General features: G+C 41.5%; 4 protein-coding genes and 3 long non-coding RNA genes across 9 annotated transcripts in view; 2 read left to right on the top strand and 5 right to left on the bottom strand.

The window, feature by feature from the left end:
- Window positions 1-21,526: 21,526 nt before the first annotated feature.
- Window positions 21,527-24,770, bottom strand: LOC117512503. The gene is made up of 2 exons (XR_004561309.1): window positions 24,731-24,770; window positions 21,527-23,213 (listed from the first exon to the last, which is right to left on the bottom strand). It is a non-coding gene; the product is annotated as an uncharacterized LOC117512503 (long non-coding RNA).
- A 585-nt stretch (window positions 24,771-25,355) lies between these two features.
- On the bottom strand, window positions 25,356-40,405 carry rab5if (RAB5 interacting factor). Its single transcript, XM_034172597.1, has 4 exons — window positions 40,122-40,405; window positions 28,164-28,267; window positions 27,914-28,043; window positions 25,356-25,401 (listed from the first exon to the last, which is right to left on the bottom strand). The coding sequence occupies exons 1-4, from the start codon at window positions 40,227-40,229 to the stop codon at window positions 25,360-25,362; spliced, it is 384 nt and encodes a 127-aa protein (XP_034028488.1). The 5' UTR covers window positions 40,230-40,405; the 3' UTR covers window positions 25,356-25,359.
- Window positions 40,406-50,803: 10,398 nt separating this feature from the next.
- On the bottom strand, window positions 50,804-65,013 carry LOC117512501. The gene is made up of 3 exons (XR_004561308.1): window positions 65,000-65,013; window positions 54,779-54,781; window positions 50,804-50,923 (listed from the first exon to the last, which is right to left on the bottom strand). It is a non-coding gene; the product is annotated as an uncharacterized LOC117512501 (long non-coding RNA).
- On the top strand, window positions 51,049-96,156 carry zhx3 (zinc fingers and homeoboxes 3). Of its 2 annotated transcripts, XM_034172595.1 has the most exons (7): window positions 51,049-51,193; window positions 71,448-72,352; window positions 72,749-72,841; window positions 72,942-74,561; window positions 74,668-75,420; window positions 90,078-90,332; window positions 95,267-96,156. In XM_034172595.1, the coding sequence occupies exons 2-7, from the start codon at window positions 71,618-71,620 to the stop codon at window positions 95,345-95,347; spliced, it is 3,537 nt and encodes a 1,178-aa protein (XP_034028486.1). In that variant the 5' UTR covers window positions 51,049-51,193; window positions 71,448-71,617; the 3' UTR covers window positions 95,348-96,156. The 2 variants fall into 2 exon arrangements, with proteins under 2 accessions (XP_034028486.1, XP_034028487.1); XM_034172596.1 differs by lacking the exon at window positions 51,049-51,193 and having other exon boundaries at window positions 71,239-72,352; window positions 90,078-90,337; window positions 95,269-96,156.
- Window positions 96,157-97,019: 863 nt separating this feature from the next.
- plcg1 (phospholipase C, gamma 1) lies at window positions 97,020-206,171 on the bottom strand. 2 transcript variants are annotated; one of them, XM_034172594.1, is made up of 33 exons: window positions 205,960-206,171; window positions 201,621-201,910; window positions 131,323-131,475; window positions 130,064-130,157; window positions 129,917-129,964; window positions 125,801-125,885; window positions 125,588-125,671; window positions 125,215-125,237; window positions 125,048-125,117; window positions 124,859-124,960; window positions 121,737-121,855; window positions 121,176-121,261; window positions 119,009-119,129; window positions 118,611-118,779; window positions 118,377-118,499; window positions 117,980-118,081; window positions 115,677-115,864; window positions 113,185-113,385; window positions 112,873-112,992; window positions 111,837-112,017; window positions 111,667-111,744; window positions 111,460-111,563; window positions 111,234-111,327; window positions 111,025-111,094; window positions 109,736-109,899; window positions 109,440-109,536; window positions 105,172-105,396; window positions 104,931-105,079; window positions 104,680-104,794; window positions 101,261-101,422; window positions 101,081-101,169; window positions 99,265-99,533; window positions 97,020-99,189 (listed from the first exon to the last, which is right to left on the bottom strand). In XM_034172594.1, exons 2-33 carry the CDS (start codon window positions 201,835-201,837, stop codon window positions 99,147-99,149), a joined length of 3,945 nt encoding a protein of 1,314 aa, XP_034028485.1. In that variant the 5' UTR covers window positions 201,838-201,910; window positions 205,960-206,171; the 3' UTR covers window positions 97,020-99,146. The 2 variants fall into 2 exon arrangements, with proteins under 2 accessions (XP_034028485.1, XP_034028484.1); XM_034172593.1 differs by having other exon boundaries at window positions 205,964-206,171.
- Window positions 206,172-219,410: 13,239 nt separating this feature from the next.
- LOC117512498 lies at window positions 219,411-240,262 on the top strand. The gene is made up of 3 exons (XR_004561307.1): window positions 219,411-219,423; window positions 221,749-221,763; window positions 240,137-240,262. It is a non-coding gene; the product is annotated as an uncharacterized LOC117512498 (long non-coding RNA).
- Window positions 222,102-268,793, bottom strand: part of top1 (DNA topoisomerase I) — a 74,648-nt gene continuing 27,956 nt past the window's right edge. Inside the window, 11 exon segments of the mRNA XM_034172591.1 lie at window positions 222,102-222,458; window positions 244,148-244,297; window positions 244,484-244,578; window positions 244,741-244,868; window positions 247,708-247,822; window positions 247,930-247,998; window positions 248,117-248,302; window positions 256,468-256,611; window positions 256,751-256,895; window positions 263,878-264,065; window positions 264,590-264,712. Of these exon segments, the coding sequence (XP_034028482.1) occupies window positions 222,356-222,458; window positions 244,148-244,297; window positions 244,484-244,578; window positions 244,741-244,868; window positions 247,708-247,822; window positions 247,930-247,998; window positions 248,117-248,302; window positions 256,468-256,611; window positions 256,751-256,895; window positions 263,878-264,065; window positions 264,590-264,712 (1,446 nt within the window). The 3' untranslated portion in view covers window positions 222,102-222,355.

Here is a 268,793-nt window from a genome sequence, read left to right as displayed (position 1 = left end):
ACCTTCACTAATGCTGTTTCTGTACTATGATGAATTCTAAAACCTGACTGAAACTCTTCAAATAGACCATTCCTCTGCAGATGATCAGTTAGCTGTTTTACAACTACCCTTTCAAGAATTTTTGAGAGAAAAGGAAGGTTGGAGATTGGCCTATAATTAGCTAAGATAGCTGGGTCAAGTGATAGCTTTTTAAGTAATGGTTTAATTACTGCCACCTTAAAAGCCTGTGGTACATAGCCAACTAACAAAGATAGATTGATCATATTTAAGATCGAAGCATTAAATAATGGTAGGGCTTCCTTGAGCAGCCTGGTAGGAATGGGGTCTAATAAACATGTTGATGGTTTGGATGAAGTAACTAATGAAAATAACTCAGACAGAACAATCGGAGAGAAAGAGTCTAACCAAATACCGGCATCACTGAAAGCAGCCAAAGATAACGATACGTCTTTGGGATGGTTATGAGTAATTTTTTCTCTAATAGTTAAAATTTTGTTAGCAAAGAAAGTCATGAAGTCATTACTAGTTAAAGTTAATGGAATACTCAGCTCAATAGAGCTCTGACTCTTTGTCAGCCTGGCTACAGTGCTGAAAAGAAACCTGGGGTTGTTCTTATTTTCTTCAATTAGTGATGAGTAGAAAGATGTCCTAGCTTTACGGAGGGCTTTTTTATAGAGCAACAGACTCTTTTTCCAGGCTAAGTGAAGATCTTCTAAATTAGTGAGACGCCATTTCCTCTCCAACTTACGGGTTATCTGCTTTAAGCTACGAGTTTGTGAGTTATACCACGGAGTCAGGCACTTCTGATTTAAAGCTCTCTTTTTTAGAGGAGCTACAGCATCTAAAGTTGTCTTCAATGAGGATGTAAAACTATTGACGAGATACTCTATCTCACTTACAGAGTTTAGGTAGCTACTCTGCACTGTGTTGGTATATGGCATTAGAGAACATAAAGAAGGAATCATATCCTTAAACCTAGTTACAGCGCTTTCTGAAAGACTTCTAGTGTAATGAAACTTATTCCCCACTGCTGGGTAGTCCATCAGAGTAAATGTAAATGTTATTAAGAAATGATCAGACAGAAGGGCGTTTTCAGGGAATACTGTTAAGTCTTCTATTTCCATACCATAAGTCAGAACAAGATCTAAGATATGATTAAAGTGGTGGGTGGAATCATTTACTTTTTGAGCAAAGCCAATAGAGTCTAATAATAGATTAAATGCAGTGTTGAGGCTGTCATTCTCAGCATCTGTGTGGATGTTAAAATCGCCCACTATAATTATCTTATCTGAGCTAAGCACTAAGTCAGACAAAAGGTCTGAAAATTCACAGAGAAACTCACAGTAACGACCAGGTGGACGATAGATAATAACAAATAAAACTGGTTTTTGGGACTTCCAATTTGGATGGACAAGACTAAGAGTCAAGCTTTCAAATGAATTAAAGCTCTGTCTGGGTTTATGATATGATATGAAGAAGAATGAGTGACAGCTGTCAGGAAGTAATGAGTAACAGCTGTCACTCCCGGCTGTGTCCGTGGCGGCAGCGCCCTCTCGTGCCTGAAGCCCGCACTTCAGGCAGGGAGCCCTCTGGTGGTGGGCCAGCAGTACCTCCTCTTCTGGCGGCCCACACAACAGAACCCACATATAAGACATACTGAAATATTCTGTTGCTGTAGTTTGAAAAGGCTTTGAAGAATCTCATTGATCAGGTCTGGCCTGCAACAGATTTGCCTTTTGAAATGATGCTGCCATTGAATCCAAACAGATGACGTGGTGACTGAACATCACCTCCTCTACCCACTACAGTGCAAACAAAACTGTTAGCAGTTCCACAGAAAAGACAGCTAAGTGATCTGACAGTCTATTTACGTATGATTGACTTATGAAATTGTGAAATATAAACTGCTGCTCCTGTCTTTCCTGTAACTGGATCTTTAGATCCATTTGTAAATATTTTAGTCATATCCATATATTTAATATTAAGGTACCGCTGAATTAGACCATCCATCCCACCGTACTTATTACTTTCCTTTGACAGTTTCTCCATGTCAAAGTTTACTTGCAGCATAGGACAAAGCCAGGGGGCATCTCCATGCAGGGATGCTGGCCAAGTGGTTTGTGCACTTGGTTTCAGTCCCCATTTCTCCATGTAATGTGGAGTTGTGTCAGGACTCAGGAAGGGCATCCGGTGTAAAACTTGTGCCAAATTATCAACATGCAGATCCAATACAGATCTGCTGTGATGACCCCGAAAAAAAAAAAAGGTAGCAGCCAAAGGGTACTAGACACCTCCATCATCTTCTTTTTCTAGTTCGTCCTTAAGTTAATTGCCAGAGTGAAACTGACACTGCTTGTAGATAGTATACATGTCGCCTTCTACTGTACAGGAGTGTGCAGAAGGCGCTCAGAGTGTGTGCGTATCTTGTTCACGCATTGCTTAAACCTCTTCTGGATCCAGGGTGCAAAATAAGTTCTGGATCAAATTAAAAATAAAATCCCACATTTTGTAGGATATTATTCATCTGCTCACCAATTTCATCACCATCCTTTGAGTTAAATGTCGACATTTGCTGGATCTCATTTCCAGAAAATAGTAGGGATCGCCTCCAAAACTGAATAAATTATTTCCCCAAAACATCATCTGTATGCTCACCAAAATTCATTAAAATCACTTCATTACTTTATAGTGCTGTAATATTATCCCTTTTTATATAATGGCTGAGTGGATCCTTGTCATTTGATTGGTGCTTTGTGTTGCAGTGCATTTAGAGTTCAAATTTGGTTCCATACGTTTGGTACCACTGCACTCTGCACACGTGTGTACACACACACACACATACGCGCACGCATGTCCTCGTGCATGCGCCCCCACACATGCTCGTGCACACATATGCATGCGCGCCCCACATATGAGCCTGGGCGCATGAATGAATCGTCCGTGAAGATAATTTTATTAACTACACAGATGTATAATAAAACAAATGGTGACTGGTTTATAACACAATTATGACAGAGTTGTAGAGGAGAGCGATGAATTGCAGTGGCTGCCAGTTTTTTTTTTATTGTTCACATGGGCGCGCGTGAACGGGACGGGAGGTCCTCAAACTGGGTCCTGGAGAGGTGGAAGTACCGCTGAAAGCGGCTGTCATCCAGACGCAGCTCCTGCAGCAAATAATGAAACTCCCCGAATTGGGAACGTCTCATGAGGATGTTGTGAACCCAGGGACGGCACCGCTGGCGACATTTGTCAGCTTTCCACAACAATTAGAGCATAGCAACTGGCTCCATGTGATCAAGGTCCGCCATGTCGACTTGACTGCGAGCGGAATGGAAGCTCCTCCTATTTGATGACGCATTGGGGTGAATTTTCGCAGCGAAAGCAGAGCAACACACTGCGTGATGGTAGCGCGTCCATCGCCAGGCGAGGCACACGAATTTGTGGCGTCACGTGGCGTCCGGTGTGAACTTGGCATTAGCAGGAAGAAAGAATGAAAAGCTGGACTAATTTCCAGTTGCACGTGTGTGTGCGCGGGGGACAATGAGCTAACTGACGCTGCTAATTCTTGTAACATAAACACACACACACAAAATCCACTCCTCTGTAAGCCGTCTGGATGCATGAAGAGCTGTTCAGATTAAAAGCTGATGTGATTTTTGGCTGGACTGAGGAACTACACAAAGTCTTTTTTTTTTTTTTATGGAAGTCCGAAGTCAGTGCACAGCATCACTGGACTACACATCACAATTTGGACTTTAGCAGCAGTGGAACACCAAAATGTAAGTCCCTTTTCTGTTGTTTATAAAATAATAAAATATCAAATGACAAGGATCTATTTTAGCTGTTATATGAAACAAATAATGAATGCTTTTACATTCTTTACATTCTTCGCCTCGTTGAATGGTATGTTCCAGCTTTCACCTCATGAAATATTCGTACAACTGAACTCATTCATTATTTGTATACCATTCCATGTTCTCCCAACAGCTTTCAGTTCATGACCTCATAATATTTCCCATCATTTTCTTGTCATGCTGAATACAAACTGACTTTTTCCTCTGGCCTGAATTGTGACCAAACCTTAACCTGGAATCAACTAATTCTTCTGTTGAAGTCCTCAAAGTGCCTGCATCCTGGAACAAAAGTTTGAACTGATACTCCAATACATGATGAAGAATCAGTACCACTGTTTGTTCTTTAAAATCAATTTATTATTTCAGTTTTTTTAACAAACATGCAAGTAAAATAATAAATATAGAAATAAATGTACAATAAAAAATAGAGGCACTTTTAGGGGTCACTTCAGACATCATGTGACATCCATTGTCCCGTGAATACGGAATCTGTAGATGCACGTGTACTCTGCATGACCCCAGTTGCTGAGCACATGTAACGCCACAAACCGATGGACCTCGCTGGGTTTCTGCAACAGAGAAAAGAACAGAAGAGCAGAGAACAAAGTACATACTGTTAGAATGTGTGCAGTTCTACAGTACAGCAGCAAACATCAGGGGATTAAAATTAAATTCTACAGACAACAAACTGCAATCAGATCTTTAGATGTGCTTCTTTAAACTCACAGGCAGCTCAAACATCTGTGTTGGATCTCCGTCCTTGTCATATGTGAACTTTCCCAGCAGAGTCCCATCGTCAGTGTCATCGTTCATCCCCTGAGAAAGACGGAGTGAGAACATGTTCAAAAACGAGTGTGCTAACCAGAAACACAAGCTAAAAGAAAGTGGAGAAGCTAATCATAATGCTAACTAGCGGAACAAGAGGTAAAAAAAAAACAAAACAACGCTACAGATTAGTGATGTGATGTCACAGTTTGTGATTTTGAATGAAAGATTCTTAGGAAATTTATACTTAAACACTATAATCAAATATTTCCTTCTTGTTTTCAACATTTGAAATTTCTAAACAACTTCCTGATGAAAAGTTGCTGAAAATAAATTCTCAACTTCAGTGTTATCCCCGAAGATTAGACCACTGTTAGCTTGAGCTTTATTATCTTAATCCTTTCACAATAAAGTGCCTTACTGTGTTCTGAGGACACTTGCAGTTTAAAATATTTGTTTTTCATATTCCTGAAAAGAAAATCACAACTATGTTGTGAACATTCAGGAGTGGATGAAGTGTTAGCATAGCGAAAAAGCAGGTTGTGTGCTTACGCAACTACACTGTGACGGCTGTACAAGATGCTATTTTTATAGAATACTGATTGTTGCAAACAAACCTAACATGAACTATTGGCTTTGGAGAAGGGCTTAGAACAAAATTAATAATTAGCATTGATCAGCTGTTGAATCATAACTAATGTAATAATAAATAAATAACTGTCAAACAGGCCCTAATGTTATATCTGTAAGTTGTTAAAAAAAAAACATTAAGTTGTAAATTACACCACTGCAAGTTTTAAAATTTTGTCAGCAGCTCAAACTTTCTGCCATATAATGGCAACACTTAAGTCCATCTGTAAATTAAATGGCGTTCCAACAGTTCACTTAACATCGAGTTTGTCATTGATGCATTAATAGGACATGCATGAGTAGGAATACCAAAATTCCGTAAGTCAATAAATCATACGTGGATTTCCATGCTTCTGTATTGTAGGTTGTGATCACTCACGTAGATCTCAAAATCCTTTGGTGCTGAGTCAATGCGACCAGAGGGGGAGCTGTATTTTGGCAGGTGATATAGAGTGACGTGACTCATCCAGACTGGGTGAGACAGACTGACGACCAGAGTTCCTCGATAACCCTGAAACGGCCAACACCTCCCTGGGAAAAGGTCCGGGAAGCCCTGAAATAAGAGAAAGAAGGAATTAGGTCCAGCAGTAAACAGTCAATAATCTTTATCAAGAATATGTTTGTTAAAGATTTAGCGGTATTGAATGCTGAAAAAAAAAACCTGAATAACAATGCGTGGACTCTGGGAGCAGAACCACAGCGAAAAGCCAAACAAGGTCCGACACTTGAAATGGGAGCGGTAGGTCTCAGAAGATAGAGAACGGACCACCGTGGCAGACTGCAGGCTTACTTGTAGTTCCTAGGGTTTGTAAAAGTAGAATGGGAGGCAGAGCCTTCAGCTTTCAGGCTCCTCTCCTGTGGAACCAGCTCCCAATTCAGATCAGGGAGACAGACACCCTCTCTACTTTTAAGATTAGGCTTAAAACTTTCCTTTTAGCTAAAGCTTATAGTTAGGGCTGGATCAGGTGACCCTGAACCATCCCTTAGTTATGCTGCTATAGACTTAGACTGCTGGGGGGTTCCCATGATGCACTGAGTGTTTCTTTCTCTTTTTGCTCTGTATGCACCACTCTGCATTTAATCATTAGTGATTGATCTCTGCTCCCCTCCACAGCATGTCTTTTTCCTGATTCTCTCCCTCAGCCCCAACCAGTCCCAGCAGAAGACTGCCCCTCCCTGAGCCTGGTTCTGCTGGAGGTTTCTTCCTGTTAAAAGGGAGTTTTTCCTTCCCACTGTCACCAAGTGCTTGCTCACAGGGGGTCGTTTTGACCGTTGGGGTTTTTCCGTAATTATTGTATGGCCTTGCCTTACAATATAAAGCACCTTTGGGCAACTGTTTGTTGTGATTTGGCGCTATATAAATAAAATTGATTTGATTTGATTTGATTTATATGTTTACGTTTTTGTTGACTTTTGAGGTCTCACAGCATTAAAGCTTCAAATTTCAAATTTCAAATTTATTCATTTATATAGCGCCAATTCACGACGAACTCGTCTCAAGGCGCTTCACACAACATAAAACAATAACAAAAACAAAAAAAACAATTAAAAATTTAAAACACAATTAAAAGATGACCATAAAAGAATACAAGAATAAAAACACATCATAACACTAATGATAAAACAGGGAAAACAAATGAGTCTTTAAACATGACTTCAAAGTCTCCACAGTATCAGACTGCCGAATGTGTGCCGGGAGATTGTTCCACAGAGCTGGAGCACGGTAGGAGAAAGCTCTGTGACCGGCAGACTTTTTATTCACCCTGGGAACACACAGAACACACAGCTTGAAACATTAAAGCTTGAAATAGCTTTTTTGTTTGTAATGTTAAATGATTTGTTATATGTACACTTGTCGTTGTGCCAGTACTTTTGGAAAATTGGAACATTTGGAGCATGTAGGTTTTTGGTGTAATTCAGTACCTGTGAAGTATCACTGGAATAAACACACAAATGTACATTTAGCCGCTGTCCTATAAATTAAGGATAATACAAATGCTAAACATGCCATTAGCATGCTAGGTAGGTAAAGTGCATTTAGCCTTTTTTGGGGGAGTGGGAGGTGTTTAATCAACTATGACTTTGGAATATGGACATGTTTCTATGCATATTTTAATATTTCATTATGCAGCGGAGATGCACCCAAATAGTGAAGATTAAAGTCATGTGATGAAGAAAGTGAAAAGGAGGGATGTCCCAGCCTTGAGACTCCCAGACAAAGTCAGCCATTCTGTCCGCCATTGGTCATCCACACCGCTGTTGGTCAGCCGCCATTTGTTCCGATTAACATCAATCAATCAATCAATCAATCAATTTTTTTATATAGCGCCAAATCACAACAAACAGTTGCCCCAAGGCGCTTTATATTGTAAGGCCCCTGTGAGCAAGCACTTGGCTACAGTGGGAAGGAAAAATGTTATGTGTCGGACGCAGCTCGGAGAACCGACCAGCGTTTGAAGGACCCAGTATGAAATAAGCAGAGCACGGTTCAAAGGCTAACTGAATTTAATACATAACAGTGATTATAATAATAATAAAAGGTGCGGTCTGGCGTGGTGCGCTCCCAGCAGCGCTAATGGTCCGGAGCCAGAAGCTGTTTCGGACCCAAGGACCCCGCCGACACCCCCCAGGTGGCCGCAACAACCGAGTCTGTGAAAGAAGGAACCATTATGTGAGTCCACACTCTACACACAGAACACTTAAAGGTGTACAAACAGCAAACACTTCCTGGCTTGATTACTGATCAGCTTCCAACCTGCAGGCATGGAACATCCCGTTCACAAATCACCACCGCAGTGGAAGCTGATACATGACTAACATACAGCTCAATACAATAAGGTGTGAGGGACACCACATTTACTGACTGTATAACTGTTAGTCACAAAATCCAACGTACCTCAGGAAGTGTGCTGACGAGCGTGAAACCTCACCCTCTCCTCTTTCACAGACCGTGCATCAAACCTGGACATTCTCAGCGTCCGCTGCTGATGAGATGGCTCCCGAGACGACGATCTCACCCGTCTGGTCACAAGGTCGAGTCTCTGGCAAATGCACACTGTGCACTTCAGTCTTAAATGCCAACATACTCCAATCCCTCCAGATGCACCTCAGCTGTGAGTCCTGACGAGTCGCAGGTGATCAGGGTGAAGTCCTAACAGCCTCAGCAACACAGCCACTCAGTCCCAAATGCATGCCACCTGGGAGGAAACACAAAAGGCAAACAAACCGGCAGCCAGGCCCCCCCAGCCATACAACAGTAAAACTCCCTTTTAACAGGAAGAAACCTCCAGCAGAACCAGGCTCAGGGAGGGGCAGTCTTCTGCTGGGACTGGTTGGGGCTGAGGGAGAGAACCAGGAAAAAAACATGCTGTGGAGGGGAGCAGAGATCGATCACTAATGATTAAATGCAGAGTGGTGCATACAGAGCAAAAAGAGAAAGAAACAGTGCATCATGGGAACCCCCCAGCAGTCTACGTCTATAGCAGCATAACTAAGGGATGGTTCAGGGTCACCTGATCCAGCCCTAACTATAAGCTTTAGCAAAAAGGAAAGTTTTAAGCCTAATCTTAAAAGTAGAGAGGGTGTCTGTCTCCCTGATCTGAATTGGGAGCTGGTTCCACAGGAGAGGAGCCTGAAAGCTGAAGGCTCTGCCTCCCATTCTACTCTTACAAACCCTAGGAACTACAAGTAAGCCTGCAGCCTGAGAGCGAAGCGCTCTATTGGGGTGATATGGTACTACGAGGTCCCTAAGATAAGATGGGACCTGATTACTCAAAACCTTATAAGTAAGAAGAAGAATTTTAAATTCTATTCTAGAATTAACAGGAAGCCAATGAAGAGAGGCCAATATGGGTGAGATATGCTCTCTCCTTCTAGTCCCCGTCAGTACTCTAGCTGCAGCATTTTGAATTAACTGAAGGCTTTTTAGGGAACTTTTAGGACAACCTGATAATAATGAATTACAATAGTCCAGCCTAGAGGAAATAAATGCATGAATTAGTTTTTCAGCATCACTCTGAGACAAGACCTTTCTGATTTTAGAGATATTGCGTAAATGCAAAAAAGCAGTCCTACATATTTGTTTAATATGCGCTTTGAATGACATATCCTGATCAAAAATGACTCCAAGATTTCTCACAGTATTACTAGAGGTCAGGGTAATGCCATCCAGAGTAAGGATCTGGTTAGACACCATGTTTCTAAGATTTGTGGGGCCAAGTACAATAACTTCAGTTTTATCTGAGTTTAAAAGCAGGAAATTAGAGGTCATCCATGTCTTTATGTCTGTAAGACAATCCTGCAGTTTAGCTAATTGGTGTGTGTCCTCTGGCTTCATGGATAGATAAAGCTGGGTATCATCTGCGTAACAATGAAAAGTTAAGCAATACCGTCTAATAATACTGCCTAAGGGAAGCATGTATAAAGTGAATAAAATTGGTCCTAGCACAGAACCTTGTGGAACTCCATAATTAACTTTAGTCTGTGAAGAAGATTCCCCATTTACATGAACAGATTGTAATCTATTAGACAAATATGATTCAAACCACCGCAGCGCAGTGCCTTTAATACCTATGGCATGCTCTAATCTCTGTAATAAAATTTTATGGTCAACAGTATCAAAAGCAGCACTGAGGTCTAACAGAACAAGCACAGAGATGAGTCCACTGTCCGAGGCCATAAGAAGATCATTTGTAACCTTCACTAATGCTGTTTCTGTACTATGATGAATTCTAAAACCTGACTGAAACTCTTCAAATAGACCATTCCTCTGCAGATGATCAGTTAGCTGTTTTACAACTACCCTTTCAAGAATTTTTGAGAGAAAAGGAAGGTTGGAGATTGGCCTATAATTAGCTAAGATAGCTGGGTCAAGTGATGGCTTTTTAAGTAATGGTTTAATTACTGCCACCTTAAAAGCCTGTGGTACATAGCCAACTAACAAAGATAGATTGATCATATTTAAGATCGAAGCATTAATTAATGGTAGAGCTTCCTTGAGCAGCCTGGTAGGAATGCGGTCTAATAAACATGTTGATGGTTTGGATGAAGTAACTAATGAAAATAACTCAGACAGAACAATCGGAGAGAAAGAGTCTAACCAAATACCGGCATCACTGAAAGCAGCCAAAGATAACGATACGTCTTTGGGATGGTTATGAGTAATTTTTTCTCTAATAGTTAAAATTTTGTTAGCAAAGAAAGTCATGAAGTCATTACTAGTTAAAGTTAATGGAATACTCAGCTCAATAGAGCTCTGACTCTTTGTCAGCCTGGCTACAGTGCTGTAAAGAAACCTGGGGTTGTTCTTATTTTCTTCAATTAGTGATGAGTAGAAAGATGTCCTAGCTTTACGGAGGGCTTTTTTATAGAGCAACAGACTCTTTTTCCAGGCTAAGTGAAGATCTTCTAAATTAGTGAGACGCCATTTCCTCTCTAACTTACGGGTTATCTGCTTTAAGCTACGAGTTTGTGAGTTATACCACGGAGTCAGACACTTCTGATTTAAAGCTCTCTTTTTCAGAGGAGCTACAGCATCCAAAGTTGTCTTCAATGAGGATGTAAAACTATTGACGAGATACTCTATCTCCCTTACAGAGTTTAGGTAGCTACTCTGCACTGTGTTGGTATATGGCATTAGAGAACATAAAGAAGGAATCATATCCTTAAACCTAGTTACAGCGCTTTCTGAAAGACTTCTAGTGTAATGAAACTTATTCCCCACTGCTGGGTAGTCCATCAGAGTAAATGTAAATGTTATTAAGAAATGATCAGACAGAAGGGAGTTTTCAGGGAATACTGTTAAGTCTTCTATTTCCATACCATGAGTCAGAACAAGATCTAAGATATGATTAAAGTGGTGGGTGGACTCATTTACTTTTTGAGCAAAGCCAATAGAGTCTAATAATAGATTAAATGCAGTGTTGAGGCTGTCATTCTCAGCATCTGTGTGGATGTTAAAATCGCCCACTATAATTATAAAACAAACATAAAACAAACAATAAACAAACAAATGTACATGCAGATACACATATATATAACTATACTGCATCCTAGCTGCCTGTACAACTTTAATCCACATCACATTTTAATGACAAAGACTTGTGCAAAAAATGAATCTAATTGAAAAAAATAAAAAGGAAATAAAAGACAAAATTGAGCTGGCAAGATCCATCCATCCATCCATTTTCTTCCGCTTTATCCGGAGTCGGGTCGCGGGGGCAGCAGCTCAAGCAAAGCCGCCCAGACCTCCCGATCCACACACACCTCCTCCAGCTCCTCCGGGGGAACCCCAAGGCGTTCCCAAGCCAGCCGAGAGATGTAGTCCCTCCAGCGTGTCCTGGGTCTTCCCCGGGGCCTCCTCCCAGTGGAACGTGCCCGGAACACCTCTCCAGCGAGGCGTCCAGGGAGCATCCGGAAAAGATGCCCGAGCCACCTCAACTGACTCCTTTCGACGTGGAGGAGCAGCGGCTCGACTCCGAGCTTCTCTCGAGTGACCGAGCTCCTCACCCTATCTCTAAGGGAGCGCCCAGCCACCCTGCGGAGGAAACTCATCTCAGCCGCTTGTACTCGCGATCTCGTTCTTTCGGTCATGAGCCAAATCTCATGACCATAGGTGAGGATCGGAACGTAGATCGATCGGTAAATCGAGAGCTTTGCCCCCCTACTCAGCTCTCTCTTCACCACGACGGTCCGATACAGCAACCGCATCACTGCAGATGCTGCACCGATCCGTCTATTGATCTCACGCTCCATCCGTCCCTCACTCGTGAACAAGACCCCGAGATACTTAAACTCCTCCACTTGAGGCAAGGACATTCACACTCGGCTGCAAACCACCCCAGTGCACGCTGAAGGTCCTGATTTGACGAAGCCAACAGAACCACATCATCCGCAAACAGCAGAGACGAGATTCTGTGGTTCCCAAACCAGACCCCCTCTACACCCTGGCTGCGCCTAGAAATTCTGTCCATAAAAATAATGAACAGAACCGGTGACAAAGGGCAGCCCTGGCGGAGGCCAACGTGCACTGGAAACAGGTTTGACTTACTACCGGCAATGCGAACCAAGGTCCTGCTGCGGTCGTACAGGGACCGGATAGCCCTTAGCAAAGGACCCCGGACCCCGTACTCCCAGAGCACTCCCCACAGGGTGCGCCGAGGGACACGGTCAAATGCCTTCTCCAGATCCACAAAACACATGTGGATTGGTTGGGCAAACTCCCATGAACCCTCGAGCACCCGATGGAGCGTGTAGAGCTGGTCCAGTGTGCCGCGACCAGGACGAAAACCACACTGCTCCTCCTGAATCCGAGGTTCAACCATCGGTCGAATTCTCCTCTCCAGTACTCTGGAATAGACCTTACCGGGGAGGCTGAAGAGTGTGATCCCCCTATAGTTGGAACACACCCTCCAGTCCCCCTTCTTAAACAGAGGGACCACCACCCCGGTCTGCCAATCCAGAGGCACTGTCCCCGATCGCCGCGCGATGTTGCAGAGGCGTGTCAGCCAAGACAGCCCCACAACATCCAGAGACTTAAGGTACTCAGGACGGATTTCATCCACCCCAGGAGCCTTGCCACCGAGGAGCTTTCTAACCACCTCGGTGACTTCGGCCTGGGTAATGGATGAGTCCGCCTCTGAGTCCCCAGTCTCTGCTTCCTCTTCGGAAGACGTGACGATGGGATTGAGGAGATCCTCGAAGTACTCCTTCCACCGCCCAACAACATCCCCAGTCAGGGTCAACAGCTCCCCACCCGCACTGTAAACAGTGCGGGTGGAGAGCTGCTTCCGCCTCCCGAGGCGTCGGACGGTTTGCCAGAATCTCTTTGAGGCCGACCAATAGTCCTCCTCCATAGCCTCCCCGAACTCCTCCCAGACCCGAGTTTTTGCCTCTGTGACCGCACGGGCTGCGGCACGCTTGGCCTGCCGGTACCTGTCAGCTGCCTCTGGGGTCCCACCTACCAACAAAGATAAGTAGGACTCCTTCTTCAGCTTGATGGCATCCCTTACTTCCGGTGTCCACCACCAGGTTCGGGGATTGCTGCCGCGACAGGCACCAGAGACCTTGCGACCACAGCTACGAGCAGCCGCATTGACAATGGAGGTGGAGAACATGGTCCACTCAGACTCCATGTCTCCAACCTCCCCCGGGATCTGGGAGAAGCTCTCCCGGAGGTGAGAGTTGAAGACCTCACTGACAGAGGGTTCCGCCAGTCGTTCCCAGCAGACCCTCACAATACGTTTGGGCCTGCCAGGTCTGACAGGCTTCCTCCCCTCCCAGCGGATTCAACTCACCACCCGGTGGTGATCGGTCGACAGCTCTGCCCCTCTCTTCACTCGAGTGTCCGAGACACGTGGCCGAAGGTCATATGATACGACTACAAAGTCGATCATCGACCTCCGGCTCAGGGTGTCCTGGTGCCACGTGCACTTATGGACACCCTTGTGCTCGAACATGGTGTTCGTGATGGACAAACTGTGACTAGCACAGAAGTCCAACAACTGAATACCACTCGGGTTCAGATCGGGGCGGCCGTGCTTCCCGATCACCCCCCTCCAGGTCTCACTGTCGCCGCCCACGTGGGCGTTGAAATACCCCAGGAGAACAATGGAGTCCCCAGTCGGAGTGCTATCTAGTACCCCTCCCAGGGACTCCAGGAAGGTCGGGTACTCTGCACTGCTGCTCGGCCCGTAGGCCGAGACAACACTTGGCGACTGAGCTGGGGAGCAATAAGCAATGCAACCCCAGCTCTCCGCCTCTCCCCGTGGGCGATGCCAGAAAAATGAAGCATCCAGCCCCTCTCCAGGAGTTGGGTACCAGAGCCCAAGCTGTGCATGGAGGTGAGCCCGACTATCTCTAGTCGGTATCTCTCAACCTCCTGCACGAGCTCAGGCTCCTTCCCCCCTAGCGAGGTGACATTCCACGTCCCAACAGCCAGGGGCTGTGAGCATGGACCGGGCTGCCGGGCCACCCGCCCTCGACCGCCACCCAATCCTCTCTGCACCCGACCCCCATGGCCCCCTCTGCAGGTGGTGAACCCACAGGAGGGCGGGCCCACGTCACTCTTTCGGGCTGGGCCCCATGGGCTAAGGCCCAACCACCAGGCACTCGCGCGCGAGCCCCAACCCCAGGCCTGGCTCCAGGGTGGGACCCCGGCTCCGCCATACCAGGCAACGTCACGGTCCTTGATCTTGTACTGGTCATGGAGGGAGCTGGCAAGATATTTAATTTATTATTATTATTCTTATTATATATCAAGCAATGTCTCTGCAAAAATTTATGCTTTTACCATATATTTTACATCTTCCCCACTATGTACACAACTTCTACCTCCACTTACCTTGATATGGTTTTTGAGCCACATCTCCAATACCTGTTTCAGGTCTGAGCTCAGATGGACCGGGTTGGGCACAGAACTGGGTTCTGCAGAAGGACTCTGTTTGTAAAAAAAAAAAAAAAAGTATAAAGTCACAGTGTCTTCTTTTTATATATACACTCAACAAAAATATAAACGCAACACTTTTGGTTTTGCTCCCATTTTGTATGAGATGAACTCAAAGATCTAAAACTTTTTCCACATACACAATATCACCATTTCCCTCAAATATTGTTCACAAACCAGTCTAAATCTGTGATAGTGAGCACTTCTCCTTTGCTGAGATAATCCATCCCACCTCACAGGTGTGCCATACCAAGATGCTGATTAGACACCATGATTAGTGCACAGGTGTGCCTTAGACTGCCCACAATAAACAATGATAAACATTGATAAACAATTTCTCATATACTCACTCCACTGAAAGCCATCAAAAGCCGCCTGGATTTTACAAATGGTTATCAACACGGAGGTGTTTTTCCTGTGCCGTCCGCACGTCTTTCATTAAAAAAATCTCCTTTAACAGTGGAATATCCGGATAAAATGCTGAAACCGACTTCTTCTGAAACTTCTCTGTTCTCTCACGACGTCCTGGATCAATAGAGCCTGAAATGTGGAGGTTTTAAGCTTGAAACAGGCTGATGACGCCGCCTGAGAGCGCTGCGCGACGTCTCGCACCGTGAAAAGTCCTTAAAGCGACAGAATCACCTCAAAATCTCTCATCAGCTGTTAAAATTTTCACTGAAAACCAGCTTAATTTTTCGAACCATGTCCACTTCGATGTGTCTCACAGGTTTAGAAAAAATTTTGATCAAACAAAGCGCCAGTCTCTCAGCAACTTCTCAGACAAAGGAATTTCAACAAGGGGCTGGACGACTCCTCCCACAAGGAGTGCTCACAGGCGAATGACGTCACCGACAGGCATGGAAAAACTCACGCATGCACACGAGGGTGCAAGCATGTCTGACGTAAAAACATATGAATGAAATCCATATAGTTTTTGAAAAAATAAAAAGGACCTATACTTTACGGACAGCCCTCATATATATATATATATATATATATATATATATATATATATATATATATATATATATATATATATATATATATATAAACACCATACACTAATAAGTAATGAGATACAACTAATTGCAGGAAAAGTCTACCTCCACAGATGACGCCTGGGTGGTGCTGGGGTCATGAGGATAAATGGCAAGGAAACCAATCAAGCGAGAGGTGAGGAAGGACAAGAAGGGCAGGAGGATAAAAATAGCTAGGAAAAAAAACAGAATAGTGCTTTAAAAACCACAAAATAAAATAAAGCAAACATCTGTAATACATCTTACTTGTAGTTCCTAGGGTTTGTAAGAGTAGAATGGGAGGCAGAGCCTTCAGCTTTCAGGCTCCTCTCCTGTGGAACCAGCTCCCAATTCGGATCAGGGAGACAGACACCCTCTCTACTTTTAAGATTAGGTTTAAAACTTTCCTTTTTGAAAAACCTTATAGTTAGGGCTGGATCGGGTGACCCTGAACCATCCCTTAGTTATGCTGCTATAGACTTAGACTGCTGGGGGGTTTCCCATGATGCACCCAGTGTTTCTTTTTATTCACCTCTTTTTGCTCTGTATGCACCACTCTGCTTTTAATCATTGGTGATTGATCTCTGCTCCCCTCCACAGCATGTCTTTTTCCTGGTTCTCTCCCTCAGCCCCAACCAGTCCCAGCAGAAGACTGCCCCTCCCTGAGCCTGGTTCTGCTGGAGGTTTCTTCCTGTTAAAAGGGAGTTTTTCCTTCCCACTGTCGCCAAGTGCTTGCTCACAGGGGGTCGTTTGACCGTTGGGGTTTTTCTGTAATTATTGTATGGCTTTTGCCTTACAATATAAAGCGCCTTGGGGCAACTGTTTGTTGTGATTTGGCGCTATATAAATAAAATTGATTTGATTTGATCTGCTGAGGGAACAGATGATGTCACACAATGAGATATTGTGTATGTGGAAAAAGTTTTAGATCTTTGAGTTCATCTCATACAAAATGGGAGCAAAACCAAAAGTGTTGCATTTATATTTTTGTTGAGTATATATATATATATATATATATATATATATATATATATATATATATATATATATATAATAACCATTAGCAGCACCACCTTGGATCTGCTGTGGGGACCCTGAAAGGTGGGGGGGGAGCAGCTGAAGGGACTTAGTTTGCTGATCAGATGTGGTTTAATTTGTAATTGTCGTTGCAGTTGCAAAGAAGATGATTTAAATACACAAACCCAAATTTATGAAATACCAAAAATATTCATTACTTTTATCATATATTTCCACTGTATTGCAAATCCCTGAAATATGATTAAAGCTGCTCGAAGAAGTGCTGAAATGTGCAGAATTTTCAGACTCTGAATGTCAACCTTTAACTCATCAAGAAAACTGATTTTACTTTATTGAGCCCTTAATCTTTTCTGTCATGTAGTCACCTGTTTTTGCACATTCAGATTCCATTCACTACGTTGTATTTATTTAACAGTGAATATAGTATTGCTTGACTCTTTTACTTTTTACAGAAGTGTTTTTTCTTTTCTTTTTCTTGTTGTTTTTGCACCAACACCACCAGATCAAATTCCTTGTATGTGCGAACTTACTTGGCAATAAATTCACTTCTGATTCTGATAATAAAGTTTCCAATAAAACGTATACATAAACATATAGATGTTTTTGCTAAGAAACATTCCAGGCACATCACCAACAATGTGAAATAACATGAATTTATTTCCAAGTCAGCATGTTCTACAGCTTTCATTCATTCACTGTTTAAACCTGCTTATTCCAACTAAGGGTTTGTTATGCAGCTTCTCTCTCACACACACACACACACACGAAGGGGCTGTGAGAATAACGTCGTTACTTCAGCTGCAGTTGCGACCTTCTGACACACGATGGAGCCATTTAGGCGAAATTTTTCAACAACGTCACATTGAGGCCAAGAGCAGTTCGGTTATACTTGTTTCCTCACAGCAAGAGGTTTGTGGGTTCGATTCCCACCTGTGGCCTCTCTGTGTAGTTTGCATGTTCTCCCTGTGTTTGTGTGGGTTCCCTTCAGGTGCTCCGGCTTCCCCCCACATCCAAAGACATGCAGGTGAATTGGAATCTATAAAAATTGTCCGTAGGTGTAAATGTGTTTGTTCGTCTATATGTGGCCCTGTGACAGACTGGCGTCCTGTCCAGGGTGTACCCTGTCTCACGCTCTGTGACTGCTAGGATAGGCTCCAGCCCCCCATGACCCTTAACTGGAGTAAGCAGGTATAGCAAATGACTGGATGGACATTGAGGCCTTTTACAGTCCATATTTTTTGACATTGTATAGACAGTGAATCAGAAAATACACTGAATGAATCGAGTCGTGTCAATCCATCTGTGATGAGGAAGATTGCCAGACAGGATTGTGGGTGCAGAGACAACCGCAAACCCATGAGGCCCAGATTTGACACTCACCGTTTCTGACAGACACTGTGGAAGCTTCTGCCAGGTAAGATCTAGCCCTGTTTCCTTCCTCTTCCTCCACTTCCCTGTGCTGTTTGTCTGCTTTTTTTTTTTTTTTTTTGAAGACTTCCACTCCTGTCTGGAACACTGTTCGCCAGCTGGCTTAGTCTCTCACTTCTCCTTCCCAGGTCTTCCAATCACTGGAGCAGTTCTTGAGGTTGTGCCTCAGGAGGTTCGTGTCGCATTTCTTCTGCCCTGCTCTGAATCGTTTTCCTTCATTTAGCTGTGAGTAGAAGATCTGCTTGGGAAGCTGGCTGTCATCCATCCCAACAATGTGTCCCACCAACTGAAGCTGGTTCTTGATGATGACACACTCAATGATCTGGAGCTTGGCTTCATCCAGAATACGTCCACTGTCGCTTTTTGCCAAAAGCCAAGAGTTTTGGGTTTCCAGCGTAGGGTTAAAAATCTCCAGCCAGGGTCAAGCTTGAGATTCCTTTGTGTGGGTTTATTTAAAGTGGGAATGTCATTGCATGACAGAAGTCCTTGACAGAACCTTAGCCTGGTCCGATGGCTGGGAAATAATCCTAGGAAGTGAGAGGATATCATAGTGCCAAAAACGTGTGCTGGTACTGATTTTTACCAGTAAGGGTGCTGTGCAGAGCTGCAGTAATTACTGAAGGGTAATGTTACATCAGACACAGCATGAAATTGTGGGACAGAGTTGTGAAAGGTACGCTGAGAGGAGAGGTGAAGATCCAGGAGGAGCAATATGGGTTCCTACATGGAAAGAGCAGTCGAGATGTGAAGTTTGCTTTGAGGGTGTTGATGGAGAAGTATGTCGTGGTATCAAATGAGGACAATAGCAGAGGAAGAGATGTATATGTGAGGGTGATGCAGGATGTGTATGAGGACAGTTTGACAGGGCTGAGGTGTGCAGTAGGAACTGTTTGCAGTGTTGGACAGGTTGACAGATAAGAGCCAGTAGGAGTCTCTGTGGACTGTATATGCAGAAGACATTGCGATCTGTAGTTTGAGTAGGCAACAGATTGATGGGAGCCTAGACATCAGGAGATGCAAGATAGAGTACATTTACAAATGGGGTGGGGGATCACATTGCAGCTGAAAAGTGAACATAGGAGACAATTGTTTGTATGATAGTGAGGAAAAAGTGTGTAGATAAGGTGGAGTGATTTGAATATCTGCAATATTTGAATATCAGGGTACATGACTGTACCTAAACCAGCTGTTTTACATGGTTTGAAGGTGGCGTTTACACAAACACAAGAAGCACAGTTGAAGATGCTATTTTTCTGGGAAGTGATGATGATGAACAGGAATAAGCATACGTATTAGAGGGACCCTGCAGATTAGATGAAGACTGAAGCAAAACAGGCCATTGCAGAGGTGTGGTATACGGTAGTGTTCAGAATAATAGTATGTGAGACTAAAAAGATTAATCCAGGTTTTGAGTATATTTCTTATTGTTACATGGGAAACAAGGTACCAGTAGATTCAGTAGATTCTCACAAATCCAACAAGACCAAACATTCATGATATGCACACTCTTAAGGCTATGAAATTGGGTTATTAGTAAAAAAAAAAAAAGTAGAAAAGGGGGTGTTCACAATAATAGTAGTGTGACATTCAGTCAGTGAGTTCATCAATTCTGTGGAACAAACAGGTGTGAATCAGGTGTCCCCTATTTAAGGATGAAGCCAGCACCTGTTGAACATGCTTTTCTCTTTGAAAGCCTGAGGAAAATGGGACATTCAAGACGTTGTTCAGAAGAACAGCGTAGTTTGATTAAAGTTTATTGGAGAGGGAAAAACTTTATAGACTGTTCATCTACAATGATCTCGAATGCTTTAAAATGAACAAAAAAACCAGAGACGCGTGGAAGAAAATGGAAAACAACCATCAAAATGGATAGAAGAATAACCAGAATGGCAAAGGCTCACCCACTGATCAGCTCCAGGATGATCAAAGACAGTCTGGAGTTACCTGTAAGTGCTGTGACAGTTAGAAGACGCCTGTGTGAAGCTAATTTATTTGCAAGAATCCCCCGCAAAGTCCCTCTGTTAAATAAAAAACGTGCAGAAGAGGTTACAATTTACCAAAGAACACATCAAGTGGCCTAAAGAGAAATGGAGGAATATTTTGTGGACTGATGAGAGTAAAATTGTTCTTTTTGGGTCCAAGGGCCGCAGACAGTTTGTGAGACAACCCCAAAACTCTGAATTCAAGCCACAGTTCACAGTGAAGACAGTGAAGCAAGGTGCCCATATCATGGTGCAAGCATCATGATATGGGCATGTTTCTCCTACTATGGTGCTGGGCCTATATATCGCATACCAGGTATCATTGATCAGTTTGGATATGTCAAAATACTTGAAGAGGTCATGTTGCCTTGTGCTGAAAAGGACGTGCCCTTGAAATGGGTGTTTCAACAAGACAATGACCCCAAGCACACTCGTGAATGAGCAAAATCTTGGTTCCAAACCAACAAAATTAATGCCTCGCAGATGGATTAATCAAAACCTGGATTAATCGTTTTAGTCACATAGCACTATTATTATTCTGAACACTACTGTATATAGTGAGAATGATGCTGAGGATGGAGCTGTTTGGAAGACAAAGTGGAGGTTCAGAGAAAGGATACACAGATGCAGGGAACAGGATGAAAAGGAGACAATATTTGTTGTGGTGACGCCCAAGGGGAGCAGCCCCAAAATAATAAATAAAAAAAAATGCTTGTTTTCTTACAGGAATCACTACCTTCTTATAACTTTCTATTGTTCTTCCTTTCTTCCACACTTTACTACACGTTGAAGTCCTTCTGAAGCCAAATATTTAAACATTCCATAACATTTGACAGTCACCTTGTACAGCTTTTCCAGAAGCACCACCAACCTCCTGGTTTTGAAATTCCGTATTTTTCTGTTGTGGCTGTTATGGATTAGATCAGTGTTTACGTATTTGTCACTCCTACCCAAGACATGATTTAAACAAAATGGAACCTAAATAGTTTGTCATTCTGTCATCCTACAACTTGACTAAGCAATTGATGAATGCACCAAGTAGTACATCTCACTGAAATGCTGTAAAGATATTAACCTGAAACAGTAAAAGCCTAAACAGGCAGTCTATAATGCAATGAATAAAACAAAAATCAAAACCTTCATGACACCAGCAGTCACCAAAGTACCAAAAAGTATATTTTTGAGGTACTTGCATTTATGCTATTTTTTCATGTTTACGCAAGAAAAATCAAGAAAAAAAAATTCTCTATCCAGTTACCTGTGGTGGTCACGTTAATTCATAATGAAGCAGCTTCATAATTCATTATGAAGCTCCATAAAAAGACACTTTGTTGACATTTCACCAGTAAACATTCAGAATGAAACACTAAGTTGCTTTCAAAAACTGAAGGCTGCATAAAGCCCGTGTTTAATGATTTCCAAAAGATTTGATCAGAAAGTACAATCCTTTCCAACACCAGCTGCATATTCATCAGTATCATTACAACAGCATTTGAAGAACTGCTTTTAAAAATTTCACTATAAAATACTGTTAAGTCTGTTACATCAAACAAGATATAACAATAAATCAGTGTAATACAAGATGCATTTCATAATGGGAACTTTGTACACAATCCAAAGACATTTAAATTAATTTCAAAAATAGGCTAAACTGATTTAGAAGCTACATGGGAAAAATAATTTCTCATCTAGTCTCTGTGCAGTCGTATCATTCATGATAGCCAGACTTTGCAAATCAGGGCAGTGCACCAACAGACTTCAGCTGAAAATTTATGTACTGTGCCGTTAAAAACAAAATACTTTATTAGCTTTTACATCATCTCCTGACTGATGTGACCATGCACAACTGTGGCAGATACTGGACTGGACTGGACAGACAGGCTGATATGAAGCTCACCTCAATTAGTGCACGATACCACCGCACAGTCAGCTGTTGGTAGCTGCCATTTCCATGTTGCAAAAAAAAAAGGCTTTTAAATAGGAAGAAACAACTGACTGATTTCCCTGAAAAATGAAGTGAAATTGCAGAGTACCCCAGTACTTTGATTTTTTTTTTTTTTTTTATCTTTTTTCCCCCCAACTTTTCAAAGCATTTGCTATTTATCAGTCAGCTTTGCCCTAAAAATGACTTAGCCACTTTCTCTTATTGTACATACCAACTGATATCCAAATTGGATGAAAGAGAAAACAAATTAAATAAAACAATACAGATCGCTACCTCTTCTGTCAAAACTGTTCGTCATTGCGATGTGTTCATTACAAAAAGGAGGCCGGACTTTGTCATACATGTCTGTAGGTTTTGAATGGAATTGTCTCTCTAGACACGACAATGGAGTTGAAATGTAAGAATCAACATGTGCATGTTCCTTGAATTAAGCTTAAATTCAAGGGATTTTACAAAAGCATTGCATTAACCATTCAGAAATTATTGTCATAGTCCCTCCATTTTCAGGGACCGTAAGTGGAGCGCCACTGGCTGCATGGGCAGATTAACAATTTACTTTAAACACCAATCACTTTTCTAGCCAGTTTTGTTTATACAAGTCAGGGGATGGAAACATGAACATTACCAAGCACCTCAGTATGTATGGGACTTAATTTACTTAAAACATTAAACAAACAGTATCCTGCTCTGGTAAATCTGTCTGGAGTAGACAGTTCTGAAAAACAGAGCATACAAAGGAGCAAGAGGAAAAAGCCACCAAGACACTCAGACAATGCTAAAGGAGTTGTAGGCTGCTGTGGCTATGACTGGAGAAACGGTGCATAGTGCATCTTTACCTGTTGCATGACCAGTTATACAGCTTCATGGCAAAGTGGAAATCTTTCTTAAAAGGAGCATGTGAAAATTCAGCTACATTTGCCATAAGGCATATCTTGAGCCAAGATTTTATCAGTTATCTTGTATGAAGATCATTCTCTATTCCACTTGTCCATGGAGTTGAGTGATTGTACAACAGAAAAGTTGCAATATGCAGTTTCACCAGTGACATGCACAGAAGGGTGTAACTCCAGAGCTGAGTGTTGGTACAGTCAGTTTTCGACAACTGCCTAATACCTAAATACAGTTGTATGCAAAAGTTTTGGCCACCCCTGATAATTTTCATGATTTTTCCTTTATAAATCATTGGTTGTTTGGACCATTAATTTCAGTTAAATATATCATATAGCAGACGAACAGTGATATTTGAGAAGTGAAAGGAAGTTTCTAGTATTTACAAAAAGTGTGCAATAATTATTTAAACAAAATTAGGCAGGTGCATAAATTTGGGCACCCCCCCCCCCCCAAAAAAAAACAAACAAAAAAAAACTATTTAGTAGATCCTCCTTTTGCAGAAATAACAACCTCTAAATGCTTCCTATAGCTTCCAATATTTTGGACCAATATTCTTTACAAAACATCTCAGGTTTGTTGGTTTCCAAGCATGGACAGCCTGCTTAAAAATCACAGCACAAGATTTTCAATAATATTCAGGTCTGGGGACTGAGATGGCCATTCCAGAACGTTGTAGTATATTTTGAACAGTGTTTAGGGTCATTGTCTTGTTGAAAGATCCAGCCCTGGTGCAACTTCAACTTTGTCACTGATTCATGAACATTGTTCTCAAGAATCAGCTACTGACTGGAAGCCATGTGACCCTCAACTTTAACAAGATTCCCAGTACCGGCACTGGCCACACAGCATGATGGTTTTTCTTGGACTGCTGTGTTCTTTTTCAGCCATGCACACCGCCCCTTGCTATCTCTAAATAATTCAATTTTAGTTTCATCAGTCCACAGCACCTTATTCCAAAATGAAGCTGGCTTGTCCAAATGTGCTTTAGCATACCTCAAGCATATGCAGAAAAGGCTTCCTCTGCATTACAGCATCTCTTTGTGCAAAGTGCGCCATATAGTTGAACGATGCACAGAGACACTATCTGCAGCAAGATCATGTTGTAGGTCTTTGGAGCAGGTCTGTGGGTTGACTATGACTGTTCTCACCATCCTTCGCTCCAGCTTATCTGAGATTTTTCTTGGGCTGCCACTTCAGGCCTTAACTAGTACTGTGCCTGCGGTCTTCCATTTCCTCACTATGTTCCTCACAGTGGAAACTGACAGCTGAAATCTATGAGATAGCTTTTTGTATCCTTCCCCTAAACCATGATGTTGAACAATCTTTGTTTTCAGGTCATTTGAAAGTTGTTTAGAGGCTCCCATGTTGCCACTCATTAGAAGAGATGCAAAGAGGGGAAACATTTGCAAATGGCCACCTTAAATACCCTTTCTCATGATTGGATTCACCTTTGTAAGGAGGTCAAGGGTCAATGAGCTTACCAAAACAATTGTGTTCCAATAATTAGTGCTAAATTTATTCAAATCAAAATGACAAGGGTGCCCAAATTTATGCACCTGCCTAATTTTGTTTAAATCATTATTGCACACTTTCTGTAAATACTAGAAACCTCATTTCACTTCTCAAATATCAGTGTGTTCATCTGCTATATGATATATTTAACTGAAATTTCTGATCCAGACAACCAATGATTTATAAAAATCAAGAAAATTATCAGGGATGCCCAAACTTTTGCATACAAATGTATTTTCTACAGACCACAGCAGTTTGAAATGAAGCTGAAGACTGTCAGCAACTTGCACAATGTTCATGTATCCATTCCCAAACATTTAATTAAATTAGCAAATTGCCACCACTTCAAAATGTTGAAAGTGATGTTTTTGTAAACAATTTGAATTAAAGCTAGAAGGCAACACAAGCACATATTTTTTTCAACTCCTGTGGTCGTGCATAGAGATAAAATTGCAAAGACTGTCAATTACTTATAGACCTTACTGTAAGCATCTTCTTTGCTTCCTATCAAGTCAGGACTTCTCCAAAATTACAACAGAAACTGACTGCAGCACAGCTATTTGCCTACTTTAGTGTTTAAAAATGATGGAGAAGATGTGAAAGGAACCCAAACGTGACAAATGTAATGAAAGGTGTCTCAAAGAGGAGCCCTCAAATACAAGAGGTGGATGTGGCAATGTTCATCACGGTGGTCTTCCAGGACATTGCTGTTCAAACTGAAAGGTCGCCTATAATGCACTGCACACTGAAAAGTCATATTGTATGCCAGAGTGTTGACACTCCATGAGCCACAGAGTCTGTGTCTTAAGTAGTCGCCAACAGAAAATGTTCTTATTTTGTGTCCCCTGGTTTCCCCTCAGTCAAAATGTAGAGCTGTGTAGAAGATTACCCACACCACCTGGAAAACACAGAAAGGGATCAATTAGATATCATGTAATCAAATGCTGCTTCAAAAGCAAGATATAAATACTTATGGCATACAACAAAATTCAAGATTGTGGGCAGCGTGACGGTCAAGTGGTCAGTACACTTGTTTCCAATACAGACGTTTCGCAGTTCAAGACCACATGTGTCCATTCTCCATGTAATGTGGAGTTGCATCAGAAAAGGTATCTGGCATAAGACGTCTGCCAAATCAACACGCAGATCCATATCAGATCTGCTGTTGTGACAAAGAGCAAAAAGGGAGAAGCCGAACACACTTACATTAAAAGAAAAAGTTCAAGAATGTGTAACAAGCGCCATGAATTCATTATGTGCTGACAACTGACATTTTGTAAAAAAATAAATAAAATAAATTAAAATGGCCTCAGAATTACATTATTAAATACATTTTAATATTAAAATGTAAGAATTAAGATATAAAAATAGCGCTAAAGAAATGTGCTGCAGAGATGCAGCCCATTTATTGTAAAAGAGTTGATTTGACACAAGAAATCAATTCATCCTCATTAATATACAAACTTGGAGATACAGACAAAACCTAAGTCATTGACTGCCTAGAGAGCACCTATGGCAGGGGTGCCCAAGTTCGGTCCTTGAGTTCTACCTTCCTGACACTCTTAGTTGTCTCCCTGTTCCAACACACCTGAATCCAATGAAAGGCTCATTAAAAGCCTGCTAACGAGTCTTTCATTGGATCTGCTTCATATTTTCTTCTCCACTGGGAACCGAAAAAAAAAAAAAACTTTTTGCGACTGCTTCGGTGATAGCAGCGGAAAACAAACAGTACACCGTTTACCTGTGTGAAGTTATACTGTGTGTATATGCAATTGTGCTCAAAAGTTTACATACCCTGGCAGAAGTTTTGCTTTTTTGGCCATTTTTAAGAGAATATGAATGACAACACAAAAACTTTTTTTCCCCCACTCATGGTCAGTGGTTGGGTGAAGCCATTTATTGTCAAACAACTGTTTCCTCTTTTTAAATCTAAATGACGAGAACTACCCAAATTAACCTGATCAAAAGTTTACATACCCCCCTGTTCTTAATACTGTGTATTGCCCCTTTAACATCACTGACAGCTTGCAGTCTATTGTGGTAGTTCTGGACGAGGCTCTCTGATGGTAAAACTGCCACTGAATGTGTTTCGGACTTTATTTACATCAATTACAAAGAAATACAAATAATATGGCACTCTATGGTACATCTGCATGGAGTAGACAGTTCTCAAAAACTGAGTGACTGTGCAAGAAGTAGAAGAGTGAGGAAAGCCACCAAGACACCCAGACGTTATAGGCGTACGTGGCTGTGACTGGAGAAATTATGCACAGTGCAAGCTTTGCATTTTGTATCACCAGTTATCCATCGTCATGATGAAGTAGTATAGAGGATTTTCTTAAAAAGAAGACCTGAAAGTTTAGCTACAAATTGCCAGAAGGTACGTCTGAGATGCAAGCCTGGATTTGATCTGTTTTGGTGAAAGAAAATCCTTCGCTGCTCTACTCCACTATGAAGCTAAGAGTAGTTTCTGTGTTGTCATTCATATTCTCTTAAAAATGGCCAAAAAAGCAAACATTCTGCCATGGTATGTAAACTTTTGAGCACAACTGTATTGCGCAACGGAGCATAGGTTAAGTGGTCAAATCCCACAATATCGCACAGGGTTCAAACGAGACTACAGTGCCCTATTATATTGTTTTAAAGGTCTAAGGGATCCTCATGATGAAAACAGAAATAAATCTAATTTCAGAATATTATTTTTAAATAAATTCATATGGAAATAAAGTAGACATTCTAACAGACAATACATGTGTGTGAACAGAATGTCCATAGTAGGGCAAATTTGAGGATGAAAATATTAACCTACTGTATATCCAGCATAGAGCAGGGATAGTGGCCAAGTGTTTAGTGCACTTGGTTTCAGTGCGTAAGGCTCCTGGTTCACATCCCACCCCTGCCACATTTCTCCATGTAATGTGGAGTTGCGTCAGGAAGGGCATCCGGCATAAAACCTGTGCCAATTCAACATGCAGATCCACCTTGAATCTGCTGTGGTGACCCCTAGTGCAAACAAGGGAGCAGCCAAAGGGGCTTACTAACTGTATATCCAGCATACTGTCTCAATAGTGGCAGCACAGAAAAACATTTCTCTCAAGGGTGGCACAGTGTCGCAAGCATTTAGAGCACACTTTCCTCTCAAAAATAATGTCCCCAATTCAAGGCAAGTGTGCCCCATTCTCCGTGTACTGCTGGAGCTGTATCAGGAAGTGCGTACAGTGTAAAACTTGTACCAAATCAACATACAAGTCCATACTGGATCTATTTTGGGGATCCCAAACAAAAACAGGAGCAAACGAAATAAAGAAGGTGCCTAAAACCTTTTTTTTTTTTTTAATTCTGGTCCATGCTGAATTAATCTGATTTTTTTTAAAAGAGGTTCCAAAACAAATAAATGTGTGTATGCCCACCAGAAACAAAGCAAAAGATGTCATAAAGCCTTCTTTAGTGAGCTCCCATGTGCCACCATACTCTTCCTCGTCGATCTGCTGAAAACTGCTGAAGTACACATACAGGACGCCAGCATTGATGATGCAGAATCTAACAGCAAATACACAGAGATGTTGGTATTTCAGTATTTTCTTCATACAATCAAAAAGACAAAGCCCTGCCAGATCAGTGAAAGCTGCAGAGTTGGTGAAAACTGCACAGAATACTTACATGGCTATTCCCAGAAACCCTTTCAATGGTGCAACACCCCATATCACTCCAAGAATTACTGCAATAATCTGCCGAAGCCAGTAAACCACATCTAAAAACTCATCCTGCAAAGAAAACAAAAACAAACCTTATAAGACATTCTAGAGTACAAACAGTGACATTTAGAGCAGCACACTTCAAAGCAATAAACTACTACAGTGAACCAACTCCTGCACTGTTAAATGCATTTTAGTGTGGCGTTATGAAATTTCAGCTCCCTTATAAATGTAGGGGAAACCCTGTAGGACCAGATCTCTAGTACCAATCTTAATTTCATGAGGCTAAAGAAGAAACTGGCCTCTTACTTAATCGTATTTGTAACAGCTGGTAAATTATGCTACCTGAAGACTGAGCACAGAGCCAGTCTACTCACCTCTATTATAAATACACTATGGATGAGATACTTCCTCTTCTGACCCCAATTTATGGAGACAGGTTATCAGTTAATACATATTATTGACCTGATACCAGCAAATGTGTAGGAGATACTTCGTGACAGATGCTCCAATTGCACCAAGATGCACCTGGAATAAAGTGAGACGCCACTGTATGCATGTGCAGACTAACAGGAAGTACAGAGGAACAAGAAGTGGAAAGTGGTATTCTTGAGTGGTCAACCCAAGTAGGTCAGGTCATCGGTGCAATGCTCAATTTTACTTTCAGTCATTGTAACTGTTGCCATAACCCTAAAGGTAACCATTTCATCATCTGCTGTAAGAGAAAATAAATTTGACATTAAAAGACTCTCCCAGGACTACATTTGGTCTCACTCCAAATAGAAATAAATATATACTATCAGCGTTGTATCAGCTCTATCACAGTATAAATGACTAAAAACCCATATGGCGGTGTGTTCTATAAGGACAGCAGCAGACAGCAGAGTCACCTTTGCCACCACAACAAGCCGCCGTCTATTATACCCAACATTTCAAAAAAATTGCTGTGATTTTGTCCTCTATGTGTGTGTGTGTGTGTGTGTGTGTGTGTCTTTGAGAGAAAGAGACTGCAAAGGAATTTCATGGCCACTGTTGCCCCTCTCTGGCTGTAATGTCCCAAGAAATGAAAAAAAAAGAAAGAAAGAAAGCCTACTTTCAAGATATTATCTTATTTTGTCTGCATACTTTTACAAACAACATTGCATAATTCAAACCAAAGATGGCACTGTAACACGTGCTTTGACGCTTTGAATCAAAGCTTTTCACAACTAAGCTATAAACCAAGTTACCAACTGACAACATTAGATATGACAGTAACATTAGGTAATCCACTGTTAGCAGTCACCTGTGATTTAAACAGTACTGCTAAGCAGTAGTTTTTCTAGCATGATTGTAGCACAAAGCACTATTTGAAATTCTCAAAGCTTTCTTCAAAGCAGTTCTTGCAGGCTGAATTCAAAACAAGACAGTGTGCACAAATACTAAGCTACAATATCAAGTTATTGATTGATGATAACACTTAGACATCTGTGCTTTAAACTCTGCTACTAGACGGTGGTTGCTGTTACATATGGCGAGACAACTTCAAAGGCAGTTTTAAAGCATTTTCATGGTTTGTCAATATTAGGCATACCCCTATATAGCCTAATAAAGTAGTAATAACACCAACACCACCACACTGAAGGGCTGCCTGAACACCTTATAATGGCGGTACGCATGTATTCCTAAATAAACTGATAATTAGTTTCATTCTCAGACAAGATTAAAGTGAGTGAGAACAATGTTGAACTTCAACCCAATTACATACTTATTATTGTTGGTTATAAGTGCTCCTAAAATAACATGCACACAAAGAAAATAAAAAAAATGCATCAGAAGCCACCAAAAGCACCTTTTCCCCTAAATTTGCCTCAGGTTGACACCTATTATGTAATTTGTGGAATACACTGTCAGAGTATTTTTTTTCCCCCACAGGATGTCTGTAATGCTTATGACCAATTCACATAGGATATAAATGACAAAGCACTCATTAAATAGACCTGACACATGGTCAAAGGAGAAAATAACATTACAAACCCATCCTTTTCAGCCTAGTATCTGTGGCCAATTTTCTAATGCCTGGTTTCTGTATAGTTTATCTGACTGCTGCTCACAAGTCGCCTTCTTGTGCAGGAACTCTGATTTGGCAAATGCCTACTCCAGATAGATTTCTATATAGTTCCAAATGGTTTGCATCTTGCCAGCTGATGGAAATTAAGTCCAAGATGTAGTTGTTGACTTGCAAACATTCATGCGGCCACTGTCTGACTCATCTAAGGAAGTCAAGTCAAGTCTGAGAGCATGTGCTGGTGCCAAACTTCACCAAACACCATGGAAACGCCTTGGATCCTGCATGGCAGCCACCCAGGCACAAAAGGACCGTTTCACAGTCAGGGTATTCAAGCATGTTTCATGACATCCAAAAATAAAGTTGACCTTTTTTTTTTTTTTTTTTTTTTTTTTTTAAATGGTAAAGTTTCTCAAACATATCCAACTGCTGGATGTACTCCTTAATATCTTAGTGTGTCAGATCTACACAGTGGACACATGTATGATTTCAGTGACCATCCCAGATTTATAAATACCATTATGCCCAACATACTGTTGCTCTCATTAACTGACATGCTGACACAACTAAAATAAAAGTACAGACTCAGTTCTTCATGAAAGTAAAAACAACATGAATACCTTTCTTTGAAGTGAAATTAGAGTATCTTAAATTCAGTGGTTTTGCTCAGCTTTTCCAGAGAGGACAGGTTTTGACAGACTGGTTATGGATGAATTTAATAGAGCTAGGTAAATATCTTTCTGTGGCCGTACTCATAAGGATCAGTATCTTCAAAATCATAAGATCCTGATACTATCAGGAAGTGGTTATGGCTACAACAGCCATAACCACAAATATTGGGGCGACACTTATGGCAGCTACCGTAATTGATGTTCTGTGACTCTGTCCTAATTGCTAACTCCTGGTTAGTATAGTAATAAGTATCCCCAACTGTCATGCGGGAGACTGGGGCTTGATTCTCCGACGGGGAGAACAAGACTTTGTTTTTTCACTCCCCAACATTTCTTGTTTCAGTTACTCTTTCCATTAATGTATCTCTGGAAGATTTGAGTTATTTAGGCTATTAGAGTGTCATGTGACAGCCGTAATAATAACCTACCAACAGATACTTATCAAAAAGTATGATTGGCAAAGGACAAAAAAAGCAGGAAAATATACAGTGCACCTACCATGATGTGGCAACCCACCCACCCCAACACACAGACAGTGATATTACTTAAACACATTTAATGAAATACAGTGCAAGCAGTGCACATTGAATTGACTCTGTCAACTAATTGATAGTATTGGGACAGGTTCATCCAGGAGTCTGCAAGATGTCATTTATGACATTCTTTTGGCAATTAGGGAATGTGACAAGGAAACACCTCCGTTTCGGCGTGTCAGAGGACAAGTTAGGACATGCCCAGCTCTCCACAATTTCTCTGATACTTACTGGACTGGTAAGCATTGAAAGCCAAGATAGGCATGTCCCAACTTGACCCATGACACGCCGAAACGGAGGTGTTCTTTGTCTCGCTCAAACAGCGAATTGGTCGTTACGCACGAAGCCTCCGCGCGGCTTTCCATGACAAAATCTCTTGTTAAAAGTGAAATCTGCCAGAAAATGGCTGATGTCCAGCTCTTGTGATAAGCAGAGAAAGTGCACACGATGGTCTCATATCCACAGAGCCATCAGCTTAGAAATGATCTGGCGTTTTCTGCCTCGTCGTCGCAGCTCGGAGCGCGGCACGCCAAGCGTCCTTAAAGCCGTCCTTAAAGCTGTAATAACAGTCCTTATTCTCTGTGAAGCCCGTAAAATTTTCACCGAAAGCCAGAAAAATTTTTCAAATGGTTTCCAGGTGCCAGTCTCTAACAGCTTCTGAAAAAATTCTGATGGAAAAAAAAGTCTGAATCATTCCGCCATTTCCAGACAATGAAAATCTGACGAGCTGGCGGGACCACTCCTTCCACAAGGCGTGCTCACAGGCGAATAACATCACTGACAGGTGTGGAAAAACTCACGCATGCGCACGAGGGTTCAAGCTTGTCTGACGTAAAAACATATGAATGAAATCCATATAGTTTATGAAAAAAAAATAAAGAGGACCGTTACTTTATTGACAGACCTCGTAATCTTGCTTACTCGCTGCGTGTACCGTTTGTCAGGCAACGGCTTCCGTACTACAGCGTCGCCGTGAGGGGGGGTGGGGGTGGGGTGGTCCGGCGTGCTTCAAACACTCGTGCGCTGCAGAGTTCAGTGGCTGTAGCTTAGCCAGCACTGTCTTTGCTGAAGTCAAATGTTTGGGCGCATTTTGGATTTTATTATTTGCTGCATAAGATGGTAAGTGCTACGGGGGTTTGTTGTTCATTGGGTGGTTATGTGTGTGAGGGTGGGGGGTGGGTGTTGGTGTGTGTGTGTGTGTGTGGGGGGGGGGGGGGGGGCGTTTTTTTCTTCTTTTTTCTTTCTTCCCCCTTTCTTCTACTTCCGACTGTGTCTGGGCAAATGGCCAAGTGGGTGCCCGAGTTTGGACAACAAATTTATGACGCTTGATTTTGCATGGCCAACTCCTCTGCCTCACCTGTGAGATTTATTAGTTGGAATATTAAGGGTCTGGGGGGCTCCATTAAGAGATCCCGAGTCTTCTCCCATTTGAAACGTCTCAAACCTGATAATGTTTTTTTGCAGGAGACCCACATGAGGACTAGGGATCAGGTTAGACTGAAGTGCCCCTGGATCTCTGATGTGTTCCACTCGAGTTTTAACTCTAAAGCCAGAGAGAGGGGTTGCTATTTTGGTTAGTAAATCACTTCAATTTACAGTATCTAAGGTATCTTCTGATAGTGATGGCAGGTTCCTGATTGTTTCTGGTACCTTGTTTCATGTTCCTGTCCTACTGGTTAATGTATATGCGCCGAATTTTGATAACCCTCACTTTATGAATAAGCTGTTTGAAATCCTCCCATCCCTGAATACTCATTTTTTAATTCTTGCAGGGGACATGAATTGTGTAATTGATCCTGGACTTGACTGTTCTAGATCAGGCTCTACTCAGTCTCTCATGTCCAAAGCCCTTTGCAATTTCTTGTCTAACAATAGTTATGTTGACCCCTGGAGGTTTTACAACCCAAATGCTAGGCAATATTCTTTTTACTCTCGAGTACATCAGTCATTTCCCTGCATTGATTATTTTTTTATTGATACTAAATTGATTTCCAAGGTGACAAGTGCTTCATATCATCCTATTGTTGTTTCAGATCATGCACCGGTGTCTTTGGACATTCGGCTTTTGCATGGACCTCGCTATCCGACCCAGTGGAGGTTTAATTCAGCACTTTTATCAGATGTAAAATTTCAGACTTTTATTACAGCTTCGATAGATGATTTCATTGCCCTCAATCAGCCTGATACTGACCCAATTTCCAGCTCATTGCTTTGGGAGTCCTTGAAAGCTTATCTACGCAGTCAGATCATCTCTTATTCTGCTCATTTAAAAAAGGCTAGAATGTCTAAAATTGAGAAGCTCACCACTGACCTGGCTGACATAGATCGCCAGCTTGTGGTGGCCCCGTCTGACAATCTTGCGAAAAACAGAGTATCCTTGCAGACTGAGTTTGATCTCCTTACAACTGGTGATGCTGAACGCCTTCTATTACATTCTCGATCCAGATACTATGAGTATGGTGACAAAGCAGGCAGACTGCTCGCACATCAGCTGCGTCGGCAAGCTTCTTCACGCCTGATCCCTCGTGTCAAAGATGACTTTGGTGTTTTGCAGGACCAACCATTAGCCATTAATTCAGTTTTCTCATCATTTTATTCCTACAGATCAGAACTATCACCAGACATGTCTCAGATGCATAACTTCTTGAATAATCTTGAATTTCCGGTCTCCCGGGGGACTGTGTTGGATGAATTGGATCTTCCACTAACTAGTAAAGAACTTAGTCTAGCCCTATAAAATATGCAAAACAACAAGGCGCCGGGCCCGGACGGATTTACAGTGGAATTCTATAGGGCCTTTCACACCAAACTCATTCCATTGCTGCACTCAGTCTACGTTGAATCTTTGGCGAATGGGTCTCTTCCCCCTACTCTGAGGCAAGCCTCCATCAGTGTGCTCCTAAAGAAGGACAAGGATCCAGACCTCTGTACTTCGTACAGGCCCCTCTCACTAATGAACGTGGATACTAAGATGCTAGCAAAAGCTCTTGCTCTTCGTTTAGAGAAGGTACTTCCATCTATTATTTCTGAGGAGCAGACCGGATTTATTAAGGGACGCCAGCTTTTTTATAACATCCGCATGCTTTTTAATATCATTTATACTGACAGAAACACTACTACACCTGAAGCTGTAATATCGGTTGACGCAGAGAAGGCATTTGATAGGGTTGAATGGGATTATTTGTTTGCAGTTCTCTGCAAATTTGGATTTGGTAATGGGTTTATATCATGGATACGCCTTCTTTACACTTCACCATGTGCCAGCATCTCCACCAATGGTGTTCACTCCGACTATTTTCCTTTGAATAGGGGCTGTAGACAAGGTTGCCCTTTGTCCCCGCTTCTGTTTGCACTCGCAATCGAGCCTCTGTCCATCTACTTAAGGACCTCTAGTGCTTTTAATGGTATTACTCGCCTGCGTACGGAATTTAAACTGTCACTATATGCTGACGACCTGCTATTGTATGTGTTGGACCCGGTTTGCGCCGTCCCGGCTATTCTCTAGTTCTTTCAGTGGTTTGGGTCTTTTTCCGGGTACAAGGTTAATGTCGCCAAGAGTGAATGCTTCCCGGTCAATGATCTAGCGTTACAGCTTTCACAGTCTGATATTCCTTTTAAGCTGAGCTCTGCTGGGTTCAAATATTTGGGGGCGGTGGTAACTAGAAACTGGAAATCTCTTCAATCTGATAATTTCTCCCCCCTGTTGTCTGAACTTAAAGCAGATTTTCAGAGATGGGGCTCCCTTCCTCTCACTCTGATTGGGAGGATTAATATTATTAAGATGACCGTCTTGCCTAAGTTTTTGTTTCTGTTTCAGTGTCTGCCATTATTCTTACCCAAGGTATTTTTTAAAACTGTTAATCAGGCTATTTCGGATTTTTTATGGAAAGGTAAAGTCCCCAGGATTCGTCGGACCGTACTTGAGAGATGTAAATTTGATGGGGGCCTCTCCTTACCTAATTTCCAATTTTACTATTGGGCAGCTAATATTTGCAAAATTGTATTTTGGTTGAACTCAATGATGGTCCCCTGGTGTCGTTTAGAAGCACAATCGTGTCCTTGGTCCTCGCTGCCCGCACTTCTGACCAGCCCGCTACCCATCAACCCCTCTGGCTTTACTAACCCGGTGGTTTGCTCTACCCTCAAAATATGGTCCCAGTTCAGAAAGCAGTTTAAATTAGAATTACCCTCATCTTTAGCTCCATTATTGAAAAATCACCTGTTCAAGCCTGCGTTTACTGATGCTACTTTTACCCAGTGGTACGATAAGGGCATTAAGTGTTTTAAGGATCTTTACAAAGATGGTGTTTTTTGTACTTTCACATTCCTTACTGTGGAATATTCCATTCCATCCTCACACTTATTTAGATATTTCCAAGTAAGGAACTGTGCTAAATCTGTTTCCCTCATTCCCTCTTTTTCCTCCCACGCAGATTTGTGACGACTTTCTCGATTTGAAGCACTCCCAGAAATCCCTCATTTCCAAGATTTATAATACTATTTTATCTTATGAGGCACCCACTACCGTGAGTACTAAGGAGGCCTGGGAGCATGAGCTGGGATTGACCTTTGATGTAGCTTGGTGGGATTCAGTACTGGACAGAATTCATAAGGCTTTCATATGTGCCCGGCTGACCCTTATTCAGTACAAAATTCTCTTTAGATGCCATTACTCCAAGGCCAGGTTGTCGAGGATATTCCCAGACGTGGCGGACACATGTGACAGGTGTGGTGGCTCGCCGTGTCACCTGACACACGTTTTTCTCTTGCCCGTCTCTGACACGTTTCTGGCAAACCTATTTTGATACACTTTCAAGGGTCTTCTCTAAATCCGTCGGGGTTTCTCCACATCTGGCAATTTTTGGTCTTCCTGATAACTATCGTCAATACTCAGCTGACCAATTGGAGGTTTTGGCTTTTACATCATTAATAGCCAGACGCCATCTGTTGCTACATTGGAAAGCCACTCAGTCCCCTTCTCCCACACTGTGGATTAATGACGTTATGTCTTTCCTGAAAGTGGAGAAAATACGCTATTCCAGACGTGGTTGCCCGAACAAATTCATTATGAAATGGCAATGCTTTTTGGATTTCTTTTCTGACCCATCTTGAGATTTGCCAATCTCCTCTCCTTCTCTTCTCCTCTCTTCTCATTCTCCCTCAACCCCCCCCCCCCCTTTTTTTCTGTAGTTTTCCTGTAGTTATTTTAGGTTTTGTATGTGGGTGGGTTTTGTTATATATGTAAAAAAAAAAAAAAACATAAAAAACATGTTGAGAACACAATTTTTGTAACTGGAAGTTGTATTCTGTAATTTCTGTGACGTTTTCTAATAAATATATTAAAACAAAAGTTGCTCTAAATATTGTAAAATGTGATGCAAATTATTGGTTGTGTTAATAGGGTTTTAAAAAGGAATAGTTTGCACTATGTGGCATGCTTAGTTATCATGTTACAGGGTAACATATGTCACATGCCATAGAATCAAATGGACGTCGACATTGCTCTACCTTTACCTTGCAGACCAAGCAGTCAACACAATCAAAACCATTTCATTTATTAATCCTATTAGTTCAACCAATAATTTGCACCACTTTTTACCAAAATTGGAGCAACTTTAACTTCTAACCCCTGTACAAACTGAAATTGACCTTTGTCACCATTCTTGTTCTTTTTACCCCATAACTCCATAACATTCAGTCATAGATAGTCCAAACTATACCTTTTTGGCATTGTTGTGATCAGATAAATAATGTGGTATAGCTTTCAATATGATTGGAGCATTTTTAAATTTTGACCCCTGTGTAATTCTTCAATTGACCCCTACCTGGCCGCCTACTGAAAATTCAAGTGGCTACTCAGTTTTTTCAAAAGAGTAATGTCTAAGGAGTATTTGTGCCAACTATGGTGCTTCTTTCCAGAAATGAACAATTGTTACAGTTATCTGCTCCACTACTAGGAAAGCATCTGGATGGACTATGTTTGGAATGTCCACAGTCAGAGACAATACAGCATGTTATTATGTATGAGCGATAATAAGTAATATACAGTGCACCTACCATGATGTGGCAACCCTCCCACCCCAACACACACAGACAGTGATATTACTTAAGTATTCCAGAGAAAGGCAAGAGCTTCTCTCATAATTTAGAAGAATAGGCCTGAAAGAAGATTCTGTAGAAGTATTTTTGGACATAGGGTCAAGTGGGAGGGGGAAGTGTTGGCTTTTTAAATACTTGAAAGACACTGAACTCTGACAGGATTTAGTACTGCTATAATGGACTGATACATAAAGTGGCAGCAATGCAACAATAAGGATGCCGGCTGCCGTTAAATGGCATAGAAGAAGAGAGGTGTGCTTGATTTAGTACACAGACAGATTTTGAGAAAGTGCATTTCCACAATGCCACCCCCCCCCCACCCAAAAAAATAAAATAAAAGTTAAATAGCTACAGAGAATGTTACTTTCCATAACCGGCAATCAATGTACAGCTACGGAAAGCAATGCTTTCCGCTAACCCTAACTATACACACACACCATATATTATTATTATTTATTATTATTTCACAGCTACAGAACCAGTTCCTAGTATTAAACTCCCAGAAAAGGCATTTTTGACAGACAAAACCCCTTATCTCAAGATGTTTATTTAGAAACACCAATTACCTTTGTTTTAAAACTATTTCAGTATTTTTGGTTTGAGTAGGTCCAGAGGTTGTAAACAATACTACTTCCACTCTGTAACAGCTGAACATGTTAATGGAACATCAGAGAAAGTAAAACTGAAACAAGAAAATTATACCTAATAGAAAATTAGGTGTAGAAAATTATTACCTATTAAGCCTTCAGGTACATTCATCTGATGATCTGTATATTAAAAAAATCCTTATGTTTGACCAGTTATTTGGACTCTGAAAATGGGGAAATGTGTGTATTTTTTTAATGGAAGATTTTTGTTAAAGCCCTTGAATTGAAGCTAAATATTGTAAAAAAATAAATGAAAATATATGCTATTTTACTCATAATGAGCTTTGCATGCTAACAATGCTAAAAGTTACCAAACTGAATAAAAGGTTTTGTGTTCATTATTTTCAAAAAGTAACAAATGTTTAGAAGTATGTACACCATGCAAGTTTAAATGAACTAGATATTGTACTAAATGAATGAAGTTGAATAGAGTGTATACTTGTGCCATAATGTGTTTAAGGGTTTCATCATGATGTCAAATGAATGAAAATGTGTATGCCGATGCTTTGATAGGTGTTCAACTGATTTATGATGGTTTTGAAATGATACAATATTATACGGTTTGATTAATGATTGAAATATGTGCTTATGATGAATTGTACTGAACATGTTGAACTGCTGACAGATTTGTTGACTCTCAAATCAGTAAAGTGTTTTGGTTTAAGGTTTTCATAAATAACGTATGCTTAAGTAGGGTGTAACATGGTTTAAAACATGTCAGACATTGACCATTTTTTAATAAAGTCATGACTAATGCCTGACATGTTTCATGATATGTTCAAAGGTCATGAGGTCAAGATGTGTACTGCAAATAATAGTTGTTGCCTCTGTTTACAATCAAATGGTTTATACATTTATGTTTGAACTATGCTGATCAATAATGAACAGTTGAATGACTATTGTTCAAAATTAATTCCTGCTTCTGCATAATGTGAGTGATTTCATACTTTGACTGTGAAAGAACTTTCCTTCCACAGGGAGAACAATGACTGGGTTATTTGTTATTGGGGAGGCAACCTCGAAAGTGTCTGGAGAGACACAATAACGCCACTGAACTGAACACATGGACCTGTTCTCATACGGAGCTGAAAACAAGAAAACAGTGATTCTTTAACACTATTCAACATTAATTAGTTACTTTGCCACGAAAGGCAGAAAGTGGGGTGTATGTGCTGGTAAACCTCTGCACCCAGGGCAATTATCAAATCAGTTCCCATTACAACATTGGACGATTAAGGATTAACAATGCCTGCTTTATTCCATGGAGTTACATGCTTAGACTAGGAGCCCCGCCCAGACAGATTGACCTGCAGGACTGGGAGCCCGGCCTGGACAGATTTCTGAACTGCAAGCTTAAAAAACTGTTTTTGAAAAGAAGAGTGTTCTTTTTGCTGCACATGCTGTGGGTATGGGTTTTGTGGTGTTATTAAAGATGTGTATGCATTCTGAACCCATTTTTGCGCAATGAATGATTTTTGATGACTGATCTGCTCTGCTGTTTTAATAAACCTGGTAGGATTAACTTGAATTCAAATTACTGTTGTCTGTGTATTCTATTTGCACTGCCCACGGACTCACGGGGGGAAACCTGAGATTTTCTATGTTTTGAGTAAAGATTATTTTTGTAGTTTTTTTCCCCAACAATATCTAAACGTGCACATCTTGATGGTTCCATGGTGGTGTATAAAAAGCAACACCGTGATATTCCTTCGATCAGCAGCCAGTAAAAGACCAGCACAGATTAACATGTCTTCTTATATTTGTAGCAGCTAAGTCGTTAGCATAGCATAACTAGCTCCAAATAGCTGTCTTCGTGGACACCCAACAACAAACTGTGTGCAGTCTGAGAACTTTATGGTACAAATAAGCTCCAGTGCCACATTAGATAAGGCAAAAAAAAAAAAAAAAAGAGGCCAGCTGACTGACCTTGTCCTCCCAAACAGCGTTACTGCTGAGCGCTTTGCTCCATGTGGACTGTTTCACTCCCCCGTTCGCCAGATGACTTTCTTCTTTCCTCTTTAAACTGCTCGTCATTCTGTGCTCTTCCTGTCGGCCACACACACACAAAAGCGACGACCTTAGAACAGCCGACAATAACACAGCCGGTCGTTCCCGTGGGAACAGCGTTATAATGAAATCTCAGCAACCGTTTGAAGGAATTTACGCTCCGCTGATTTGACAAGTTTCAAGCCTAACCTTAAAAAAAAAAAACCCGACTGCGCATGTGCAACGTTTGACCTCCCCACAAACCGAAGCCTAGCCAATGAGAGAGTGCGACGTTTCTGAGCCGGTTTTATTTTTACCAGGCACAAAAAACAGCGACACCTAGTGGTGGAGATCTGATCTGTATGATGAATTTCCTCCGTTATAATTTTCGTCGTTTATTGTGTGCGTCCTTTTTCTTTTTTTAAAGAACTGACAAATATGTTTTTTCTTTCCTAAAATAACACGTCCACAGTTTTATTCAAAATTTACCTGTGTGAAATCGATTGATTTATAATGTCTCTATTTGATATACCATCTATTTACATAACATGCAAATAAGGTTTGAGGGCAAAAACAATTTACAAGGGTGATTCTTTAACTACGGGCACTATTGGCCTTGTAAATGTAATTTCCACCACACCATTGCCTTACAATATAAAGCGCCTTGGGGCAACTGTTTGTTGTGATTTGGCGCTATATACATGTGCTCTGATGTCACTGTTTATCTCCATAGAAACTAACCAAACAATCTTTCATACAAACTGTTTAGGGACATTACAGTGTTGTGGTGGAAATTACGGCAATAGTGTGGGACAATTACATTTTGTTTAAAAAAAAATCACAACAGTTGTATGACATTGAATACCCCAGATGTTTTGATTATTTTACTGATATTTTATTCAGAGATATTTTAAAACATTAGAAAAAACGTTTCTTTACCATTCATTTTTATCATTGAAGATCAAAAGTCTGGGTGTGGGACAAGCACAAAACGGCAATATTTGCATATAATGATGCTGAAAAAAGGTGAAAAAGTCATAGACTACTAGAACAAATTTCTTAACACACTTTCATTGTAAAGATAACTATAAAAGTGTGAAATTTCCCCTTTTTTCTGTTTTTCATACAATATGATCAAAGGACATAATAAGTGCCCATAGTCTAAGAATCACCCACAAACAGCTTCTGCCCTTCATTAAACCTTTATGCTGTTAAAGTAATGAATTTGTTAATCTCAGTTATTACTGACAGGCAGCACGGTGGATTAGTGGTTAGCACTGTTGCCTCAGAGCAAAAAGGTTGTGTGATTGATTCCCACCTGTGACCTTTCTGGGTGAAGTTTGCATGTTCTCCCCGTTTGTGTGCTCCAGCTTCCTTCCACATCCTGAGATTTGAATGACTGTATACATGCAGGTTAGGTGAATTGGAAACTTTAAAGTGAGGGTGTGAATGTGGTTTTATTTATTTATTTTTTGTCTGTACATGGCCCTGCGACAGATGTCCTATACAATGAAGACTGTCGCTTGATCAATTCCCGGACAGGATGGTGGAGATGGAAATGACTGAACAGGTCATTCCTCATAATTTGATTTGTTAAAGTTACAGTATGTAGGATTTAGGAGTCTTGATTGCCAGACATGGAATATAGCATTCATAGCTATCTGTTCATGAGTGTATAATTATCTCAAACAAAGAATTGATGTGTTTTCATAAGCTTAGAATGAGGACCATTCCCATGTACAGATGCACTGCATACAGAAACAAAATTATTTCACAAAAACTAAAAACTACCAGGGTCAAAATTATTAGCCCCCCCCCATGCTAATACTCAATTGTGTGTCCTTCTTGTTGGATAACAGCCTGCAGTTGTTTGATGTAATTTTCATGAAGTCTCAGACATGTCTCCTGAGGAATCCCAGGACATTTATCTTTGGCCAATCACTCAAGTTACTCCAGATTTCATGGTCTTCAGGCATGGACCTTGGTCTTCAGTTCAGCCCACGGATTTTTAATTGGATTCAAGTCAGGGCTTTGTGCAGGCAAGTCAGTAATGTTCACTTTGGTCTTTCAGAGGTAGTTCTTCACCAGGTTTTTGGTCATTGCTGTGTTGGAAGACAAAATGATGACCCAGACCTAGTTTTGCTGCTGACTGCTTGAGGTTTTCTTTCAACACCTTCACACATCCTACTTTCGTCAACATTCCTTTCACCTTGAGAAGATTCCCAGTTCCAGATACACTGAAGCATCTCCACAGCATAATACTCTTATCTCTGTGTTTCACTGTGGGGACGGTGTTCTTTGGGTTATACACCTTTCTTCAAACATAACATTTCTATGGCTAAAGAGCTCTGGTTTTGTCTCATCTGACCAAAGATATGCTTCTAGGATGCATAATCTTTCTCCAGGTTCTTCTTCTTTGTCTTTCGGCTCTTCCCGTTAGGGGTCGCCACAGCAGATCAATCGTTTCCATCTCACCCTGTCCTCTGTATCTTCCTCTCTGTCACACCAAGCACCTGCATGTCCTCCCTCAGCATATCCATAAACCTCCTCTTTGGTCTCCCGCTTCTCCTCCTGCCTGGTGGCTCCATCCTCAGCATCCTTTTCCCTACGTACCCTGGTTCCCTCCTCTGCACATGTCCAAACCATCTCAATCTCACCTCTCTGACTTTGTCTCCAAACCATCCCACCTGAGCTGTCCCTCTGATATGTTCATGCCTAATCTTGTCCATTCTCGTCACTCCCAAAGAGAATCTAAACACCTTCAGCTCTGCCACCTGTCTTTGTTAGTGCCACCATCTCTAAACCGTACAACATATCTGGTCTCACTACTGTAAACTTTCCCCTTCACTCTTGCTGATATTCTTCGGTCACAAATCACTCCTGCCACCTTTCTCCACCCACTCCACCCTGTCTGCACTTTCTTCTTCACCTCTTTACCACACTCTCCATTACTTTGAGCAGTTGACCCCAAATATTTAAATTCATCTTTTTTCACCACTTCTACTCCTTGTAACTGCACTATTCCACTGGGCTCCCTCCCAGTCACACACATGTACTCAGTCTTGCTTCTACTGACTTTCATTCCCCTGCTCTCCAGAGCATATCTCCACCTCCTCAGACTAGACCCAACTTGCTCTCTACTCTCACTACAGATCACGTCATCTGCAAACATCATAGTCCATGGGGACTCCTGTCCGATCGCATCCGTCAACCTGTCCATCACCACTGCAAAGAAGAAAGGACTCAGAGCAACCGTCGCCTTGAATGAGTCTGTCATTCCTACTGCACATCTCACCGCTGTCACACTATTCTTGTCCTTGTCCTGCACTACCCTAACATACTTCTCTGCCACTCCAGACTTAGTATATTTCAGTCTGGCTTGAAGGTGTGTCTTCTGCAGAAAAGGAGTTTTTCTTGGTCTGCAACCCCGCAGTCCACTCCTGTCCAGGGCTCTAATGATTGTCCAAGTCTAAGTCACTCACTTGTCTAAATCACTCACTAGTGTCTTGGCAATTGTTCTGGATCCTTAGATACATACATCTCTCACAAGTTTTCTTTCAGAGTCTTTGAAATCACTCTCTTGCTACCTCTGTAGTGCTCTTTGAATTTTTTGATACTTCTCACTCCAGTTCTTGACACAAATGCTGTGTTAACTTTGTATATTCTTCTCCTGCTTTGTGAGCATCAACGATTCTTTTCTCAAGTCTAAACTTATGTGCAGACGCGAGTTGAGGAGCGGACCAGCGTCTGACTGAACCCAGCGCTAAAATAACCAGAAAGCGGTTCCACAAACAAAACAAATTTATTTCCCTTTTGTGCAATAATTGTGTACAACATAAATGTGCGGTTGTCTGGCGAGGTGAAGGACGACGCGCTCTCCAGCGCCCAAATGGATCGAAGCCCGACGCTTCTGGACCCAGACTCACCGCTGAACACCCCCCCAGGTGGACACAACAAACTGACTCTATGAAGGATGGAAAAGGTGAGGTAAGTCAACAGCTACAACAAATATCCTTCAAAGGCACACACTATCAGCAACACATTCAGGTCTGAATTTAAGCTTTATGTAAATGAGCAGCTTCTCACAACAGGTGGAGGATCATCAGTCCATACGCCACGGCAGTGAGAAGCGAGCTGCACAATTCTCAATGTTCAAATATACTGCGTAACAAAATACCAAATTACTGTTAACACTTATTCAGACAATCATCACCTCTGATGTGTGCTGACAGCATGTGTCCCTCACCCGTCCTCCTTCACAGGCACGATGTGTCAAACCCAGGCGCGGTCCTCAGCGTCTCACAAACAAACATCACAAGGTCGAGTTCCCGGCAATTCTGCTTGAACCACTCATGGCTTAAATGCAGAACGCCATCTCATTATCTGCTTCAGCTGAAAGTCTTTAAGTTTACACGTGAGCATCATCCACAGGTGCAGCTAATAATGCTGATGAGGGTGAAGGACTCTTCTGCCAGCACCTTCTCCACAGACAAAAAACCAGTTTGCATACCACCTGGAGAGCAAAGAAAAGAAAACACCAAAATGTCCAGCCAAACCCCCCAACACACAACAAAACTGTTATCTTTTGATGCTTTGTCAAGTGACAGCTCAAACCCTTACTGAAGTTTTTATACTGTATGTACATCGAAGATAACCCTGAGTTTTAACTTGATTTTACCAGCTTTGAACATTACAAAGTTAAAGCACATCATTGCACAACAGTGGTTTGTGCTACAGTACAAAAAAGGTCTGTTCTTAAGGCGGCTAATCATTTTGACCCTGGCAGTTTTTGTGGAAATAATTTTATTTCTGTGTGCAAAGTAATGTAAGCATCTAAACAGGAAGACAGTGGACGGGAAGGAGAGGAACAGTAGTAGCAAGTAAACCAGTAGCAATCAGTATGTATGGTATTTATATTTGTGTATTTATGTTTATATTTGGAAATTGGGTTTTTTGTTTACTTTGTTTTACTTTCACTTTTGATACTCTGTGTGCTTCTTACCCTGTGTGCTGCTATACAATGCTGCTGAAACCTCAATTTCTCTGAGGGAGTCGGTGTGCTTCTTACCCTGTGTGCTGCTATACAATGCTGCTGAAACCTCAATTTCTCTGAGGGAGTCTTCCCAAAGGATTAACAAAATTCAATCTAATCTAGGATATTTAGAAATGCTGTGTTGAAAATTCCTGCTCTGTTATAAAAAAAAGTACTTGGCAAAATTTAGAAGAAAATGTTAAATTTCATTGGGGCAGGGGCTAATAATTTTGTCATCTGTATATATGATGGCCTCATTCTCCCCTATACACTGTTTAATGTGTGCTAGTGCAGGCTAAACAAAAAAATTGAAAACCCGCATTTTTATGAAACAGAAAATCCCACATCCCATCCTACTGTGTATTACAATAGAAGGTAAGAGCATGAATACTGGTAATCAAAGAAGCAAAAACATTAAGGGAAACAAACTCATGACCAGCCTTAGCATCATGCAATCTGCAACCTGACCACTAGATGACACTAAACCCTAGATAATGCTACACACAGTTTTAATGAAATGGTATTTTTATTGTATATATCTGTTTCAAAGCTTTCTAAATTTGCTATCTCATTAAAAAAAAAAAAACAAAAAAAAAAACATTATCTTGGACTTGCAGCAGTCAGAATGGATTTTTTTTAATAGGTCCATGGGCCAAGCAGATTTTTGGTACCACTTAAGGGAACTAAAGAACACTTGAAATCCAGCCTCGGTGGACCATGGCCTACACTAAAATGTATGGTGGACATCCCAGGGTGGCAGGTAGAGCTCGGTAGGGGTAAATGAAGAATGACACAGGGGTCAACATTTTTTAAAAAATGCTTTAGTCATATTGAAAGGTATAAATGAGGCAGGAATGGGTTTACTCGTATATTAAAAAAATAAATTAAGTTGACCACACAAAACATGAAATATCCTGAGTTCATACTGTCTGCAATGAAACAGAAGTAAATGTAAGAATCACCTTTTTTTTTGGCATTTTCTATACTGTCCCAACTTTTTCTGATTTGCAGTTTTCCAAAAATAAATAAATAAATAAGTAAGAAACAGGGAAATTGATCATAATTTTATTTGATATTTGATCATATTCAAATGTAATGGATGGAATGAAAGTTGATTTCAAAAACTTGTGAAATGTGACTCAGGTGTTTAACATTTGTGGGCCACATATCTGTTATACAAGTCATGTGACATAAATACAGTGTGGAGCCAAATAATTTCTTTTTTGACTCGCATCTGGTCTTTCCTTGCAGATTAAGATTTTTATTTTATTTTTTTATTGTTTAAGATATGTAACAAGTGCATTAGGATATTGGAATTAGTTCATTTTGGTTTGGGTCAGATCAGGTTCAACTTTCCATTGATCTCGCTGTGGTCCAGTAGATTTTTTATATATATATATATATATATATATATATATATATATATATATATATATATATATATATATATATATATATATATATATATATATATATATATACACACACACACACACACACACACACACACACACAGTAGTGTTCAGAGTAATAGTAGTGCTATGTGACTAAAAAGATTAATCCAGGTTTTGAGTATATTTCTTATTGTTACATGGGAAACAAGGTACCAGTAGATTCAGTAGATTCTCACAAATCCAACAAGACCAAGCATTCACGATATGCACACTGTTACGGCTATGAAATTGGGCTATTAGTAAAAAAAAGTAGAAAAGGGGTGTTCACAATAATAGTAGTGTGGCACTGTCAGTGAGTTCGTCAGTTTCGTGGAACAAACAGGTGTGAATCAGGTGTCCCCTATTTAAGGATGAAGCCAGCACCTGTTGAACATGCTTTTCTCTTTGAAAGCCTGAGGAAAATGGGACATTCAAGACATTGTTCAGAAGAACAGCGTAGTTTGATTAAAAAGTTGATTGGAGAGGGGAAAACTTATACGCAGGTGCAAAAAATTATAGGCTGTTCATCTACAATGATCTCCAATGCTTTAAAATGGGAAAAAAAAAAACAGAGACGCGTGGAAGAAAATGGAAAACAACTATCAAAATGGATAGAAGAATAACCAGATGGCAAAGGCTCACCCATTGATCAGCTCCAGGATGATCAAAGACAGTCTGGAGTTACCTGTAAGTGCTGTGACAGTTAGAAGACGACTGTGTGAAGCTAAATTATTTGCAAGAATCCCCCGCAAAGTCCCTCTGTTAAATAAAAGACATGTACAGAAGAGGCTAGAATTTGCCAAAGAACACATCAACTGGCCTAAAGAGAAATGGAGGAATATTTTGTGGACTGATGAGAGTAAAATTGTTCTTTCTGGGTCCAAGGGCCGCAGACAGTTTGTGAGACGACCCCCAAACTCTGAATTCAAGCCACAGTTCACAGTGAAGACAGTGAAGCATGGTGGTGCAAGCATCATGATATGGGCATGTTTCTCCTACTATGGTGTTGGGCCTATATATCGCATACTAGGTATCATGGATCAGTTTGGATATGTCAAAATACTTGAAGAGGTCATGTTGCCTTATGCTGAAGAGTACATGCCCTTGAAATGGGTGTTTCAACAAGACAATGACCCCAAGAAAACTAGTAAACGAGCAAAACCAACAAAATTAATGCCTCGCAGATGTGAAATCATGAAAAACTGTGGTTATACAACTAAATACTAGTTTAGTGATTCACAGGATTGCTAAAAAAGCAGTTTGAACATAATAGTTTTGAGTTTGTAGCGTCAACAGCAGATGCTACTATTATTGTGAACACCCCCTTTTCTACTTTTTTTTTTTTTTTACTAATAGCCCAGTTTCATAGCCTTAAGAGTGTGCAAATCATGAATGCTTGGTCTTGTTGGATTTGTGAGAATCTACTGAATCTACTGGTACCTTGTTTCCCATGTAACAATAAGAAATATACTCAAAACCTGGATTAATCTTTTTAGTCACATAGCACTACTATTATTCTGAACACTACTGTAATATATATATATATATATATATACACTCAACAAAAATATAAACGCAACACTTTTGGTTTTGCTCCCATTTTGTATGAGATGAACTCAAAGATCTAAAACTTTTTCCACATACACAATATCACCATTTCCCTCAAATATTGTTCACAAACCAGTCTAAATCTGTGATAGTGAGCACTTCTCCTTTGCTGAGATAATCCATCCCACCTCACAGGTGTGCCATACCAAGATGCTGATTAGACACCATGATTAGTGCACAGGTGTGCCTTAGACTACCCACAATAAAAGGCCACTCTGAAAGGTGCAGTTTTATCACACAGCAGATTTGAGGGAGCGTGCAATTGGCATGCTGACAGCAGGAATGTCAACCAGAGCTGTTGCTCGTGTATTGAAAGTTCATTTCTCTACCATAAGCCATCTCCAAAGGCGTTTCAGAGAATTTGGCAGTACATCCAACCAGCCTCACAACCGCAGACCACGTGTAACCACACCAGCCCAGGACCTCCACATCCAGCATGTTCACCTCCAAGATCGTCTGAGACCAGCCACTCGGACAGCTGCTGGAACAATCGGTTTGCATAACCAAAGAATTTCTGCACAAACTGTCAGAAATCGTCTCGGGGAAGCTCATCTGCATGCTCGTCGTCCTCATCAGGGTCTCGACCTGACTCCAGTTCGTCGTCGTAACCGACTTGAGTGGGCAAATGCTCACATTCGCTGGCGTTTGGCACGTTGGAGAGGTGTTCTCTTCACGGATGATGCGAAGGAGATGTGTTGCACTGCATGAGGCAAATGGTGGTCACACCAGATACTGACTGGTACCCCCCCCCCCAATAAACAAAACTGCACCTTTCAGAGTGGCCTTTTATTGTGGGTAGTCTAAGGCACACCTGTGCACTAATCATGGTGTCTAATCAGCATCTTGGTATGGCACACCTGTGAGGTGGGATGGATTATCTCAGCAAAGGAGAAGTGCTCACTATCACAGATTTCGACTGGTTTGTGAACAATATTTGAGGGAAATGGTGATACTGTGTATGTGGAAAAAGTTTTAGATCTTTGAGTTCATCTCATACAAAATGGGAGCAAAAGCAAAAGTGTTGCGTTTATATTTTTGTTGAGTATATATCCGGTCATGTGACCTGTCTATGTTCTTGGACAAGATACATCATCTGCATTGTCTCAGTCTACCCAGTTGTATTCTTAGCTGTAGAAGTAATTTCGGACTGGCATCCCATCCAGGAATCGCAGTAGACTCTCATCCACTTCACGCTACTGTAGCCAGGAATAAGCACGGGCTTCACTGAGCCTTAGCATCTATATAGCACTTGCCTCTTCTTATATTGCTTGTCCTGACAAACATTTATTCTAACAAAACATGTTGTACATCTCACAACTTTCACTTTTTCTGTTGGCCAGCTGCATTTCATGAATGATTCTTTTCAAACATGTGGCCTTTTGCCATTACATGACAAAGTAAAAAAAAATAAAATCATGCGGAATTAGTTTTTGTTCAGTCTGACGTCAATACTTTGCAATGCAATACAGCAGTTCCACAGGTAATCAACGCAATATACAGCAGTTCAGCCACATGGGACTCATCATGGTCAGCAGCTAAATGCACGTGACCTTTTATATATTGCATCTCGACGTGTGAACACAACATTCAGAAAACATGTTTTCTCACTTTCATCATGTGATCAAACATTCCAAACAATGTTTGCTCACTTTCAATCATGTGATCACAGCAGTGCGAAGAACAGGTCTGCCCATGTTGCACTCGTTTATCAAAAAAAAAAAAAGGAAGTGGCTTCCTGTATGCAGCCATGTTGATAATACCAAATTCTACAAATACATAGCCCTGTCAATGATTCCACAGAGTTTGGGTTTATCCCATAGCCTTTCTTATTCTTAGGATGTGAGATGCTGTGGTGTTAGAAGTAGCCAGGGCATCAGATATCTGAGCCAAAGGGCCTGGTTTAGAATCCTGGTTTACTTCTATATCAAGTAAAAAAAATGCATGTGGCAATCATCATAACATACATAATTATAAATACTTTTCAACCAGCGAAGGTGTTGAAGATCATCACTTCAAAATGTGAATAAAGCCCTATGTATGGATAAAAAGTAAAGGTACATGGCCTCATAATCCCGTGACCTAGACTGACCAATCAGAAGTGCGATGTATTAACAGAATTGCATATTATCAGCATGGCTATGTACCTGGAAACACTCCAATTTAGCAGAGCTGAAGTAAAAATAGATGCATGTATTGGATATTTTTACTGACTTCTTGAATTTTGAAGCGAGAACGTGATTACACGCGAGATATGACACCGTAAAGGAGCCAATAGCCTATTTAGACTGCTACAAAGGTGTATAATATGACCCCTTTAAAGCTTTGTTAATCAAGTAATCTATTTGAGAAAATCTTCACTTTGAGCCCCTCTGACAAGCCATTACATCTGAAGGTCCTCTAACAACAATAAGAAATCTTTCCAACACACTAGACGGATTACAGTTTTAACTCAGAGGTCAAAAGAGGACAATTTATTGTTCCAAAACTGGAGATTCTGTCTCTTTAAGAGAGGTCACCTGGGGACCCGGGGTGGGGGTGAACAGGTGCGAGTTGTAAACACGAACACAGCAGGGTTTTAATCACTTAAAAACTAGACCGGCACCACCAGCAGCGTCCTGTTTGGGTCAAAGTCAAGACGGGGATGTCTGATTCTGGCGCGAGCGCTCACCCTAACCCCACCGCCAGTGACGTAGACGTCACGTGACTGCCTCTTTACTCGGTACGTCCGTCGCGTTTTCCTCCCCTCGGCCGTTCGCTTTGACGCCGACAGCCGTCCAGGATAAAGCAGAGTAGAGAGGCGGCTTGGTGTTGCTGTCGGTGCCGCAGCCGCGGTGGTGGAGCTACCGGCGTCACGTTAACCAGCAGCCGACGGACGGACGGCTCTCTCTTTCTCTCGCTAGCGGCATAAAGTTTCTACTCTTGAGCTCTGACAAAGCCAGGTGAGTGTCGTGTGAAGATGATTCACAGCTGTGGGTTACCGTTTTGCTTTTATTTACCTCTAAAAGTTGGGTGCGCTGCGGGGTTAGAAGCCCACCTTTAAGCTTTAACAGGCTTCGGCTAAGCAGCCAGCTGCATGTCGCCTGCTTAAAATGGCGACAGACGGGGGGGGGGGAGGGGAGGGGGGGGTAGTTTATAAGGTTTTCCAACACGCAATTATTTATACATAAAATGTGAACGAACTCCTTTTAAAAGTTCTCTCAGCCTGAACTTGAGCGGAAGCAGAACCCCCTCATCGTTATCGGAAATGTTTTGAACTTTGCGCTCAGACATGAGCTACTTTTTTTGTTTGTTTTGGAGGAGTTTTGTGATAATTTACTAAGATTTATTAAAGTTTGTTTCCATATGTTATGCTATTAAGGATTTGGCGCTGTTTCTGCGATTAGATTCCCCAAATCAGATTGTTATTATTGTTGTTGAACTTTGTATTGTGTTCACATTATTTTGGCTGAAGTGACCTCAGTCTGTTTTTAGTACAGCTGATTATTGTCGTTTCAGTTCAGATTGATTAGACAACAACCATATATGCAATTGTTGGAGGACGTTACTGTTAAACCATACACAAACCTCAAATTTCTGTTAGTATAGCACCTACTGTTATTTAAATTGCCCAGTGTCATGGTTCATACACAACCCTAACCCTAAAACACTTAACCTTAAGTTTTGAGTGAAATTTTTCAGTTGCCACCTGTATAGCTTTGATGCCATAATGGCCACCATAATCATTGTGGTTTGTTATTGGATGTTCTATGAATAGCCTTTAAAAAAAGACAGTGGCTATGGGTACGGACCGTATCTACAGAAACCGTTCTAAAGATACTGAGGGTGTCTTACCAACCAATCAGAATGCACAAATATGTCCGTACCCATACCATATGCGGCTAAAGGTCCGGCAAGGCTTCAAAACTCATCCGTACATTGTCCATATCTTCAGCGAACCTTGGTCCGTACCTTTAGCAGTCCCGCAGAAGATACGGATGTACGTATCCTTAGCCACTTCGTTAAGAAAAAGGAAGGAAAAAAAACACTATGTATCTCTATCAATAGCCACTTTGGGGGGGGTGGGATCTGTTCCCATTTTAGTGGCACCATCAGAGATCAGATTTAGATCAGCTCTATGGGTACGTTCACATTACTGTGTGACTTGATCTGTCTTTTGACAGTTAATTCATGTTTGTGTGTGCCCTGTGTCACATCTGTCATAGTCATATCTTCAAAGATTAGTACACAAATAATGAATGTTTATGGGTTCAGTGGTATGAATATTTCATGAGGTGAAAGACAGAACATACTATTCAACGAAGCATTCATTATTTGTTTTATATAACGGCGAAAATAGATCCTTGTCATTTGATATTTTATTCATTTGTAAACAACAGAAAAGGGACTTACATTTTGGTGTTCATCACTGGTGCTTTGACGTCAACAGTCCGACACAAAATTTAAATAGGAGTTCAAAATGGTTCTCGGTCAACTTGCAAAAAACAATCCTGACTACATAGTCTGCGGCACCATTGTTGTGCCAAATTCAGAACAGACTGCCGTCTGTGTTCCTCACTCCAACGAAAAATTGCATCAGAAATTTGTCCAGTTTTTCATCTTAACTTCATCCTAACAGTTCTTCATCCATCCAGACTTCTTACAGCATAGTTGATTTGTTTTTTGTGTTTGTGTTAGAAGAATTAGCACTGTCAATTAGCTCCTTTTTAAGTCGTCGTCTGCCAGCAAAACAAACTCCGCCATGTTAAGCTAAATGGCGCCCTCGGTGGTGTGAGCATGTGCGGTAGACAGGGTGTGCAATAGGACATTTCATACAGTACCAAAATTGCACGCTAAAAAGAACTATTGCGCGGGAAACACAATGGTAAATGGTACGAATAATCCATGTCATGTGACATACAACAAATAAAGTTTGAGTTGAGTTCTGTATTTCCAGAGCTAGTAAAAAAACATCTCTGACCATGTGTGGTAACAGACATTAGTTTTGTCAGTTGTTGGTGTTATTTGGTAGTACGCTTTGCCATTTTTCTAATTTTATTTATATTTGTTTGACATGAGCATCACCATTAGTTGTATTTTATCTCTGTAGCCCAAAGATCATTAAAGATATGAGGAAAAGCTTGTGATTTCATCGTAATCAATCATATTCGATCTAAGGGTATGTTCACATTACCAGTTCATCTGACTTTGAAATTTTGGACAGTTTACATGTTATGATCGTTATTAGATATGAAGGTTCTCACAGTAGTCGTATACTCAAATTAGACTTCAGATCAAATTTAGAGCTGTGTGAACTGAATTTTTTTGTGTGTATGTATATGTATATATGTGTATATATATATATATATATACACACACACACACACACACACACACACAGTGGCTTGCAAAAGTATTCAGCCCCTTGGTATTTCACGCATTTTAATTTGTTTATGGCATTCAAATACAAAAAGTAAATCAGGCTTCTCAATATAAAAATTTCTAAAATTATCTTACTTAGACTCAAAGTGAAAGTAAATTTCTACAACTTGATATAAATTAATTAAAAATATAAAATCCAAGATGATGGGTTGCATAAGTAATCAGCCCCTTTGGTATAATGCCTGTAAATAATCAGTTTAATTGCCAGTTTTCTTCAGACAAGTCAGGGGATGGATACATGAACATTTCCAAGTCACTGAATATATCTTGAACTTTATTTACATCAATTATGAAGAAATACAAACAGTATGGCACTCTATGGTAAATCTGCATGGAGTAGACAGTTCTCAAAAACTGAGTGACTGTGCAAGAAGGAGAAGAGTGAGGAAAACCACCAAGACACCCATACAACCCAGAAGAAGTTACAGGCTTCTGTGGCTGTGATTGGAGAAATTCTGCTTGTTTTGCATTTTGTATCCCCAGTTATACAGCTTCATGATGAAGAGGTACATAGGAGGGTTTTCTTTCACCAAAGCATTAAATCGAGGCTTGCATCTCAGATGTACCTTCTGGCAAATTGTAGCTGAACTTTCAGGTCTTCTTTTTAGTAAAACCATCCTCTATACATTTCATCATGAAGCTGTATAATTTGGGATACAGAATGCAAAACATGCACAATGCACAATTTGAAATGCCATAAACAAATTAAAATGCGTGAAATACCAAGGGGCTGAATACTCTGTCTATCTGTCTATCTATCTATCTATGTTTTTCTTTAACTATATGGATTTCAATGACGTGCAATCCCACCAATCATGCTTGAACCCTCATGCGCATGTGTGAGTTTTGTCACGCGTCGGTGACTTCATTTCCCTGTGGGCAGGCCTTGAGTGAGATGTGGTCCCGCCCTCTCGGCTGAATTCCTTTGTTTCACACGCTGCTCGAGACGGCACGCGTTGCTTTATCAAAATTTTTTCTGGACCTGTGAGGAATATCCAAGTGGATACTATTCGAGAAATTAAGCTGGTTTTTGGTGAAAAGTTTAACAGCTGATGAGAGATTATGGGGTGTTTCTGTCGGTGTAAGGACTTCCCACAGAGCGGGACGTCCTGCAGTGCTTCCAGGCGCCGTCGTCGGCCTGTTTCGACCTGAAAACATCCTAATTTAAGGCTTAATTCACCCAGGACGTCGTGAGAGAACAGAGAAGATTCAGAAGAGGCCGGCATGAGGACTTTATGCGGACATTCCACTGTTTAAGGACATTTTTAATGAAAGACGTGCGCGCAAATTCGCCGAGTCGCTTCCGTGACGACTCGGCAATTCTGCGTGCGCTGCGACAGGAAAAACACCTCCGTGTTGAAAACCATTTGTAAAATTCAGGCTGCTTTTGATGGCTTTCAACAAGTGAGTAACTGAGAAATTGTTTAACAGCTTGGGCATGTTCCAACTTGCCCGTTAAGGTTTCCAACACGGAGGTGTTTTTCCTGTCGTGACCCCCCGCGGTCGGGTCCGGCCCGACATGAGACTCTGCCCGCACGTTCTTTCATTACAAAATGTCCGTTAACAATGGAATGTCTGAATAAACTCCTCATGCCGACGACTTCTGAAAGTTCTCTGTTCTCTGACGACTTCCTGGGTCAACAGAGCCTGAAATGTGGAAGTTTTCAACTTGAAACGGCGAGACGCTGCCGCCTCGAAGCGCAGATCGCTGTCAGGCGCCGTGGGCCGTCCTTAAAGCGACACTACCAGACCAAAATCTCTCATCAGCCATTAAAATTTTTACCGAAAACCAGCTGAATTTATCGAATGGTGTCCACTCAGTTGTGCCTTAGAGTTTTGAAAAAATTTTGATCAAACAAAGCAGCAGTCTCTGAGCCATTCCTAAACAATGAAAAAAACGACGAGAGGGTGGGCGACTCCTCACTCAAAGACTGCCCACAGGCGAATGACGTAACCGACAGGCGTGAAAAAACTCTTGCATGCCCACGAGGGTTCAAGCATGTCTGATGTAATCACACGTGATTCAAATCCATATGGTTTTTGAAAAAATAATAAGGTCGGATACTTTTCTAATAGACCTCGTCTATATAAAGTGTATTATACAGAGACTTAGTTTATGTTTGTGACATGCATCTTAATTTACCACTGTTACATTGTTGCTGTCACATTGCCAATGATGTGTAATTGGGATGGGGGTAATCACCGTTTCAAAATTATGTTGAAAACATGAAACCAGGTTTCTAAGTAGTTCTAACCATTCTGCTTACAAAATACCTTTTATTTGTTTGTAGTATTACAAATGAACATGTACCTAGCACATGTTTATGATTCTTATGCAAAATGGCATTTTGGACTTGCAACAGCAAGTCAGCCAGTTGAAGTGAAGCAACTGCATTATTCAATCCAGAAAGTTTGAATGAATAAATTGAATTGGTTGTCTTTTTCTACTGAAATATGAACATAAAAGCCAAAGCGTGCAATCCACATTTGCATTTAACTGTACTGTTCCCGTATGTGATCAGACAATTCCAATAATTTCCAAGTGAGGAGTTGTACAGTCTGATGGCCTGAGGGACAAAGGAGTTTTCCGTCTGTTGGTCCTGCACTTGGGAAGGAGCAGTCTATGGCTGAAGAGTCTCCTCTGGTTGCTGATGACAGTGTGCAGAGTGTGACTGGCATTGTCCATAATGTCCAGCAGTTTGTCCAGTGTTCTCTGCCACCGTCACCAGAAAGTCCAGCTTCATGCCAACCATGGAGCCAGCCCGCCTAATCAGTTTGTGCAGCCTGGATGTGTCCTTCTTGGATGTGCTGCCCCCCCAGCACATCACGGTGTAAAAGAGGACGCTGGCTACTATATACTCGTAGAACAACATTCACAGGAGTTTCCTGCAGATGATAAATGACCACAATCTCCTCAGAAAGTACAGTCTGCTCTGTCCCTTCCTGTTCATGCGGTTGATGTGGATTGTCCAGTTTGCTGTCCAGCCACAGCCCAAGGTACTTGTAGGAATCTCCAGCCTCCACCTCAGCTCTTTCGAACAGAACTGGTCATGGACTTGGTCGGGACTTCCCAAAGTCAGTGACCAGCTCCTTGTCTTTGAGGTGTTGAGCTGTAGATGGTTTGTGTGGCACCAGACAGCAAAGTCCTTCACTAGGCTCCTGTACTTCTCCTCTCTGTCATCCCTGATGCATCCAACAATGGCTGTGTAATCTGCAAACTTCTGGATGTGACACAGCTCAGAGCTGTAGCAGACGTCAGAGGTGTACAAGGTGAAGAGAAGAGGGGTCAGCACCATGCCTTGGGGTGCTCCAGTGCTGCTGATCACTTACTGACAAAATATTGAAGGGCCACGTAAAAAAACACATGCAGTATGCTGAACAGCAAATTCATCAAACACAAATGAGATCTAATCCAATTCAGAGACATTTCATGGAAAAACAAAGTTTACATTTGCATGGTTTCAGTGATCCCGTGCCTGACGTATCTCTCTGCTGCTCAGTCGAGTAAAGCTGTATGTGATGGGGCATTTACACGAGCATGCCTTTTCTTCACGTCGCATCACGACCTGTGTCGTGCTGGAGAGTAAACTCGTCTTTAACTGGTGCAGACAGGATTCCAGATTCCTGGTGCTTGCTATTGCGCACAGAGAATTTTGAAATGTTCAAAAAATCTTTCACAGGCAGATGTCGTGCTATGTGGCGCGATCTAATCTCCAGCAAGACGTGCAGCTCGTCAAGTGGAGTAAACAAGCAGTGAACACAGCGAGTGGTGACGTCAGCGGATTGCATCAGAGCGCAGCTCGTCTGAAGGATTATAACAAGAAGTTAAATCTGTTCTAAACATAAAAATAAATACTTTAACAGCTGCAGACAAGAAGGAAAGAACACGCAACTGTTTTTATCAAGCCATGATGATGTAAACAAGACAAATAATTAGGGATGTGAATCATACAATAACTCATGATTCAATTCGATTCCGATTCTTGGGGTACAAGGTTAATCAAGTGATTGTAGATGTAAATTTACTTATCTGCTTTGCTCGTTCAGAGTTAGCTGGCAGTTTAGCGACGCACTGGTCAGTAGTCGGCAGAGACCACTGCTCCACTTCTTTTAGCTCCAGGTGATGGTGTAGCATGTGGGCTTGTGGATTACTTGTGTTTCCGAAGTACTTTCATTTTGCAGATTTTGCACACTGCATAAGTCAAGACGGTCAAAGACGGTGCTGGCTGAATTAGCTCTTCATCCGCCATGCTAAGCTACAGCTCATGAATGTTTGAAGCACGCCGGGGTCCTCCTCCCTTCACGGGGATTCTGTAGTACGGAGGCCATTGCCTGACAAACAGTACACGCAGCGAGTAAGAAAATGTTTAAAAAAATGCTTTTTAAAAATTGATTCTTTGACATTTTGGATCGATTCAAAATCATAATAAATAAGAATCGCGATTTGTTGTTTTTTTTTTTTGTTTTTCTGTCACCCCTACAAATAATTACCTTTTTAGACAGCTCAAAATGCTTTCTGCAGCTTGTTAGGCACGTGCACGAATGGCTCCGGCTGCAGCCTCCTCTGTGATTCATGAAGTGATTAGAGCCATTTTCAGTGGCTAATTTGCAGAAAAAAATGATTAATTCGCCACAAAATAATAATATATGCAGCATCCAGTGCAGAGCGCGCGACAGCGGGTAGAACAAAGAACGGCATCCAGCTGTGAACACAGCGGGTGGGATCGTCACGACACAGTTCGTGCTATTGCGTGAAGCAAAGGCATGCTCGTGTAAATTGGCCTTCAGTTTTGAACATGGGAGCAAATTCTATATCCATCCTGTATTGTATTTTTAACCTTTTAAACATTATAACCTATGCATAACATCAAATGACATGAAATATAATATGAAATTTGCATCATATTTAAATTGGCTCAAGTTGTGGCTATTACAATGGAGGGGAAAAAAACGTTACAAACCTTGAATTATTTATTTTATTTTATTCCACATTGCACAGGCACATTGAGGTCTGAGAAGGGATCTTCATATGGAGAAAATGGCCCATTAGCTCAGGTAATGAGGGGCCATTAGCCCATACCACCCTTTTGAAATGTGAATTAGTGGTTTAAGATATTTTATTTATTTTCCCACATTTCAATTCCACTGTTAAATATTCTTGAGAATTAAAAGTTCATTGCTCTTGGAAAGTGTGCCCTTGCATTTTTATACTATATTATCATTATATCAGTGGTATAAAATGGTCTTTTATGGACCTTCCATAAAAGGAAGGTCTATCATGTTATGATATCTTTTATTGTGATATTTTCGGAGACAGTACATCATCCAGAAAAAATTTATTGTGGTGACAGACTTACTGATACATAAAGGTATGGATGCTTATGCACACCATTATTTTGTCTTTTTTGTTTACCCAAGGCCATCAAATATGGCCATCGGGTATTGCGAAGGCTTTGCTTGCATGCGGCCATCTATATGTCTGTGCTCAGCATAACTACAGTACTATTGCTTCCAGAGTCTTCAAATTCACAGGGAACATTCTTGGGACCCAGACCTTGGACAAGTTCAAACATGGCTAACCTTGACCTATTTTAAGAGGTTAAAAAGTCACATCGTGTTTCAATCAGTTTCATTTTTTTTTTTTTTTCTCCTTTCTTTCTTTGGGTGGCGGGGGTGACAGCCAATCAAAGTAGAGCTGCACCATGATGTCAGTGGCTGGTCTCTCCAAAACTGCTTCATTTATATGTTTATATACATGTTTCTCATATATTATGTAAAATCTCGCGAGAAATAAACACTTCTAAAACTGAAAATGCTTTTATTTATTTTTTTTTTTTTTGGAACCTAATAACATTTCTGAATTTACTTAAAAGACATTTTGTGGACGTTAGTGTGGTGACGTTACAGGCTGGTCGAGCTAGCTGCAAAACTCCATTTCGTTTGTGTGTAAATGTAACCTCTTTGTCATGTATTATTTAAAAGCTAACGAGAAATGAACACTTCTAAAACTGAAAACACTGTTTCTGTAACCTGATAACACCTCTGGAGTCATTTACAAAACACTTCACAGACGTCAGCATGCATGCTAACTTCCACTCGTACACACAGATGCACACACTCCTGCAGACACAGTTAAAATGTAAATATTGTTTGATTGACTGAGAGGTAGAGAGGCTTTATTGAACATATACAAGTTGTACATAAGACAAGAGGATCTTAATAATTAAACATTCTGCAAATTATAAAGAAGACAATTTTAGCTTTGCCTTATATTTTTATTTCATTAATATCATGTGAGAAGTTTTCACTGTGAATTTAAAGGGTGTCATTTTAGAAATTTTAAAATAAAGAAACCTGAATTTATTCAAATTATGTCGATATGAAATTCAAACCTGTAAAAGCTAAAGGGTACACAGACGCTTTGGCAGCACTGCATCTGTTTTCATTGTGAAAAAAAAAGTGTTTGCTCCCCTCTGAGAACAGTCAATGTGCAGATCCACAAAATATTCACAAGAAAAAGATCTGGCATAAGTACATGTAGCCTAATCTTGAACATATACGCCTGGTTTCGCAGACAAGGCTTAAGCCTAGTCCCAGACTAAAATGCTGTTTGGGCTCACTTAACTTTAAGTCACTTGCACAGACTTCTCTTAAAATACAGTAGTCATAGACTTAGTCTGTTCTGGATTAAACAAAGCCAATTGCAAGAGGGTGGATTAGAGCTACTCCAGGACTAAATTGAAGTTTATATTAATCCTGCAAAGAGGCAGGTTTAACTTTGGCTTAGTACTGTTTGTGAAAAGGGAGCACAGATGGTTTGGGAGCATGGAGTATTTGGAATATCTAAATGAAGACCAATATTTGCTACAGAGGCCAGCCAGACAAATACTTGTGGGTAGGAGTGGTCCATTGAATAACTTTGATGAAATAAGTTCCCTCCAAGTTCTGATCACTTTGAGATTCTTGGCATCTGGAACCTTTCATCGTGAAACTGATGATTTGTGTGGTGTCAGTGAAGTAACAGTGTGTAGAATATTATACAAATAATGAATGTTTGAGTTCAGTGGTACGAATATTTCATGAGGAGAAAGCTGGAACATACCATTCAACGAGGCAAAGCAGATTGAATGGTATGTTCCAGCTTTCACCAAATTAAATATTTTTTCCATTGACAGAATGTAAAAAACATTCATTATTTGGTTTATATAATGGCTAAAATACATCCTTGTCATTTGATATTTTATTAATTTACAAACAACAGAAAAGGGACTTACATTTTGGTGTTCCACTGCTGCTAAAGTCCAAATTGTGATGTATAGTCCAGTGATGCTGTGCACTGACTTCGGACTTCCATTTAAAAAAAAAAAAACTTTGTGTAGTTCCTTAGTCCAGCCAAAAATCATGTTAGCATTATATCTGAACAGCTCTTCATGCATCCAGACAGTTTACAGTGGAGTGGATTTTGTGTGTGTTACAAGAATTAGCAGCGTAAGTTAGCTTGTTGTCCCCTGCACACACACATGCAACCTGGTCGGCACTTGTGCGCGCGTGTACTACCCAAAAAAGACCGTGTACATCCTCAGTGCAGCAAAAAAAAAAAAAAAAATCACACCAGAAACTAGTTCAACTTTTCATTCTTTCTTCCTGCTAACAGCCTCCAGACAGTGCAGTGGATTTGGTTTGTGTGTATATGTGTGCAGAGTGCAGTGGTACCAAACATATGGAACCAAACTGCACTCTAAATGCAATGCAACACAAATGGGATGAATTAATCCGTGTCATATGACATACAAAGCACCAAATGATCCACTCAGCCGTTATATAATTCACAATGTCTGCAGTGCTATTGTATTTGTGAACTGAGAAATCTGTACATTAAGTTCACTGATGCTGCTGAGCAAGCCAACTATAAAGTGCAACTCTACAAGTATGGAAACTTCCCAGGAGTAATTGGCTGTATAGATGGATGTCATGTTGAAATCAAGTGTCCATCAACTTCTGACGCTGAGGAGTACAGGAATCATAAGAACAGGTTTTCCATCAATGTTCAGTCTATATGCACTGCCAATTTAGAGTTTTCAAACATTGTCGCCTGTTGGAAAGGAGCAGCACATGATTCAAGGATTTTTCACAACTCTTCATTGTGTGCTCAGTCCAAGAGAGGACAACATAATGGACTACTACTTTGTGACAGTGGATATGCTCAGAGTTCCTATTTATTCACACCTTGTCCACATCCCACAATAACTGATCAGCAAAGATATAACAGCACTAGAGGGATGGTTAAGTGTATGTTTGGAGCGTGGAAAAAATCCATTCCAGTGTTTACGCAATACACTTCGTTTTGAGCCGAGAGGTGCTGCAAGGTGATCATTGCTATAGCTGTGCTGCACAACTACCTGAAGCAGCATAATTATCCTGATCCTCCAATGGAAGACTAGAATGATCCAGATGTGCTCATGCCAGTGGCAGAAATAACCAACGAGGACTTGCACTCAGAGCTGTTTTCACATTGCAGCACTTCAGTTAGAAAAATAATACATTTAACCATGGAATGCATTCATTATGGCTTGTTTTTGCCTTAATAGTGTTTGTTGTGTACAACATATATAAATACTGTGCTGAAAAATTTAAATGAGAAACTCAACCAAGGCTGTTCTAAAATGTAGGTTGTGTTGACTACAATACTCTGGTCAAGTGAGAAAAATTTTATTTTCACATATTTCATTTCATTACATAGCTGTCTCATGCGTGCAAGGGTGGTGGCCAAGTGGTTAGTGCACTTGGTTTCGGTGCGGCAGGTTCTCGGTTCAAATCCCACCCCTGCCATAATTCTCCATGTAATGTGGAGTTGCGTCAGAAGGGGCATCTGGCGCAAAACCTGTGCCAATTCAGCATGCAGATCCACCTTGGATTTGCTGTGGCGACAGAGTGCAAACAAGGGAGCAGCCGAAGGGTCTTACTTTTTACATAGCTGTCTCATGCGTCTTTCTTTGAACAACTCTCTCTTCTAATTTAATATTCAGTTTGACCTGTAGAATTCTCATTTTCATGTCATGCTCTTCTTTCAGATATTTTGTTTTCTGTTCATGAAAGGCTAACTTTTCATGCATGGACATCCTTTTAGGTCTCTGCTGGAAGGTAGTGGTGGCAGCATATTTTCTCTGGGATGCCATACCACATGTGGAGGGTGCACAGTTACTGTGCACTGGCTCTTCCACCAGGGTTGGAATAATTCCCTCTGGGAAAAGAACACTTAGATATAAAAACTCACATGGTCCTTAGAATGAAATAAAAATAAAGATAGCCACAGACAGTGGAATAATCTGTATGTACAGAAGGAGGTATTTAATTTACTTTCAATGGTATATTTACCATTTGTGCTCAGTTATTCATGTCCGCTGTCCAAATAGTCATCATCTGGTATACCACTCAGAGGTTGCTGGTCCTCTATTATTCCAGTCAGCAAGTCAGCCAATTGATCGGTCTTGTCTTTACTTGGTGGGGGTCCACCACCAATAGTAAATCTCCCTCTTCTGGCCTCTGCATTCCTTTTTTTCCAAATCTAATTTGATGTTCTTCCACAGAGTCTATGAAGGCAGATATAATTTAATATAAACAATGTCACAAAACTGTATGACATCTGTGATATACAGATCATAATTGACATCTCACCTGCAGTTGCTGTACCGCTCTAGTGGTTACATTTTCATTTGCATTGAATTCACTTCAAATGGCAGCCCAAGCACTCCTCTTCTTATGTTCAGTGGCAGCAGTATGGCCTTTACTTTCTATAACAGCATGATTTCCCACAATTTGTTTAAGTAGAGTTTTTTTTTTTTTTTTCCATACTCAGTATAGTTCTTTGAGCTTCAGCCATTGCTTGGTGTCAAAATTCCTTTCAGCAAAGCTGTCCTCAATTCCATTCCAGGTTTTTATAAGCACCATTAGGCAAACAGGCTGTGCTCTCACTTAGGCTAATGAGGCTTGACCCAGGTCTTTTCAGTTGAGCTTACTCCCGGACTCCACAGTCTAGGACTAACTAAGACAAATGTAAACCATGCTTATGCAAGCCACTTAAATGACCTAGCTTTACTAGTCTGACGTAGGTCTACTCCTGGCTTGATATTAGCCTTGTCTGTGAAACCGGGCGATAGTGTATGTATTTTTTACAAGTGAACGTAACATCATCAACACAAATTTTTGGTGAGATTATATTCGGAATACATGGCCAATTTTTAGCAAAAATCATAAAATGTGCACTCAGAATGCATAGGTGTCAGCCTGACTCCATTGAGGGCCAAGAGGGTGCAAGTTTCTTTGTAACTACCAACTCCACCAGGTGATTTCACTGATTGACAGCAGATGGGATAGGTTCATCAGTGAAATCACCTGGTGGAGTTGGTGGTTAGAAAGAAACCTGCACCCTGTTGGCCCTTTCTGGAGTCAGGTTGACACCTATGGGATTGTATCATTTGTAACAATTCTGTCGGGGGTATAAATGGAGCAAAAAATATTTTGGAAGTAGAAAAGTTGGAAGAAGTTAGAAGCCAATGTCATGTAATTATCTACCATGTGAATTGCTTCTTCCCCCCCCCCCCCCCCCCCAAAAAAAAAAAAAAATTTTGTTTTTGCCCATCTTCTTCGGTTGAAGTTGCATTTGATGCAATGGTCAGATGGGAAAAGTTGTCGATTCAAATGAAATGTTAAACCTCAGAGGTTGTAAAGCATTAGGGGCTTATCAGAAGAACATGCTTTGCAAAAATTATTAAAATTCTGATGTGCTGCATTTCAAAAAACAGTTGCAGATACTGACCCAAAATTGAGACAAACGTGTATGTGACTTAAGGTTATCTCAGTAAACTTGTTGGTTGATTTGTGGTCATAATTTCTTAAAAATGTGAAATTAGGCTGCCGTGTCTTCATGCATTTCTAACCTGTTGACCCATGTTGCCTAACAGTCTGTGATGAGTGCACAAGGTGTACTCTTGTTTGTTTCTCATGTCTGTTGTCATGAGCACGTGACTCAAGGGATTAGTGCAGAGACTTCCCAGACAGCTAATTTGTGTCTGATGTCCCACTGAGTTCCTTCTCATAGACATGCACTTTAATCCAGCTATCCATTCATCACCCAGAATGCACCTTTTACCCCCAGTATAAGCCAGTTTCTGCACACTTCTTGATGAATAATGGCTTTCTCTCTGGCTGTGTGGGAGTCCTTGAATATAAAGACGGACCAAACCTGGATGTTGCCAGCAGCTACGTGAAAATGTGGCGGATTCCTCTGTTAGCATTGTGACACTTAGCGGACTAGCTGTGCGTCTCACCAACACCACCGACCTATCGTGGACTTTCACCACAGTTTCACCAGTGTACACTCAGTAGTTGGAATCTTCCTTTGGTCTTGCATTGCTGTTCATTGTCTATTTTTATTACAGTATTTAATCTACTTTAATAATTTTGCACAATATTGGCAAAGTTGCGGTCTTCTCCATCAGTGCCCCAGGAATCAGTTTTTTATCAGCAGGTTCAGTCTCCTCTTTCGCTTTCCCTGAAGCTCTCGTCGGACACAAAAAGGACGTCAACCGAAAGTTGTTGCATTATTTGGGGGAGCCATGTGACAGATGTAAGACTAGCAGTTTTGGGGTCGCAGCAGCAGCAGCTTCTGCTCCGTCTAGCTGGTTAACAGCTTGTGATGTCAGCCATTTTAGGTTGGACATCGGAGAGCACAGCTCCCCGCCATTTTTGTCTCCCTCCCCTCTCGGTAGCCCAGTTTCAGTGCATGCATTGGCCGTGGTCAGAGCAGTGCAGGCTTTTGCAACCCACGCAGCCATCCAATCCCTGACCTGGGAGCAGCCCAAATGGGACTTGGGAGCAGACGGTGACTGCACGAACACGGTCATTGAGGTTTTCCGGCCGATGCACGTATTACATGAGGACTGGCAGTGCAAACGATGTCAGATGCACAAAAAGTATATACATTTTTTCTGTCCTTCAACTTTAAACACATTAAAATATCAGTCATGCCCCTGAATGCTTCATTCACATTTGAGGACTGCATGAGGAAAAAGCCTGTTTTAAACATAAAATGCTATAAAGGAAATAAATGGGCATCAATAGGGCACCAGCAGTAGAGCTCTATATTAATTCATCACTATGTATTTTCTGAATCCTAAAATTGCATTATGTTATTTATTAAGGCATTCATGCATTTTAGAATTGCAGCATATATCTGGTGATTTTATTTGTAATGTAGGAAATATTTGCCATGTGCTACATCTGTGCTAAGCAAACGGGCCTATATTCTAACACGTCGCAGATTTGACATGAACCGGAATATTAGTAACAAAAAATATGTTGAGCTAGTTGTATTTCTTCGACTGTCTTGCACTAGTAATGTGTTGACTTTTTTTTTTTTTTTTTTTTAAGTGGCCTGGTGGTATTATGTCTTTGCTGTTTTGACCCTATGTTGGGTTTTTGCAACATTGACAGTTGCCCTATTAACTCCCATTGATTAAATAAACTTGTTTTTTTTTCACAAAATGATTTCTGATAATCAGAGCAGTTGTCAAAGATGAGTAGCGTACTCAGTCTTGATTACTGAAAATCTGTTAATTTTTATTTTGTTGTTTAAGTCAAGTTCTCCTTTTAAATCAGGGTTTAGCAGCAAATAGTCTCCATTGTGGTATGTTGCAGATTGTTTTTGTGCAGAGTCAGCAATGGAGTAAATGTGGATACTTAGTTCTGTTTGTGTGTTTGTCTTAAGGCTTGCGCCTTACTTTTCGTTGTACTGTACTTATAATATAAGAACCACCATAAGCAGGGAACAGGGCGGTCATCAAGGCAGATTTCTGCACTGAGTTTTCAGGAACAGACTGGTTCAGCACCAGCAGATTGCATGCCATGGCGACGGCAACCACACGTAGCTGAAAGTCATCGACAGTGAGGGAGCGAGAACTGAAATCGGAGCAGGGCAGGAGGCACTCTTTAAATACGGCTCACAGGAGTGTGTGTGTGGAAAAAGCAAGCACCTCTAGAGCCTAGGACCAAACAGCACAGGAGTTAAGAGGTATGGGGAACTGTGTGCAGGTTTACCCACACACATGCTTTTAGAGACATGAGCCAATGGGAGAAAGACGGAGGGGGTAGGAGGTGGTTGCCATAGGAATAGTAACACACCAGTAGCGCTGCCGACCTGTCTCCCTGGGCCAAACTTCCTCAGAGAAGAAGGAATGACGGGAGGGAGGAGGAGAAATGGGGGTGTAGAGTGTTTGGCTTGGGGGGGGGGAGCAGGAAAGCAGAGTGAATAAAATGAAATGGAGCAAGCAAAGGTTTTTACACTTATTTTGTTATATTAAGGAGAAAATTTGACAGGCTGACACCATCATTACACCGGTGTTCTCAGAAGAGAAGTGTGGATGGTCTGTTCTAAGACATCGGGTGTCTTGCGTGTACGCTATTAACGGCCTATACTCTGAGGATGTAGCCTCAGCCTAGACAAGAGTCCTGCCAGGAGCTAAAAGAAGGTCACGCTGCACTCAGCCCATCCATGCGCTCTCAGTAATATTTATGAACTAAGACAAAATCATACACTTCGTGTATAAGTTGCAGATTACAGTACACATATGAGGGTGTGGGGTGGTTGGGGGGGGGGGGGGGGGTTGTCATCCTCACTACCTTGGCAAACAAGCCTCATGCACAGAGGAATGCAGGCATCCACCCCCGCACACCACACACACACAAACACGAGCACACACGCTCTCGCCTTCTCTTTTACTGTCAGTTCACCGGAAGCCCACACATGCAAATGCTGACGCGCTCTGAAAGACAGAAACCAAACGTCTCCACTTGGTCAGTCAATGTCCATGCAGTCTCACAAACACGAATTAAAATTGCCAGCCGATGCATTCATACCAGTGAGTCAACAAAGTCGTGTGAGGCTGGTGTTGCTGAGGCATGAATCGCCCACTTTGACGTCCTACAAAAAGCTCTTTGTGTTGTGGTGTTTTGTAGTTTGTGTGCTCACCTGTATTAGGTCTTGGATGTGACACTGTTTTGTCTTCCCTTACTGAGGTGTATCTGCAGATACATCCACACTGTGTTTATATGAAATTAGTACCACACTGCTTTTCTGTTTTTCACTCTTACAGTGCCAACTGATGAGTGCATATTAAGACATTGTTTGCATTACTTGTCCATTTAGTGGCAGAATTGTGGGTGAGATGTCTAAACGTGTCTGCAGACGCTGGATCTTAACTTCCAGGTTCAGGACACTGGCTGAATTGTGCTGGAACATTCTAGGCTTTGCAGCACAGCGAGGACGGAGGGAGGGAGGGAACGACTGGGTGATTGTAGTTTGGGGAACGTTGGAGAGCGGGGGCTGGCAGGGTGGGATGATCTTGGCCGGTTGGAGGGGGATACTGGAGAGCAAAATTCCTCACTGAAACACCTCAGTGCTTCCTCCACAACAGTTAACACCCATCTTTGCCTTGCCTCCTCACCCAACCTGACTTCCCATCCCCCAGCATCGTCTCCCATTTACTCCATCTCCTGTCACCTCCCACCCACACCCAGCACAAGTACGTGATGGATGGCTGAGACTGCCCATCCATAGCCTTTGTGTTGGTCATGTGACCAGCCTGCCTTGGCAGAGCCGTGCCCCCTGATGCAGAGCTGAATGGCAGGGGTGTAGGAGGGGCGTTCAGCAGCCCAAGCCAAGGGCAGTACTCTTAAGGGGGGTGCATGGGAGAACAAGGAGCATCATGTTCCCTCCCGTCAGAAACTTCATTCCTCTGTGAACCCCTCTCACGCCACTTCAAAGAAGAGGTAGAATGCTCATATCTGCCTACCTTTAAAAATAAATAAAATAAAAAATGCAGTTATCATTTTGAAAAGTAAATCCTAATCTGTGTTTTGTGATGTGCAGATGTGTGTGTGTGTGTGTGTGATGTGATGATCGGCAGTGCATCCTTGCCTTGTGCTCGCTCTCTCTCACTCTCACTCACTCACTCACTCGTGGTGGATTCAAATGACTGAAAGACTTCAATACTGCAGTGGGCGTCACCAAAGCTTTAACTTACCAGGGCGAAATGTTTGGTGAAATGTACAATAGATAAAGTTCACTTGGTTATGTCTAATTCCAGAGAAGCAGCTTATTATGTGACATAGGATAACATAATGTCTGATATGGTGCCAGTAGTGTATTCATATTGTAACACTGATCAGAGACATGTTTGACAGTGGCATGAGTTTTGTTTGTGCATACACGGGCCAAGATTATTTGAAATTAAGATTTCTGCCTCCGAAGTTGCATTTGCTTTGGATGTGTTTGTAAAGAACCTGTTGTATAGAGAGGAACAGGATCTGAAGCCTTGAGTGTTGACTTGTTCCATTTATGCAGAACATTGATCTGAGGTGTACCTTTGAGCTCTATGCATGAGGTACAGTGTTTGTTCATTTTAACTGCCCAAGAACAGTCAAACGACATGATATAACTACCTTTCTTTCAGGGCGTTTTCACACCTGAAAGTCCAGAACAAGGTTTGAACCAAGGTTCATGAGTCTGTGTTACATTTTGTACTTTTGGTTTGACTACTTTGGTTTCACATGGCCATAATCCTGGCCATCATCTGTTTACGCTTCTACCATCCGGGAGGTACTATAGAGCTATTTCATTCATTTATTTTCTGTCACCTTATTTTACTTTTTCTCACTCAATATGATATATGGGGGGGGTGGAATATAGCGAATAGCATGTCTTTGATTTCACTTGTTGGCACGATATCTCAAGAGCCAGCTCATCAATTTCATTCATATTTGGCATAAAGCCCCTCTCACACCGGGCCATCATACAGGTGCATATGCTGCGTATCGTGTACGGCAGAAAAGCATGCTGTCTTGGCATTATTACAGTGTCGGTTGGCGTCTGATGGCGTATCGTTGCGCGCCGAGTTTTGCTTCTAGTTGCTTCGCGTTGCTTACTGCGCGTATGTAGCCCTTGCTGCTATAAATAAACCTCATTTTCTGCCTCTCAACCAGTCCTGTCTGCTATCAGAACATTTTGGTGCTCTTAGAATTAGTGGACTGTTTGCAGAAAGAGATCATGTTTTTTTTTTTTTTTTTTTAGTCCTCGTGTAAAAGCTGCAATTCTGCAGCATCTGGATGTCCTGGGAACATTAGTTAATGCTGTGGCAGAATCTGATTGCTTGAGAGAAGAAGAGGAACACAGAAGGAGGCAACAAATCTGCAACAACAGTCCTCAACAATACACAATCCGACAGAATAAAAAATTTTGGTGCTTTGGTGTGGATCACAGTCCGAGGCAGCTTTCACACCTGCTATTTTGGTTTGGCCCAAACTGAAATGCCTGAAGGTCTTGCCCACGTATGTTAGGTGTGAAATCACTCAGATGGAACAAAGTGGAGGATTCTCATCAAGAGGCTTCACTCTTTTGTGTGGTGAAGCCTGTTAGGCTTGGTAAAGAACAAAGTCACATTATGACGGATCAAGGAAATGTATGACAAACTAATTCTATACGTTTGTGTTTGTTTTTGTCTGACAAAACTAATTTTCCCATCTGCAAAATGCGTACCTTGTCAGCTGATGTCAGCAAAGTCTGTCTGAAAGTTTTGAACATGTCAGAACTTTCAGACAGACAGATATCAGGCAGAGAGCTTTACCATTGCTGTTTTTGTTTTTGCCATTTTGTCCTCTGTATGTCATTTATTTTTCCTGCTGTTGTTCTACTGTTCATTGTGGAATTCTGATTGGTCGAAAGTCCAGCAACCAGAGAAAGGACCGACACAGTAAGTGCAGGTCCGTGTCTTGAAGGAATGGACAGCATGCACTCTTGCTCTCTCTGTCAGAGAGGAGATGCAGCAGAGCTGTTCGAGTGAGGAAACGTAACTTCATGCTTCCACAGCACTCAAATGCAGCATATTTGTCTGTAAACCAGGAAAATACATCTGCTCAGTGCAGAACTCCATGGAAATGTGACGCTATCTGTCCATTAGCGCCCCAACTCCACGGGAGACTGACGTATTTGCCAACGGACAAAATATGTAAATGCCTAACTAATCCTTTTGCTCTGTTCGTCATAGTGTGACTGGGCCTTAAGGTTAAAAAAAATCATAATAATGTACAATGGTTATTTGTTTGATTCTGTCTGTGACTCCCATACTATTTTCTGGTATTAGTGCCCCCCCCCCCCCCCCCCCAAAAAAAATCACTTAGATCCTCCATTTTAAAATATTTACAAGCAAGTATTTCAATAGCCAACTGTGTAAAGGTGACTCAAGAATCGACAGACATTCTGTTTTTTTTTTTGTTTTTTTTAAAGTGTGCTCTCTCTTGGGGTCTGTCTGTCTTGAAGGGAAATGAGACTGTTGTGTGGGGGAGGGGGGAGAAAAGGGTTGGACAGGAGGTTTCCCAAAATGCCTCTATAGTGAAGAACTGATGTTGCTTGAATGCCTTCAAGTGTAGTTTAATGCTGGAAGGAAATATTTATTTTAAGATGAATAAAAAAGACTGTATTTTAAGATTTCAGTTCTAATTTCTTGTCTAGTTGTGCGCGATTTTTCATTGGACTGCAAATTTGACCTGAATGTTTTTGTGTGTAAGTTATTCCACCATCTTTACTATTGTTGGTCTGTTTGTTCCACAGTTTAGTTTGAAGTGCAACATTTGATGTCACTGGTTAAATCTGTTCACCATGTTTCAGAAGTATTGTTTTTCATAACTGAAGACTTGAACTAAAACCTGTTCTGTTATTTCCAGGGTTTCAGTCTGACTCGTGATGAGGACGACCAGCTAATGTGCAGACCTGTGGCTATGCTTTGCTGCATTCCTCCCCTCATGCCTGCTCCTTAATCAACCAGAAGCGACCCATATTCAGCCACACCCCACTCACGGCCATTTGACCAACCCCCCCACCCTGGTGTCCCACTATGGCCAGCAAGAGGAAGTCAACTATTCCTTGTATGATTCCCAGCAAGGTCTTGCATCTTCAAGAGGAGCTTGAACAAGACTCTCTAATTCCTCATCAAGCCAGATCATCTGGTCATAACCCCACAGACCCCGGAGAGTCTTCTAAACCAGATGCAGAGGACCCTGTCAAAGACTGTGCTGGAACATACACATGTAGGCCTTGTAACTTTGAAACCCACGACCTTAATCTGTTCTTGGATCATGTGTACAGTGGTCACCCAGACTTCCGCTCAGACCCCAGCTTCCTCTGTATCAACTGTGGAGCTTCTGCACCCAAGTTTGAAGGTCTGGCCCTGCACAATGCCAGGATTCACCCAAGCACATTAAACGCTCCTCTGCAGCTCAGAAGGAGGGATAGGAGGGAGGTAGTTGAGCAGAATTTGGTGACTAGGACAGAGGCCGGGAAGGATGGTGAAATTTCGATAAGCAAAACCCCAATTATGAGAATGTTAAAAGGCAAATCGGAGCCGAAAAGGATAATAGTGTCTCATCCCATCTCTGAGGAGCTTTCTTCAGATTCACAAAGTATCACTCCCTCCAGAGATGCGGAGAGGAAGGATACTCCTGCAGTTACAGTTACACACGTCCCAACTATTGTCCACAATGGAACGTCAGCCAAGGTCACGCTGCCCTCAGCGATACAGATAGTCAATGGCTCTGGAACTTTACCGATACTCAAAACCCCCATCACGCAGGTATGTGGTGTTTCTTTTGTTTCTTGGTTTCACTGTGATGATCTGTTAGTAATTCTGTTTGGATTATTCACGAATTTGTTGTGTTGTTTTTTGTTTTTCCCCATTCACCCAAGTGATTTTCATCTGTGCGTATCTGAAAAATATCAGTTTAATATTGAGAAATGGAAATGTTACTACAGCCTATTTTTAGAAAACTTGCTGGAAAATGTTTGGACAAAAAAAGGAACTGTGAGGGACTTGAAGATTTGTTTTTTACTTTTACAAGATTGTGGGGCATTTCTGTGGGTGTATGTACTCTAATCAACATCCTTCTAGGGTTTTTATTTATTTATTTGTCTTTGATTTATTTATTATTTTATTTTATTATTATTTTTTTCCCTGCCCATTTTTTCTTAGGTAGTCTCAGTGGTTCAGAATAGAAACTTCCATCAATCTGCTCCCATCACAGCTTCAACAGATGTTTCCTCGTCTTCGAAAAATCTCCCAAAGGTTTTATTTATTTAATGAAATTTGATTAACAGTATTTAATGATTATCACAGGGTAAAGTGAGCATTTTGACAAAAATTCTTTGTATTCTTCCACTCTTAGGTAATGATTCCTTTGAGCAGCATCCCAACCTATAGTGCCTCCATGGACTCGTCTTCTTTCCTAAAGACTTCTTTCAGTAAGTTCCCATACCCCACAAAAGCTGAGCTCTGCTACCTGACTGTGGTCACAAAGTTCCCTGAAGAGCAGATCAAGATCTGGTTCACGGCCCAGAGACTTAAACAGGGCATCAGCTGGTCTCCAGAGGAGATTGAGGAAGCCAGGAGGAAGATGTTCAACACCATCATCCAGACTACACCCTCCAACTCCCAGAACCAGACCCAGAGTCATCACAGCTCAGCTCAACACACAATCACAGTTCTACCTGCCTCATTGGGGGCCACAGGGATTCCGCAAATCCTTCAAAGCTCCCTTGTCACCCAAGGAGGGGTCATCGTTACCCAGCCAGTGGTGGCCAACGGTATCCAGGTTAGCAATGCTCCTGTGGCTCTGGCTGTCACACCAAAGCCTCAAGCAGCAGCTCGCCCCATGATGCAGGCTCGGCCTGCTGCAGCCCTGGTGGCTGACAAAGGAAGCAGCATGGTGGTGGGGACTGTGGGCAGCAGTAGTATTGTGAGCAATGTCATTAGCAGCAGTAATGGTAGTAGAAGGGGAGGAGGGAACAATAACAATGTTATTAGTGGGTCAAGTGGTAACAGTCCATCCAGTGTCATCAATCTAAGTCTAAGCAACAGTAAACACAGTGATGCCAAGGCAAGCAATGTGAATGGTAGACACTGCACTGCTCATGCTGATTCTCATGACAAGAGCAACAGCAGTGTTGCCAAACATTTAAATGCTCCTAAAAGCCACAATGATTGTAAGAACACTGACATCAGCAAATCTAACAACACCAGCATTGTAGACAGTAACAATGACAAAAATAATAACAAAAGCACCACAAGTGGCAAACACAACAGCGATGGCAAAAACAGCAACGATGGACGGAAGAGCAAGGAAGGTAATAATGGCAGCAACAAAATTAATGCAGCTACAAGAAGTAGTTCCCCCGCAAGCACAGAGGGCCCAAGTGATGTTGCAACCCGCAGTGATTCACCACCAGTCAAAAATGAGGAGGTGCCTTCTCCAGCTTCCAAATCGTCTTTCCCATCTCCAGCAGCTCCTTCAGGCAGCTCTCAGACACTTGTTAACACATTCCTGGACCCCATCTTCTCCAAGAGCAAGAAGTCTCAGGAGCAGCTTGGTACTCTGAAGGATAGCTTTCAGGTCAGTCAATTTCCAGACCATGATGAGGTGGAGCGGCTCACTGGTATAACTGGACTCACAGTGCGAGAGGTCCGCAAGTGGTTCAGTGACCGGCGCTACCACTTTCGCAATCACAAAGGTACACGCTCCACCACAGGTAGCCAGAGTAAGTCTGGCACTGCCACAGGAGGAGGGAGTGGCACAAATGCGACAGGGAGTGGCGCTGCTGCCAGTCCCGTCGAGCTGTCTGAAAGTAGCAGCACGTCTGGTGCAAAAACTCCCCAGCAGGGCTCAGCACCCCTCAGCCCATGTGTCACACAGACTCCCACCTCTCCTACCACACCTTCTCGCCGACATACCAGAGCACCCTCTCCAGATTTCACAGCTGTTCGCTACAAAGAGAGGGAGCCTTACCAGGTGAGATTATTACAACAAGATTAAAATGCTGAAGGAGAAGTAATTTAGTTTGACAAGTGCAACTTATTCTGAGTAGTTGACTTTGACCTTTCTCTTTTATGTTTAGGTCAGGGCACTAGAGGCCAGCTTTGCCCAGGACCCTGACCCTACAGTAGAGGAAGTGGATAGACTACGAACTGAGACTAAAATGACCAGAAGGGAGATCCACGGCTGGTTCACTGAGAGGAAGAAGCGAGTGGCGGCTGAGAAAAAGAAGGAGGAGGCAGAGCGGGCATTGCAAGAGTTGGAAGAAGAGGTAGAAGGTGATTGGGAGGCGCGACAGCATGAGGACACTTCAGGAGAGCTTAAAGTTAACCCTATTAAAATAAATCTGAAGATGCTAAAGGTGACTGAGGCTAACGGTAAACCTGACAGGGAAACTTTACAAAGCCCAACGCTACATCTTCAGTCTAGCAGCACATCTGCACGCCTCTCTGACCCCGCTCCGTCCCTTACCTCCAAACCATCCCAGTCTCCAAAAACATGTTCCTCCAACCCAACACCCAAAACATCCCACTCTCCCAAGCCATCATCAGTTCGAGGCAAGAAGACTGTGAAGCAGCTGCACCTGCTTAAACAGATTTATGCCAGGACCCAGTGGCCGAGTGCTTCAGACTACGATGAACTAATGACCACTACAGAGCTGACAAGGCCAGAAATAGTGCGTTGGTTTGGGGACTGTCGTTACGTTCAGAAGAACGGCCAGCTGAAGTGGCTGGAGGCTTACCAGAACGTGGCTCTGGCAGAGGACCTTCAGAAAGGGAACACACAGATTCTCCAAGATCATCTTGATGCCCACAGCAGCCTGGATGAGTCAAAGGTATTTATCAAGAAAGGGACAGTGATGGTTAAATGGTGGGCGTGAGACCAGAGGATCCTTGGTTCAAACCCTGGCTGGAAAATCACAAAGGGCCATTGGGCAAGGTCTTTAATCTCCAGGTTGTTCCTGGTGTGTAGTGAGCACCTTGCATGGTAGCACCCTGACGTGTGTGTGTGAGAGAGAGAGAGAGAGAGAATGCAAGGTATTACGGTACGGTAAAGGAGATTCTGATTCAGATGGAAAAGCCCTATGTAAATGCAGTCCATTTATATAGTGCAATTGCATGCAATTTGTGTTGATCCTTGATTTGAAGGTGACTTTTTTAATAATCTGAGTAAAAAAAGAAACATGATTCATTTGTGCCGCTGCTTTCAGTGGCATTTGTTAGAAATTATTCTTGACAAGGTTTTGCTTTCCTGTGGGTTCAGGATTTAAGTCTTGAGGGCTGTTTCACAAAATGTACAGTGGAATAAGGTGGTATTTCTCAGTCTTAAAAGCAGTGATTTTTATATATATATATATATATATATATATAAAATAAGTATTTGAACACCCTGCGATTTTGCAAGTTCTCGCACTTAGAAATCATGGAGGGGTCTGAAATTTTCATCTTAGGTGCATGTCCACTGTGAGACATAATCTTAAAAAAAAAAAAAAATCCGGAAATCACAATGTATGATTTTTTTTTTTTTTTTTTTTTTTTTTTTTATAATTTATTTGTATGTTACTGCTGCAAATAAGTATTTGAACACCTGTGAAAATCAATGTTAATGTTTGGTACAGTAGCCTTTGTTTGCAGTTACAGAGGTCAAACTTTTCGTGTAGTTTTTCACCAGGTTTGCACACACTGCAGCAGGGATTTTGGTCCACTCCTCCATACAGATCTTCTCCAAATCTTTCAGGTTTGGAGTTTCAGCTCCCTCCAAAGATTTTCTATTGAGTTCAGGTCTGGAGACTGGCCAGGCCACACCAGGACCTTGAAATGCTTCTTACGGAGCCCCTCCTTAGTTGCCCTGGCTGTGTGTTTGGGGTCATTGTCATGCTAGAATACCCAGCCATGACCCATCTTCAATGCTCTTACTGAGGGAAGGAGGTTGTTTGCCAAAATCTCGCAGTACATGACCCCATCCATCCTCTCTTCAATACGGTACAGTCGTCCTGTCCACTTTGCAGAAGAGCACCCCCAGAGTATGATGTTTCGACCCCCATGCTTCACGGTTGGGATGGTTTTCTTGGGGTTGTTCTCATCCTCTAAACATGGTAAGTGGAGATGATTCCAAAATGACCACATGACCTTCTCCCATGCCTCCTCTGGATCATCCAGATGGTCACTGGTGAACTTCAAACAGACATGGACATGTGCTGGCTTGAGCAGGGGGACCTTGCTGCCCTGCTGGATTTTAAACCATGACAGCATCATGTGTTACTAATGTAATCTTTGTGACTGTGGTCCCAGCTCTCTTCATGTCATTGACCAGGTCCTCCTTTGTAGTTCTGAGCATTCTCAGAATCATCCTTACCCCACAAAGTGAGATTTTGCATGGAATCCCAGACCGAGGGAGATTGACAGGCATCTTGTGTTTCTTCCACTTTCTAATAAATACAAGTAATCATAACAGTTGTTGTCTTCTACCAAGCTGCTTGTCTGCTGTCCTGTAGTCCATCCCAGCCTTGTGCAGGTCTACAGTTTTGTCCCCAGTGTCCTTAGACAGCTCTTTGCTCTTGGCTATGGTGAACAGGTTGGAGTGTGATTGAGTGTGTGAACAGGTGTCTTTTATACAGGTAACAAGTTCAAACAGGTGCAATTAATACAGGTAAAGAGTGCAGAATAACAGGGCTTCTTAAAGAAAAATTAACAGGTCTGTGTGAGCCAGAATTCTTGCTGGTTGGTAGGTGTTCAAATACTTATTTGCAGCAGTAACATACAAATAAATTATTAAAAAATCATATATTCTGATTTCCAGATTTTTTTATTTTATTTTTTTATATTATGTCTCACAGTGGACATGCACCTAAGATGAAAATTTCAGACCCCTCCGTGATTTCTAAGTGGGAGAACTTGCAAAACCGCAGGGTGTTCAAATACTTATTTTCCTCACTGTATGTCGTATATGTATGTATATACACACGTGTGTGTATGTATGTATGTATATCTCAAAGTCAGCTTTATTGTCAAATATGCTATACATGCTCGACATAGCACAGATGAAATTTCAGTCCTCTCAGGCCCACGGTGCAGAGTATAGAATAAAAACTACGACTAAGCTAAGTATCCTGTGGGTTCACCACCTGCAGAAGGGGCCATGGGGGTCGGGTGCAGAGAGGATTGGGTGGCGGTCGAGGGCGGGTGGCCGGCGGCCCTGTCCATGCTCACAGCCCCTGGCTGTTGGGACGTGGAATGTCACCTCGCTAGTGGGGAAGGAGCCTGAGCTTGTGCGGGAGGTTGAGAGATACCGACTAGAGATAGTAGGGCTCACCTCCACGCACAGCTTGGCGGACTCATCCATTACCCAGGCCGAAGTCACCGAGGTGGTTAGAAAGCTCCTCGGTGGCAAGGCTCCTGGGGTGGATGAAATCCGTCCTGAGTACCTTAAGTCTCTGGATGTTGTAGGGCTGTCTTGGCTGACACACCTCTGCAACATTGCGTGGCGATCGGGGACAGTGCATCTGGATTGGCAGACCGGGGAGGTGGTCCCTCTGTTTAAGAAGGGGGACCGGAGGGTGTGTTCCAACTATAGGGGGATCACACTTCTCAGCCTCCCTGGTAAGGTCTATTCCAGAGTACTGGAGAGGAGAATTCGACCGATGGTTGAACCTCGGATTCAGGAGGAGCAGTGTGGTTTTCGTCCTGGTCGCGGCACACTGGACCAGCTCTACACGCTCCATCGAGTGCTCGAGGGTTCATGGGAGTTTGCCCAACCAGTCCACATGTGTTTTGTGGATCTGGAGAAGGCATTCGACCGTGTCCCGCGGAGCGCCCTATGGGGAGTGCTCCGGGAGTACGGGGTCCGGGGTCCTTTGCTAAGGGCTATCCGGTCCCTGTACGACCGCAGCAGGAGCTTGGTTCGCATTGCCGGTAGTAAGTCAAACCTGTTTCCAGTGCACATTGGCCTCCACCAGGGCTGCCCTTTGGCACCGGTTCTGTTCATTATTTTTATGGACAGAATTTCTAGGCGCAGCCAGGGTGTAGAGGGGGTCTGGTTTGGGAACCACAGAATCTCGTCTCTGCTGTTTGCAGACGATGTGGTTCTGTTGGCTTTGTCAAATCAGGACCTTCAGCGTGCACTGGGGTGGTTTGCAGCGAAGTGTGGAGCGTCCGGGATGAAAATCAGCACCTCCAAATCCGAGGCCATGGTTCTCGACCGGAAAAAGGTGCTTTGCCCTCTTCAGGTCGGTGGAGTGTCCTTGCCTCAAGTGGAGGAGTTTAAGTATCTCAGGGTCTTGTTCACGAGTGAGGGACGGATGGAGCGTGAGATCGATAGACGGATCGGTGCAGCATCTGCAGTAATGCGGTCGCTGTATCGGACCGTCGTGGTGAAGAGAGAGCTGAGTAGGGGGGCAAAGCTCTCGATTTACCGATCGATCTAAGTTCCGATCCTCACCTATGGTCATGAGATTTGGCTCATGACCGAAAGAACGAGATCGCGAGTACAAGCGGCCAAGATGAGTTTCCTCCGCAAGGTGGCTGGGTGCTCCCTTAGAGATAGGGGAGGAGCTCGGAGTCGAGCCGCTGCTCCTCCATGTCGAAAGGAGTCAGTTGAGGTGGCTCGGGCATCTTTTCCATATGCCCCCTGGACGCCTCGCTGGAGAGGTGTTCCGGGCACGTCCCACTGGGAGGAGGCCCCGGGGAAGACCCAGGACACGCTGGAGGGACTACATCTCTCGGCTGGCTTGGGAACGCCTTGGGGTTCCCCCGGAGGAGCTGGAGGAGGTGTGTGTGTGGATCGGGAGGTCTGGGCGGCTTTGCTTGAGCTGCTGCCCCCGCGACCCGACTCCGGATAAAGCGGAAGAAAATGGATGGATGGACTAAGCTAAGTAAAAACTTTACCTTAAATATTACTGATTTACAAAATAAAATAATATAAAACAGTGTAGGTCGTTTAAGTATAACAGTATGATGCTGTTGGGCAAATGGCAAAGTGTACTATTATAAACAGTATGACATTAAATACGTTAGTGCAATGTATAACAGAGTAATACAGTGGTGCAAGTGGCAGTATGCTGATGATAGTGTAATGACTGTATACTAGTGTACCAGTACAGGCAGTCCTGATGTGGATGCAATAGTGCAATGGGGGAGGATAAAGTGAGGTGTGCGTGGGCATGCACGGTCAGTGGGGGGTGTCACGGGGGGTGAGTGGAGGCAGAGAAGGGAGGGAGTTGAGCATCCTGACTGCCCGGTGGAGGAAACTGTCTTTGAGCCTGCTGGTTTTGGCCCGGAGACTCTGCAGTCTCGTCCCTGATGGCAGAAGGATAAAAAGATTGTGAGTTGGGTGGGTGGGGTCACCTGCGATCCTGGTGGCTTTGCAGGTGAGGCGGGTGTGGTAGATGTCCAGCAGAGAGGGGAGAGGAACACCGACGATCTTCCCAGCTGCTTTCACAGTGCGCTGCAGGGTCTTGCGGCAGGATACAGTGCAGGCACCGTACCACACAGTGATGCTGCTGGTCAGGATGCTCTCGATGGTACCCCTGTAGAAGGAGTACATGATGGGTGTCGGGGCTCTTGCTTTCCTCAGTTTCCGCAGAAAGTAGAGTCGCTGTTGGGCTTTTTTGGCCAGAGATGTGGTGTTGATGTTCCAGGACAGGTCTTGGGAGATGTGTACACCCAGGAACTTTGTGCTGCTCACCAGCTCCACTTCAGCGCCATTGATGGTTAGTGGAGCGTGCAGAGCGGGCTCTCTCCTGAAGTCCACGGGATATATATATATATATATATATATATATATATATATATATATATATATATATATATATATATATATATATAATACTCACAATTCCAATGTAGTTGGGACGTTGTGTGAAATGTAAAAAACAATACAATGATTTGCAAATCCTCTTCAACCTATATTTAGTTGAATACAGTGGTCCCTCGCTATAACGCGGTTCACCTTTCGCGGCCTCGCAGTTTCATGGATTTGTTTTAGTGCAATTTTGCATGTGTTTTTTTTTTTTTTTATATACAGCGCATTGTTCTGCGTCCTTATCAGGCGGGCCAGTCGCGGCACTGGTTGGCATCACCAGGATTGCTCTCACTGCCTCCGATGCGCTTACTGCGGGCTCGGTAAACGCAGCAGCGGGCCACTCACACCACCCTCCTGTCTGCTGTGCGGAGCTACGCCAAATCTGGCAACAGGTCCAGAGACTACGCTCGCTGTTTTGATCCGGATGTTGACCGCAGCCGCAGAGCTCCGTGGCCACCGAGAGAGGACTTGGATTCTTTGCGGGTCCCACATCCGTACCTCCGGAGGCAGTGAGCGAAGGGAGAGTATGCACATTGTGTTCTGCGTGTGTCTGTTTATAATCTTCTCGCACAGAAGAAAAAAGAGAGTGTTTAGACAGAAGAGAAAAGTGAGAAAATGTTGATGCCTTTTTGAGAAAAGTGTATAAAGTGGGTAGTGAGGGGTTTTACAGCCTTAAAACATCTATAATAATTGCAAAAAAATAGCTCTGACTACTTCGTGGATTTCGCTTATAGCGGGTTATTTTTAGAACGTAACTCCCGCGATAAATGAGGGACCACTGTACACCACAAAGACAAGATATTTAATGTTCAAAATGATAGACTTTTTTGTTTTTGTGCAAATATTTATTCATTTTGAAATTGATGCCTGGAATACATTTCAAATAAGCTGGGACAAGGGCAACAAAAGACTGGGAAAGTTGATGAATGCTCAAAGAACACCTGTTTGGGAACATTCCACAGGTGAACAGGTTAATTGGAAACAGGGGAGTGTCATAATTGGGTATAAAAGAAGCATCCCCAAAAGGCTCAGCCTTTCACAAGGAAAGATGGGGTGAGTATCACCACTTTGTGAACAACTGCGTGAAAAAATAGTCCAACAGTTTAAGAACAATGTTTCTCAACATCCAATTGCAAGGAGTTTAGGGATTCCATCATCTACAATCCGTAATATAATCAGAAGATTCAGAGAATCTGGAGAACTTTCTACACGTAAGCGGCAAGGCCGAAAACCAACATTGAATGCCTGTGACCTTCGATCCCTCAGGCGGCACTGGATTAAAAACCGACATCATTGTGTAAGGAATCTTACCGCATGGGCTCAGGAACCCTTCAGAAAACTGTTGTCAGTTAACACATTTTGTCGCTACATCTACAAGTGCAAGTTAAAACTCTACCATGCAAAGCAAAAGTCATACATCAACAACTTCCAGAAATGCCGCCACCTTCTCTGGGCCCGAGCTCATTTGAAATGGACAGACGCAAAGTGGAAAAGTGTACTATGGTCTGATGAGTCCACGTTTCAAATTGTTCTTTGGAAATCATGGACGTCGTGTCCTCCAGACAAAAGAGGAAAAGGACCATCCAGATTGTTACCAGCGCAAAGTTCAAAAACAAGCATCTGTGATGGTATGGGGGTGTGTTAGTGCCCATGGCATGGGCAGTTTACACATCTGTGATGCAGAGGTCGAATTAGTACATGCATGTGCTAGTTTGTGTATGTATTATTAGAGCGGTGCGTGTAATTTTATACTGCACTAGCACTGGTGCAAGTAATTTTATCTAAGTTTTATCAACTATAAGCACCAGTAGAATGACCTAATAAAGGAATAAATAAGGAAAAAACAATTTCCAGTGTGTTGTCTTCGTCTTCCCTGCGTTTTATGAGTCTCACACACGGAGCGAGTTGCTGTGCTCTGTTTGTTGTGCAAAGCTGGCAAATGTCGCAAGCGGTGCCTTCTCTGGGTTCACAAAATCCTCATGAGACGTTCCCGATTCGGGGAGTTTCATTATTTGCTGCAAGAGCTGCAGCAAATAACTGGAGCTGCAGGAGCTCCATCCATCCATTTTCTTCCGCTTTATCCGGAGTCGGGTCGCGGGGGCAGCAGCTCAAGCAAAGCCGCCCAGACCTCCCGATCCACACACACCTCCCCCAGCTCCTCGGGGGGAACCCCAAGGCTTTCCCAAGCCAGCTGAGAGATATAGTCCCTCCAGCGTGTCCTGGGTCTTCCCCGGGGCCTCCTCCCAGTGGGACGTGCCCGGAACACCTCTCCAGCGAGGCGTCCAGGGGGCATCCGGAAAAGATGCCCGAGCCACCTCAACTGACTCCTTTCGACGTGGAGGAGCAGCGGCTCGACTCCGAGCTCCTCCCGAGTGACCGAGCTCCTCACCCTATCTCTAAGGGAGCACCCAGCCACCCTGCGGAGGAAACTCTTCTCGGCCGGCAATGCGAACCAAGCTCCTGCTGCGGTCTTACAGGGATCGGAGAGCCCTTAGCAAAGGGCTCCGGACCCCATATTCCCGGAGCACTCCCCACAGGGTGCCCCGAGGGACACGGTCGAACGCCTTCTCCAGATCCACAAAACACCTGTGGACTGGTTGGGCGAACTCCCATGAACCCTCGAGCACCTGATGGAGCGTGTAGAGCTGGTCCAGGGTGCCACGACCAGGACGAAAACCACACTACTCCTCCTGAATCCGAGGTTCGACCATCGGTCGAATTCTCCTCTCCAGTACTCTGGAATAGACCTTACCGGGGAGGCTGAGGAGTGTGATCCCCCTATAGTTGGAACACACCCTCCGGTCCCCCTTCTTAAACAGAGGGGCCACCACCCCGGTCTGCCAATCCAGAGGCACTGTCCCCGATCGCCACGCGATGTTGCAGAGGCGTGTCAGCCAAGACAGTCCCACAACATCCAGAGACTTAAGGTACTCAGGACGGATTTCATCCACCCCAGGAGCCTTGCCACCGAGGAGCTTTCTAACCACCTCGGTGACTTCGGCCTGGGTAATGGATGAGTCCGCCTCTGAGTCCCCAGTCTCCGCTTCCTCTTCGGAAGACGTGACGATGGGATTGAGGAGATCCTTGAAGTACTCCTTCCACCGCCCGACAACATCCCCAGTCAGGGTCAACAGCTCCCCACTCGCACCGTAAACAGTGCTGGTTGAGAGCTGCTTCCACCTCCTGAGGTGTCGGACGGTTTGCCAGAATCTCTTCGAGGCCGACTGATAGTCCTCCATAGCCTCCCCGAACTCCTCCCAGACCCGAGTTTTTGCCTCTGTGACCGCACGGGCTGCGGCACGCTTGGCCTGCCGGCACCTGTCAGCTGCCTCTGGGGTCCCACCTACCAACAAAGATAAGTAGGACTCCTTCAGCTTGACGGCATCCCTTACTTCCGGTGTCCACCACCGGGTTCAAGGATTGTCGCCGCGACAGGCACCAGAGACCTTGCGACCACAGCTACGAGCAGCCGCATCGACAATGGAGGTGGAGAACATGGTCCACTCGGACTCCATGTCTCCAACCTCCCCTGGGATCTGGGAGAAGCTCTCCCGAAAGTGGGAGTTGAAGACCTCGCTGACAGAGGGTTCTGCCAGTCGTTCCCAGCAGACCCTCACGATACGTTTGGGCCTGCCAGGTCTTACCGGCTTCCTCCCTTCCCAGCGGATCCAACTCACCACCAGGTGGTGATCAGTCGACAGCTCTGCCCCTCTCTTCACTCGAGTGTCCGAGACACGTGGCCGAAGGTCAGATGATACAACTACAAAGTCGATCATCGACCTCTGGCTCAGGGTGTCCTGGTGCCACGTGCACTGATGGACCCCCTTGTGCTCGAACATGGTGTTCGTGATGGACAAACTGTGACTAGCACAGAAGTCCACCAACTGAACACCACTCGGGTTCAGATCGGGGAGGCCGTGCTTCCCGATCACCCCCCCTCCAGTTCTCACTGTCGCCGCCCACGTGGGCGTTGAAATCCCCCAGGAGAACAATGGAGTCCCCAGTCGGAGCGCTATCTAGTACCCCTCCCAGCGACTCCAGGAAGGTCAGGTACTCTGCACTGCTTCTCGGCCCGTAGGCCGAGACAACGGTGAGAGACCTCTCCCCAACCCAAAGGCGTAGGGACGCGACCCTCTCGTTCACCAGAGTGAACTCCAACACTTGGCGACTGAGCTGGGGAGCAATAAGCAATACGACCTCAGCTCTCCGCCTCTTCCCATGGGCAACGTCAGAAAAATCAAGCGTCCAGCCCCTCTCCAGGAGTTGGGTACCAGAGCCCAAGCTGTGCGTGGAGGTGAGCCCGACTGAGGTGACATTCCACGTCCCAACAGCCACGGGCTGTGAGCGTGGACCGGGCCGCCGGGCCACCCGCCCTCGACTGCCACCCAATCCTCTTTGCACCCGGCCCCCATGGCCCCCTCTGCAGGTGGGCGGGCCCATGTCGCTCTTTCGGGCTGAGCCCGGCCGGGCCCCATGGGCTAAGGCCCGTCCACCAGGCGCTCGCGCACGAGCCCCAACCCCGGGCCTGGCTCCAGGGTGGGACCCCGGCTCCGCCGTACCGGTCGACATCTCGCTCCTTGATCTTTTACTGGTCATGGAGGTTCTGAACTGCCCTTAGTCTGACCCGTCACCTAGGACCTTTTTGCCTTGGGAGACCCTACAGGGAGCACAAAGCCCCCGACAACATAGCTCCTAGGATCATCCGGGTACGCAAACTCCCCCACCACGATAAGGTGGCAGCTAGAGGGTGAGTGGAGAATATATATATATATATATATTGTGTGTGTGTGTGTGTGTGTGTGTGTGTGTGTGTGTGTGTGTGTGTGTGTGTGTGAAACACCATTACCACAGAGATTTATTCTGTGCAGCCTGGCTTGGCTAATTCTGGTCCCACTTATTGGTTCAGTCACCGGTCATTCAAAACAAACACTCAGTGGTGGTTTTATGTTTGGGCTCACGCATTCCGCCATTGTCTGCCACATATGTTCACTTTCTTGTATTACTGACGCAGAATTTCATTTTTTGCTAGTTATAGGTTTCAGCTCTTCATAAGCCTCAGTTTGTGTTTGTGCCGCTGAGATAAAGTATGGGACAGGTGTCTGATGGATCCATAACATCTTTAAGGACAGCAGTGCACACGCATTTTTAACATGGTTACATCTACTCATCCTTAGGAAAATCTTTGAAAGTGTCAGTTTTACTTCTTAATTCATTAATTTATTGTCCATCGGACATCAGCATGAGTCACAATTCAGATCAGTAAATGCACTTAGACTTTTTATGCCCCCACTCAGTGATGTTGGTGGTGGCATAATGTTTTCACTCCATTTATTTGTGAACAATAACTAAAGAATGCCTCATCTGATTGACGCCATTTCTTGGTGGTATATTGGGGGATGATGGAGGAAGGTTCCTTTTGAAAATAGGTCAGTGCACTACATGTTGGTCATAACTCCACATATGTTTATCAGAGTGTATAATTCTCTGTGCGCCTATGTTTAAATAATAACGATCTTGCTCTAGCTACATATCTCTACCTCTGCTTCCCACTTTAGTGTTTTCAGTTTCAAGCCAGGCTCAAGGTATTACAAACATACTTTAATTATTGAATGTAATGCAGTCATGTCTCTAACCAGCTTTCGTTTTGGACTTTTGCATAGATCATTATCTCCTTTTTTCCCTGTTGCTATAGAAATTTATGCACAGAGATCCGTTTGGTATATATATATATATATATATATATATATATATATATATATATATAAAAACAGTAAACCCCAAACAAGCCTGCAAAGTAAATACAATTAATTTGGAGCAGTCTCCTTAGACTCCATATCATCATGGTAGCCTTTTCAAGCCAAACTCAACGTTTAGTCTAATGTTTAATCTGATTTAAAACATTAGGGTTCCACAAATTTAAACATTTTGCAACTGTACACCCTCATTGATTGTAAATGGTGGAAGAAAATGTCTGGAGCCTGGACTTGAAAATACAGAACTCAACTGCTTAATTTTAGTTGGCAAACTGTTCCACAAAATTGATCCATAATAACAAACATTTTGAGATTTTCCTCTTAGTTTAAGCAGCACACATCAGACTGACCTTGAGATTGTAGGGTATGTGGCAGCACATATGGCTGCACAGCAAATCAGGGGTTCAGGGCCCCTTCACACATAACACGAAAGATGCAGAAACTGGAAGAAAATCCGTGAACCAAACACGAAATGGAGACCCACGAAACATTCCACCTGCTGTCATGAGGGACGTACGGTTGCACAAGTGTGCGGGATGCACTGGTGACTGTTATGTGCACAAGTACGAATACAGTATGAGCAGCTGGAACATGTTGCACCACATTGTGCCTCTGCTATGGGGGTAAAAAATGCATTTTATTGAATCTCTTTTATCGAGCGGACAATACAAGTATGAACCATCTGTTCCTCTGTAGACGGCCCATGGTCAAAGACGTATAGTCATGAATGAAGCAGTGCGCTCTCATTATGTCTTATGTCCAGCCGGGTATATAAATAATTAATACAATCACCGGACACTGATAGATTAGATATTGCTGTATTAGTGAAAATCACTGGGTTGATATAAAAAAAATAAAAGGGGACCCAATACAGAACCTTGCAGTTAAATAACTCTGGTTAAATAAAAATTAAATGCCAGTCACAGGATTTTAACCTGCAATTTACAGAAGTTCTGATTAACAAACGGAAACTTTACCACTGCACTACATTTGCTGTCTTACACCAGGAGCGTGAAATATTTAAAATCAACAAGGAGCTAAACGTATGTTTTCAAAAAAGAGAAATTAGACGATGTATGGACGTGCGTGTCGGGCCTGCCCGCAGCCTGCCGAGGTGCGCTATGTGTGCAGCCGCTGCAGCCCAGCGCAAAGGCAAAAGATGTTTATGTATTTCTACGTGAGGACAGCAGGAAGAGTCATGTGCCTCACGAAGGAAAGTTGTAAGTCCATGTCCTTCAAAACACGGTACGTGTTCCCCCACTGGGACGTCCAGGAGCAGAGATCTCAACAGCAGCTGCTGTTGGCAGACACGCCCCCTTGTCCGTTCAGTGCCCAGACCAACGTGTCACTCTCTTTGTGTGTTATGTGGTCATTCATTTTAGTTATTTGTTATGTAATTGTCTATGTATGTATTGTCCTAATTATTTATACAACCCCTGGCAAAAATTATGGAATCACCGGCCTCGGAGGATGTTCATTCAGTTGTTTAATTTTGTAGAAAAAAAGCAGATCAGACATGACACAAAACTAAAGTCATTTCAAATGGCAACTTTCTGGCTTTAAGAAACACTATAAGAAATCAGGAAAAAAAATTGTGGCAGTCAGTAACGGTTACTTTTTTAGACAAAGCAGAGGGAAAAAAATATGGAATCATGAAAAACAAAAGAACGCTCCAACACATCACTAGTATTTTGTTGCACCACCTCTGGATTTTATAACAGCTTGCAGTCTCTGAGGCATGGACTTAATGAGTGACAAACAGTACTTTTCATCAATCTGGCTCCAACTTTCTCTGATTGCTGTTGCCAGATCAGCTTTGCAGGTTGGAGCCTTGTCATGGACCATTTTCTTCAACTTCCACCAAAGATTTTCAATTGGATTAAGATCCGGACTATTTGCAGTCCATGACATTGACCTTATGTGTCTTTTTGCAAGGAATGTTTTCACAGTTTTTGCTCTATGGCAAGATGCATTATCATCTTGAAAAATGAATTCATCATCCCCAAACATCCTTTCAGTTGATGGGATAAGAAAAGTGTCCAAAATATCAACATAAACTTGTGCATTTATTGATGATGTAATGACAGCCATCTCCCCAGTGCCTTTACCTGACATACAGCCCCATATCATCAATGACTGTGGAAATTTACATGTTCTCTTCAGGCAGTCATCTTTATAAATCTCATTGGAACGGCACCAAACAAAAGTTCCAGTATCATCACCTTGCCCAATGCAGATTCGAGATTCATCACTGAATATGACTTTCATCCACAGTCCATGATTGCTTTTCCTTAGCCCATTGTAACCTTGTTTTTTTCTGTTTAGGTGTTAATGATGGCTTTCGTTTAGCTTTTCTTATGTAAATCCCATTTCCTTTAGGCGGTTTCTTACAGTTCGGTCACAGACATTGACTCCAGTTTCCCCCCATTCGTTCCTCATTTGTTTTGTTGTGCATTTTCGATTTTTGAGACATATTGCTTTAAGTTTTCTGTCTTGACGCTTTGATGTCTTCCCTGGTCTACCATTATGTTTGCCTTTAACAACCTTCCCATGTTGTTTGTATTTGGTCCAGAGTTTAGACACAGCTGACTGTGAACAACCAAGATCTTTTGCAACATTGCGTGATGATTTACCCTCTTTTAAGAGTTTGATAATCCTCTCCTTTGTTTCAATTGACATCTCTCGTGTTGGAGCCATGATTCATTTCAGTCCACTTGGTGCAACAGCTCTCCAAGGTGTGATCACTCCTTTTTAGATTCAGACTAACGAGCAGATCTGATTTGATGCAGGTTTTAGTTTTGGGGATGAAAATTTACAGGGTGATTCCATAATTTGTGGGTGAGTCCATATTTTTTTCCCTCTGCTTGGTCTAAAAAAGTAACCGTTACTGACGGTCACAATTTTTTTTTCCTGATTTATTACAGTGTTTCATAAAGCCAGACAGTTGCCATTTGAAATGACTTTAGTTTTGTGTCATGTCTGTGATCTGCTTTTTTTTCTACAAAATTAAACAACTGAATGAACATCCTCCAAGGCCGGTGATTCCGTAATTTTTGGCAGGGGTTGTATACCTGGCCTGGTGGTGGTCTGTTTGTAACATGACATGCCGTGTGCACTGACCCGTCATTTCGAGCTGTCAGTCTGCTGCAATCAGCTGACAGGCACCTCGCCATGCCGTGTGTGCTCAGACGTGGCTGTTCAGCCCCCATGTGATCATTTCTGTACATACATATCAGCATTTTCCCGCACTCCATATGTGTTGGGGATGGTGGTGAAAGACACGTACGCCATGTGTTTTGTGGGGGGGGTTTGACACAAGTGCACACGTGCAATACACATGCATACCACGTGTGTGGCTTTTTGCAACGCCACACTCATGGTGGCACTTAGACGAGTTTCATATCCAGCTCGAAAGTGATTGTCTGTTCACTGTTATTGTGCTGATTGTGCGAATGGCCACACATTTTCTAAGTGTCAAGGGAGCGGTGTTGAATGTTCGTGGAATTTGACCTACACCTGCCGCAAAAGGGATCAAATGGGCTCTCACAGGGCACACACTGTCTTTCAGCTGCTGGTGTGCGCAAATGATTGTAGCAACAGGGCTTTGGAGGCAGCTCTGATTGTTCATGAATGGCATGCAATTCCTCCTTTGTGTGCTAGTTGGCTTCAATTGTGTTATGTGTGAAGTGACCCTAAGATCAGAATCTTAAAATCTGCCCTTGTGTGAACAGATAGTCTGTGTAAAGAAAGTCACATCGGTGTAGTGAAATTTCTTTGTTCCAGTAAATGTTCAAGCAGCTACATTCAGAACCATCCAAAAGCGTAATGCTATTGTGCATCTGACCAGAATGATACAAAAGCATGAATGAAAATCTCAGCATCATCAAATGTGTGTTGGCACAGTGGTACAGTCTAACGCAGGTTGTCCTGTGTCCACTAGCTACAGCAACTGGTCCAGGCTAGTGGATTAACAGCAGACTTGGTGCGACACTGGTTCTCCACAAAGACATCGCTGCCCCAGATGGAAAAAAATGACAGCCATACAACGCGACCAAGATCAGTTAGTCCAGGAACAGCAGCCGAGCCACAAACCAGATCCTCACCGCTGCAGCGAGGAGGAGAGCAGGAGGAACAGGTGATGTACAGCGTTTCAGAAGAAGCAAAGGAGGCAGACACCGACCAGAACAAAGTCTACTAAAGGTAGATGACTGCTTTTTACAATTTATTATTTTTTGTGAGGATATGCTGGTAATAAGTCAAATCAAATCAAATCAATTTTATTTATATAGTGCCAAATCACAACAAACAGTTGCCCCAAGGCACTTTATATTGTAAGGCAAAAGCCATACAATAATTACAGAAAAACCCCAACGGTCAAACGACCCCCTATGAGCAAGCACTTGGCGACAGTGGGAAGGAAAAACTCCCTTTTAACAGGAAGGAACCTCCTTCAGAACCAGGCTCAGGGAGGGGCAGTCTTCTGCTGGGACTGGTTGGGGCTGAGGGGAGAGAATCAGGAAAAAGACATGCTGTGGAAGAGAGCAGAGATCAATCACTAATGATTAAATGCAGAGTGGTGCATACAGAGCAAAAAGAGAAAGAAACACTCAGTGCATCATGGGAACCCCCCAGCAGTCTAAGTCTATAGCAGCATAACTAAGGAATGGTTCAGGTCACCCGATCCAGCCCTAACTATAAGCTTTTTCAAAAAGGAAAGTTTTAAGCTTAATCTTAAAAGTAGAGAGGGTGTCTGTCTCCCTGATCCGAATTGGGAGCTGGTTCCACAGGAGAGGAGCCTGAAAGCTGAAGGCTCTGCCTCCCATTCTACTCTTACAAACCCTAGGAACTACAAGTAAGCCTGCAGTCTGAGAGCGAAGTGCTCTATTGGGGTGATATGGTACTAAGAGGTCCCTAAGATCAGATGGGACCTGATTATTCAAAACCTTATAAGTAAGAAGAAGAATTTTAAATTCTATTCTGGAATTAACAGGGAGCCAATGAAGAGAGGCCAATATGGGTGAGATATGCGCTTTCCTTCTAGTCCCTGTCAGCACTCTAGCTGCAGCATTTTGAATTAACTGAAGGCTTTTCAGGGAACTTTTAGGACAACCTGATAATAATGAATTACAATAGTCCAGCCTATAAGAAATAAATGCATGAATTATCTTTTCAGCATCACTCTGAGACAAGACCTTTCTAATTTTAGAGATATTGCGCAAATGCAAAAAAGCAGTCCTACATATTTGTTTAATATGCGCTTTGAAGGACATATCCTGATCAAAAATGACTCCAAGATTTCTCACAGTATTACTGGAGGTCAGGGTAATGCCATCCAGAGTAAGGATCTGGTTAGACACCATGTTTCTAAGATTTGTGGGGCCAAGTACAATAACTTCAGTTTTATCTGAATTTAAAAGCAGGAAATTATAGGTCATCCATGTCTTCATGTCTGAAAGACATTCCTGCAGTTTACCTAATTGGTGTGTGTCCTCTGGCTTCATGGATAGATAAAGCTGAGTATCATCTGCGTAACAATGAAAATTTAAGCAATGCTTTCTAATAACACTGCCTAAGGGAAGCATGTATAAAGTGAATAAAATTGGTCCTAGCACAGAACCTTGTGGAACTCCATAATTAACCTTACTCTGTGAAGAAGATTCCCTGTGATTCCCCATTTACATGAACAAATTGTAATCTATTAGATAAATATGATTCAAACCACTGCAGCGCAGTGCCTTTAATACCTATGGCATGCTCTAATCTCTGTAATAAAATTTTATGGTCAACAGTATCAGAAGCAGCACTGAGGTCCTTGAGCAGCTTGGTAGGAATGGGGTCTAATAGACATGTTGATGGTTTGGAGGAAGTAACTAATGAAAATAACTGACAGAACAATCGGAGAGAAAGAGTCTAACCAAATACCAGCATCACTGAAGGCAGCCGAACATAAAGATATGTCTTGTGGATGGTTATGAATAATTGTTTCTCTAATAGTTAAAATTTTATTTGCAAAGACAGTCATGAAGTCATTACTAGTTAAAGTTAAAGGAATACTCGGCTCAATAGAGCTCTGACTCTTTGTCAGCCTGGCTACAGTGCTGAAAAGAAACCTGGGGTTGTTCTTATTTTCTTCAATTAGTGATGAATAGTAAGATGTCCTAGCTTTACGGAGGGCTTTTTTATAGAGCAACAGACTCTTTTTCCAGGCTAAATGAAGATCTTCTAAATTAGTGAGACGCCATTTCCTCTCCAGCTTACGGGTTATCTGCTTTAAGCTGTGAGTTTGTGGGTTACACCACGGAGTCAAGCATTTCTGATTTAAGGCTCTCTTTTTCAGAGGAGCTACAGCATCCAAAGTTGTGCTCAATGAGGATGTAAAGCTATTGACGAGATAATCTATCTCACTCACAGAATTTAGGTAGCTACTCTGCACTGTGTTGGTATATGGCATTGAAGAACATAAAGAAGGAATCATATCCTTAAACCTAGCTACAGGGCTTTCAGAAAGACTTCTACTGTAATGAAACTTATTCCCCACTGCTGGGTAGTCCATTAAAGTAAATGTAAATGTTATTAAGAAATGATCAGACAACAGGAGGTTTTCAGGGAATACTGTTAAGTCTTGAATTTCTATGCCATATGTCAGAACAAGATCTAAAGTGCGGTTAAAATGGTGGGTGGGCTCATTTACATTTTGAGCGAAGCCAACTGAATCTAATAATAAACCCCTGGCAAAAATTATGGAATCACCAGCCTCGGAGGATGTTCATTCAGTTGTTTAATTTTGTAGAAAAAAAGCAGATCACAGACATGACACAAAACTAAAGTCATTGTGGCAGTCAGTAACGGTTACTTCTTTAGACCAAGCAGAGGGAAAAAAATATGGAATCACTCAATTCTGAGGAAAAAATTATGGAATCACCCCGTAAATTTTCATCCCCAAAACTAACACCTGCATCAAATCAGATCTGCTCATTAGTCTGTATCTAAAAAGGAGTGATCACACCTTGGAGAGCTGTTGCACCAAGTGGACTGACATGAATCATGGCTCCAACACGAGAGATGTCAATTGAAACAAAGGAGAGGATTATCAAACTCTTAAAAGAGGGTAAATCATCACACAATGTTACAAAAGATGTTGGTTGTTCAGTCAGCTGTGTCTAAACTCTGGACCAAATACAAACAACATGGGAAGGTTGTTAAAGGCAAACATACTGGTAGACCAAGGAAGACATCAAAGCGTCAAGACAGAAAACTTAAAGTAGTATGTCTCAAAAATCGAAAATGCACAACAAAACAAATGAGGAACGAATGGGAGGAAACTGGAGTCAACATCTGTGACCGAACTGTAAGAAACCACCTAAAGGAAATGGGATTTACATACAGAAAAGCTAAACGAAAGCCATCATTAACACCTAAACAGAAAAAACAAGGTTACAATGGGCTAAGAAAAAGCAATCGTGGACTGTTGATGACTGGATGAAAGTCATATTCAGCGATGAATCTCGAATCTGCATTGGGCAAGGTGATGATGCTGGAACTTTTGTTTCAATGAGATTTATAAAGATGACTGCCTGAAGAGAACATGTAAATTTCCAGTCATTGATGATATGGGGCTGCATGTCAGGTAAAGGCACTGGGGAGATGGCTGTCATTACATCATCAATAAATGCACAAGTTTACATTGATATTTTGGACACTTTTCTTACCCATCAATTGAAAGGATGTTTGGGGATGATGAAATCATTTTTCAAGATGATAATGCATCTTGCCATAGAGCAAAAACTGTGAAAACATTCCTTGCAAAAAGACACATAGGGTCAATGTCATGGCCTGCAAATAGTCCTGATCTTAATCCAATTGAAAATCTTTGGTGGAAGTTGAAGAAAATGGTCCATGACAAGGCTCCAACCTGCAAAGCTGATCTGGCAACAGCAATCAGAGAAAGTTGGAGCCAGATTGATGAAGAGTACTGTTTGTCACTCATTAAGTCCATGCCTCAGAGACTGCAAGCTGTTATAAAAGCCAGAGGTGGTGCAACAAAATACTAGTGATGTGTTGGAGCATTCTTTTGTTTTTCATGATTCCATAATTTTTTCCTCAGAATTGAGTGATTCCATATTTTTTTCCCTCTGCTTGGTCTAAAAAAGTAACCGTTACTGACTGCCAGTTTTTTTTTTTTTTCCTGATTTCTTATAGTGTTTCTTAAAGCCAGAAAGTTGCCATTTGAAATGACTTTAGTTTTGTGTCATGTCTGTGATCTGCTTTTTTTTCTACAAAATTAAAACAACTGAATGAACATCCTCCGAGGCTGTGATTCCATAATTTTTGCCAGGGGTTGTAGAGTAAATGCAGTGTTGAAGCTGTCATTCTCAGCATCTATGTGGATGTTAAAATCACCCACTATAATTATCGTATCTGAGCTAAGCACTAAGTCAGACAAATGGTCTGAAAATTCACAGAGATACTCATAGTAACGACCAGGTGGATGATAGATAATAACAAATAAAACTGGTTTTTGAGACTTCCAATTTGGATGGACAAGACTAAGAGTCAAACTTTCAAATGAATTAAAGCTCTGTCTGGGTCTTTGATTAATTAATAAGCTGGAGTGGAAGATTGCTGCTAATCCTCCTCCTCGACCCGAGCATTCTGACAGTTAGTGTGACTTGGGGGTGTTGACTCATTTAAACTAACATAATCATCCTGCTGTAACCAGCTTTCTGTAAGGCAGAATAACTCAATATGTTGATTAGTTATTATATCATTTACTAACAGGGACTTAGAAGAGAGAGACCTAATGTTTAATAGACCACATTTAACTGTTTTAGTCTGTGGTGCAGTTGAAGGTGCTATATTATTTTTTTCTTTTTGAATTTTTATGCTTAAATAGATTTTGTATGGATAAAATAGATTAAGTATGGATGATTTCCAATGAATCATAACTTGTCTCTTAGGAAACAGAGGTGTTAATGTTGAGTATGCAAAACATGCATAATTCAGTAATTAGTCATAGTGACATGTGCACTTGCCTCTCTGACCAGTATGAAGTGTACCAATCTTATATTAAGTTCAGGATTACAGAGACTGTGTGAATGTATTGAATTTGTTTGTTTTACTCATGATTGTAGGAAGAGTTTGAGGAGTGACGTTCCCGGCACGTCTTTGCATAAGGGTCTGACGAAAAGGTGGAGGACGCAGTTTGAATAGCATCACTGGATGGAAATGGACTTGGAAACCATCTCACCCCCCTTGTTGCTCAAACCAATACGGGAGGGGGCTGACGACCCCCACTACATGAGATGGATGCAAAAGCTAAATCCCAGTCTCCATCTTTTGATAGTCCTTGTACTCACACAAATATCTCCCCCACACCCGCCATTTTCTGTTGAGGATTAACTTCCAGGACAGACTGCAGTGAGCAGAGGAACGAACAGTGTGGATATTTTTCTGGCATAATTTATTCCAACTGCCTGCTGTGATGGGAGGGAAACTGGAAGTGGTGGTGGGAGGTACCAAGGCCTCGGCGGATACTGATTGGGGGTGGGGCCTGGGTTTAGCTCATTTTTGACTACGCTGACCCTCAGACTGTATTGTTGGGTCTGGAAAAAATGCACAGCTGTTTGCTGCAGGGTGCTTGCCAAAGCCTTAAAAATCACACTTGATCATAAATATAACTGTATTCCACTTTTACCATCATGTACCCTCATACGGTTTGCAGTTTCTTTTCAGATGTGCTTCGGTGTCTGTGAACTTTTTTCATTGCATTCTTTGGGGTTTCTTTTCTTCTCTCATTTCTTTTTAAAGAGGGCAAGTATTCATCAGACTATGAAAGCTTGTGTCTTGTAGCATCAACTGTTTCTTCACATCCCTGATGTGTACGTACATTTGTTTATATGGAACTTTGTAATGTAAAATTTGACTGTAAAAGAACTGTGAACTTTTGACGGAGTTCCTTGCTTAGTCTTGATGTATAATTTTTACAGATGGCATTTGCAGAATAAATAGATTGACACAAATTTGTCATTGAGCTACAGTTTTTCCAGTTGTGAACATCAGATTTGTTCTGACTCTAAGTTCAGTTTCTTTCAGTATTTTCCGTACCTGTGGTAGTAAGTCCCTTCGGCTGCTCCCTTGTTTGCACTTGGGGTCGCCACAGCAAATCCAAGGTGGATCTGCATGTTGAATTGGCACAAGTTTTACGCCGGATGCCCTTCCTGACACAACTCCACATTACATGGAGAAATGTGGCAGGGGTGGGATTTGAACCCGGAACCTTCTGAACTGAAACAAAGCGCATTAACCACTTGGCCACCACCCCTGCTCTTTTTCGTACCTGTGGTGTTGAGTTAAATTAATTTTGATGCAACAGAGGGGCCACAAAAGGCAAAGTAGTTTAAAGTAGTATTTTATTTTTCAGGTTTGAATATGGTTCATATGAAAGGCAAAATCAAAATGAATAATTTCCTCTCTGTCACTTAGGCACATTACAGCAAGTTGTTTGTAAATGAGGCCATCAATTACACACACACACACACACACACACATACACAAAAAGAATAAAGAAAAACAAGCAACATTTATCAGCTCTACACACCCACACGGGTTTAATTCCGGCTGATTAGACCTCTGTTCAGGTGAAGGTAGGTGGCGCTATGAGTTTACCAAGGTTACCAAACTTCATCTTTAAAAAAAAAAAAAAAATGCAAAAGGCAAGTTGCCCTACCAAGCTGTAAAATGGAACCAGTGAGGTCATTCTCGTCTGCGCCACACATCAATTCAGATCTGATTAGTCGAAATAAGTGAAACAGTCCCTGCGGGGGTGACAGAAAAGAGACAGCAGACGGGTGAGAAGGAGGAGCTCCACAAAGCCCCATTCACAGGCTGCTTGAGGGAATAACGTGTGCTTTAGGATAATATCTGGGTTGCAGAGAACATACAGGGAGTCTTTCAGCTTCTCCCCCCAGTTACCTTAAATACACTTTATGGCTTAATTGTGTCTCAGTGACACTGAGCAGGAATACTGAGTTTTAAAACACATCATTAAACTAGGATCAAAAAAACACTTTATGATGCAGAGGACAAAGTCACACGTGCACATTTTCGTGAATCTGCACCTAAATTTTTCTTTCCGTCTGCCAGCTGGAGGATTAACGTGGAGCTTCAGTTTGGTCCTCATAAAATACCATAAATGCTGAAGGAAGCCGGCGTTCCCAGTGAAAAGCCGAATAGCAGATTTCAGCATTTCATCACAAAAACAGGAAAGTATTGACTTCATGTGGAAAAGCAACTCCAGAACTTATGAGAGTAACAGTGTGAACACCAACTGTCCCTCGCAGGGACGGAAATTCATGAATTTTCAAAATGATATATCATTATCCATTCTGATCCAGTCCAATTCCTGATCAATTTCCCCTACTGAATCCTGATCAGTTTTTTGTGTGTGTGTGTGTGGTGAGGGGGGAGAAAATCTACAAGTATTCTGCGTGAATGGATGCTTTCTTGGAACACTAAACTGTCAGAAAAACATGGATGAGACCTGAAGCACATGATCCCCATGGACTGAAAAATTTGAATCCAGTTCTCAACTGGAACTGGTTTTCAATTCCCATCCCTAGTCCCTCCTACCTTTTGGTAAAACATAACCTGCAAGGCTAACGTTTTTCTTTAATGATGTCAACACAATGCTTCACAGATGGCGACTGTTGGTCAACAATAACAAATTTCTTAAGTGTCTACAGGTTTGCTGCAAACCTCAAAACTGCTTCCAAAAGTCCGCTACTGCTGTCATATAATTCTAAGAACAGTTATTAACAAATTAAAACACTTGACGGGGTGGAATTTCGTAAACATCATAAATGCAGGAGTACAAAACTAAACAAATAACCAAAACTAAAATTATTAATATTTGGATATTCTGACAAATCTGAAACATTTATAATGTTTCCAAGTCCCTTTCCATGAAGACGTGTACATCGAAGTGCAACTCTTACCAACTGGTGTGAACAGATTGCAGATTATAACATTGTCGTAAACTGGTAGATTATACAAAGAGGAAAAAAAAATCTGACAATTTAGAACGGAATAATAAGAAACTCATTGGGATCCACAGCTCTCCTAATTTAGTGCACCATGCGGTGTCTGAAACCCTGCATCCATCAGTCAGACTGGCTGTTAAAGGTGTGAGACGTGCACAAAAATGGAATGATGTCTAGTTTTCGGAATGTAAATCGGAAATTATCAAATTTGCAGAGGGGACAGGATACTGTCTGCAAATGGGCTATGACATCTTTCAGCATTCAGGAAAACCAAAAGAATTCATGTGTCAGTATGGCGTTAAGGTGTGAGAGAGGAGGCACATCGTTTCCTCCACAAAGCAGAGAGGAGACATCAAAAGCAGCCACACAGCCCTCGTGTTTTACACAAATACATAAAAAAAGGTCACAATATGAATGTTTAAATAATTATAATAATTAAACATGGAGTCTGAAACTCTTTGAGAGCAGGTCGGCTGCTGCTGTTTTCTGGCCAACAACAGAGCAGCAATAAATACGTATATTCATAAAAGCCAAATGGAGAGGAGCCTGAACTGGAGGCAGTTCCACACAGATACCTGTGGTGCTGCTGTTTCTCTCCTCCATGCCTTCAAACTGCTGAGCGTTTGTGTTCACCTACAACAAACGAGAAGGCGATGCATTCCACAAACTTTTACGCGAGAGGGAACGTTTTAGCCTTTTCGCTCGCCGGTCCATTTCTTCTGCCTGCCGCACCTCCTGTGTCCGGGGCCCTCCTCCTTCAGTTCAGGCGTACGCTAAGGAGGCTGGGTGGTGGCAGCCGGGCAGATGGAGAACAGAGGGAGGGAGAGCTGCCTGAAATGTAGGCCAAAGCGGTGGCGGGCATTTCCATGGAAACAGTATTCACAGCAGTCAGTGACATCATCAGTACGGGGGGAGGCGACTGGGTGAGAGGTGGTGGGGTGCAACAGAAATGCATCCTGATTGGCTTGGACTTACACACGGTTTTCTCCGCCCACTTTGGTCCGCCGCATCATCCTGAAGGGAAACACAAAGACAAGGCTAGAGTCTGCTGCAGGCAGCTCGGGCAAAATCCAAAGCAGCCGCACGTACCTCCTGTTCTGTTGGTCCATGTGGTCCAGCAGCACCTCTTGTGGCACCCTGAAGTCATCCACAGGTGACTGGTAACGGGCTTCAAAGGAACCCTCCCTCCCTCTGTAGGACATAGCCTGTGCCGACGACTGGGTCAGAGGAGACGTGGCAGAAGACGAGGAGGACACTGAGCCCAAATCAGCCAAACGCTCACGCCCAGATTGAGAAGATGCTAAGACAGGAGAGGGCCCCATTGTCAGCAGTGGGCTCAGATCCTCTCTGCTTTCCTCCTGATGACAGGATAGAGGAAAAAGCACAGACACATACACAAAGACAGTATTTAGTAAACTTTGCTAAAGCAACACGTTGATGGACTAGAGCAGAAGACGATAGTTTCAATGACAAAAAGCGTGTATCAGTTGGCTTAGTTCATATTCCTGCAACAATGACAAAACACCACAGTATCAAACTATAACTCATAAATGTGGTGAGCACAGTTCCGCTAATCTGCTAACCACTAATTAGCAAAGCTAACGTTTCAGCTTCTCCCAGTATCGTTGGGTTGAGCCACATTTAATAATCGCAACACAGCAGTCGTAAGTTCAAGCTGTTCAAGCTGTTCAATTTCGTTGGCCTCTGAGCTTGTATTCATGATGAAAAGAGTTGCAGTGATGTATTGTGTAGATCTTTCTGTTACATTATCATTAGCAGCCTCTTCTTTGCTTCCTCTCTCTGCATGTCCCTGGGTGGACATTAATCCACGAGGACCCCGGTAGTTTGACGGCTGGGTTCTGACAGAATACTGTAACCAAATTTCTCACGGTTAACGACAAACTATGAAACGGCTGTTTAATAGTGAAATGTTGGCTGTTATGACTTGCTAACAAATCTCCACAGGCAGCCACTTGTTCATATGGTCCTCATGTCTGAATGTGTTTGATTACAAATCCATCCATCCATTTTCTATACCCACTTACTTACAGGGTCACAGAGGGGCTGGAGCCTATCCCAGCAGTCAGAGGGCGTGAGGTGGGGGATTCCAAATCCACCAAACTAAATTCCTATAATAAAAGTTATCAGTAGGGTGGGGTATCGAATACCGGTTCCTTTTAAGAATCGTTAAGAAATGATTCGATCCACCGACATCAATAGCCTTTTTGCTTAATGATTCTCTACGGTACCACAAACTTAAACGTTAATGGTACCGTATCCAAACCTCTTCTCTGTTTTATCAGGCAGAAACAAACCTGCTTGATTGTTGCCCTCTAACATCTCCAGAAAACTCTGGATTAAAGTTGCCTTAACCTTTTTTTTTCTTAGGATCAATCCAAATTTCATTCAAATCAGTTCATTACGTTTCTGCATAATCTCGCTAACAGACGCAGGTGCAAACACAAGCTCCTTGGCAGAGGTTAAAAAAAACACTCATTGTAGCACATAATTTAAACTTTTTGTAGTTTTTCTTTGAAATTTATAATAAATCAAGCAAAAACACTATAAAGTTATTAATTAGTAAGAAGAAAACAAATTTTAAATGATACATTTACACATTTGGCAAATATGCAATTCAGTGACTACAATCAAAAACCAGAAGCTTACAAATATACCAAGACCAATTTGAGCTTCAGTGTCTTTTTAACTTTGTCCATTATGTAGCTAACATCTTTGATGTTTCCTCTGTATTTAGGTCTGTTTGGATTGTTTTGATTTTAGACTATGCTTTATTGTCTTAAGTATTCATTTTGAATATGGGAAGATCTCTGCTGACCAGTTTGAGATAACTCTTTGGTGCCAACGACATGAAGCAGGTTTCACAAAGCTTTAGCAGATATCTTACCCTGCCCCTGATTATGTCCATGTGCACCAACAATGAAGCCAACTCCAGATCCTCGTTGTAGCTGTTTTTCAGAGGCACCGACCGGTAACCTGGTGCCGCAAAGAGACAAACACACATTCATCCACAACAGCATGCTTTTATGGTGAGGGACGGACATGTATAAGTGTGTGGTGTGTGTACCTGTCTTGAGACTATGGATGGGGAATGAGGCCTGAGCCAGGAAGTTTTGGTCATTGAACATGTCGATCTCGTAAACCACAAAACGTAAGAAGGCAAAGGCGGAGTTGCACACGATGAACTCAAATGGCTTTCGTGGCCACGTGGGGTTCAGGCCGTTATCAGCTGAAGGGGGAAAAAAAGAAGAAAATGTAACCAGCGAAGCAACTTTACTGTTCACAGCGACAATTTTGATTTAATTACATCAGTTACATGTCAGAGAATGAAAAGGACAGAATGAGGCTGAAACTAAAAGATAGTTTTCTATTGTTGACTATATTCATAATTAAAGCCCCCATCACACAGCAAGAATGTGCAGGAACTAGACCGACACAGCAAATATGGTCATAATGCCACGCAGTCGGGAGGAAAAGAGGCATGGTCAGCAGTGTCGAAACACATCCGGATTACCTCGTCCACACCTGCACGATGGCACCCAAAGCGCATGTAGACAACATTTAGATGACACAGACTGCTGTCAGACAGGCATAAAAGGCGCTGAAGACTGCCCGAGGTCCAAATGTCTGCATGACAAACACAGGCCCAGAATGGGAGCGCTGTGTTCCTCATGTGCACGTGCACGCGCAACTGCACACGTGTGGGGCTGCATTTATCACTCAGTGTGCCATGCAGTCCCATGTGTCAGATGGAGCGCCTTTCCAGGGAACTTTAATTTCTTTTTTGCTCACTTCAGGAGCACAACACAACTCTGGACACCGCGATCGTTGGGTTATCATATGGGATTAATATTTTTTATTTTGTGTGAGATGATTTTAACCACAGGCTGTGGTCCGGCTCCACGTCCACGTCTGCGCTGTGAAACACTCCTGGGCTGCTGTTGAAGGTGAGATTCATGTTTATTAATGCTGTCACGACCTGGCACAAGTTCCATATCATATCTCCTACAGAGTTAGAAGTTGATCATATATTATAGAGTGAGATCTGTTCACCTCCAAGCCTGATGCATACAATGACGCGTTACTGCGCACCAGAGAGGTGCAGCTGCCCGTGTTATATACAGTTATGATGGAGGCAATATTCACATTATTTAAGTTGCCCATGGGGAGGAATGGACAAATATCTGTACTGTACTGTCTATTGTGGATATAACAACCTGTTCAGATTGGTGTTGGCATGTGCGCAGTAGCGCAGTGCTTTCGGTTTGATAGCCGCTGTTCACATTCACTGTACATGATAATAATTCATAATTATTATCATGATGAATTGTGCTACATACATTTCAACATTCCCTTTGCGCTCCAGGGGGGTGGGGGTGGACATTATTATACATGGCACATGCAGGTCATACTGGCAGGCTTTACTGTGCCAGATCCATCTCGAGGTTCCCTCATATGCACTCAAATCATTTTGGATCCTGTTTTGCTGCCATCGGAGTATGTAAATTGCGGTCAAATGTTCCTCAGATTACACATGGACCGCCGTCGGATAGGTGCCCCATCTGGACGGTGCCCAGAGGGTTTTGAACATGTGCATCACACTTGACCAACTGTGTGGACCTCCGCAGATGGCTGTCAGAACATTTTAGAACTGAAATCCGACACTTTTCAGATGTGCGCCGATTCGTCATTCTGACACCATTCTGCATGATTCTGGCTATGTGTGATGGGGGTATAACCATTTGGAGTAGAAATGTCAGAAAAATTCACAAAAACTGTTTTATAAAATGCAAATTTAAATTCCTCATAGGCAAAGGTGATATAATGAGATACATTTTTTTTTATTTGCACATACAGAAAAGAAGCAAACCTTCACAAAATGACAGTCAAATTAACATAACTAGTTTTACAATTTGAAGATGACACAATGATAATAACTGTTCATCCCTACGGACTTACTTGACTCAAAACCCATCTCACCTCAAAATGTGTCCACAAACAAATAGAGGGGTGTATTTTAAAGCGAGGTCAACAGAGCTGCCTGAAGTCACACTTCCTGATTCAGTCTTTGTGCGGGTTTCCATAAAAGCGGGCGTGTAACGTATGATTTGGATCATTTTCCACAACATAGGTCCACATATTTCAGCTGAGAGGAACAGGTTATTAGGCAAATGAGGAATTTGAAGCCATGACTGATTACAGCTAAAGGCAAAACTGTTGCTGCACATCCGGCAAAAGAGGAAAGGCAGCAAATAAAAAAACAAAAAAAGATGATCGTGTGTATTCACAATTTAATATACTTAGAACTACGCAGTGCTCCCCCTCCCCCTGCACTCACACTCACACACACACACACACACACACAGAGCTTTTAAACTTGAAATCTGATGGAGCAGATTAAAAAATTTAAACTCAAGAATCCAAGCGGGTTGAGTCCGGTCAAATGGACTTGTTTAATTTCTTTATGACATTTTTGCTCTTCATCCAGAAAAATATTTATCCTTCCTGGGGTTGCTGATGTCACAGTGACATAACAACAGTTGTTAAAAGTGTTATGCCACCTTGACACTCAGAAACCTTGACGCACAAATTTGATCGCCAGATTTGTCTTGCTAATGAGTCAACTCGTTGTAAACTGCTGTAAACTGTGCGAGACCCTGCGTGCAAGGACACGCAGTGACACGCAGTGTTTGTGAATAGGTTGCACGAGTAGTTCACGCAAGATTATGTAGCCTCGCACAGTTTGCACACTCTTTACAAGGAGTTTACTCATTGGCACACAAGATTGTGTGCCAGTGCGGGGATCAAGTTTGTGCAATTTCACTTTAATTTATTTAGTTTATATAGCACCAAATCGCAACAAAGCTGCCTCAAGGCGCTTCACACAAGTAAGGTCTAACCTTACCAACCCCTAGAGCGAGCACACAGGTGACAGTGGTAAGGAAAAACTCCCTCTGATGATTTGAGGAAGAAACCATAAGCAGAGCAGACTCAGTGACCCACTGCTTAGGCCATTCTACCTAAAAGCTTTACAATACAGAACACAACACAACAACAATTGACAAGAGTCCATGCAGGCATCCATTCCACCATCAGGGGGTGGGGGGGTCATCGAGCCACCCACTGGATGTGTTCCTACAGCACAGTCTGTCCCGCGTCTGCCACAGAAATCATCCAATCCAGCATGTGGATCCAGCCGCATCTCGGACAGAGAGAAAAAGAAAACAGAATGAGTCAGCCAGAAAAACTACACTTAAGGTCTCTCTCTCTCTCTCTCTGGCTTGACTTTGTGGATGAAGATTTAGGAAGAACACACATGATGACCACAAGCCTGTTACATGTGTTGTATGTTATATTTGAGCTTTGTATGTTTGCAAACCTTTTTCAATTTGCAAGACGTTTCTGAAGCCGATACCTGTTGTTGACTTGATGATCAGCTACCCTGATATCTGACATAACATAGTACATAGTTGGAGCAGTTCTCACCTTCGGAGTCAGTTTTTTGCTTGGCGTTGTCATATTCTGCCCCACACACCTCAATCTCAATCAGCGGACAAACGATTCCACGTCCATGTTTTGGCAGGTGGCGTGAACCCAAAACCTTAAGAAGGGAAGAAGATGTAAGTTGGTGCCACTGTGCTTCTTCTCACTCACCCCACAAACATCAGTAACAATTCCACGATGTACTCATGCATGTACGCTGACACCACACACGTGCTCAGACTTCCTTCCTCTACCTCTATCTGCAGTCTGACTTGTTCGAGGCCTCGCAGTGTATGTCTGTCAAACGGGTCAAAGTTGTCATCCCTCATGATGGGTGGTTGAAGGACGTAGCCGCTTCTTCCGTTCAGCATGAACAGGGCCTGGTTCATCTGCATGGGTTTGTCTGCATGTGAGGAAGTGATGAAAGGTGTGAAAATACCACACGTTTTACCTACTGAATATAATTTTCTATCTACTCGAAAACGTCGGCAGCACCTGCTGTCTGGAAGTTGAGTGCTACCAGCTGAGACCCACAGAGCCACATGGGGAGAGGGTCATAGTTGGAGGAGTCTAGTCTTTGTCCTCTGGGGTAGATTCTAGATAGCTGGAGTCGATTGTACTGCAGGAACTTCTTCCCTTTAATCTTGTTGACGTACTTCTCTGCCTTGGTCTCAGGGAAGGATGACATGTCCCGGAAACACGCCCGCTCTGTGCCAATCTCTGCAGGAAGTAGGTAGAAAGGATTATGGACGATGTAAGGTGGTGATGAAAGTTACACTGACTAAATCAAGAGGAATTTTTTTCCTCCCCGAAACCAGGGGAACATGGGTGTTACACCCCACTGTGGTCGATATGCATCCTGCTATTAAACAGTTGTTTTAAATGAACCCAATGAATTTAAGTTTGTCCACACTGAGTGATTTGATCCATATGTTCCTACATTTCATTCACAGACTGAAATTTTTTCATGGTCAAAACATAAGCTGTTCACCATCTACCTTTTTATAAAAACCCTTTTGCAATCACATCCTAGCATTTAAAGTCAAACAAAGTGGAGACCATTAAGAAAACAGCAAAATGTTCTCCTGCTGAACAGAATTATATTTCACTCAGTAAGGGTCTTATCTCGCTGGGCTGCGACAGCCTGCAAACAGCAACTGCGAGGGAAAACGCTTGATTTTGCATGAAGTTTGCTGGGTGGCGCCCTTCGTTGACAGTGCTGTGCCTGGAGTTTGAATTTTTCAAAGGTGGTAAGGCAACAAGACTCCTCCCAGTATGCTCCCAGAGCCGTCGCTGGTGTCGTGCGACCCTCTGAATGTACTGCTGTGATTCCTAACAATGAGAGAGTCACGAGAGAACTGTGGGGGGCGGGGGAAGCAGGGCCGCATGCACGAGCTGCAGAGGAGCACAACACAATAGTGAAGATTATCAGAGAGGAACAGCCCCTTCTGGAAGTGGCCATTGTAATGGACTGTATTTATTGTTTTTTTGTTTGTTTGTTTGTTTTTGAGGCAGCACTGTATGGCTTTTAATCTTGTTTTTTTTTTATTATTATCTGGACCATTCTTTTTGTCTGTCCCCCCTCTCTCTTTTTTGGGAAAGGTGGACCTTTGGGTTTTTTATGTCCATGGACGCATTCTGGAGGGTTTTTGATGACTATTTTCTCACCCCGATCCCCTCAATTTAGTTGTACTGCTTAATGTGTTGTATTTGTATTTTCTTTTCCATATTTTCACCTTTCCCTTGCCTTTAACAAAAATTGATATCACAACCTGCATGTTTGTTTGATAAGATTACGAACACAAGAGCTGTAATCATTTTCATATTTTTTATTTTCTCTCATCCCAACTGATCTAATTTTAAACCTAGAACCCCAAACAGATTCAGTAATGCTGAGATTAGACATTACATGCATTCAAAAGATATTGCTTCACATCCCACTTTAGTTATCCAGAAAAGTTAAATTAACTGAAATTGTTTTTATATGATTCATCAATTAAACTTAGTCCAGAATTATTGTAAAACTTAGGCCCAGAGAAATACTGATTTAAACATTTTAGTTGTTCAAACTATTAATAATTATTATTATAAGTAGTAGTAGTATGAAAAATGTCTTCAAAAGTGGACCTGTAATCGGGGGGTGTTGTGGAGGGCACGTCCACACAGCAAACTCCACATGGAGTTATATTTTAAACAGGAGAGGTGTCTTCACTGCTCAAATCCATGGAAGACCATGAGTTGTTATTTTTTCTTTGTTTTGGCAGAGGACAGATTCAGAACATCAGTCTATCAGAACATCTGTCATTCCAATCTCCAAGGCCCTTGGGCCCAAACTAACTAAACTTGGCACATGGACAATCAAATCAAAATCAAATCAAATCAATTTTATTTATATAGCGCCAAATCACAACAAACAGTTGCCCCAAGGAGCTTTATATTGTTAAGGCAAAGCCATACAATAATTACGGAAAAACCCCAACGGTCAAAACGACCCCCTGTGAACAAGCACTTGGCGACAGTGGGAAGGAAAAACTCCCTTTTAACAGGAAGACACCTCCAGCAGAACCAGGCTCAGGGAGGGGCAGTCCCAGTGGGAGAAATGATCATCATAGCAACAGTGATCTGATTTGCATATTTGAGTGCAAATTCATATTTTGGCTCATAGAGACTGTATTACAGGTACAAAATTAAAACCAGCTTCAAGGCACCTGCTAGTTACCAGATTACATTATTATGAAGGTCATGGGGTCACCCAGTGTAGACTTTTACGCAGAGTTGGGTCTGGGTGGGGTACCAGTTGATGGCTTCTTGTATTATTTGTCGAACGCTTATCTTGCCATCTATCCAACTTTATATCGCACTTTTCATACAAATAAAAGGCAACCCAAAGTCCTTTCACAATAAAACAGCCCCCCCCCCCCACACACACACAACACACACACAGACATACACCCCCAGAACAGTGTGCTCAAAACAGCATTCTTTCAAATGAATTCAAAAAATAGTAAGTAGAATTCAATTAAAAGACAGGATAAAAGATATTTCTTTAGTTTGCTCTTAAAAATATCAACATCTGCTTTTTGTTGGGAAAGTGTAGGAACACAGACCCACAACAGGGGGCGCAAATGAACGGACAATGGAGGAAGTCAAATAACAACACTTTACTGTTGTGAATGAGCACAACAAACACAGCAGATTACAATAATAGTCAATGAAGTCAATTCACAAAAATGTGTCGCGTGGGCAGGCTCGAAGATAAGAGACGTCTGTCCAAAGCAGAACCGGAACCACACGATTTCCTCCGCCACCGAACCCCGGGAATACTAGAGCCGCCAAGTCCCGAACTCCCAGGTGGCCACTGCCTCCGCTTGTCGGATCTGGTACTGCTGGCGAGGAACAAAAACAGTTAGATGTGGGTGCGTCTGCACCCAGCAACACGTATGGTGGAAAACCACCTCCACCTCTCGTCGAAAAAAGAAACAGAATATCTGCTGTCCAACACACACAAGCAACAGATATTCACAGTCAGCTGAGAACGTTACCTCCTCGGTAGAGCGATATCTCGGCAAAGAGGTGGAGATGTCGTCCTGCTGATATACCACTGCCGATCAGATGATTGGTGACAGCTGTTGTAGGTGATAAGTGACAGCTGTCACCCCGGCTGCTCCTGTGAGGCGGCAGCGCCCTCTGATGCCTGGAGCCCGCACTCCAGACAGGGCGCCCTCTGGTGGTGGTGGGCCAGCAGTACCTCCTCTTCAGCGGCCCACACAACACTTTTTGATAAACAAGAACAGTCCTGACTGGCAGAAATTTAACATACCAGCCTGGGAACCAAACTAATCTAAGGGCTTATATGAAATTTGCTCTTGCAATTTAGTCCCTCAGTTCTCTCCCACAGAAACTGATTTCTACCCAGACAAAAATCGGCCAATCACAACCACTTATCTAATAAGGGGTGGGATTCATAAGATGATGGGCAGTTAGGTTTAATAACTACAGCGAGGCTCGGCGAGCCCTGATGGTCCCTAAAACGATGTGGCACAATTGTTGTTTCACCGTTGGTTGCTCTCATGGAGGAAAAGATCAGAGAAATGAGAAAACAAAGTCGCGGGTCATGATGAGGCAGATATCTACAGTGGCCTCTTTTTTTTCCCATGTGGTTAAACACAGCCATCGTGTCATCTCCACTTCCATATCAAATGCACAACTACACCGTTTTGTACGGTACATTGTCATGATGCCTTCAATTGCCTCTTGTAAACTTGAAACTACAGTGTAATTACACGTAGGTGTCAAACTGATTCCAGAAAGGGCCAAGAGGGTGCAGGTTTTCTTAGTAACCACCAAACTCCACCAGGTGTTTGGTGGTTACTAAGAAACCACTACGAAGTTGGTGGTTCCTCTTAGTAACCACCAACTCCACCTGGTGGAGTTGGTGGTTACTAAGAAAACCTGCACCCTCTTGGCCCTTTCTGGAATCAGTGTAACACCTATGAATAGAGTGTTTAAAATGAGAACATTTCATTTATTTCTTCATTTCCATTTTTGAATTACAGTACATACATCTGTCATTGCTCTTTCATTACATTTGTCATAATTAATTATCTACATAAAAATGAAATAAATCCAACTAAAATCTTATCTTATCTGCAAACTCCATAACATTCAATATAATTGCCACTCTATTAAAAACATCTGAGAAAAACTGCTGAAAAGTGGATTCACCTGCTTTCAGACAGTTTTTGAGTGTGTGAACTGCTTACTGTCTTCATCAAAAGGAACAGGTCGACAGTAGATGACCAGATCGGATAATTCCAGTGCGATTTTTTTCTTCCTCTCCATTTCCTTCCCCTCTTCCAGCTGGACACACAGACACACATCCTTAAATACATCCTCAAATCACCTTTGACCTGAAGTTAGACTGTGACTTTTACTTCTAAAAACAATGTCATTGTAATATTGACAAGTGTCCATGTGTCTAACTGAGTGTCAAACACTGCATGTTCTCAATCCTCAGTATTTACTAGGACGTGTGAGTTACAGGACAAAAACAGCTTACTTTGGCTTCTGAGGTCTCAGTGACCTTGCGGATCTTGCGCACCCAGTCGTTCAGCTCCTCGTGGGTGTTGGCAGCGATGTCCAGCACCTGGCCCACCCGTGGGGAGTTAGTCGGCACAAGGGAAAAGACATATGGTCTGCTGCCCTTCCCAGCAGGCCGCTCAACTAAAAAAGCAACAAAATAAAGATGGGAAAACTTTCCCTTATTGGTAGTAGTTTGCCTGTAAGCGACACTGTTGCAGTTGGGATCTCACTGAAGTGGCCACTCGCGGCTGAACACAAATGACACATTTGCGCACAAAGTGTTCAGCTCTTATTATCCTGCTGTTATCCATGAGAACAGACTTTGGGAATTTTCCCATTGTTCCCAATAATAGCAAAAAAAAATAAAATAATACAACCCCAATTCCAATGAAGTTGGGACGTATGACTTTTGCTTTGCATGGTAGAGTTTTAACTTGCACTTGTAGATGTAGCGATGAACTGTGTTAACTGCCAATGGTTTTCTGAAGTGTTCCTGAGCCCACGCAGTAAGATCCTTTACACAATGATGTCAGTTTTTAATGCAGTGCCGCCTGAGGGATCGAAGGTCACAGGCATTCAATGTTGGCTTTCGACCTTGCCGCATATGTGTAGAAAGTTCTCCAGATTCTCTGAATCTTCTGATTATATTATGGACTGTAGATGATGGAATCCCTAAATTCCTTGCCACTGAACATTGACAAACATTGTTCTTAAACTGTTAGACTATTTTTTTCACGCAGTTGTTCACAAAGTGGTGATCCTTGGCCCATGTTTGCTTGTGTACGGCTGAGCCTTTTGGGGATGCTCCCTTTATACCCAATCATGAGACTCACCTGTTTCAAATTAACCTGTTCACCAACTTTCCCAGTCTTTTGTTGCCGCTGTCCCAGCTTTTTTGAAATGTGTTGCAGGCATCCATTTTAAAATGAGCAAATATGTGCACAAAAACAAAAAAGTCTATCAGTCTGAACATTAAATATCTTGTCTTTGTGGTGTATTCAATTGAATATAGGTTGAATAGGATTTGCAAATCATTGTGTTCTGTTTTTATTTACATTTTACACAATGTCCCAACTTCATTGGAATTGGGGTTATAAAATAATAATAAATAAACAAAAAAATAACAATGAAGCCTACAGCGCATTCACTGATTTGTAGAATTTTGCAAATAAAGATAAAAGGCAGAGATTGCATGTGTGTTTAAGACAAACAAAAACCCCTGTTCTGCAGTGCCGCAGAACAAGATACAGAGAGGCAGCCACTCACCAGCTTGACAGGAAGAAACATCCACACTTCCTCTCAGCAAATCTCCCAGAGGGCTGTTTTCTGTCATCTCCTGCTTGAGACCAATGAGGACGACAAGAAAGTATGCTGATGATGTTCACTGTGAACATGTGGTACATACTGTGCACATGAGCCTATGACAGCAAAAATACTGGTTTCTCTCTTGTAGCATTTGTGGGTTTGAGTCTCACAGTTCTGTCAGGCTCCACCGCCGATGGGCTGATCTCTTCCACGTAGTTAGCAGGAAACCACAGCTGCTTCTTCCCTCCACAATCACCCTTCCACCTGACACAAAAATGTGAAGAATGTGTTGAAAAGAGAAAGGGTGTGGCCACAGCTCTTTCATCCTACATACGTTGTTGGACTAATTGGATAACTACAGGTGTTACTTCCTGACTGAAGTCATCAGTCACTCACCAGCCTCCCTCCTGTTTGTCCACGTTGGAGATAATAGCATTCTTGGTGAAGGATAGCTCGTCGTCCCTCTGAGCCTTATACTCGTACATGGCTCTCACCATACTCTAAAGTGACAACGTTACAAATATTCAGAATGTACGTAAGTCTAAAGCGTTCTTCAAATGCACACTGTAGCCACCCATGATCACATCCAAACTACAGACTCACTTTAAAAGTCGGCATCTGATTGACCTCTACATAGAAGCCTGGATTCCTGCCCTCATACAGCGACCCGTAGTCCGGCTCCTGTTGCACAAAACTTGAACGGGTTAGATTTTATAAGAGATGGGACAGCATTGAAATTTTAATTACAGGTCTCGACACCACAGAGTACTCACAGTAGTGCCGATCTTGTCCAGTGTGTCCTCATTGATCGGATACCGCAGCTTCATTTTGCGGTACAGAGGGTGCTTCTCATAATAGCTGATGAGATCAACTAAGCTGTCAAACTCGGAGGTGCCCAGCACCACCGTCTGACCTTCCTGCTGCACGCGACAGTGTTTAATCTTGCCCTCAGCCCTGTGCACCAACCAAAGACATGACAGTCAGAGCCGCTGCATTCATGTGGAACATAGTGCTGCTGAAAATAATCTTTATCTAAAGGATAAGTCACTAAATAATTAAAAAATAATAATGAAGAAATAAAAAATAAATAATAAAAAAAAACAGATGGCTCTTTTGGTAAAATATGCTGTGCAAAGACCCTTGAAATAGAGCATCCATCAAAACATGCCATCTGTAGTTTACTCTTTTTTATTTATGCATGATGCACTGTCATATTCCTACGTTTTTAAAAAGCCTAGGCTTGTACTCTATAAAATCCAGTGAGTGATGAACATACAGATAAGAGTCTATCCCTAATCAACAATTACAGAGCACATATTTTTTACCATATCAAGTATTTGCTATGCTAAATGGTTATATTTTTAGTGAGTTTTAGTCATCTGTTTGAGTATGTATGTCAACTGGTCTGAACTGATTTTATCTGATCAGCAACAAAGGAGTTAGATTTCATCAGGTACCAAAGAACTGTGGGTTGAAGACGAGGAGTAGAGCTTCCCCTCTGCCTGGGGAGAGCCCGTAAGATTAGGTTTGTGAGACTAAAACCCACCCACTGTACCGCCTACACTGTCTTGTATAAAAGCAATTTGTCGGCCATGTACAGGGTCTTCAGAAGATGGAGTCCCGGTGTGGGCTGTGTCTCTGGGGACCCGGGCCTGGTTTTCAGCGTGACGTTCAATAAATTCAAACTGAGGAATATATCGATTTGGTTCTTTGGAAGGAGCAGTATCTACAATAAGAACCAGGAGGATTAAAGTGTATGATGACCAGGGTAATAAATTACTGCTTAATCAGGCAACATGATGGCGTTACCTAAAGGAAATAGCAAAGGAGTTGGGCTGTTCCCTCTTCCTGACGAGGAAGGCCCCATCACGTGGGACCCTCATTAGCATGTTCTCTGCTTGGCTCCTGGAGAGGTTAGCATGGTACCACCTACAACAGACAGGACAACAAGTTACAACATAATTGTAAGGCTGTTCTCTCCCCCCCCTTTCTCACTTTTCACTTCCCACCCAAATATTTTGAACAAGTAAAGTCAAACTTAAAAATGCACTAATTCAATTTTCTTTGACAAATGTTACACAACTGCGTATTCTCTGTGAAAGTTGTATTCTTGAAACTCACTCTTTGCTCTCATGCGCATTGGTCTGAGGCACCGGCTCAGTCAGCTTCATTTCAAATTCATTGCAGCGCAGCGCCACCTGCTGGTAATGGGTGATAAGCGCGAAGAGTGTGTCGAACACCAGGTTGTCAGTCAGGTAAAACTTGGGGCTGCCTGCTTCTTGACGAGAATGAATGCGACAGTGCTGCACTCGCCCTGAACGCCTGTTGCAACAGACAACAACAAAAAACCTTTAACTCTCTTTACAGGAGCCATTCAACGCAATTTCATTCTAAATAATGCCAACATGAATCCCAGGTCAGCATTTTCGGTAAGCTATAAAGCAGGCAGAAAAATAACAAACAAGCATGTAGGATACGTATTACAGCACTGCGACAGGAGTACTGCATTGCAAAATAGTGCAGTTTCTACTTCCGTAAAGTTATGTGTCATGTAGAAACATGTCTCTAACTTTTCTATTATCAGGTATAACAAATACAAAATAGATACAAAGACACTTTATTTTTGAAGTCGTTTCAAAATGTAGCATTTGACACAGGAGCGTACAAAGTACAAATGTTGTATAAACTGAACTAGTAAAGGTCATCCCTCAGCAAGAAATCCTATTTCATGACCACAAAGTGACACTTCTGCACATAAAAGCAGCACAGCACATAGGCCCTGCAAACTTCTCTTAAATCAGTTACTAAAACTAAAGTAGTGGCAGAGTGTGGAATTTGTATTGAATACATACTCATTCAGGCTGTACGTGGAAGGCTAGTAAATTCTGACACTTGAAAAAAAAAAAAAAACTAAACACCACTATCTTGGCGATAAAAGATCAATATTTATCAAATGCAACCAGAAGCAGATTAACCAAATATATTCTAGCTCAAATTTGCAGTGTTTTAACAGCTACTGAAAAAACTGTTCAACAACTGTGTGAAGTCCTACTGGAAATAAAATGAAAGTTCATTCACTTAATTAACATTGAGTTTATTGTGAATGAAGGTTCTCCAGAGTGTATTAAAACATAATGTCTAAATCTCAAGCATGTATTAAACACTGTAGCTTTGACCTCAACTCTACGATTATGAAGCCTCTATCCATTAGCAAACAGGTCAGATCTGGGAGCATGTGCTGATGTGGCACATCCACCACAAAATGGAACCCACCTGGGTCCTGGATGGCAACCACCCAAGTAGAAAACTAACCAATCCCCATCTAAGGTAACCATCTATTTACTGCAGCCAGGTGAAACGTACGTCTCCACAGCCGGAATGGCAATGACTGGCAAGTATGTCGATTTATTTGTGGCCACTCTGTATGCATTCGTCACAACTTATTTTAGTTTGTGATGTGGACATGATAGGCATGCTATATATCCATTTTACACACTGTCCCAGTCCGCTGCCAAGCCGCAATACCCCGTTAGTTGCGGATATCAGTGGATAACGGCGGATATACAGCATATAGATTGCGTATTGCGGATGTAAGGCGGATGTCATCCGCAACCAAAATTTTGTGCAGCTCAAAAATCCTGGTAACAGAAATACGTGCCTTTGCTGATACTTGCAGATGTGTGTGGGTGTCGGCCAACTCATACAAGCATGTTTCACGGATATTGCAGATGTTTAGCGAATATGAACCGATTTTGTGCGCAATTCATACGCAAATGGTCCTAAACACCAGTGGGACCAGGCCCTTAGAAGCACCAGTGACACACGCCAAAATGTAAGTTTTCCTGTTGTTTATGAATGAATAAAATATCAAATGGCAAGATCTGTTTTTGCTGTGATATAAAACAAATAATGAATGTTTTTTCATTCTTTCAATGGAACGAATATTTCATGAGGTGAAAGATGGAATGTACCATTTAATGAGGCGCAGCTTCTAAACTCATAAACATTCACTTTTTTCGTTAAATTAAGGATATATATATATATATATTCTTAATTAAACCAGGTAAAACCTCATAGAGATGAATCATCTCTTTTTCAAGGTCACAAATAGACATAACATGCACAACAAATATTCAAAATACATATGTATACACATATACATACACACATACATACACACATTTCAATAAATAAAATGAAATCACAACATCCAGCCAACATGGGATACTGGCACAGTTTCTAAAATGTCAGCATAAAAGCATTTAAAAGCAGCCACATTGACCAAGGGAGTTTTCCTCTCAATCCCTCATAATCGACTTAAACTCCACTACAGAGATCAGTTCTGACAATTTCAATTCAGTCTGTAAGTTATTCCATATGGAAGGAGCAGCATATTTAAAAGCTTCTTTTTTTTCCAAGCTCTCTTCTCACTCTTGGGTCCACCGTCTGTAGGACGAGAGGGAAGGCCATATTGATTCTGGTTTCTAAAACATGTATGTAGACAAACAAGGAGGAACTATGCCAAGAACAGCTTCATATATAATGATCAACCAATGAGAGAACCTGCGTACATAGACTTTAAAAAATTATTCACGTAGACTTGTGTGTTTTACCAGAAGGACAGTGTGTAGTCGCCCACAAAGGTTTCACTTTCTCTGACCAGGAAGGAGCCATCTGGTGCTCCAGTCTCCAGGCAGTACTCAGACAGCAGCCGCTCTGCAATCTGCCGCCCGTCTCGCCCTGCCCCGAGCTTCCCGTGGAACCATTTCTCTGTTACATGCTGGTCCATACCGTTGGACAACTAGGAGATTAGAAAAAAGTGGGAGATGCTAAACTGCTGCTGGTCTGTGAACTTGCAAACACAAACATCACAATCACAACAAATAGGATTTTGAGTATTTTCCTGGACATGAATTAACTATCTTGATCCAAGCGTGTCCACTGCCGGGATTTCAAACACTGGTATACTGTTAAAGTCTTTAAAATTTACACATCTGTCACACTGACAAAACCACCAGAAGATGGCGCTGTAGCCTTCACCTCACACTTTTCTTATGACCCAGAAATAACTGTGACAGAGAATATAAATATATAACTGTCTAAATGAATGTTTTAGCCTTCCACAGAGAACTTTTTAAGGTCTGTCAATCAAATCTAAATGGCAGTGTGTCTTTCTTGATTAAAAGCCTAAATTCATGAATGTATACTATTTTCACAAACCTTGTTATATTAAAGCATCGTTTGCAATCAAGCGTCTGTGTGCTCGACTCACTGTTGACAAGTAATTTGCTTGCAAGAAATCCTTTAATGAAAAACGGTAAGTGAAAAGAGAAGTTGTGTCAGGAGTTAAAAATTGGCCATACGCTTAAAATAGCCCACAAAAAAAAAATCAACCCTGCATCACTGAAAGTTTTTGTCAATTTGTTTACTGAGGATGTGGAGTATAAAATAGTTCACATATAAATCTATTATGGCTGTCAAAATAATGTGTTCATTTAGATTAATTAATTACAGCACCTATAACGCCTTCATTTTTTAAAATCACAATTAACTGCACTTTGATCTGTTTTCTTTTGATGTCAGTGATTTGGTCAGTAAATAAACAGTGTTTTTGAAAACAATAACTGGTTAGGATGTCTGTGCCTGTGGACATTTTTTGTACGTCTTAAACAGCACCAGACCAGAAGTTGCTGGTTTTTTTTTATATATCAGCACTTCCACAGTGCACGGATTAGCTTGCCGTTTTTCTCTGATGCTGCTCAGCAACACATGCAGAGGTGAAATATCCATTTTCACACAGTTTAAAAATGCTTGATTCATGAGGTTCTTCATGCACATTTTAATGTTCAATGGGCATATCTGAAAATGAAATGGTCTTGATTCAATAAGATAATTGCTGAAGAGTCATACTGTGCCAAATCCGTTTTTTATATATCTTTTACATTTTCAAGTATTTGATATTTAATGATCCAACGTCCCCTCCTGATTTAAGCAGAATTCATGACTGACATGTCACAGAGGTGTTACACATGTAACCAGCCTCCTCAGATTCTCTAATTTGAACCTCAGATTATTAAAAAACCCCAAAGTCAGGATTACAGCTGTGTTACATACAGTATCACAAAACAAACCTCAAATATGAAAAGTGAAAATTGCTACATCACACAACACCACCATAATTAAATGATAATACAAAATACATTTTGTAGTGCAAAATATTTCTGTAATTGTTTTTACCAGTGATTTTTTTTTTTATTATTATTATTTTTGTGTTTCTCAGAGCCTTTGTATGCATTTTGCAGTTTAAGGAGTGATATTATATATATATATATATATATATATATATATATATATATATATATATATATATATATATATACATACACACACACACATGCAGTTAAATGTGATTTAAGCCCTATGACATATGTCTGGGTTTTATTTTCTGTCCACTTTTTACGTTTTTTCCACTTTATATCTCTTATATGTTTGTATTTTCAAAAACTTGTAAATTAAATACTTTTTATGCCAAAATATTTGAATGCAAGGTCAAAAGCTATTGGCAGAATTTGTAATTATGAGTTATTGGTTAAGACTAATACACTAATCTGAATATAATTTATAGGATAATAAAAAAAAATATTGCTAGATTGATGAATCAGGAAAAAGTTAATAAATTAATGGATTACAAAGATAATCAGTTATATTCTAATAATATCACTACCAATATATGTTGTAATTACAGTCATCAAGCTATTACTTGAACTTAACTGAAAACGTACACATTAAACAGCATAACAACTGTATCATTTCACCTCAGAGCTCTTGGGTTTAAAGTCTGGTGCAAAACCAGCTCAAAAAAAGGAGTAGCCATTCTGGCCCCTATGTAGGTCTACGGCATGATCGGCTTTCTAACCTCTCGGTGCTCCTCTTCATCGTCGTTGCCCTGGTTACTGGAGGTCTCTTCTGAATAATAGATCTTACTGCTGGTCAGGACAAAGAAATGAGGGTACCACTCCTGAGAGGGGGGAAAGGGTGATAAAAGCAGTGTGAGTTATTCTCTCTAGTTGGAATTAGATGAAATATTCATGTGTGTTGCACTGTAAAGGAGAAAAAATGAGGCACACTTTCAAACTACTTAATCTATTAAACTAAGAAAGAAACTTCATCACATGGTGTACTGCCTCCAACAAGAAGTGTGAACCAGCTGCAAACATGCAGTTCCTGTTACAACTATGAATCCAAGCCTTAAACTCACATTAAGCTCCTTCCTCAGGCAGTTAAAAAAGATTAAACACAGTGAGCATGCTTACATGGTTGATGGGGTCCTCCAGATACAGGAGGCCATTTTTGATAGAGTTGCTGATGTCGTTCTCCGAGTAGGGAGTGGAGGTGGACACCTCTTCGTAGGCACTACCTTCTGCCAGCTTCTTATGCTGCAGCAATAAAAAGAGGAAGAGAGAAGAGGACATAGGAATGAGAAGATTCCTTTCTTCAAACAAGAATAAGCATCTGATAATATGTCCTGATTTTGGGCAACTGCTGACCTTGATAAGGATTTTTCGCTTGAGCTGATTGGGTGAGGGTAGGCCATCTGCTGAGATGTCCACCGCCTTGGTCAGCAGCATGTCCCCAAACACCTTCTTAAAGTAAGTGGCCATGTTCCTCTGCTGCACAATGCTACAGTGGTCCTCAATGGAGAGGATGATGGGATATCTGTGGGAGGTCCATAATTGAGACAGGAATGAGAGAAATCTCTCTCAACTTGTTGTCTTTTTCTTGTACTGATGTGATGTGGTTGCTGCCGCACTGTTTCCTCTGACACTTTATATGGGCAGACCTTCTTCTCTATTTTTGTCATCTCTTATCCTTCAATCATTTATACAAAGTCAAGCAGCACAAAGACAAGAAATCCAGACTGAGCAGTTTGGACTCAGCAACTCACTCAGATGTGACGAAGGCATGCTCTTTGATAGTCGTCAGCACGTCACAGAATTTGATCTTTGTTGTGAGGGTGTGGCCATGGTAGATGACTGGCATTCCATCGGGGCCATCCCAGCAATCCACTGAACAAATGCAACACTTATTTTTATCTACACACACTATGTACAAAGATGGACACATACCTGTTTAGATTTACAGAAAAAGAGGGCTATAAAATTAATGAATTCATCATTTCACAGAAAAATATTTGCGAATTATTGTGATGATGATCATCATCTAAGTCATTTACACAACAGCTGGAAACAGGAGATTGAATGTATTTTGATTCTAAACTTAAGTCCATTGTGGAATGTGTTTCTTCATGATTGGTTGCTTAATCTCTTTTCACTTACACAACTTACATTTCAAAATTAACAAACCTTTTTTTTAACAGCAAATTATGACATGGTTTTTAAATATTAAGGTTTTGTTTGAGCACTAGTGGTGTGCAAGATATATCGGCTACAATATTATAGTGATTGCTGTTTGAACTATGTGCAATCTAACAATAATGAGCATTTAAGCCCCTGGTTTTGAATTCTATCTTTCAGGATGAAGGTGGTTTTTGAAAAGTCTTTAGCCTGGAAATCATCAGCTGTATCTGGCAAAATTGCAGCAGAGCTGTACATTCACAGTCTCATGATCTCTCACTAGCAGCATCACCCCAACACAGGTTACCTTCACTCTTAACATGACTGACGTTAGGAAACATACAGACACCTCCAGCTCACAATCTACTGTGGAAGATATAGTTCCTTGATGTGGATCAAGGCGGTTTAGATTTTAAAAGATGGATGTCGCTCAAAAACAGACGCCGGAAACCTGTTGCTGTTAAAAACAGATCGACAGTGAACTTCTTTTTTACCACCTGTGAACTAAGGAATATGAAGAATATTAAAAGCTTTGAGACTCAGCTGCCATAAAAAAAAGCCTAAATCAGCTAACGTGCCTGTATAGCACACTCAGTAAACTTTACTGGATCTTAGTAATTTTAATTATTTTAAGTTTTAAGGAAATAAATAAAAGCAGTTTTCCTTAAACACAGTGTGTGTGTTAATATCATTAGTAAGCAATAATTCATGCCTACTAGTACTAAAACTTTTACAAAGAATTTTAAAGAATACAAATTATCTTTAGTATCAAATTCACAAAAACTACCAAGCTAGTATTTTGCACTTTACTTGTTAAGACTTTACTGTTATTTTAAAATGTGGTATTGGTATGAATAAGGGAAAAGTCTAATGTGTCCCAACGTCTGAAGTAGTGTATCAAGAAAAGACAGAAAAGTTTGACTTCTGGCAAATCGCTTCTTTTTATTGTTTTTAAGGTAAACTGCTTTTGCCTGGTTTTATATACTCTTCTACATAAATAAAATAAAATAAAAAATCCAGAGCATTTTAAGCTGCCTGAAACATTTTTAAATGGGTTTAAAACAAACATACTGTGTATTAATTTTCACTGGATTTAAATCAACAATACACTAGCCTATAGTACATTACTTTATTCTGTCAAACATGGAGAAACGTGTGGTTTTAAACTCTTCTACTATGTGGAGAGGCAGCTTTAAACTGATTTTAAGCCAGTTTAAATCCGCCTTCAATCCTTTGGCATTCCAGCTGATCTTTCCATCTTTGTAATGTACTTGTTTTGGAATATATGCAGCGCCCTTTTATTCAGCTTTTCTGTTTTATAATATTTATTTTATTCTTGTGTACAGTACCTTGGTAATAGATCACTGATAAAAATCTATTTGGAATTTGGTCAGACTGAGTAATTTAAAGATGCAAACTTGACTTCTGAGAAACTTTATAATTCTAGAAATTGTACAAGACAAATGAAAATAACAGCTACAGCCCAGACAAAGTATACTCGTATTTAGACCTTTGCACTGGAAAAAGAACACGGTTACATGATTTATGTGCGGCACCTGTCTGAGGCAAAGTGACCCTCTAATCCAATACTATTGACAGAAACCTGCTTGACGAGGGTTTGCTGTTAAGAAAATATAAAGCTCAGTGAGCAGTGAGTAATGTGTGCAGCTCAGGGTGTGTTCACTGCATTCATTACACTTCTAAAAAGAAGGTGGGAGAGACATTTAGGGGTTGTCAGTGTACAAATGTTTTACTCACATTCGATACAGCGGCAGCCCATCCTCAGACAGCGAGCGTATGCCTCAAGGGAGGATTCGCTGGAAAACTGGTCTCCCGTCAGGTATCTATAAATCACAACGCAACTGTCTGAGTGTACACCCTGACAACACTTAAGATCTAAGCAGTCTTTCAAATTATTCAGGGATTGAACCTCTTACATTTTTCGTGGTAGTAGCACAAACACATTATTACTGCCATATCAATAGCACTCTTGTTGACCTAAGTAAGCAGTCTTTTCTCATTCTGTCAGTCATTTTGAGGAAAGTGGTGTGGAAGTTTCATTCCACCACTCTGGCAAGTATTGTTTCACATCGAGTACAGACGGTTATCATTTGAACAGACTTTCACACACTTTTCAATGGCAGGAAAAATACATTTCCCTGCAAAATACAATCCTGGATGTCATTGTGGAATGTGATTGTTAAATGGTCCCTTTTAATCTGAGTGTTAGCTAATCTAGTGTTAGCTAGGCCTGCTAACTGCAATGGGTTGAATTTGCCAGACAAACAGGGGAAGCATGAGCGTGTCCTCTTTCCTTACGTGTTGTGCGAAGAAGAGATCCAGTAGAGGGACAAGGGGTTGTTCATATCCTCGGGACACACCTGGTCCAGGGAAGAATCCCAGACTGTATTCTCCTTGGAGAAAAGGTACGTCAGGAACTACACAAGAGTGAGAAGGGAGGAGTGTTAAATCAGCAGCGGCAACATTTGCTGCAACGAACTGTAGTTGCTGTGTATAAAAATGGCTGTAATTCCTAAGTGATTTATGCCATATTTTTGTTAACACCTTCAACCAAACAGTTCCTGCATTTTTAAAGATCAGTAATTGGTTGAGCTAAATATAAGGATTATTGTAAATACAAATCACCACTTTTATGGCCAATTTTCTTGAGACAAATCACAGGATGACACATGAACATTTGCACTGAATATGTCTTGGACCTAATTTAAGAAACACAAACAGTTTGGTGCTGAGTGACAAATCTGTCCGCAGTAGGCAGTTATCAAAAACAGAGTGACTGTGCAGGAAGGAGACTAATGAGAGAAACCACCAAGTTATACAGCTTCATGATGGAGTGGCTCATAGAAGGGCTTTCTTAAAAAGACACGAAGTTTCAGCTGCAGTTTACCAGAATGCACATGGATAGACTGAAACATAGATTTGATCTGTTTTCAACATACAAAGAGCTACCCAACAAACCCAATTTTTATACAGTTGAAAATCTTGAAATTTATTGAATTGGTAGAAATGAATATTTTAAAAACTATGTACAAAGCTTATTTTAAAAATTACCTATTAATCTACAAAATAGATTCACCAAAAGAGAAAGTAAATATGAATTGAAAGGAACTGAATAAAGGAAAGTGTATTTCAATCAGAGGTGTTGGTTTATGGAACAGTCTTGACAATGAAATAAAAATTTCTAAGTCAATACATGTGTTTAAAAAGAACTTAAAATTGTCTGTGTTGAAAAAATATGAAATTTCGGAGTAGTGCTTTTTAAACTGCTCTGTGTTGTGCGTTATGAGTATTGTGTCTTTAAAAGCCATATGGCTGTTAAAGTTTGATGGAACTATTATATTTTCTTGTGTATGATGGGGGCAGATGTTATAAGTTATTACTTCTTTCTGCTCCTTTTCATTCATGGTAACTTGGTAAATGTATTTACTCTTGTGTTTTTGTTTTATTTTATGAATGAAATAAATAAAGAGAATGAGAATGAGAAAGAGCTACCCAGCTTCAATAAAACCACTTCTCTAATCTTGCTCCAAATACAGAAACAATTTATATTCTTCAGTGATTTAACATTACATACGTGCACAGCCGCTTCAAAACACACACACACACACACACACACACTGTGTGTGTGTGTGTGTGTGTGTGTGTGTGTATATATATATATATATATATATATATATATATATATATATATAAAAACAATTTCGCTTCATAATTTTGAAGGCATGGGACCTCATAAACAATGGATGAGTAAAATCCAATCCAGATAATTCTCAAAGTTGTTTTCCGAAGTTTAAAAATAGGGTTTCTGTCTGCATAATAACTACGGTACCATCAATGACAAGTATAACATCTGTAATGAGCTCTAATTTTGTAATTTACACAGTATTGTATTGAAATCAGACCATTTTAACATACTTTCTATATATTACTATATACACAAGTTGATCATCTCTGATCACTCCCCCGAAATGTATTTCATTCCATTTCAACCTCATTTATATTCAAATTTACATCATAGTTATCTAAATATCCACCGAACCCAAAGTATTTGATTTTATGATTCGTAATATGAAACCATCCTGATACCCCCCATCACACTACAGGCCGAATAAGCCCAAATCATGTCCGAATGAAAATTCGATCCACTTTCGGGGAGTGTCAAGGTGCATTCAAAAACGTCACACAGCATTCTCAGAGCAGTCTAGACAGTTGGGCACTGTCATGCGACCACCTCAAATGTTTTGCTCATGTTCAAAACAGTAGTGGCGCAGTCGAGGTGGAACCACTATCGAACAGCAGTCAAAGTGCTGTCTGACTGCATTCTAAATAATCGGATGGCGTGAAAACGGCATTCGTGACATTGTGATTGCGTTCGGGGGTAACATTCGGCATGTTTTCGCCACATCCAACGGTGGCCAAATGTCCCGAATGTGCATGAACACACCACGAGTGTGCCTTGAGTGCTGCAGAATTATATTCAGGCCAAACCACAATCACACTGCAATTGGACCACAATCGTACAGCTTGTTGCTTATTGTTCTTACTGCAATCTGGTATCTGTCCAGGTACTCTGTGTTCCACATACATTTGTACTGCATTTGGAGGCTCATTTGCACAGCAGTCTGGGTGTTCAAACTGCTGTTCTCCGCAGTTCTTATTCCCTCCCAGATGTGGCACTTTTTTTTGTTTTTGACATTCTGCTTGATGCGGCTGGGCTGCTGGTCATTCGTACTAAGTGTGCTGGGGGTCTAAACATTTTCAACTACAGTACATTCATCTGTATCAAAAACTAATTTAAAAAAGCAAAAATCTAACAAATCTGATATCTTCACCCATCACACGGTCGACCCTGCCAGTGTTAACAATCCTTGTTTTTAGGTGAAACATTAGTGCCATCATTGGCAGAAAAACAATCACTGCAAATTTTGATAACTGATTATGTTTGGAGGTGTTGGCCTCAGGAAAGATAGGATCAGCGTTTACTCATATTTAGAAAGCTGATTTTTCCTCTTTAGTGATTCTTTTTCTCAGCATGATGTGAAGTGTGTGTAACTGCACTCAAACAGAATGACATCAGGTGCAGAAAAACCACCAATTCATGTTTGCTGTCTTGGACCAGCTTCCTCTTCACTTTAGTCAATCATATCATAGTGGTGACCACAAAAAGCATCATTTATCATTTGCTGAACTCTCACAAGGCACCACACTTAATAATATATTCTGTATGTGTGGGAGGAAGTACTTTAGGCTGTGATCCTGGAGATCCATGACAATTTATGAGTGTCTCACATCCGCAACAACAATACTGTGTGAGCATCAAAACACATCAAATGAAAGTGCTGCTGATGTGAGTAAAGAATAGAACGTGGTAACGTGAGTCACGAAAATGACCAAAAAATTAATTATGAGATTATGTGTACCTCATCTTGGTGGAAATAAGGCACCTCCACCTCTCTCAGCGGGTCTTTCAGGTAGCTGAACATAAACTCCTGAACCTTGCTATTGTCTGTGGCCCAAATTTCCTGCATCCACACAGAAGTGCACACAAACACAACTGTAACCAAACAAATCTGCAACGAAGTCGATGTCCAGGGGCTTGTTGGGTTTACCTTCTGAGACTCTACAAGAAAACCCTTGAAGTCCTCTAGAGAAATCCTCTGTTCTGCTCGGTCAATGAACCTGACAGAGAACGTAACAAGTCATTTTAGACAAGAGATCCTGCAGCCAGATCTGCTCTATATATGTGTGTGTGTGCATGCATTTCATTTGGACTTGCCTTTGCAGGAATGGGATCTCCAGCTGAAAGAAAGAAAATTTTATTTTTAAGCTTTTAAATCAAAGCGCTGTCATTCTGTTGGGGGCTAAAGGGTCACACAGTCATCTTGCAGGGGGCTGGGTGCTTACTTAAGGGGAAAGCAGAGGGCATTTAATGTGACCCCGGCCTGTTTGTGTGAACATTTGTGTGCCCTAATGGCCTCCTCCAGAGGGGTTTGGAAGGTTTTTAACTCGGCTCTATTGATTTTGCAGCCATTTGAGATCAGCCAGATGTCAGAAGAAGGATGCCAAAGAGGTGCTGGGAAACGAAAGTGCCTGGACATTTTAAGGATGAAAAGTATCTGAAGATTGATCAAATCCTTGCTTAAACTCACATTCTTCTGCGCATCAAACATCAGACTGCGATAGAGCTGAGCAAACTGGCTGTAGGACACGTCTCCGTTCCTCAACTCTGAGTCCTAAAGAAGAAAAAAAAAGCAAAAACACTGCAACAAATCATAAATCTTTTAACATCTTAATGAAAGGGGAAGGGGGCAGGGAGTCAGCGTGGAAGGGAGGTTGAATCCTGATAAGTAGGAGGAGGTTACCGGAAGTTTCTCACGTAGGAACTTCATGTTGGGCACCCTGTAGTTGACCTGGCTCAGCATGTTCTTCAGATCCTTACAGGATATCCTAAATGCATACATGGTTTTGTTAAAAAAAAAAAAATCAAACAACAACAAACATGGACACGTACAATAACATGAACATACAATAACACAAGGGCAAAAACCTTGTAGACGCAGACACCCTTGCAGCCTCACTGACAAATGGCATGGTGAAATTTCACTTTGAAATGTTTCGTTTGTGATTTTGGACAGTAAAGACAAAGTCCTTGCAGCATAACAAAGGCTTGCCCTTTCTTTCCAAGTTAACAGGCAGACACCTCTCTGCATCTCCTCCATCCTCTGCAGTCTGTTTCCTGCAGCAGGAAGAGGTGCCGCAGTGTAGCTGAGAGCTCTGTTCTGCCACCACATTTCAGAGCGCCTTCACAAATACCTGATGTAGCTAATGCTCAATATGTTACCCAAGGGAATGACTACATATTGAAGCCAACAACCCACCCATATCTAGTTACATCCACTAAAGAGGTAATTTGAAATGCCTGTCTGTGCCTGCTACTTATTTGCATTAGCAGAATTACTCAAAAACTGCTGAAGTAATTATTGTGAACGCTGTTGAAAGGGATGGTAGAACTGCAGCTGTTCCACTTCAGAAACATATCTGGATAAAAATGCAGATGTAGGAATTCTTAAAATATCTTTAAACACTGTTTAGAAATCAATAATTATTGAACTGTTTGTGTACTGTAAGTATTTTAGTACACCCATTGTTCACTTCAAGAAAAAAGATTTTTATAGTCTGGACAAACAAACTCCAACATGCAAAGAAGCCAACTGATGCTTTTCCGACTGCACCTGTCTCATACAGGTAAGGCAGATGCCCAACAATGATCCCTCCACATTCATCCATTCACACAGCAATGTCAGGAACTGACATGCAAGATGGATGAAACAGTTTGGCACCATCCCCAGCCACACGTTCTATCAATTTTTTTTTAAAGTCCAGTTTTACTTTCCTGTTTCCGTTACATATCTCATCTCATATTTGTCTAAGTACTGGATATCATGTTTCTTTCCATTTAACTCTGCTTGCTAAATGTCAATAGGATATTACACAGGTAAACAAACTTGCTTTTGAAATCGGTGTGGTGGATCAAAGTTCACCACAACCTAATGAAGTTATCCTCATTTTGGATGCTTTTAATTTGGTAATTTACAAGTTCATAGCCTTCATTGTTTTTAAGTTATTGTCTACACAAGTTGACTGGGATGGACTAACTCACTCACTCGCTCACTCACTCATGGATAAATAATATTTGTTTGAAAATGATCTGTTCAAGAATTACTGTATACTGGGAGCTGGGAGGTCATTATAGAGCATGTGTGGTGGAGAAAAAGTAGAGCATGTAGAAAAGCACAAATCATTTGCTAACAGCTTTTCAGAAAACCATCAAAATGCTGAAGCACCAGAGGCAACATCACTACAGGTCAGAAGTTGCCATGGCAATCCATTTTCCTTACTTACTTAAAAAAAAACTAAATAAGACATATCCTGATTCTGAACTTTGCGTACCTTGCTGATGTTGTGAAGCACAAACCTTGGTACCACTTTCATCGCAGTAGGGTGAAACTATTGGTTTCATTTTTACCCCCCAAAAAGAGAGGAGGATAATTTTAACATGATAGCTTGATTAAGTTTGATCTTTCACACAATAGCAGTTGCACAAAATGCAATGAAAGTGTTAGTTTTTCAACAGTAATGCAGTGTCTCCCAGTATATTTGTTGTTTAATAAATAAATGTGATTGGAACATACTGCAGTAACTTTATGCATATTTTAACCTCCCAAGACCCTGTGTCCACATACAGCAGCATCATGCTTTTTCCTAAACTTAATTCCTGTAAATTTTGTAGTAACTGCAAATTTTGTTTCAAGTATTGAACAAAGCCTTCAAGAGAATCAACTGAGTTTTAAAACATTTCTTAAGATTGAACTTTTTTAAAATCTGTGTACTGCTCCACAATTGGACGGCAATTACAGTGGTTACGGAGGTCTACCAAATTGTCTGCAGCCAGGTAGGCTGAAGAATTATTCAGAAGCTATTTAATTTGGCTGCTATTGGGGTGAAGGGCAGTTGTGTCTTCTTTACACTTAAACCTGTGAGAATGATCTAGTGCAGGGGTGGGCAACGAGGGCCAAGACACTGCAGGTTTTCCTTGCAACCAATCACCTCAGCAGGTGAGTTTGCTGATGAGCTTGTCTCCTGAACATAAACACCCGATTGTCAATGAAATTATCTGCTGAGGTCAATGGTAGCAAGGAAAACCTGCACTGTCTTGGCCCTTCATGGCACATCATTGCCCACCCCGATCTACAACCCCTGGCAAAAATTATGGAATCACCGGCCTCGGAGGATGTTCATTCAGTTGTTTAACTTTGTAGAAAAAAAGCAGATCACAGACATGACACAAAACTAAAGTCATTTCAAATGGCAACTTTCTGGCTTTAAGAAACACTATAAGAAATCAGGAAAAAAAAAATTGTGGCAGTCAGTAACGGTTACTTTTTTAGACCAAGCAGAGGGAAAAAAATATGGAATCACTCAATTCTGAGGAAAAAATTATGGAATCATGAAAAACAAAAGAACGCTCCAACACATCACGAGTATTTTGTTGCACCACCTCTGGCTTTTTTAACAGCTTGCAGTCTCTGATGCATGGACTTAATGAGTGACAAACAGTACTCTTCATCAATCTGGCTCCAACTTTCTCTGATTGCTGTTGCCAGATCAGCTTTGCAGGTTGGAGCCTTGTCATGGACCATTTTCTTCAACTTCCACCAAAGATTTTCAATTGGATTAAGATCCAGACTATTTGCAGGCCATGACACTGACCCTATGTGTCTTTTTGCAAGGAATGTTTTCACAGTTTTTGCTCTATGGCAAGATGCATTATCATCTTGAAAAATGATTTCATCATCCCCAAACATCCTTTCAATTGATGGGATAAGAAAAGTGTCCAAAATATCAACGTAAACTTGTGCATTTATTGATGATGTAATGACAGCCATCTCCCCAGTGCCTTTACCTGACATGCAGCCCCATATCATCAATGATTGTTGAAATTTACATGTTCTCTTCAGGCAGTCATCTTTATAAATCTCATTGGAACGGCACCAAACAAAAGTTCCAGCATCATCACCTTGCCCAATGCAGATTCGAGATTCATCACTGAATATGACTTTCATCCAGTTATCCACAGTCCACGATTGCTTTTCCTTAGCCCATTGTAACCTTGTTTTTTCTGTTTAGGTGTTAATGATGGCTTTCATTTAGCTTTTCTGTATGTAAATCCCATTTCCTTTAGGCGGTTTCTTACAGTTCGGTCACAGACGTTGACTCCAGTTTCCTCCCATTCGTTCCTCATTTGTTTTGTTGTGCATTTTCGATTTTTGAGACATATTGCTTTAAGTTTTCTGTCTTGACGCTTTGATGTCTTCCTTGGTCTACCAGTATGTTTGCCTTTAACAACCTTCCCATGTTGTTTGTATTTGGTCCAGAGTTTAGACACAGCTGACTGTGAACAACCAACATCTTTTGCAACATTGCGTGATGATTTACCCTCTTTTAAGAGTTTGATAATCCTCTCCTTTGTTTCAATTGACATCTCTCGTGTTGGAGCCATGATTCATGTCAGTCCACTTGGTGCAACAGCTCTCCAAGGTGTGATCACTCCTTTTTAGATGCAGACTAACGAGCAGATCTGATTTGATGCAGGTGTTAGTTTTGGGAATGAAAATTTACAGGGTGATTCCATAATTTATTCCTCAGAATTGAGTGAGTCCATATTTTTTCCCTCTGCTTGGTCTAAAAAAGTAACCGTTACTGACTGCCAAATTTTTTTTTTTCCTGATTTCTTATAGTGTTTCTTAAAGCCAGAAAGTTGCCATTTGAAATGACTTTAGTTTTGTGTCATGTCTGTGATCTGCTTTTTTTCTACAAAATTAAACAACTGAATGAACATCCTCCGAGGCCGGTGATTCCATAATTTTTGCCAGGGGTTGTAGTATTCTAGTTTCCACCTTTCTATTCACTTTACATACCTGTCTTCTCTGTTGCGATCAACAGAGTAAAACTGCTTGCGTAACCACCTGAAAACAGACAAATACGAGAGTTTATATTGCACTTGACAGATTTTCTTCTAGATACACATGGTTGAGACGAGGATGTGATGTGTAGGTTTTGCTTACCTCTCTATCTGGAGTGGTGTTGGAGACTTCAGTGTGTCGGCCACAAGCCAGTTTAACCCTTTCACCCACATGGTCATCTCCTCATCAGATGTTGCTGTATAATGACAATGACAGTCAATTTCAATTTATTTTAATTTATATAGCACCAAATCACAACAAAGTTGCCTCAAGGCGCTTCACACAAGTAAGGTCTAACCTTACCAACCCCCTGAGAAAGCCCATAGGCAACAGTGGTAAGGAAAAACTCCCTGTGATGATTTGAGGAAGAAACCTCAAGCAGACCAGACTCAAAGGGGGTGACCCTCTGCTTGGGCCATGCTACCGACACAATTTACAAAACAATTCACAGTCATTCAGAGTTTTCTCATAAAACAGTAGATACACAAATAAACACCAAAAGTCTGATGATACATAGGAATGCTGGCTCACAATATGCTAAACCATTATATTACACCTGAGGTACTTCATGAATGTGTTTATTAAATATGGATTGATGAATAGAAATGCTTGTTATTGTTAACACTAATGTAACTAATGTATATATATAATATGCATAATTTGAGTGTATTTCATTGCTCATAAAATAAAGAAAAATTGAAAAGAAGTTTGGAAAATCCACTTTTTTTCATCACATATTATAACACGATTGAACCTCACTTTTTCAACCAGGTCATATTTTTTTCAAACCAACCTCAAGGCAGTTGCATTGTGCATTAGTCAATAGAAAACCCATGAAATGAAAAATTAAAAGTAAATAAAAAGCCCTTGAGTCAATTTTAAGTACAAAAAAAATTAAATGAAAAATGACCCTTGCGGACGTTACGCCGTCTGTCAAAACCAAGTGGGATATATAGATGGTTAAAAGTCACATAAACCATAGCTAACATTTACACTTAGATGGGCATTCTACTTTGAAATATGTATTCTCCGATATACATCGTCAATTTGTATAAAAGATACGCGTATTAAGATATTATAACAAGTTGAAAACAACCTGAGAATTGTCCATCAAAAATAACATCCGCAAGGGTCCATACTCTTATTAATTTCACTTTTCCATAATGGAAAAGTGAAATTTTTTTAAAGTTAATAGTTAATGAGTTATCTTGAGCTTTGTGGTTTATGAAAGAAATATATGTGTACTACAATTTCAAACTAGTTTGCAATAAAAACATGTAACTTGAAAAATTGAGCCTACTACTTCATGACAAAATGTCTGCGATCATCTGAACAGCTCCTGTGTGTGTGTTTGTGTCTACCTGCCAGGCTGAGGGCTTTAAGGCGAAACTCTGTGCCGTAGAGAATCACAAAGCAGTGAGACAGATCAAGCCGCACCACAGAGTCCTCCACATAGCGCTCAAAGTCTCGTGACTTCTGTCCAGGACGGATCTCCTTGATCTCTCGAATGTCAACTAGAGAGACACACAATCAACAGTAAGCTCATGTAATGTTACATCAGCATTTCTGCACTGTGTAAGAAATAAGTGACTTTCTTTTGCTTCGAGCTAATGCTATTCTTAGACTTTGCAGGTGCTACCTGCTGCATCACAGAGTTTTAAGCGCCGGGCCTCTCACCGCATTAAACCTGACCTCAAGCCACACATACACATACAAACACAAAGGGCAAATGTGTTCAGATATGAATGCTAGAGGACATTATAACATGCACAGTCGCACATTAACCTTGCTTTGTGGTTCATTAATGACAAAACCAAAACCATCTTGGAATGGAGGGCTGTGATCCTTGAAGCTTTTTGTGATGGGACCTCTGTGGGATTTTTGTGTGCATGACCACAAGACTTGAGCAATTTACTCATATGAACTCTGGTCAGTGCCCAAGGAATCGGTACTAAGATGAAGCCACATGAAACAACCACTCGTACAAACAAATTTAGTCACGACTTTGAACACAACTCCCCATCAATACACCCAGGGCTGAATGATTTGGAGAAAAAGTAATCTTGCAGTTAATGCAGGAAATACTGAGATTGTGATATGGTAAATACAGTTGTACATAAAAGTTTGGGCACCCCTGATGATTTCCATGATTTTCCTTTATAAATCATTGGTTGTTTGGATCTGCAATTTCAGTATATAGCAGACAAACACAGTGATAACTGAGAAGTGAAACAAAGTTTATAGAATTTACAGAAAGTGTGCAATAATTTTTTTAAACAGAATTAGGCAGGTGCATAAATTTGGGTACCCGAACAGAAAACAAATACTTCAATATTTAGTATCTCCTCCTTTTGCAGAAATAACAATCTCTAAACGCTTCCTACAGCGTCTGGATTCTGGTTGAAGATATTTTGGACCATTCTTCTTTACAAAACATCTCAGGTTTGTTAGTTTCTGAGCATGGACAGCCTGCTTAAAATCACACCACAGATTTTCAATAATATTCAGGTCTGGGAACTGAGATGGCCATTCCAGAACATTGTACTTGTTCCTCTGCATGAATGCCTTAGTAGATTTTGAGCAGTGTTTAGGGTCGTTGTCTTGTTGAAAGATCCATGTGACCCTCTTCAACTTTGTCACTGATTCATGAACATTGTTCTCAAGAATCTGCTGATATTGACTGGAATCCATGTGGCCCTCAACTTTAACAAGATTCCCAGTACCTGCACTGGTCACACAGCCCCACAGCATGATGAAACCACCTCCAAATTTTACTGTAGGTAGCAAGTGTTTTTCTTGGAATGCTGTGTTCTTTTTCAGCCATGCAACCCTTGTTATGTCCAAATTAAATAAATAGTAAATGGTAAATGGACTGCATTTATATAGCACTTTTCCATCTGCATCAGACGCTCAAAGCGCTTTACAATTATGCCTCACATTCACCGCGATGTCAGGGTGCTGCCATACATGGCGCTCACTACACACCGGGAGCAATAGGGGATTAAGGACCTTGCCCAAGGGCCCTTAGTGATTTTCCAGTCAGGTGGGGATTTGAACCGAGGATCTTCTGGTCTCAAGCCCAACACCTTAACCACTAGACCATCACCTCCCCATATGACTGTACTTACAAACTGTGGACCTAATTTTGATCCGATACACCAGTTCAGTCTGTGTACCGCTCACCACTAACTGAGACCACCACTTTAGTAGAAGTGTTTTCACACCACCCTCCTTTGGTTCAGACTTTCTCACTTTTCAGTTTGGTGCAAGAGCCATGAAAGCTACCTCAGACCATGAGCCGGACCAAAAAACAATGTTTGGAGTAAGCAAAAGAAGTGGTTTCACTCCAGATCAAACTGAAACATTGTTCAGTTTGTTTAGATTGTCAAATTATTTTTTTGAGGATGATTCAGTTTAAACTGAAATTACTCAATTTTACAACCCCTGGCAAAAATTATGGAATCGCCGGCCTCGGTGGATGTTCATTCAGTTGTTTAATTTTGTAGAAAAAAAAGCAGATCACAGACATGACACAAAACTAAAGTCATTTCAAATGGCAACTTTCTGGCTTTAAGAAACACTATAAGAAATCAGGAAAAAAAAATTGTGGCAGTCAGTAACGGTTACTTTTTTAGACCAAGCAGAGGGAAAAAAATATGGACTCACTCAATTTTGAGGAAAAAATTATGGAATCACCCTGTAAATTTTCATCCCCAAAACTAACACCTGCATCAAATCAGATCTGCTCGTTAGTCTGCATCTAAAAAGGAGTGATCACACCTTGGAGAGCTGTTGCACCAAGTGGACTGACATGAATCATGGCTCCAACATGAGAGATGTCAACTGAAACAAAGGAGAGGATTATCAAACTCTTAAAAGAGGGTAAATCATCACGCAATGTTGCAAAACATGTTGGTTGTTCACAGTCAGCTGTGTCTAAACTCTGGACCAAATACAAACAACATGGGAAGGTTGTTAAAGGCAAACATACTGGTAGACCAAGGAAGACATCAAAGCGTCAAGACAGAAAACTTAAAGCAATATGTCTCAAAAATTGAAAATACACAACAAAACAAATGAGGAACGAATGGGAGGAAACTGGAGTCAACGTCTGTGACCGAACTGTAAGAAACCACCTAAAGGAAATGGGATTTACATACAGAAAAGCTAAACAAAAGCCATCATTAACACCTAAACAGAAAAAAACAAAGTTACAATAGGCTAAGGAAAAGCAATCGTGGACTGTGGATGACTGGATTAAAGTCATATTCAGTGATGAATCTCGAATCTGCATTGGGCAAGGTGATGATGCTGGAACTTTTGTTTGGTGCCGTTCCAATGAGATTTATAAAGATGACTGCCTGAAGAGAACATGTAAATTTCCACAGTCATTGATGATATGGGGCTGCATGTCAGGTAAAGGCACTGGGGAGATGGCTGTCATTACATCATCAATAAATGCACAAGTTTATGTAGATATTTTGGACACTTTTCTTATCCCATCAATTGAAAGGATGCTTGGGGATGATGAAATCATTTTTCAAGATGATAATGCATCTTGCCATAGAGCAAAAACTGTGAAAACATTCCTTGCAAAAAGACACATAGGGTCAATGTCATGGCCTGCAAATAGTCCGGATCTTAATCCAACTGAAAATCTTTGGTGGAAGTTGAAGAAAATGGTCCATGACAAGGCTCCAACCTGCAAAGCTGATCTGGCAACAGCAATCAGAGAAAGTTGGAGCCAGATTGATGAAGAGTACTGTTTGTCACTCATTAAGTCCATGCCTCAGAGACTGCAAGCTGTTATAAAAGCCAGAGGTGGTGCAACAAAATACTAGTGATGTGTTGGAGCGTTTTTTTGTTTTTCATGATTCCATAAAGAGTTTGATAATCCTCTCCTTTGTTTCAATTGACATCTCTCGTGTTGGAGCCATGATTCATGTCAGTCCACTTGGTGCAACAGCTCTCCAAGGTGTGTTCACTCCTTTTTAGATGCAGACTAACGAGCAGATCTGATATGATGCAGGTGTTAGTTTTGGGGATGAAAATTTACAGGGTGATTCCATAATTTTTTCCTCAGAATTGAGTGAGTCCATATTTTTTTTCCCTCTGCTTGGTCTAAAAAAGTGACCGTTACTGACTGCCACAATTTTTTTTCCTGATTTCTTATAGTGTTTCTTAAAGCCAGAAAGTTGCCATTTGAAATAACTTTAGTTTTGTGTCATGTCTGTGATCTGCTTTTTTTCTACAAAATTAAACAACTGAATGAACATCCACCAAGGCCGGCGATTCCATAATTTTTGCCAGGGGTTGTAGTTTCATTAGTCCACAGCACCTTGTTCCAAAATGAAGCTGGCTTGTTCAAATGTGCTTTAGCATACCTCAAGTGACTCTGTTTGTGGCGTGTACTCAAAAAAGGCTTCCTCTGCATTACAACATCATACAGCATCTCCTTGTGCAAAGTACGCTGTATAGTTGAACGATGCACAGAGACACTATCTGCAGCAAGATCATGTTATAGGTCAGCGGTGTCCCAACTATTCCAGAAAGGGCCGAGAGGGTGCAGGTTTTCCTTGCAGCCACTGACTCCAGCAGGTGATTTCACTGATTAATATCACTTTGAGCAGCTGGGATGAGTTCATCAGTGAAATCATCTACAGGAGTCAGTGGCTGCAAAGAAAACCTTCAGCCTCTCTGCCCTTTCTTGAATAGTTTGGACACCACTGTTGTAGGTCTTTGAAGCAGGTCTGTGGGTTGACTATGACTGTTCTCACGATCCTTCGCTTCAGCTTATCTGAGATTTTTCTTGGCCTGCCACTTCGGGCCTTAACTAGTACTGTGCCTATGGTCTTCCATTTCCTCACTATGTTCCTCACAGTGGAAACTGACAGCTGAAATCTCTGAGATAGCTTTTTGTATCCTTCCCCTAAACCATGATGTTGAACAATCCTTGCTTTCAGGTCATTTGCAAGTTGTTTAGAGGCTCGCATGTTGCCACTCATTAGAAGAGATGCAAAGAGGGGAAACATTTGCAAATGTCCGCCTCAAATACTCTTTCTCATAATTGGATTCACCTGTGGAAGTCAAGGGTGCATGAGCGTACCAAACCAATTTTGTGCTCCAATAATAAAATCAATAAAATGACACGGAGGGAGGTGATGGTCTAGTGGTTAAGGTGTTGGGCTTGAGTCCAGAAGATCATGGGTTCAAATCCCCGCCTGACTGGAAAATCACTAAGGGCCCTTGGGCAAGGCCTTTAATCCCCTATTGCTCCCAGTGTGTAGTGAGCGCCTTGTATGGCACCACCCTGACATCGGGGTGAATGTGAGGCATTATTGTAAAGCGCTTTGAGCGTCTGATACAAATGGAAAAGCGCTATATAAATGCAGTCCATTTACATGGGTGCCCAAATTTATGCACCTGCCCAATTTTGTTTAAATAATTATTGCACACTTTCTGTAAATACTAGAAACTTCATTTCACTTCTCAAATATCAATGTGTTCATCTGCTATATGATATATCTAACTGAAATTTCTGATCTGACAACCAATGATTTATAAAGGAATATCATGAAAATTATCAGGGGTGCCCAAACATTTGCATACAACTGTAAATGGTCTTGTAATGCTGCAATCAAGTCCATCAGAATTTGGACAGTGACACAATGTTTGTAATGATGCCTCTGTGCACAAACCAGGCAATGGAGGCAAAATTAAACAATCAAGATGTGCTTGTGTTGAATTTAGGTTTAATTCAAGGAGTTCAACAAATATATGACATTTCTAAATATATCACTTTCATACACACTGCCACCATTTCCAATATGCCATAAAGATTACTGTCAATATAAATCATCACTTTTACAGCCAAGTTTCATTAGATAAATCAAGGTATGGATACCTGAAGAGTTCCAAGTCACTAAATGGTCTCCCCTCAGCCAATAATACAAACAGTATGGGCATCATGGTGGCTTAGTGGCCACTGCTGCCTCACAGTGAGAAGGTCCCAAGTTTGCTTCCGACCTGGTCCTTTCTGTGTGGAGTTTGTATGTTCTACCCTTGTATGCGTGGGTTCCTTGTGAATACTTCAGCTTCCTCCCACTTCCAGAGACATGTCAGTTAGGTGAATTGGTGACTCAAAATGGCATTCTGTCAAGAGAAATGTGACAGACAACAGACCCAACAATACAGATGAACTGAAGGCTGTTAACAAACCAACCTGAGCCTCCATAACACCTCAGCAGTGCCACAGGCTAATCGCCTCCATGACACACCGCAGTGATGCAGTAATTTATGCAAAAGAAGCCACAACTAAGTATTGAGTGCATAAATGAACATACTTTTAAGAAGTCTGACATTTCTGTATTACAAATCCTTTTTTGGATTGATCTTATAATATTTTCTAATATTTTGAGATACACCATTTTAGTTTCTTGGAGCTGTATGCTACAACCCCAAATCCAATGAAGTTGGGATGTTGTGTAAAATTTAATAAAAACAGAATACAATGATTTGCAAATCCTCTTCAACCTATAGTCAGTTGAATACACTGCAAAGACAAGATATTTAATGTTCAAACTGATAAACTATATTGTTTTTGTGCAAATATTTGCTCATTTTGAAATGGATGCCTGCAACAAGTTTCAAAAAAGCTGGGACAGTGGTATGTTTACCACTGTGTTACATCACCTTTCCTTCTAACAACACTCAATAAGCATTTGGGAACTGAGGACACTAATTGTCAAAGCTTTATAGGTGGAATTCTTTCCCATTCTTGCTTGATGTTCAACTTCAGTTGTTCAACAGACAAAACAACAGTGTTTTGGTATTTTGCGCTTCATAATGCGCCACACATTTTCAATGGGCGACAGGTCTGGACTGCAGGCAGTCCAGTCTAGTACCTGCACTCTTTTACTACGAAGCCACGCTGTTGTAACACGTGCAGAATGTGGCTTGGCATTGTCTTGCTGAAATATGCAGGGACGTCCCTGAAAAAGACGTTGCTTGGATGGCATCATGTGTTGCTCCAAAACCTGGATGTACCTTTCAGCATTGATGGTGCCATCACAGATGTGTAAGTTGCCCATGCCACGGGCACTAACACACCCCATACCATCACAGATGCTGGCTTTTCAACTTTGCACTGGTAACAATCTGGATGGTCTTTTTCCTCTTTTGTCCAAAGGACACAACGTCCATGATTAACAAAAACAATCTGAAATGTGGACTCATCAGACCACAGCACACTTTTCCACTTTGCGTCTGTCCATATATTATGGGGATAGTCAATCAGTGACATCAGTTTTGAATCAGATATGTTTAAAATCCAATATGAACGGTCTGAATAAAGCCTTGACCGTAGGTGTGACTGAGTCTGTCTGTCTATATGTGTGAGTCAGCCCTGCAACAGACTGATGGCCTGTCCAGGGTGTATAATGTGCCTTGCTCGATGACGACTGGGATGGGCTCCAGCCCCCCTGAGCTAACTGGAATAAGTGGGTTTTTAAAAAAAATGGATGAATGGAGGGTACTGTGTGGTAAATCTGTCTGCATTAGGCAACTCTCAAAAGGAGTTACAGGCTTCTGTGGCTGCAAATGGAGAAACTGTGCATCATGCTGTAAATGGCTGTAATTCCTAAATGATTAATGTGATACAGGTATAATCACTACACAAAAAACACATTTCATCCCCATTGTTGTGGTATAAAAAGGCAAAAATACAAACAAGCTGATGTAAAAATACTAGTGGACCTGACTGTATTTCCGTGATAACCAAACCTTAATTTCCAAACCAACTACAAACTGCTTTTTGTTTGTTTATTTGTTTGTCTTTACATATGTTTTTATACTCTAGCGTGACTTATAGTCTGGAAAATATGGTTCAATGAAAATGAAATATCTGCTGGTAAAACAGTGTAGTAGCATGGCCTCACCTGGGGCGAGGGTGGCACAGTTTCACACATCATCATAGTACGTAAGCAGCTGATTTAAGGAAAACAGGGTGGTGGCCAAGTGGTTAATGCGCTTGGTTTCAGTTCAGAAGGTTCCGGGTTGTAATGTGGAGTTGCGTCAGGAAGGGCATCCGGCGTAAAACTTGTGCCAAATCAACGTGCAGATCCGCCTTGGATTTGCTGTGGCGACCCTGAGTGCAAACAAGGGAGCAGCCGAAGGGCCTTACATCCATACATTTTTGTTTCAGATGGGGGATGGCGACGGTGGGGCAGGGTGATTGTTGTGAGGTTTTTTTGGGGGTGGGGGAGCAATGCTGAAGTCAGACTGATATAATGTAACAACCTTCTGACTCTATTAATGAGAAATCACAAACTTTGCAGGCTGTACATTCACTGAAAATGTTCTTTTTGTTGCTGCATTAGGGCTAAAGATTGAGGGCCTGCTAAACACACACGTACCAACTTCTATTCATCTCCAGCTACTCTTCCTGCCCCAAAACCACACATCCTGTGCTTGTGTCGCCTACACGCCACATCTGCTCCTGCACAAAGGTGAGCAAGTGCATGTTCTCTTCTAAACCGTAAAAGAAAATGTCTTCTCACCAAAATGACTTGTCTAATCATACATCATATCTGTGTTTACTTTACCTGCTCTGCAGGCCAGCACATTTCCGCTGAAGGCACAGCAGCTGTGACAGGCTGGTTTGTTGGACAATACTTATAGCCTGTTGTGTCAAAATATTTGGAGACTGATTCAGACAGATGCAGGAAACAAAGAGATATCCAGAGGTGTAACCTTAGCAAAGGGGATGAGAGGAGGTATCCTGCTCTGCACTAACACACTTCCTGCAGTGCTCAGGCCAACTCTGTCAAGTTGTCCACAACGTGTCCAACAATCATCACTCAGTGCACTTAATAACCTTCATCACAGCTTCAGTTGCTTACAAACGCCACTAAAAGCTGTTAGCTGTATAGTGCAGCGGAATTCAGGCTTGTTTTACACCGTGTAAAATAATCCTGTTGCTTGGTATCACAAATACAATGTCGATTTTGTTTTACAAAGCAAAGTTACAAGCGTCCATTGGCATGCTGGTCTAAGTATTAGTTCCCCATCTTAAGCAGCAGTTTGCCATAGAGGTATTCACTCGAATGAATGATAACTGAACTGAAAACCGTGTTTTATAAAATGCACATTAATTCACTTTGAAAACTCATGCAGTTGGAAGTGAAATGTCACTGTTTTGAAGTTTCTGAGCTGCTGTAAGTAGGACAGTTTTAAAGTGTACCTCTGTTTCAGCTGATCCATATCAGCACCTCTGACGTGACGTCAGTTCGAGATGAATAAAGGAATTTCCCCATCGACAGCTATGTTACTGAACTTGCAGTGACAGAGATCTTTTTTTTTTCTTCACTCTGACGCATTGTAAATGGAACAAGACAACTCTGAAGCTGGGCTGGTTTTCTCATGATGTTTTCATCAAGACACACACACAAACTTTAAGCACGTGGTGACGTGCACGTGGTCCCGCTTATTCCAATTAATGGTCACGGGGGAGCATATCCCAGAGGCGGGGTACACACTGAACAGGCCCCGAGTCTATCACAGGGCCACATATTATATAGACAGGCAAACACATTCACACCCCTACGGTCAATTTAAAGTTTCCAGTTCACCTAACCAACACGTCTTTGGAAGTGAGAGGAAGCCGGAGCAGGCGCAGGGAACCCACGCAAACTCCAAGCAGAAAGTGTCAAGATGGATTCGAACCCGAGACCTTCTTGCTGTGAGACAACAGTGCTAACCACTAATCCACCGTGTTACCCACAACACTAATTGTTACACTAATTTAAAATATTTCTCATCAAGACTCTGGGCTGGAAGGCAAATATGAACAGGAAAAAATTAGTGACAGTTCAAATGACAGACGTGTGTGATGAGAAACCATGTGAATTAATGACGCACAGGTCACAGTCTTTAAACCACTGCCCCATCATGACAGCTAATCCGTACCACCCGATGCACAAAAATATGTAATGATTTTATGACCCAAAACTGACCTACGCAGAGAAACTAAATAATAGAAAAGGCAATGGGTCTGAACACTTTTTCTTGCTCTAACTTTCTTACACACATCTCCTTCACACAAACACACATGTGCACGCACTTGTGCAAAACCATGACATCTCGCCTCTTAAAAAAATCAGGCTACAGTTTTTTTTCTTAGACAAAACTGATTACTGGAAGCCAGTAACTGAATTCTAATTTATATTTCACAATAATGACTTGGTGCACCTATCTTTGGGCAGTTTTGGCCATTCATTCCTCTTTGCAGCACCTCTCAAGCTCCATCAAGTCGGATGGAGAGCGTCGGTGCACAGCCATTTTCAGATCTCTCCAGAGATGTTCAACTGGATTCAGGTCTGGGCTCTGGCTGGGCCACTCGAGGACATTCACAGAGTTGTCCTGAAGTCACTCCTTTGATATCTTGGCTGTGTGCTTAGGGACATTGTCCTGCTGAAAGACGCACTGTCACCCCAGTCTGAGGTCAAAAGCACTCTGGAGCAGGTTTTCATCCACACTGTCTCTGTACATTGCTACATTCATCTTTCCAACCAATCCTGACTAGTCTCCCAGTTCCTGCTGCTGAAAAACATCCCCACAGCATGATGTTGCCACCACCACCATCAGGTTCTTGGTCACCTCCCTGTCGAAGGCCCTTCTCCCTTCGACAGAGAGAAAAATGTTTAGGTGGGCAGCCAGCCATCTAGGAAGAGTCCTGGTGGATCCAAAATTCTTCTACTTATGGATGATGGAGGCTACTATGCTGATTGAGACCTTCAAAGCAGCAGAAATGTTTCTGTACTCTTCCCCAGATTTGTGCCTCGAGACAATCCTGTCTCGGAGGTCTGCAGACAATTCCTTTGACTTCATGCTTGGTATGTGCATTGACATGCAAGTCAACTGTGGGATCTTGTATGTAGACAGGTGTGTGCCTTTCCAAATTACATCCAATCAACTGAATTTACCCCAACTGGACTCCAATTAAGTTGCAGAAACTTCTCAAGGATGATCAGTGGAAACAGGATGCACCTGACCTTAATTTTTAGCTTCATGGTGAAGGCTGTGAATACTTATGTACATACGACTTGCTTGTTTTTGTTTTTTGTTTTAATAAATTTGCAGACTTTTATCACATTGCCATTATGGAGTATTGTGTGTAGAATTTTGAGGAAAAAAAATTAATTTCATCCATTTTGGATGAACTGAAACTGTGCTTACTCTTTATAAATCATAATGGCAACAACAACTAACCAAATGACTTACGCTTATACAGTAGTGTTCAGAATAATAGTAGTGCTATGTGACTAAAAAGATTAATCCAGGTTTTGAGTATATTTCTTATTGTTACATGGGAAACAAGGTACCAGTAGATTCAGTAGATTCTCACAAATCCAACAAGATCAAGCATTCATGATATGCACACTCTTAAGGCTATGAAATTGGGCTATTAGTAAAAAAAAGGAGAAAAGGGGGTGTTCACAATAATAGTAGCATCTGCTGTTGACGCTACAAACTCAAATCTATTATGTTCAAACTGCTTTTTTAGCAATCCTGTGAATCACTAAACTAGCATTTAGTTGTATAACCACAGTTTTTTATGATTTCTTCACATCTGCGAGGCATTAATTTTGTTGGTTTGGAACCAAGATTTTGCTCGTTTAGTAGTGCGCTTGGGGTCACTGTCTTGTTGAAACACCCATTTCAAGGGCATGTCCTCTTCAGCATAAGGCAACATGACCTCTTCAAGTATTTTGACATAGCCAAACTGATCCATGATACCTGGTATGCGATATATAGGCCCAACACCATAGTAGGAGAAACAGGCCCATATCATGATGCTTGCACCACCATGCTTCACTGTCTTCACTGTGAACTGTGGCTTGAATTCAGAGTTTGGGGGTCGTCTTACAAACTGTCTGCGGCCCTTGGACCCAAAAAGAACAATTTTACTCTCATCAGTCCACAAAATATTCCTCCATTTCTCTTTAGGCCAGTTGATGTGTTCTTTGGCAAATTCTAACCTCTTCTGCACATGTCTTTTATTTAACAGAGGGAGTTTGCGGGAGATTCTTGCAAATAAATTAGCTTCACACAGGCGTCTTCTAACTGGCACAGCACTTACAGGTAACTCCAGACTGTCTTTGATCATCCTGGAGCTGATCAATGGGTGAGCCTTTGCCATTCTTGTTATTCTTCTATCCGTTTTGATGGTTGTTTTCCATTTTCTTCCACGTGTCTCTGTTTTTTTGTCCATTTTAAAGCAGTGGAGATCATTGTAGATGAACAGCCTATAATTTTTTGCACCTGTGTATAAGTTTTCCCCTCTCCAATCAACTTTTTAATCAAACTACGCTGTTCTTCTGAACAATGTCTTGAACGTCCCATTTTCCTCAGGCTTTCAAAGAGAAAAGCATGTTCAACAGATGCTGGCTTCATCCTTAAATAGGGGACACCTGATTCACACCTGTCTGTTCCACAAAATTGACGAACTCACTGACTGAATGCCACACTACTATTATTGTGAACACCCCCTTTTCTACTTTTTTTACTAATAGGCCAATTTCAATTTCTGTATGGCTGTGATTGGAGAAATTGTGCACATTGCAAGTTTTGTATTTTGTATCACCAGTTATACAGCTTCACAATGAAATGGTATAGAGGAGGATTTTCTTAAAAAGAAGACCTGAAAGTTTAGCTATAATTTCATCTGAGATACAAGCCTAGATTTGAACTGTTTTGGTAAAGGAATATCCTTCTCCACTCTACTCTACTATGAAGCTAAGAGTGGGAAATGGAAAACACAAAACAGAAATTAATGTAGTTTGTGATACCTTCATGAAAAATGCCGCATTTTTGTGACGGCATCACAAATTCATTTCATGTCAGGTGCATGAAATGCAGGGTGACATGGGGGAGGTCTGGAGGCCTTATGGTTAGGGTTAGGGGAGGGGGTAGGGTTACAAATAGTAAAATAAAAAAGCTGCATCAGAAAAATGTGACTCATTCCGTGATGGGAGCACAAAAAAGTGTGAGACTGGGCTGTAAAAAAGATGGCGTCCAAAGAATGGTCATAAAAGGTGAGATGCAGTGTGTGGAATAAAGTACATACAGCTGAAGCGCAGCCCCACACACTCATGAATGCTGTGGTGATGCGCAGTAACTCCACGTTCACCTGCAGAAAAAACAACCTCGCCTCCCACTCCACTCCAGGAGGTCAGAAATGCGACCGATTTTGAGATCATATTTGTTGTTGGTTTCAAACATTACATATGTCACAATATGACACAACACTTGAAAATTCATGCTGTCTCAGGACAGTCAAGTTGTCTGTCACCTATGCATTCAGCTCAATAACTTGATCAAAAAAACGTCTGAGCTCTCGAGCAAAGGCGATAAGCCTGAGACTTTGTTGTCATCATCCTGCACCAGCAAATCATCCAGAAAACACCAAAGGTGTGCACAGGACTTTTAAACCTGTCTCCAGATTTGAACCATGGGAGCAAATCTCACCACTTGATCCAAGTGGCCAATCCATTGACTACTCTTTACTCAAAAGTGAGAATGGTGAGCAAGCAAGGGCGTGAAAGAGAGAGATTATGGTATTCACTGCTAGTTTCCATTAAAACTAGCAGTGAATCAGAAAAATAAAATGCTATTTTGCGATTGTTTCACACAGCAATTATGGGCTTGTACTGAGGTAAAAACAATGTAATAATTATGTTACGTACCAAATCATGATGTCAACAGGTGATGTTAACCATCACCTGTTGATATCATGATTTGATACAAAAGCAGTAATCACAAAAGGCTGAGTCTTTGAGGAGCAAAGATGGGCTGGATCTCCATTGGAGACTAGGGTTGGGTATCGAGAACCGGTTCTTTTGGGTATCGTTAAGAAATGATTTGATCCACCGATATCAATAGTCTTTTTGCTTAATGATTCCCTTATCGGTCCTTCAGAGCAGCCATTGTTTTTGAGGGTGTTTGTCGGGAAAATGCTCATTCCTCTATGTTGATTACAGACCCTGCAGCGGGTCTGTAATCACCCGTTTCTGCAGCACGACTCCAGTTTGAAGCGTGAATCAATGAAGCAATGCTTCAATCTGGTGGCTCGTTGGTTCTTTGATTTGCTGCTCTTCAGAAGCAGCTAGTCTGTTTCTTAACCCCTCTCAAAGCCATTAAAATATGTTAATCGTGAGTCACTTTTTTTGTGGATTAAAGTCACTAACTGGGACTCTTGTCTTGCTGCAGTCAAGAAACAAGAATCATCCTCCGTTCTGTTGGTACAGCTCCAAATGCTGTGCGGCTCTCTGCTGAGACAGAGTCCAGTCGGAATTAATAACTTCAAAATGAAATACCGCTTTAAATAAAATGACACCTCTTTCCAAACGCTGTAATACAGACAATAAACGACAATCGACTAAAACGTTTTTTTCCTCCCAAAATGAGACATCCTGCATTCTTTATGAATTACAACCTGACATGCAGTACAGCCAGCTGTAAGAACTCAGCTCAGACGTATGGAAAGACATTCATGCCAATAATGTCTGAAAGGAAATGCTTTTGACAAAAATTACAGATTTTGTTTATTTCTATTTATGTCCAGAGATCAAGGATGTAGCAGCCGGTCTGCTCTGTGTCAGCCTGATCCCGTCAGATCTCAGAAGCTAAGCAGAGCAGGATCTGGTTAGTACTTGGATGGGAGATCTCTTTGGAACGCCAGCAGCTGTGTGTGTTTCTCCAGGTGAAACTGGATTTGCGTCAGGAAGGGCATCCAGCGTAAAACCTGTGCCAATTAGCAATGCGGACCTGGCTGTATCAGCTGTGGCGACCCCTAACAGAACCGGGAGCAGCAGAATGAACAACAACATTTCCAGAGATCAAGGATCCACCATGTAGAGTTTATTTATGTCCAGAGTTTAAGGATCTAGTGACCAATTTCATATTTATTTACTTTAAGACTCAAAAAAATGTTGCTGACACAGAAAACCTGTAAAGCCTACTTTTAGTACAAAGAAAATTCACAAGCGGTATTGATAAGGGAATCGATAATGGTATCGATATCAATAAAATCTTATCAATACCCATCCCTACTGGAGAGCGTCTCCATTTTGTCAACAAATGTGTGGCAAAATTATTGAAATGTTTAAAAACTTTTCATTTCTAAAAAACATTGGAAAGGATATGCATATTCCTCCCTCAACAGTGCAGACAGTTGTCAAACGATTCACAGAATCTGGATATAGTTCAGTAAATAAAGGGCAAAGGACATAAACACCCATGATAGTCCATGAGCCAGTGGTACTGAAGACCTAATCAGTACCACTTAATAGGACTAAATGACACTTACAATCCAGCCTCAGCTTAACATCACCTACAAAAAATATATGGTGGCTATCCCAGGGTGGTCAAACTCCTACTGTAACAGTCACAGCTTTAAATAGAAGGCACCAGAAATCAGAATCTGACATTAATTCAGTCATTTGTTTATTTTCTATACCCACTTAGTCCAATTAAGTGTCACAGGGGAGCTGGAGCCTATCCCAGGGGTCACTGGGTCCGAGGCGGGGTACTACTACAGTTTAATCTTTTGTCTTATGAATGAAATACTTGGACACTCCAGGACACCTCCAAATATATTTTTGCTCTGCAGAGGTGAGTTTATTAAACTTTTTCTATTAGTGTGAGCAAATAATTTTCTTAAAACCCTGTTTGCACAATCTGTTAAAACTCTTCCTCAATAAATGCTGCTCACACACCAGACATCTGTGCTACTAAATCCAAGTATCAATTTTAATAAAATGTACAAAACAATGTGACTCTTAATGTGATTTGTGTTGATATCAGACAGACAGACTTTAACTCCAACACTGTGCTGTGCCTGAATCAGGGTTACTATGTTTTAGCAGACAAATACATCTTTGCCAAAAATACAAATTAAACAAACTAATGAACTGAATTAATCTTTACCCTTTTGTTGTTGATTACTTTAATTGTAAATACATTTTTTTGCACAATCTTGTCAACATGATGAGTTGGTGTTTTTTTTTTGTTTTTTTTTGAGAGTTCATTCCAGGAAGAAAACTGCTTATGAGAGAAAAAAATCAAATTATGATACATCCATATGTTTAGTTATTAGTTGCTGGTACTGGATCAGTATTAAATTTGCTGATATTATTATTGCAGTCTTGCACATACACACAACGCAACATGCCTGTGGTGTCTACAGAAAACATAACAATTTTAACATTCACACAAGCATCTTCATCAGACCCCATTTCGAAAGAGCTTTCCAATAAAGAGCGTTCCAGCTAGCTTTCAAAAAGGGCAGGGTGCTGGCAAAAAATGAGTATATTTTTATGCGTGAAATTGTGAAATATGAGAAAACACATCAACATTTTACTAAAAAATATTAAAGAATAGTTAAAAAAAATGTAAACTTATCATAAATTAACAAACTACTACAAAATGAAGAATTAGTCTTTTTTTGTGTGTGTTTGCACTTGAAATAAAGTAAATAAAACTACTGAAAACACAAGTAGAATTATTATACTTAGACATTGAGCCAAGGACGATTGATTGATTGAAAGGTTTATTTCAAATATCAAGGCACAAAATAAATAACAACAATAATAATAAAATATAAAGAAAACTGTCAGAAAAAAACTGATAGGTGAAAACCTGAAAACAGTCTAGAATTATTGTTCTGGGATTAGAGATCTTGCCACTAAATCTATAATCATTTGCTGGTTTCGCATCAGAAGAATAGCACACTGTAATTGCACATCAATACACTCACTCATCTTCAACTGCTTACTGCAATTAAGGGTCACGGGGGCTGAAGTCTATTCCAGGAGTCGCAAGGTGCAAGGCGGGGTACGCCCTGGACAGGACGCCCGTCTGTTGCAGGGCCACATACAGACAGATAAACTCATTCACACTTGGACTCACACCTACGGCCAATTTAGAGACTCCAGTTCACCTAACCTGCACATCTTTTGATGGAGGAAGGCAGAGCACCCGGAGGGAACCCACGCAAACACAGGGAGAACATGCAAACTACACACAGAAAGGCCCCAAGTGCAAATCAATCCCATGACCTTTTTGCTGTGATGCAACAGTGCTAACCACTAAGCCACTGTGCCACCTGCACATCAATACACTTGTCACAAAATTATTAACAAACCTTGAACACTGAAATGTCCCTCTGTTGTTAAGAGACACAACTTAGCCAATTTACGTTTGAGTAAAATATGATAAAAATTTCATATTACATTAATTTGTGTTATATGTCATGTTATTTGATGTTATACATAGGTTATGAATAATGTTTAAAATGTTAAAAACATTAATATTGGATAGATATATCGATGGCTCACAGTGAGACAGAGACTAAATGTAAACTTTCTTTTTTCATTAAATGTTTTTAATTGGATTAAAGCTGGTATCATTCATGTTGGATGAATTTACTCTGCACCACCTTCAACACTTTGTCAATTTTAAACTTGTTTGAATTTTGCACAAATGACTCCATCTCATAAAACGTCACTCTGTAGAAATTAAAAACCATCGTAGGCAGTGTCACTATATGGTAAGCATCCCCTCCATGGAATCTTAAACCGATTCACATAAAATGTGTCAATGTCTGTAACAAACTGGCTGATTCGCTGAGCGCTCCTCACACACGGAACAGGCCAATCCTGCTTCTTCACTTGCTAGTGCAGCACGAACTACTGTGTGGAAGCCAAGACAATCGTACAATAGCAACTACATTTAAGGCAGTGGAGAGAAACTGGAATAAAATGGAGAGAACATTATTTTAAGAATCAATTTTTGAAAGATTTGAATCAATTATGATTCTTTAAGGATGGCACAAGGAGGCTGAAAATGATGGCTGAAAAAAATGATGGGACATGCAAGACTTGCAAAGTGCGAGAATCTGGGCAGGGCACAGACAAAGGAGAGCAGGGCATGTGAGGTTGAGGGCAGGGCGCGCAACATGGAGGGCAGGGCACCGCAATCAGGCTAATCAAATCAAATCAAATCAATTTTATTTATATAGCGCCAAATCACAACAAACAGTTGCCCCAAGGCACTTTATATTGTAAGGCAAAAGCCATAGAATAATTATAGAAAAACCCCAACGGTCAAAATGACCCCCTATGAGCAAGCACTTGGCGACAGTGGGAAGGAAAAACTCCCTTTTAACAGGAAGAAACCTTCAGCAGAACCAGGCTCAGGGAGGGGCAGTCTTCTGCTGGGACTGGTTGGGGCTGAGGGGAGAGAGTCAGGAAAAAGACAGGCTGTGGAAGAGAGCAGAGATCAATCACTAATAATTAAATGCAGAGTGGTGCATACAGAGCAAAAAGAGAAAGAAACACTCAGTGCATCATGGGAACCCCCAGCAGTCTAAGTCTATAGCAGCATAACTAAGGGATGGTTCAGGGTCACCTGATCCAACCCTAACTATAAGCTTTAGCAAAAAGGAAAGTTTTAAGCCTAATCTTAAAAGTAGAGAGGGTGTCTGTCTCCCTGATCCGAATTGGGAGCTGGTTCCACAGGAGAGGAGCCTAAAAGCTGAAGGCTCTGCCTCCCATTCTACTCTTAAAAACCCTAGGAACTACAAGTAAGCCTGCAGTCTGAGAGCGAAGCGCTCTATTGGGGTGATATGGTACTATGAGGTCCCTAAAATAAGATGGGACCTGATTATTAAAAACCTTATAAGTAAGAAGAAGAATTTTAAATTCTATTCTGGAATTAACAGGGAGCCAATGAAAGGAGAAGCCAATATGGGTGAAATATGCTCTCTTCTTCTAGTCCCTGTCAGCACTCTAGCTGCAGCATTTTGAATTAACTGAAGGCTTTTCAGGGACCTTTTAGGACAACCTGATAATAATGAATTACAATAGTCCAGCCTAGAAGAAATAAATGCATGAAATAGCTTTTCAGCATCACTCTGAGACAAGACCTTTCTAATTTTAGAGATACTGCGCAAATGCAAAAAAGCAGTCCTACATATTTGCTTAATATGCACATTGAAGGACATATCCTGATCAAAAAAGACTCCAAGATTTCTCACAGTATTACTGGAGGTCAGGGTAATGCCACCCAGAGTAAGGATCTGGTTAGACACCATGTTTCTAAGATTTGTGGGGCCAAGTACAATAACGTCAGTTTTATCTGAATTTAAAAGCAGGAAATTAGAGGTCATCCATGTCTTTATGTCTGAAAGACATTCCTGCAGTTTAACTAATTGGTGTGTGTCCTCTGGCTTCATGGATAGATAAAGCTGGGTATCATCTGCGTAACAATGAAAATTTAAGCAATGCTTTCTAATAATACTGCCTAAGGGAAGCATGTATAAAGTGAATAAAATCGGTCCTAGCACAGAACCTTGTGGAACTCCATAATTAACCTTAATCCTTGAAGAAGACTCCCCATTTACATGAACAAATTGTAATCTATTAGATAAATATGATTCAAACCACTGCAGCACAGTGCCTTTAATACCTATGGCATGCTCTAATCTCTGTAATAAAAGTTTATGGTCAACAGTATCAAAAGCTGCACTGAGGTCTAACAGGACGAGCACAGAGATGAGTCCACTGTCTGAGGCCATAAGAAGATAATTTGTAACCTTCACTAATGCTGTTTCTGTACTATGATGAATTCTGAAACCTGACTGAAACTCTTCAAATAGACCATTCCTCTGCAGATGATCAGTTAGCTGTTTTACAACTACCCTTTCAAGAATTTCTGAGAGAAAAGGAAGGTTGGAGATTGGCCTATAATTAGCTAAGATAGCTGGGTCAAGTGATGGCTTTTTAAGTAATGGTTTAATTACTGCCACCTTAAAAGCCTGTGGTACATAGCCAACTAATAAAGATAGATTGATCATATTTAAGATCAAAGCATTAATTAATGGTAGGGCTTCCTTGAGCAGCCTGGTAGGAATGGGGTCTAATAGACATGTTGATGGTTTGGAGGAAGTGACTAATGAAAGTAACTCAGACAGAACAATCGGAGAGAAAGAGTCTAACCAAATACCAGCATTACTGAAAGCAGCCGAACATAAAGATATGTCTTTGGGATGGTTATGAATATTTTTTTCTGTAATAGTTAAAATTTTATTTGCAAAGAAAGTCATAAAGTCATTATTAGTTAAAGTTAAAGGAATACTCGGCTCAATAGAGCTCTGACTCTTTGTCAGCCTGGCTACAGTGCTGAAAAGAAACCTGGGGTTGTTCTTATTTTCTTCAATTAGTGATGAATAGTAAGATGTCCTAGCATTACGGAGGGCTTTTTTATAGAGCAACAGACTCTTTTTCCAGGCTAAATGATCTTCTAAATTAGTGAGACACCATTTCCTCTCCAGCTTACAGGTTATCTGCTTTAAGCTGCGAGTTTCTGGGTTATACCACGGAGTCAGGCACTTCTGATTTAAGGCTCTCTTTTTCAGAGGAGCTACAGCATCCAAAGTTGTGCTCAATGAGGATGTAAAGCTACTGACGAGATAATCTATCTCACTCACAGAGTTTAGGTAGCTACTCTGCACTGTGTTGGTATATGTCATTGAAGAACATAACAAAGAAGGAATCATATCCTTAAACCTAGTTACAGCGCTTTCAGAAAGACTTCTACTGTAATGAAACTTATTCCCCATTGCTGGGTAGTCCATTAAAGTAAATGTAAATGTTATTAAGAAATGATCAGACAAAAAGGGGTTTTCAGGGAATACTGTTAAGTCTTCAATTTCTATGCCATATGTCAGAACAAGATCTAAAGTGTGGCTAAAGTGGTGGGTGGGCTCATTTACATTTTGAGCAAAGCCAACTGAGACTAATAATAGATTAAATGCAGTGTTGAGGCTGTGATTCTCAGCATCTATGTGGAAATCACCCACTATAATTATCTTATCTGAGCTAAGCACTAAGTCAGACAAAAGGTCTGAAAAATCACAAAGAAACTCACAGTAATGACCAAGTGGACGATAGATAATAACAAATAAAACTGTTTTTTGAGACTTCCAATTTGGATGGACAAGACTAAGAGTCAAGCTTTCAAATGAATTAAAGCTCTGTCTGGGTCTTTGATTAATTAATAAGCTGGAGTGGAAGATTGCTGCTAATCCTCCTCCTCGGCCCGTGCTTCGAGCATTCTGACAGTTAGTGTGACTCGGGGGTGTTGACTCATTTAAACTAACATATTCATCCTGCTGTAACCAGGTTTCTGTAAGGCAGAATAAATCAATATGTTGATCAATTATTATATCATTTACTAACAGGGACTTAGAAGAGAGAGACCTAATATTTAATAAACCACATTTAACTGTTTTAGTCTGTAGTGCAGTTGAAGGTGCTATATTATTTTTTCTTTTTGAATTTTTATGCTTAAATAGATTTTTACTGGTTATTGGTGGTCTGGAAGCAGGCACCGTTTCTACGGGGATGGGGTATTGGGGGGATGGCAGGGGGAGAGAAGCTGCAGAGAGGTGTATAAGACTACAACTCTGCTTCCTGGTCCCAACCCTGGATAGTCACGATTTGGAGGGTTTAAAAAAATTGGCCAGATTTTTAGAGATGAGAGCTGCTCCATCCAAAGTGGGATGGATGCCGTCTCTCCTAACAAGACCAGGTTTTCCCCAGAAGCTTTGCCTATTACCTATGAAGCCCACCTCAGCTAGCTGGAATATAGGTAACTATTGATGTTTGTATTAAGAATGTTGTGTATTGCAATATTTAAATTTTCACTATAAAAGTCATGTTTTAGAATTAATAACAAAAACATAACACTTTTTAAAGCCGCTCAGTGGCTCCTTGAAATTCTGACCAGCCCCTAGCCAAAAATCTATAAATCAAGACCTGTACATCAGTCCGCCTTACATTCTCAACTGTTTTTTGTGTGACACGCAAGCTGTGGCTGCAACACATACTTAGCCATTAATCATTTTTAAATTATTTCTGTGGTAATCTACTGAAATTGTTCAACCTATAAGGGGCCAAACTGTGCAAAACAGAAATCAGTTTTTCCCAGACATAAATTAAAACCTTCAATGTGGTGTTCTTTGTTAACAACTGTCAAAAAATCAAAAACTATTTGATTTTCAGTTATATAAAGATAAAATATATTTTTTAAGATAGACCTAAAGAATATTTAAACATTGTCCTTGACAAATTACCTAAATATTGACCAGATTAGCAAAACAGTTCGCAAGTATTTTTGTTGATTTTTTTTTTTTTTTATTGTTGCCAAGAGCAAGAGTTGAGCAAGAGTGAAAAGTAAAAGACATTGTGAATCATTTAGAACCCTAAAAAAAGTCAGAAAATGTGTCTATTCAGGATCTGAGTGGGCCATATACCATTTAAACAAAGACTAAAATTTGATATTTGTTTAAAAACTTTAGCCCAAACAGCCAACATTAAAAAAAATCAGTCAAGCTGAATCTTAATTTAAACACCCACATTCCTTTCCAGATGATAGGATATTTAAACAATTGTGCTTTCGAGCTAAAATGATTAATCAAGCAACTTCAGCCACTATATAATTAATAAAAAGGGTTGAGCCTAATTTTCTGCCTTGTTTATGGTTTATCCACTGAATAACTTTAAGCCATCATATTGAGCACACAGACACTATTCACTGATGAATCAAGTGTGTTGTGTTTTGACAATGTTTAGCAATTAAGGAAATTACATTAAAACACCTGTGGCATATTTTAAAATCATCTGTGCAACATAATCTTGAAATCGTAATTAACACGTAAAGGAAATATCGCTTGTCCATACTATAAAGGCAAAAAACACTGTGAAGCACTGTTAGAAACCAAAGCAACAGTTAGCGATTTAACACTGATGCTGCATTCACACGTTGGCTGTAAGTAGCAGAACAAGGAGAAAAGGCAAAGATGCATTATGCAAGTGCAAAAGTCACCCCGTTTTAATCTGTGTGACATTATCAAGACAAATTGATATAACCTCACAAAAACTTAACTTTTTAAACTACCATCAGAGCCAGGGCTTCCTGTTTTAATACAACACTGTAGAAAATGCTAAAACTCTGTTGTGTCTTTCAAAAAAGAAGATTATTGCTGGTATCATTATCAATGAACAACAACACTGCCTCTGCAGGTGGCAGTGATTCTGATATGATGACTGGCATGATGGGTTTTCTACAGTCAACATGTGAATGCACCATTGCCATGCAGCCATGCTAGCCAATCACAAGCTTGGAAAAATGACAAAAACTCCATTTTCCTTGTCTCCATGTAAACACTGAAACAGGCGTTTTCCAAAATCAAATTTTTCCAAAAATACATGTGCATGTGGACTAGGCACTGATCTCAGGCTACATACACAATTACATAACAAAATAATAATAAAAAAAGATCATATAACACAGAAACAGAGAGAGTGATATGTCGGTCTTTGTGCTGAACGGAGAGGGGGACGTGTCCACCGACAGCAGCAACTGTTGAGATCTCTGGTTCTGGATGTCACAGCTAGAGAACACGTAATGTGTTTTGACGGACATGGCCTTACAGCTGTCCATTGTGACGCGCGTGTGTCTGCTTGCTGTCCTCACGTGGACATACATGAAAACATATATCACTCTTGCAATGGGCTATGGTGAGCGAATGCACGGTACGCACATTGACAGGCTGTTCCAGGTGAAATGGACCGTCAGATCATGTAGTGGTCACACAGCAGGTGATCTGAATGTCACATCTGTATGACAGCTGATGCTTCACCCTACCCCTTTCGGACATGTTGGGTACACAGTAGGAACTTTTTTGTTGTTGTCTTTACTGATCTATCTTGTAATTGTTGTTGTATCAAATGTTCGAAATAAACAGTTTTCATTCATTCATTTTCATTCATTCATTCATTCATTCATTCACAGGACACGCGTGTCCTGTGAGTGGCGCGCCGCAGGACTACAAGCCAACTGTGCGACAAATACACCACTTTCAGTCACGTATCACTAAAAATACGCCGTAACAAACACCATTTTGTCAGTTATTACAACGCTTTTTTCGCCATAATTAAAGATAACAAAAACTTCCTCTTCATCTACATCATCTAATCTCTCCTGTTATAAGACAGCGATGGTAGTGCAGTGCTAAAGTTTCTGTCTGTTAATCAGAGCTTTTGTAAACTGCAGGTTCAAATCCCGCGAGCGGCATGTATTTTTTATTTTTTGTTTCTCCACAGCAGTGTGCAATGTGGCTCCACACATTCCAGCTGTTTTTTTTTTTCTCTACATTAGCGGCATGATGTGGTTCCACACATTCCATCTGGTAATTCTTTTAATTTTTTTCTCCACATCAGCAGCGCAATGTGGTTCCACATTTTCCAGGTGGTTTTTATTTTTTTCCACAGCTGCTGCACAATGTGGTTCCACAAGCTCCAGCTGCTCACACTACGAGGTCTGTCCATAAAGTATCGTACCTTTTTATTATTTTTTTTAAACTATATGGATTTGATTCATATGTTTTCACGTCAGACAAGCTTGAACCCTTGTGCGCATGCGTGAGTTTTTCCACGCCTGTCGGTGACGTCATTCGCCTGTGAGCACGCCTTGTGGAAGGAGTGGTCCCGCCCCGTCGTCGGATTTTCATTGTCTGGAAATGGCGGAATGATTTGGGGGTTTTTTTCCATCAGAATTTTTTCAGAAGCTGTTAGAGACTGGCACCTGGAAACTATTCAAAAAATTTATCTGGCTTTCGGTGAAAATTTTACGGGCTTCACCGAGAATAAGGTCTGTTAGTACAGCTTTATGGACCCCTTTAAGGACGCTCAGCGCGCCGCGCTCCGAGCTGCGAAGACACGGCACAAGCCATCGGACCATTTCTGAACTGATGGCTCTGTGGATACGAGACCGTCGTGTGCTCTTTCTCTGGTTATCACAAGAGCTGGACATCAGCCATTTTTTTCAAGAGATTTTGTCATGGAAAGCCACGCAGAGGCTTCGCGCGTCACAACCAATTCGCTTTGGAAGCGAGACAAAGGAACACCTCCGTTTCGGCGTGTCAGAGGACAAGTTTGGACATGTCTATCTCGGCTTTCAATGCTTACCAGTCCAGTAAGTATCAGTGAAATTGTGGAGAGCTGGACATGTCCAAACTTGTCCTCTGACACGCTGAAACGGAGGTGTTCCTTTGTCTCGCTTCCAAAGCGAATCGGTCGTGACGCGTGAAGCCTCTGCGCGGCTTTCCATGGCAAAAACTCTTGTTAAAAGTGAAATCTGCCATAAAATGGCTGATGTCCAGCTCTTGTGATAACCAGAGAAAGAGCACACGACGGTCTCGTATCCACAGAGCCATCAGCTCAGAAATGGTCCGGTGGCTTGTGCCGTGTAGTCGAAGCTCGGAGCGCGGCGTGCTGAGCGTCCTTAAAGGGGTCCATAAAGCTGTACTAACAGACCTTATTCTCGGTGAAGCCCGTAAAATTTTCACCGAAAGCCAGATACATTTTTCGAATAGTTTCCAGGTGCCAGTCTCTAACAGCTTCTGAAAAAATTCTGATGGAAAAAAAACCCAAATCATTCCGCCATTTCCAGACAATGAAAATCCGATGATGGGGCGGGACCACTCCTTCCACAAGGCGTGCTCACAGGCGAATGACATCACCGACAGGCGTGGAAAAACTCATGCATGCGCACAAGGGTTCAAGCTTGTCTGATGTGAAACATATGGATCAAATCCATATAGTTTAAAAAAAATAAAAAGGTACGATACTTTATGGACAGTCCTCGTATATTCCCGCTGCGATGGTTTCATGCACACTCGTGCGCGTACACGAAACAGTCGCAGCGAGATCATTCACGTCTGCCTAACCGTGTGTTTTCGGGGTTCGCTTATTTGGGCTGTTTCACCGTGATTCGCCCTGATTCAATCAATCAATCAATCAATCAATTTTTTTATATAGCGCCAAATCACAACAAACAGTTGCCCCAAGAATGAATCACTGTTAAAAATCAATATATTGTATGTCTTTTCAACCATACTGCGAGAGCTTCAATGATTAATCAAACAATTATTAATCAATTATTAATGAAATAACTATTTTCATAATCACTTAATTGTTTTTGGCCCTGCAACACACTGGCGTCCTGTCCAGGGTGTACTCCGCCTCATGCCGTATGAGTTCTGGGATAGGCTCCAGGCCCCAGTCACCTTTAATTGGACTAAACGGTTAAAGATGTGTGAATTAACTGTTTCGACTCTTTTTAAGACAATATTCAAATTCTGATTTTGACTTGATTTATTTTTAATCATTTTCTGACATTTTATGCACCCAATAACTAATCTATTAACTGAAAAAATTATTGGCAATTAACAGATAATGATAATAATCATTAGTTAGAGCTTTACTTAATTACATATTAGGGTGGTCCTCTGCAGTATGTCAAAAATAAAAATGTGACTTTCTTAAGGTGCTTCCTGACAAAATTGTTCATCTTGATAAGAAAATGATTTGTGCAAAATTATATTTCGATACCACTACTCTAACCACTGCCGCATGTGGGGTGGAAATTGCAATGGTTGAGCATATTAGCCGAAACCAGCAATAGTAATGTACCTGTTTACAAATGAAATACAAACTGAAACAACAATCCTTTCTCCTTTAGCTGACCATACAGAAGAGATAAAACAGTATTACATGTCATTGTCCACCTATTTGGTGAAAACAAACTGATTTACTTCGTCTCCGAGAACTGACGTCGATGTCACTCAACTTGCAGCAGGTATTGGCGCTGCTGTTCATCCTTCATTAGGATCTGATTGTAATCCTGGATAAGTGCAACTCCTCGCTCAGCAAAATCATTGACGGTAGCGATGTTATCCAGGACCTGCTGTGACGACTGGAATGATGGGTTATCCTCCCACTCTGAGGGGCCCTTGATGAGGAAGTCCATGTTGACGTCGAATCCCTCAAAAATGTGACCCGAGGCAGATGTAACAAAATCTGCCACTAATGAACAAATGCATCCAGTCCAGAACTCAAAATGTCACTCGCATGTCACAAAAAACAGGTCCCAGGCAGCAGTGGTTAATATTTTTCTCATGAAATCTCATGAAATTTCACCCAATTTATTTTTACCCCTAAAGGAACCAAAAAATGAAGAAGTTTGTTTTTTGGGACCAACCTAATACATATTTTTTTTACTGCTGTGTTTAACACTGTGCTCAGCATATATGACTCCAAAACAATTTCTTTCCAGGGATTCCTCAGTTCTGAGTCGGTAGCTTATTAAGAATGTCCAGGAGAAATCAAGCTGGAAGGATGAATGTGCAAATCCAGACCACAGACAAAACAAAAAACCTTCTTGCCATCATATATTTAGTAATAAAATAGAGTGCCTTTTTTTAAAGGTAATGGCCATAATTCTCCCTGTGTGCAGCAGCCAAAACATTCAGAGATCACCACACACTTCCAGTAAAAGACATCATATTCTATTTCTGTACATTAATGAGCCCCCTCAACTAATTTCATCTCTAGAGCATTAAATGGAGACTGATGTGTGTATGAAGCCCTTCACCTCATGGAAGGTGATAATACTGAGTAAGAAAAAAAAAAAAACAGGCGCTTATCTTATTCTGTGCCCTGTTTGCTGCATCTAGAGCAGCGTGCAGCTGTGCAGAAGGCATCCTGCTACCCCGGCAGACAGAACAGCTTCAGTGAAGAGTTACGTGCATCATTTTGTTGAGGACAAACCTGAATGTGAGCTTACAGTGTATTGCTGTCTGCAACACAAAACAATTTGCAAGACCTCCACTTTGCTCTTGCTATTCACTCTGGTTTTAATGCAGTCCACTCAGTTCAATAAAATAAAATAATTTCATTACCCCACAACTAAAACCAATAGTTTTTCAATGAGATCACAACTGAAGAAAATGCTAACTGTAGGTACAGGACTTGATTAAATTTTTTTTGTAAACTTAGGGCCTACTCAGAGTTTCAAGGAGCCACAAAGGAACTCAAAAAAGTTTGATGTTTTCATTGTTCATTTCAAAACATGTAATTTCCACTGAAACATAAATTACTACAAAAAAATAGCATCCTTATACAAACACCAAAATTTTATTAGAAAACACTTTCCACTGTAAGTCTGAATGCTGAAGAAATTACCTTTTCTGTAAAGACTTTACATCATACACAGTGATGTAACAATTTGCATAGACGTTTTTATTTCAACATAACTAAAGTTATTTCAACTTAACTACAGAAGTCTTGTGGCATTAATGCAGCTGAAAGTTGAAATAACTAAGCTGAAATAACTTCAAAAAATCTATGCAAATTGGTACATCAATTTTTCTCGTTGAGACAGCTGTTTATTTTTTTAGAGTGTAAGTATACACAAGATGTTTTTATTATAATAAAAAAATTTCTTATTTTTTTCTGATATAACATAAATGTTTTATCAGAAAAATAAGAATTATATTTAAGCTAGCCCTTCTTTAAGTTCAGATACCCCCGTAATGCACAGCCACACAAAAGGAGAACGGGCCAAACGTAGCCCACTGGACACCAATTAGTTGCCCTCATTCATGCATTGCACAGTGGCAGACGAACAACCTGCATCTGAGAAAATATCACACTGCCCATGTTAAGAAACACAAAGTTTTATACATTTTTGAAAGTCACTTTGTATTTAGCAGCACATATGTTTGGTGTGCAACAGTCATTACTGAAAAGGAGTTTTAACTGCACCAACGTGTACAAATTTCAGGCTGAAAGGGACAAAAGAAGCAGTATGACTCGCTGGAATGTCGACGCTCACACATGCGCATGTAAAGGGCAATATGATTGGGCCAGCAATATGATCATGTTCACCTTTATATGTCCAACAATGTCAATATATCGATTATCGTGACAAGTCTTGTTATTAATATTTCTGGCCTGGCAGGGATTCTCATTAGCCTGGTAGCCCAACAGGCTTATCATACTGTAGAAGAAATTCTGATTTGCATCATGCCTATAATGCATTCATTAATCGAGAGCTTCTGTAGTTTTGACGTGAAATATACGCAAAATATATATTGTGATTTTGCATAATTGTGTTTTATGTAAATAAAAAATGCATGAAAAATTTATGCTCTAAATTGTCCATTATGTTAATATATCAACAATATCATAGTCATTCAGCAAGTAGAAAGGGCAATGATGGAGTGCAACACTTGTGTCTTACATGTTTGACACAGATGCATTGTACTCAGTGGTACTACAAGATACTAATCAATTCTCTTCAAAAATGTAACCACATTATCTTTGACTAAGGCCTATACCAGATCACAGTATAATTGAAGTACTGGTATAAGATGTTTGATACACCTACCAGTAACCGAAATTTTGATATATCAGTGCTGGATATTACAAGTTAGCCCGCTGTTAGACCTCAGAGTTGCATCTCTGCTTTTTGCAGATAAGGTGGTTCTGTTGGCTTCATCAGGCGATGACCTCTGAAGTGCAACGAGCAGGTTTGAGGCTGAGTGTGAAGCGGCTAGGATGAGAATCAGCACCTCCAAATCTGAGATCATGGTCCTCTGTCAGAAAATGGTAGATTGTGCCCTCTATGTCAGGGGAGAGTTACTGCCCCAAGTGGAGGAGTTTAAGCATCTCGAGGTCTTGTTCATGAGTGGGGGTAAATTGGAGCAGGAGATCGCTGGACGGATTAGGGCAGCATCTGAAAGTTTACAGATGTTGTACTGGTCAATTTACACTCCTATCCTCACCTATGGTCACGAGCTTTGGGTAATGACTGAAAGAATAAGATCACAGATACAAGTGGCAGGAATGAGATTCCTCCATCGGGTATTTGGGCTTACACTCCTGGACAGGGTGAGAAGCTCGATTATCCGGGAGGGACTTGGAGTAGAGCCGCTACTTCTTTGCATCGAAAGGAGCCAACTGAGGTGGTTCGGGCATCAGCTCCCTGGTTCTTCCAGGAGGTCTTCCAGGCACACCCAACCGGGACAAGGCCTCAAGTGGTTTGGGAACACTTTGGGATCCCCCAGGAAGAGTTACAGGACTTGGCTGAGGATAGGGAAGTGTGGGATGAGCTGTTTGCTCTGCGGCCACAGTGACCCGGAACCGGATAAGCGGATGAAAATGAATGATTAGTCCGCTGTTTTATGCAGCATTCTTCCTGCTCACAGACTGCAAAGCAGGAGAAAAACCAAGTTGGAAAGAAGATGCAGCAGCCCCCCACAACACCCTTAAAGTAGAGATCCACTTTTGAAGACATATTTCAAACTACTGCTACTAATAGTAAGTCCCTTTGGCTGCTCCCTTGTTTTTACTTGGGGTTACCACAGTAGAGCCGAGGTGGATCTGTATGTTGAACTGGCACAAGTTTTATTCCGGATATCCCTTCCTGACACAACTGACAAAATGTGGCAGAGATGAGGTTTGAACCGGGAACTTTCCGCACACACAGAAGTACAGTGGATCTGATGTCACAGTTTAAAAGTGTGTGTTAATTAAGGAGCGACATTTATTGTTACGTATTGTTACATGGTGTTAATTAATAACTAAAATGTTTAATAAGTATTACTCTGGGCCTACGTTTTACTATAGTTCTGCACTAAGTGGAATTGATTAGCCATCTAAAAATATGTTTACTTAATTTAACTTTTCTGCATATCTAAAGTGGGATGTGAAGCACTGTCTTTTTTTAAAAGCATTATCTAAGCTTGGGCATAACTGGGTCTGTTTGGGGTTCTAGCTTTAAACTCAGGTCGGTTAGGGAAGCCATAGATACGTAAATGATTAAGGCTCTTGAAGTTATTTTCCAGAGTATAAGTCGCACCGGAGTTAAGTTGCACTGGTCCAAAAATGCCTCTATAAGAGAAAAAAGGTATATGAGTTGCACTGGAATATACGAGGTCTATTAGATAAGAAACCGACACTTTTATTTTTTTTTTAACTATATGGATTTGAATGACATGCGATTACACCAATCATGCTTGAACCCTCGTGCGCATGCGTGAGTTTTTTCACGCGTGTCGGTGACGTCATTTCCTTGTGGGCAGGCCTTGAGTGAGATGTGGTCCCGCCCTCTCGGCTGAATTCCTTTGTTTCACACGCTGCTCGAGACGGTGCGCGTTGCTTTATCAAAATTTTTTCTGGACCTGTGAGGAATATCCGAGTAGACACTATTCGAGAAATTAAGCTGGTTTTCGGTGAAAAGTTTAACGGCTGATGAGAGATTATGGGGTGTTTCTGTCGGTGTAAGGACTTCCCACGGAGCGGGACGTTGCGCAGCGCTTCCATGCGCCGTCGTTGGCCTGTTTCGACCTGAAAACATCCTAATTTAAGGCTTAATTCACTCAGGACGTCGTGAGAGAACAGAGAAGATTCAGAAGAGGCTGGCATGAGGACTTTATGCGGACATTCCACTGTTTAAGGACATTTTTTAATGAAAGACGTGCGCGCAAATTCGCCGAGTCGTTTCCGTGACGACTCGGCGAATCGGTGTGCACCGCGACAGGAAAAACACCTCCGTGTTGAAAACCATTTGTAAAATTCAGGCGGCTTTTGATGGCTTTCAACAAGTGAGTAACTGAGAAATTGTTTAACAGCTTGGGCATGTTCCAACTTGCCCATTAAGGTTTTCAATGGAGGTGTTTTTCCTGTCGCGACCCCCCGTGGTCGGGTCCGGCCCGACATGCGACTCTGCCTGCATGTTCTTTCATTACAAAATGTCCGTTAACAATGGAATGTCCGAATAAACTCCTCATGCCGACTTCTTCTGAAAGTTCTCTGTTCTCTGACGAGTTACTGGGTCAACAGAGCCTGAAATGTGGAAGTTTTCAACTTGAAACGGCGAGACGCTGCCACCTCGAAGCGCAGATCGCCGTCAGGCACCGTGGGCCGTCCTTACGGTGACACTACCAGACCAAAATCTCTCATCAGCCGTTAAAATTTTTACCGAAAACCAGCTGAATTTATCGAATGGTGTCCACTCAGTGGTGCCTTACAGTTTTGAAAAAATTTTGATCAAACAAAGCAGCAGTCTCTGAGCCATTCCTAAACAATGAAAAAATCAATGAGAGGGTGGGCCACTCCTCACTCAAAGACTGCCCACAGGCGAATGACGTAACAGACAGGCGTGAAAAAACTCTCGCATGCCCACGAGGGTTCAAGCATGTCTGATGTAATCACACGTGATTCAAATCCATATGGTTTTTGAAAAAAATAATAAGGTCGGATACTTTTCTAATAGACCTCGTAAGTTATTTATCACTTCATGCAAGAAGCACACTGGATTAAATCCATGTATTATTCATTTGTAAAGGAGCACAGCTAAAGAGCTAATTATTGTCACTATAAGGGCACAAAATGTGAGTAAACTGCTTCTTTCTATCTTCTTGCTTTATCTATCCATGAAGCCAGAGGACACACACCAATTAGCTAAACTGCAGGATTGTCTTACAGACATAAAGACATGGATGACCTCTAATTTCCTGCTTTTAAACTCAGATAAAACTGAAGTTATTGTACTTGGCCCCACAAATCTTAGAAACATGGTGTCTAACCAGATCCTTACTGTGGATGGCATTACCCTGACCTCTAGTAATACTGTGAGAAATCTTGGGAGTCATTTTTGATCAGGATATGTCATTCAAAGCGCATATTAAACAAATATGTAGGACTGCCTTTTTGCATTTACGCAATATCTCTAAAATCAGAAAGGTCTTGTCTCAGAGTGATGCTGAAAAACTAATTCATGCATTTATTTCCTCTAGGCTGGACTATTGTAATTCATTATTATCAGGTTGTCCTAAAAGTTCCCTAAAAAGCCTTCAGTTAATTCAAAATGCTGCAGCTAGAGTACTGACGGGGACTAGAAGGAGAGAGCATATCTCACCCATATTGGCCTCTCTTCATTGGCTTCCTGTTAATTCTAGAATAGAATTTAAAATTCTTCTTCTTACTTATAAGGTTTTGAATAATCAGGTCCCATCTTATCTTAGGGACCTCGTAGTACCATATCACCCCAATAGAGCGCTTCGCTCTCAGACTGCAGGCTTACTTGTAGTTTCCTAGGGTTGTAAGAGTAGAATGGGAGGCAGAGCCTTCAGCTTTCAGGCTCCTCTCCTGTGGAACCAGCTCCCAATTCAGATCAGGGAGACAGACACCCTCTCTGCTTTTAAGATTAGGCTTAAACTTTCCTTTTTGCTAAAGCTTATAGTTAGGGCTGGATCAGGTGACCCTGAACCATCCCTTAGTTATGCTGCCTATAGACGTAGACTGCTGGGGGGTTCCCATGATGCACTGTTTCTTTCTCTTTTGCTCTGTATGCACCACTCTGCATTTAATCATTAGTGATCGATCTCTGCTCCCCTCACAGCATGTCTTTTTCCTGGTTCTCTCCCTCAGCCCCAACCAGTCCCAGCAGAAGACTGCCCCTCCCTGAGCCTGGTTCTGCTGGAGGTTTCTTCCTGTTAAAAGGGAGTTTTTCCTTCCCACTGTAGCCAAGTGCTTGCTCACAGGGGGTCGTTTTGACCGTTGGGGTTTTACATAATTATTGTATGGCCTTGCCTTACAATATAAAGCGCCTTGGGGCAACTGTTTGTTGTGATTTGGCGCTATATAAAAAAATTGATTGATTGATTGATTCTTTCAGCCACTGAACAGACAATCATATGTGAGGTGAATGTACCACTCAGTGAAACGTTTGAAGACCCAGTGTATGTATCATTTATATATTTACAACAAAAAAAACTCCCCTGTCCCACTCCTGCCAGCTGAAGGCAAGGACCAGCGGGCTCGCCTCACGGGTGGCCTCTCCCTTTGGATGGGCTCCTTTTATGGATCCTCTCAGGTACGGACCCACCAGGACCACATTTTGTAATCAGACAACAGACTGTTTTGTTTGAGTCTCTTTTCAGAGCTCATTCAGCTGTTTTGGACTTTTCCTCTTCCTCGTGTAACTGTGGATTATCAAACAGACGTTTTGAGCGCAGCACTGACCTCTTGCGGATTACTTTCTACATGGAACATTTCCCAAAGTGACAGAGTGGTCCAACGTAAACTTACGATAAGTTCAGTTTTACATCAGCTCACAGCAGCATTAATCCGTTTACCATTCACGTTGCTGTGGAAATGAACATCTTCTAGTTTGTGCTATAACAGCACGCACACACACATGAATGCCTTTTCGTCTGTGCTGTAACAGCACACTGTACACACACACACACACACACATAAAGACATGAAGGTCTGTTCGTCTACGCTGTAACAGCACACTGCGCACGCACCGCACACAGACATGAATGTCTCTTCCTGTGGGTTTTTACGGTGCAGTCATTAGACACTCTTTGCTCTTTGATAAAGATATTTATTCAGATTTATTTGCTAATTATATTTTAACTGGAGCCTGACATAAGGAAAATCTCAAAATAGTAACCATGATGATCCCTCGCTTAAAGAATGCTTTGAGTGTGACAATCAATCAATCAATCAATCAACTTTTTTTTATATAGCGCCAAATCACAACAAACAGTTGCCCCAAGGCGCTTTATATTGTAAGGCAAGGCCATACAATAATTATGAAAAACCCCAACGGTCAAAACGACCCCCTGTGAGCAAGCACTTGGCTACAGTGGGAAGGAAAAACTTCCCTTTTAAAAGGAGAAACCTCCAGCAGAACCAGGCTCAGGGAGGGGCAGTCTTCTGCTGAGACTGGTTGGGGCTGAGGGAAAGAACCAGGAAAAAGACATGCTGTGGAAGGGGGCAGAGATCGATCACTAATGATTAAATGCGGAGTGATGCATACAGAGCAAAAAGAGAAAGAAACAGTGCATCATGGGAACCCCCCCACAGTCTACGTCTAAAGCAGCATAACCAAGGGATAGTCCAGGGTCACCTGATCCAGCCCTAACTATAAGCCTTAGTGAAAAGGAAAGTTTTAAGCCTAATCTTAAAAGTAGAGAGGGTATCTGTCTCCCTGATCTGAATTGGGAGCTGGTTCCACAGGAGAGGAGCCTGAAAGCTGAAGGCTCTGCCTCCCATTCTACTCTTACAAACCCTAGGAACTACAAGTAAGCCTGCAGTCTGAGAGCGAAGCGCTCTATTGGGGTGATATGGTACTATGAGGTCCCTAAGATAAGATGGGACCTGATTATTCAAAACCTTATAAGTAAGAAGAAGAATTTTAAATTATATTCTAGAATTAACAGGAAGCCAATGAAGAGAGGCCAACACGGGTGAGATATGCTCTCTCCTGCTAGTCCCCGTCAGTACTCTAGCTGCAGCATTTTGAATTAACTGAAGGCTTTTTAGGGAACTTTTAGGACAACCTGATAATAATGAATTACAATAGTCCAGCCTAGAGGAAATAAATGCATGAATTAGTTTTTCAGCATCACTCTGAGACAAGACCTTTCTGATTTTAGAGATATTGCGTAAATGCAAAAAGGCAGTCCTACATATTTGTTTAATATGCGCTTTGAATGACATATCCTGATCAAAAATGACTCCAAGATTTCTCACAGTATTACTAGAGGTCAGGGAAATGCCATCCAGAGTAAAGATCTGGTTAGACACCATGCTTCTACGATTTGTGGGGCCAAGTACAATAACTTCAGTTTTATCTGAGTTTAAAAGCAGGAAATTAGAGGTCATCCATGTCTTTATGTCTGTAAGACAATCCTGCAGTTTAGCTAATTGGTGTGTGTCCTCTGGTTTCATGGATAGATAAAGCTGGGTATCATCTGTGTAACAATGAAAATTTAAGCAATACCGTCTAATAATACTGCCTAAGGGAAGCATGTATAAAGTGAATAAAACTGGTCCTAGCACAGAACCTTGTGGAACTCCATAATTAACTTTAGTCTGTGAAGAAGATTCCCCATTTACATGAACAAACTGTAATCTATTAGACAAATATGATTCAAACCACGGCAGCGCAGTGCCTTTAATACCTATGACATGTTCTAATCTCTGTAATAAAATTTTATGGTCAACAGTATCAAAAGCAGCACTGAGGTCCAACAGAACAAGCACAGAGATAAGTCCACTGTCCGAAGCCATAAGAAGATCATTTGTAACCTTCACTAATGCTGTTTCTGTACTATGATGAATTCTAAAACCTGACTGAACCTCTTCAAATAGACCATTCCTCTGCAGGTGATCAGTTAGCTGTTTTACAACTACCCTCTCAAGAATCTTTGAGAGAAAAGGAAGGTTGGAGATTGGCCTATAATTAGCTAAGATAGCTGGGTCAAGAGATGGCTTTTTAAGTAATGGTTTAATTACTGCCACCTTAAAAGCCTGTGGTACATAGCCAACTAACAAAGATAAGTTGATCATATTTAAGATTGAAGCATTAAATAATGGTAGGACTTCCTTGAGCAGCCTGGCAGGAATGGGGTCTAATAAACATGTTGATGGTTTGGATGAAGTAACTAATGAAAATAACTCAGACAGAACAATCGGAGAGAAAGAGTCTAACCAAATACCGGCATCACTGAAAGCAGCCAAAGATAACGATACATCTTTGGGATGGTTATGATGAGGTGGTCGTGAATCATGATTTTTTTTTCGTATATAAGTCACACCACACTACAAGTTGCAGGACCTCTTCAACAAGTAAATAAAACAGGACTCATACTCTGGAAAATACGGTAGTAATCTTATCAAAGAAACATGCAGGGTGTGATGTCAATTTGGGATAGGGTAAAGGCAAAAAAAGGTGAAAAGGTGCAAAAAAAAAAAAATACTAATACAAAGCACATTAAGCAGTATAACTAAAGTATTAAAAAGCTGGGTTATATAAGCAGTAATAAGCACATAAATGTATCTATATCATGATATGCAAATATCAGACGTCCAGTGTATGGTATTGTATCACATAGAGCCCTATCCTTGACTAACACACAACCGTTCCACCATGTTTAATCCATATTGGCTTCAAACAGTTTGAGTTAAAAAGTTATGACCTGTAGCCAAGATCAAAGGTGATGTCATGTGACCAATAAAAAGGTGCCATATGATTTCACATTATTGTTTAAGAGTAAAGCCCCCATCACACATAGCAAGAAGTTGCCGGAGCCACGCCCGACACAGCAAATATTGCCATAATCTGACGCAGTCAGGAGGAAAAGAGGCGTGGCCCCAGCTCTGTCAGAACACAGGCAGACTGCCTCGTCCACACCTGTCAGATCGCATCCAAAGCGTATGTAGATGACACAGACTCGTGTCAGATGTCCATAAATGGCGCTGCAGACTGCCCGATGTCCAAATGTCTTTATGGCAAACAGACCAGAGCGCTGTGTTCCTCCCTTTGTACAGGACCTGTACTGGACATCAAATAACAACCAACGTATGGACCGGACTCACGCCATGTGTGTCCATTCATGTGGTCACCCACAGTCCGATCCAATCACTCCTTCGCTCGTCCTTTTTCCCAGGCTCACTGACCTCACGTGTGTGTGTGTTTTCATAATAAGCCGCTACGTGTGCGCACACGTGTGCGCGCTTGTGCTGAACTGTTACTGGACAGTTTTACTGCCAGCTAAACTTCGCTGCATGTGCGCACAGCGAACCTTTGTAGACAGTCAAAGGACACCTTTGCTCAAATGTTTGCAGTGAGCTTTCTCTCTATACTGTCAGACGCAGCCTTTTCGAGCAAACTTTAATTTCTTACCCCCCACACCGCAAATCTACATCGTGATATCGGGTTGGATTATCCCACTGGAATTATTTATGACATTGTTGTTTCCAGCATTCCACCACAGCTGTGTGGTCGTGACGCAATGTGCTGCAAAATGCTCCTGGAGGTGAGATTCATGTTTCATATGTTTTCATGGCGAAATAGTTTACGTCGTATGTCCGACAGAATTAAATATGATCCAGCAATAATTTGTATAATACAGCGGTGAGATCTGTTCAGCTCTGAGCCTCTGACGTGATGTGTGATAGCGTGTGAACCTGCCCGCCAGCCGCTGTGGTGTCGCAGATCTGATGGGCACAATATTGCACATAATTATGTCAGCCGTGGGGAGGAATATTATCTGTACTGTAAAGTCTATTATGGATATAACAGCCTGTCCAGATCTGCCATACATTGACCCGCAGTGGAGACAGTGCTTTCGGTTTGTTCGCGCTGTGTTCACATCACCTGCATATGGATGGCTGGGTGCCACATACATATCAACGATCGACGGTTGCTTTGCACTCGGGGGGTGGAGGTGGACATTATAAGTGGATAAGTGGCATGTCATGCCAGAAGGCTTTGACATGCCCGATCCATCTCGAGGTTCCCTCATATGTGCACAAATCATTTTCGGATCCTGTTTATCCCACCTTCAGAATATGTAAATTGCGGTTAGATGGTCCTCAGATAACACATGGACCGCCATCAGATAGGTGTCCCATTTCGATGGCGCGCAGAGAGTTAAGAACATGTGCGTCACACTCGGGCCGCCAGCCGTTTTTGACCAACTGCGTCGGCTTCCACAGATGGCTGTCAGAACATTATGAAACTGAAATCCAACACCATTTGGATGTGCGCCAATTCATAAGTCCGCCGCCACTCTGCGTGATTCGGCTATGTGTGACGAAGGTATAACCATTGGTATATCTCCAACCTCTAACCAATTCCTTGAAATATTCATTCTAAATATAACCTATACAAATGCATTTGACCACACCTTTGACCTTGAGCTGCGACCGACTTGACTTTTAACAGATTTTCATCAAGTTAAACCTATTTTTTCCTTGGCTAACCCTCAATCATTCCATCAGGTTTGGTCCAAATTGGACTGTAGCACTTGGAGTTATATGGTCATATACAGACCGTCACACTGGACCCATAACAATACCCGCATGTGCGCTACCACTGTGCACGGGGGTAACAGCATGATATCTATTTGGATTAGGGCTGCAGCTATCGATTATTTTAGTAATCGAGTATTCCATAGATTATTCTGGCGATTGAGCAAGTAAACGGATAAAAAGTACTTTTGCGTTTTTAAACATCAATAGTCCAGGGCTCTCCCTAAGCAATGGCACAATGTCACTGCGCCACAGTGTTGGCATTTTGCTGAAAAGGCGATGGGATGTGGCTTTCTGTTTTGTTTTCTCCAACTTGTAAAATGTAACCATTTTTAAGTTTTTTTTTTTTTTTTTTTTATAAAGATTGGTGGACTGGGTACCTGTGTGTTTTTGTTTTTATCCATTTCTCTGCAATTCAGCTGGAGGTTGAACATGCAAGCCTCGCAGTCAGTTTTTTTTATTATTATTTTATTTAAGTTACCGTGTTTGTGAAGTGTTGTGTGAGCCCAAAAAAGCAAAAATTAAAAAGTCAAACACTCAGTGTGAGTCTGAGGGAAACACAGAAGAAAGAGTGGCCGGGGACAGAGCTGTGACTCGCCTGGTCTGAGAGCCCCTCACACTAGGCAGAGAGCAGCCGGCCGCCGGATCAATAGTCCCTCCCCACGTAGAGCAGACCGTGTGTTTTTTAAAAATAGACAAACACACTGCTTCGCTTTAAATGCACAGTAAGTCTATTTCAGATGATCAGCGTGGACCATTGTTCTCTTAAAAGGCTTTATTTTACTCTATGTGTCACGTTGGAAAGCTGTAGCTATCGTTGCTAATTTGATTAGCTGTTATGCTCCAGTCTTCTTCAGTTTTTTTTCTGTGGACGTTGTAGCGCCACACACAGGCCTGGCATATGTACTACAACGTTAAACGAAGCTTCGAGGCACAGAATTTCCTCGAACATTTTTTGTAATCGAATTATTCGAGTTACTCGACTAATCATTTCAGCCCTAATTTGGATGTCTCTCAAAGAGGGCCGAAACATACTTTTTTTGGAGGGCGGGGGAGTAGTATATTTTTGGAACTTATTTTTACAAATTTAGCCCTGCAATAGACTGGCCTCCTGTCCAGGGTGTACTCCGCCTGACACCCTATGATTAGGGATGGGGCCGATGCAATATCGGTATCGGGTTCCGATACCAATGTAATTTAAGGATCGGACATTTCCGATAGAACCTGCGGAGTTCTCCGATCCAAGAGCCACATCTGTCTGTGGTTCTGCTAAAACGTCTTGCTAGCTGCTCTACTAGTTGGTTGCAAACTGTGGAAGGGATTTCCTGAATGGAGGCAAGTCTCAATGAGACGTGAAGTAATGAGACACACCTCCGTTCAGGAAATCCCTTCAACAGTTTTCAGCCAGCTAGCAAGCAAGCATTAAGCAGCACTGTCTGTGGCTGTATTTTACACTATAAATACCACAAAGCAAGACAGCAACGTGCAATGTTTGTAAAGCCACTGTACCAAGAGACAGAAGCTCCATTGCGACCTATAATACTGCAAACTTAATAAAACATTTGATAAAGCTTTACATTAAGAGCACAAGGATTTTTTAACCAGGACCAGAAAGAAACCGGAAGAGTGCAACGATAACCCAGACTGACTCCAAATATGAGTAAATTAAGTACTTTATTATTTTTTGGTGGTTTCCTGTCACATTTTGAAAATGCGCTCCTTATTTAAAATGGTACATGTACTCAGGGCGGGTGTGCCATATGGTTTTCAAGAGATGAAACTTCCGCCACTGACCCAACAATGGCCCTGCATGTACATGTATACCATTAATCAGATTTATTTGTTCTTTTACATTTGCATGCGTTTCATCATTCTAAAGAGCTAATATCTTGGACAGAAAGACAGAGAGAGGGAGAGATACAAAGAGAGAGGGAGGGAGGGGAGAGGAGAGAGAGAGAGAGAGAGAGAGAGAGAGAGAGAGAGAGAGAAGGACGGAGGGCGAGACAGCGAGAGATGAAGAGAGGCAGAGAAGTCGCTGTCTTTTCTCTATAAAGTCTAGACCTGCTGTTTCTATTTTCTCCACTTCAAAAGAAATTCAACTTATGAACTGAAATCATGTAAACCAGGTTTTTCTGATTATCGGATGAAGTCCATGTAAACGGAAGACATCAGACTATTAGTTATCTGATGACTAACAATCTGATTATTATGGTCATGTAAACGTGCTCCGCTACAGGGAGCTCAACTCGGCGGGGGAGCTCATCTCCCGTGATCTGGCTGTGAAAAAATAATCAAGCGCACCTGATTATTTACAGGAGTGCCCCAAAAATAGCTGTTTTGAGGATGGAGCGCATTTCCGCATTTCCAAGATGTCACAAGACACCACCAAAAAAAATAAATAAAAGTATTTATTTCTTTCACCAAAACATCAAATCTAGGCTTGCATCCTATGGCCCGGGCACATGGCATACAACGATTCCTAAATGAAGGGAAAAAAAGTAAAAAGTCACAAATCGTCAAAAAAAGGTGGTCGAATGAGCTTTTGACTTTTCCCATCACAGAATAGCCTGCGAATCAAGACAGCAAAAGGAACGAAAGAGGAACAAAACAAAACCAAAGCTAACATTGATCTCAAAGCTTTAAATGAAACACGCCTTAAGCCACTGCTGGGGCAGTGTGTGTCTGCATCCTGCTCTGCATTCCAGGACTCGGCGGTGGGATGGAGCTCTGTAGCGCCTGAGTCCTGGAGAAGCTGCAAACAGAAGCGCGAGCCGACGCACTGTGGAGATCTGTGCGCACGTCGGTGGATCCAACTGCTATGGTTGCTGGTCTAGAACAACAGAGAGATCATCTCCTTCATCATCATCTACGTTAATCGTTGCTCTTCCTCCATAGCCCCCCTATCTCAAGGCGTTCCCCAAGGTTCAGTGCTTGGTCCTCTCCTCTTCATTCTCTACATTCTCCCTCTCGGAAGTATCATCCGTCATCGTGGTCTCCACTTCCACTGTTATGCTGATGACATACAACTTTACATTTCTACCACATCCATAAACCCTAACATTCACTCCACCCTCACCCACTGCCTGTCTGACTTAAAAACCTGGATGCAACACAGTTTCTTGAAATTAAACACTGACATAACAGACATCATCATCATCGGCCCTAAAAACAGCACAAAATCAACCAATTTTTCACTCTGTTTTGACAACACTACGCTCAACCCATCCCCCCTTGTCCATAATTTTGGAATTCTTCTCGACCCGACCCTCTCATTTGATCCACACATTAAACAAATAACCCGGATTGCATTTATGGAGAGCGTCTCCATTTTGTCAACAAATGTGTGGCAAAATTATTGAAATGTTTAAAAACTTTTCATTTCTAAAAAACATTGGAAAGGATATGCATATTCCTCCCTCAACAGTGCAGACAGTTGTCAAACGATTCACAGAATCTGGATATAGTTCAGTAAATAAAGGGCAAAGGACATAAACACCATGATAGTCCATGAGCCAGTGGTACTGAAGACCTAATCAGTACCACTTAATAGGACTAAATGACACTTACAATCCAGCCTCAGCTTAACATCACCTACAAAAAATATATGGTGGCTATCCCAGGGTGGTCAAACTCCTACTGTAACAGTCACAGCTTTAAATAGAAGGCACCAGAAATCAGAATCTGACATTAATTCAGTCATTTGTTTATTTTCTATACCCACTTAGTCCAATTAAGTGTCACAGGGGAGCTGGAGCCTATCCCAGGGGTCACTGGGTCCGAGGCGGGGTACTACTACAGTTTAATCTTTTGTCTTATGAATGAATACTTGGACACTCCAGGACACCTCCAATATATTTTTGCTCTGCAGAGGTGAGTTTATTAAACTTTTTCTATTAGTGTGAGCAAATAATTTTCTTAAAACCCTGTTTGCACAATCTGTTAAAACTCTTCCTCAATAAATGCTGCTCACACACCAGACATCTGTGCTACTAAATCCAAGTATCAATTTTAATAAAATGTACAAAACAATGTGACTCTTAATGTGATTTGTGTTGATATCAGACAGACAGACTTTAACTCCAACACTGTGCTGTGCCTGAATCAGGGTTACTATGTTTTAGCAGACAAATACATCTTTGCCAAAAATACAAATTAAACAAACTAATGAACTGAATTAATCTTTACCCTTTTGTTGTTGATTACTTTAATTGTAAATACATTTTTTTGCACAATCTTGTCAACATGATGAGTTGGTGTTTTTTTTTTTGTTTTTTTTGAGAGTTCATTCCAGGAAGAAAACTGCTTATGAGAGAAAAAAATCAAATTATGATACATCCATATGTTTAGTTATTAGTTGCTGGTACTGGATCAGTATTAAATTTGCTGATATTATTATTGCAGTCTTGCACATACACACAACGCAACATGCCTGTGGTGTCTACAGAAAACATAACAATTTTAACATTCACACAAGCATCTTCATCAGACCCCATTTCGAAAGAGCTTTCCAATAAAGAGCGTTCCAGCTAGCTTTCAAAAAGGGCAGGGTGCTGGCAAAAAATGAGTATATTTTTATGCGTGAAATTGTGAAATATGAGAAAACACATCAACATTTTACTAAAAAATATTAAAGAATAGTTAAAAAAATGTAAACTTATCATAAATTAAAAACTACTACAAAATGAAGAATTCTTTTTTTGTGTGTGTTTGCACTTGAAATAAAGTAAATAAAACTACTGAAAACACAAGTAGAATTATTATACTTAGACATTGAGCCAAGGACGATTGATTGATTGAAAGGTTTATTTCAAATATCAAGGCACAAAATAAATAACAACATAAGAATAAAATATAAAGGAAAACTGTCAGAAAAAAACTGATAGGTGAAAACCTGAAAACAGTCTAGAATTATTGTTCTGGGATTAGAGATCTTGCCACTAAATCTATAATCATTTGCTGGTTTCGCATCAGAAGAATAGCACACTGTAATTGCACATCAATACACTCACTCATCTTCAACTGCTTACTGCAATTAAGGGTCACGGGGGCTGAAGTCTATCCAGGAGTCGCAAGGTGCAAGGCGGGGTACGCCGTGGACAGGACGCCCGTCTGTTGCAGGGCCACATACAGACAGATAAACTCATTCACACTTGGACTCACACCTACGGCCAATTTAGAGACTCCAGTTCACCCTAACCTGCACATCTTTTGATGGAGGAAGGCAGAGCACCCGGAGGGAACCCACGCAAAACACAGGGAGAACATGCAAACTACACACAGAAAGGCCCCAAGTGCAAATCAATCCCATGACCTTTTTGCTGTGATGCAACAGTGCTAACCACTAAGCCACTGTGCCACCTGCACATCATACACTTGTCACAAAATTATTAACAAACCTTGAACACTGAAATGTCCCTCTGTTGTTAAGAGACACAACTTAGCCAATTTACGTTTGAGTAAAATATGATAAAAATTTCATATTACATTAATTTGTGTTATATGTCATGTTATTTGATGTTATCATAGGTTATGAATAATGTTTAAAATGTTAAAAACATTAATATTGGATAGATATATCGATGGCTCCAGTGAGACAGAGACTAAATGTAAACTTTCTTTTTTCATTAAATGTTTTTAATTGGATTAAAGCTGGTATCATTCATGTGGGATGAATTTACTCTGCACCACCTTCAACACTTTGTCAATTTTAACTTGTTTGAATTTTGCACAAATGACTCCATCTCATAAAACGTCACTCTGTATGAAATTAAAAACCATCGTAGGGCAGGTCACTATATGGTAAGCATCCCCTCCATGGAATCTTAAACCGATTCACATAAAATGTGTCAATGTCTGTAACAAACTGGCTGATTCGCTGATCGCTCCTCACACACGGAACAGGCCAATCCTGCTTCTTCACTTGCTAGTGCAGCACGAAATACTGTGTGGAAGCCAAGACAATCGTACAATAGCAACTACATTTAAGGCAGTGGAGAGAAACTGGAATAAAATGGAGAGAACATTATTTTAAGAATCAATTTTTGAAAGATTTGAATCAATTATGATTCTTTAAGGATGGCACAAGGAGGCTGAAAATGATGGCTGAAAAAAATGATGGGACATGCAAGACTTGCAAAGTGCGAGAATCTGGGCAGGGCACAGACAAAGGAGAGCAGGGCATGTGAGGTTGAGGGCAGGGCGCGCAACATGGAGGGCAGGGGCACCGCAATCAGGCTAATCAATCAAATCAAATCAATTTTATTTATATAGCGCCAAATCACAACAAACAGTTGCCCCAAGGCACTTTATATTGTAAGGCACAAGCCATAGAATAATTATAGAAAAACCCCAACGGTCAAAATGACCCCCTATGAGGCAAGCACTTGGCGACAGTGGGAAGGAAAAACTCCCTTTTAACAGGAAGAAACCTTCAGCAGAACCAGGCTCAGGGAGGGGCAGTCTTCTGCTGGGACTGGTTGGGGCTGAGGGGAGAGAGTCAGGAAAAAGACAGGCTGTGGAAGAGAGCAGAGATCAATCACTAATAATTAAATGCAGAGTGGTGCATACAGAGCAAAAAGAGAAAGAAACACTCAGTGCATCATGGAACCCCAGCAGTCTAAGTCTATAGCAGCATAACTAAGGGTTGGTTCAGGGTCACCTGATCCAACCCTAACTATAAGCTTTAGCAAAAAGGAAAGTTTTAAGCCTAATCTTAAAAGTAGAGAGGGTGTCTGTCTCCCTGATCCGAATTGGGAGCTGGTTCCACAGGAGAGGAGCCTAAAAGCTGAAGGCTCTGCCTCCCATTCTACTCTTAAAAACCCTAGGAACTACAAGTAAGCCTGCAGTCTGAGAGCGAAGCGCTCTATTGGGGTGATATGGTACTATGAGGTCCCTAAAATAAGATGGGACCTGATTATTAAAAACCTTATAAGTAAGAAGAAGAATTTTAAATTCCTATTCTGGAATTAACAGGGAGCCAATGAAAGGAGAAGCCAATATGGGTGAAATATGCTCTCTTCTTCTAGTCCCTGTCAGCACTCTAGCTGCAGCATTTTGAATTAACTGAAGGCTTTTCAGGGACCTTTTAGGACAACCTGATAATAATGAATTACAATAGTCCAGCCTAGAAGAAATAAATGCATGAAATAGCTTTCAGCATCACTCTGAGACAAGACCTTTCTAATTTTAGAGATACTGCGCAAATGCAAAAAAGCAGTCCTACATATTTGCTTAATATGCACATTGAAGGACATATCCTGATCAAAAAAGACTCCAAGATTTCTCACAGTATTACTGGAGGTCAGGGTAATGCCACCCAGAGTAAGGATCTGGTTAGACACCATGTTTCTAAGATTTGTGGGGCCAAGTACAATAACGTCAGTTTATCTGAATTTAAAAGCAGGAAATTAGAGGTCATCCATGTCTTTATGTCTGAAAGACATTCCTGCAGTTTAACTAATTGGTGTGTGTCCTCTGCTTCATGGATAGATAAAGCTGGGTATCATCTGCGTAACAATGAAAATTTAAGCAATGCTTTCTAATAATACTGCCTAAGGGAAGCATGTATAAAGTGAATAAAATCGGTCCTAGCACAGAACCTTGTGGAACTCCATAATTAACCTTAATCCTTGAAGAAGACTCCCATTTACATGAACAAATTGTAATCTATTAGATAAATATGATTCAAAACCACTGCAGCACAGTGCCTTTAATACCTATGGCATGCTCTAATCTCTGTAATAAAAGTTTATGGTCAACAGTATCAAAAGCTGCACTGAGGTCTAACAGGACGAGCACAGAGATGAGTCCACTGTCTGAGGCCATAAGAAGATAATTTGTAACCTTCACTAATGCTGTTTCTGTACTATGATGATTCTGAAACCTGACTGAAACTCTTCAAATAGACCATTCCTCTGCAGATGATCAGTTAGCTGTTTTACAACTACCCTTTCAAGAATTTCTGAGAGAAAAGGAAGGTTGGAGATTGGCCTATAATTAGCTAAGATAGCTGGGTCAAGTGATGGCTTTTTAAGTAATGGTTTAATTACTGCCACTTAAAAAGCCTGTGGTACATAGCCAACTAATAAAGATAGATTGATCATATTTAAGATCAAAGCATTAATTAATGGTAGGGCTTCCTTGAGCAGGCCTGGTAAGGAATGGGGTCTAAGAGACATGTTGATGGTTTGGAGGAAGTGACTATGAAAGTAACTCAGACAGAACAATCGGAGAGAAAGAGTCTAACCAAATACCAGCATTACTGAAAGCAGCCGAACATAAAGATATGTCTTTGGGATGGTTATGAATATTTTTTTCTGTAATAGTTAAAATTTTATTTGCAAAGAAAGTCATAAAGTCATTATTAGTTAAAGTTAAAGGAATACTCGGCTCAATAGAGCTCTGACTCTTTGTCAGCCTGGCTACAGTGCTGAAAAGAAACCTGGGGTTGTTCTTATTTTCTTCAATTAGTGATGAATAGTAAGATGTCCTAGCATTACGGAGGGCTTTTTTATAGAGCAACAGACTCTTTTTCCAGGCTAAATGATCTTCTAAATTAGTGAGACACCATTTCCTCTCCAGCTTACAGGTTATCTGCTTTAAGCTGCGAGTTTCTGGGTTATACCACGGAGTCAGGCACTTCTGATTTAAGGCTCTCTTTTCAGAGGAGCTACAGCATCCAAAGTTGTGCTCAATGAGGATGTAAAGCTACTGACGAGATAATCTATCTCACTCACAGAGTTTAGGTAGCTACTCTGCACTGTGTTGGTATATGTCATTGAAGAACATAACAAAGAAGGAATCATATCCTTAACCTAGTTACAGCGCTTTCAGAAAGACTTCTACTGTAATGAAACTTATTCCCCATTGCTGGGTAGTCCATTAAAGTAAATGTAAATGTTATTAAGAAATGATCAGACAAAAGGGGTTTCAGGGAATACTGTTAAGTCTTCAATTTCTATGCCATATGTCAGAACAAGATCTAAAGTGTGGCTAAAGTGGTGGGTGGCTCATTTACATTTTGAGCAAAGCCAACTGAGACTAATAATAGATTAAATGCAGTGTTGAGGCTGTGATTCTCAGCATCTATGTGGAAATCACCCACTATAATTATCTTATCTGAGCTAAGCACTAAGTCAGACAAAAGGTCTGAAAAATCACAAAGAAACTCACAGTAATGACCAGTGGACGATAGATAATAACAAATAAACTGTTTTTTGAGACTTCCAATTTGGATGGACAAGACTAAGAGTCAAGCTTTCAAATGAATTAAAGCTCTGTCTGGGTCTTTGATTAATTAATAAGCTGGAGTGGAAGATTGCTGCTAATCCTCCTCCTCGGCCCGTGCTTCGAGCATTCTGACAGTTAGTGTGACTCGGGGGTGTTGACTCATTTAAACTAACATATTCATCCTGCTGTAACCAGGTTTCTGTAAGGCAGAATAAATCAATATGTTGATCAATTATTATATCATTTACTAACAGGGACTTAGAAGAGAGAGACCTAATATTTAATAAACACACATTTAACTGTTTTAGTCTGTAGTGCAGTTGAAGGTGCTATATTATTTTTTCTTTTTGAATTTTTATGCTTAAATAGATTTTTACTGGTTATTGGTGGTCTGGAAGCAGGCACCGTTTCTACGGGGATGGGGTATTGGGGGATGGCAGGGGGAGAGAAGCTGCAGAGAGGTGTATAAGACTACAACTCTGCTTCCTGGTCCCAACCCTGGATAGTCACGATTTGGAGGGTTTAAAAAAATTGGCCAGATTTTTAGAGATGAGAGCTGCTCCATCCAAAGTGGGATGGATGCCGTCTCTCCTAACAAGACCAGGTTTTCCCCAGAAGCTTTGCCTATTACCTATGAAGCCCACCTCAGCTAGCTGGAATATAGGTAACTATTGATGTTTGTATTAAGAATGTTGTGTATTGCAATATTTAAATTTTCACTATAAAAGTCATGTTTTAGAATTAATAACAAAAACATAACACTTTTTAAAGCCGCTCAGTGGCTCCTTGAAATTCTGACCAGCCCCTAGCCAAAAATCTATAAATCAAGACCTGTACATCAGTCCGCCTTACATTCTCAACTGTTTTTTTGTGTGACACGCAAGCTGTGGCTGCAACACATACTTAGCCATTAATCATTTTTAAATTATTTCTGTGGTAATCTACTGAAATTGTTCAACCTATAAGGGGCCAAACTGTGCAAAACAGAAATCAGTTTTTCCCCAGACATAAATTAAAACCTTCAATGTGGTGTTCTTTGTTAACAACTGTCAAAAAATCAAAAACTATTTGATTTTCAGTTATATAAAGATAAAATATATTTTTAAGATAGACCTAAAGAATATTTAAACATTGTCCTTGACAAATTACCTAAATATTGACCAGATTAGCAAAACAGTTCGCAAGTATTTTTGTTGATTTTTTTTTTTTTTTATTGTTGCCAAGAGCAAGAGTTGAGCAAGAGTGAAAAGTAAAAGACATTGTGAATCATTTAGAACCCTAAAAAAAGTCAGAAAATGTGTCTATTCAGGATCTGAGTGGGCCATATACCATTTAAACAAAGACTAAAATTTGATATTTGTTTAAAAACTTTAGCCCAAACAGCCAACATTAAAAAAAATCAGTCAAGCTGAATCTTAATTTAAACACCCCACATTCCTTTCCAGATGATAGGATATTTAAACAATTGTGCTTTCGAGCTAAAATGATTAATCAAGCAACTTCAGCCACTATATAATTAATAAAAAGGGTTGAGCCTAATTTTCTGCCTTGTTTATGGTTTATCCACTGAATAACTTTAAGCCATCATATTGAGCACACAGACACTATTCACTGATGAATCAAGTGTGTTGTGTTTTGACAATGTTTAGCAATTAAGGAAATTACATTAAACACCTGTGGCATATTTTAAAATCATCTGTGCAACATAATCTTGAAATCGTAATTAACACGTAAAGGAATATCGCTTGTCCATACTATAAAGGCAAAAACACTGTGAAGCACTGTTAGAAACCAAAGCAACAGTTAGCGATTTAACACTGATGCTGCATTCACACGTTGGCTGTAAGTAGCAGAACAAGGAGAAAAGGCAAAGATGCATTATGCAAGTGCAAAAGTCACCCCGTTTTAATCTGTGTGACATTATCAAGACAAATTGATATAACCTCACAAAAACTTAACTTTTTAAACTACCATCAGAGCCAGGGCTTCCTGTTTTAATACAACACTGTAGAAAATGCTAAAACTCTGTTGTGTCTTTCAAAAAAGAAGATTATTGCTGGTATCATTATCAATGAACAACAACACTGCCTCTGCAGGTGGCAGTGATTCTGATATGATGACTGGCATGATGGGTTTTCTACAGTCAACATGTGAATGCACCATTGCCATGCAGCCATGCTAGCCAATCACAAGCTTGGAAAAATGACAAAACTCCATTTTCCTTGTCTCCATGTAAACACTGAAACAGGCGTTTTCCCAAAATCAAATTTTTCCAAAAATACATGTGCATGTGGACTAGGCACTGATCTCAGGCTACATACACAATTACATAACAAAATAATAATAAAAAAAGATCATATAACACAGAAACAGAGAGAGTGATATGTCGGTCTTTGTGCTGAACGGAGAGGGGGACGTGTCCACCGACAGCAGCAACTGTTGAGATCTCTGGTTCTGGATGTCACAGCTAGAGAACACGTAATGTGTTTTGACGGACATGGCCTTACAGCTGTCCATTGTGACGCGCGTGTGTCTGCTTGCTGTCCTCACGTGGACATACATGAAAACATATATCACTCTTGCAATGGGCTATGGTGAGCGAATGCACGGTACGCACATTGACAGGCTGTTCCAGGTGAAATGGACCGTCAGATCATGTAGTGGTCACACAGCAGGTGATCTGAATGTCACATCTGTATGACAGCTGATGCTTCACCCTACCCCTTTTCGGACATGTTGGGTACACAGTAGGAACTTTTTTGTTGTTGTCTTTACTGATCTATCTTGTAATTGTTGTTGTATCAAATGTTCGAAATAAACAGTTTTCATTCATTCATTTTCATTCATTCATTCATTCATTCATTCACAGGACACGCGTGTCCTGTGAGTGGCGCGCCGCAGGACTACAAGCCAACTGTGCGACAAATACACCACTTTCAGTCACGTATCACTAAAAATACGCCGTAACAAACACCATTTTGTCAGTTATTACAACGCTTTTTTCGCCATAATTAAAGATAACAAAAACTTCCTCTTCATCTACATCATCTAATCTCTCCTGTTATAAGACAGCGATGGTAGTGCAGTGCTAAAGTTTCTGTCTGTTAATCAGAGCTTTTGTAAACTGCAGGTTCAAATCCCGCGAGCGGCATGTATTTTTTATTTTTTGTTTCTCCACAGCAGTGTGCAATGTGGCTCCACACATTCCAGCTGTTTTTTTTTTTTCTCTACATTAGCGGCATGATGTGGTTCCACACATTCCATCTGGTAATTCTTTTAATTTTTTTCTCCACATCAGCAGCGCAATGTGGTTCCACATTTTCCAGGTGGTTTTTATTTTTTCCACAGCTGCTGCACAATGTGGTTCCACAAGCTCCAGCTGCTCACACTACGAGGTCTGTCCATAAAGTATCGTACCTTTTTATTATTTTTTTTAAACTATATGGATTTGATTCATATGTTTTCACGTCAGACAAGCTTGAACCCTTGTGCGCATGCGTGAGTTTTTCCACGCCTGTCGGTGACGTCATTCGCCTGTGAGCACGCCTTGTGGAAGGAGTGGTCCCGCCCCGTCGTCGGATTTCATTGTCTGGAAATGGCGGAATGATTTGGGGGTTTTTTTCCATCAGAATTTTTTCAGAAGCTGTTAGAGACTGGCACCTGGAAACTATTCAAAAAATTTATCTGGCTTTCGGTGAAAATTTTACGGGCTTCACCGAGAATAAGGTCTGTTAGTACAGCTTTATGGACCCCTTTAAGGACGCTCAGCGCGCCGCGCTCCGAGCTGCGAAGACACGGCACAAGCCATCGGACCATTTCTGAACTGATGGCTCTGTGGATACGAGACCGTCGTGTGCTCTTTCTCTGGTTATCACAAGAGCTGGACATCAGCCATTTTTTTTCAAGAGATTTTGTCATGGAAAGCCACGCAGAGGCTTCGCGCGTCACAACCAATTCGCTTTGGAAGCGAGACAAAGGAACACCTCCGTTTCGGCGTGTCAGAGGACAAGTTTGGACATGTCTATCTCGGCTTTCAATGCTTACCAGTCCAGTAAGTATCAGTGAAATTGTGGAGAGCTGGACATGTCCAAACTTGTCCTCTGACACGCTGAAACGGAGGTGTTCCTTTGTCTCGCTTCCAAAGCGAATCGGTCGTGACGCGTGAAGCCTCTGCGCGGCTTTCCATGGCAAAAACTCTTGTTAAAAGTGAAATCTGCCATAAAATGGCTGATGTCCAGCTCTTGTGATAACCAGAGAAAGAGCACACGACGGTCTCGTATCCACAGAGCCATCAGCTCAGAAATGGTCCGGTGGCTTGTGCCGTGTAGTCGAAGCTCGGAGCGCGGCGTGCTGAGCGTCCTTAAAGGGGTCCATAAAGCTGTACTAACAGACCTTATTCTCGGTGAAGCCCGTAAAATTTTCACCGAAAGCCAGATACATTTTTCGAATAGTTTCCAGGTGCCAGTCTCTAACAGCTTCTGAAAAAATTCTGATGGAAAAAAAACCCAAATCATTCCGCCATTTCCAGACAATGAAAATCCGATGATGGGGCGGGACCACTCCTTCCACAAGGCGTGCTCACAGGCGAATGACATCACCGACAGGCGTGGAAAAACTCATGCATGCGCACAAGGGTTCAAGCTTGTCTGATGTGAAAACATATGGATCAAATCCATATAGTTTAAAAAAAATAAAAAGGTACGATACTTTATGGACAGTCCTCGTATATTCCCGCTGCGATGGTTTCATGCACACTCGTGCGCGTACACGAAACAGTCGCAGCGAGATCATTCACGTCTGCCTAACCGTGTGTTTTCGGGGTTCGCTTATTTGGGCTGTTTCACCGTGATTCGCCCTGATTCAATCAATCAATCAATCAATCAATTTTTTTATATAGCGCCAAATCACAACAAACAGTTGCCCCAAGAATGAATCACTGTTAAAAATCAATATATTGTATGTCTTTTCAACCATACTGCGAGAGCTTCAATGATTAATCAAACAATTATTAATCAATTATTAAATGAAATAACTATTTTCATAATCACTTAATTGTTTTTGGCCCTGCAACACACTGGCGTCCTGTCCAGGGTGTACTCCGCCTCATGCCGTATGAGTTCTGGGATAGGCTCCAGGCCCCAGTCACCTTTAATTGGACTAAACGGTTTAAAGATGTGTGAATTAACTGTTTCGACTCTTTTTAAGACAATATTCAAATTCTGATTTGACTTGATTTATTTTTAATCATTTTCTGACATTTTATGCACCCAATAACTAATCTATAACTGAAAAAATTATTGGCAATTAACAGATAATGATAATAATCATTAGTTAGAGCTTTACTTAATTACATATTAGGGTGGTCCTCTGCAGTATGTCAAAATAAAAATGTGACTTTCTTAAGGTGCTTCCTGACAAAATTGTTCATCTTGATAAGAAAATGATTTGTGCAAAATTATATTTCGATACCACTACTCTAACCACTGCCGCATGTGGGGTGGAAATTGCAATGGTTGAGCATATTAGCCGAAACCAGCAATAGTAATGTACCTGTTTACAAATGAAATACAAACTGAAACAACAATCCTTTCTCCTTTAGCTGACCATACAGAAGAGATAAAACAGTATTACATGTCATTGTCCACCTATTTGGTGAAAACAAACTGATTTACTTCGTCTCCGAGAACTGACGTCGATGTCACTCAACTTGCAGCAGGTATTGGCGCTGCTGTTCATCCTTCATTAGGATCTGATTGTAATCCTGGATAAGTGCAACTCCTCGCTCAGCAAAATCATTGACGGTAGCGATGTTATCCAGGACCTGCTGTGACGACTGGAATGATGGGTTATCCTCCCACTCTGAGGGGCCCTTGATGAGGAAGTCCATGTTGACGTCGAATCCCTCAAAAATGTGACCCGAGGCAGATGTAACAAAATCTGCCACTAATGAACAAATGCATCCAGTCCAGAACTCAAAATGTCACTCGCATGTCACAAAAAACAGGTCCCAGGCAGCAGTGGTTAATATTTTTCTCATGAAATCTCATGAAATTTCACCCAATTTATTTTTACCCCTAAAGGAACCAAAAAATGAAGAAGTTTGTTTTTTGGGACCAACCTAATACATATTTTTTTTACTGCTGTGTTTAACACTGTGCTCAGCATATATGACTCCAAAACAATTTCTTTCCAGGGATTCCTCAGTTCTGAGTCGGTAGCTTATTAAGAATGTCCAGGAGAAATCAAGCTGGAAGGATGAATGTGCAAATCCAGACCACAGACAAAACAAAAACCTTCTTGCCATCATATATTTAGTAATAAAATAGAGTGCCTTTTTTTAAAGGTAATGGCCATAATTCTCCCTGTGTGCAGCAGCCAAAACATTCAGAGATCACCACACACTTCCAGTAAAAGACATCATATTCTATTTCTGTACATTAATGAGCCCCCTCAACTAATTTCATCTCTAGAGCATTAAATGGAGACTGATGTGTGTATGAAGCCCTTCACCTCATGGAAGGTGATAATACTGAGTAAGAAAAAAAAAAAACAGGCGCTTATCTTATTCTGTGCCCTGTTTGCTGCATCTAGAGCAGCGTGCAGCTGTGCAGAAGGCATCCTGCTACCCCGGCAGACAGAACAGCTTCAGTGAAGAGTTACGTGCATCATTTTGTTGAGGACAAACCTGAATGTGAGCTTACAGTGTATTGCTGTCTGCAACACAAAACAATTTGCAAGACCTCCACTTTGCTCTTGCTATTCACTCTGGTTTTAATGCAGTCCACTCAGTTCAATAAAATAAAATAATTTCATTACCCCACAACTAAAACCAATAGTTTTTCAATGAGATCACAACTGAAGAAAATGCTAACTGTAGGTACAGGACTTGATTAAATTTTTTTGTAAATTAGGGCCTACTCAGAGTTTCAAGGAGCCACAAAGGAAACTCAAAAAAGTTTGATGTTTTCATTGTTCATTCAAACCATGTAATTTCCACTGAAACATAAATTACTACAAAAAAATAGCATCCTTATACAAACACCAAAATTTTATTAGAAAACACTTCCACTGAAGTCTGAATGCTGAAGAAATTACCTTTTTCTGTAAAGACTTTACATCATACACAGTGATGTAACCAATTTGCATAGACGTTTTTATTTCAACATAACTAAAGTTATTTCAACTTAACTACAGAAGTCTTGTGGCATTAATGCAGCTGAAGTTGAAATAACTAAGCTGAAAAACTTCAAAAATCTATGCAAATTGGGTACACAATTTTTCTCGTTGAGACAGCTGTTATTTTTTTAGAGTGTAAGTATACACAAGATGTTTTTATTATAATAAAAAATTTCTATTTTTTTATGATATAACATAAATGTTTTATCAGAAAAATAAGAATTATATTTAAGCTAGCCCTTCTTTAAGTTCAGATACCCCGTACTGCACAGCCACACAAAAGGAGAACGGGCCAAACGTAGCCCCAACTGACACCTAATTAGTTGCCCTCATTCATGCATTGCACAGTGGCAGCACGAACAACCTGCATCTGAGGCAAATATCACACTGCCCATGTTAAGAAACACAAAGTTTTTATACCATTTTTGAAAGTCACTTTGTATTTAGCAGCACATATGTTTGGTGTGCAAACAGTCATTACTGAAAGGAGTTTTAACGCACCAACGTGTACAAATTTCAGGCTGAAAGGGACAAAAGAAGCAGTATGACCGCTGGAATGCGACGCTCACACATGCGCATGTAAAGGGCAATATGATTGGGCCAGCAATATGATCATGTTCACCTTTATATGTCCAACAATGTCAATATATCGATTATCGACAAGTCTTGTATTAATATTTCTGGCCTGGCAGGGATTCTCATTAGCTGGTAGCCCAACAGGCTTATCATACTGTAGAAGAAATTCTGATTTGCATCATGCCTATAATGCATTCCATTAATCGAGAGCTTCTGTAGTTTTGACGTGAAATATACGCAAACTATATATTGTGATTTTGCATAATTGTGTTTTATGTAAATAAAAAATGCATGAAAAATTATGCTCTAAATTGTCCATTATGTTAATATATCAACAATATCATAGTCATTCAGCACGTAGAAAGGGCAATGATGGAGTGCAACACTTGTGTCTACATGTTTGACACAGATGCATTGTACTCAGTGGTACTACAAGATACTAATCAATTCTCTTCAAAAATGTAACCACATTATCTTGACTAAGGCCTATACCAGATCACAGTATAATGAAGTACTGGTATAAGATGTTTGATACACCTACCAGTAACCGAAATTTTGATATATCAGTGCTGGATATACAAGTTAGCCCGCTGTTAGACCTCAGAGTTGCATCTCTGCTTTTTTGCAGATAAGGTGGTTCTGTTGGCTTCATCAGGCGATGACCTCTGAAGTGCAACGAGCAGGTTTGAGGCTGAGTGTGAAGCGGCTAGGACTGAGAATCAGCACCTCCCAAATCTGAGATCATGGTCCTCTGTCAGAAAATGGTAGATTGTGCCCTCTATGTCAGGGCGAGAGTTACTGCCCAAGTGGAGGAGTTTAAGCTATCTCGAGGTCTTGTTCATGAGTGGGGGGTAAATTGGCGCAGGAGATCGCTGGGACGGATTAGGGCAGCATCTGAAAGTTTACAGATGTGTACTGGTCAATTTACACTCCTATCCATCCCACCTATGGTCACGAGCTTTGGGTAATGACTGAAAGAATAAGATCACAGATACAAGTGGCAGGAATGAGATTCCTCCATCGGTATTTGGGCTACACTCCTGGACAGGGTGAGAAGCTCGATTATCGGGAGGGACTTGGAGTAGCGCCGCTACTTCTTTGCATCGAAAGGAGCCAACTGAGGTGGTTCGGGCATCAGCTCCCTGGTTCTTCCAGGAGGTCTTCCAGGCACACCCCAACCGGGACAAGGCCCTCAAGTGGTTTGGGAACACTTTGGGATCCCCCAGGAAGAGTTACAGGACTTGGCTGAGGATAGGGAAGTGGGGGATGAGCTGTTTGCTCTGCGGCCACAGTGACCCGGAACCGGATAAGCGGATGAAAATGAATGATTAGTCCGCTGTTTTAGCAGCATTCTTCCTGCTCACAGACTGCAAGCAGGAGGAAAAACCAAGTTGGAAAGAAGATGGCAGCAGCCCCCCACAACCACCCTTAAAGTAGAGATCACTTTTGAAGACATATTTAAAATACGCTACTAATAGTAAGTCCCTCTTGGCTGCTCCCTGTTTTTTACTTGGGGTTACCACAGTAGAGCCGAGGTGGATCTGTATGTTGAACTGGCACAAGTTTTATTCCGATATCCCTTCTGACACAACTGACAAAATGTGGCAGAGATGAGGTTTTAACCGGGAACTTTCCGCACACACAGAAGTACAGTGGATCTGTGTCACAGTTTTAAAAGTGTGTGTTAATTAAGGAGCGACATTTATTGTTACGTATTGTTACATGGGTGTTAATAATAACTAAAATGTTTAATAAGTATTACTCTGGGCCTACGTTTTTACTATAGTTCTGCACTAAGGGAATTGATTAGCCATCTAAAATATGTTTACTTAATTTAACTTTTCTGCATATCTAAAGTGGGATGTGAGCACTGTCTTTTTTTTAAAAGCATTATCTAAGCTTGGGCAATAACTGGGTCTGTTTTGGGGGTTCTAGCTTTAACTCAGGTCGGTTAGGAAGCCATAGATACGTAAATGATTAAGGCTCTTGAAGTTATTTTCCAGAGTATAAGTCGCACCGGAGTTAAGTTGCACGGTCCAAAAATGCCTCTATAAGAGAAAAAAGGTATATGAGTTGCACTGGAATATACGAGGTCTATTAGATAAGAAAACCGACACTTTTATTTTTTTTTTAACTATATGGATTTGAATGACATGCGATTACACCAATCATGCTTGAACCCTCGTGCGCATGCGTGAGTTTTTTCACGCGTGTCGTGGTGGACGTCATTTCCTTGTGGGCAGGCCTTGAGTGAGATGTGGTCCCGCCCTCTCGGGCTGAATTCCTTTGTTCACACGCTGCTCGAGACGTGTGCGCGTTGCTTTATCAAAATTTTTGTTTTTTTCTGGACTGTGAGGACTATCCGAGTAGACACATTCGAGAAATTAAGCTGGTTTTCGGTGAAAAGTTCTAACGGCTGATGAGAGATTATGGGGTGTTCTGTCGGTGTAAGGACTTTCCACGGAGCGGGACGTTGCGCAGCGCTTCCAGCGCCGTCGTTGGCCTGTTTCGACCTGAAAACATCCTAATTTAAGGCTTAATCACTCAGGACGTCGTGAGAGAACAGAGAAGATTCAGAAGAGGCTGGCATGAGGACTTTATGCGGACATTCCACTGTTTAAGGACATTTTTTAATGAAAGACGTGCGCGCAAATTCGCCGAGTCGTTCCGTGACGACTCGGCGAATCGGTGTGCACCGCGACAGGAAAAACACCTCCGTGTTTGAAAACCATTTGTAAAATTCAGGCGGCTTTTGATGGCTTTCACAAGTGAGTAACTGAGACAATGTTTAACAGCTTGGGCATGTTCAACTTGCCCATTAAGGTTTTTCAATGGAGGTGTTTTTTTCCTGTCGCGACCCCCCGTGGTCGGGTCCGGCCCGACATGCGACTCTGCCTGCATGTCTCTTCATTACAAAATGTCCGTTAACAATGGAATGTCCGAAATTAAACTCCTCATGCAGACTTCTTCTGAAAGTTCTCTGTTCTCGTGACGAGAGTACTGGGTCAACAGAGCCTGAAATGTGGAAGTTTTTCAACTTGAAACGGCGAGACGCTGCCACCTCGAAGCGCCAGATCGCCGTCCAGGCACCGTGGGCCGTCCTTACGGTGACACTACCAGACCAAAATCTCTCATCAGCCGTTAAAATTTTTACCGAAAACCAGCTGAATTTATCGAATGGTGTCCACCAGTGGTGCCTTACAGTTTTGAAAAAATTTTGATCAAACAAAGCAGCAGTCTCTGAGCCATTCCTAAACAATGAAAAAATCAATGAGAGGGGGGCCACTCCTCACTCAAAGACTGCCCACAGGCGAATGACGTAACAGACAGGCGTGAAAAAAACTCTCGCATGCCCCACGAGGGTTCAAGCATGTCTGATGTAATCACACGTGATTCAAATCCATATGGTTTTTGAAAAAATAATAAGGTCGGATACTTTTCTAATAGACCTCGTAAGTTATTTATCACTTCATGCAAGAAGCACACTGGATTAAATCCATGTATATTCATTTGTAAAGGAGCACAGCTAAAGAGCTAATTATTGTCACTATAAGGGCACAAAATGTGAGTAAACTGCTTCTTTCTATCTTCTTGCTTTATCTATCCATGAAGCCAGAGGACACACACCAATTAGCTAAACTGCAGGATTGTCTTACAGACATAAAGACATGGATGACCTCTAATTTCCTGCTTTTAAACTCAGATAAAACTGAAGTTATTGTACTTGGCCCCACAAATCTTAGAAACATGGTGGTCTAACCAGATCCTTACTGTGGATGGCATTACCCTGACCTCTAGTAATACTGTGAGAAATCTTGGAGTCATTTTTGATCAGGATATGTCATTCAAAGCGCATATTAAACAAATATGTAGGACTGCCTTTTTGCATTTACGCAATATCTCTAAAATCAGAAAGGTCTTGTCTCAGAGTGATGCTGAAAACTAATTCATGCATTTATTTCCTCTAGGCTGGACTATTGTAATTCATTATTATCAGGTTGTCCTAAAAGTTCCCTAAAAAGCCTTCAGTTAATTCAAAATGCTGCAGCTAGAGTACTGACGGGGACTAGAAGGAGAGAGCATATCTCACCCATATTGGCCTCTCTTCATTGGCTTCCTGTTAATTCTAGAATAGAATTTTAAATTCTTCTTCTTACTTATAAGGTTTTGAATAATCAGGTCCCATCTTATCTTAGGGACCTCGTAGTACCATATCACCCCAATAGAGCGCTTCGCTCTCAGACTGCAGGCTTACTTGTAGTTCCTAGGGTTTGTAAGAGTAGAATGGGAGGCAGAGCCTTCAGCTTTCAGGCTCCTCTCCTGTGGAACCAGCTCCAATTCAGATCAGGGAGACAGACACCCTCTCTGCTTTTTAAGATTAGGCTTAAAACTTTCCTTTTTGCTAAAGCTTATAGTTAGGGCTGGATCAGGTGACCCTGAACCATCCCTTAGTTATGCTGCTATAGACGTAGACTGCTGGGGGGTTCCCATGATGCACTGTTTCTTTCTCTTTTTTGCTCTGTATGCACCACTCTGCATTTAATCATTAGTGATCGATCTCTGCTCCCCTCCACAGCATGTCTTTTTCCTGGTTCTCTCCCTCAGCCCCAACCAGTCCCAGCAGAAGACTGCCCCTCCCTGAGCCTGGTTCTGCTGGAGGTTTCTTCCTGTTAAAAGGGAGTTTTCCTTCCCACTGTAGCCAAGTGCTTGCTCACAGGGGGTCGTTTTGGACCGTTGGGGTTTTACATAATTATTGTATGGCCTTGCCTTACAATATAAAGCGCCTTGGGGCAACTGTTTGTTGTGATTTGGCGCTATATAAAAAAATTGATTGATTGATTGATTCTTTCAGCCACTGAACAGACAATCATATGTGAGGTGAATGTACCACTCAGTGAAACGTTTGAAGACCCAGTGTATGTATCATTTATATATTTACAACAAAAAAAACTCCCCTGTCCCACTCCTGCCAGCTGAAGGCAAGGACCAGCGGGCTCGCCTCACGGGTGGCCTCTCCCTTTGGATGGGCTCCTTTTATGGATCCTCTCAGGTACGGACCCACCAGGACCACATTTTGTAATCAGACAACAGACTGTTTTGTTTGAGTCTCTTTTCAGAGCTCATTCAGCTGTTTTGGACTTTTCCTCTTCCTCGTGTAACTGTGGATTATCAAACAGACGTTTTGAGCGCAGCACTGACCTCTTGCGGATTACTTTCTACATGGAACATTTCCCAAAGTGACAGAGTGGTCCAACGTAAACTTACGATAAGTTCAGTTTTACATCAGCTCACAGCAGCATTAATCCGTTTACCATTCACGTTGCTGTGGAAATGAACATCTTCTAGTTTGTGCTATAACAGCACGCACACACACATGAATGCCTTTTCGTCTGTGCTGTAACAGCACACTGTACACACACACACACACACACATAAAGACATGAAGGTCTGTTCGTCTACGCTGTAACAGCACACTGCGCACGCACCGCACACAGACATGAATGTCTCTTCCTGTGGGTTTTTACGGTGCAGTCATTAGACACTCTTTGCTCTTTGATAAAGATATTTATTCAGATTTATTTGCTAATTATATTTTAACTGGAGCCTGACATAAGGAAAATCTCAAAATAGTAACCATGATGATCCCTCGCTTAAAGAATGCTTTGAGTGTGACAATCAATCAATCAATCAATCAACTTTTTTTTATATAGCGCCAAATCACAACAAACAGTTGCCCCAAGGCGCTTTATATTGTAAGGCAAGGCCATACAATAATTATGAAAAACCCCAACGGTCAAAACGACCCCCTGTGAGCAAGCACTTGGCTACAGTGGGAAGGAAAAAACTCCCTTTTAAAAGGAAGAAACTCCAGCAGAACCAGGCTCAGGGAGGGGCAGTCTTCTGCTGAGACTGGTTGGGCTGAGGGAAAGAACCAGGAAAAAGACATGCTGTGGAAGGGGGCAGAGATCGATCACTAATGATTAAATGCGGAGTGATGCATACAGAGCAAAAAGAGGAAAGAAACAGTGCATCATGGGAACCCCCCACAGTCTACGTCTAAAGCAGCATAACCAAGGGATAGTCCAGGGTCACCTGATCCAGCCCTAACTATAAGCCTTAGTGAAAAGGAAAGTTTTAAGCCTAATCTAAAAGTAGAGAGGGTATCTGTCTCCCTGATCTGAATTGGGAGCTGGTTCCACAGGAGAGGAGCCTGAAAGCTGAAGGCTCTGCCTCCATTCTACTCTTACAAACCCTAGGAACTACAAGTAAGCCTGCAGTCTGAGAGCGAAGCGCTCTATTGGGGTGATATGGTACTATGAGGTCCCTAAGATAAGATGGGACCTGATTATTCAAAACCTTATAAGTAAGAAGAAGAATTTTAAATTATATTCTAGAATTAACAGGAAGCCAATGAAGAGAGGCCAACACGGGTGAGATATGCTCTCTCCTGCTAGTCCCCGTCAGTACTCTAGCTGCAGCATTTTGAATTAAACTGAAGGCTTTTTAGGGAACTTTTAGGACAACCTGATAATAATGAATTACAATAGTCCAGCCTAGAGGAAATAAATGCATGAATTAGTTTTTCAGCATCACTCTGAGACAAGACCTTTCTGATTTTAGAGATATTGCGTAAATGCAAAAAGGCAGTCCTACATATTTGTTTAATATGCGCTTTGAATGACATATCCTGATCAAAAATGACTCCAAGATTTCTCACAGTATTACTAGAGGTCAGGGAAATGCCATCCAGAGTAAAGATCTGGTTAGACACCATGCTTCTACGATTTGTGGGGCCAAGTACAATAACTTCAGTTTTATCTGAGTTTAAAAGCAGGAAATTAGAGGTCATCCATGTCTTTATGTCTGTAAGACAATCCTGCAGTTTAGCTAATTGGTGTGTGTCCTCTGGTTTCATGGATAGATAAGCTGGGTATCATCTGTGTAACAATGAAATTTAAGCAATACCGTCTAATAATACTGCCTAAGGGAAGCATGTATAAAGTGAATAAAACTGGTCCTAGCACAGAACCTTGTGGAACTCCATAATTAACTTTAGTCTGTGAAGAAGATTCCCCATTTACATGAACAAACTGTAATCTATTAGACAAATATGATTCAAACCACGGCAGCGCAGTGCCTTTAATACCTATGACATGTTCTAATCTCTGTAATAAAATTTTATGGTCAACAGTATCAAAAGCAGCACTGAGGTCCAACAGAACAAGCACAGAGATAAGTCCACTGTCCGAAGCCATAAGAAGATCATTTGTAACCTTCACTAATGCTGTTTCTGTACTATGATGAATTCTAAAACCTGACTGAACCTCTTCAAATAGACCATTCCTCTGCAGGTGATCAGTTAGCTGTTTTACAACTACCCTCTCAAGAATCTTTGAGAGAAAAGGAAGGTTGGAGATTGGCCTATAATTAGCTAAGATAGCTGGGTCAAGAGATGGCTTTTTAAGTAATGGTTTAATTACTGCCACCTTAAAAGCCTGTGGTACATAGCCAACTAACAAAGATAAGTTGATCATATTTAAGATTGAAGCATTAAATAATGGTAGGACTTCCTTGAGCAGCCTGGCAGGAATGGGGTCTAATAAACATGTTGATGGTTTGGATGAAGTAACTAATGAAAATAACTCAGACAGAACAATCGGAGAGAAAGAGTCTAACCAAATACCGGCATCACTGAAAGCAGCCAAAGATAACGATACATCTTTGGGATGGTTATGATGAGGTGGTCGTGAATCATGATTTTTTTTTCGTATATAAGTCACACCACACTACAAGTTGCAGGACCTCTTCAACAAGTAAATAAACAGGACTCATACTCTGGAAAATACGGTAGTAATCTTATCAAAGAAACATGCAGGGTGTGATGTCAATTTGGGATAGGGTAAAGGCAAAAAAAGGTGAAAAGGTGCAAAAAAAAAAAATACTAATACAAAGCACATTAAGCAGTATAACTAAAGTATTAAAAAGCTGGGTTATATAAGCAGTAATAAGCACATAAATGTATCTATATCATGATATGCAAATATCAGACGTCCAGTGTATGGTATTGTATCACATAGAGCCCTATCCTTGACTAACACACAACCGTTCCACATGTTAATCCATATTGGCTTCAAACAGTTTGAGTTAAAAAGTTATGACCTGTAGCCAAGATCAAAGGTGATGTCATGTGACCAATAAAAAGGTGCCATATGATTTCACATTATTGTTTAAGAGTAAAGCCCCCATCACACATAGCAAGAAGTTGCCGGAGCCACGCCCGACACAGCAAATATTGCCATAATCTGACGCAGTCAGGAGGAAAAGAGGCGTGGCCCCAGCTCTGTCAGAACACAGGCAGACTGCCTCGTCCACACCTGTCAGATCGCATCCAAAGCGTATGTAGATGACACAGACTCGTGTCAGATGTCCATAAATGGCGCTGCAGACTGCCCGATGTCCAAATGTCTTTATGGCAAACAGACCAGAGCGCTGTGTTCCTCCCTTTGTACAGGACCTGTACTGGACATCAAATAACAACCAACGTATGGACCGGACTCACGCCATGTGTGTCCATTCATGTGGTCACCCACAGTCCGATCCAATCACTCCTTCGCTCGTCCTTTTTCCCAGGCTCACTGACCTCACGTGTGTGTGTGTTTTCATAATAAGCCGCTACGTGTGCGCACACGTGTGCGCGCTTGTGCTGAACTGTTACTGGACAGTTTTACTGCCAGCTAAACTTCGCTGCATGTGCGCACAGCGAACCTTTGTAGACAGTCAAAGGACACCTTTGCTCAAATGTTTGCAGTGAGCTTTCTCTCTATACTGTCAGACGCAGCCTTTTCGAGCAAACTTTAATTTCTTACCCCCCACACCGCAAATCTACATCGTGATATCGGGTTGGATTATCCCACTGGAATTATTTATGACATTGTTGTTTCCAGCATTCCACCACAGCTGTGTGGTCGTGACGCAATGTGCTGCAAAATGCTCCTGGAGGTGAGATTCATGTTCATATGTTTTCATGGCGAAATAGTTTACGTCGTATGTCCGACAGAATTAAATATGATCCAGCAATAATTTGTATAATACAGCGGTGAGATCTGTTCAGCTCTGAGCCTCTGACGTGATGTGTGATAGCGTGTGAACCTGCCCGCCAGCCGCTGTGGTGTCGCAGATCTGATGGGCACAATATTGCACATAATTATGTCAGCCGTGGGGAGGAATATTATCTGTACTGTAAAGTCTATTATGGATATAACAGCCTGTCCAGATCTGCCATACATTGACCCGCAGTGGAGACAGTGCTTTCGGTTTGTTCGCGCTGTGTTCACATCACCTGCATATGGATGGCTGGGTGCCACATACATATCAACGATCGACGGTTGCTTTGCACTCGGGGGGTGGAGGTGGACATTATAAGTGGATAAGTGGCATGTCATGCCAGAAGGCTTTGACATGCCCGATCCATCTCGAGGTTCCCTCATATGTGCACAAATCATTTTCGGATCCTGTTTATCCCACCTTCAGAATATGTAAATTGCGGTTAGATGGTCCTCAGATAACACATGGACCGCCATCAGATAGGTGTCCCATTTCGATGGCGCGCAGAGAGTTAAGAACATGTGCGTCACACTCGGGCCGCCAGCCGTTTTTGACCAACTGCGTCGGCTTCCACAGATGGCTGTCAGAACATTATGAAACTGAAATCCAACACCATTTGGATGTGCGCCAATTCATAAGTCCGCCGCCACTCTGCGTGATTCGGCTATGTGTGACGAAGGTATAACCATTGGTATATCTCCAACCTCTAACCAATTCCTTGAAATATTCATTCTAAATATAACCTATACAAATGCATTTGACCACACCTTTGACCTTGAGCTGCGACCTTGACTTTTAACAGATTTTCATCAAGTTAAACCTATTTTTTCCTTGGCTAACCCTCAATCATTCCATCAGGTTTGGTCCAAATTGGACTGTAGCACTTGGAGTTATATGGTCATATACAGACCGTCACACTGGACCCATAACAATACCCGCATGTGCGCTACCACTGTGCACGGGGGTAACAGCATGATATCTATTTGGATTAGGGCTGCAGCTATCGATTATTTTAGTAATCGAGTATTCCATAGATTATTCTGGCGATTGAGCAAGTAAACGGATAAAAAGTACTTTTGCGTTTTTAAACATCAATAGTCCAGGGCTCTCCCTAAGCAATGGCACAATGTCACTGCGCCACAGTGTTGGCATTTTGCTGAAAAGGCGATGGGATGTGGCTTTCTGTTTTGTTTTCTCCAACTTGTAAAATGTAACCATTTTTAAGTTTTTTTTTTTTTTTTTTTTTTTATAAAGATTGGTGGACTGGGTACCTGTGTGTTTTTGTTTTTATCCATTTCTCTGCAATTCAGCTGGAGGTTGAACATGCAAGCCTCGCAGTCAGTTTTTTTTATTATTATTTTATTTAAGTTACCGTGTTTGTGAAGTGTTGTGTGAGCCCAAAAAAGCAAAAATTAAAAAGTCAAACACTCAGTGTGAGTCTGAGGGAAACACAGAAGAAAGAGTGGCCGGGGACAGAGCTGTGACTCGCCTGGTCTGAGAGCCCCTCACACTAGGCAGAGAGCAGCCGGCCGCCGGATCAATAGTCCCTCCCCACGTAGAGCAGACCGTGTGTTTTTTAAAAATAGACAAACACACTGCTTCGCTTTAAATGCACAGTAAGTCTATTTCAGATGATCAGCGTGGACCATTGTTCTCTTAAAAGGCTTTATTTTACTCTATGTGTCACGTTGGAAAGCTGTAGCTATCGTTGCTAATTTGATTAGCTGTTATGCTCCAGTCTTCTTCAGTTTTTTTTCTGTGGACGTTGTAGCGCCACACACAGGCCTGGCATATGTACTACAACGTTAAACGAAGCTTCGAGGCACAGAATTTTCCTCGAACATTTTTTGTAATCGAATTATTCGAGTTACTCGACTAATCATTTCAGCCCTAATTTGGATGTCTCTCAAAGAGGGCCGAAACATACTTTTTTTGGAGGGCGGGGGAGTAGTATATTTTTGGAACTTATTTTTACAAATTTAGCCCTGCAATAGACTGGCCTCCTGTCCAGGGTGTACTCCGCCTGACACCCTATGATTAGGGATGGGGCCGATGCAATATCGGTATCGGGTTCCGATACCAATGTAATTTAAGGATCGGACATTTCCGATAGAACCTGCGGAGTTCTCCGATCCAAGAGCCACATCTGTCTGTGGTTCTGCTAAAACGTCTTGCTAGCTGCTCTACTAGTTGGTTGCAAACTGTGGAAGGGATTTCCTGAATGGAGGCAAGTCTCAATGAGACGTGAAGTAATGAGACACACCTCCGTTCAGGAAATCCCTTCAACAGTTTTCAGCCAGCTAGCAAGCAAGCATTAAGCAGCACTGTCTGTGGCTGTATTTTACACTATAAATACCACAAAGCAAGACAGCAACGTGCAATGTTTGTAAAGCCACTGTACCAAGAGACAGAAGCTCCATTGCGACCTATAATACTGCAAACTTAATAAAACATTTGATAAAGCTTTACATTAAGAGCACAAGGATTTTTTAACCAGGACCAGAAAGAAACCGGAAGAGTGCAACGATAACCCAGACTGACTCCAAATATGAGTAAATTAAGTACTTTTATTTATTTTTTGGTGGTTTCCTGTCACATTTTGAAAATGCGCTCCTTATTTAAAATGGTACATGTACTCAGGGCGGGTGTGCCATATGGTTTTCAAGAGATGAAACTTCCGCCACTGACCCAACAATGGCCCTGCATGTACATGTATACCATTAATCAGATTTATTTTGTTCTTTTACATTTGCATGCGTTTCATCATTCTAAAGAGCTAATATCTTGGACAGAAAGACAGAGAGAGGGAGAGATACAAAGAGAGAGGGAGGGAGAGGGAGAGAGAGAGAGAGAGAGAGAGAGAGAGAGACAGAGAGAGAGAGAGAAGGACGGAGGGCGAGACAGCGAGAGATGAAGAGAGGCAGAGAAGTCGCTGTCTTTTCTCTATAAAGTCTAGACCTGCTGTTTCTATTTTCTCCACTTCAAAAGAAATTCAACTTATGAACTGAAATCATGTAAACCAGGTTTTTCTGATTATCGGATGAAGTCCATGTAAACGGAAGACATCAGACTATTAGTTATCTGATGACTAACAATCTGATTATTATGGTCATGTAAACGTGCTCCGCTACAGGGAGCTCAACTCGGCGGGGGAGCTCATCTCCCGTGATCTGGCTGTGAAAAAATAATCAAGCGCACCTGATTATTTACAGGAGTGCCCCAAAAATAGCTGTTTTGAGGATGGAGCGCATTTCCGCATTTCCAAGATGTCACAAGACACCACCAAAAAAATAAATAAAAGTATTTATTTCTTTCACCAAAACATCAAATCTAGGCTTGCATCCTATGGCCCGGGCACATGGCATACAACGATTCCTAAATGAAGGGAAAAAAAGTAAAAAGTCACAAATCGTCAAAAAAAGGTGGTCGAATGAGCTTTTGACTTTTCCCATCACAGAATAGCCTGCGAATCAAGACAGCAAAAGGAACGAAAGAGGAACAAAACAAAACCAAAGCTAACATTGATCTCAAAGCTTTAAATGAAACACGCCTTAAGCCACTGCTGGGGCAGTGTGTGTCTGCATCCTGCTCTGCATTCCAGGACTCGGCGGTGGGATGGAGCTCTGTAGCGCCTGAGTCCTGGAGAAGCTGCAAACAGAAGCGCGAGCCGACGCACTGTGGAGATCTGTGCGCACGTCGGTGGATCCAACTGCTATGGTTGCTGGTCTAGAACAACAGAGAGATCATCTCCTTCATCATCATCTACGTTAATCGTTGCTCTTCCTCCATAGCCCCCCTATCTCAAGGCGTTCCCCAAGGTTCAGTGCTTGGTCCTCTCCTCTTCATTCTCTACATTCTCCCTCTCGGAAGTATCATCCGTCATCGTGGTCTCCACTTCCACTGTTATGCTGATGACATACAACTTTACATTTCTACCACATCCATAAACCCTAACATTCACTCCACCCTCACCCACTGCCTGTCTGACTTAAAAACCTGGATGCAACACAGTTTCTTGAAATTAAACACTGACATAACAGACATCATCATCATCGGCCCTAAAAACAGCACAAAATCAACCAATTTTTCACTCTGTTTTGACAACACTACGCTCAACCCATCCCCCCTTGTCCATAATTTTGGAATTCTTCTCGACCCGACCCTCTCATTTGATCCACACATTAAACAAATAACCCGGATTGCATTTTTTCATCTGAAAAATATCGCACGTCTCCGTTCATCCCTCACTTTCTCTGCTGCTGAAACCCTCATACATGCTTTTATCACATCCAGAATTGACTATTGCAATAGCATCCTCTATGGTTCACCTTCTAAAATACTCAACAAACTACAGTATATACAAAACTCTGCTGCCCGTCTCCTCACCCACACCCGCACTCGAGAACACATCACCCCCGTCCTACAAAACCTCCATTGGCTCCCCATCACTCAACGCATCCACTTCAAAATCCTCCTGATCACTTTCAAAGCCCTCCATAACCTGGCCCCCACATACCTCACTGACCTCCTCCACTGCCACACTCCATCACGCTCTCTCCGCTCCTCCGACACAAACCTTTTGTCCTTTCCCTGTAGGACCAGGCTCTGAACCTGGGGAGATAGAGCCTTCTCCATTGCTGCCCCTACCCTCTGGAACTCTCTGCCCCAACCACTCCGTTCTTGCCCTGACCTCCCTTCCTTCAAGAAAGAACTCAAAACCCACCTGTTTAAGATAGCTTTTAATGTATAGCCTTGATTTTTAATGTGTTTTCTCTTATAGTTTTTATCTTTTTTTCTCTTGGTTGTAAAGCGTCTTTGAGTGTCTAGAAAAGCGCTATACAAATAAAATGTATTATTATTATTATTATCATCAGAATCCTCAGGTGTCCTCAACATTCACAAGACACCTCATTTTTACAAAACAAAAACAAAAAAAAGGCTGCTGTATCACTGTATCACCTTACTAAGCCATATATATTGATTTATAACAGAAAACTGTCAAAAGGGGGAATAAAAATAAGTGTAAAGATGATTGAATATATCAGAGCAGTAAATTGATCAGTCTGTGTGGACACCGCGCATTGACTCCCTGTGTGCGGTTATTTCCACCAGCTGCAGCTGATCCACATCTACCTTCCAGGACAGCTGTTATATCATCATCTGAATCATCTACCTGGTGCCACATGTACAGAAGGGCTGGATTGTCATTCCTACACTCATATTGTTATATTTAATCAAAAATAATAAGCGCACACAGGAGGCGATCGCTGTTGCTGCTGCGTTCACATATGGTCGGAAATTACATGACTTTTTTGTTGTTTCAAATTCAGCACTTGCTTGTGGCAGGACCGTGGTTTTCATTTTATTTTTGGTAAAATAATTCATTGTATCCACACAAAAGATTAATTCTGGCATATATAAGGTGCCTGAGCCCAGTGAAGCTGACCCCCCACCCAGATAAAAAAAATGCAAGCAAACAGGCTGTTTGCCTAAAGGTACATGAACACAGCGACAGCAGCAGTGGTTACAACTCGGCATCTGCACTGTGTGAAAACATTCAGCTGGTTGAACGAAGACAAACTAAACATTAATGTTATAAAACATAAGCAAACGATAAGAAACCGGCAAGAACGACAGCAAAACGAAATACGGACGAATTGAGGTTTCCGGCGGCATTCGTTCAAATTTTTTTTGCACAGTTACCTTGTAATTAAAGCCATCACTGAGATGAATCAGTATGCATGTGTGTCTGTGTGTGTGTGCACACGACTCACTCTCTCCTTCTATTTTGTCTGTGCCACGAGTCCAGATAATTGTCCTGGTCTCCAGCTTGACATGAAATGTCCTTCTCTCTGGCCGCTGGGACTTCTTTGAGTAAAAAAGTGTCAACACCGTGCCCAGCTCCAGATCTCGGTAGAGGTTGTTCATCTCCGTGTCGTTGTCCATCCAAAGAACAGGTCCATTGGAAAAGAAGCCCGAGGTCCCAGCCATGTTGACTTCCCCTGTTTGTTATCCACTTCCTTTCAGAACAATCTGCTCAGTCCAGGCCTGGACGGGGAGATACCTACAGAAAGAGAGGAGGGGGAAACCCATGAAACAACCATTCTCCCGAGACTTTTCGCGTGTCAGTCCCATACGCACGTTGTACTACAATGTCAAGAGACAGGACACACAGATTTTCATTGTGACAATCCTGAAAACTCAGGATTCATTTCATGTCATTCTATAGAATTATCACTTTACAGCATCACAAAAATCTTGTGTAGATATTAATTTAGTATAGTATTACCCAGGGAGCAAGTTTATATATATATATATATATATATATATATATATATATATATATATATATATATATATATATATATATATATATATATATATATATATATATATATATATATATATATACTCAACAAAAATATAAACGCAACACTTTTGGTTTTGCTCCCATTTTGAATGAGATGAACTCAAAGATCTAAAACTTTTTCCACATACACAATATCACCATTTCCCTCAAATATTGTTCACAAACCAGTCTAAATCTGTGATAGTGAGCACTTCTCCTTTGCTGAGGTAATCCATCCCACCTCACAGGTGTGCCATATCAAGATGCTGATTAGACACCATGATTAGTGCACAGGTGTGCCTTAGACTGTCCACAATAAAAGGCCACTCTGAAAGGTGCAGTTTTGTTTTATTGGGGGGGGGGGTGGGGGGGGGGTACCAGTCAGTATCTGGTGTGACCACCATCTGCCTCATGCAGTGCAACACATCTCCTTCGCATAGAGCTGATCAGGTTGTCAATTGTGGCCTCTGGAATGTTGGTCCACTCCTCTTCAATGGCTGTGCGAAGTTGCTGGATATTGGCAGGAACTGGTACACGCTGTCGTATACGCCGGTCCAGAGCATCCCAAACATGCTCAATGGGTGACATGTCCGGTGAGTATGCCGGCCATGCAAGAACTGGAACATTTTCAGCTTCCAAGAATTGTGTACAGATCCTTGCAACATGGGGCCGTGCATTATCCTGCTGCAACATGAGGTGATGTTCTTGGATGTATGGCACAACAATGAGCCTCAGGATCTTGTCACGGTATCTCTGTGCATTCAAAATGCCATCAATAAAATGCATCTGTGTTCTTCGTCCATAACAGACGCCTGCCCATACCATAACCCCACCGCCACCATGGGCCACTCGATCCACAACATTGACATCAGAAAACCGCTCACCCACAAGACGCCACACACACTGTCTGCCGTCTGCCCTGAACAGTGTGAACCGGGATTCATCCGTGAAGAGAACACCTCTCCAACGTGCCAAACGCCAGCGAATGTGAGCATTTGCCTACTCAAGTCGGTTACGACGACGAACTGGAGTCAGGTCGAGACCCCGATGAGGACGACGAGCATGCAGATGAGCTTCCCTGAGACGGTTTCTGACAGTTTGTGCAGAAATTCTTTGGTTATGCAAACCGATTGTTTCAGCAGCTGTCCGAGTGGCTGGTCTCAGACGATGTTGGAGGTGAACATGCTGGATGTGGAGGTCCTGGGCTGGTGTGGTTACACGTGGTCTGCGGTTGTGAGGCTGTTTGGATGTACTGCCAAATTCTCTGAAACGCCTTTGGAGACAGCCTATGTTAGAGAAATGAACATTAAATACACGAGCAACAGCTCTGGTTGACATTCCTGCTGTCAGCATGCCAACTGCACGCTCCCTTAAATCTTGCGACATCTGTGGTATTGTGCTGTGTGATAAAACTGCACCTTTCAGAGTGGCCTTTTATTGTGGGCAGTCTAAGGCACACCTGTGCACTAATCATGGTGTCTAATCAGCATCTTGATATGGCACACCTGTGAGGTGGGATGGATTATCTCAGCAAAGGAGAAGTGCTCACTATCACAGATTTAGACTGGTTTGTGAACAATATTTGAGGGAAATGGTGATATTGTGTATGTGGAAAAAGTTTTAGATCTTTGAGTTCATCTCATACAAAATGGGAGCAAAACCAAAAGTGTTGCGTTTATATTTTTGTTGAGTATATATATATATATATACACACACACACACACACACACACACACTCACAGTATATAGCTATATAGATGATATATATAGATACATACACACACATTACTGTTTTATTTATATATGTGTGTGTCTGCTTGTACACACACACACACACACACATATATATATATATATATATATATATATATATACACACACACACACACACATACAGTAATACAGTATATAGATATATAGATGATATATACAGATACATACACACACATTACTGTTTTATTTATATATGTGTGTGTGCTTGTAAACCCACACACACACACACATTATATATATATATATATATATATATATATATATATATATATCAGTACGTCAAATGTGAGCATATAGCTGTGTTTTTCTACTGACGCTATTGATTAATAGATCATCAGAAAAAAAGATACTATTTTGATAATCACTTATTCACAACAGAAAATTGGACCTAGAAAACTGGCTTTAGATTTTTGTATATATATATATATATATATATATACAAAAATCTAAAGCCAGTTTTCTAGGTCCAATTTTCTGTTGTGAATAAGTGATTATCAAAATAGTATCTTTTTTTCTGATGATCTATTAATCAATAGCGTCAGTAGAAAAACACAGCTATATGCTCACATTTGACGTACTGATATATACAGCATGAACAAACCGAATCTGAATCCCTGAATATTTGATCATTTACAAACTTAGATTCAGAATCGAAATCCAGGTAAATCCTAGTACTGTACAAAAATGTCAGGCACGAAGAAGATTCATAATGCAAAGATAGTGTAAAAATAATAAAAAGTGTCTCAACATTTAATAATTTACTAGAAGAAGTAAGTGACAGCATTAAAGACTACACACAATTTAAGCAAACTACTACTAGTTTTTACCTCAGAGGACTGAACACTGAACAAACACGATAACACATGAACACTCAATAGAGATGTGCAATATTCTTTAGTGTTAATTATATAGCTTTTAAACTTGTTATTTTTAACTTATATTGTGTCTGTTATTGATTTTATTTTATTTGTTCATTTCTCTTGGGTCTCTTAAACAGAGACCCAAGAGAAATGAGAGTGTCTACCTCAATTTCATTGTACTTTTAGGCAAGTTAATGACAGTTAATGATATGCTGATTCTACCATTTAATCTTTTAAACAGAAATATTTTGGATATACTATGCCACGGTTTGAAAAGATCATGTTGACCAAAATAATTATAAGAACCATTTTTTAATTATAATCATTATTGTTATTATAATAATTATATTATATTTTCCTTTTTATATAGTATATATTTTTTTATATATTTTTTTTTCCTTTTTAGATTTTATATTTACTTTTTAGACTTTTTATTTTTCCTTGCATTGGCTGTAAATTACCTGTTAAAACTAAACTGTTATACTACTAATGAATTAATATAAAAAAAATTATACTGACAGCAGTGAGAGGTGGAGAAAAAAAGAAAAATATATAAAATTTCTACTTCAGAGAAAATAAAGCAAGCATTTAAGCGTTACACCTATTTAACTTACTGTACACTTTTGCTGACATTACTGTCAGTAAACGTGTACTTTTATGGTCTGTGTGTGAATTGTGTAAAACGTTCAATCTTGCATCTGGATAAAATGAGCAACAGGACGTGTATGACACAAATGAGTTGTAATAATCACGTAAATAAAGCGTCAGTGTGCAAAGCCTTCGTTCAGAGTCTCTCTGAACTGATTTTGTCTTCATAAGTGTGGAGCAAAGATAAAAGGTGTTGCTCGCCGCTCTGGACGTGATTTAACCTTGGACCCGCCGTCGGCAGAACATTTAAAGTTTGTTTTTTTTAACGAGCAGCAGGCCTGGAAGCTGCTGCGGACAAACTTTTCCATTCTGTGCTCTCGGGAGGCGGCGTGGACACACACAGGCCCGCTGCTTCCAGCCCTCACAGCCTCTCAGGTAGCCTGTTCTTCACTCCCCCTCCGTCCTTGTTTTTTTTTTTTTTTTTTTTCCTGTGCCCAGTTTAAAAATAAAATATCTGCTAAACGCAGGGGGCTGCTGCCGTACCTACCGCCGAAATCACGGCCCGGCCGCTCATCTCCAGCTGCCGTTCCTCTCGTTCTCTTCTCGCTCCCCTGTCCCACCTTTCCGTGGTTAAATCATGGCGAGGCCCTGGAAAGGCGACGACGATCCTGGTGTGCTTTTTCCCCCCTGCCAGCCGTTCACAGAGAGGCGCACAGCAACGACAACCGCGGTCTGACGACGTAAGCTCAACCTGCTCTCTCACAGTCTGCCGGGGCCCTTCCGACCGACCTCCAACACCGACGCACTCAACACACTTCCGCTGTAGACCTTCACAGTAAAAGCATCGACGGTGGAAGAGGAGAGTAGGGGAGAACGGGCGTGGTTGTCACACGAATTAGCGCCATTTACACCTGGAAGTAAAATGTGGCTTGTGTCTCTACATTCACCCTATTGACGTTTCAAATCCCGCAAAACATCAGAGAGTTCGCCGCGCTGCGAGATCTCAGTAACATTGAGAACTGCACTGAGATGCTCTGATCACGCTGCACTTTAACCGCTGCACATGGACAACACCATTAACATCGCAACATAAAACTATTTTTATATTGTGCCTACAACTCTCGTGAATATATTCTCTGGGTTTATAGACGTTGTTATTACATTTGTTTTAAGTAAACATGCGAGAATCACAGGCTGTCTCTCCATTATTTTCAATGGGAGCTGCTGTGAGCTACGCTCGCTTCCTGATCAGGTCGTTCTGGGGGAAAGTGAAGTTTGCTCTTTAACGTCTTGATTATTGTTCTTTACAACACTGTTTGTCTTCTTTGTTCGAGACTAATATATATAATATGTCTGAAATTCGGTTTACGTTTATTAAATTCCACACAGATTAAACGTAGCAGACACGGATTATTTGTTATAATTGTTTTAGCAAGTTTTCAGGGTAACATGCATGTAGTTTCTTACAGACATGGGGTCAAATACTTTGCATTGTATTTAAATACAAATACAAATACTTTAGATTTTCGAATTCCAAATACAAATACAAATACTTTAGATTTTCAAATTCCAAATACAAATACTAATACTTTGCACTTTTTCAAATACAAATACTTTATATTTTGAGTATTTCAAATACAAATACAAATATTTTCTATGAACTATAAACAACAAATCAACACAAAAACTGATAAACCGGTGACAGTTTATTGTGAAAATAGCATGACCAAATACTATTGATAAGTAAAGGATTGAATGTTTTATCACAAATTCACTATTATAATATCACAGGCAATAATCAAACTATCACAATCTATATTCAACACGGTGTCACAGAGATTCCTAAGTTTGAAAAGTATTTGAAAAAAGTATTTGTAAAAGTATTTGGAAATACTTGGGATTGGCGATGTATTTGAAATACAAATACTTTGAATTCAAAATCAGAAAATACAAATACTCCGAAAAATGTATTTAAGTATTTTCAAATACAAATACTTTTGTATTTGGCCCCATGTCTGGTTTCTTATTAATGTGACGAAAAGTATAAAAAATTACATTTTTGTAGTATAATATTCATTTACAATTGCCATCATGTGGATTCTCTATGTTGTTTGACTACAGCGACTCTCTGGCACACAAGGGATTATGGGATACGTCAATAGGGCGAATGGTATCTGGATAATATGTATATGTCGCAGACATGACGAGCGAAGCTCTTCAGCATCTCACCATGTCATGTCGGTCCTTCAGATTTTTTTGAGTAAATGCTTCAATGGAGCATGAGCATAGCTAAAACCTTTCAGCTTCCCACCTTTTATTTATTTATTTATTTATTTATTTATTTATTTTTTGCCTTTCAGCTTCTACAGGAGCTCCCCCCCCCCCCCAGACCCCCCACCTTTTTAAGCATTTTTCTCTTTTTTTTGCCTACAATATGGCCAAATTATCATATTGCAATATTGTCATATCAATATGATATACAATATGAATATGATTTCACACAAAGTGCAGCAACAGTGAAAATTACACATTCTTAAACAAAACAGTAATAATACCACACTCATTTTACACTCATCATAAGGTTAGGATACAGTGTCCTCCAAAAGTATTGGAACACTTGGTATTTCATACATATGTATTATGTTGGAAAGATTAAAAAAGAAAATAAGATGATAAAATCAAACCTTTACTGTGCCTTGTGATAGAATCGCTATGATGACTGCTCCAAGATGGCGGCCGCATTTTTTGCACCTCAGCAACCAGTGCGGTGTCTACCAGAAGTGGGATGACGTCACCAGCAAGTCATTCTCAAGTCATGCATCGGCAAGTCACAAGTCCCAAGTCAAGTCTCAAGTCATAATGACCACCAACTGTTTGCAAGTTGACTTGAGACTTGACGATTCATGACTTGAGAATGACTTGACAGTGACTTCGTTCAACCTCTGGCGTCTACTCCTCTTTATAGTGTCTATGTTTGCATACCGTCGGTTAGTGGCTTTTTAAAATGGACTGCACCTATATAGCGCTTTTTTATCTGCATCAGACGCTCAAAGCACTTTACAATTATGCCTCACATTCACCCGATGTCAGGGTGCTGCCATACAAGGTGCTCGCTACACACCGGGAGCAATACGGGATTAAACACTTTGCCCAAGGGCCCTTAGTGATTTTCCAGTCAGGCGGGGATTTGAACCGAGGATCTTCTGGTCTCACGCCCAACACCTTAACCACTAGACCATCACCTCATTTTTTACGATAATGTTGTCCGGTTTGTGGCTTTTTCTAGACTGGGGCTGAATTTTTGTGCCAATTCCAGTTTGTGCCTTCGTCTACCGTAGAGCAAGCGTCGCACCGCTGCACGGCGCTTCGCTCGTATGATTTTAATGCAATTGCATTCGCAAACTGGCTATCCGCATGTCATTCTATTCAGCACAGTCTTGTTTGAGGGCGGGTGATAAAGGGTTAAAATATGACACATATGACGCAGTAATCCTACATCCCGGTCAGCCCTCATATGTCCCCATCAGAAACATGGCACTTTGTTTGAGTTTTTGGGCAAATTACACAGCAAAAAAATCCACTCAACTCAACCTTTTTTTCTAAAGCACATTTAAAGCAACAGCAGTTAACCAAAGCGCTGTACATAATTAAAAAATGGGCACCAAGTTACCCCCAATTGTAAATAAATAAATTAAAAATAACAATAAAATTGCAACAGGCTATAAAACAAATAAAAGACAATAAAAGACTCCAGCCAGGTGTGTAGGCTAACACTTACTGACATAACCTCTCCCATTTGCCTTGTCTTTCCTTCTCCACTGGGAACCGAAAAAAAAACCTGCACTTTTCGCAACTGCTTCGGTGATTGCAGCCGAAATCGAAACAGTACACACACACACGCCCGTCAACCATACAGCTGGAGAACACAGTTGCAGTAAAGACATTTGTAGTTTTTAAATAAGTGTTGCAGTGAACCTTTAGTCTGCCCCTCTTTTTTGAATCTATATTCTAAACACTACAATTACAGTGCACCTGTAAAGTATTCACAGTACTTCACTTTTTCCACATTTTGTTATGTTAAAGTCTTATTCCAAAATGCAGTAAATTAATTTTTTTCCCTCAAAATTCTACTTACAACACCCCATAATGACAATATGAAAAAAATTATTTTTTTGTTTGTTCATTTGTTTGTTTGTTTTTTTTGTTGTTGTTGTTTTTTTGTTTTGTTTTTTTTTGCAAATTCATTCAAAATAAAAAATTAAGATGTTTGTTTCCGTACCCTTGGCGTCTCAAGACAATCCTGTCTTGGAGGTCTACAGACGATTCCTTTGATGTCATGCTTGGTTTATGCTCTGACATGCACTGTCAACTGTGGGACCTTATCTGAAGACAGGTGTGTGCCTTTCCAAATCATGTCCAATCAACTGAATTTACCCCAGGTGAATTCCAATTAAGCTGTAGAAACATCTCAAGAATGATCAGTGGAAACAGGATGCAACTGAGCTCAGTTTTGAGCTTCATGGTAAAGCCTGTCAATACTTATATACATGTGATTTCTTAGAGGGTTTTTTAAATATTTTTAATAAATTTGCAAAAGTCTCCAATGAACTTTTTTTTACATTGTCATTATGGGGTATTGTGTGTAGAATTTTGAGGGAAAAAATGAATTTCATCCATTTTGCAATAAGGCTGTACATAAAATGTGGAAAAAGTGAAGCACTGTGAATGCTTTCCGGATGCACTGTACACTAGTAACAATGCATCCCTGACCACCCTCAGAGGCGGTTTGGGCCAATCGGATCACAATCCATTGTCACTGAGTTTGGATATTGGATGCATTTACACGTGTCCTTTCACATGGTCGAGCACTATACAATTGCAATCCAAAAACGTGCTCCCGTGACGAAATGAGTCAAATTTTCGTGACAGAGTTTTTTTTAACTCACTATTCCTAATCCTACGCCTACCCCAACCCTAACCTTAACTATATTCTAATCCTACTCCTTCCTCCCACCCTAACCATTAGCCCCCCCCCCCCCCCCCCCCCCGCTTCACTTTTAATTTCGTGCAGCCATCATGGGATGAATTAGAATGAATTCATGCTGCTGTGATGAAAATGAGGCGCTTTTTGTCACAATATCATGAACCAATAGATTAATGTATAGTTCGTTCTGCTGAATCACGACTTGCCGTGAGACCAGGTTGAAACAGTGTATTAAAACCTTTTTGTAATCTGCATTGGTGAGCAGTTAACTACATATAATTTAGGTTATCCTCACCAAAAATTCTAAGTGAAATGTCCAAAAATGTGTGCTCAAAAAATTTATACATAGCCAATGTATTCATCAGAAAGCAGGCAATGATGACATCACTTTTCCCCAGATGTAAAATCTGCCATTGTGTTTTCCAGTGGAAATTTGCAGGAATACACATGAAATATAGTATAGTATAGAGTATATACTCGTACAGTATAGTATATAGTATATAGAAATATAGTATTTTTGTATATCACACGAACCACATCATGAGGCCATGTTGCATAATTAAACCAGTAGTTCTCAGCTGTGTATAATTATTGATGATGGGAATTTCACATTTTGATATCTTAAATTGTTTTTATGAATGTTTTCTATTATTATTATTTTTTAAGGCGCTATCTGGTTTCATACCACTAGATGTTGGACTAGCACCAGTTTCGCAGACCAAAACAAGGCTTCCTTCTTTGGCCACGCCCCTCATGTTGTCCCTCCTCCACATCAAGCCGTCGGAGTCTTTGAACAGGACAAACAGCTCTCCAGTGTCATCAACAAAAAATAATGGTTGAACAAGCAAGCCAATGTTCAAAGGAAAAAAAAATTTTGCCTGTCGAAAAAGACTTCATCCCCAAGTACAATGCAAATAAAAATCTAAATAGCTTGCATGCTTACTGTTTTTGTTGAAAGTTCTGTCACACAACTGCATCACCATTTCGCGGTAGATCAGGATCCTACCATGGAGGCACCTGCCTACCACGCCTTCCGCAGAGCCGATCCCAGCAGTTGACAGACGGGGTACACTCTGAACAGACCACTAGTCTACAGTGGGGCAAAAAAATATTTAGTCAGCCCCTGATTGTACAAGTTCTCCTACTTAGAAAGATGAGAGAGGTCTGTAATTTTCATCATAGGTACACTTCAACTATGAGAGACAAAATGAGAAAAAAAAATCCAGGAAATCACATTGTAGGATTTTTAAAGAATTTATTTGTAAATTATGGTGGAAAATAAGTATTTGGTCAATAACAAAAATTCAACTCAGTACTTTGTAGCATAATCTTTGTTGGCAATGACAAAGGTCAAACGATTCCTGTAAGTCTTCACCAGGTTTGCACACACTGTAGCTGGTGTTTTGGTCCATTCCTCCATGCAGATCTCCTCTAGAGCAGTGAGGCTTTGGGGCTGTCGCTGGGCAACATGGACTTTCAGCTCCCTCAACAAATTTTCTATGGGGTTGAGGTAGAAGATAGATAGAAGATAGAAGTTGTCGGTTGGCTTTGAGTAGGATGTTGTAGGCTGATCGGGAAGGGCGGATAGGGGTCACACACGCACCACATTCACTCATACACTACATACCTTCTGTCTTGCAAGAATAAATTGCATATATGTGTATTAATGTTCATAAATGGTTCTGCCAGTGTGGCATTTACCATTACTATATATGCAGACGGGGGGGAAAAAATCAGGTCCCTCCGTGTAGTTCTGGGATTTTTGCTCACCGTTCTCATGATCATTTTGACTCCACGGGATGACATCTTGCATGGAGCCCCAGATCGAGGGAGCACGAATTCATTCTAATTCACTCTGTGATGGCTGCACAAAATTAAAAGTGAAGCGGTGGGGGGGGGGGCTTGGGGTAGTTATGGTTAGGGTGGGGGGAAAGAGTAAGATTAGGTTATGGTTAAGGTTAGGGTCGGGGGCAGGAGTAGGGTTAGGAATAGGGAGTTAAAAAAAAAAACCGTCACGAAAATTTGACTCATTTCGTCACAAACCACTAAGTCACCATGTTGCACTTTAATGGAGGTCAGTTGCATTAAATTGAAGTCCAAGGCCTTCAATCAGGCTAAAATGTGTTTTCAACCATGAACCTCAAACAGCTTTATGCTTTTATTCTGAAGGAAAACGTAACTACCGCGGATACTCGTTGTTGCCTTGACATACTTCCGCCCTCTGTAAGGGCGCTGGTTAGCTCGGCCTCTTAAAGCCACAGAACCTCTGTATAGTCACAGATATCAATCAGTTCAGCACTTATTAGCCACAGATAATTAGCTCTGTTGAACAGGCTGCTCCAAAGGTGACACATAATTTGCAGCAACAATCTGAGGTTTATTACAGTGTAATAGCTACTAACCCTTTTTTGTTGTTGTCCTCAAAAATCATATTTGTGCATGCTTGATTTGTTCATGCCTAGTTTCATAATTAGTTGAATTTTGGGAGGGAATATTTTAAAAAAGCGTTAACGGTGTTACCTATTTAAAATGTGGTTTATTCAAGGGCGTGCAAAGGGACCACTCCATAAGAAAAAACTGGTGTTACCGAATAACCACTTTCTTCACATTTACAAATGTTTAATATTTTGGAAGTTCTGGGCAATTCTGCAGCTCTTTAAAGGAGTGCTATTGCTGATTACCTAAGTGGGCGTGTCCCACAAGGCAACTAATATGGCCATGTGTGACATATGTTTTTTCATGCAGTTGTTCACAATGTGGTGATCTTTGCCCCATCTTTGCTTGTGAATGGCTGAGACTTTTGAGGATGCTGCTTTTATACCCAATCACGAGTGTCCTCATTTCCCAAACACTTTTTGCGTGTTGTTAGAAGGAAAGGTGATGTAACACAGTGGTAAACATACCACTGTCCCAGCTTGTTTGAAACATGTTGCAGGCATCCATTTGAAAATAAGCAAATATTTGCACAAAAACAATAAAATTTATTAGTTTGAACATTAAATATCTTGTCTTTGTGGTGTATTCAATTGAATATAGGTTGAAGAGGATTTGCAAATCATTGTGTTCTGTTTTTGTTTACATTTTACACAACGTCCCAACTTCATTGGAATTGGGGTTGTACTACCAAGACAGAAGCACAGGACGAGATGACGGGGGTACAAATAAGGGAACTTGTTGCCTTGCGAGACAAATGTGAAAAATTTATCTTTGGCAGAGATGAGATCTCTGAGATTAAACAGTACCTTGCCGCTGGATGAGCATGGCAGATCCACCATGAGTGAAAAGAATACCCATTCACTTTTACTATTATTTATGTTTTTGTCATGAAAAGAGTACACATTCACTGCAGTATATAAGTGAAAACTATACCCATTCACTGTTGTGTTTATCTATTTGTGGTGAAAAGAATATCTTTTCACTACATTGGGATTACTATAAGGTAATCTGTTGTGATTTTTAGACTTTATTTGGTTGTGTACTACTATTTTATGTAGTTTTTGTTTTTTTATTACATTATAATTTTATATTATTCATTGTTTTGATGTCTTTTACTACTGTTATGTATTGCATTTCAGTGAATAAAGAGATATAAACCTAATATACAATCAAACTGTCATTAATCATTATTTTGCACACATGCATGTGATTATAGTGTCAGGGAGCTACAGGGAGATGAAAAATTCCACTTACACCGCAGATCACCAAATTCTATTTTTTTCCTGCAGTATTTTACCTGATTTTAGTACATTTATTGCCTAAAATTAACAATCACATCATTTAAACTCTGAATGTGACGCTGTTGACCGGAAAAGTCACTGCTAATTACAAATCTGACCATTACGTTTCTGTCTCTCACATACAAATAAAAATGTTTGATTTTTTTTTTTTCTCAAAACTACGAAGCTCAAACAAGCATCTAACCAAAGGGGAGAGAACAGGGACAACTACCACCAGCAACAGTTAATCATTCACAGTTGGAAATGAACTTTGAGAACACTTTAAACTTCATCACTGCAACACAAAAGGATTAACCATGAATTTCTGAGACCTCTTTTTGTAAAATCTACTTCCCCCTTAAACAATAAGGCTGCGCAGATTCCAACCTAGCCGTACTGTGACAGGCTAAAGCCCCTTTCACACCGGAGCCAACGTAGAATTGTGTATTGCGGCGTACCATCTACGCTGAGTTAGTTGATCCATTTTTGTCTCAGAGGTATTCTCATAATCTCATTAATGCACTTTTTTCAGAAGAAGGCGTTTTTTTGTATCGGATCTTTCTGAGCTTTCAAGGGTTCAATACGCAGTATTAGCTTCAATAACCGCTAATCCACAAACTGAAAAGTTGACTGTGATAATGCTATACTGACAAACTGCTAAAACATTTAGTTGAAACTATGGCTAACCCATCCATCCATCCATTTTCTTCAGCTTTAGCCGGAGTCGGGTCGCGGGGGCAGCAGCTCAAGCAAAGCCGCCCAGACCTCCGGATCCACACACACCTCCCCCAGCTCCTCCGAGGGAACCCAGAGGCATTCCCAAGCCAGCCGAGAGACATAGTCCCTCCAGCGTGTCCTGGGTTTTCCCCGAGGTCTCCTCCCAATGGGACGTGCCTGGAACACCTCTCCAGTGAGGCGTCCAGGGTGCATCTGGAAAAGATGCTCGAGCCACCTCAGCTGGCTCCTTTCGACGTGGAGGAGCAGCGGCTCGACTCCGAGCTCCTCACCCTATCTCTAAGGGAGTGCCCAGCCACACTGCGGAGGAAACTCATCTCGGCTGTCTGTATTCGCAATCTCGTTCTTTCGGTCATGAGCCAAATCTCATGACCATAGGTGAGGGTCGGAACGTTGATTGATCGGTAAATCGAGAGCTTTGCCCCCTGCTCAGCTCTCTCTTCACCACGACAGTCTGATACTCGACCGCATCACTGCAGACACTGCACCGATCCGTCTGTCGATCTCACGGTCCGTCCGTCCCTCGTTCGTGAACAAGACCCTGAGATACTTAAACTCCTCCACTTGAGGCAAGGACACTCCACCGACCTGAAGAGGGCAAAGCACCTTTTTCCGGTCGAGAACCATGGCCTCGGATTTGGAGGTGCTGATTTTCATCCCGGATGCTTCACACTCGGCTGTAAACCGCCCCAGTGCACGCTGAAGGTCCTGATTTGACGAAGCCAACAGAACCACATCATCCGCAAACAGCAGAGATGAGATTCTGTGGTTCCTAAACCAGACCCCCTATACACCCTGGGTGCGCCTAGAAATTCTGTCCATAAAGGTAATGAACAGAACCAGTGACAAAGGGCAGCCCTGGCGGAGGCCAACGTGCACTGGAAACAGGTTTGACTTACTACCAGCAATGCAAACCAAGCTCCTGCTGCAGTCGTACAGGGTCCAGATAGCCCTTAGCAAGGACCCCGGACCACGTACTCCCGGCGCACGCCTTCTCCAGATCCACAAAACACATGTGGACTGGTTGGGCGAACTCCTATAAACCCTCGAGCACCTGATGGAGGGTGTAGAGCTGGTCCAGTGTGCCTCGACCAGGACGAAAACCACACTGCTCCTCCTGAATCCCAGGTTCAACTATTGGTCAAATTCTCCTCTCCAGTACTCTGGAATAGACCTTACCGGGGAGGCTGAGGAGTGTGATCCCCTATAGTTGGAACACACCCTCCGGTCCCCCTTCTTAAACAGAGGAACCACCAACCCGGTCTGCCAATCCAGAGGCACTGTCGCCGACCGCCACGCGATGTTGCAGAGGCGTGTCAACCAAGACAGTCCCACAACATCCAGAGACTTAAGGTACTCAGGACGGATTTCATCCACCCCAGGAGCCTTGCCGAGGAGCTTTCTGACCCCCTCGGTGACTTCGGCCTGGGTAATGGATGAGTCCGCCTCTGAGTCCCCAGTCTCTGCTTCATCTTCGGAAGACTTGACGATGGGATTGAGGAGATCCTCGAAGTATTCCTTCCACCGCCCGAAAACATCCCCAGTCAGTCAACAGCTCCCCACCCGCACCGTAGACAATGCCAGTGGAGAGCTGCTTCCGCCTCCTGAGGCGTCGGTTTGCCAGAATTTCTTCGAGGCCGACCGATAGTCCTCCTCCATGGCCTCCCCGAACTCCTCCGAGACCCGAGTTTTTGCCTCTGCGACCACATGGGCTGCAGCACGCTTGGCCTGCCGGTACCTATGGCTAACCACTAACTACAAGTTTTTATTATATCTAGCATACCAAAATCAGATCATAATCAAGATGCACTAATTAAATAAACAAATCAAACATTGTCCATTCAACATATAGTTTATTCACAGTACAGAAAGTATTAAATAAGAAATATTAAGAAAAAAACACACATGGAAAATAATTTTAATAATCTAATGCATTTACTCTGGTGTAACCTTCTGCTCCCAGTGCTGTCAATGTAGCAATTCTGTCTCTAAATTTAGTGACTTTTTGACCTTTTCTAAGGAGTAAAATTCCTATCTTGCAAAAATAAACACAAACAAACAAAAAACCCCACCATATCATCACCACCCATCTTCTGCACTCCCACTCAACCAAAAACAGCTAACAAAATAATCCAACCTTCAAAAAAATAAATAAATAAATAAAATAAAATAAAACACAGGATGCTGTTCATTTTACCATCATATACAAATTAGATCACCACAAATCAACATGTAATCTACCGACTTTTAGCAACATTTTAGAGAGCCACCAGCAACATGTGCCACCTCCTCGAGGTGATGCTTGTATAAATGTATAATTTTAGGTTTTATAAACATTTTTTGACAATTAAAAGTTATATTTAAAAAGTTATTTGATTTAAATTTAGCAAAAAGTAAACATAGCAGAAGCTAATTGGCCCACTGATGATTTTCAAAGTTAGCAGAAAAGCTAATCCACAAATTTAAAATTTAGCTTTGCTAATTAGCTGTTAGCTGAAGTGTGCCCAGTGTTGCTCTTAAACTCAGTATTCAATTGTTTTTAGTTCTTCCACAACACTTTGGCTGTTTCAAGTAGCCAAGAGGAATGTTTTGTCTTATTCACTGAAATATTAGAAACACACAAAAGCAGCATATGACCAATGAAAAGCTTTTCTGCTGACAATTCACACTTTTTGTTTTATAAAGCACTGAACCAATGGTTACTTAAATCAGACAAACGTATTTACATCCCTGAAATAAATAACATCAAAGTGTAAAGGAAAAATGAGCATTCTCTTTGTTAACATGAAGAAAACTCCATTTCTGTTCTTCATGCAGTGAAACAATCTATCGGGTTCACATTATTTCACCAGTCTCTCACAGTCAGCACTAGGCCACAAATTCATATTATCCCTCTCGCACTGTTTTCACACAAAAACACATTCATGAATTCATTATTCTATGAGAATACAGTTTCTCAATAATTCTGATGCCTTAAAGTTTTCATTATCATAGCAAGTGTTCGACAAAAGATAATACCAACATTGTCACCAGATCATCACTGTAAAAAGAAAACTTAAAAGTGTACGTGGATCAGCAGCACAGACTTTTAAGTTACAGCAATCAACTTAAAGGACAAGTTCACATTTTGTACAACTTATTCATATTAAAACATGGCAAGCAATCAAACCACTGGGGGCTGTGGTCATCTTTAACAAGTGTGAGTTTTTTGACAGAAATCTTATTTCCTACAAACTGATGAAAAGAGATACACAGGTGTGAATGTAACAACAACAGTAGAGCTCAAAATTAACCAAAGCCACACTTTCCCAAATCTTAAAATTGCATAGTGTAGTTATGAATAAATGATGGCATTTTACCGACAAGTATTGCTGGTGATATTATTAAATTTCTATAGGGACTATTTGGCCATTGGTGGTACTTTTATTGTAAACTTCTACTGAAGGTTCAACATCCACCATTGTTGCTCACTGTTTAATGAAGTTGTTGTGGTTTTCCCTGTCTGTGCAGCTGTGTTACGTGTCATTGTGTTCTGTCTGTGCCTTTTTGTTAGTGTTCTTTGTGTTTTGTCCATGTTCCTTCTGTGGGTTGTTTATGTGTTCTGTATCCTGTCTGTCTGTCCTCCTTTGTGAATTATCCTGGTGGTCTGTCCCGTCTGGTGTCTGTTTCATTCCTGTGTCCTCACCTGTCAGTTTTGTTGCGTCTTCCTCTTTGCACTCATTGCGGAACTAAATTCATCGGAAGATAATTGGGCCAATGATGGTTTTAAAACTTATCTGGAAAGCTAACAAAAACATTAGCTTCTTTTTTTGGAAGACCTGCTGTGTCCCACATTGCATCAGTACATGGGTTGGATGTCTCTCTCTTTCATCTTTGAGTTTCTCGCTTATTTTAGCTTTGTTTTTCTTGGTTTGGTATTTAATTATGTTGTGGTTCTCTTTTTAATTTTGAGTATTTGTATTATTATGTTTTTGGTTTAATTTTCACTCACCTCTGTGTTACTTTTGAGTTCTGACTCACTTCTCCTGTTTGTTCTTGCGTGTTTTGTACCGGCCTCCCCTAATTCCTCCCATGTCCATCACACCTGCCGCTTGTTTGCTTAATTGTGTTGCTGTGTATCTAAGCCTGCATTGTTTCCCGTTTCATTTGCTGGTGTCCCAGACCGAACGGTCTCCCCCTAAAAATTGGTCCGCCCTGCCTTCAATGCGCATGCATCATTTGGGACCACGGCAGCTCGTCTGAGAATGAGTCTCTACACCCAAAGCAATCAAAGGGAATAATGTGATTATTAACCATCAGATGACAAGGAAAAACCTCTTAAATCATTCTAAAGTCAGCTTTAAGCAGAAACAAGGGCGTTTTAAGCAGAAACAAGGTGATAATCGGTGAGTCGCTACTGACGCTTTAAAATGATGGAGGCGCAGTGAACGCAGCAGCAGCAGCTCATCTGGCTGCTGTGTTCTGATCGCTTCTTCCGTCTTTTATTATGAAATAATGCTCATTTTATGCGGAAATGATTGTTGTACAAAACTTCAGATATCTGTCGCTGAGATAGGTGATGACTGGAGTGCAGTTTGAAGCAGAAACGAGGTGATAAACCACAGCTGACACATAGAACTGACGCATGTGCAGTGAAGGCAGGGAAGACTGATTTTTAGGGGAGAACGTTCGGTCGGCGACGCTGGTTCATTCTCCTTGGTTGGTGTCTTGTACCGTTGTTATTTTGTGTTAGTTTGTTGCCACCTTCTACCCACGGTTTGGTTTGCATTTTGTTGTGGACTCTCATTTCTTTGGACTGTTTTCACATGTGCTTGGACAATAAATCACGTGTGTTTTCACTTACATCCCATTCTGGTTACTGGCTGCATTTGTGGGTTCATTTTGAAATTGCAATCGCAACAGAAATTTGTAAAAGAAAAAAAAAGGATATTAGCTGTGCACGCTGGCTCGGCTAAGTCATAAACATGGGGGATTTAGTTTGATTTAATCGGCTGCTGATTAAAGAAATGTTAAGAAATGTTAGCCTGCGAGAAATGCTGACTTCAGTGACATTATCTTTAGAACCACCCCATCAGACCCATTTGCCATTTTCACTGAAATGAATGAGAAAACAGTTAATTTTTGCAGCTCGAAATCTGTATTTTTTTGTGGACTTGGACATTGAAATGGTGAACAGGTATGTTTTAGGAGAGTCCATCAAAACCAGTCGTGATGTTAGTTAGTAGTATAGTTAGTTATATAGTTAGTTGTATAGTTTTCCTACAGATATGACTTTTGAGGTGTAAACGGTTTGTAAACACTTCCCAGAAAGATTGGAGAAATTGCAAATGAGCACAGTGTGAGAAATGGGCTTCAGAAAACACGTGCATCTATTCCTTCCATTCCAGCTGATCAGAACTGTAACAAAGCACGTTGCCTCTCCCGAAAGCGTGGAACTGGCCGTGTTTGTGGTTTGTGCTGTCATATTGTGCCATGCTGAGCTAAACTGCTACATGCGGAGCCAGTGAGCCTGGCTGAGGAAGCTGCAACTGTGACCACAGAGAGTTGGAGAGAATGTGACAGTGAATGACCTCTGCTGGACCTTAACAGGAGAGCCCTGATGTAGACCAGTTTCCTGCCATTTGTGTTACTGGTGTGAGTGTGTCCAGTGGACCGCCATGCTAAGCTATGCTACCGGGAATCGGTGAGCCTGGTGGAGGAATGCTGTTTGCTGTGGACAGACAAATGACAGCACAGCTGAACAATAATCCTACATGGCTCTATGTGCAAAAACAGCAGGAGTAAAATCAGCAATGCACCTTTCAGGGTATGTAGTTATGTATTTATTATTATTCAATCTTATTGAGACGGATGAGATGTGTTTTTTTTTCCTTCTGAATATGCCTCTGGTTACAAAGAGGTGGAGACGGACATATGTTGCTCACAAAATACAAGAATTTGACTTGAAAGCCTAATTAAAGTTACATTAAAACCATATTAGATTTGTAGACAAAAGGCAACCTGGATTCACTGGGCGTACTTGCGGAAGCATGAAGCGGACTGTACCTGAACACAGGCGGAATGACTCTCAGACAGCTAAATGCTGGTACCAAACGTTGGTTATGGATAAAAATAGTTGTTAATCTGTAATGCATTTAGGCTGCTGCGTGGTTGGTGTTCGCCCAGTGCTGTGACATGCACCAGGATGCATTCCAAAGCTGAGTTTTTATTTTTAGTTCTGTTGTGGTGGCCTAGCCATGCTGCCTATGTCATGGTAGGTGTATTCCAGCTGTCACATCCCGGTCAGCTGTGTTGTGTGGCAGCACGCTCGGCCTGTGACATGCATCGACTTGCCATGGGCCAGCAGCGGACCGCATGCACCTGCACATCGTGTTACAGCTGTGATGATCATAATGTCTCACTTACATTATGTAACCCATGGGAGGGGATGACAATGTATATGTTAAATTAGGTCCATCATGGACATAATAGCCTATCCAGATTTGTGCGATGCGCTGGACAGCTACTGCACTGCACTCCCAACGCCGTTCAAGCTTTCACCACCTCGACCGCACCTCGACTATGGTGTCATGTGCGCTACATTTGAGCTGGTTGTCCAAATGGGTCAGACTGTTGTAAGTGCACTGTGACTGCTGTTGGAAGTCTTTGGCTTGCACGTCGACTTTGGCCAAGTGTGGGTCAAATGTACATTCGGCTGCCATTCGCCCTCATTTGGACTGTAGTGTGAAGGTTGGCTTGGTCAGGATATTTGGCCAGGATCTGCTGCAAGACTGCTGTACGAGGCGTTTGAGTGCAGTTCGAATTTGCACGACTACTATGTGTGAAGGGGCCTTAACATGTAACTTTGAAGAAACATGTTAACCTGAATTCATCAACGAAGATCCCCACGGATAAAAGGAAGTTTGCTCATCCGTGGGGAGCTTGGAGTAGAGCTGCTGCTCCTTCACGATGAAAGGAGCCAGCTGAGGTGGTTCGGGCATCTGGTAAGGATACCCCCCTGGGCGCCTCCCTAGGGAGACCCAGGACTAGGTGGAGAGATTATATCTCCACACTGGCCTGGGAATGCCTCGGGATTCCCCAGTCTGAGGTGGTCAATGTGGCATGGGAAAGGGAAGTCTGGGGTCCCCTGCTAGAGCTGTTGCCCCCGTGACCCGATCCCAGATAAGCGGTTGAAGATGAGTGATGAGTTATGAGTGGTCCTTAAATTGAGTAAACCCAAAAAGTCTATGAGGCTGATTACCTTAACATTATTTTCCAGTTCTCTTTCCTTTTTTTTTTTACAGTGTGGTCATACTACGTGCAGCTACATATGTACTACAGATGACCTTTGGCAATTTGGTCAAATGTTTGGAATTATTTTCCAGTATTACCTTAGACATACAAGTCTTTCTGTTCTCCCTCAAAGCTCTGCAGCAACCACACAGTACAACTGTGTCACATACACTGCAAACCGTCTGTACAATCAAAGGCATGGGTAGAAAAAACTAAACAGTAAGAACAGTATTTAAAACTCATAGTCGTCGTCGGCCATATCAATTGCCCAGGCGAACTTCTCTCTCTGGGTTTTGTTGTATATCTTCTCGATGGGAACGTCCCACTTCTTGCACCTGCATGACAAAGAAGGTGGATCAACAAGGGTAAAGAAAGAGCCCTGTATCTGAAATCATGTCTGGTAATCTGTAAGAAGGTCAACAGTGAATCCAAAGGCAAATCTAGGGCTCACTGTCGGCACTGGGTTTGTGATGATTTCCTATTTGGTACTTTAAAATCTGAATAAATTACACAACATGCTGACATGTCAATCAGCGAGCTGCTAAATTGCCACATTACACCAGTGAAAAGTACACACATATAGTGCTGCACAAAAACCACAAAAAGCATGATGAAACGTTTTCCTTATGAAACACAAATGCTGGAAAAAATATCATACATACAACATATCCCCCTGTCCCCACAAACACTTATAAATCTAAAAATGCTGTTTTTCTAACCAGATAACACCTCTGAAGTGATTTATAAGACATCTTGAGGAGATGTTAGCGGGCAAGCCTCGGGAACACCCACAAAGGGACAAAGGCAACTGCTTGTCGCCACTATCGGTAGCTAATGTGACAGCAGCAGATAACAGAAAATTTACAGAGGAATCCTGGTTATACAACTACAAAATACAAAATTGGCACAAATACTCCTTATGCCGTGTTCACACCAGGCGCGACGCGAATGACAGCAGCGACAGGTTGCCATGTAATCCCTATGGAAGGACGCGTTTTGGCACCAAACCACGCAGCGTGACGCGATGGACGCGAATGAAGCAATGTGAGTGAAGCGATTTTGAGCGATTGCCGCGTTTGTGGTGCAATATTGTGTCGCGTCACGTCACGCTGCCCTCCTCCCCAAGTTGAAAAATCTGAAATTTTTCATCTTGTCGCGCCGCGATGACCAATCAGGGACTGAATATGTAGTGACGTGGAGATGTCTGGAGTGTGACTGAGGATGTGAACATGTCCTGTCTCTGGTAGCCAACCTGTGAGCAGGACTTATGTCCCTTTTGTCCTTTATTTCACAATTATGACAGAGTTTTTGGAGCGAGCTGCAGCCCCACAGCAGCGGGAGCAGAGTTTCTTTTGTTTTTTTGTTTTTAATTTACGTGCGCACGTGAGCGAATCGTCCATGAAAATTATTTTACTTATTAACTACACAGATGTATAATAAAGCAAATGGTGACTGGTTTCTAAACACAATTATGACAGAGTTTTTTGGGGAAGAGCGAGCAGCAGCCCCACAGCAAGCAGCTGAGGTTTTTTTTTTTGGTTGTTTTATGTGCGTGTGCGAGCGAATCGTCCGTGGAGATTATTTTACTTATTAACTATACAGATGTATAATAAAACAAATGGTGACTGGTTTCTAAACACAATTATGACAGAGTTTTTGGGGGAAGAGCGAGGAGCAGCCCCACAGCAGGCAGCGGAGGTTTTTTTTTTAATTGTTTACATGTGCGCACGTGAACGGGACAGGAGGTCCTCAAACTGGGTCCTGCAGAGGTGGAAGGACCGCTGAAAGCGGCCGTCATCCAGACGCAGCTCCTGCAGCAAATGATGATACTCCCCGAATTGGGAACACAACAACTCGCTCCGTGTGATCAAGGTCCATCATGTTAACTTGACTGACAACTGGAGCCGGCGAGCGGAATGGAAGCTCCTCCTATTTGATGACGCACTGGGGCGAATTCTCGGAGCGAAAGCACAGCGACACACCGGGTGATGGTGGCACGTGGCACGTCCAAGCAAATTTGTGGCGTCTGGTTGCGCCCGGTGTGAACGCGGCATTAGACATTCTTCTTTTGAAAAAACGACTAGCCACTTGAATTTTCAATAGACACCCAGGTAGTAAAGTAAAATAAAGAGCTTTTATTTTCATTGTACATACATACATACAAAGAAATTTGTCTTCTGCATTTAACCCATAATAATTACAGTTAGACACAATCCAACCACTGTGGCTATACCACAATATTTGTCTGATCACAAAGTTTCCAAAAAGGTATAGCTTGGACTATCTGTGACTGAATGTTATGGAGTTATGGGTTAAAACAGCAAGCAACAACAGCACTTTTTACCAAAACTGGAGTAGCTTTAACTTTTGACGCCTGTATAAACTGAAATTGACCTTTGTCACCATTCTTTGTCATTTTTACCCAGTCCAAACTGCTGCTGTGGACAGTCAGGCCTGATTACCTCATATTTGAAATGCGGACACCAATGGAGCCCAAAACGTGGTAATGGGAAACAGGCTTAAATCTACAGGAAACTTAGTTTTAGTCTAGTTTCAATCAAATAAATATCTTAAGATTTTAGTCAACTAAATCTACAGGGCCCTGGTTTCATAAAGCAGTCTCTATCTTGTTTAGCGGAATAAACTCACTAGTTGACTAATTTTTTGACGTTAAGCCTCGGTCCCACTGAATAATAAAGGCATGAATAATGAGCCACGTATAAATTTGTCAGAAATTTCAGTGGTTATCTGAATAATGATCCACATATAAATCTATCACATATTTGCTATGAAGAAGCCTCTCTGAGAGTCACTTGTGCCAGGTATCAGCCTCCAATCAGCCATGACTGACCTGTCATTTGAGACCCGTCCAGCCTCGAATGGCTCGTGTCGCCACATATGATCCATGTCAAGCCACATATGATCCATGGAGTGCCATGTAACGCAGCGTTGGTTCATGTTTCGACGTGGGTTTGGTCCAAACATCCAGCCCTCCCACACTTGGTGCCTTTAAAGTGTGGGTTTAAAAATTCACAGCATCCATTCAAGATGTCACATTCTTTAAACACGGTCCAAAAAAAGATAGTCCTGCACAGTCCAGCCTGTGGGAACATCCGTGCACCAGGCTGCAGTTCACCTGTGTTCCAGAGTCATTAAATGCGCTTTTCTCACTGGCATATTTCTTCCGCAGCTCACCGGTGATCCAACTTTTAACTTTGTGTTCATCTGTTGTTGTCTGCAAAATCACTCTTTTGCACACTCGCATTCTGCATAAATGCTCGTCTTCATTTTAACACCGGTGAGCCAACTTTTAACTTTGTGTTTGTCCGTTATTGTCTCCAAAATCGCTCTTTTGCACGCTTGCGTTCTGCGTAAATGCTCATCTTGAACGCAAGTCATTGCATCAGTGCGAATACACAGCGGAGCTCATCTGATCCATTATAACAAGATGTTAAATCTATTATAAACATACTTTTACAGCTGCTTATAAAGAAGGAATGAACATGCAACTGTTTTACCAAGCTATTACAATATAAACATTACAAATACTTACCTTTTACGCTGGTCCAAATATGTTCTCCACCTCAGCGCACGAGACAGAGAGAGGAAAAAATGGGTCCAGATGAAACAGTCCTCTGTGATTCCAAAAGCAATTAGAGGTGTTTTCAACAGCCAAGCTCTGATAGAAAATGATTAATCCACTACGAAATAATTATTTTATATACAGCGTCCGGTGCACAAAGCAGGTGGGATTGTCACGACGAAGTGCACAGGAGAGCGGGACCAAAATAACCTGTCCAAAATAGCCTGTCCTGTCCTCGTAGCTGCCAGGTGCTCAGATAATGAGCTTTTAACAGCCTCGTCCTCACCACAAACATGCCTCTAAAATCCTTGTTTGTCCTCGTAGTACCCCGTACACAAACTGTCGAGCGCTGTTGTTGCTAAATTTTGAACTTCTTGAAATTAGCACCTAAAAGCAGCTAATGTTTCGCCTTCCTCAACTAAAGTGTTTAGCCTGGTACAGAGGAAGCTAATCTTATTTTAGTTGACAAAACGTCAGTGTCTTACCTCAAACAATGGCAGCTATCATGTAGCGCCACTTGACGGAACACTCAAGAGCATCCCTGCGTTGCTCGTATTCCTCCAGAAGGAGAGCTTTCTCTGCTTTTGACCATGTTTGCAGACGACTGTTATGATGTGTTTGTGACAATTCTCACATTAGCCACCGGGTGTTGCTATTACGCTGAGCAGTGTTGTTGTTGTTGTGTGCACAAAAAGGCTTGACAGAAGTGCAGAAGAACTGCTAGGCCAAGCGCCACGCACGTCATTCTGCAGTTCGAATGTGTCCGTAAATGTTAATAAAGCCAGTGAACGAAACAAAGGCTCAATAATTCATGACAACGACCAACCCAGAAATAAACAAAACTGTTACACATTGGAGGGGTTCATGCCAACGGCGCTGGCAAGCCTGTTATGCCCGTGAAAATCGTCAACTAATGTAAGACGGCTAATCCACAAGTTTATCCGTCAATGTGAAATAGAGATTAGATGGATAATGGCGACTAACCGCAGTCGATTAAGTAAGTTTAGTAGACTAAAAGATTACACTGTTTTATGAAACCGGGCCCAGGAGATTTAGCCAACAAGACATTTGATAGACTAACACTAGACTAAAACTAAAACAATTCAGATGACGAAAACTTAGTGACATTTTACTCAAGGCAGGACTAAAACTAAACCAAAATATGCTGACAAAACACTGACAGCAGAAAAATTTTCCAGCTCAGTTTTGAAAATAGTGCCAATTGTTTGTGAAATTTCTTGCTTTCTCCATGACTCCTCTGTAAAGAATCCGCCACCTATAAGCCAAATAAAAACACTGTTCACCTGCAGAGTGGTAAACCTCAGCTTTGCAAACTGTGTTGTCTTCACGCACGTGCAACTGCAGTGCACATCAGGTTCTCATGCACCACCCCACAAGGAGGTGCCCAATCCCTTACGCCTGGCCACCAACATTAAGCATTCCTGGATCCATTGTGCTTAAGGAGGAGATGCTCCATAAATAGCCTTGGAGCAGATTGCTGCTCTGGCTGTCCTGGGTCTCCATTCAAACTATTTAACTTCTCACTCACTTCCCACATGGAGGAAGGAGTGCCATTTGGGGATGCTTGCTAGTGTTTTGAAACAAACCCCATTGTTCCTCAGGCTCACACACTTTTCTTTGCACTCATTAGGTTTTTATTTTTTAACTTGTGCTGCTCCTTTTCCTACAATGCAGTGGCACTTCCTGCCTTTCTGTCACCTGATGTAGAGACATACACCGCACACCCGCACAGAGTCAGCCGGTCTATTAAACAGTGGGTGGTTTTCTCAGTTAATGTCAAAGTCTGATGTCATGGTGGTTGAACTTTAATCCACATCGGTTTATTTGTTGACTTGGTTGCAAAATAACCCACAAATGCACAGCACCTAACACCTCAAGGCCTTGGGAAGGTTTTTTTTTTAAATTTGTGCTGACAAACAGTACTGTGCAAAAAGTTTTAGGCACTCCCGAATTTTGATTTTAAAAACACATTGTTTGATTCTCCTCAGTCATCATGAGTGGCTCAGCAGGAAGTAACATTGTAAGTTTGAAATGTTTTAGGCCATATGGGACATGTAATGAATATATGCTTCATGTTTCATTTTCGTGGAACACAAGTGGGGGCAACCTAAAACTGGTATGGCTATGTAGGAAATGTGTCCCTGATCAGGAATATCAATGTCCCCAATTTATGACATGCAGTTGTCATATATCTCCTTTGTTTGAAATATGAAGTCCACAAATTTTGCAGTATTATGTTTGACAAGACTGATCTATGTTTTACCTACTTGGAATTATCACTTGACTTCTCTTTGATACAAGTGTCATGACCCCAATGATAGGACAAGATCCCAGGACCCTTCCCCAAGGACCCCAAGGAATGGATGAGACCCAAGATTGAACAAGATCTTACAGTGCATGCACATAAACACAAAATGGCAAATTTTCTGCACACTAGATCTTTGCTTTTAGGCAGTTGCTACTGAAAAATTATGAAAAATTATGAAAATGCAAAGAACTGAAATTGCAGAAACTGCCCTATTATGTGCATTCTACACCATGTAAACGAAAACACAATATGACTCTAATAATCAACACAGACAATTTATATTGTTTTATAGTTTCTAATTCTCACCTTTTCATCAATATACAATAAGGTACAGTAGCTTCGAATCATTTAGCACGTCGAAACATATTTTTGAATCATATATTTTCTTAATTCTTTAAGCACCTTCAGTAATTTGGTGGATATGGATGGTGCATATAACAATCATCGTACATAACCACATTATTACAGAATTAGAAGTAGTATTTATAAAATATCTTTTCTTATGTGCCAAATGGTGCAATTCTACACTATCATATACTGTTTAAGGTATTGCATTACAGTGGAACCTAATTAGGGGACAGTGCCTCTGGATTGGCAGACCGGGGTGGTGGTCCCTCTGTTTAAGAAGGGGGACCGGAAGGTGTGTTCCAACTATAGGGGGATCACACTCCTCAGCCTCCCCGGTAAGGTCTATTCCAGAGTACTGGAGAGGAGAATTCGACCGATGGTCGAACCTCGGATTCAGGAGGAGCAGTGTGGTTTTCGTCCTGGTCGCGGCACACTGGACCAGCTCTACATGCTCCATCGGGTGCTCGAGGGTTCATGGGAGTTTGCCCAACCAGTCCACATGTGTTTTGTGGATCTGGAGAAGGCATTCGACCGTGTCCCTCCGCGCACCCTGTGGGGAGTGCTCCGGGAGTACGGGGTCCGGGGTCCTTTGCTAAGGGCTATCCGGTCCCTGTACGACCGCAGCAGGAGCTTGGTTCGCATTGCCGGTAGTAAGTCAAACCTGTTTCCAGTGCATGTTGGCCTCCGCCAGGGCTGCCCTTTGTCACCGGTTCTGTTCATTATTTTTATGGACAGAATTTCTAGGCGCAGCCAGGGTGTAGAGGGGGTCTGGTTTGGGAACCACAGAATCTCGTCTCTGCTGTTTGCGGACAATGTGGTTCTGTTGGCTTCGTCAAATCAGGACCTTCAGCGTGCACTGGGGCAGTTTGCAGCCAAGTGTGAAGCGTCCGGGATGAAAATCAGCACCTCCAAATCCGAGGCCATGGTTCTCGACTGGAAAAAGGTGCTTTGCCCTCTTCAGGTCGGTGGAGTGTCCTTGCCTCAAGTGGAGGAGTTTAAGTATCTCGGGGTCTTGTTCACAAGTGAGGGACGGATGGAGCGTGAGATCGACAGACGGATCGGTGCAGCATCTGCAGTGATGCGGTCGCTGTATCGGACCGTCGTGGTGAAGAGAGAGCTGAGTAGGGGGGCAAAGCTCTCGATTTACCGATCGATCTACGTTCCGATCCTCACCTATGGTCATGAGATTTGGCTCATGACTGAAAGAACGAGATCGCGGGTACAAGCGGCCAAGATGAGTTTCCTCCGCAGGGTGGCCGGGTGCTCCCTTAGAGATAGGGTGAGGAGCTCGGTCACTCGGGAGGAGCTCGGAGTCGAGCCGCTGCTCCTCCACGTCGAAAGGAGTCAATTGAGGTGGCTCGGGCATCTTTTCCGGATGCCCCCTGGACGCCTCACTGGAGAGGTGTTCCAGGCACGTCCCACTGGGAGGAGGCCCCGGGGAAGACCCAGGACACGCTGGAGGGACTACATCTCTCGGCTGGCTTGGGAATGCCTTGGGGTTCCCCGGAGGAGCTGGAGGAGGTGTGTGTGGATCGGGAGGTCTGGGCGGCTTTGCTTGAGCTGTTGCCCCCGCGACCCGACTCCGGATAAAGCGGAAGAAAATGGATGGATGGATGGAACCTAATTATGAAATTATGAAGTACATTACTTGATATCCAAACTTTTATAATATCAAGGTTGCAAAAATAATGAATAATGAATAATAAAAAAAATCAACACTTGAATGTAAAAATTATTTTATGAGGAATTCAATTAGATTAGATTAGATAGAATTTTATTGATCCCTTGGGAAGTCTCATTATTGTAACAGATTTCTTTATAGCAAGTTTCCACGTGCCATATAATTAATTGTAAAGTATTATAATTTGCGCAATATTATATTTTACTGAGTGACAATAAATATTGTACAGATAATAAGTACATGTACAGATACCTGACAATTGACACTTGTATGGTGAAAATTGAGATAAGTTAATTTAAAAATTTGATATCAAGCATGTTTTCTGTCTGTTTTTCTCATTATCCCAGACAATGACCAGAGGTATTTTAACTTTTGTGACAAAAAAGATTTCCATTTTAGAGAAAATGTTTTGACACTCTACAAATTTGATGCAGACATTTTTATCATTAATGTTATATAAAATGACTGGACAAAAAAACATATTATTGTAATCCAACAAGCCCATAACAGTCAGTCAGTTTCCTGAACAAGACTATGCACTTGGGTTTTATGAGAACATGAAACACCAAAAAAGAATGTTTTATAGATTTGGATCTCAGAGCGATAATACGGCGATCGTGACTGGGCTAGTACACCATCGTGTCTAATACGATATCGCTGATTGGTTGGGCGATAGGCTTGACCATGTAAGTGAAAGTGAAAATAACTGCAGAAATGATTCGTTTTCACGCTTTAGTGAGCAAGTTTTTGATGTGAGGATAAACATTTTTTGAACAACAATCATATTTTTTGAATTTCTGTTCAAGAATAAAGTTGCCCCCTGTGTGTTGTACGAAACAGAGCTTTAGAGAGGTATGTACCATGGCCTATTTCTTTTTTCAATAAAAATAAAATGTAAAAATAATTTTCTCATTAAAGGACATTTCACACGTTATTTAACGTCCTGGCTAGCAACATAAAATCAAAGTATTCATGATTGTAAATTTATCTGTGCACGTGATAATAATTAGTGGTTGCTGATGTATTAAGTGGTGGGCACAGCTAACCAAAAGGTTAGCTTCGGTAACTGGTAATCAGCGAAGTGAGAGCCTACACAGAAACAGCTAACTGAAAAGTTATCTTTTTAAATGCTAAACCGATAAACTTTCTAAAAACTTATTGGAAGCTACAGATAACCAATAACTTTCAACTTTGCCTCAAATACGTTGTCAGCTATGAAGAAGCTGATTTTGAGTTTAAACACCGCCAAAGCTTCTAACAGAACAAATGGCGATCACAAACCCAAACAGCCAATGAGCCAGCGCTTCTGTCTTTGTGTGCTCTGCCCCCTACTGTAGAAAAGCATCATTTACCTTGACAGGATACAGTGGCCCAGCGATGAGGCAGAGGTCTTGAAATGGAAAGCAGGTTGAGTTATGGTTTTGCTTTATAAATAAAATTATTCCGGATAGAATAACTACATTAATGTAAACTCTTAAAATGTACAAAGTCATATATAACACATATCTGTTAATTTTAAAATAATGCACTAATTCTGAAGATTTGAACATTAACACAGATGCCCAGAGGGGATTATGGGTAAACTAAACCTCCACTCATACTGATTGGTTGATTCATTCATTCTATGTAAAAACCAACACAAGTGAATCAATGTAACGTGTTGATGTTTACAAATAAATGTGTTTTTGTAAAATATGTCATTTTTTTCATTTGTATAAAAAAAAAGAAAGAAATTTTCAAGATCCCGCTAGACAGCGCCTAAGCGCATGTGTGATGACATCACAACTCTAGCTGGTTAGGGAGACAAGGTTTCTTTCAGTAACAAGAACTGTCAAAAAACTTTCTCGTGTGTGGTTGGAATTTTGTGGCGATAGGAATCACCTTTTGAATGCTTGAATAACGATGTCAGTCGCACAAAGAAATCAAATAGTGAAAACATGTTCGGTGCGGTGTCATAACCATGGATCAATCACTCGCTCCGTGAGGCGTCATAACATGTGATAGGTTAGCGGCTCGGTGCGGTGTTATAACAGATCAATCAGTCGTTCCGTGAGGCGTCATGACATCAAGCCTGGTTCACATGGCAAGATAATTAGGCCGATATGGACCTGATCTCACCCTTCTGACAATCTTAAGGATGCCCGACAATCGTGACAACGCTAAACATAATTTTATCAGCTATTCCTGCCATGTGTGGTGTGTTAAGAAGGACGTGAGGAGCTAAATGTGACATGCAGCCAATCAGAAAGCGAGGTGTTTGACCTGGGAATGTTCGTGTGTGAAATCAGATTGCGTGTGTTGTTTTTACTGTGTGGCTGACATCACACACTATACAACTAAACCTGTCAGATCTATGATTTGTTTTTATCTCCACGTGTGTGGTCTCTCAGGTTTTGGAAACCTACAGATAATTTTAAAATCCTGCGGTCGACAACACTGTGATATAACCGGTCGCCAGTAGATGGTAGTGTTCTGTGCATTTTGACGCCGGTTATATCACACGGGCTGAATCACAATTTAACAAACTGTTCGGCTTTTGGAGGAAGCAACCTGGGCTTCCTCTGGCATTTTTACATAAAACAAACACAATAACAACATCTAGAAACCCAGAGAATATATTCACGAGAGTTTTAGGCACAATATACAAAAAGGTTAATGCTGTTGTCTATGTGGAGCCTGATCAGAGCATCTCAAATGCATTTCTCCTGTCGTGAACTTTTACCCAGAATGCACTGCACACACACCATGTCCACACTAAAACCTTTAAAATTAGTCCAATACTTTAAAACTAAAACATATACCTGTATTTTCACTTTATAAAACTTCAGACGTGACGTTAATTTAAATAACTTTTCCGAAATTAGTTTTTAATTTTAACCATAAGTTAAAACTGTATGCCTCTGGATGACTTGGGTGATGTTGCCAGTGTATCACTATGGGGTCAAAAGAAATTAGCTTTTTTTTTTTCCTTTTCTATGATCAGGTCTCCTTTGCCTGCAGAGGATAGAGTGGTTTATTCTCGAACCAGCTCCTCTCTCTTTGTAGAGGATAGAACTGTGCATCTACTACAAAAAACTACATCTGTAAAAATGTCAGCAATCTAAAAATTATTGGACCAAAACTTATCGAAAGATAATTGGTCCGATCATGGTTTTCAAAGTTATCTGAAAAGCTAATCCGATAATGAAAACATTATCTTTGATAATTAGCAATTAGTGGAACTGTGCCCACCACTGGATGTATTTAATTGCTAATTATTCCTCTCGCGTTGTGAGTTAGCAGTAGCATTTCTGGAAACCGTCTTACGCTGCATTTGTCGCCCTTTCTCTGTATGCAACGTACATTTTAGTAAACATAGAAACATCCCAATGGCCAACAGACAGAGTGAAACGAACACTCCTACGTCCAATAACAAAGCTTCTGAGCTTTCAATTGAAAGTGATAGCTTTGATTTACATAGGATGCACAGAGAGGAGACACTTCACCCCGAAACTCTTCATTTTTTAAGAGTCTGTCAGATTTCGGATCCTAACGTGTGCTGACTCTGTTGTCTGTGTTGTAGAATGCTATTTTATTGCTGCCGTGCACGTGGAACATCTCCACAGTGCTGTTTTTACAGGCTGCCTGAACATGTCTCACATTGGAAAAAGTCGGAATACGTTATTTTCAGAAGATAATGGACTTTCTATTTAATGTGCCAGAATCGTGAGAGAACTTGAGAGGACCAGACGGCAGAGCTGACGTGGGCGCATGCCAAAATAGTGGAGATGATCAGAGAGACAGCCGCTTTTAAAAGGGGCAGAGAGAGTTGTCTAGCAGCAATTGCTCAAGGTCAGTGGGTTGGACACACCTGTCTGCACCAGCTGGGATTATCCTTTTTCTTCTTCTTCTAAATCAGGACAATGGCCTCTCACGCACTTCGTTGTGACAATCCCACCTGCTTTGTGCGCCGGACGTTGTATAGAAAATAATTATTTTATAGCGGATTAATCATTTTATTTCAGAGTTTGGATGTTGAAAACACCTCTAATCGCTTCTGGAATCACAGAGGACATTGAGAGCTTTTTTCCTCTCTGTCTCATGTGCTGAGGTGGAGAACATATTTGGAACAGCCTAAGAGGCAATTATTTGTAATGTTTATATTGTAATAGCTTGGTAAAACAGTTGCATGTGCATTCCTTCTTTATAAGCAGCTATAAAAGTATGTTTATGATAGATTTAACATCTTGTTATTATGGATCAGATGACGAGCATTTACGCAGAACACCAGTGTGCAAAAGAGCGATTTTGCAGACATTAACGGACGAACACAAAGTTAAAAGTTGGATTAAGATGTCAAAATGACTGTAAGCCATGGAAGAAATAAAGCCAGCGAGAAGAAGCACAGAAGCGACTGTCCAGGAACCCATGGTTCGGTTCTAGCTGGTCTGGTTATGGATGTTGTCAGAGTTATATGATCAAATTCCCCATCAGATGTGTTTTGTGTTGTGTTTTATTGTGTTGGGAAGTGATCGATCCACACAGTTGCGGGTGTATATAATTATAGTGGCCACCTTATTGTCGTGTCTTTTCTTTTTTTTTTTGGTCACAGAGAACGGGGTAAACATGCAGAACTGCTGCAATTAATGACTCTGGAACACAGGTGAACAGCAGCCTGGCACACGGATGCACACACCGGCCGGACTGTACACGAACGTCATTTATTGGACTGCATTTAAAAAATGTGACAACATTTTTAATGAATGCTGTGAATTGAAAACCCAGACTTTAAAGGGACCAAGTGTGGGAGGGCTGGAGGTTTGGACCAAACCCATGCCAAAACGTGCGCCAACATCGCATTACATGGTGCTACATGGATCATATTTGGCTTGACGTGGACCAAATGCGGCAACATGAGCCATTCGAGGCTGGACGAGGCTCAAATGACAGGTCAGTCATGGCTCACTAGAGGCTGACATGTGGCACATGTGAGGTACATAGAGGCACATAGAGGCGCCTTAGTAGCAGATACGCGATAGCTTAAAATGTATATCATTCTTTGAATAATTGCTGACACATCAATGCGTAGCTCATTATTCATGGCTTATTATTCAGTGGGACAGAGGCTTGAGTTACAAACCTCACGCTCCAAAAAAAAAAAAGAAAAAAGTTTTTGACGTCTTTGTAGATGTACTGCCGGGTTTCCTGCATGTTTGTGGTTTGGTTGAATAAAAGCTGTATTCACAAGGTCATGCGGTGCATATCACATGAGAGTCACTGGCCTAAAAAGACAAGTGCTGACTGTGCTGTCCAAAAGTTGCACTATGCACAGACAGTCAGTCAGACAGGTTTACCAAAGAGTATCATACAGTTTATATTTTTTAATGACTGATGGAAATGGAGTCCAAGACATATTTACTGACTTGGACAAACTAAAATAATTCTAATTTTTAGATTGTCCAATTACTTATGGGGTTTGAAAATGGAGGGTGTATAAAATAATTCCAAAATGGCTAATATATTTTTGATGAACGTATTGAATTACGTAATGCTAACTGTCTGCACTACAAGTACATCTTGATTGTTTTACGTATTTTAACTCAATTGTGGTGGTGTGCAGAGGCAAAATTACAAAAATTGTGTGACTGTATGAAAGCTTATGTACATAATTGTTGCAATGTAGTTTTTAACATGGTGGCTTAGTGGTTAGCACTGTTGCCTTACAGCAAGAAGGTCGTGGGCTTGCTTCCGCTTGGGGCCTTTCTGTGTGGAGTTTGCATGTTCTCCCTGTGTTTGTGCAGATTCCCTCCGGGTGCTCTGCCTTCCTTCCACTTTCAATGGCATGTAGTTTTGGTGAATTGGAAGCTTTAAATTTAGTGTAGGTGTGAATGTATTTGTCTATGTATAGTATGGTCCTGCAACAGACTGGCATCCTGTCCAGGGTGTACCCTGCCTCATTGCCTGGGATAGACTCCAGCCCCCACCCCCACCAAACCCCAATGCAAAAACTAAATGCATACCCAAAACAATAAACAATAACCCCCCACAGACCCAATCATGACAATGACCCTTAATTGGAGAAAGTGGGAATAGAAAATGAATGGATGGAATGCAGTTTTTACATGTACCTACTTTAAGGATCTACACTGAGGAAAATAAGTTTGAACACCCTGTGGTTTTGCAAGTTCTCCCACTTAGAAATCATGGAGGGGTCTGAAATTTTCATCTTAGGTGCATGTCCACTGTGAGAGACATAATCTAAAAAAAAAACAAAAAAAACAAATCAGGAAATCACAATGTATGACTTTTTAAATAATTCATTTGTATGTTACTGCTGCAAATACATATTTCAACACCTTTGAAAATCAATGTTAATATTTGGTACAGTAGCCTTTGTTTGCAATTACAGAGGTTGAACGTTTCCTGTAGTTTTTCACCAGGTTTGAACACACTGCAGCAGGGATTTTGGTCCACTCCTCCATACACATCTTCTGTATGGAGTTTCAGCTCCCTCCAAAGATTTTCTATTGAGTTCAGGTCTGGAGACTGGCCAGGCCACTCCAGGACCTTGAAATGCTTCTTACAGAGCCCCTCCTTAGTTGCCCTGGCTGTGTGTTTGGGGACATTGTCATGTTGGAAGACCTAGCCATGACCCATCTTCAATGCACTTACTGAGGGAAGGAGGTTGTTTGCCAAAATCTCGCAATACATGACCCCATCCATCCTCCCTTTAATACGGTGCAGTCGTCCTGTCCCCTTTGCAGAAGAGCACCCCAAAGGTATGATGTTTCCACCACCATGCTTCACGGTTGGGATGGTTTTCTTGGGGCTGTTCTCATCCTCTAAACATGGTAAGTGGAGTTGATTCCAAAAAGCTCTATTCTGGTCTCATCTGACCACATGACCTTCTCCCATGTCTCCTCTGGATCATCCAGATGGTCACTGGTGAACTTCAAACGGGCCTGGACATGTGCTGGCTTGAGCAGGGGGACCTTGCTGCCCTGCAGGATTTTAAACCATGACAGCATCATGTGTTACTAATGTAATCTTTGTGACTGTGGTCCCAACTCCCTTCAGGTCATTGACCAGGTCTTCCTGTGTAGTTCTGAGCTTTCTCAGAATCATCCTTACCCCACAAAGTGAGATTTTGCATGGAATCCCAGACCGAGGGAGATTGTCATCTTGTGTTTCTTCCACTTTCTAATAAATAATCATAACAGTTGTCTTCTACCAAGCTGCTTGCCTGTTGTCCTGTAGTCCATCCCAGCCTTGTGCAGGTCTACAGTTTTGTCCCTGGTGTCCTTAGACCGCTCTTTGGTCTTGGCTATGGTGGACAGGTTGGAGTGTGATTGATTGAGTGTGTGATCATGTGTCTTTTATATAGGTAACAAGTTCAAACAGGTGCAATTAATACAGGTAAAGAGTGCAGAATAAGAGGGCTTCTTAAAGAAAAATTAACAGGACTGTGAGAGCCAGAATTCTTGCTGGTTGGTAGGTGTTCAAATACTTATTTGCAGCAGTAACATACAAATAAATTATTAAAAAAATCATACATTGTGATTTCCGGATTTTTAGTTTATGTCTGTCACAGTGGACATGCACCTAAGATGAAAATTTCAGACCCCTCCATGATGAGAACTTGCAAAATCGCAGGGTGTGCAAATACTTATTTTCCTCACTGTATGCCATAATTCTCTGAGGCCCAAATCTGTGTGTCTGTGTTAGTTAGTATGATGTCGAAAAGCTAAAAAAAGACACACATATAGTTAGATGCTCAACGAATTATACAGCATATTATGTAAAGACTGTAACTTTACTAAAATAAGGAAACAGTGCTGCAACCAGTGTTGCCAAAGTAACTATGAAAAGTTACTTTATTAGTTACTTTTTACAGGTACATTTTACACTTACTTTATAATTACTTCATTAGCAGCTGCAGACAACTTGTCGGGAGCTGCTGAATGTAACTAATAAAGTAACTCATAATCTAACTTGCTTATTTTTAAGATTGAGTACTCAGAAAAGTAACTATTAGCTACTTTGCTGATTAGTTACTTTGCTGATTACTCAATCTTAAGAGTAACCAAGTTTTATTGTAAACTTCCTTCAATTTGACACAAAAGAACTGGTCCTCAAGAAAGCTTGGCAGAAACGTGTTAAAATAAATGGAAATCCAATATTTTTTTTTACCACGACTATGCCTATGATGTGGTGCAAAAGCGCAAAGCTTGAGGTACTAAAGGAAAATGGAGTTAAGTTCCAGACACCATTAACCAATATCAAAATCCACTGGCACGATGGTCCCAAGACATACGGCAGTCTGGGAGAGGCAGCGGGGGAGATGCGGAGAAGATGGCTCGTGACGACCAGAAGCGCGGAGCAGAAGGAAGACGCGATGGAGAGAGGCACTCAACAGGCGCACCTCTACAGCGTCTGATACACCGAGCAGTGAGGGCCAAAGAGCGAGGGAGAGACTACAGGAGTTTCGGAAATGAGGCGGAAAAGTAATTAAAGGGAAGTAACTGATTATAAATAACAGATTATCATTTTTTTTTTAATTCCTTTTTTTTTTATCTTATTCTTATTATTTTCTAACTGAGTGAGCAAAGGGGTGGAAAAACAAAGTTACATAAAGACATTTAGATAATTAAGTATAATTAAATTCAAATTATTTTACGTTTCTTCATATTAACACCCCTCTTATTTATTTAATTTTCCTGTAAAAAGAAACTAGTGAGTGAAAATCCGATAATCTGCCTCCCGGCGAGAAAAAAAAAAGGGGGGGGGGGAGATAAAGAACTGGCAAGAAGCAAAATACAAATTATGTTGGACTTGGGTAGACTGGAAGGAGGACTCTTCGAGTCAACACCTACGTCTACTGAGGGGCCCTTCTTTTTCAGGAGGCTTTACCCCTCTCCTACCAACGGGACTTTGGGACCAATTAGTGGTTTCTCAGGATACCAGATAGATTTTTTTTTCTTCTTTTCATTTTGTGTTCTACAGTTCTAGAGTTCATTGTGTTGTTATGGTCAGACTGTCTTCAGAATTATTATTTTAGTTATAATGCATCCTGAAACTGTAAGGTTCACATCACTAAATGTGAATGGCTTAAATAATCCAATAAAAAGGGGCAAGGTTCTTACAAAGTTTAAAAAAGAAAAAGCGGAGATAATTTATTTACAGGAAACCCACTTGTCAGACAAGGAGCACCAAAAATTACAAAATATGAGTTTCAAAAATACATTCTATAGTTCATTTAAAGGAGGATGTAAAAGAGGGGTAGCGATCCTAATTTCTAATCATGTAAAATTTGAGTGTTTAAAGGAAATTAAAGATAAAGATGGAAGATACATTCTGATCAGGGGAAAATTGAAAGATCAAATGGTCACATTATTAAATATTTATGCCCCACCAGAATCTGATAAATCTTTATATAAATCTGTCTTTGATAATATTACACAAGAAACAGAAGGAATTCTAATCTTTGCAGGAGACTGGAACGTAGTCCTAAATCCTTTTCTCGACTCTAATAGTACCAAAAAGAAAAGTAAAACACATTTGTCTAGATACATCAATGTAACACTAACTGAATTGGGAGTGATGGATGTTTGGAGAGAATGTCACCCTTTAGAGAGGGATTATACATTTTATTCTGCTCCACACTCAACTCACACAAGAACAGATTACTTTTTATGAACACAGAAGACCGGTTTTGGGTTGTAGAATGTCAGATAGGGACAGCTGATCTATCAGATCACTGTTCCTTGAAATTAACATTGAATCTCAATAGGAAACCTAAGGTCACAAACTGGAGGTTAAATATTGGTTTGCTTAACAACCAGCAATTAGTGCAGGATATAAAAAATCAAACAAATGCCTATCAAAAAGAAAATGATAATGGAGAGACAGATCCCACAATGGTGTGGGATGCTATGAAAGCAGTAATAAGAGGCAAACTAATTTCTTACTCCTCATACAACAAGAAAAAAAGAATTCAGGAATTCCAGATGGTTACAGAGGAATTGGAAATATCAGAACAATTACCTAAGAAAAACAATGATCTGGAGTCACTGAAAAAGGTTAAAGAAGCAAGGATGAAAATAGATAAAATATTATCAGAAGAAGCAGAAAAGAAAATTAGATTTTTAAAGCAAACATACTATGAAGGAGGCTCTAAATTAACTAAATCTCTTGCCAGGCGATTAAGAAACAAACAATAACTAAATACTACAAACAAAATCAGAGACCCTGTACACAAAACACTAATGTATAAACCAGAGGAAATTGAAAAGGCATTTGAAGACTATTATTTAAATCTATACTCTCAACCTGAATCAGCAGAGGACGAAACAATTAAAACATTTTTAAATACATTAGACTTCCCAAATATAGGAGAAGAACAAAACTCAATATTATGTGCACAGATTACAGAGAAAGAATTAGAACATGCAATAAAAAGAATGAACTCAAACAAAACTCCAGGAACAGATGGATATCCTATTGAATGGTATAGGATTTTTAAGAAAGAGTTATATCCAATGTTACTTGCATCCTTTAATCAAACTCTGAAGAATGGTACACTGCCGCCATCATGGAGGGAGGCTGTAATTACTGTCATTCATAAGGAGGGCAAAGACAGGGAGCATTGTGAAAGTTTTAGACCAATATCAATTTTGAACTGTGATTATAAGATATACGCATCAATCATTTCAAATAGATTCCAATCACTCATTTCAGAAATTATAGATGAAGATCAATCAGGCTTCATTGGAGGGCACCAAACTCAAGACAATGTCAGAAGGACTCTACATATAATAGAAGAAATACAAAAAACAAACGAAAGTGCTGTCCTTTTAAGTTTGGATGCGAAAAAGGCCTTCGATTCCGTTAGTTGGCAATTCCTTTATCTCTGTTTAGAAAGGTTTGCGCTTAACTCACAAGCAATCAACTGTGTTAAAACATTATATCAAAAGGAAGAATTAAGATAAATGGTAGCCTCACAAATTGGATTAGATTAGAACGATCAGCGAAGCAGGGTTGCTGCCTGTCTCCAACTCTGTTTGCCATTTATATTGAGCCCCTGGCTCAGGCAATTAGACAAGAGCAAGAAATAGAAGGAATAAAAATGAGAGATATAGAAAACAAAATTGTATTGTTTGCAGATGATGTGTTAATATATTTAAAACAACCGGACAAATGTTTACCTAAGCTAATGGACTTATTAAGCTATTATGGTCACCTTTCAGGTTATAAGTTCAATATTGATAAAACTCAAGTGCTCCCCATTAATTATAGCTCCTCTCCATCTATGAAACAGCAATATAAATTCAAATGGAATAAAAAGTCAATCAAATACTTGGGAATTCAAATCACCAATAACTGTTGGGAAGGTGTCGTAGCACGGACCCACAACAGGGGGCGCAAATGAACGGACAATGAGTAAGCCAAAAGGTAACAATTTAATGTTGTGATAATACACAACGAAACGTGTCGTAATTTTCACAGTCAATAAACACCAGGTGATGTGTGGGCAGGCTCGAAGATAGAAGACGCCCGACGAGAGAGAAGCCGCGTCCCACACGGCTTCCACCACCAACGGCCTGAAGAACACCGGAGCCGCCAAGTCCCGAGTCCCCAGGTGGCCTCTGTCTTCGACTGTCGACCCTGGTACTGCTGGCAGAAAGCAGAAATATGATGTGTGAGTGTGAGTCCGCACACTCAGTAATTTACAGTCCAGACACCGTTAGGAGGGAGCACCTCCACCTCCAAATCATACACACTCGTGCAGCTCCTGTTTGTCCCTCTTCTGGGTCTTCACAGGAATGCGACTGCACACAGAACAATGTTAGACAACGTATTAGTCAGCAGAGAAATTACCTTGGTACTGGTAGTCGATTTCTCGGCGGGGAGGTGGAGTTGCAGTCCGGCTTTTATGGTGGTGATAAACGAGTGACAGCTGGTGCAGAGGATGAGTGACAGCTGTCACTTCTTCTGGGTCTGGCGCCCTCTCGTGCTTGGAGCCCGCACTCCAAGCAGGGCGCCCTCTGGTGGTGTTGGGCCAGCAGTACCTCCTCTTCAGCGGCCCACACAACAAATAACCTTACCAAGTTGTATGAAACTAACTATAGATCTTTAAGTACACAAATATACCAAGAGATGGTGAGATGGAATATTCTTTTTCTAGATTTACAATCTAGAATTGAAACGATCAAGATGAATGTGCTGCCTAGAATTTTATACTTATTTCAATCTCTGCCAGTGCCAATACCAAGCAATCAGTTCGTAGAGTGGGACAGGAAAATCTCTAGATTCATTTGGAATGAGGCCAAACCTAGAATTAAATTCTCAACACTACAAATTCCTAAAGATGAGGGTGGATTGGCACTGCGCAGTTTAGAAGAATATTTCTATGCAGCACAGCTCAAACATATCATTGTCTGGTGTGATTCAAACTACATGACAAAGTGGAAACAAATAGAAATGGGAAATGTAGAACATTTACAAGCTATGATAGCAAATAAGAAGATGTTTAAGGAAAGAGAAAATAAGTTGGACTCCATTACTAGATTCACCTTGGAGGTTTGGTTTAAATTAGTAAAGAGATGTAAAATAGAGGAAGAAATTAAAGTATTTGGCTGGATAGCTTTTGACTTAAACTTTAAACCAGGCAGTATGAATTCTAAATTCAAGGAATGGGCAATTAAAGGATTAAACATTATAAATAAATTTCTTTAAAAAGGCCAAATTGAAAGCTTTCAAACACTACAGAAAGAATTTGATTTAGAATCTCGAGATTTCTATATGTACCTTCAGGTACGGGACCATTATTTAAAAGAAGCAAAGCCAAACCTCCCATGTGAAATGAATGCAATTACACAAATATTAAATGATGCATATAAAAACAAAAGTAGTAAAGCCATATCAAAGTTGTATAAAGGATTGATAGTTAATAGGAAAACATCAACACTGTATATTAGAGATAAATGGGTAAAGGAGTTGCAGGAGGACATAAGTAATGACATGTGGTATAATATTTGCAAATCTCAAGTAACTACAACTAGCTCAAGAAATTGGAAAATTTACTGCTGGAAAAATTTAGTGAGATATTTTATTACACCAAAGATAAAAAGGCATCACTATCCTTGCACCAACCCTGCTGGAGAAAGTGTGGAGAACAGGATGTGGGACATGCACACATCTTCTGGCAGTGTCAAAACTTGTCCCAATTTTGGGAATATGTTGGCAATGAAATTGAAAAGGTATTTGGGTACAATATACCAAGAACAATACTGACATTATACTTTGGAAGAAGAAATTCACAGTATGGAAAGACTTACCTTTATTTTAAGGTTGCAAGAAGCTAAATACGAACACTTTTGGGAAAAATGGACAATGTATATTGATGACAACTGACCAGTTGTTCTGTGTATTTTGTATTGTTTGTTACAATTTGTGAAAACCAATAATAAACAAGTATATAAAAAAAAGAGTAACCAAGTTAGATTACTAGTTACCTTATTAGTTACATTATTTTATTAGTTGCAAGTTGCCTGCAGTTAATAAAGTAATTGCATAAAGCTGCCAATGAAGTAACTGTATAAAGTAACTAAAAAAGTAACTTTTCAAAGTAACTGTGGCAACACTGGCTGCAACATGACAGGATTCACCCATTACAACCAGATTTATTGCCTGTGATCATAATAAAGTATATTTTATTTATCAACGCATATTTCTTAAGTATTATAACTAAATATACCCACTAAGGTACTTTAGGGTAGGGTACTAAGGTACAAATTGTTATTTGGGACCTTTTATAGACTTTAATTACATTTTGTAAATTTATTATATATATTTATATGTAAATATATATTTTAAGTACCTTTTTAATTTGGGAAATTACGGCTCGATCAGAGTGGATTCATTTGTACTGCGCTAGTGTTTAACATAAATCCACAAACATACAGAACTGCAAAAAGAAAAAAATTGCACAATATGTCTCATTTAATGAAAAGGAATGTATTAATGTCTTGGGTGGATAAAGGTCATTTTAAAGCAGATGCACAGACTCCAACAAATGACCTCAGAGTGCGTGCCATTTAATTACCAAGCGACGGAGATGCGAGGATCCAGGTAGTTGAGCTTGGACGTGCCCAGTGCAATCTGCTTGTTCTCCTCTCTGTCTGTGGCTTGCATCTGCAGCTTCATCAGCTGCTCCTCTATCCTTTGGACAGCCTTACGCTTCACCTCCACAGCCCTAACAGATAAAAAAGAAAGAAAATTATTGAAGAGGACGAAGAAAGGTGGAGAATGCACAGAGGCAGGGAAGGAGAGAGATTTAAATCTATGGACTGCTGGACAGATGACCTTTGGGCACATGTGTTGGGCATTTTGTAGGCTGTACTGTCTCTTGTGCTGGTTAGCTGAGTGTGCACATTCTTACTTTTTGCTCTTGTCATCACGGGAAGCCTTGTGGTCAGCCTTGGCAGACTTCAGCTGTTTCCGTGCTGCAGACAGTTGATTCTGTTTCTCATCAATCTGCACAACAAACACACCTTCAGCAAGCATGATATGACTGATCACCTAATGATGCATTATCTTTGTTTTATAAGAAATAGGGACCGTTACTTACAGTGGAAAGTTAATGCAGTTCATAAAACCAGACAGAGCTACTTGAAATAAGGTGGAGCAAGGCTTTACCTTCGTCTGAAGGTTTTGCATGGACTTCTCAAACGTTTTAGGTGGTGCTCTCTGGTGGTTGCAGAGAATGGCCACTGCCCGATTGGCTCGGTTGTATGACAAGATTTTAGCTGGAATGCTGTCTTCAGCTGGAGACCCGGCAACAACAAAAGACAAAATAACATATATTGTTAAATCACTCTTTTTTTTAATAGAACTTTCAAACATTCAAAGATCAGCCTTCTTCTGTGAACCTTTCGAAGAAATTAAAGGACTAATTATAAAGCTGGTGTATCACTTGTCATCCTCCCAAAACTCTTTACAAAGCTCCTCACTGTTGGAATGGCACCCACCATTAATAACTGGGTGTTGAACTTCCTCACTGATGGACCGCAGTCAGTTGGAATCAGCAGTCATACATCCAGCACAATAACTGTGAGCATTGGGACCCCACAGGGCTGTGTACTGAGTCTTCTATTACAGTATACATGCTTTACACTCACGTGCGTTCTGTGGCCTCTCACAGTGACACCTGCATCATCAAGTTCGCGGACCATACAACAACCCTCGGATTGATCTCTGGTGCGGATGAAGTGGTATACAGGAAAGAGGTGGCAGATCTGGTGGACTGGTGTCATGAAACAATCTCTTACTTAATGCGGATAAGACCAAGGAGATGATTGTTGATCCAAGGAGGAAGGGGGAGTGGCATACACCTCTCTGCATAGGTGAGACTGGGATGGAGAGGGTGAAAACCTTCAAATTCCTAGGTTTGCACATTATTGATGAGCTCACGTGGACCCACAACACACAGTTCATCATCAGGAAGTCTTAATCATGACTGTACTTCCTAAGAAGATTGAAGAAGTTTGGCATACCAGCCAAAAGTCTCAGTAATTTCTATAGACGCACTGCTGAGCACGTCTTCACCACGTCCATTATAAAAATGGAAATTGCACTGTCCAGGACAGAATGGCTCTCCAGCGGGTGATGAAAACTGCAGAGCCCATTTCTGGACTAGCCTTCCCCCCACTGCAGCATATTTATCACAACAGAGTCATACGAAGGACGCACAACATCATCATGGATAATACACATCCCCAGCATGATCTCTTCACACCCCTACCCTCAGGCAAGCATTATAGGAGTGTTAGATATATGTGTGTGTTTATTTTTTACTATATCAAGTATTTGCTAAATAGTTACATTTTTTAGTGAGTTTTAGCTATCTGTTTGAGTATGCATGACAACTGGTCTGAACAGCTTTTATTTGATCAGAAAGTCCAGCAACAATGGAGTTAGGTTCCATCAGGTACCAATCCAACTGTGATGAAGACAAGGGGCGGGGTTTCCCCTCTGTCTGTGCAAGCCAATAAGGTTAGGTGTTGCGGGAATAAAACCCACCCATCATGTACAACAATTATTTCCACATAAATTCAGCATTATTTCATAATAAAAGAGGGAGGAAGCGATCAGAGCACCGCAGCTACACGAGCTGGTAGCTGATGCGTTCACTCTGAGTCGGTCATTTCAAAGCGTCACGGAGTATCACCTCGTTTCTGCCTAAAATTGACTTTAGAATGATTTAAGAGGTTTTACCTTGTCATCTGCTGGTTAATAATCTTATTAATCCATTTGATCACTTTGGGTGAAGAGACTCTGTCTCACAGCTCCGAAATGATGCATGTGCAGTGGAGGCAGGGCGGACCAATTTTTAGGGCCGGACCGTTCGGTCCGCAACACCGGACAACTAGTCTGTTGAACAGTTTTTACCCACACTAAATCAGACTTGTGGACAACTCTCTCATCCAGCACACTCTTCACCCTCTCACACATGGACTGAAGCACACAAATCCTTGTGCACTTCCTCACCAGTTTGACTTTGTCAATGTACTGACACTTTATTCTACACTGTTGCATCATTAATGTTATTGCTGTTGTTATTAACATGACAATGATAGTAATTATTATTGTCATTAATATGACAATAATAACAATAATAATAATTACTATTATTATGGTAGTTTTATTGCTTGTATTTTTATTCTATTTCTATCTTTATTATTGTGGGAGATGGGAGATGTGCAAGTAAGATTTTCATTATACAGTTAAACTGTGTTTTTTTCTGTTTATATGACAATAAACCTCTATTCTATTCTATTCTAACAGATTGCAGTTAACTGTTTTTGCCATTTAAATGAAAACACAGGCAGCGATGGACTTGGTGGCCACCAGATCAAGGCTTTGAAAATGAAACTGACAAGTATGCTAATTTCAACCACACCAGCAAGTAATTTCCATCAAGCATGTGATGATAAGATTATTCCCTGCAACACGTCAAGACATGTCCAGCACATTGCAGTCAGTGCTGAAATGTTATTTTAACACTCTCAGTGTTAAAACATGCACAGTGGAGACATGATGGCCTTCATGTTAAAACGCTGGGCTTGTGACCAAAGGATTTTTGTTTTGATTCACCCCGTTCAGACAAGAAAATCACTAATTACTTCCGAAACCCCAAAGTCTGCCTTGTATAGTGAGTGGGTGAATGTGAGGCATCACTGTAAAACTCTTTGACCGTCTGCTTCAGATGGGAAAGTACAATCTCTGTAGTGTAGAATGCATACTTTCATGAAGTAACACTCAGAGTGTCAGAAACATTTTACTATCAAAAAGTGTCATTTTAATTTAAACATTGTGACAATGATGTCAAAGCAATAAGTGTTAACACTGAGGATTTTAATGTTTATGTATCCCCTCCTTCCTTGTTGACACATTTATTTTATGACTGCATGCATGTTTTATTATTATTATTTATTTTTTTTAATGGACACTACAGAATTTCATACATACATATTTTAGTGTACACTGTTACACCAACATGTGTTTTATCTTTATTGTGAAATTGCACAACATTTATGAACAAGCTAGATAATAATTACGCTGTGTAGAATAGAGTTGTGTTTGATTGGAGCCGCTGTCACTCACGGCAGGTAAGTTCCTTAAGCTGCTGCTGCAGGGTGATGGAGGCGTTGTAGGTGCGGAACACCTTAGCTGTCAGGCCGTCCATCAGCTCCTGTAAATGCTTATTCAGAATAGAGGTCTGAAAAGAAAACAGAACAGAAAATAAAAATTAGGTTTTTTTTTAGGTTTGTTTTCCTGAAATTTCAACATTCCCTTTGAGGGAGACTTGAAGGCAGCTTTTCCTACATTTAATCTGTCAAAGAGGTCATCTTCATCCTGCTTGTTCTCCAGGAACAACTGAAGATTTTTGAAAACCTGTCAAAGAAAACACGTTTCAAATATAACACCACCTGTTTAATACCTGCCATTATTGTTTTATGACTTCTTTCTCCCTTTAATTCACTCCCTTCCCATGTCTCCATCTCTTGCTTACCCTCTTTTCCACAGGGATTTTATTGTAGTAGCGGATGGAATCCTTCCCCAAGAAGTCAAATTCCACCACATACTCCTGGTCATCCATCTTGGGGTATAGTTTGATGTGCTCCACCCTCAGTGAGCAACAACCAACAGTATCGGCTGTTTCACCTTCCTCCTTTTCATTACCCGCTCTCAGTGCCAGCTACAAGGGAAGCATTAGAGTGTAAGATCTATTCCGCAAATGTGTTCTATCTAGTATAGCTGCACTGCATGGAAAAGAAGACTCCATGAAAGACTGCACTGAGACTTGTTTTAAAACCAGACATCTGTGAGCAAGCTTACAAAATGATGCTTCCATTTACTGGATATTGGAGGAAATTAATCTTTTATGATGAAATAGCTGAAGTAACAATTTGACCAACGGGTCTGTTGATACATGGTCTGCTCGATGTGGCTGCTCTTTGTTGTGGAGGGCTGAGTTTGTCGTTAGGATTATTTTTTTGTTACAATCACCTGCTTGTTGTGTGGTTAAACGTCTTAACGGATTATTTAAGATGTCTCTGCTGCAATATTCAAGTCTCATCTGATTTACTGTTGTATGTTAACGATTGTATATCCACTTTTAGTAGCTGTCGGTAGCTTCATCCTTTAGGTCCACTGGATGCACAATTAATGAGAGAATAAGCGGCTCATAACTTTTAACATCCACACCAAAGCAAACCGTTATGAGAACCATCACACAGTCCACAAAAATATGATTTAATAAACACTCAAAGCTTAGCTTAGGTGGTTTGGACTCGAAGAGAAGGTCGCGTTCAGGGTTCTTTTGTCACACAATGAGCCACCTACGCTCCGCTGCTTTATGCATTAATGAGTTCATTGTGAATTAGCATGCCCTCTGCTGCCAACACGGCAACGCCCATACACAAGCGTCATATGGGCTGTTCGAGGTTGCTATAGAAAACCTATGAGTGACATCACACAGGGTTTGTTCAGTATATTGTCCAGTATTTAAATTCATCTTATTAAAAAACGGAGCATGCCGGGGCCTCAACTTTATCTAAAGTCTGGGTCTTTTAGTGAAGCTTAGGGCTAGTGGCTGGAAATCACCTTAGGATTTCTTCTGTTTTTCTTGTTGCCTAATGCTGACCAGTGTTGCCACAGTTACTTTTAAAAAGTAATCCAATTACTGATTACTGATTACTCCTTGAAAAAGTAACTTAGTTACTTTACTGATTACTCAATTGGAAAAGTAACTAAGTTAGATTACTAGTTACTTTTTTAGTTACTTTTCCCAGCTGCCGACAACAACCCTCGGCCACCTCAACATGACAATGATACTTGTTTTGCCAAAACTCACTTTATAGTCACCCTTTCTGTTGGGAAAGTGTAGTGACACGGACCCACAACAGGGGGCGTAAATGAACGGACAATGGAAGGAGTCAAATTATAACACTTTACTGTTGTGAATGTCACAACCAAACACAGCAGATTCAGAATGTGCAACAGTCAATTAATAAAGGTGTCGTGTGGGCAGGCTCGACGATAGGAGACGCCCGTCTGGAAACGAACCGGAACCACATGATTTCCACCGCCACCTGAACCCGAGGAATACTGGAGCCGCCAAGTCCCGGAGTCCCCAGGTGGCCACCTTCCCGGCGTGTCGGATCTGGTACTGCTGGCAGAAAGCAAAAGACAGTCAAAGGGTGGGTGTGTGAACACCCAGTAACAATGGTGGGAATGCCACCTCCACCTCTCACTCAACACGTTGCAGCGGTCTCAGATGAAAAGGAGCGCCGTCTTGCACAGCCTCCGCAAAAACGACCGGTTCTCCTGCAAACACTCACAATAACAGATTTATAAATCTCACAAAAAGGGCTGAGAGTATTACCTCCAGATGAAGATGATATCTCGGCAGTTTGGTGGAGGTGTCTTCCTGCTTTTATACCAGATATGTTGATTAGTGACAGCTGTCACGGATGATGGGTGACAGCTGTCACCACGGCTTGTTCCTGAGGCGGCAGCGCCCTCTCGTGCCTGAAGCCCGCACTTCAGGCAGGGCGCCTTCTGGTGGTGGGCCAGCAGTACCTCCTCTTCAGCGGCCCACACAACAGGACCCCCCCCTCAACGGGCGCCTCCTGGCGCCCGACCAGGCTTGTCCGGGTGGCGACGATAGAAATCGGCCAGGAGGGCCGGGTCCAGGATGAAGCTCCTCTTCACCCAGGAGCGTTCTTCGGGTCCATACCCCTCCCAGTCCACCAAATACTGGAAACCCCGGCCCATTCGACGGACGTCCAAGAGCCAGCGAACTGTCCAAGCCGGCTCCCCGTCGATAATATGGGCAGGAGGCAGCGCTAGACCGGGTGCACAGAGGGGCGAGGTGTGATGCGGTTTTATCCTGGAGACATGAAAGACCGGATGGATCCGCAGTGAGGCCGGGAGTTGGAGCCTCACTGCGGTAGGACTGAGGACCTTGAGGATGGGGAAGGGTCCAATGAATCGGTCCTTCAACTTGGGGGACTCGACCTGGAGTGGAATGTCCTTGGTGGAAAGCCACACCTCCTGCCCGGGCTGGTAAGTAGGGGCCGGGGACCGTCGACGGTCTGCATGGGCTTTAGCCCTCGTCCGGGCCCTCAACAAGGCCGAACGGGCGGTGCGCCACACCCGACGGCATCTCCGCAGGTGGGCCTGGACCGAGGGCACACCGACCTCTCCCTCCACCAAAAGAAACAAAGGGGGCTGGTACCCCAGACACACCTCGAACGGGGAGAGGCCGGTGGCAGAGGACACCTGGCTGTTATGAGCGTACTCGATCCAGGCCAGATGTTCACTCCAAGCCGTCGGGTGTGCGGAGGTCGTGCACCTGAGGGCACCGTTCGACCTGTCCGTTAGTCTGTGGGTGATACCCAGACGAGAGGCTTACAGTGGCCCCCAGTTCCCGGCAGAAACCTCTCCACACCAAGATCGGTGCAGTCGAGAACCGGCGTTTCAACTCCCTAAACGCGGCTTCGCACCGATCCGACCAGGTGAAGGGAACTTTTGGTGAGGTCAGGGCCGTCAGGGGGCTAACAACCTGACTATACCCCTTAATGAACCTCCTGTAGAAATTTGCGAAGCTGAGGAACTGTTGCAGCTTCCTACGGCTTGTAGGTTGGGGCCAGTCTCTCACCGCTGCAACCTTGGCCGGATCCGGGGCGACGGAGTTGGAGGAGATGATAAACCCCAGGAAGGACAAAGAAGTGCGGTGAAACTCACACTTCTCGCCCTTCACAAACAACCGGTTCTCCAACAACCGCTGCAGGACCTGACGTACATGCCGTACATGGGTCTCAGGGTCCGGAGAAAAGATGAGTATATCATCCAGATATACGAAGACGAATCGGTGCAGGAAGTCCCGCAAGACGTCATTAACCAAAGCTTGGAACGTCGCGGGGGCGTTAGTGAGGCCGAACGGCATGACCAGGTACTCAAAATGACCTAACGGGGTGTTAAATGCCGTCTTCCATTCGTCTCCCTTCCGGATCCGAACTAGGTGGTATGCGTTCCTAAGATCCAACTTTGTGAAGATTTTGGCTCCATGCAGAGGGGTGAACACTGAATCCAACAAAGGCAACGGGTATCGGTTGCGAACCGTGATCTCGTTCAGCCCCCGATAATCAATGCATGGACGAAGACCGCCATCTTTTTTTCCCACAAAAAAGAAACTCGCTCCTATCGGAGAGGTGGAGTTATGGATCAGCCCGGCAGCTAAGGAGTCCCGGATGTAGGTCTCCATCGATTCGCGCTCAGGTCGGGAGAGGTTGTACAGCCTGCTGGACGGGAACTCCACGCCTGGCAACAAATCGATGGCACAATCATATGGACGGTGCGGGGGAAGAGTGAGTGCCCGATCCTTGCTAAAAACGTCAGCAAGATCGTGGTACTCAACCGGCACCGCCGACAGATTGGGGGGTACTTGGACCTGCTCCTTAGCCTGGGAACCGGGAGGAACCGAGGATCCCAAACACATCCAATGGCAGGTTTCGCTCCACTGTACCACCACCCCGGACGGCCAATCAATCCGGGGATTGTGTTTCAACATCCAGGGGAACCCCAGAATCACACGGGAGGTAGAAGGAGTCACAAAAAACTCAATCTCCTCCCTATGATTCCCTGACACCACCAGAGTTACTGGTGGTGTCTTATGTGTGAGTAAAGGGAGTAGGGTGCCATCTAGTGCTCGCACCTGCAATGGTGTAGGTAGCGCCACCAGAGGGAGCCCTACCTCCCTGGCCCATCTGCTGTCTAACAGATTCCCTTCTGACCCTGTGTCTACCAGTGCTGGGGCCTGAAGGGTTAAATCCCCACTAAGGATTGTAACTGGGAGTCGTGCGGCAATATGTGTGTGTCCCACGTGAATTTTTTGGCCCACCCTAAGCCCAGTCTCTAGGGGCGGGCGTTGGTGTTTAACCGTTCGGGGCAATCGCTCAATTGATGCTCCATTGAGCCACAAACAAAACACGCCCCGCGTGGAAACCTCCTCTGTCTATTAGGTGGTCTAAATGTGGCCCTGCTCGTGTCCATAGCTTCGTCAGCAGGGGGAGCTGTCGCCCCACGGGACGTAGAGGCCAGGGAGCGTGGGAAGGGCGGACCTTTCTCGGACCCGGAAGGAAGAGGGACGGCGCGCGCCCGGCCACGTCCTTCGTCTTGTTCCCGACGGCGTTCCTCCAACCGATTGTCTAACCGTATAACGAGATCAATAAGCCCATCTAATTCCCGCGGTTCATCCTTGGCCACTAGGTGCTCCTTTAGGACTGACGACAGTCCGTTTACAAAGGCGGCGCGGAGTGCAGCGTTATTCCAGCCGGACCTCGCAGCCGCGATGCGGAAGTCGACTGCATAAGCGGCTGCGCTCCGGCGTCCCTGTCTCATCGACAGCAGCACGGTTGAAGCGGTCTCTCCCCTGTTAGGGTGATCAAACACAGTTCTGAACTCCCTCACAAACCCAGTGTATGTGTGAAGGAGCCGTGAATTTTGCTCCCAAAGCGCCGTAGCCCAAGCGCGTGCCTCTCCCCGAAGCAGAGTGATCACATAAGCTATTTTGCTTGCGTCTGACGCGTACATGACGGGACGTTGTGCGAAGACGAGCGAACACTGCATAAGAAAGTCCGCGCACGTCTCCACACAACCTCCGTACGGCTCAGGAGGGCTTATGTATGCTTCAGGGGATGGTGGGAGGGGTTGTGAAACCACCACTGGAACATTAATATCTAGCACAGGATCGACAGGAGGAGGAGCTGCAGCAGCGCCCTGAGCGCTCGCCGCCACTTGCGCGGAGAGAGCCTCCACCCTGCGGTTCAGGAGGATGTTTTGCTCGGCTATTTGATCCATTCGAGCCGTAAAGGCGGTGAGAATATGCTGTAGCTCACCAATCACGCCTCCTGCAGATGCCTGCGCTCCCTGCTCTCCCATTGGTTGTTCAACAGCCTGGTGACGCCCCTCGGAGTCCATGACGCTGGCCGAGATATCCTGTTGGGAAAGTGTAGTGACACGGACCCACAACAGGGGGCGTAAATGAACGGACAATGGAAGGAGTCAAATTATAACACTTTACTGTTGTGAATGTCACAACCAAACACAGCAGATTCAGAATGTGCAACAGTCAATTAATAAAGGTGTCGTGTGGGCAGGCTTGACAATAGGAGACGCCCGTCTGGAAACGAACCGGAACCACACGATTTCCACCGCCACCTGAACCCGAGGAATACTGGAGCCGCCAAGTCCCGGAGTCCCCAGGTGGCCACCTTCCCGGCGTGTCGGATCTGGTACTGCTGGCAGAAAGCAAAAGACAGTCAAAGGGTGGGTGTGTGAACACCCAGTAACAATGGTGGGAATGCCACCTCCACCTCTCACTCAACACGTTGCAGCGGTCTCAGATGAAAAGGAGCGCCGTCTTGCACAGCCTCCGCAAAAACGACCGGTTCTCCTGCAAACACTCACAATAACAGATTTATAAATCTCACAAAAAGGGCTGAGAGTATTACCTCCAGATGAAGATGATATCTCGGCAGTTTGGTGGAGGTGTCTTCCTGCTTTTATACCAGATGTGTTGATTAGTGACAGCTGTCACGGATGATGGGTGACAGCTGTCACCACGGCTTGTTCCTGAGGCGGCAGCGCCCTCTCGTGCCTGAAGCCCGCACTTCAGGCAGGGCGCCTTCTGGTGGTGGGCCAGCAGTACCTCCTCTTCAGCGGCCCACACAACACTTTCTTGACTTCAATGAAAATAAATACTTGTTTTATAAAAAGTAACATAAAGACCTCTTTCTTGACCTCATATTTAACTGTTGACAGCACTGTAACAGTAAAACTTGCAATTTCTAACCTATATTGTTTATAAATGTAACTATTAAATTCTTTCTAACATTTTTCTAACATTTAAATTCTCTCTAAACATTTTACTTGTTGAAATTATTAATATTTTAAGAAGTATTAGTAGTTGTAGTAAAAAAACAGCTTCAAAACTGGATCTTTAATCTAGGGGTGTTGTGGGGGGGCACATCCCTGCCCCACGCCTCCATTCCATCTGGATTCGCCCCTGCTTTGGCGTTTGAGCACAAAGAATGGATAACATTTATTTATGCAGAAAACATGACCAGGTTTACAGGTAAGAAAGTTTTATTGAGTTTTCACATCATGGGGTCCTCAGAAAGAGAGTTTAGGTGCATTTGAGTGGAAAATAGTGTTACTAGTTGTTGATGCGTCGCGGAGGATCAGCTGTTTTTAGCAGCAGATACGGAGCGGCTCGGAGAAAAAAAAGCATAAAAATGTCTTTGTAAAGCTCAGTGCAGGTGTGCTGTTTTCACTGTGCTTTAAGAGGTGAGGACGAGTTGTAGCTGTTGCAGAAAACCGCGGATGAAAAGCTCACAGCTTGCTTAAAGTGGGCAGTTCAGTCGAACCCTGACCTCCTGCCCACGGACCAAGTTTAATGCTGCTGTCGACCCACAATGCAAAAATAATAGTAACGCACAGTGACTTGGAGAAGTAACTTTAATCTGATTACTGATTTGGAAAGATTAACGCGTTAGATTACTCGTTACTAAAAAAAGTGGTTAGAGTAGAGTAACGCGTTACTTACTACCGGCATCACTGATGCTGACAAATTATACCTTATTTGTAGTCTTTCTGATGCCTGATTTTGTTTTGTTTTTCTTGCTCTCTGTTTGAGGTGCGGCTCCATCCAGAAATGGGAGTGGATGTCTTTTTATGCAGGCCCCCCGTCCTGGACACCAGCATGGACTCCCAAAATGTCATGCATATTTGTATTGTCAAGTGTGTCTGTAGCATGGCCCAAGCAGAGGGTCACCCCTTTGAGTCTGGTCTGCTTGAGGTTTCTTCCTCAAATCATCAGAGGGAGTTTTTCCTTACCACTGACTACGTTTACATGCAGCCAATAACCCTTTCATAACCGGAATATTAGCAATAACCCGGTTGCGCACGGCCATGTAAACACCGCAAAAACCTGAATATGCTCATATTCCGGATTTTAAAAACCTGAATATGACCCCTGGGTTACTCCTTTTATAACCCGAATATCAGGTCATATAAACGCGCATTGGGATATCCCCACAGAAAGGAACATTATTTTGTGTTCTGCGCATGTCCTATCCGCAAGGAATCTTGGTCTTTTGAGTACGGCAACTACTTGTATGCGGCGCGTGCAACCCACCGGACACCACAAGCAGAGGTAAACAAGCATGGGGAAAGCCAGACGCGGCAGCACAGCACCACACTTTTGGAGCGAGGAGGAAACTGAGTACTTCATTAGTATCGTGAAAGACATGAATATAATGTCTTTTATTGATGGTAGAAAGTACAGAGATAGCGACATTTACAAGAAGGTGGCCGAAAAGTTACACGAAGCAGGATTTGCACGAACGCCAAACCAAATCAAGCACCGGTGGAAGACGTGCGTCGCTGTTTAGATGGGGATATTCCAAATGATACCAATGACCATGTATACAGGAGTAACTCTGTCTGCTTAAGCATGTAAATGGGTTATTCCTAATGATTCAGAAACCAGAATATTGACCTTATCCCGAATATTAAGGGCATGTAAACATAGCCACTGTTGCCTGTGTGCTTGCTCTAGGGGTTGGTAAGGTTAGACCTTAATTGTGTGAAGCGCCTTGAGGCAGCTTTATTGTCATTTTGTGCTATGCAAATGAAATAAAATATATATACAGTCTGTGATTGTTACTGAAGCCTTGTGTTCTCAAAAAGGGGCGAAAGTACACAGTAGTGGCATACACTAATTATGATTTTTTTTTAAACTTTATTTTCCTTCTCTATAATGGTATTTCATACAACATCAACATTTTTCCTTACCTTGTCTATGAAATACAAAGCCACAGCTCTTTGTCTGATCCTCATCTCTTTAGACTTCCAGTCGTCTCTATACTGGGTACGGATATGGTCCACACACTTCTTCAAGCGTCGAGCAGTCTCATATTTCTGCCAGTCCTTCTCCCCCTACACTCACAGAGTTAACAGGAAAAGCAATTATTTTGTTGTATTGTTGTCAAAAAATGACTAGTGCAAGATTTCTATTTAAAAACAAAATTGTAAGAAATGGTTGACAGTGAGGCTGAAAGTAAAAGAGTATAGGCACCTTAATCCTGGAACTTGGGTTCAACATAATATACTTAATGGATCCCTGGATGTTTTCTGTCCAAGATACCAGCCAAGTGACTTTGTTGTCATGGCGAACTTCCTTCCACTTTGTGCCTGGAGGAGGTTTTGGATACTTGGAGTCCCTACAGAAAAAAGTGCAGGATGTTAATGGGACTGAGAAATGCTTATGAACTTCATACCTATGAGGTGTGATACAAACTGCATTTTTCTGTACAGTTACTGTCAGCCACCCTACATTTGGACATTGCCAAAATCCAGTTTTCAAAAAGGATGAGAAATTCCTGGTTTTAACTCAATCATCTTGGCTCAATATGGAAAAAAACCTGCAGCCTTGAGACAACAACTACATCAGTTCAGTGCATGCCTCCACCAAGGCTCCACAGTGCTCTGTAAATTGAAGAAAATAAATCAAACTCTAATGCCAAGTCCACTTCATGAATCTACCTATACGGGGAGGTCATAGCCCAGAGGTTGAAGAGGTGGGCTGGTGGTCAAAGGATCCTTGGTTCTGTTTCTCCATCAGACAGGAAAAATCATTAATTCTGTTATCCAAATCACTCACCTTTGATTGTGATCACTAATGACCTTTTAATCAGGAGCTTTGATCATGAAAGCAAACTTTGATGCTGACTGTTGACCCTCAGTAGTGTTAACTGACAACTGATCTTTGATCCCAATTGCTGACATTTAATCCTGATTGTGAAAATTTGATAAAGTTCAAGACTTTTGATCTTTATCAATGATACTTCCTGACCTGACGAACCTGTTCACTGATCTTTGATGGTAACTTTTTTTTTCAATATTTTATTTCTGATTTTTCATATAACATACAAAGAACAAAGAAACAAACAGTGGCTCAGACACATACACATTGCCAGTTAAACAGTAACATCTCAGAGTAGAGACTGGGAAATATCTGTCACCTGGGCATAGGTTAACATGTCAAACTGCCTGAATCTCCTCCAGGTACGCAAGGAACAGACTCCAAGCACTTGTGAATTTTCTCATTGAACACGTTCTTAAGGATCTGAGTCTTTCCATTTGTATTAGAGACATCATGTCAGCGATCCACATTTGAAAGGAGGGGGCAGTAGAAGATTTCCATTCTTTCAAGATTAGTCTTTTGGCAACAACCATTCCTAATGCAAGGAGGTCCTTAATTATCTTTGTAATGACAAAAATGGCGAGTCCTGCATCAGGCTGAAGAGGCTTTTTATAGGCCTTAGAGTACCAGTCAAATATTTTACACCAAAAACCCGTTATTGAAGAGCAGAACCAAAAAGCATGAGATAATGTGCCATCTGATGTTTTACACCTGTCACAAATTGGTGAGACAAAGGGATAAATTTTATGCAACCTGACTTTAGAATAATGTAAACAATGAACAATCTTAAACTGTATAAGCTGGTGTCTACTGTTTACTGAGCAAGAGCGGATTATGGACCAACACTCATCTCACATAGATTCAGACAACTCCACACCCAACTCCTCTCTCCAGGTATCCCTTATTTTAACCATACGTACGTTAAGGCAGTCATCCAACAAGTACACAATTTTAGAAATTAAATGTCTGGAGTCAGGAGGGCTTTTAAGGACTTTGAAAAGCTCATGTTCTGCTGGGAGATGTTCGAAATGTCTCATTTTTGATTGGATGTAATGCCTAACTTGCAAATAACGAAAAAAAATTGGAGTGAGGCAGATTGTATTTTTCTCTCAGCTGGCTGAACGATGCAAATTTACCATCAATATAGAAATTTTCAATTAAAACTAAGCCCTTCTGTCTCCAGTCACAATAGGATTTGTCCAACCAAGGGGGCAAAAATGAATGGTTAAAACATATAGGTGTTTGTACAGAAGTTTCCGGTAATACCAGAAAGCTCCTAACCTGGTTTAAAATTCTGACTGAGTGTTTCAACACAAAGCAAAGCTTCCTAAGGGATTCAGTTTTATCAAACTTAGAAAAGAGCATGGCTGGTAAGGAGGACTCATTAACGTGTCATTATGGCTTAAGATGGATTTAGCCTCATCTTAAGCCATAAAGGGGTTGTAAAAGTTAGATTGTCTGTGGCTGCCTGTTGCCAAAACATCAGAACTCTAGTGTTGGCAGCCCAATAGTAATGTCTGAAGACTGGCATGCCAAGACCACCCTCCGCTTTGGGCTTCTGCAGATGTATTGTTCCAAATGTAGGAAACTATAATGGAATCTAGCTTCTTAAAAAATGCATAGGTTAGAAAAATCGGGAGAGAGGTCATCTTGATAGAGTTAATACGGCCAATCATTGACAAAGGTAATAATTTCCAGTATTCAATGTTTTGTTTAAGTTTCAATATGAATTCTGCAAAGTTTAATTTAAATATTAGTTTAGGATTTTTTGGTATAGTCAAACCTAGATAACATAAATGATCATTAACAATTTTAAATGGAATATTTTCCAGAAAACCTGGTGAGTAAGATGCAGAGAGGGGCATAAAGTCACTTTTTGACCAGTTAATTGGGTATTCAGATATTCTGACAAAAGAGTTTATAACTTCAAGTAGAATGGGAACTGACTCCACAGAATCCCGAAAGTACATTATTACATCATCGGCATATAAACTGATAAATGTTTCCACTCCTCCCACCTGAAGACCTTCAAGGCACGGATGTGCTCTTATTTTTAAAGCGAGGGGTTCTATCGCAATAGCAAAAAGGGCCGGGGAAAGAGGGCAACCCTGCTGGACCGAACGTTGTAAAGGGAATGGTAATGACCTATCACCATTAGTCAGAATGGAGCATGAAGGGCTAGCATATACAGTATCACCCTTACCCAGGATATGAATGTTTTGCCGAATCCGAATCTGCGCAATAACTTAAACACATAAGGCCTGATGTGTGACCCACCTGATCAAAGGCTTTGTGCGCATCAAGCGACAAGATTGCTGCTCCACTAGCACTGCTATGATCAGCATACATTACATTGAGAAGACGCCTAACATTTGAAAAAGAGAACCTGCCAGGAATAAATCCTGTTTGAACAGGATGAATGATGGAGGCCAAATGCTTATTTAACTGGGTTGCCAAAATTTTTGCAATTATCTTTCGATCAACATTTTGAAGCACAATTGGCCTTTGATCAGGTTCACTACTGTTTTCTTAATGTTGACCTTTGATTTCGATCGTTGACCTTTGGAATAAAAGAATACTGTACTGTATCTGATGTATGAGCTGGATCTGCACCAAAGTTTAATGGGTTCTTTCTTAGCCCATGCCTCACCCCTCCACTAAGTCTTATAAAACCTGATTAATTAGTCTTTGTGTAACTGTGCTAACAATCAAAGTGACATGGGTGAAAACATAACATCTTTGGCAGAGGTGACTTGAAGCGTGTCCAAACATTTAATCTTACAATGCCAAAAGTAGTATTTTTTGGGTCTGCTCTAAACTGCAATGGAATATTTCCAGATTAGCCCTTTGAGTAACATTTCAATAAAAATTATTACATTTATTTATGAGTTATCCTACCAACAAGCCAACAAACAAATGTGGGTGAATACAAACACACACACACACACACACACACACACACACACACACACACACACACACACACACACACACACACACACACACACACACACACACACACACACACACACACACATAGTTCTCACAGGAAGACCATCTTTGACACAGAGAGCCAACGTGTTAAGTCAAACTGTGGTTGCATGCACATAACATACTGGATAAAGTGCACAGCACAAGTGTATTTATTGCATGTCCCACTCCAGTTTTCTAGTTAGAATGCAAAGTAAGGTGCAGGGTGCAGAATGATTGTCCTGAGTGAATCAATTATGTGCATGTTTTGGGCTCCAATCACATTGTGGTCTCTCATTAGCTTTACGAAGATGGATGGAATTATACTCAACAAAAATATAAACGCAACACTTTTGGTTTTGCTCCCATTTTGTGTGAGATGAACTCAAAGATCTAAAACTTTTTCCACATACACAATATCACCATTTCCCTCAAATATTGTTCACAAACCAGTCTAAATCTGTGATAGTGAGCATTTCTCCTTTGCTGAGATAATCCATCCCACCTCACAGGTGTGCCATATCAAGATGCTGATTAGACACCATGATTAGTGCACAGGTGTGCCTTAGACTGCCCACAATAAAAGGCCACTCTGAAAGGTGCAGTTTTGTTTTATTGGGGGGGGGATACCAGTCAGTATCTGGTGTGACCACCATTTGCCTCATGCAGTGCAACACATCTCCTTCGCATCATCCGTGAAGAGAACACCTCTCCAACATGCCAAACGCCAGCGAATGTGAGTATTTGCCCACTCAAGTCGGTTACGACGACGAACTAGAGTCAGGTCGAGACCCCGATGAGGACGACGAGCATGCAGATGAGCTTCCCTGAGACAGTTTCTGACAGTTTGTGCAGAAATTCTTTGGTTATGCAAACCGATTGTTTCAGCAGCTGTCCGAGTGGCTGGTCTCAGACGATCTTGGAGGTGAACATGCTGGATGTGGAGGTCCTGGGCTGGTGTGGTTACACGTGGTCTGCGGTTGTGAGGCTGGTTGGATGTACTGCCAAATTCTCTGAAACGCCTTTGGAGACGGCTTATGGTAGAGACATGAACATTCAATACACGAGCAACAGCTCTGGTTGACATTCCTGCTGTCAGCATGCCAATTGCACGCTCTCTCAAATCTTGCAACATCTGTGGCATTGTGCTGTGTGATAAAACTGCACCTTTCAGAGTGGCCTTTTATTGTGGGCAGTCTAAGGCACACCTGTGCACTAATCATGGTGTCTAATCAGCATCTTGATATGGCACACCTGTGAGGTGGGATGGATTATCTCAGCAAAGGAGAAGTGCTCACTATCACAGATTTAGACTGGTTTGTGAACAATATTTGAGAGAAATGGTGATATTGTGTATGTGGAAAACGATTTAGATCTTTGAGTTCATCTCATACAAAATGGGAGCAAAACCAAAAGTGTTGCGTTTATATTTTTGTTGAGTGTATGAGGACTGCTTTCGTCCACCTGTGAAATATAGCAAAGATTCCTCCCATCCTGTCTATGGCTGATGCTGAGACCCTGATTCATGCATTTGTTTCTTCTAGATTGGACTACTGCAATGTTCTATTTTCTGGTTTACTGGTTTTCTGGTCCAGCATTAGAGCTCTCCAATTGGTTCAAAATGCTGCTGACAGACTTTTAACAGGAAGGAGAAAGTTTGACCACATTACACACATATTGGCATCTCTTCACTGCCTTCCTGTCCCTGTGAGATCAGATTTTAAGGTTCTGCTATTAACCGATAAAATTATTCACGGACTAGCACCTCCCTACTTAGCTGACCCAATTAAACCCTACATACCAGCCTGGGCTATGCATTCTCTGGGCACAAGATTATTTTGTGTCCCTAGGGTGAATAAAGTCTGTGGGTCACAGAGCTTTCTCTTGTCGTTCTCCTGTTCTGTGGAATGATCTCCCTGTTTCAATAAAACAGTCAGATTGTGTACAGAGTCCAGACTTAAGATGCACTTATTTTCCCTTTCGTATGGCTAGCATATTGGCATAGCATGGTACTATCCTTCCTACCCTTTTAAATTTATTTTATTAGTAAAGAGAGTGGGCTGCGGCCTCAACTTTATCTAAGGTCTGGGTCTTTTAGTGAAGCTTAGGACTAGTGGCTGGCAATCACTTGAGTATTTCTTCTGTTTTTCTTGTTGCTTAATGCTGACAAATTATACCTTATTTTTTTGTGTTTTTGCTGCTTGATTCTGTTTTTTTCTCTCTGTTTGAGGTCCCATCCAGAAGTGGGAGTGGGAGTTCTTCTGCAAGCCTCCCGTCCTGTGCACCAGCATGGACTCCCCAAAATTTCCTGTATATTTGTGTTGTCAATTGCGTTGGTAGCATGGCCCAAGCAGAAGGTCACCCCCCCTTTGAGTCTGGTCTGCTTGAAGTTTCTTCCTCAAATCATCAGAGGGAGTTTTTTCTTACCCTTGTTAACTGTGTGCTTGCTCTAGGGGTTGGTAAGGTCAGACCTTACATGTGTGAAGCGCCTTGAGGCAGCTTTGTTGTGATTTGGCGATATATAAATTAAATAAATTGAATTGAAGTGCCTTTATTACCTGTGTGCACAGGGTGAACTCAAGTGTAAGGTTTTCTAGCGAATTATCAAATCTGTGCCAATGTGTCACAAAGGAGATCAGCCACCAAAACTCACCGAGGTGAAGCAATAAAGCAGTAAGGTGAAATTTGTATTTTTCCATTTGTGTGAACTTTTACTTTGCTTGACTGTTGCTTTAATACAGTTTTGTTGTGTGTACAAGCAAAGTGTATGCATTGCAATTGTGACATATAACTATCAGAAAACTGATTGGGTTTTTGGTGGTCTATGGCGCAATCGCTTTCTGGCACTTCATGATAGCAATCCACCAGCGCTAACCACACCTCATGTGCCCTTGTATACTGAACTCCAGCAATCACATGCCCAATAGAAGATGGATGGAATGGTAAGTAAGATCATATGAACATGTGTGGTGAGAGGAGAGTGAGCATATGGATGCTTGTTGAACACGTTTAAAACAAACGTTTAGACATACGTCATATGAATTGTCCTGTTCTGCCTTTTTCCTGCCAAATCTGGTCTTCCCTTACAATGGATTGATGGGGACACCTTGTGGTAACAACTCAGAAGAAGACATAATGTCACATCATGGTTGGTACCACAGATTCATCAGAGAACAGGACACAGTGTGACCATTGTGGTACTTCTGACAAAAAGAAAATTCCCTGCTACCCCAAAAGTAGATTTGAGATTTACTTACACTACCATGCTGTTTAAACTTCTTATTTGTTGATTTAAATGCACCCCATAAGATATTTTGTAACTTTTAACTGCTGTATCAACAACTGGCTATAAAGACGATGATTTAGTTCTATTGCAAGATCAAGAATTTTTACCTGACAACCCCCAATTTTCTTGCAGAAAAGAAAAAAAATGCAAGCATGTACAATTTCCACATTAGTTCCAGTGTAAAAGAGTAAAATTAAATAAAGTTGTCTTTTTTGTTGATAACAATGTTGTTGAGATCACCCACTTGCTACAGTTAATAATGATGTCTTCAGGCCTGATACGGCGTTTCAGCATGCCCATCTTCGGGTGGTCGCCTCGTCCTCGGAAGAGGCCTGGTGGTTCAATGCGGAAGTTTCCGATACGCTCCTTGTGGTTGTCCATGATGCAGAAACCATATTCCTGCAGGACCTGCTCATTCTCCTCTTTAATTTTCTACAAGATAAAAACATGATCACTTAGTTGTTTTCAGTACTGGAAGAATTATATTATAATTTAAGAAACCTTTGTTTTTGTGTGTGTTTGTTTCTTTGTTCCATTAGTCGTCTGAGGTGTTGGGGCCAATTTCCACCAAACTTTCTGTGTGCATGTCAGCTGACCTCAGAATTGCCCTTAGGGGTTTTGTTTTTCCAAACATCAAGATCACTGGCATCAAATGTCAATATTTTGGCTTATTTGTCAGTTTGTTCCGCTACTCCCTCCCAGGTCCTTTCCACCCTACCTGTCCATAAACAATATGTTTTGGCAAAATTCTGGGTCATTTAGGTCAAAATGAATAATTTAATTTTATTTTTACTCTGATATCCACCACATTTGCACACATATGTAGTTGGGGCCTGGAATTGTCTAGGTTAGGCCATATTTTCGAAAGGTCAATCACTGGGGTCATTTCTACAGAGCAAAGTTTGGCCTGAAATAGCTGTGAAAAAAACAAAAACAAAAAACATATATATGCCAACCTGTTTCTCCTCTTTTGACATCTGTTTTTTGGCTTCTGACTGGGCCTTAAAATACTCATTCATCTCACTGAAGTTGCACTTGTTCAGATCGGTGATCTTGGACTTCTCCTCTAATGTCATTTCCTGAAACAGAACAAAAAAATCCAAAGCATGTCGAACTGAAACGAGTGGAACACCATGACTTCTGAGGACTTGGGTGTGTTTATCTGGGCTCCTACAGCGAAAGGAAAATAGTTTTAAAACTTTTTAGGACATTTCTTAATGCCAGTTAGGATGCAGGGGTGGTGGCCAAGTGGTCAGCGCTTAGGACCCCTTCACACATAGTATGAATAAATACAACTCAGTTCGACTCACGGCTCGTATGAGTAACCACATCCCGTAGCTGCTGTGAAAATAAAAACAATATAAAATGCATGCCAGCCACGGGATTCGAACCTGCACTTTCCAAAAGCTCTGATTACCAGCAAGAAACTTTGCCACTGAGCTACCATCACATTCCTATGAAAGGTGTGGGAAAATACCTGATATCAAGAAGAACACTGAAGAAAAAAATAAATAAAACCACACACCATTTAAAAACAGTGCATTTTATTGAATCCCTCTTATCGAGCAGGCAATACAAATATGATCTGTCTGTTCCTCTGTAGATGACCCATGGTCACAGACATACAGTCATGAAGTGCCATGAATGAGAAGAAGTGTTCTCTTATTATGGCCACATCTGCTGGCAGTATGTCCAGCCGGCCCTGCGCGCATGCTGCCCGACATGCGTGTCTTGTGGATGGCGCACCACAGGACTGACACCATGTCATGTGGAACAGAGCCCACGTTGGTCAAGTGACATTCAAATCGTTGCTTCATGTTATGATCTGACGGTCGGTTTCACCTGGGGTAGCCTGTCAATGTGCGCAGTTGCGCACCGTGCACACGTTCGCTACAGCCAATTGCAACAGCGATATACGGGGTCTGTGAGAAAAGTATCCGACCTTATTATTTTTTTAAAAAAACATATGGATTTGAATCACGTGTGATTACATCAGCCAAGCTTGAACCCTCGTGGGCATGCGTGAGTTTTTTCACGCCTGTTAAAGGAGATTTTTTTAATGAAAGACGTGCGGACGGACTGGCGTGTCGGCTCGCAGCCGGCGCCGCGTGCCCGCCACAGGAAAAACACCTCCGTTGGAAGCCTTAAGGACAAGTTGGAACATGCCCTGCTGTTAAACAATTTCTCAGATACTCACTCAACTGAAAGCCACCAAAAGCTGCCTGGATTTTACAAATGGTTATCAAGACGGAGGTGTTTTTCCTGTGGCGGGTGTGCCGCGCCGAATCCGTCCGCACGTCTTTCATTAAAAAAATCTCCTTTAACAGTGGAATGTCCAGATAAACTGCTGATTCCGAGCTCTTCTAAAACTTCTCTGTTCTCTCACGACGTCCTGGGTCAACAGAGGCTTAAATTTGGAGGTTTTCAGCTTGAAACAGGATGACGACGTCACCTCGGAGCGCTGCGCGACGTCCCGCTCCGTGGGAAGTCCTTACAGTGATAGAAACAATCCAAAATCTCTCATCAGCCATTAAAATTTACACCTAAAACCAGCTGAATTTCTCGAATGATGTCCACTCGGATGTGCCTCACAGCTTTTGAAAAAATTTTGATCAAGCACAGCGCCAGTCTCTCAGCAACTTCTCAGACAGTGAAAATCCGACGAGGGGGCTGGACCACTCCTTCCACAAGGCGTGCTCACAGCCGAATGACGTCACCGACAGGCGTGAAAAAACTCACGCATGCGCACGAGGGTTCAAGCTTGGCTGATGTAATCACACGTGATTCAAATCCATATAGTTTTTAAAAAAAATAAAACTGTCAGTTTCTTTTCTAATAGACCTCGTATGTTTTTATGTATGTCCATGTGAGGACAGCAAGCAGACACACGCGTGTCACAGTGGGCAGTTGTTAGGTCATGTCTGTCCAAACACGGTACGTGTTCTCCACCTGGGATGTCTACAATGACAGCTCACTACAGCTGCTTCTGTCGGCGGCCACGCCTCCTGTCAGTTCAGCTCACATAACAACGTGTCACTGTGTCTGTTTGCAAAGCCACACTCATGGGGCGCTTAGACAAATTTCACATCCAGCTCGACAGTGATTGTGTGGTGCCAGTAGTGCGAATGACCACACATTTTCTAAGTGCCAAACGAGTGGTGTTAGATATTCGTGTGTGTCAGCTGGAATTTGGCCGACACCTGCTGTGAGAGGGTTCGATGGGCTCTCACAGCGCAAACTCTTGTGTTTCAGCCGCTAGTGTGTGCAAATAGTTGTAGCAACAGGTGTACGGGGCATTGGAGGCAGCTATGATTTTGCACGTATTGCATACGATTACTGCTTCATGCGCAATTCATGCGCAATTTGACCAAATTCGTACTATGTGTGAAGGGGCCCTTAGTGTAACTGCAAAAGGTTCCCAGTTCAAACCCCACCCCTGACATATGTAATGTGGAGATGTGTCAAGGAGGGCATCTGGCATAAAACCTGTACCAAATCAACATGCAGATCCACCTTGGATCAAATTTGGCATGAATACAGTGAATGGCCTTACCCGTCAGTCCCTCTTCACAGTGGTCGTACCTCATGGTAGTCTCTCTTGTTCATCTTTTGGCAAGATGTTCGTCAACCTCAGGGTGACAGTTTTCATTTTGATATTTTTAATTGTGTAATGTTCAGTGGTGGGCACAGTTCTGCTAATCCGCTAACTATCGAAGATAATATTTTCATTATCGGATTAGCTTTTCAGATAACTTTGAAAACCATCATCGGATCAATTATGTTCCGATACGTTTTGATCCAACAATTTTTAGACCGCTAACATTTTTGCAGACGTAGCTTTTTGTAGTAGATGCACAGTTCTACCCTCTATAAACACAGAAGAGCTGGTTCTAGAAGAAACCACGCTGTCTTCTACAGGCAAAGGAAAACTGGTCATATGAAAGGAAAGGAAAGGAAAGGAAAGGAAAAAAATCTGACCCCATACTAATACGCTGGCAATATCACCCAAGCCATCCAGAGGCATACAGTTTTAACTTATGGTTAAAATTTTAACCAAACTAATTTAGGATAAGTTATTTAATTTGATGTCACGTCAGAAGTTTTATGAAGTGAAAATATCAGATATATGTTTTAGTTTTAAAGTACTGCACTAATTTTGAAGGTTTTAGTGTGGACATGCTCTGCCCAGTGCATTATGGGTACAGTCACGACAGGAGAAATGCATTTGAGATGCTCTGATCAGGCTCCACACAGACAACAGCATTAAACTCTTTGTATATTGTGCCTAAAACTCTTGTGAATATATTCTCTGGGTTTATAGATGTTGTTTGTTTTATGTAAAAATGCCAGAAGAAGCCCAGATTGCTTCTCCAAAAGCCGAAAAGTCTGTTAAATTGTGATTCAGACTGTGTGATATAACCGGTGTCAAAATGCATAGAACACTGCCATCTACTGATGACCGGTTATATCACAGTGTTGTCGACTGCAGGATTTCATTGTGTTTCGTTTCATTGTGTTATGACACCACACGGAGCGACTGATTGATTCGTTTTGACACCGCATAGAGCCGCTAACCGATCGGATGTTATGACACCACACGGAGCGACTGATTGATGCGTTATTGACACCGCATTGCAAAGTTCAATGACCAAAATACCAACATTCTGGGCGGAATGAACATGTTTTCACTATTACTTGATTTCTTTGTGTGACTGACATCGTTATCCAAGCATTCAAAAGGTGTTTCCTATCGCCACACAACTCCAGCAACCACACACGAGAAAGTTTTTTGATTGTTTTTGTTATTGAAAAATGACATTTTACAAAAGCACATTTATTTGTAAATACCAACATGTTACATTGATTCACTTGTGTTGGTTTTTACATAGAATGAATGAATCAACAAATCAGTATGAGCGGAGGCTTAGTTACCCATAATCCCTTTGGGCATCTGTGTGTTAATGCTCAAATCTTCAGAATTAGTGCATTATTTTAAAATTAACAGATATGTGTTATAGATCACTTTGTACATTTTAAGAGTTTACATTAATGTAGTTATTCATCTGGAAAAATTTTATTTTTAAAGCAAAACCATAATTTAAATCTGCTTTCCATTTCAAGACCTCTGCGTCATCGCTGGACCACCGTATCCTATCAGGG

Source organism: Thalassophryne amazonica, chromosome 6 (genome assembly GCF_902500255.1).
Source record: "Thalassophryne amazonica chromosome 6, fThaAma1.1, whole genome shotgun sequence".
NCBI classification, from domain to species: Eukaryota; Metazoa; Chordata; class Actinopteri; order Batrachoidiformes; family Batrachoididae; genus Thalassophryne; species Thalassophryne amazonica.
Note: the sequence above shows the minus strand (reverse complement) of the source record. Positions and strands in the feature narration are given on the sequence as shown.

Bases quoted from the DNA above. Each gene is read 5' to 3' on its own strand.
- rab5if (XM_034172597.1), bottom strand. From the start codon at position 40,229: ATGACGAGCAGTTTAAAGAGGAAAGAAGAAAGTCATCTGGCGAACGGG. The intron at 28,268-40,121 runs GTCAGTCAGCTG...TTTTCTTTGCAG, and splicing joins ACGCTGTTTGGGAGGACAAG to GATGAGTTTTTAGATGTGGT. The intron at 28,044-28,163 runs GTAAGTATTCTG...ATTTGCTGTTAG, and splicing joins GGGTTTCTGGGAATAGCCAT to ATTCTGCATCATCAATGCTG.
- zhx3 (XM_034172595.1), top strand. From the start codon at position 71,618: ATGGCCAGCAAGAGGAAGTCAACTATTCCTTGTATGATTCCCAGCAAG. The intron at 74,562-74,667 runs GTGAGATTATTA...TTTTATGTTTAG, and splicing joins AAGAGAGGGAGCCTTACCAG to GTCAGGGCACTAGAGGCCAG. The intron at 90,333-95,266 runs TAAAGGTAGATG...ACTCATGATTGT, and splicing joins CCGACCAGAACAAAGTCTAC to AGGAAGAGTTTGAGGAGTGA.
- plcg1 (XM_034172594.1), bottom strand. From the start codon at position 201,837: ATGGCTGGGACCTCGGGCTTCTTTTCCAATGGACCTGTTCTTTGGATG. The intron at 121,262-121,736 runs GTAAGGAAAGAG...TGTGATTTATAG, and splicing joins ATCTCTTCTTCGCACAACAC to ATACCTGACGGGAGACCAGT. The intron at 105,397-109,439 runs GTAAGCAGTTCA...TACTTCCTGCAG, and splicing joins TGTTCCTTTTGATGAAGACA to AGATTGGCACAGAGCGGGCG.